Raw genomic sequence first — 288358 nt, forward strand, 5'->3', positions numbered from 1 at the left:
GAAAAGCCAGCCTTAAATCCACGGTAGCAGGGCCTGCTCTGAGGTGGGGAAGACTCATTCTTTTATGTGGCCCAGGAATTTGGGAGTGTTGACAACTGCTGTGCAGCACCAGATGACCCCTGCTGTCACTTTGTGGGTGACAGGCACTCCTGACCCTGCTCAAGGATAATTAATGAGCACTAATCACCTTGCTCTTCACCTTCCTTCGCAGGGGCGCAGTGCCTAGCTGGGGTTGCTCCAGGTGGTGGAGCAGATGGTCTGGTTACCTGGCATCACCGTTCTCACCATTAATTATTCCCGTTATCAAAGAATACATGCATCAGGTGATGTTACTGATCCCAGCTGGAGGAACACAGGCCCGTGCGCCGGGCTGCAGGGAGGGGAGTCCCAGCGGCTCCCGTTAATGAATTAATTCGCTAATAAGGGTGGGTTCGGCGGCCTCGTGCCCCCTCCCGCCCCGGCAGCCGCCTCCTCCCCCGGAGGGGGGCAGTGACAAGCAGCGGCTCCTGCCCCATGTGACTGGGGAGCGGCTGCCCCCGTCCATGGCTTGGCCTCCCCCGGGCAGCAGCAGCTCCGGCTCCCGGGGAGGAGGGGCAGGAGCTGCTGCTCCATGGGGAGGAAGGGCAGCCCCCGATCCCCCCAGGCGGAGGGGGGATCCCGGGCCGCCTCCCCCCCCACCTCCTGCCCCCCCTCCCCGCTCTGGGCCTTACCCGAGGAGCTGCTGCTCCTCATCTGCTCCTACCTGGACGTGCAGGCCTTGGGCCGCCTGGGCCAGGTCTGCCGCCGCCTGCGCTTCCTCAGTAGCCGCGATCTCCTCTGGAGGCGCATAGCCCGTGGTTGCCTCAACTCCGGCTTCACCCAGCTCGGCACCGACCTGTAAGCGCAACCTTCCCGGCGGAAGGGCGGGGGGGGGAGGCGGCCGCGGCGGCTGGGAAAGGCCGGGGATGCTGCGGCCTAGCTGGTTGCTAAGGGGCGTTCTGCGCTCCTGGCGTAGTCGCTAAGGGGGGCTCCCTGGTGCCGTGAGGGGGCGGAGGGAAGGGGGAGCTATTCTCGAAGCGCGGCTGCGCCGTCTTTAGCCTACGCCACGAGGGGCGGCGAGGCCAGGGGAAGGGCCGTAGCGCCGGGCCCGCAGCGGGGCCGCCCCTGGGAGGGCAGAGATCGCGTGTGGCGGTCCCGGGGCGATGGGACCGGACCCCGGCTCTGCCAGGAGGGCTGGGGTTTGTGGGAACGCGCTCCTTGTCCCGCGAGGAGGCGGGTGAGCGTGGCGGGGGCTTCCCGGGCCCCCTCACCGCCAGGCCCGGCGGGAGCGGCTCTCACATGGTGAGGCCCCAAGTACAGATTAGCTGGGACTCCTGAACTCCTAGAAAAACACATAGGGCTGGGGGCTTCGAGCTGGGGGAGCACGAGAAAATGGACAGAGCCGCCATGTGCATGCGGGGTGTCTGCTGTGCGCCTGTGCTCCATGCTCCCTGCCCCATTCTGAGCAGCGGCCCCTTCCATGGTCTCAACATTTCAGAGAAGAAACTGCAAGGAGAGAGTCTGGGCTGGTGTCTTGGGTAAAGCTGGAGTGTGGGCTTGGGTACGTTAGTAGGTGCAAGAGCCTTCATGACAGGGTGCCCCAGAAGCGTGTTTCTTATATTCTCCTACTTATAGAGCGGTTTGCTGGTATGGCTGTCACAGAGAAAGTGACTCTTGGACTCTTTGTGGCTTCTGGGTTTTGAAGTTTTGTGGATAAGAGTGTTGTTTGTTTGTGGTTGGTTTTTTTGTTTGTTTGTTTTGTTTCCCCAGTTCAACAGCACATCATAGGTTAAGAATAGGTGTGAGCCCTCTTGGCTTTACGGTATGTGACACTTGTAGACTAAGTACTTTTGGGGTTTGGGTCTTCACAGTGGTTGGGTAAGGACCCAAAGATGGCCTTTCCTGTCTCCTCAAATTTGCTAGTGTACAAGATGCCACTCTGAGGTAGCTGGTATACAACATGGCCTTTTCATGCTACTTCAAGTATCCCAAGAGGAAGTTTATGATCTTAGGATCTATGATTCCCTTCCTATGTTTCTGTTTAGCTGCTGACCCAGGATCTTTTTTGTCATCCAGTGGTTCAGAATTATTTCCCTAAACATGAATAAAACAAAGAGATGTCAGGTTTTGAGGCCTATTTTGCTGTCTCACTATCTCATCAATAGCACAGACCTTAGGGAAGCAATTTTGGCTCCTGCAGACAAGAGCAGAACTTGTTGGTGCTGAAAATCCTCATGTTGGGTTTTCAGGCCAGCACTTTAACCCATTCAGTCTTCATAGATTGGGGGCTGTAGCCAATAGAGATGACAGCCAGGCCCTGAGCTCTGAAAGTTAAGCACAGTTGCCTTGGAAGTCAGCAGGAGTAAGCACTGCAGAATGACTGTGCGTTGGACTCTGTCTACTGTGATATATGATTTTGTCTCCTGAGGAAATGAAGTTCTGTATTTTTCATTAAGAATAAGGTGATACTATGCTCTTTCAGTTGCAGGAGGGATCAGGTGTACAGCAGAGCGGGTGCAGCGTATGTAAGGACTACCGCTTCCCCCTGCAGAGGAATGCAGGTCTATAAACAGCTACAGAATAGGTTTGCCAGGTCAGAGGGTTTAAGTGAAGGCTGCTTGAGGCTTCCTAGGGATTTTGGTGCTGTTAGATTTGCTATAACAGGGTGTTTTTTTTAGTAATTCTAGGCTGTGTTTTTGTGCTGAGTCCTATTTTCAAGTTTTCTTTAAACAACTTTAGTACTGAGTGCTGCTTTTAGCATTGGTCAGCACTGCTCTGATCCTAGGAAGTTCAATCATGGGTAACACGCCAAGTGACATTACAGACTGGTTATGCAGGAGTATAGACATATCTGGAGGATGAATCCTTTCATTATTTTTAACTTAACGGAAGGCTCAGACAATTTTCAGTTCTTTGAAATAGCTTGCCAGATCTTATGGACAATACCTGAGAGCTACGTGTTTTCGTTGTGTGGAGATCCAGCATCTAGGGCCAGTTGCAGGTGTTTTGCTCCAGTGTATGGTTGACAGTTCTGGCAACTGATGAGAGACAAGGGCATGTTGCAGTACTGGGGGATCTGGGAATCTGTACCTCTCCAGAAGAACCAATGTGAGTACATGTGTTGAGTTGTGGTACAGCTGTAAAATATGTACTTAGATGAAGAAGAGTTCAATACTCTCTGTGGCAGCTTGAGGGTTTTCAATAGCCATGTCTCTTCCATACCACTTGTTCCTCATGTACGTCTCCAAGATCAAGAGCAATCTCCAAGATTGCTGCTCTTGCAGTTGAGGAAGCAGGATTTGCGGAGAGAGGTTATATTTTATTTGACTGATACAAAATGCAGAGGGAGTTGAGGTAAGCTGCTGGGCATACAGCCTTTCTTCCTGATAGTAATTCTAAGTAGAAACCTGGCAGGTTGTTCACTGAAGGTTAAGTTTGAGCTGAGTAAATATTTAAGCTGAAATATCATTGGGTAAATAGAATGGTGCTGAAGATGATGCATACTTGGACCTTCTTGATGACTGTGCTTTCTTAGTGATACAGAGTAAATCAGGAGTTTGTCAAGCTTGGCTTTGACTCTCTCAAGAGTTGAAGCTTCTGCTGCACATTCTGGATAACGCTGCATGAGGTGAACGCTGGTTTTTGCTTTTAAGATTTTTTTGTGCAATACTGTCTGCAATTGAGAAAGCAAAGGCTGGAACCGTTTATGGTTAATGTACTTAATGAAATAACGTGCATGGTTCTAACATTATATCTTAAACTGATGGTCCCTGGGAGGCTGGCATAAGTTAAAAAAATAGTCTAGGGAGTATTTACTCTTTAAAACAAAAAACCATCTTAGAATAGTTTGATCATTTCTGCTGTTAAATGGCTTTTGATAAGCCATCTGTTAATGCTCTGTAAATAGAGATAAATTTGAGCCTAGAGTGTGAGATAGCCGTGAAACTTCTCCTCCTGCCCCCACTTCCTCATTTTTTTTTAAACGGTGATTAACTTGAAAATGACACCATTTCTTTAAAATGTTGTTTCTCTTAGGTATATCTTCAGATAATTGTGACAAGAAGATCAGAGGGGGCAGGCTTTAGCTTGTATGTGAAACAACTGTTTATGCAGTCAGCTTGCTTATAAAATGTCTTCATGCTGAAATAGTGAAGAGAGAAAGTTTATAAGAAACTGGTTGTAAAACCCTAGCTATTAGCAGCATGGAAAAGATAAATTGTAGTATACCTGAAACTATTTGATTTAATTTTTAAAATTATCTACTTCTCATGCTGTCTACCTTTAAAATTTGCTAGCTGTGGTTATCTTACCCACATACTTAGGCTTAAACAATGTTAAATTGATTTGCTAATGTTGTCAAAGGAAGATGTGGACTTAATCCCAGACACGGGCTGTTATGCTGAAAAACATATTCACAACGTTGACAATCTCTCAAATTTGCCCTTTCTGGTAGATTCAGCTGATCAGGAGCTGCTGGGGTAAGTGAAGTATTTAGGGTGTTGGTTCAGTTGTGCACTTGCAGAAGAAGAAAGAAGTTTGCTCTGAGCAAGGTTTCTGTACACTTCATTCCTTAGAGGCGGGGTGGAAAAATCACTAGGTTTGAATCAATGTGAATTACTGTATATTAGGGACAGCAGGTCCTGACTTGGAAGTGTTCTTAAAGCACATTCTCAGTGTTAAAAATGTGCTGTTTCTTCTCTGAATCAGCAGTAGGTAAATGTTTAAAAGAATATTGTGTCACTGTTATGGAAGTATAGAGTGGATTTAGATGGATGTGGTTATTGGCACGTGTCCTACAAGTCTCTTTATGTCAGGCTGCCACTTGTTCTGTATAGTTGTGTTAATTTTATGTATAGACCTGTACTGCAGTGAGACCTTGTCATGGGGATGGTAAAAAGATAGTCCCTGTGCTGAAGATTTTTGCTTCATTCAGTCATAGGAGCTGCTGAAGCAGGAGTCAAGCCCTGTCTTCATGACGTAAAGTGAATGGAGCATTTTTATTCCAAAAACACATGGCAGCATATCACAGAAAAGTTATGGCTTAAGAGCACTTTCTGCTGCTAGACTGTAGCTGAGAAGTAGCACAAAGGCTTTGGGGTTTTTGGTGAGTATAGTGATATTACAGTTGTGTCTGATAGACTGTGTCTGTTTTGCCAGCTGTTGTGCAGGCCCAGCAAGAGCAGTCTCTGCCCTGACGAGCATGCTGCCTAAATAGCCAGGGTAAACAAGGGCTGGGAGGGGAAGCAGAGGCAGAGAGATGTCAACCAAGCTGCCCTCTGAGCAGCAGGTCAGTGTCAGAGCCAGGAATAGCAGAGGGTGCTTTAAGCCCTTGTCCAGCGCCTGCCTGCTGGACCACCTTGGACTGGAGAAATCGGAGGAGCAAAAAGCTCATTGCAAGGTGGTTCTTTATTTAAAGTATGGAAGAAAGGAATAAAGTTGCAGCTGGGCAAAACTTACTGTTACGAAGGAATTTCAGAGGGCAAGTTAAAAGTTACAGCCTCAATAGCTTGACGATTTGCTCTTTGTAATATATTAATAGTTGTTGTCAAAATATAGAAATGTTTCACTGCATGTTTTGTCTCTCCCTGTCTCCTGTTCTGCCTTGCGCATTAGGATCAGGGTATATTCTGAGGTTCAGAGAAACAGATTCATTAAGGGATGAATTTATAGTCTTTGAGTATTTAAGCACTTGTGTAAGCATTTCTGTAAGTTAATAAAAGCTGTGTTTTCTCCAGATCTTGGAAAAATATATACACCTGCAGGAGCAGGAAATGGCCAATCTATGCAAGTCAAATCCAAATGCAAACTGCAGCAATCATAGGAGACCTCTGCGTTTGGTTCTGGAGGGGGAGGGAGTGTGAATGCCTGTAAAACTGCTTCAGTTTCCTTCATCTTTTAAAACTTGTTTTATCAAAATTTCATTACTTTAACTCAGAAACGAAGTAGGCAATGAACTGGTGCAGATTATGCAGAGGCGAATACTCTGGGGAGGATATTGCAATAACGGCAAAAGCCTGGAAGAGGGCACACAGCTATTGCTTTGTGCTGGAAAAGTCAGTGGTTTTTAGAAACTTCTGTAAGGTCTGTTCTTATTCTGTCTTAAACTGTTAGCTCTGGGCAGGACAGATCTGCCAGGACAGCTCCACAATATCAAAAGTCTTTATTGTTCTGGGAATGTGAAGTGTCTTGTACGAGATTTTTCAGGTCTGCCTACCCTCCCCTTAAAATCTTCACAAGTTCAGAGTGGAAGAATAACTTTATATAGTTCAGGGTTTAAAAAAATATGTGCTGTGCTTGTTGCTATTATCCCTGTAACCTTCATAAGTAGATAAGCTATGGGTTTTTTCACTCTGTCAAAATAAGACCCTAACAGTCCACTGTTTCAAATCAGAATATGCATGGCAACTGTTGAGCAGCTGCAGGTTTTCTCGGATCTTCCTAGGGGTCTGAATTTTGAAGCAGCTCAGATTTTTAGCTCCAGAAAGTCTGCTTAAGTCCTTGAGAGAGGCAAAATCCTGCCTGGAGTTTTTAACCATGGTCCCATTGCAATCATTTGTAAGGGAGGGGGCATCCGATGGCAGAGGGGTCTGGCCTCAGTCTTGGCGATGATGTCTCTTTTGGGAAGCCCATGTGAAGGTGTGCGTCTTCGCTGTGTGTACAGAAGCTCGCCTGCAACTCTCCTTTTTATTAGAGTCTCTGGCTTCTTCATGCAGGTGAATTGTTCATGAGAGCTGTGAGGTGGAGCGGTAAACCTGCACAGCCTGGTAATGTCTAACCGAGATAGTGCCAAAGCACCAAGGGAGGCAAGGAACAGTGAGAGAACAGCCTGGAGAGCTATCTTCCATCTCAGAGTTATTTGAACCCATGTCAAATAGGAAGAGGGGAGAGGGTAGAAGACAGACTGAACCTGGCGTTAAGCTAAATAAGGGTCGTGCTAAAAGAATTCAGGTGGAATTTTTGTCCTGGAAGAGACATTTTGAAAGCCGGACGACTTGTTGAGGACAGCAACAGGAGCTCCTGACATAAATAGCTTTTCCTTCTCAGCTCTCTGTTGGTGGCCCTGCACTGAGATGCTGCCTCTCAACAGGTGCGTCCTGATTACACAAATAAGTGCAGTTGGTCCCTGTGTTAGCCATCCCTGCCACGGGGCCAAGGTTGAAAGTGAGGCTTAGCCACTATGACCTATTTGTTCGTCTCTATGACCCTTCCAGTTAGGCCTGAGGCAGGCTGGTGATAGCTTTTATGCAGATAGCAGGTTTTGTCCACAGAAGAGATTCAGTCTCAGTAGGTTTCTGCAGATTTGCATTTCCAGATGAGCTCTTCAGCACTTAACATGTAGCAAAATGTGAAAGGCTTCATTGGGTTAGGATGCCCCATGCAGCTGGGAAAATAGACAGTATAACACGTTGGTGTTATCTTCTGCAGCACGGTATATGTTGTTGCAGGTATCATTGTTTTGGCATGTGCTGAAACTGTAGATGGGCAGTAAGAATCTCCCCAGGATTCAGTAAAGCACAGAAGCTCTTGCTGTTGCAGAAATACCATTTCTGGTGGCAAAGGACTTTGGCTGGGGAGGGGAAAGCAAAAACTGTTGGAGGTGAAGCTTTAGGAGGAGATGTGCTTAGTCTCTGGCTGACTGATTCTTGCTTTCATTGTTTTCTTTTGGGGCCCAGGCCAACAACTGCCATGGTGGCTGAGGTCACCTGGGTCAGTGGTACTGGCGGGGGGATAGTCGCAGTCTCTCACTTCAGCAGCTGGGAAGTGTGCTCCAGAAGGAATATTACATTTCTTTTGGTAACTCTGCCAAGAAAGAGAGGAAATCCATAATTTGAACAAAATACTTCAACTTTTTTTGGAGGGTGGGGTGAGGTAGGAAGGGGGAAATGAAAAATCCTTTATAATGGGTTGCTTGGGATGGTTTTTATCCTGGAACTCTCTCTCAGGCTGTAAGAAGTGTTCAGCTTCTCTTAGTGTAAGGAAAGCCTTTGTAAAGGGAGCTTCCGTCAGGACTGCATACAATTGGAAATGTGCGTTAGCTCAGGTCATTTATTACACTGTGTGCCTTGGGATCCTTTTTGGATTAATTTAGCTAATAACAAAGATAGCCTTGCATGTTCTGGATCGTGTAACTTTGTGAGCTGTTGATAATTGTGATGCCCTAGCATAGGTGGTAGAGTGATGGACTCTGATGCATTTTAAGAACATTTTGCTTGAATTTAATGGCATTTTCATATTTGGTGTTCACTGGTTCCTTCATCTTGTGTTTTCTGTGATCCTTCCAGGATGCTGGGCTGCACTTCAGTTGCTTTCTGATGCAGGGCTGTGAGGGTCATGTTAAAAATATCAGTCCTTCCTCAGTGAGTCAGCCTTCAGCAGTCTTGAAGTTCACTGTTGGGTGGCTTCTCTGAGAATGTGAATACCAAGATTTTGGTTTTACAGAGTACTTAAGCATGTACTGAATTTTAAGCATGTGGCTTAGTATTTTGCTGGATTGCATACTAAGAAAGGTCAAGGTATTAATTGGCTGATGGATAGTGGTCCCTCCACAGCATTTTATATAGCATTTGTCTTCATAAGGTGAGTTAGTCTCCTGAATCTTTGGATATTCAGACCAGTTGTAGAAGGGGAGACACTTGGTTAAGTCAACCACTCAATATAGATGTGTGATGTCTGTTGATTGTCCTAGGTCATCTATAAGATTTGCATGTATAGAAAGTGTGTTGATCATGATTGAAGCAAAATGATCTTTGTAGGGGAGAAAAGGATCTTTTTGTATCAAATTATTAATACAGTGATGCCCTTTTTAACTTTCTAAGATTTGAGAACTGCTCTCATGCACTGCAGTGATGCTCATCACTTTTTTATGTATTGTGCGAGTTGCCCTGGGGGTTGCTGTTGAAGAGGCAAATCAAATTGCATCTTGGCACTTGATTCCATCACTGGGCTTGATTTAACTTCTCTTCTCGTATAGGGGATCAAATGTCTCTGACCAACACTTGAAAATCATTGCAATTTAGTCTCTGCTGCCGTGATACTGGCAAATGGGAGGGATGTATCTGTCCAGTTTCTACCTACCCTTTCTTATGGCCTCCATATGTTCTGTCCACTTTCTTGCATCTCTTTTGAATAAATGTCTGCGAAAGAAAAGGTGGATGTTTCTAAGACATGTTTCAATTAGCTGGATCCAGAATTGCTACATGGAAGAGGTGGGCTGGATGAATAATATACCTAATAACAGTAAAACAAAAAGACAAAAACCAAACTTGCCAAAACCCTGCCGGACCCCAGCCATGTGGTCTTTCCCCCCCTGCCAGCCCTTGCCCCTTCCAGACAGGAACCGTTGATTTGTGTGGAAGAATGAGGTGTCTGTTGCAGGAGTAACTGCGATAGTGAATGGGTACTCTGAGGCAAGCCAATGTGTGGCTCTCTTCTGAAATTCCTCTTTCAGCTGCAGGAGGACCAAGGCCTCTCTCCCAACTGGAAAAGTGACCAGCAGTGTAAGAATGAGGCTGCTTTTTTGACCGTGGATTCACCTTTTTCAGGGCCTTGGAAATTACATCTAGTCTTAGTAGAGTTTGTGCACTGAGCGCAGGATGTCTGGTTGGGCCAGTACGCGCTGGGAGGGGGTTGTGGCGTGAGTGCATTTTCCATCACTGTGCAGGCTGGTGACTTAAAATCTGTACATGGGGAGAACTTAACTGAGGATTGAGTGTGGGGCGAAGAAGTGTTTTGGAGTAATGAATGGAATTGGATGTAGGCGGAGAGCCTGAACTCTGTCTGGGAGAGTAATAAGCAATGAGAAGGCTGCTGGACCTGACTTTTCAGTGCTGTACATTCCTCATCTCAGACACTATCTGGCTGCATGAGCTCCTGCAAGTGCTCTCTTTAAAAATGGAATTCCTCTTCTTGCAGCTTAGGCTAACTCTATAGTTATGTGGTTTTGTTGTGGTGTGTTTGTTATTTTGTTTTGGTTTTTTAAGGGTTAGGAAGAAATAGAGCTTGTAGCTTCCTAAATTCAGTTTTATTTGGTGTAGCTCTGCTGATCAGAAACTTATAGTTGCAAAGCTTTATAGGGGATGAAAAGCTTTTCTGTGTGTGGTTTCTGTTTTTGTTTCAAATGGATCACATATCCAGGAATGCAGTCAAATTATGATGGTGACTAAGTGCCGGAAAGCACAGAAAAGGGGAGGGGACGGTGAGCAGAAGAAAAGGAGCCTGAGGCTGTGGAAGGATGGCTGGGAAAATGAGAATCTGGCCAGGCCCCAGGGCCAGGTAAGAGATTTCTACACCCATGAACAACCACAGGAGATGTTTTAAAAATGATGGAGTACCCAAAAATCCCACTTTCCAAAAGTGGTTTGGGGGCACAGTAGGGATGGGAGGAGGGAACCGGTCCTGAAAGGACACTAGTCCCCATCTCTCAAGGATCTTCCCTTCATTCTATGCATCTGGGAACATTGTTGAGAAATGCATTAAAGGGGGGAAAACTCTTGTAACCTAGTAAGCAGTTCACAATCCCCAGTTACAAAGGATACCTTCGAGAGTTTCTTCTTGTTTCTACTTTTCTGATATTTTCTATCTAAGCGGCTCTACTAAGGATATTGAATAATTAAGTGTATGATATGAGAAAGAAGGGAGCTAAAGCTGCCTTCCCCCAACCCTCTTCAATCAAACCTGGATCATGAAAGCATAACAGATGTTGAACAGCTGCTTGAACTGGATATGATCATGTAGACTCAAAAGAGACCTTGGTTCCAGGTCTCTGTGGTACCTACCTTTTGTCACCTCTTGAGCTGTGTTGATCTTGGCTTGTCTCAGCTCATCCCAATAACTTTGATTTATATCCCAGCAACTGCTTATGGACTACAGTCTCTCTTTTAGTAACATTGTCTGACCTTAAGCAGAGAATTTTCCAGCAATGTGGTGGAATTCTCTATCTTTTGGTGAGCTGCTGCAAAATATAGTCTCTGTTGGAGCATGTGTGCATTGGGTGGTTATACAGATTAAATAATTTTATTTTTAGTTGGAACATATCTTGATTTCTAATTATTGTATCTGGTTATGTGATTGTCAAGCAGGCGGAGGTCTGGAACAGTTTCTTTACTGGTCTTCTGGGTAGACACACTATTCTGGCTTCTAGTTTCAGTATTTTCCTGACTACTGTTTCCTACGACTGTTCTTGTATGGTGGTGTCCTTATCTTAACTGGCCTTCTTTAGTCTCTATTGGAAGAGTGTTGTCCTCTTTCTCTGGTTGTTCTGGTATAATAGTTACTTTCTGTACCATCTTGTTTTGATTACATTTTGTCTGAACCTGTGTTGTGCTCAGTATGCTAAATCAGGTCTTGATCAGATTTAAGGCTTGTAGACCCAGTGATCATCAAGGATGGCTTTCTGTGCTGATAAGCACCCACTCTATTCAGTGTTCCTTTCTTGTCAACTCTTATAAGCGTGCTTGCTCTCATGTGGCATGGGCACCATCAATGTTTGCCACTCCATCATTTGTGGAGCCAGAGTGAGAATGTACCTGTGACCAGCTTGAGTGTATTTGTCGTCTGTATAACATCAGTCCTGGTTGCTAATCTCATCTCTCTTCCTCTGCCTGCAGAGCGGCTGGCATTCCAGTGAAGGAGAGGGTGAAAGTATCTCAGAACTGGAGGCACGGACGCTGCCGGAGGGAGACAGTCCTGAAATGGAAATGCAAGCAAGTGGCTCCTTTCTCTTCTACTTTGTTCTGTGTCAGCTGCTGCGGGGCCTTGGGTTTGCATCTGTACACTGAAATGAGGTGTTTCCTGCTCGTGATCCACAGGGTCTTACAAGTGATGTTGCTGGCTAGCTGGATGTGGGGTAACTGGAGTTGCTGTCTTGCCCTAGGTATCCTCTCTGAGAGTTGAGAGTTCCTTTCTTAGTAAGAGCTTGAATTTGTCATTGATCTGATCTGTGAAGTTCCAGTTGGATTTAGCAGTCTTTACCACAGACTTGAAACTATTAGGTTCCTGTCTGTTGCTGTATACCATTAGCAATTCTCTGTCCTCACAATGAGCATATGTTGGTCCCAGGTGTGGACTTGTTTGCCTCCCATGCTTTATCCTGGCCCCTGATTTGGATGTACAAATCTGAAATGCTAATTACCATTCTTCTACCTTATGCTGCTTCAATCTCCTACCTTATGCATCTCTCCGTCTCAAAAATAAAAAAGTATATTTGACATTAATGAGAGGAAGCTGTTAAACTATTGCTTGCAAAGGTGTACTCAGCTTTCAAAGCAAAGCGTAAGTCTCTTGTCTGAACAGTACATCTACTTTTTCAGCCTTCATATCATCAGACAGAAGGAAAAATTAGAAAGACTATGGTTTGTTAGTTGCTGAAGAACAGGGACATGCTACTGAGCTTTCATGCCTTTCTGTGCTGTGTAGATTGAAGCGATGGATAATGTGCCACTGCTTGTCTAAAGTCCTGGGAGCAGCTGTAATGAGCAGAGTGGTTTTGGTGCAGGTTGTATACCTGCCTTTGAAGTGCTTGCGACCATCTGTGAAGATGGGTTCTGTGGATGTTAGAGATCATTACTAAACCAGCTTCCCAAGTGAAAAGGCAAGGACTGATTTAATGAGGCCACCATCCAAACTGCATCCTCTAATTTTCATTTATCCTGCTTCAAATTTGTCATTTTTCCTTATGAAAAAGCCATAGAAAAAGGTAAAAAGCTCATCTGCAGTAGGAGGAGAGCCACAGAGACTGGCTGTAGTCAGGTAAGCTGGATATTCACTTGCTTTTAGAGGGCTGCGTAGGAGTGGAGGAAGGAAGGGGAAATCAAAGCCCACCTAAAACCAAAGCTGCTGCTACAAATATGCCTCTTATTTTTTCCATGCATATGAGCAAGTCCCAAATGAACATTATAACCTATGCTCAAATGCTTTGTCTCTGTGACAAAAAGCCTGTTACTGGAGGTGAATGCAGGCAAGCAAGAACCTTCTATCTAATAAACAGTTTGGCCTCTTGCTTGTTCCTGGTCCCTTGTTGTGATGTTATGAGGTGTGGCTGTGTCTAATAGCTCTGCTGGCACAGAAAATCATGACCCTTGAGGATGAACAATCTGCAAAAAAGAGGGAGACAGGTTTTTATGAGAAGTCACTCTGCTTTCAAAACAGTTTGTTCCTGAATAGTTTGAAAATGGAAAGGCTGCTCTTTAGAAAGCCTCTGGTTTTGCTTAATGTTTGCATGGGTATTGGTGCACTTGGCAAAGACTGTGGAGTGGAGACAATTTGACACATCCATGCCCCATAGGACATGAGCCCTGTATCTCTTTGTATCTGGCCTTGTCATATCCAGAAGGCCTATTTGCTAATTCTTTGGTGGCTACACAAAGGTAAGATCTTGAGCTAAGACTTCTCTGCTCAAGTATGCATTGTAGCCAGTTCTGTATTTTGGTTTTGTTTCAAGAATAAATAAACTTCTTGTGATGACAGACTTGATTTCGACATTGCTTGAGTGTCTCCTTCTCAGTCTCCCAGGAAGTGAAGTATATTTTCCACTTGTAGTTTCAGTGTTCAGAATACTTTGGAAGAACTCCTTTAGCAGTCCAGTGCTCTTGGGCCTGGCACCTGTCTGTGGGAAACCACCACTGTTGCATAGATAGCAATGGGCAGATCAGGTGTATGGGCTCTTCTGAAAGATGGGCAGCAGAAAACAAGAGATTGCTCTGCAATTGCTTTTGGCTCAGCAGTGGAAGAGTTCTTCATGAAGAAAAATATCTTCTCTACATTATGAGAACAAAGTTCTTGGATAGCATCAGGCTTATCCTGCTGCTTTACACGTTAACACACAGAGAAAGCGGGAGGTGGAGGACTTTGTAAGAAGACCTGTGTTATTTGGTGTGACCTGCTCCCCTGCTCAGATGCATGTGAAACCGTGGCAGCTTTGTGATCTCTGCTGGGGATCAGCAAGTAATGTGCAGGATCAAAACGGACTGTTTGCACCAAGAGCTTCATATTTAAGGCTCTGTTAGAAATGCTTGACATAGCTTGCAAATGCCTGATAGTCTTAGTTTCTTTAAAAGGGCTCATGAAGAGGGGTCAGGGAGCCTTAAGTATTTCCTATCTAAACTCACTAGACTCTTGGCCATATTCTCTTTCAGATATTCCATGCTTCCTTTTCTTCAGCTTTCGATTAGAAAAATGCCAGCAATGTGATCTGCTCTCTCTGTTGCTAGAGAAGCTTCACTTCATGGCTGTGCTACTATATTAAGCCCTGCCTTTGCATGTGACCAGCAGCTTGAATTTCAGAGTTTTCTTGACTGGACATTTGATTTTATTGATATGTCTACATGTGCAATCTTTTTTTTCGTTTTTGTATGTGAGGCTTTTTGTTTTCTTCTCCCCACTCCTGCACCTCCCCAACCCACTGTCTGTTTCCAGTTTGATGCCCTGGATGGAGCTGGATGGCGAGTATCTCTACCTGTCTCAAGCAGAGAACATCCAGGCCTACCGGCTCTGTCCAGATGGTACAGGTTTGCAGCGTCATCCTCAGGCTATCTTCTCTGGCCACCAGGAGGACGTATGTCGCTTTGTTCTTGTCAACTCCCACATCGTCAGTGGAGGGGGGTAAGTTGGATGAATGAAGGAGCCCAAGGAGTGTGGCAGTGAAGTTGAAAAGGTTTTGTGTAACTTCAGCCCAGAGCCACAGCGTTGATCTTGCTACACAGCATCCTCATGCTTAACTGTGTTCAACTGCTGCTGCTTCATCTCTTATGATTTGATTCTGTCCTGAAAAGGCTTCTACTGCAGCAGTGGTGGAGCTGAATCCCATGCTGTGGAACTTATAAAATATCCTTTTCTCTTTAGAACTTGTGCAGCTGTCCACAGGATTGTTGAATCAGGACTGACTGATCACACATCCAGGCTGATGTGCAGTTTTCATTTATTTCCCTGTTACAGTCAGGCTAGACAGACTGTGTGCTGATATTCAGAACTTCTAGTTAACTGGGACCGCAGTGATGAATAAAACTTTATAGAGACAAGTCTGTGTTTATCAGACCTACTGATATAATTGTGGAGAGGCAAAAAGACTGCCAGATATTCCAGCACACACATACTTCTCCAATCAGTTTTGCATTTGACTGGCTTTTTTCAATACAGCAAATAGCAGAACTGTTATTTATAAAGTTTTAGCTATTAATATATACAGCACTTAAGCACAGAACTGGGAGATACAAGCGTGGCTGTCAGCCCTGGATACCTTGAGACTGTCCCTTGTGAAATGTAGCCCAAAATTCAGGTGAAAATGAAGGCATGCATTTAAAATTCCATTAACTGTATTGGTTGAAAAAAAGTCTAAATGTTTTTGTAGTTAATTCAAAGCACAACACCCTGCACAGCTGCTCTGAAATGAATGAAAAGTTGAGGCTTGGACATGGGTGAGAGTGACCTCTCACTTCTTCCTTTCCTCCAGCCATTCAGCATCCAGCCAGGATTCTGGCAAGCACAAAGCAGTAGGAGGAATGGCTGCTCTGCTAGTTTCTGCAGCTTAACTGAAAGTGGAGGGTGGGAAGAGAGCCAGGAAGATTTTTGTGGGCAGCAGTTCACGCTTTGACTGGCCAGGTGTGAGACTGCAAGAGAACAGGTGATGTGTGAGGTGTGGAGGGTTAATAATGCTCCCACAAGAGATCGGTCCCAGTCTTTTTGTGGCACTCCTAAGCACTAATGGGAAGTGGGTATCCAATGGAGATGCAGCTGATACAGACTCCCTGCTGGGGGGTTTGTTTTTCAGAGATGGAAGTATTGTCCTTCACAAGATCCATGGCTCCTACAGTGTCAAGTTCTCTGCACATGAACAGGAGGTGAACTGTGTGGACTTCCAAGGTGGCCTCGTTGTCAGCGGCTCCAGGGACAGAACAGCGAAGGTGAGCAGTGATATTCCAGCAGCTGCAGGTGCTGCTGCAGAGGTAACCTCCGAGGTCTTGTACCACAAATGTTTAAGCGTCAGCAGAACTGTTGTGAGCCCTGTTGTGTGCTGCTGCAGGAGGAGCACTGGGTATCTTCACGTAGGCATGTGTCTCTGAAAGGATGCTTGCTGTGCCAAGCTTATAAGAAAGAAGTTTGGAGTCCTTTGCAACATCAACTGCTGTTTTAAACCAGGAAGTGCAAAAGGCAGCAGCTGTATTTTGCTGCTTTTCCTGTACATCCATCTAATGCTGTAGTAGAGATCCATGGCAATTAGTTTGAAATTTGCCATATGTATCTCAAGCACATCCTTTCTTTGTGATGCAGCACTGCTTCATATGCTCTCTGTTGTGTACTTGATCTCTTTAAGAGATATCTTTTTCTAAATATGTGGGGTTTTGATTTATTTGTGTGGTGTGTGTGTTGTTTTTTTTTTATGGTTCTTGGTTTGTGAAGTTAGACTATGAATACTGTAAGCCCTCATTTTTCTCCTTCAGTTATCGTTACTGGATCGTGTTACATAAATTTTGCCTATTTCTTTTTGAGGCACGACCTTGTTGGTTTTTGTCCTTCTGGATCTGGTTGGTGTTCCTACATGGACCTGGAAAGTTGTTCTCTTGAGCTGTAGCTATCTCTGTTTTAGTAGTTTAGGAAACTCCATGTAGTTGTTTCACCCTTGTCCTGCTATCATGATGCAGTACCTGTTGCATCTTCACAACTACTTGTTTCATTGTTGGAAGTGATTGCTGTATATTGAAAGCTTTGGCTGTTACGCAGGGTAGGCTGATGGATACTCTTGGTTCCTGGTACCTGTTGTAGAGCATTAATGGAGGTAAGAGGAAAACCTGCTGTTCCTGTTTTGCAAAAGTGGAAGTTGAGGCAAAGAAAGATTTAAAGGTCACTTTCAAAGTTTTATAGGAAGTGTGTGGTAGTGGGTAACTAACTGACAGGCTGCAGAGCAGCATAACCCTATCTATTCTCATTGGTCCCTCTGTATGGGTGCACTTCTGGGTAAAATCACTCCCAAGTAGAGCAGTGTTCAGAAGCAAAGGGCACTGTTGGGGTTGCTGCTTGCCTCCTGGGAGCAAGGCCTTGATGCTGCTTTGTCTCACACTTAAGCAGGGCTGCTCCTCTCTATTCTATGGAGGCTCTTTGCTGGGAGAGTGTCTTCTTGCTGCTTCCCTGGCAGCTTGAGGACAGACCTCCCCGACCTTGAGAACAAATTCCTGAAGGCCAGAGGGGAATTTAAGGCTGTTTTTCTTGCCCACCCAGTGCCCCCCACAGCATAGGCTCTAGGGCTGCTCACCTCGCATTTTTTATCATCTCTTTTGTAGGCTGCCTTGTTTGCATGAGTGAGACTCTTGGAGGGTGTAAGGGACTCCCTACCAGCCTTTTAAAGGGGCTCTAAGTGTCTAAGCTATTGAGGGCTCTGCTGAGTGTTGATTAGGACTAAGCTCTGAAGAGCTGCTAATGTACATTCCTGTGTGATAGGCACCAGATAGTGTGCTCTGAGCAATATTTTTAACCTGTAGGAGATAGGGATGCCTTAAAAGAGTTAAGCTTTTCTGCTGCTTTTGCTGACACTAGGTGCTAAATTCCCCGCTGACAAGAATAGCCTGCAATCCTGGGCATTATCAACAAACAAACAAATAGGGCACTCCCAGCTTTGAAGTCCTGAAGTGAAACATTGGGGGTTGGTAACAGCAAACTGGGGGACTCGAGTCCTTGCCAAGAATGAAGGCAAGGTGGAGAAAATGACAGCCAGAAGCAGAGGCCCCAGTGAGAATTTGGGGGTCTTTATTAGGACCCAGAAACAAAGGGGTGTGTGCAGTGAACTGGTGGAAGGGGCTGTGCAGGTATGCGCTGATGGGGTAGGGAAGAGATTCTCTCATATTGTCAGTGAGCAAGGGGGGCCTATTTGAAAATTGCCTGGGGTACACTTAAGAAACTTGGTTGAAAGGGGCTGGGCTTATAAAACAAACAAACAAACCAACAAAACAAAAACAGGATAGCAAATGATTAATTTTATAAATAATATGAATGGAAGTTTTTCAGGGCTGGTATGAAGTCTTCACACACTCTTCAAGAGAACAGCAGAGATTTGAGCAAATCCCACTTCTTGTTTATTTAATTACTGAAGATGGGAAATCTGAGTGCTGCCCTAGAGAGAATGTGGTGATAGGGGTGCTCTCTCTGTTACCAGTGGGATGGAAGGTTATACTCATAAGCTGAATCTTTGTGTAACTTTTAAGTGCTTGTTTCTGCCAGTGACTGAAGGTTCTGCTCCTCAAAAATAATGGGAATTCAGGGACAGGGTCTTGGGGAAGGTAAGCATGGCAGTTTTGGCAGTTCTTCCAGCACAACATTAGCAGCATGTGTCCTACCTTCTGGGTGATGTGGCATAACATGCATCTCTCTCTTTAGGTTTGGTCCCTGTCCACGGGCAGAGTTGGACAGTGTCTACATACAGTGCAGACAGAGGATCGAGTGTGGTCCATTGCTATCAGCCCATTATTAAGGTAACTGAGATCTTTTTATTCCCCATTTCTGACAGAGAGAAGTAAAGGAGTTGGATAGGCTGTGTGCCCACAAATCTCTCTGAGGGACCAGTGTGACACTTCAGGGCCTTGGTCTGGGTGGAGGCTTATCAGGTGCTTGTGCCTGCAGCAGGAGCTTGGGGAAGAGCATGTGGCCTTTGTTCCCCATAACAGCAGAGTGACCTGCTCATAAAGAGGCTTTGAAAATGGCCCTGCCTTCTTCCTGTTACTGTCTCAGGTGGGACCTGTTTGTTCTTACTTACAGAGTGAACTCTCTGATTTGCTAATTAGAAGCAACAAGCCAGATCCTCTTGAGGTTTTCTGTACTGAAAAGATGCCAACTTATGGCAGAAGAGATGCTAAGCAAAAAGCTCCCTGCTTGGGAGCTGTGTGCAGTGGGTAGAGCTCAGTTTTCTCTGAGCATGTTGCACTGGGAAAGTTGGAAGTGAAGTTCAGGGATGAGGTTTTCCAGCATCTGTTGCTTGTAGTTCTGTGCTTGTAATGCAGGAATAATGCTACAACTTCAGCATGGTAGGCAAGGGTGGTACCTACACAAGTGTCTTCCAGGGTGTTTCAGAGAGCTCCTGTTCTTAAGGAAGTAAATATCTGAGAAACTTAGTCTTGCTGTTAAACCAGTATGCTGACCAGCAACGATCTGTCTCTTTTGTTCACTGTTAAGCTGGTCTTCTGCATGCAAGAGAGATTCTTCCTCAGCCTTTCTCAAAGAAGGGGGGAAGAAGAGCTATTGTTGCTGCCCATGTGATGTCTGCAACTAGTTGTATTTCTGTTTTGCACAAGCCTAAAATTCTTCCCACAACTGCTGTCCTCATTAGATTTCCGAGTTTGTTTTGCAGGCATGAGGAAGTTAGTGGTATGGAGCTAATGGCATTATCAGGGAAATGACCCTTGAGGCCTGCTATGATTTTGCCATTCCCTTGTCCCATTGCTCTGAGTGTTTGAGACAGATAGTGTTTTTGAAGAAGTATCATATATGTAAATGCTGCTGCAAGATGTTAGATAGAAGCCCTTTGCCATCTTCTGTGCTGCAGGGGCCCCTTTTCTAGCAGACAGACTGGCCCTAGCACCATGGCTGGTTAGAGCCCAGTGGCATACTGCTTCCTGCTCCTAAGTGATGACCTATTGAGGTGGCCCCTTGTCAGGACGGTGTTCCTCTCCCTGGTGTGCACGCTTGTACACACTCTCTGTCACAATATTTACCCACAGTCTCCCCGCCCCCCCTTTTCCTCCCTGCAGGGTGATAAATGGGAGGTGGTGGTAGAGCAAGTGGGCTTACATTTTGCACTTTTTTTTTTTTTTTTTTTTTGAGGCTGTGGACTGTACCAGCCTCCTCTGCTAGCCTACCTTACCGCCTCCCCTTGCTCCTCCATATTTTGGGGAAGGGGGGGTGGAGAATTAGAGCCAATTAGCCACGTCATTAATTCTTCAATTTGACGGCTGATATAGCAGGGCCTGAAACACGCTGCTGACCTTGTATAATGGGAACCCTGCTCCTTAACATATTGACGATGGGAGAAGTTAATTAAAATTCCACAGAGAGAAGGTGTCAGCTAACCTATAAACCTGTCGCTTCTCAGAACAAATCGCGGCCATCCTAGAAAAGAGAGAGGATCAGAGCAGGAGGGCATGTGGTGGGGGAGGGCCAGGGCAAGGGGCAGGGGAGATGAATTTTTCACTAATAGGTTTTATTGCTTGCTGTCTAATGAGGATGAGTATCAAAAAGATAATATCTGGTTTCTAGCAAGATCTACTTTGGGGAGCCCTGTGGTTTCTGTTTTATTTGCAAGAGCCCATATTTCACCCGTGTGCATTCCCTATGCACTTGTGTGTGAAGCTTTTCCTCCTTTGCAGTCCCCATCCTTCTTACTAGAGCTTGGATGCATTTCTTCCTCAGTGAGGCTGAACATGACCTATAACCTCCACTTCCTCCTAAACATTTGACGTGCCCTCCCGATTCTCCCTTCCCAATTGTGCCGCTGTAAACTGAGAGCTCCTCCATGAGAATGGTTAGGTCTGCAGGTGTAGAATCAGGCTCCAACCACCGAAGTATTTAGGCTCATCATTGCTGAAAACCCATCAGCTCTCTCTACTGTGGCCACGTACCGCTCAGTAACAGCTCAAAGCAGTTGTGTGTGGTGGGGTGGGAGCAGGGACAGTTCCTGCAGCTCTAGCCATTCAAAAGTGCTCTGGAGAGGGTGCAGTTTCCTGACCTGGAAGTTTGCCAAGACTAGGACTCTCTAGAGTAGCCAGGGTTGTGCTCTTGCTGAACCTCAGCTGTTAATGGGCAGGACTGAAACTTTTCTTCTTGCTTTTCAGTGATATCTTGCTCTGTGTGAAGCTCACTTAGAAAGTATCCCATGTGCTTCTGACCCACAGCTGGGTTTTCTGCTGTAGTCCTGCTCTGTCTCTACACCCAAACTAAACTTCAGAGATTTCTGCTCCTAAAGTACAGTTCCTCTGGCGTCAGGCATCCTTCTTGGGTATTCTGCTTTGATTTGTCCACAGTTTCCCTGTGTCACTACAGAGATCCTCCTGCAGATGTGCTCAGCTAGGGAGGAGGCTTCGATGTTATCTCTGTAGTGATGCTGGGCTGGCTGCTTGGAGGGTCTGCAAACAGCATGATTCCTGTAAGGGACAATAAGTGGGGTGAAAGGGTACCAAGAGTACTGGATCTTCTCTTCTTACTGTGTGTGGGAGAACTGTGCTTAGTCCTTTGTATAACCTTTTCAGCCATGGAAGTGCCGTCACATCCCTATGGGTTATTGGAGCTTTACTGCCTTGGGGATCCCTATCAGTGCCTTGAAGGGTAGTGGGGATGGGGAGGGTATTGTGTTCCTTCTGGGTTTTCAGCAAATTTTCTGCATAGCTGTGCTGGTTGGTGTGCTTGGGACAGCAAGTCAAATGTTGTGTGTCACATCAGGACTAGAGGACAGTCTGAGAGTATCCTTAAAATAGGATACTTAAAATAAGGGTGCCTCGGCTTGCTGGGGCAGCAGGTTTAATAGGTCTTCAAAGCTGTGCTTTGCCATGCATTAGTAAAATGCTGTACTTAAAGAGAGGCTGTGTACCCTAAACCATGTTTCTTAGCTGCTTGTAATCCCCTTCCCCCCAACTTCATTTGCCGTTTGAACTCTACGTCATGTTGATGTTAAACTTTCATTTACTGGTGCTTGCTGCAGTGACTTATGTGTGCTCAGGGACCAGGGCAAGCCTGAGTGCAGCGGACCAATTCAAATGTGCAAGGTGAGGCAAACTGAGGGGTTTCTAGTGGAGTAGTGGCACCTTCATGCTTTGTGATTCCCTGAGGTGGCAGTAGCAAGGGAAGAGAAGTGACCACTGTACACTGTTTAATTTGAGGAATAGGCTTATGGAGAAAATGAGGTCAAATTGCCTGGCATTTATGGCTGCAGAAATGTAGGATTATGACATATGTTGTACTAATGAAATGTTCCTTTATTTAGGGGAACATTTACTGCACTTTTTTTCCTACTGATAGAGAAGCTTGTAAACTGTAGCGGAAAGAAAAATGTGGACTTTATTATATTCTTTATTAATCTTGGATTTGGAAATTCTTTGGTGTTGGATTAAAAAAATATTCAAGTCTAACCTGGCTTTTTCTGCTTGGTCTGGCCACTGGCTTTTGCTGTTTGGATTTTAAAATACTTACCATGAGAGCTGTTTTTTCCACGTTGTACTTGAAGCGTGTTGGATTTTAAACCAAGAGAAGAGATGATGAAGGTACAAAAATGGCTTTCAATGGGCAACTGTAATGTGCCCTATTGCAGCAGGGGTGTGCTTTGGGTGTTCAAGCCCAAAAGATGGTCTCTCCTTTTCCAGCTGTGTCATTGATCTACTGCATTACTTGACCTCTCCTTGCAAATGTTGCCTTTGTGTAGCGCAGGTTTACACCAGAGGGAAGGAAAGATTGTGCCAAAACCAGCTATATGCACTGAATCTTTAAATTAAAGAAAAAACAAGTAGTTCTGTGAGCAGTTGAATTTTAAAAGCCAGGCTTGCACCCTCTCTTCTATTTATGGAGTGTTGCAGTTGAGACCTGACTCCTCTATTTTAACATGCTAATTTGAATCTCTGTTAAGCTTATTGCCTCTCCCATGGAATATTATGAGGAGGTAATATCTGGGGAGACCTTTGCCCCTGTGGACAACCTCAGACAAATTGTAAAACATACCCAAAACTTGCTGGGGAAAGGAAGAAAGAGAAGGGTTACTGACAGGCACCTTCACTGAATGGGCCTCTCTTCCATGGGGATCAGTGAAAATGATTAATTTTGAGGGCTTCTTTTTAGTGGTCATCTGGAAGCTTTTTGTGAAAGTTAAACAATCTGATCTTGGATATTGTATTAGAACAAAACAACTCACTTGAGTCAGAACAACTTTGCAGTGGTTTTAGCTGTATAATTGAAGCCCTAATGTGCATCAGTTTAAATGTTTGATAATGTTCCTGCCACCTTCATTTCTTGCTCTGCTTTTATCAGCAGGTATCCCTTATTCTGTATCAAGATGAGCTGTTGGCTCTAGCGGTGCTCTGTTTTGACCTAGCTTTGTGCAGTTAACCTCTCTGAGCCTTCTAGGAGTTGGGACAAGTAACTGGGTTTTATTCTGGTTTGTGCATTGCCAGCAAAATAGCAGGCAGCAATAGCTTTGCTGTCCTTTGGGAGCCTGGTCAGTTTGAATAATTGAGAAGGGACTCTGACCTGCAGCTGTTTCTTCAGCAGGGGCAGGAAGAACTTACTCAGCTGTGAGATCCCAGGGTGGACTTGCAGAGTTAGTGGTGGTGTTAACTACCATCTCTTTCTGGCCTTGGAGACTGATCTGGATGTGGGTTTCTAGATGTGTGCTAGTCATAACTGACTTGGTGCTCTTTCACCTCCAAGCTGAAGAGCAGGAAATGAGTATCGGTTTCTCCCCTCTGGAGCTAAAATGACACCTGTGTCTTATGCATGTGCCCTGACTGTTCCCTTGATGTTGGGAGGAAAACGTCTTTATTTTACCTATTTTATTTGTGTGATAATGACTCTGTTTGGTCTTCTTCACATGGGTGAACACATGAACATATATGTCCCTTTTCCCTCTCCTCTGGAAAAAAACACATATGCAAACACTTCGATAGGCTGAGAAACTGCAACTTATCTTTCTTTACTTCAGTTTCTTTCCTTTGCCCTCTAAAGCTCACATGGCTGATGACTTTGTTCCCTTTTTGTCACTTTTGGCCAATACTCTAATATATATATATATATTTTTTTTTTTTAATTTATTTATTTATTATTTTTTTTTTTTCCCTGTGACTCTGAGTTGGCTCACTAGCAGTTGTGGGAAGGTGAGCAGGTTTTGTGAGGCAGTAGCTGAGTTAGAACCCTAGCAGCTGTTTCTAATCCTGTTGAACAGTGTTGCATATTGAATTCCGCCCACCCCCCCCCCCCCCCCCCCCCGAGTTTTTTCTCATCTTTCCCCTTGCTTGAGGGGAATGTCTGTCTCTGAAATCTTGGTGGAAGCATCTCTCTTGTGTTGCTCGGTTTGCACAGGAGAATCCATATACGTTTAATCTATGCGACAGAAGAAACTTAGTTGAGGGGGCTGGCAGCCTTATGGTTTGAGGTTTCTATTTCCAGTTTTCAGTCATTTTCTCTTTGCTTTTTGAATTGGTGGGGGGAGAAGGTAACTTCACCAGACCTTGGCTGCTGTTTACCTTTGCCCGGTTGTGCAGCGTGCCTTTGTTTTTCCACCTTTGATCAGTGTCCTCCAACAGATAATTTAGCAATTGCATCCTAGGGTGGAAGTGTGGAGTTAATGGTAAAATTAGGGTTTTTTTCCTTTCCTAACTTCTCTGGCTGATGGAGCAGTGAAGGGGAGAGGGGAGGTGAAGGGGGCCATAAATTCTAGACCTGGTGATTCCACTCCTTGTAGAGAAATGAAAGCCTCTGATGTCTCTTCAGCACTTTCATTAACATTTAAATTAAGGGTTTGTTTTCCAGGCGGCTTCAGTCGCAGCCCTTTCATAGCCTGACACATGGAGGCTCTTCTCTCTCTCTTTTTCTCTCTCTTTTTCCAGCTTGCAAATCAGTGTACAATAGTAATCACTGCCGTATTTTTTTTCTGATCTCTCAAGAGGGCGGCAACCTGACAAGCTGTACCAGAGGTTCAAAGAGAATCAGAAATGGAGTGCAAAGGTAGATGAGCAGGAGGATGCCAGGTTTCACTCCTACAATTAGAGTTGTGTCTGTTCCCTCCCCTGCCTTTCAAAGGGCTACTTTTGGGGGTGGGGAGGGACAAGAGAGGGATGGACCTTTCTTGCACAGTGAGAGCCCCAGGTGCAGGTGCCTCTAACCAGGCTCAGCTTCCACTGTTACTCCTCCCAAAAGAGGCCGAAGGTGTCACTCAGAGGATGTGAGCTCGTGCCCTGAGGTAGGAAGTGGAGCTGTAGTGTCCTAAGATAGCAGCCTAGCTCCTCTGAAGGAGTGTTGATTTACTCTAAGGACAGCAAGAGGCTGGTCCTCAGCCTGCCATTGGCATTTGAAAGGAGGGTGATTGTGGAGGATATTGCCTGTCTTCTGTGCTACAGCGCTGGAGTCAGCTCTACTCTGAGCACTGCAGCTTATTGTAACAGTAGAGGAGATAGCTGAGTTGAAGTGTCCATTTGGATCTTGGCTTACAATAGCCTAATCCATGTCTTGTTGGAGCTAAGTATTTCTGGTATCGGAGCTAGCTTGTTTAACCTCAAGAAGAAAAAACTGTCTTCTACCTGCTTCAACAATTGTGTAAGAGCCAAGGAACAAGCAGACAGTTTTAGGAAGGACAATGACTTGCAGTGGACAAGCAGTATAGTAGGATTGATGTAAGCATGAGTCTTTGTCCTAAAGCTCATTTGGAATCTTCCACTTCTCATCTTACACCCAGTTGGTAAGCACTGGTAGGCTGTTACCTCTGTGAGCTCTCTGATGGAAGTTGGGGGACTCTGAGTAGCACTGAACTGGTGTCTTTCATGAGCTAAAAGTGGATAAAGGCAGAGAAAAATGAGCCAACACAAAAGTGTTTAGCATGATGAAACCTTCAGCTTGCTTGCTGTGACTGTCACACTGTTTGTGTCTTTGCTCTACCACTGCCCCAAATTTGCTTGCTTTTCACTAAGAGCTTGATCCAGATTGTCTTTGAAGGATGCCAGCAGGATGAGAACAGCAAGCTGGCAGTGGGATCAGGAAGGGTATTTCCTGTGTGCAGTTGGATATGATACATAAGGAGGCATGCCAGAACTTTCTGTTTCTTCAGGATTGGCCTTGTGTGTGCTGGTGGTGGTGGTGATGATATATACCAAGTGGCTCTTCTGGAGCACCTGATTCAAAACCATGCACTTTCAGAAGCCCTCTATACATGCTGAAAAGTGTTTCTGTTATGGGGTTTGGATTTTTTTGCCCTTTTGTGTGAACTACTATAGACTGTAGTCAGTCACTTCTTGTGTTACTGTTGTCAGCTTGAAGCATAATGTCTAACTGTTGTGCTACTGAGTGTATGGTGGCGGCTCTTAGACAGTGATACAGAGCAACTTTTCCGGGGCAGATGATCTTGTTCGTGTTCCAAGTGCTCCGGAGCTGTGTTGGGATGTGCTTCTCTGATCCCATCTGACCCATGCTCTGTGTTACACCACATGTCTGCTTGCTCTGACACTGCAGGTGGGTCCTAACTCCTCTCTGTGAGAGATTTCTGCATAGTCCTAAGAACTACCACAATCAATGTCATCTTGGTATCTTTATCCTGCATAATGCAAGGAGCATTCAGAATGCCTGCTCTGCACTGCTGGCATCCAGCCACTCCTCCAGGTGCTTCAGCTTTTGGAGGTTCATAGACTCATAGCCACTGAGTTTTTCTTCTTCAGGGCCCAGCGTCAGATGGAACTAACAATTAAAGGGTGTTCTAAATGTTGGTTACAAAGAGGATGGAGACTCCCTTTTTACAGGGAGTCACATGGAAAAGACAAGGGGTGATGGGTACAAGTTATTCCTAGGGAGATTCTCATTAGACACAAGAGGGAAATTTTTTGTGATAAGAATAATCAGCCATTGGAATAATTTCCCCAGGGAAGTGGTTGATTCCCCAACATTGGACACTTTTAAGATTCAGCTTGACAGGGTGCTGGGCCATTTTGTCTAGACTGTGCTTTTCCCAGTAAAGGTTGGACTGGATGATCCTTGTGGTCCCTTCCAACCTGGTATTCTATGGTTGTATGATGCTGAACTTGTTTTGTGAAGGCCACAACCTGCACAAACCAGAGCTATTGGGAATGGCAAAGAGGATGCTAAGTAGTTGTCACATAGGGTCTTCAGTCATGACTTCTGAGCCACCTCCAGTGTTGTTCCGTCTGTAACTTTTCAATGAGGAAGGCACTAAGTGGGGTAACTCCTACTAAATTCTCTTTGGAAGCTCCACTGTATTTATGGGTGGGGGGATGCTTGCCCTCCCACCTTCCCCCATGTTGTCTCAAAAGGCCCTGGTGCATCTTTGATTAGGTGTAGGTCAAAAGAATTTCCACATTGTGACCTTAATAACTGGGGTTGATTGGCAGGCGGTCTGCAGAGAGGGAGCAGCCTGTCCCTTTCATCTCCCTTGGTGCTGTGCAGGGACAATGGGCCAGCATATTTTCCTTGTTGTTCCTCATTTGAAAAGGGTCTGGTATCTCTACTAGGTACCTGTGACATGGGGGTCTTGATTGGGGTCTCATAAAGGGCCCTGTCAGTGTGTCCAAAGGCCAGGAATACAAAGGCGATCAGTGGGTGGGGGTCTCAGCTGACCACTGAAGAAGGGAGGGGAGGGTCCTGGAAGCAGTGGAGGGAGAAGCAACCCCTGATGGGAGACCTTAAAGAGGGGAGGGGGTTGGAGGCGGCCCATTTTTGTCCCGAACTCATCAAGCACATCTGCAGAATTGTCCCAGCCACTGCCTCCCGGTTTCAAAAGAAAATGATCGTTTGATAAACCGTCCTGATTCACGACTTTCTCACAAGGGAGGGAGACCCACCTTTGACCTCTATGATTTCACATTGGGCCCAGCTCCCCCCCATCCAATTGCTGGAGAAACTTTGAAATGCATCCTTTGCGCTCCCTCTCTTTCTCCCTCTTTCCCTTCACTCTCTCTTTTTTCCCCCCTCTTTTTTTTTTTTTTTTGTCTCCCCCTCCTCCTCTTCCCACCACCCCCACCTTCCTCTCTCTCCCGCTTTGTAAAAAAGCAGGCGTACTGCTTTGGAGTTTAGGCAAGTAATTAGTAAAATCTTTTCTGTAGCACAATAAAACCAGAGCGCTTGGCCTGCATATTCCCACAATTTACATACTCGCGGGCATTTGAGAAAACAGGTGGCATTCCTAGTGCATCACTGCCTATGAAGATCATTTGGAAGGCAGGAGGGGAGGGTGCTGGGACCCACTCGCTCCTGCGAGCTATAGGAATGTGCATGAATATATTAAAATGTTTTCACACAATGCGTGTATTTTCCAATGGGAAGAGGCGTCTTCTGGATGAAAGGCGGCTGGCCCAGACACAGGCCTCATCCGAACGCTCTTTCCCACTCGGGGTTTGTTTGCATGGACCATATAGAGAGGGGGCCTGGCGGGGGAGGAAAGGGCAAGGGTGCTATCTATGAAGAGTAAATCTTTGTGTGCCTCTTACCCACTCCCTGTCTGTGGTCCCAGAAAGTCGAGTTATGAGGGAACAGTGTCTGCAGAGGGGGGCTGGAGTGGGGAATCATCAGGACTTTCTGCAAAAGCTTTTGGAGGCATTGCAAACATAGAGAGGAAATAGGTTGTAATGGAGCATATAGTGCTCTGACTGACGGGTTTCAGGGACTGCAGCAGGAAATGACTGAGAGGGAGCTGGCTATCTTGGGCAGTATTAGCAAACTGCCTATTCATAACAGAAAACACTCTTGCAGTACTTTTCCAGCTTCATCTTATTGTCCAAGAACAGGCTGCTCAATGCTCAACCTGGGCAATGTATCCAGCTGTTCCTCTCCTTTTTCCGAAAGGGGAATTGTTCCAGGCTGTGCCGCAGGTGGAACCCAGCAGTTCCCGCTCCATTTCAGTTGGGTACCACTTAGCTGTGTTGCCTCCAAAGATGTTCTTTGGGTACTTTCAACTTGTAGGGTATTGAGTACATGTATGCTGAAACTTGTGTCTAGAGAGTGTACATCAAGGATTTCCTTTCTAATGGACAAGAGTTGAAGGAGAGAATTGAAGTGAAGGGGGGAGACGGTGAACACAAGTAATGAATGTCTTGGCTTAGGAGGAGGGGGTGTGTGTGGGGTTCAGCCCCAGGGATACTGTTTTATTTGAGAATACTGGGGCAGACTGCAAAGGGGCCTTGTTGGTGGAAACGCTAGGTTGGTGGCTGGATTTTTTTTTTTTCAATTTTGGTGAAAATGCTTTTTGAAATTTCTATGGGAAGTGGTGTAGTGTCAGCATGGGGATCTGGATGCCTGTCTCATATGTGCTACAGAGCCTTTGTAGAAAGCTCTTCTGGGCAGTCATCCTGTCCAGATGGGTTCTGCCCTGAGGATTTACAAGCCTGCCTGCAGCCAGCCAGAGCCACGGCAGCACGAATTTATGGATGCCACGAAGAGCTATTCCAAAGCCCACACAACCTAGCTCAAGCCCCTGCTCTCCTGAAGAAACTGATCAAACACAGGTCCCAGAACAAGGCATAACCTATTTACAGAGGAGTAGGAAGAGCGTTACTGAGATATTTTCCTTAGCTAAGCCAACTTTCTTTGTCCTTTCTGTTCTGGACAGAGTATCTCTGTTGGCAGGGGGGAGAGAATGTATTCTCCAACCCTGCAAGGAGCTGAACAATTCAGCATCTCAAAACCTTTTGCAAAAGAGTATTCTTGCATGGCAGCTATTCCTAACATGGATCTGCAGAAGTAGCAAAGCTCTGTAATGCATTTTCTCCCAGCTGGCCTGCACTGGTCATACTGGTGTTGGTCATGGTGCAAAGGTCTCTAACCTTTTGTTGGAAACAACCAACTACCCAGCTGGCAAGAGGGCTTATTTTTTATTTTTAATTATTGTCTTCCCAATTCCCTGCTCTCCCCCTTCATCTTTCTGCATTTCTTAAAGAGGCAGTGGAGGGAAAAAAAGCTTTGGTTTTTGTTTGGGAAGGGGGCTAGAAAGGGGGACATGGCCCCTGCAACCTCTCATAGGGGTGTCTTGTCAGGGCGCGGCATGAAGGGCACAAACAGATCATAACCTTTAAATGAAAATGCGATGGAGGGGAGAGATGAAAGCAGTGAAACAAATTAGATACATCTAGAGGGGGTGCTCAACTGGAGAAAATTAGCATTTCTTCCTAATTGGAGTGCAGGGCATTCCATTACAAGGTTTCATTACAAGGAGGGAAGCACTGGGCCTCTTTGGGGAATTCCCCCCTGCCCTCAGTTCTTCTAAAAGTAAAGAATATATTTGGGAGAGAACTGAGGGAAGGATGGAATTTATCAGATTGAAGGTTGTGGACTGCTGCTGGAATAGGATTGATAGTAATACACCAGTTCTCTGTTTGTTAAGAGAAGAAAGTGATGATTGTGTGCACTTGAAGTCAAGTGCTAGTCGGAGTTTTCCTGAAGGAAACTAAATAGTTTACAGGAGGCTGCAGGTGATGGTAACTTTCTGATGCTGGTACTTGCTGGATCAAATTGGTAGACTGTATCCAAAAGCTTGTTTGAAGCACAGGGATATGTGTTTTATGACTAAGTTCAGTGGAGTCAATTCAAGTTTGCCTTCTACTGCATATCAAGTCCATGCTGTGCAAAGCACTTGTTTGAGGCAAGTCTGTCTGATTCTGCCTCTTAACTAGAGCTGTTGTGTCCAACGGGAATTTGGAGAGATCCTTGGGAAGGCAGTGTCCATCTTCCAGTGCAGAATGTCTTGTGACGGCACTGGGGCTTGTGCATAGCTTTGTGGTCCAAATAGCTTGCACCACCTTGAGAAGCAGACATACATGGATGCTCTTTATATGGGCATATTTATGTATAAATGGGTGTTAAGAGTAACTTTGAGGGAATTCAAGTGACAAGGTTTTGCATTGCACCTCTGGATTAGGAGGGGAGGGGGAGGCAGTTTCTTTTTTCCAAGCAGGTACTGGATTATTTATCAGTCAGTGCTCTTGGGAGAGGGGGAGAAAAAAGAGGAAAAAAAGAAAGGCAGATTTTCTTCAGCCAAGTGGTAGGCAACATATATTGCTCGGCTAATCTGTAGTTACAAAATTTCCTGTTCCAGCTGAGGAGAGGGAGTAAAAAAGCACAGGAATGTAGATTGTAGGAAACTGCTGAAGGAAGAGTCCTGTCTGCACAGAAAGTGATTCCTAGCAGAGTGGGACAGGGTTTATGGCAGCAGTGCTGAGCTGGCTCTGTCATCTGTGTGCCCAGGATGAGGTTACAGATGACATGAATTTGCAGAATTCATAAACATAAATCTCTGACTTAATCCTTGCTGCTGAATTTGGGCATTTTGACACAGCCCACAGGAATATCTTCAGGCCTAGAGAAAATACTGTTAAAATGAAAGCATGGCTCACAGATGGGCTTTCTCCCATGTTGAGTCTGGCACTTATCGGGATGATGATATCTCCTATCCCAGCCTTTTCCAGCCACCTCAGTTCTCGCAAAAGATGCTTTGCAAATTGTATAAAATGAGAAAGTGCATCGGTATGACTCTAGATTAGTAAAGCAAACTACGTTTTAAACACTGGGGGACGTAGAGAGGAGATGGGAACAGCACCAGAGTGGCTGGAATCTGGAGAGGAGCAAATAAATAGGAGGAGATAGTCAGGTTTGAAGGGAAACTGGTTTCTCTGAAGAATGGGAATTTCTTTTCAATGTGTGCAGTTGTGCATCTGGCTTGTGTGCTAATATGCTTGAAATACAGCATGCCAGAGTGCCCTTTGCCTGCAGCTAAACTTCAGCTTCCCTTAGTAGCTGGCATCCTGCATCTCTGTTGTGAGTGGAATCAGACACTGGAAACATGTGGACAGAACTGTGTGGCTATGACTCTCTCCTTGGCTCCATTGCCTCTGGTTTCTTTTTCTTTCAGTGTGAAACTACTCCAGACTGGAAGGCAGATTGGAAGTTCTGTTCCCTCTGCAGTATTGCCTGTAGTGTGTTCTGTGGTTCACGTCTTGTCAGGTCTTCTCTACCTTCCTTCCCACCTGCACAAAGCACAACTGCTGCAACCATTTTCTTGCTCTAAAGAGATGTTGTGTGTTCATGACATTCCATTCACCATCTGTGCATCTGCCTCCATGTGGGATGTACTCCTACTGTTTTGTAGATATCCTGACACTTCACAGGTGCAGGGCTAATTTGGGGCCAGGTATTAAAGCCAGCTTTTAATGTGCATTGCCCTAATTAGTAAATCCTTGTTCTCTTCCCTCTGAGGTTGAGGTACATGTTCCTCTAAGTCTAGCTGTCCATCAAAGAGGACTTGAAATGAGGCCCTGCTATGGTTGGTAGATACGGGAGCTAATGAAGAGAGAGAGCCCATTTCCTTTGAGAAGAGAGACCTGTACCAAGGTGATTGATAGTCCAACAGATTTATTAGTGTGGGGGCTGGATAGAGGCTTGCATGCTGGAACCCAACAGCTTTTTTTTTTTTTCAGGGGAAAAAGAAGTCTGGTGGTCATCTGTGTGTGTACCTCTTGCCCCTCCTCCTGCAAAAAAAACCAAACCACCTAAAGAGAGAAGTGATCAGAGGATGCAATTACAGACTAATGTGTGCCAAGCAGCAACTGTTACTATTGCTGTGCTTGGTCTCTGCCTCCTGGTGCAGCTGTCTTATGGTTTGCACCTGTGCTTTGTTCAGTGACCTGCCTTGCCTGTTCAGGCTGATTTAATGAGGGATGGGGATGGAGCAGAACTGTCTGATGGAACAGGATTTCTCTTGCTTCTTATTTTTTGTCTTGTGCAGAACATTGATTAACACATGTGGCCTAGAGCATGTTTTCCTTTTCCATATGCTCCACCTGGATTTTCTACTCATTGACAGTGGAGGAGCAAGGGACCCTACTCCAGAAATTAGGAAAGCAATAATGTTTCTCTACTAATCTGTCTTCTGATGGTCTCAGAGCAACCTGAGGGCATGAGTTGTGTGCAGACCACTTCAGATAAGTTTGTAGCCTTGTCAGAGCAAGGACTTCACGTTTCTTGTATGTGATGGAAAATGTCAGGTACTTTAGTAGTATTGAATGCAGGTGAACAGTGCTGTTCCCGCTGTGCAATGGTTCTGTCCTCTGCTTCCCAAAGTATGGTTTGTGAGACCCTGATGGTTCTCAGGCCTGTGTTTGCTCTAGCTCTCGCAGTGAAGCCAGTGATATGGGTCCCTGCTGGTCTAGGAGTGACTGAGACTGGTTGAAGCCTCAAAGCTTGGAGCAACCAATTAACTCTAACCTGCGTCAGAAGGGGCAATGAACCAACAGGGTCTGAAGAGGAGATATAGGAGAGTAACATTCCTCTGTACCAAGTAAATGGCTGCATTACTAGTTTGTAACTTGTTTTTGTGGTCTTTCCTCATATTTGGTGCCAAGTCAAACACTTTGCAGAAGTTATTGATATTTGATTGCCTTCATTATCCAGTTTTGGTAAATACAGTCTGAAAAGAAATGGAGAGCAGGATGGTGATGGGTAAAACTTGAGTGTGGAAGTGTTATTCACCAAATCCTACAATAGTAGAACCAGAGACATTTGAAATTACTAGGAGATAGTATTTCTTCACACAGTTTGTCATGAACTTTCTGCTCCAGAAGGTTATGGAGGTGGATGATGCCAGCAGTTTTGAAAGGGATTTGACAGATTCATGGATAGCAGGTCCATAATGAAGGACTAGATGGGGATACATTTTTAAAAATCCTTAATATAGCAATTGTGGATGCTGGGGCAGTACGAAGAGAATGGCCACTAAAAGTTGCCAAGTTTACCAAGTTTACGTGTTCTTTCTAAACAGCATCTTTTAGTACCACTACTGGAGACAAAACAGTGAGCTAGATGGGCCACGGCTTGACCAAGGTGGGCATTTCTCATGGTCTTTGGCAATGATGGGTCAATCCAGCATCTATCTATCCCAGTGTTTGATGTCCAGCAGTGGTCAGTAGTAGATGTCTAGGGAGAAGGGTAAGAAACAAGACAAGTGCATAAAGATTCTTTCCTGCCTGTTCCTTCCCAGCTTCCAGTGAAGGAGAGGTTAAGGTTCTCCTGGCTAGAGCTCTGCTCTGTTGATGGTTTTAGTATTTTTACCAAACCATCCCAATTCTAGTATCAATGGCCTTGTGTGAAGCAGTAGCAAACCACCAGTGTTGGAAATACTTGCTGGCCAGTTGTTATTTACAATGGACTTCACCTGTAGGCATTCCTGAGATGTGGTAAGCTCATCATTTCTTTCCAGTGCAACCTCTGACTGGAGTCCACAGAGATGCAGCCTAACCTGAGTTGTTGGTCGTGTAATTGGATCTTGTGTATCCACATGATAAAGATCAGTGGCAGCTTCAACTGGGACTAACTTGCTGCAGAATCAAATACTGACATTTTAATGTGCTCATTGCACTGGAGGGTGTGTGAGTGAGCTCAGTTCTGGCATTTCTTTATGTGGGTGTTTGACTTGCCAAGTCAAAATGGTTCTTTTAATAACTGTGGTTTTGGATGAGATTTCCTAACCTCTCAGAGTGCATGGGAATAGAGCAGGCCATGGAAGGGAAAGGAGGAAACTGTGGTTTCATGCACCTGCCCACAAAGCTGCCTGTGCATCTAAAGCTTCCAGACTTCTGTTCCTTGAAGTGTTGGAGGACTGACTGCCAGCAGGTTGTCCTGTTTCACCTGGATAGCAACTTACTAAGGGCCAGGAGCCAGTATGGTACTTCATATTTCTTTATCAGATATTTCTTTATCAAAGGATGTGTTTTAGGGAATCCTCTTTTCCATTGCAGACTTTGGAGATGTGTGGCTGAAGGGACTTCTTCTCAATCCTTTCCAGTGAAACCCTTTCCCTCCTACTTTGTTGTCTCTGTTGTCTGTGTGGTGGTGTTTTTTTTTTTTCCCCCAGTATACTGACATTAAATGTCATAATAAATTATTATTCACCTTCTTGCCTTGTCCTTTCCCTGCCTCTACAAAATCTGTTTTGCCTGATCCCTTTCCTGTCTTCATCTGGCTAATCTCAGTTATCAGTGAAATTTAATAGTTCTTGACCTGCCTTGCAACCCAGCCTGATTACAGATACTGAAGATGATAACTTACACTGTGAACTTTTTTTGTTGTATATTGTTGTCAGGATGGTTTGAGCTCTGGCTCCTGCAAAACTTTTTCAGTGGCTTTTTGCCACTGTGTGATCTGTGTGGGAGGTGGCCGCTAAACATCCTTATGCCTTAGACATGTGTTGTCTGGTTGTTTAATGAAATCTCACGTGCCTTTCTCTGCATGCAGGGCTGGGGCTTTCTGGCCTGACTGGTGGGTTTTGTTTCTCACTCTAGTGCTTGCTCACAACCAAGGTTGCCCTGAACCTGCAGACGAGGACAGGGGCTTCATCTGGGATCTTGGTCGCTTAGGGGCAAACAGATGAAATGCTCCAAACAGCATGAAAAGCCTGAAGCGAATCATATTGCATAGAGTGAAGAGCTGGGGAGGGGGAGGCTGCCTGGAGCTTTAAAAGCAAGTGAATTTAGGTCGTTGCAAGCGTGTCTGTGTTGGGGCTGGAATGATCAGGGCAGGAAAGCTCTAGGAGTCATTTCATGGCTGAGTTAAACACAGATGAGGCTTTGCTTGCCTCCTCCACAGAGCACCTGTGTCTCCATGCCTCAGTGTCCTGGAGCTCTCTGTGTGCAGCATGTGCTACGTATACACACTTCTCCCCTTTCACATTTCCAGGTCTTTAGCTTCTTAAACCCCTTTGAGTATTATTTCCTACTCCCTTGCTGAACAACAAATTGAGACTTCATTTGAATTTTTTTTAAGATCACAGAGCTGAGGAGGAAGATAAAGCATTCTGTTTTTAAGTGATTTGGCTTGTTTCCCTGTAAGCATGAACAAGTAACAGTTTCTGCCTCTGTATGATGTGGAGAAAGAACTGCTGCCCTTTGTGGGAAGATGATAGAAGTCTACATTTGAGAAGTCCTCCTCTTCTTTCACACCCTGATAACTTGAAAAAAATTATCCCGAATTGGGAAGTTTGAATTTGGTATACGTGTGTGTGTATGTTTATGGCAAAAGGAATAAGAAAAAAATAATTCAGGACTTGTGGCACCAGGAAAACAGATTTCTTCCCATCTCTACTTTTAAACTGAAACATTATTGGGTTTTAGTTGTTCTGGCAAACCTGAAAGGATTTTCCCCTCCCCCTGACCTCACTGGCATGTGTGGATTGCTGGCTTATTGAAAAGTCATTTTCTGTCATATGTTCTAAAGGAAAAGTTTAGATAAGCTGTCAACATATATATGCATTTTAAAAGAATCCTTGTCAACTGGAAACTCTGCCAGTCACGTCTGAAAGTATATTGGGATTGGCAGTTCTGAAGCTTAAAAAATAGAAAGGAGATATTTTTAAAATAGGAGAGGTTTTGCAGCATGATTCCTTAAACATTTTCTGCTCATGGGCACATGTTTAGTTTTTTGTCCAAAGCAATGACAGCTGGACTATTTACTTAAATCAGTTCTACATGTCCGTTTGTTGTAGAGTGTGGGGTTGTAAGAAGAGAAAGCCCTGGACACTCTAAGGTTTGTGATAAGGTGTGAGCATAGGAAACATTCCATGTCTTCTCCCACTTTGAAACGGGCCTGGTCAGCTTGGGTCTGCTTATATTTATTCTTCGTGTCTGCTGCCTAGATGCTGGCCTTGATTTCATGGCAAGCGTATTTTGTTCAGAAGTGTCAAAAGGTTTTTTTAAAGGAAAAACTCTCGAGCATTGATGAGCCGGAGGCGCACAGGATCTAGCTGAACTCATTTCTGTGGGGAGTACTTAAAACGGTTTGGGTGAGGCTGCAAAAAAATTGGATTGAAGTTGAGAAATGGACCTTTCTGTGGGAGTCTTGAGTAAAATGCGAAAGATGTAAATGATCTGAAGAGAAACCAGGGTATTGTGAGACGGAGTTGGGCAACTTCTCCAGTTTGCCACCTGCTGCAGCATTGAGTCACAGCTGTGTATTTTAGGCAGCTCAGAAATTACAAGTCTGTGCCCTAGGGGTTGTGCTGCCTGTCTCCTTGATACATATTGAGTTTCTGAGGATCTTTTTTACTTGTTGTCAGGATTTTTGTGACTGAATCATCTCCTAGGGCTTGCTCAGCACTCCTGTGTAACTGGTGCTCTGATCAAAGTGGGCATCTTTTCACTTGCCTACTTTTCATTTGGTTGTTGTTGCAGAATAAGGACCAAGCTTTTAGATTGTCACAGTTCTTGCTTTCCAGTAGTATGCTGCAATCATAAGGGACACAAGATGAGTATTTTCAAAATATAATAACATAAAACCAAAAAGGCCTTATCGCACTGGAGCTGTGATCAAGTCAGCTGAGCAGGTTTAATTTGTCTATGGGCCTGGAGCTGACCAGCCAGGACAAGGACTTCTATTCAGATGGCAATGGTGATAATTCAAAGGAAGTGTAGATCCTAATAAGTCCTGAGAATCAACAGAGGTACTGTGCCACGAGATGCCTGTTTCTGACTTGTGGGACAGCTGATGCCAAAGTCTGGTGTGACACAGGAGCAATACACTGGAAATCATGTGGTTTGGTAAACACACATGCAGCAGGTTTCCTGGTAGATTCTGCTACAATCCTTTGGTTCTGCAAAAAGGGAGGTGGAATAAGTGAGGTCCCACTATGAAAAGCAGTTTTGCTTTGCTAAGGGGAAATGGCTCAACAAAAAGAGAACCTGGAGCTTTCATTGCTGTCCTCCTGGTTCTGCTTGTTGCCTGACTTTTGGGGCAGATGCTGAAAGAGGTGAATGATTCTTCTGTGATTTTTCTCAGCAGTAACAGTTGTCACTCTGTCCTTGGCACAGTTGTGGCTATCCCGTCTGGGACCTGTGATGTCCAGTTTCCTCTCTTCAAGTCTGTTGCCTGCCTTAATCTCAGTGCAAACGTAGTAGACTAGAAATCCTGTCCTGGGAGTGTAGCCTACACCAGGCCTTCAAGAATCTGTCATGCATCACACCTCTTCACATGCTCCTATTGTACATCACTGGATCTCTTTTCTGCTTTACCCCTTTATTGGCATCCTGCACTATCCTGTTCCATGGGCTGGGAGAAGATGCCTGACATAAGCTGAGCTCCTCAGTGCATGTCCCGCCACTGACCGTGCCCCTGCTCTGCCAGGCAGGCTGTCCTACTGCAACCCCCTCCTCCTACTCGCCCCAGATCAGAGCCCCCGAGAGGTCTTTGTCCGCCTGTTGAGAGCAGCCCCTGTCCCGCCATTCCCACATGGCGCACCCTCCCCAGCAGTCCCCTCCCCATTCAGCAGTTTGGGCTGAAAGAACCTTGGCTAATTACGCCGGGCTGAAAATTACCACTTTGCTGCGTTCTCCTGCTGCCGGGCCCATTTGTGTGGGGCCTGTAGTTAGAGGGAACAAAGTCCCCCCTGTGGAGCCAGGCAGGCCCCAAGTGTGAAGCTACAGGTACAAGCAAGAGGGGAATGAAGGGAATAATTACCAGCTTCTCCAGGTGAAAGCCATGTTAAAACTTCAATAAGCCAATTAGGGGCCAGGGTGTATGTGGGGGGAGAGTCTCCCCCACCTATAAGTGATTCCCACCAGGCAATTAACAGAAATCATTTTGCAGAGGGGAGGGTAAGAAATGGCCCTTAGAAATTGTCTTGGGATTGGGGGGGGCTGAAGCAGCACAACTGCTGTAGTGGTCCTCGTGGACTCCAACCTCCTGGCTCACTGTGTGGCCTGAAAGTGTTGGTGGGACTAGGGGGAGAGGGAGGAGGGAGGAAAAATGGCAAAGAAAAAGGAATCGCTGGAGCTTTACACCTGGGCAAGCTTTGAGAAAGTGAGGGCTGGAGTTCAGGGCTTCTTGCAAGGCTGTGTGTGGGCCCAGGGCACTGAGCTCGAGGGGGATGCTGAATCTGGGGACGTGGGTGAGGGTCAGGCTCAGGGTGTCTTCCAGCTTGCGGGGGAAAGCTGATGGTGTCAAGTCCAGAAGGGAGGGGAGTAGGTGCTGGGTGTAAAGGCTAGAGGTGGGTGTTCAGGTGGGTGAGAACTGGGTGCTGGGCCTTCAGATATCTGCCTGATATATTTGCTGGTCTGAGGGTGCCCTGCCTTCTCCCAGGGGCAGATGGTATCTCATGTCTCTCATCCATGGACCACATTTTGCCGCTGCTCTGCTAGCAGCTTCACCCATTTCTTCCTTTCAGTTGGTTCAAAAAATCCAGTGGATTTGCTCAAGGTAGAGTTTTTATGAAGTCACCTTGCACTTCCTTTGCACTGTATTGCAGATGGCATGTGCAGCAGTTGGGGGCAGAGTGTGCTGTCTGGTGGATACCTAGCAGGAGTCTTGCCAGTCTATTTGAATGGCTACTCTGGGAAGCAGAGCAAGAGTAGAACATAGGATGAAGTTGCTGCAGATGGCTGAGATCACCCTAGTGATGTTGTAAGAGAGAATGCATAGTGTAATTAAAGAAGTCCAGTACCAGCTTTGGTTATTTCACCTGCACTTGGAAAAGAAGAAGAAACAATTAAAAAAAAAAAATCTCTAAACTCCTCAGAACACAAGTGTAACCTTAGTAGCAACTTTCTTTGCCTTTCTAATGTTACAGCTACTGAAAATGAAAAATGTCCCATGAGGTTTTATTCTGATTACCGATAAGCTGAAATTACCTCACTGTAGTTGTTTTTAACCACCTGGACTGACCTGGAAGTCACTAGACTTCAACCTTTTTTATTTTTTTTTCCTTCCTTTTTCTCCCCAAAAAGTTTTTTTTGTGTTAGGACTGGAGAACTGTATTTCTTGTATAGCCCAGCTTTTAGATTCAGAAGTGGTTTCTCAGCGGTCACATTTCGTTTTGATTTGGCTTCCAAGGTGTAACGCCAGTGCATGCCTGCAAAGAGAGCTCTTTTCATGGAAAGGCCTGGTAAGAATGCAGAGACAAAACAGTTTTGACGTGGGCTTTCTGCCCCCTTTGATGTTTGGTATGTGTTGTTCAGACCAGTGCCCAAGTTACATACTGGATTATGTTTCTTCTATGGTTTAGGAGTCTCTTTTCCTGCAATAACAGTAATAACTTGATCATCAGTTGGGGATTGAGTCTGGATAGAGCTAGGGATGCAGGAGTTCTCATACAGAGACCTCTGTCCTGAACAAGTGCTCCATGCCTGGCAAGCCCAGATGTTGGGGGAGCAAGGAAGCATGATAACGAGTGTTGGACATATCATACATTAAGTATTTTACACTGTTAAACAAAGGTTATCAAGCCTTTCCCTTTAATGAAGGAGGAGGACTGATATCAACCCAGTAGAAATACTTGTGCAGCCACAAAGGCAATTCTGTTTGACGTTCTGAAAAATGACAGCAGCGCTGTGAAAAGCACTGTTTGAATATCCCTCTTGTATGGGAACATCCAGGACCCTCAATCAACTTTATAGAGCTAGTCTGAGTGTGGTCCTGTTCTGGACATTTACTTCTCCATAAAAGTGTGTGTCATGTGGAGTACTGGAGGAAGAAGGGTGACATTTAGATGCCAGCAGCCATAGGAACATCAGGATTGTAGGTGGACTAACTCATTTCTAATAAAGGGTATTTTCCTGTTCAGTGCTGCAGTGTGGAAGAGGCCTGTGTGCATTTGTCTGTCCTACCTGGAATCTCTGCCTTAAGTTGTTGAGCTCAGTTTTTCTCTGGAAATGGGGATTATGTTCTATGTCTGGTTGCATGTTTTCACAAAACTTACCTGCTGCAGGGCTGACAAAGTGACAGAGAACAAGATTATTGGGATGACTTGGGCAGACAATATGGGGTGGAACTGCAAAGCAATGAAGGCAAGATGAAGCTGTTTTGGTTGGGTACCTGCTAATCAGCTCGCTAGAGTAGGGGTGATCCATCTACCATGCTGGGTATTGGGCCTTGGGGGATAAGGAAGGCTTATTCTGTTCTTCAGCCTGTGGGTCTCTCAAGTCTAGAGCAAGACACTGGAGTTAGAGGCCAAGGCAGAGGGTTGGAGAGGTAAATCTCGGCATTCCTTCTACCCCGAGGCATGCAGTAAGTGATGTGGGAGACAATGATGCAAGCATTTCTTCTATCAGAAGCACTGGAGTTCTGCCTCAAATGTGAGACTTCACTGTTTCAACTCAGCATCTCTACAGTGCCCTTCAGTACAAAATGCAAATGCCTTTTTTCTGGGGACCACTTTGTGCTACTTCACCTGGGGCTCGAGGCAGCATGTGCATGAGCTGTTTGTCTGTGCCTGTGTCACTGGTGCTCCGTGCTAGACCATGCTGGTTCCTCTTGGAGCAGCAATGGTTGTAAATGTTGTGGCATTCATGCAGCTGTCTTTATGCATTTTGTTTTCTCTCTGTGTGGAGTCCTTGGTGGCGAGTGGCAGAGCTCTTCTGTACTTTTCTCTGTGGGAAATACACAGTGCATATTGTGAATGTAGTTCAACCCTGAGCTGACTGGTGCTCTGAGGGACGCTGCAGCATATACATGAGGCTTAAGGAACAAGGAGCAAATGTGCCAGCACTTTCCAGTCCATTTTTGGTACAAGCCTGGTCATTTGCCTCCAGCTGCTGGTTCTATTTGGCAATGTTATTCACCACTGAACAAAGATGAGGCTATGCTGCAGCGGGCCTCTGCTTGCTTAGGGGACCTCAGTCCTCTTATTGAGTCCAAATACAAGACTATCTTACGTGCATGCAGGCAGTTGCCCCAAATATAAGCTCAGCTCCAGAGAACTCTAGAAGCAATTCTGGAGTAGTGCAGGGATTTGAGGAGACTGCCAGCAGACTCCTAAAACCAGGCTTAAACCAAGTGCAGTGTGGATACCCTTGAGCCTCAGCAGCCACCAGCACAGATAGAAAATATTTAAGTCAGTTGGATGGATGTTGTTTTGTTTTTCTTGCACTGAGGGTCTGGAGTTGAATCATTGCATGGCAAGGATGCGGAGGGAACATGGTACATGGGACTGGAAGGGTGGGAAGGCTCTTGAGGACTGAGGAATATGGAAAGACCTAGCCTGGAGCCAAAAGCCAGAGGGAAATTGCAGAGCTGTAATAAATTGGATACAATCTGCATTTGTTATTTCAGGCTTCAGACAGTTATATCATGTGTCATTGGCTTCTTTAGTTTTTCCAGTCTTACTGTCTTCTAAATAGCCTTCCACTCCCCACATTCCCTGTTCTGGAAAGTTGTAATTTTGGCCCATTAACAGTGGCCAGATTTTTGGTGCAACTGCCTTACCTGCTGATTTTTGTTCAGTTTGCTGCTACTGAGTTGTTAGTTTATAACCCAGCTGTCCTGACTGATTTCTGAGACAATGAAGGTGGTTCAGTTCTCCGGTCATCCTGCAAGAGGCGCAAAGTAGGGCTAAAGGAATTGGTCTGGGGCAGCAAAGTAGCAATACCAGCCCTGCATGCCCACCTGGTCCTGGTTTTGTCCAGCATTGCCTGAGTCAAAGCTAGGTGGGATGTCTTGCATGTTTGTGGTGCCTGCTTTCTCATGGAGAAGAAAATGCTCAACTGATGCTGTGCTTTTTTTTTTTCTTCCTGCAAATTAAATATCCCTGAGGAAGGAGCACCTGCTTCCCTGAGCTGTCTCCCTCCCTTTGTGTGTGTCTGGCCTGCTGGAGAAGCCTCATACTGAAGGTGCCAAAACTCCATGCGCTGAGTTTTCGACCCCCTCCTCTCCCCTTCACAATGTTGTTACTGTTGCATGTGCTCCCCAGCCTCCTGGGCTCTTCAGCAGGGGCTCCATCAAGTTTGTGTGACCTTAGCACTGTATTCATGCTGGAGGAGTTACCTTCCATAATGATGTCAACTGATGAGGTTAGAAGGATGGTGGCGGTCGCGATAAGACATGACATGTTCTAATGATTCGCCTTAGCGAGCTGCGTGTGTGTGTTGGGGGGGCACAGAGGGGCTTGGAGAGGGGAGGCGGGGGCCCCACAGGTGCCGACAAAGACTTTGACCTTTGCTGCTATAATATCAGTGTTTCACAGGCAGGGCGGTTTGCTAACCCACTTTCAGCCCATCAAAAATTGATTTAATTGCAATTTTTTCCCCCAATTAGGAGCACTGGAGCTTAACTAATTGGAGTAATAGAGAGTAATAAGGCTCTGATAAAAAGCCTTCCTCTGCCTCCTTTGTATCTTGTGTCATCGCCTGTCAGAGGTCAGAGAGCTTGCATATTCTATTAGGCAGAGTTGCCTTCATTTGTACAAATTAGTTTACCCAACAGTAATTAAAATGCCAGTGCGGGTCGGGGAGAGCTGAATACAATTGATGGGCACGTTGGTGAAGGATTTGACAGCTCTGGTGGCCTCCCTTGCCAAAGCGTGTCAGTGCTGAATCAAAGGCTACACAAACCCACAGACCCGTGCGTTTAACCCGCGGCACCATCGGCACCAACTGCTTTCTCTCTTCTCCGCTCTCCGTTTCAGACTTGCTTTCTCTTCTCCTTCATTTCTCATCCCACTTGAGAGTTTTTAAAAAAGATGTTTCCCATCTTTGAGCTGTCCTTTCTGTTGATGGCTTTCATAACACTGCTACCAGCCCCCCTGTCGTCTCCCTTGGTGCTCCCCCTCGTCTCCCCCCGCCTTCCACGTTTGCAGCTGCAGGGCTCTGTCGAGTAATAACTTCTTTGTTTCCCGGTCCGATGAATCTCTGTATATAATAGTCTCCAAAATGGAACAACGATGTCCCATTCCAGGGGGCGGGGGAGCGTGCGAGGAGGAAGGAACAGGCTCTTGCACGTGTCAAGCAGATTCTGGATTTGAAATCCCTTAAGAGCAGAACAGGACTTGAGAAGCAATCTGTTTACAGTACAGGGGAAAGGCGCAAGCCTGGGGCACAGAGGAAGCTGAGAGAAAAGCAGTTGGAAAAGGTCTGTTTCAGCCAGGTTCCTTCAATGACTTTGCATTGTAGGATTCCTGTCTCAGGCAGTGCCTGCTCTGAAGGCTGGGCTGATGGTGAGGAAAGTGTGTTGTACAATGGGGTTTGTGTCTCTGGAGCTAAGACTGTCTCCAAGCCTCATGACAAGCAGCATCTTTCCAAAAGGACTGTTGGGCAGCTACATCTTACCCTCTGATTCATCCACATCTGGCAATGTTCTGTCCACAATGGGGTAAAGAGGGATGCCACAAGTGGGGTGAAACTGTGTAGTTGGCGCCTTGGGAGCAGGCATGGGATCATTGCAGCTGGACTGTAGCCAGAGCACTGCTGCTGTTGCCAGAAATGCCAGGGGATCTTCAACAATCACAAGTCGGTCAGATGGAGAGAAGTTCTTGTGTTTCTTTCAACAGCATTGCCAGGATGTGTGTTCTCTCTCATCTCCTGGCCCAGCTTCTCTTGTGGGAGAATGATCTCTATTGAAATATCTCAATATCTCTTCTGTAGCATAGAGGAGTTCTGCCTTCAGTAGAAGCAGTTTTCTTTTTTTTTCTTTTCTCTTTCTCTCTCACTTTTCTGAGCGGGAAGTCTGAAATGGGAAAGAGAACATCAAAGTATCAGATGAGTTGGAAAATGCGTTGCTTTGGACAACAAAATCATGCCCTGTATGAATTGTGTGTCAAAGCTCTGCAAAACCCTTGCCTTATGGTACAGCAGAGGTGGAAATTCTGTGTCGTCTTGCATGTTTTTACCTCCTGGGTGATCCCTGTGAAGACAACATGCCCTGTTATGGAAGCCCTGCAACAGTGCTCCTTCTTCCATTAAAGGAGCCTTTTGTAGGAAATGTGTGGTGTTGGTACCCAGCAGGTTTCACAGGCCAGAGGAAAGCTTAGTAGTGAAGGGACTTTGCACCTCTGAGGCCATATGAAAACTGGACACAGTACTTTTTATGAAGCTTATATATGCATCTGGTCAGTGTCTGTGTACATCAGTAGTATCATATATACTTCAGAGAGATGGGTTGTCCCTGCCACAATATATATTGAGTATCTTGTGCTCTCCTCTTCCCAATTTAGTCTCTCTTCAATCTCTCTGACTCCTGAAAACATTGTAGGCAAAATAAATGATTCTAATTTAGTAACTCAGCTTGAATTGTTTCTTTTGGGCAGCTGGCAAGAACAGTTGTGAAGATGTTGCATTCTCTTGGTCAGAGGTTTTTGGTGTGTGTGCTCTGTGCTTCCTAAGACAAAAAGCCTTGTTGAAGGTAAACTGAAAGAAGCAAACCTGGCATAAGGCTTCAGTTCTGCTGAACGATGTCTCAAGTTTTGGAGCTGAGCTTTACATGCTTAGCTCCAATTTGCAAGTTGTTTTAGACCAACCAAAGCTGACTTGCATTGCCCTTTTGCTTGGAGTGAAACTGTCACCTCTGCGAGGTTCCCAGTTAAGAGAAGCCTGGGGGTTGAAGGTGTGTACCTGCAGACCAGACTCAAGGTGAGGGGTCCTATATCATGCCCCAAGAATCCAGACTTCCAGGTCACTTCCCTCCCAGGCTTTGGCAATTTCTTATTGGTACCACTTCTTGTGCATGTCTTTTGAATGCTGCTTTCTAATCTTGGCAGTGAAGGTGCCCCACTCTTCTGGGAGAAGTCTTATCTTTGCTTGCTAATGGGCTCCAGCCTGTTAAAGATAAGGCCTGCAAACCTGATCCTGCTTAAGCATGAGACAAAATTCCTGTTGACTGAACGGAGTCAGCTTTACCCAGAAGATACTTGTTTGTGACTCTGAAGCCTGTATGCAATGCTGGAGAGAAATCTCTTTATTTAATGCTTTTTTTTTTTTTTTTTTTTTGGAGGCGTTGCGGGTAAGCACTGAGGAAGGAAAGCTAAAGTCCAGAACTGACAGCATGAGTGGGGATTAGACCTTGCTGTTCCTCCCACCTTTTTCTCCCTGTTGGTGTGCCTCCATGCTAATTTAGACCTGTGGCAACCATCAAAGCCTTGTGCATACCTTCTGCACAAAGGAGGCCTGTCTCCCACGTGAGGGCGTTCTCTGCTGGGACAGAGTCAGTTTGTCCCCCAACAGAAAAATCTTAAGCATCAAATTGCCTGCTTGACTGACTCCCTGACTGCTATTATGTTTCTAACCACGGTAATTGGCTTTAGTAGTTATTAATGGATTATGTTTGAGGAGGGAGGGACAAAACCCAACACCTAGCTTTGTAGCTGAGGGACTCCCTGACCAAAGTGCTGCTTTCCAGACATGGGGTTTGACCGGTGAGCTGTCAGAGTGCATGTCTCTTGCTTGTTTTCCTCTGAGATGGGAGATATTGGCAAAAGGGAAGTATTCCCTCTTGTCCTGCACTATGGTGAAGGGAAGGCAGCTATTGAGCAGAAGCCCTGTTTCCAAATACAAAATGCTGCACACTTTCCAAATTGGTCCTCATGGCTGCTGCACAGCAGCAGGAATTGGTTTTCCTTAGGCTCTCAGACGTTGGGCAGGGACTTCCATGCAGTGGAAATGTGTGCACACTGCAGCACCTGTGTAGAGTGCCTTGTGTTACAGGCACATGAGGCCAACTGCATGTGCACTGCCAATGAACCCGGGATTTTGCATGTAAGACAGCCTAATTGGAGAGACTTTGAAATAGCTCTGGTGCTGTGGGCCTTGTCTGGCCCTAAAGGGCAGCTGGGAGTCACAGGACTTTTGGACATCTCCAGATATGTGAGTTTGGGTAGAAGGGATAAAGCTGGCAAAACAAGAGAGCCTCGATAGCTGTAGCTCTTAAGAGTCCTGAGTTCTGGCCCTACTTCCACATAGCTCTTCTCTGGCTTTGACTGAGTTGAGTGTGTGTTCACCACGTTGCTGCTGGATGCCTTGTTTCTTGCAGAAGTCAAGGACACTACAGGAGTCCCTTCCTGCTACAGTAGAGGCTTGGAGACACCTTCTGACGATCAAAAGAAGAATGTTGTAGAGGATCAAAAAAAATGTTTAAAACCTGCTATTTTTACAGACATGATGTTGTGTCCTTATTTTGCTTTCCTCTTTCAGCTCCTGTCCTCATGTCATGCTGCAAAAGATGTTGAGGCAAAGCGTAGAGCTGGCTTTTATTTAAAGCAAGGTCCATTTCCTGCATTCATGCCTTTCTTGTTGTGATGGCTTTAACATAGCTTTGGCATTTTATTCTTGGTAGCTGCAATAAATGTGGCTTTTTGAGAGGTCACTTATAGCTCACTTAGAAATCTTTGTATGAGCTGCTTTCTCTTATTTGGACTGAGGATAAGAAGTTGTCACAAAACAGGCAGTGTGGTGTGGAGAGGTACAGCACCCATGTTCCCACAGCTTGATTTTAATGATTTGTTCCTGTCTTATCGACTAGTTTGAGGCCAGTGTCTATCAGGTGACCTCTGGAGCCAGCATGTGCAGCTGGGACATAACATTGCCAAAGAGGACTTTGGAATGGACCCTGCTGGAGAGTGTGAACTGAGCCAAATATTGTTGCAGGAGAGCTGTGCTGCCTGTAATAGAGAGTGCTTGAGCACTGGGAAGGGCAACCTGATCCAGCTTTGAAATTGGCCCTGCTTTGAGCAGGCTGGACCAGAGACCTCTGTTCTGTGATTTGTTAGGCCTGTGATGCTGCAGCCAATTCATGAGTGTGCTCCAAAGTTGCCAGCAAACAGAAGTGAGACATGAACTAGGAAGTAACAGGGAATTTTCCATGGGATCTTTCTGCAGCTTGCAGTGCTGACTGTATATGCACTGTGCTGACTACTGTGCCAACTGTTTTGAAAATGTTGCAGTTTACAGCTGCTCCTGTTTTAGATTTTCCCTTTGCATATGCAAACACATCTTTGTCCTGTCAGTTCTCTGCAGTTGTGATCTGCTGCATCTGGGAAGCTGAGCTACTGGGAGCTCTGAAGCATGTCACCCTTTGCTGCTGCCTGCCCCTTGTGAAATGCATTGGAACATGCTGAAATAGTCTTGGACCAGAATTCAAAGTCTGTCTTGTAGCCTGTTTTCTCTGTCTTGCTCATGCACTATTTCTTCAGAACATGAGGATTAATAAGTATTTTTTCTTGTTTGCCTTTTTTTTTTTTTAACAGCTCATTTGTGACGGGGACAGCCTGCTGTGGACACACCTCACCTCTGAGAATCTGGGACATTGAGAGGTGAGTGAGCTTCAAAGTTACAGGGGAAAACTTGATGAGAAAAGTAAATAACAATGAGAAATGCAATATTTGAGATACCATAAAGTCATTGCTTTTGTCCATGTAGGCAAGGGATTTTTAAACCTGAGATGTGAGATGGAGTGGGGACAGAACAAACTCTTGTGGAAAGGTGTATTTGGAGGGTGTTTCTGGTTCAGTAGGGAGAAAAACAACTTTTTTTCCCAGCTTTTCTAGTTGATGGCACAGCCATCTTCTTTCCTTCCCATTACCAACATACAATCCGAATATGCCCATTACACTTTCCTTTTCATCTGTCTCAGTTGATGCTTCAGCCTGAGCCAGAGGGGTGAGGAAGGTGACCTGCATCCTCCCACTCACCCACTTGCCCATAGTGCTCAGAAGCCAAAGGCAAAGGCAGGCTCTACAGCCATCTTGTCCTGGCTGGTGTTTCTGGTAGCTCACGGAGGCAAGGAGTGGTGACAGGTTATCTACTGGAGTGATTTGGGCATGTTGTCTTCTCTCTGTCTTAATAAGCATTGAGGAGGTTAATTGCTGTGGCCTCTGATTTGGGGCCATTGAGTAATTCCTGTTGGGTAAAGGTGCTGACCTTAGCAACTGGGGAAAAGTTGGGCTCAAATCCCGACGTGAGACTCAACTGCTGACAAATTTGAAACTCTCAGCCTGGGGGTCTTTGTGTAGTGATGGACACATAGGAAATATTTGGCAGGATTATTGAATGGCAGCTCAGCTTTCCAGGGCTGGTATGCCCTGGGTAGGAGTGGCCCAGCACAGATTATCAAGGGAGTGCTGTCAGGATTGAGGTGAGCTGGTGGGCTCTGGGAGAGGAGAGAGGGGAGCAATGGAAGAAGCGGCCCGAGGGCTGTCAGCAGAGCTGTATTTGAGGAAAGGAAATAAAAGAGGATTGATGTGGATGCAGGGCAGGTCTGAGGATAATTGCCTTCTAATCTATAGTTGAGGTAGTTTAGATTGTCTGAGTTAACTGCTTCAAAAACAAATATAAACCAGTTTCTTTTTCTCTGAAGTAACAAAAATAAAGACTTTGCAAAGGATGCATCTCACAAAGGACAAACTAGAGCAGGAAAGACAGTGCCAGTACATTCAGCTCTGGTGCATGTTTCTCAGTGACCTAGTCCAATGGTGCCTTTGGAGTACCCCAGAAGGATGCAGGCTGTGCTGTGATACCCCTGCCCATCAAGTCTTCCGGCTGTTCTTGAATAGAGGCATCTGACAGGGGTGAGGAGATAGGCAACCTTCTCCCCCCTACTTCAGTCTCTCTGACAGCCTTTCCCAAGCAAGCCTGAAGAGATAATAAAGCTATGTAGAAAATAGGATTAAGGTAATGAACAGGCACAACGGAGTTTGATCTTTCAATAACGTCAAAGCCTGAGTGACAGGCAAATAAAAAAGCCAAGGCAACCTAGGCCACTGGGCCTCTGTTGCGATGACTGCAGTGTCAAACTTATTCTCCCCTCTTCACCTGTCACAGCAGGAATGCACTGTGCCACTGGGTCTTTTCCTTTCTGGGGACCTGTGTTGAGCTGGAAGTCTTGTCAGCACGTCCAGGGCAGGAGACTGAGTAGGGAGCATGGCCAGGAAACTAGTGTGTGAAGCTTGATATGGTCATTCATAGTGAGTACAGAGCTGTCCTTCCAGGTCTTGACTTCTCCATAAACTGTTCTTCCCAGCAGAGCTTTGAATTAATTTTCAAAGGCTCCAGTGGTTTCCAGAAGCAATCTCCTTGGGAAATGTTATTTCTTCCTTCGAGGCTTGTCCATGTTGTCTCTCTGGTCAGACTCCAGAAGTGAGAGAAAGGCATGGAAACTCAAAATCTTAGAGCTACTCAGGAGTGAAAAGCTCCTTCTGTGCTCAGTGTGTCCTAATAACATCTGGCAGACAGAACCAGGCCCTCCGAGTTTGCTGCTTACCCCTTCCTTGTGGCCACAGAGGGCCAGAATCTGACCCACAGAGGCTGAATGTGGAAAGGACATTATCTCTAAGAGCAGAGTCTAAGCAACTTTTCTGTCAAAAAAATGAGGCAAGATAAAGCAATGCTTAAGATGTGTTGTTTAAAACTACAGGATCCTTAGCACCACTTAAATGTTTAGTGCTGTCCAAGACCAGTTAGTTGAGATAACTGGTTTTTTTTCTGCATGGATGTATGTGTAAATAACATTGCAGCAGTTTCTGTGGCATTTTCTTCCCTTGGGGTAGGTGGTCTTTTTCTCCAACAGCTGAGAGGTAGAACATGCTACAAAAGGATTTAAAGCTTAAATAACCTTTTGTGTACTGATCTTCTTAGTTCCAGGCCAGATAAGTCCTTGGCTGGTGCTTGTAGCTGTTGGTCATGGTATGTTTTCGTATTTATGACCTTCGCTGTTCCCTGACCCTGGGGTGGCCATTCTCATCCCTCCAAGAGGAAGGGGATAATGTCTTCACCTGGAAATATGTTCTGGGCTATGAAAAGGGCTTGGTTTGGTTTGGTGGTGAGGACATTTTTAGTGGAGAAAGGAAACGCCTCTTGCTGCAGCCCACCCCCACAACTGTCTTTCATTTCTGACTCTGTTGAGACGATGGTGTTGGATCAAAGCCACAACAGGCAGCAACAAGCAATTGTCAAGGGGAGTCTAAAGCAGAGGAATGACCACATAATGCCAAGATGCTGTCTCTGATGGCTGAAATTCCAGCTGCTGCTACACCTGGCCTTTTCTCCTGTAATGAAGGAGGATTTTTTTTTTCCTTATGCTTTTGAAGCTCGGTAGCTGCACCTCTGGAGGACATACCCCACAGATGCTAGATTGTGCCATCTGATTGCTTTTAGATGTGGAGAAGTTGCTGTGCACTAATTGTCACTAAGGATCAAACTGTGTGTGGGGAGGGGAGCTATGGATAATGTAGGTGATTAGAGGTCTGCATAGGAAAGGAGAACAATTTGCGGTATGGGCCACTGGATGCTAACCTCCTTGCGTCAATTGTCAGGCCTTGCTGACTCCTTGGCCTCTTGCAAGTCCCCTTGTCCCTCTGTGCCAGTGAGGGATATGACAGCAGCTGCCCCTTTTGCAGGTCAGGTACTTCTGCACCCTTTTGTCTTTCCCTGCTCAGACCTTCCTGTCTCATCTGCCAGTGCTAGTGTGTGGCTCAGCAGAACGGCCTGTTAATGGCAAGCAAGAGAAAAGGAAACTTTCTTCAGATCCTGTTCCTCTTTCTTTCTCTTCCCACCTCCTATTTCCTTTGGGAATTTTATCTCCTTGGGAGATGAGGGTGATGCACCACTGGGAACAGCTCTAAGGCCAGCATTTGTCATTTGCCTGTGGAGAATTGTTGCTCCCCAGCCTGTCCTGGTGGTCTGCATGTCTTTAACTGAGAAATGCCCCTGCTTCAAGGATGCTTCTCCGTAAGGTAGAGTACTCTAGAGGTCACATAACAGCAACTCTTGGAGCTATTCTGCTGAGCCCGATGTTTAAAATGGACCAGTGATCTGTCTGGCATGGTAGTCCTCAAGCTGTAAACACTTAGAATGCACAAGTCCTACATGGTCCTTTCCTGTGACACGACATGACAGATGCAGAGCATGAGAGCTGTTGTGAGAACTGAGCTGAAGTTAGCTATGCCCAGCAAGCCACCCCAGATCCTCTGCCTTTTAAATATCCAGTCTTTGTCCATCTCCTCCCCTCTTTTGATAGCATTTTTGGCAGAGTGTTTTGTTTTTAAGAACCCTCTAATTTCTTGTTCAGTTTTTCTCCCTCTCCAGAGCCCTTTGAAAGTGGCTTTACACCGTCACTGACACCAAACTGACACTTTGCGTTTCCCCACTTCTTGTCCCTTTATGGCAACAGATGTTGAAATTTTGTATCCCTTTTATCTGTCCCTCTTTGCCCTCTTCCTGTAATTAGGTTTCCCTTGTTAGCAGTACAAAGTGGCCTGGTTTGCTGCCTGGCCTTTTGAGCCATTGTGTCTGAGCACATTTTTTTCCTCCTCTTTCGGAAGAGTTCCTTCCCCCTTAAGTAATAGGCAGGGTGTGGGCCAAAGCTGTGTCTTTTTCTTGTTTCTTTGTTCTCCATTTATCTCTGCCACCTTTTTCAAAGACATGGGGAAAAAATAAATAGAGTGTGCATGAAAGGGGAAGATACAGAGTTGCATTTCTTGACCATCAAGCCCCCCTGCTTTTCAGGTGTGCAAGGCAGGTGCGTTTGCAAGTTTTGGGGGGGTGGGAGGTAGAAGATTCATGAGAGTGGCTTGAGAGTGGAGGAGAAGGGAGATTCAGGTGTGTGGCTGGTGCCCTCAGCAGAGGGATGGAAAGGAGTCCTTCAGGGCAGCTACTGAGCAGGTTAGTAATCTGTATTTGCCTCTGGTGCTATTGCATTGTGCTTTTTCTCTTTGAGAGCCAGCATGAGCGTTACCATCATAAGTAACTGGCTGAAGTTTGCTAACCTGCTGCTGCTTGATCTCTGGTATGTCCTTCCATGGCACCCTTGCTAGGTTACATCTGTCTGTGCAGTGGGGTGGGCAAGAATTAGTTGCTGTCTTTCAGATTTCAGTGTATATCGATCTGCATCCACTTTGGCTCATTAGGGCCATTGAGAGAGTGAACACGAGCAACTCTTAACAGTTTTGTTGCTTTAAAACTTGTGCTTGCTGTGCTGTTCTTAAACAGCAAGTGTAATTTGACAGTTGCAGTGTATGGCACTGAACACCCTGGCTAGCTGATCACTACTGATGCTTCCCTGTTTAAATCCAGTGGCTTTGTGTCCCATTGTGCTCAGATTTTTTAAGTAGATAAATGAGAATCTGCAGGTCTAGTTCTTGGTCATAAAGCTTGCTAAATGTTTTCAACAAAAGTTTCTAAGGTAGAAGCTTGGCCCAAGATGCACAAGCAGACTTCTTAGCATTGTGTTCTCAAACAAGTTCTGTAGAAGGTAATTCTTTCCACAGCTTTGATTTCCAAGGTTTAAACAAGTTTGAGACCCTCTAATTTAATAACAAAAGGAGGTTGTTGGGCAAAGGGAACAAATAGATTCAGAACTGCAGTTGCTAGATCGAAAGGAAAGGTAACTGACTCCAAGTGTCGAGAGTCTTTTTCACCCAGGTGTTTAAGCTGGATTTATCCAGTCACAGAGAAGTGGGTGGATATGTCTGGTAACAGGAGAGACAAGTGATAGCAAATATTATCCTGGCACTGATAACATTTTCACAGGATTTGGGGGCAGAAGAACTATACTGTGCTGTAGATGCAGAATCCCCTCTCCTGCCTTGCTTTTCTGTAGATTCATCATGCCAAGGAAGCTCTCTCTAGGCTCTGTGGGAAAGATGTTCCCCACTCCTTTCGGTATTTGGTTTCTCAGCATCTCTGTGTTGGCTGAACACAGTTTTGAATCACAATAGCCAATCCAAAACTTGTCCAACAGTGAGCTGAACAGCTTTCTGGGCTGTGCTTACATCAGGTAAGTGAATGCAAATGTGTGCCTTCTGCTGCCTTCACTCACTGCAGTGGGATGGTCCACAGGTAGTTGCCCTTCCTTAGTTGGCTGCTCATTCTCTTTTCCCGAGGCTCTCATGTTTGATTTTTGCCCCGCTGTTTTCCCATCCTGTTTTCCCAGCTTTGATTACTCTTTTCAAAGTATCAGTTCTGGATATTCCCATTTACACGTTCTTTAGTTAATCAGGAGCAGAAATGCCATGCCTTCTTTCTGAAATTCAAAGGAAATAGGGTTGGGGAAGTGACAAACTGGGATCTGTTGTAGGGGAATTCTTGTCTTCAGGTGAGCCCTTCTGTGGCCTGTTCATATTAAATCAGTTTGGCACAATGACTGTCTTTGGATTTCTAATTTGGTTCTTGGGAACTATTCCCTCTACAGTAAGGTAGGTAAGATGGAGACCTCAGCTGTAGATCCAGGCAAAGGGAAAAAGGTCCTTCTTCATGGACCTGGCAATCCTACTTGTGACTTGGGCAGCAAGTCTAGGTATAAACAGGTCTCCTGCCTTCAGGTGTGAATTAATCACTTGACTAGGCCACAAGGAAAATCCTACCCCAGTTCTGCAACTCTGAACTGTAGGATTTGATTCCCTTGCCTGTGGCCAACTTCTTGAGCCAGTGCTGGAGAAAGCTTGCTGCTGCAGGGAGCCCCTGAGGTCACAGTCTCTTGGAATACTGTTCATTTTAGCAGACTTTGCTGTGTTCAGAGCTGTCTCCTGGCTATAATGCATAGCTTCAGTCTTGTCTGTGCAACATATTTCCTGTGGTATATATGTGTTCTCAAAACTGTTTGGGGCCTTGTGTTTCTTTACTGACTTCTGGGTTTTTTTTTCTTTGACATTGTCTTTCTGAACCCATTCACATAGGCAGGAGAAGATTATTCGATTTTTTTTTTTTTTTTTTTTTAAGAGGGCTCTGGTGCATCTTAACCTAACTGTAAAACTGTTGTAGAGCATACAGGTGTTTAGATTAAATCCTTTCCTCCCCATGGCAGTCTTGGTCCTGTCTCACTACAGATGACCATGAGGCCAACTCCTGCCCTTTGGATGTGTGCATGTCCAGGGCACGCTGTGGCCTTTGCACTCCTGTTCAGGCGTATTTATGACAACTTTACAAGGACTCGAACAATCAGAGAGCGTGGGTGGGGGCTGGACACTCCAAGCACATCAATCAGTTTCATCCCTCTAAGCCAAAGCAGAAGCAATCTTTATTTTTCCCTGGGTTGAGAGAGAATCAACAGAGGCAAGAGAGAAGAATGGGAAGGAGTGAATGAGGAACCCCCTCTGCCACTGACTAGCAGTAGCTCATTTAAACAGATGGCTTTGTTTTGATTTGGACTCTCCATTTTTTTTGTCTCCCCGCTAAAGGAGACCTGCAGAGCTCTGCCCAGAAAGGGAGCAATACAGGCGCCTGTTCCCACACAAGTGGGGCGAAAGGCGAGAGGCTTTGAGAATTTCCTGCTTCTTTTCCTTGCCTCCCTCTTTTTCTCTTCCCCCAAGAAATCACAGTTTGAGAGAATTCCCCCCTACTCATCCTGTTGGAAAGAAAGACAGAGAAGACATTCTTGACATTCTTTGCAGAGAAAAGGGGTTAAATGTCTGAATTTGGGGGTCACCATGTTATACAAATTGCAATCTAATCGTTTTTACAAGAACACACGTGTGCTAAGAAAAGGAGCCATGGACAAGAAAGAAAAGGGGACAGACAACCTTTTTTGTTCTATTTTTTTTTTCTTTCCCCTGAGGTTTTGGACTATTGTAATGTCCTGTCTCTCTCCCCTCCTTACCCCCGAGAGGGAGAACATTGGTTTTATAGTTAAATTGGTTCGTAAAGCAGAAGGGCTTGGTGCCATTTCTGTTTGTTTTCCCAAATAAAAGCCCCAGCAGGGTCTCTTTTGCACCGTTGTGGCTTTATTTGAAGAAACTGGCTTTTTCCCATAGCCCAGTGTGTCAGTTTATCCTCTGAACTTAACCTTACGGGAACCCGAACAACAAAAACTCACAGGGTCCCAGAGCTGGAAAGGTAAAGAAATTGTATCTTTTTATTGGACCATTTAAAGTGTGTGTGGGCCAATTCAGAGAAAGCAGAAGAAAAGAAGGCAAAGCTCCCTCTTCTGTCTCTGCCCCCCCAACATAATCTCAAACCGTGGTTGGTGTCATTCCCCGCTACTGCCTCAAGTCCCTTCAGCTGTGCTGGGGAAGCAGAGAGAGACATTTCTACTGAAAGTCACTTACAACAGCATCTCTGAGCCATTTCACCTTTCCCCAGGCCAGTCCCATATCTCTCTGCAGGAATCAGTAGTCGTGGCTAAACGCAGGGGTGACCTTGGGGTAGGATAACTCTATGAAGAATAACTTTGCCAAAGATCTATGCTTCTCCCTACAAACATTATAGATGTTGGTTGACCAAGCCTTTTACTTCTTCGCTCACATAAGCTGCTGCATCCCCTGGGTGCCTCAGCTGCTGTTGCAAAGCACCTGGAAGAAGTGACAGCTCAGCTCTTCCTTTTGGTTTTGGTGCACTCTCCAAACCAGATGACAAAAGTTGTGCAAATGCTGCACTCTGGGTAATTGTTTTTAAATAAGTTTTGTTTCCTTTCTCTGTTTGATACTCAGCTCAAATATCCAAGTGTTTGAACCAAACAGTGCTCTTTCTGCTTTTTTTTTTTTTTTTTTTTAAAGTATATGCTTCCCACGTGGCTTGCTGCAAGTAGTTATTGGAGCTAAAATATTGGTCTAGATCTCTGCTTGGTTTCTGAATAGTCACCTGCTTATGTGCAATGGCTTCCCCTCTTTGATGGATGATCCCAGTTCACAGATGAGGTTTCCAGAGGGAATGAGTATGTCCTCAATTTTGCACATCTGTTTTCAGCAGATGTTCTGAATTCAGCAGTTTCCTAGAATTTGCCTAGTGAATTGGGGTCACCAGAAATTGAAGGTGGGGAGAAAAGCATCTGTTGTTTCATTCCAGCTTTTGGAGTGTAGTTCATGTGTTCTGGAGACAACTGCCCAAGACCTGCAGCAAATGGGCAGGGTACAGGTGCAGACTTCTTGTGGACTCCAGCTATCAGCAAGGTCTCAAGGAAATCCTGAACCTTTATGGTCCCACAAATAACAGCTGTGGCTTGGGAGGCTGTATATGGTTTTAACTTGGTGACAGCAGCATCCCATGAATTATGCAAAGACTAACCATCTGGGCTCTGCCATGACCTTATTTTGTCTTCAAATTGCTGGGATGAGAAAGAATAGAGCTGTAAGCTGTTTTGAGAAAGGAAAAACAACAGTTTCAATGAACCACCTTGTTTTTGCTGTTCCTTGGTAGTTCACTTTCCTTCCAGGCTAGATGGCTTCTGTCTGCTGGAGGTGTTGTGATAGCAATGCTCACAGGTAGGTTTCCAGCATGGAAAGAAATGAGTGAAATGTGGAAGTCCCAAACAAATAGTTTATTTAAAAAGTAATTTTTAAAAGTCTTTTTTTATAAAGAACGTGGGAATTGATGGAGATGAATCAAAGGATTCTCTGTAGTGCATGAACAAAATGCATTTCATTTTTGGATTCATAAGTTTGATACATTTCCCAGACACAGGGACTCTGTTTAAACATCTTGTTCAGAGCCTGGTGCAAACACAGCTTTCCTGTGCTGGGAATGAAATGAGCTGCTGGATGTGCTCAGTCTCTGTTCCTTGTGGGCTGGCACTGAATTAGTGCCAATATGATTTCAGTCTGTCTAGATGCTTAAGAGAAAATAGAAACTAAGAATATCTGTGAGTTTGGCACTGGAGGCCTACCTGTGTGTCTGTAGGTGCTGCATTGGCCCAGGTGGTTTGTGGTTAAGATGCTGAAGCTGAGACCTCTGGCTCTAGACTGGGCTTTTCAGGAAAACTGGGGTTTCCAGGAAAACTGGTCTGTCACATTTGTGATTCTGCTGCACAGAGCTCCACGGGTTGTTTCTGTCAGTCCCACCAGCACTGGGACAGAACCCTTGTGCTATCTGGTCCAGGCTGTCCTGTACAGAAAACAGAGCTCCCACCATCTGCACAGCTACCTACCTGGCTTGCCCAAAGAAGGCCTGGGCGTGAAACAGCCTCTGCTTGCTCTTGCTGGTGGGCCAGGGAGTGGTGGGGAGGTGGTGTGGACCTTCCATGCATTGTCTCACTTGGGCTTCACCTGGCCTCCAAAGTGCTGAGGATCAGCTACTTGGTTTTTGGAAGGTTTTGGGGTGCAGAGGGGGAACAAAAGCCCACAAAGAAAAGGAGAAAGATGTTCCCTGTTGCATTTGGCTGGTGCTGGTGGTCTCTGCAAGCTAATGAGAAACAAGGTTTAAGATAGATGTCACATCTCTTTCTGTTCCTCGTTGAGTTGATGTCTTTTGCCAATGTAAGTTGTTAGAAAACCGTCAGTGATATGCTGCTGTATCTGCTGTTTTTCTTTTGCCCATTGTTGGGTTATCTTGATCCTTTATGGGTTATTAAGGATTAGCGGTGGGTTTTGCTCCTTGGGAAGTGGAAGCTATTGGGGACTGGCATTTGAGGGCATGGAGTATGTGGGATAATGAAAACTGGACAATTTGTGGGCACTAACTTGTGATTCCAAGGCTGGGAGAGTTCTGGTGGCAGTGTTCCCTTCCCAGCGTGGCTGTGTATGTTGCAGGGATGTGGGGCAGCCTGGCATAGTTGGTAGCTGGTCCAGAGGCACCTTCATCTGCTGAAAAATGGGGGGAATATTAATCACGTTCTGCATCTTTATCAGTTTTAGTGTGCCCATGCCAGAACAGTTTAATTTTTTTGTTTTGTGTGCCCAGTGTGCAGCACAGAATGATTTTTCCTCTGATGTCGGATTGTAAGTGCTTCACTGTAGCAACTAATGTGTTGTTTCTGTAAACTGCTGGAGGACTGCTGCTGCATGCAGGGGCTGGACCTCCCAGTTGAAAGCTGCTTTGGCTGACCTGTTACTTGGGCAGGAGAATGAACTGATTAACAAACCAGGAAAGCAACGTTTGCTTTGCTGCAGTAACTTACAAGTATCCGTGGTCCTTTCCTGCCTACAGAGAAAAGCTATTTTTTTTTCCCTTTCTTTTTTCTTCTCTTTTTTGTTGCCTAGGCTGCAAAGGGAAGTGGAGGGAAGAAAACGGGTGTGTCTCTGGGACGTTTGGTGAGGTGTGGAGGCATGGAGAAACACTGGGAGCAAGGCACCTAGGTGGTGTTTAGTGCTGCAGAGGAAGCTCTGAAAGCAGGCATCCAGACTCTCTGGCTTCTCCTGTCCCTTTAATGAGACATCACCAGGCTGCCACTAAAAATTGCTGCCATTTTGCAGCACTGCAGGCTGAGGTCTGGTCTGGGAGACAGAAGACAAGCTGTAGCGTAACCAGGCCCACTCTGGATGTGAAGGGTGCTTGTATAGAGGTGGGAGGTTGTGAGGTGTCTGCTGCAACCTGTTTCAAGCACCTGAGAGGAAGAAGATGGCTGGTCCCAGTGAGTAAAAGATCTCTGGATGTGCTTCTGCATCCTGCTACCTCTTCTCAGCAGAGTGCTCCTCTCTCCCTGAGCTCACTTAGTTCTTTACATAATAAAGGTGTATTAGCAGGAAAAATGGTAGAGGGTAAGTAACACAAACAGGCTTCAGCTAGCTAGCAGGAGATATTCACCAGATGTGCTGCTGGGCTGTGTGGCCCATTGTGCAGCTGTCTGTCCTGGTTTGCTCTCCCAAAGTGCCACATGCTCAGAGCCCCAGTCCAGGGACTACCCTGTGAAACCAAGAAAAAAAAAAAGGCAGCAGTACGCGCAAGTGGGGAGAGAGGGGTCCAAGCTGCTGGTGCTACCTGGGGCTTGCTGAGTAGCTCATCTCCTGTGAGGAACTCCCTGCTCCCACCTGAGCAACTGGCAGAGGACTCTGCAGGTTGGACAGTCTGGCCCCTTATGCATCACACAGGTAGTCCAAGGGTTCTTGTTTGGGAGAGCAGCTGACTCCTCCTCACACCTCTGTTGTATGTCTTACAATTATGGGCCACACATATAACTTGTAGGATGTGGAAGCCTTGAGAAGGGTTGTGTGCATGTCCATCTGTCCTGCTGGCTTTGCAGAATGGCAGATGGAGGGGATCTGTGTGCTTGAGGGGAGTGCCAGAGCTCAGAGACACCCACCCACGTCTCTTCATGGTGGAGCTGAGGACCCATCTGCCCCAGGCAAACCCCACAGCTCTTGCTCTCAGTGCTCAGACTGCAAATGCTTCAGCCTCCCAACCCGCACACAGGTGCAGAGTTGTTGGTGGGTTGGATTGCAAGTAACCTTCCAAGGGTTAATGTATTGTGAGAAGGTTGCAAAAGGCTGAAGCGTGGAATCCCCTCGATCCCTTGCCTGGAGAAACACAAAGTCCAATAAGCCAGCACCCCTGGATTCATGTTGGGGGGGATTAATTCATGCACTTGATGTTAAAGCTTGTCCGAGTGGTTTGCACAGGGAGGCCATCACTAGGGCTGGTTGGCCTCTCTAAATGGTTGCTAGGGCCTTGGCATCAAGGGCCAATGTAGCTGCCCACAGCCACGGTCACGGAGGGAATTACACAGCCACAAAGAAATTGTTATTCTACATAATCTGCTCTTTGGAGAGTGACTGCAGGGAAACAGGCTGGCCTCAGCATGCCGCCAGCTCTGTGATCATAGAAGCGTGCTGGCTGCAAAGATCGGCCAGGGCTCGCCTTCTGATCTGGGGACACCAGGGCTCGAGGCACTAATCTGCTTTATCAGCGATTTCTCTCTCCTGACACAAAGGTGTTTACTTGTTTTAACATCTCCCAGGACTCTATTTCTCCTTTTGTGTGGTCTTTATCCCCCAACGAGGGCTTTAGCCCAGATTACAGACAGAATTAAGGCATTTGGCGATGTGCCTCAGAACTGTGTGATGCTGGATCAAGGAGCAGAAAGTAACAAAATAATGGGGGGAGATGCTGGGAGTGACCCCACTGCAGGATCCATGCTGTCGGCTTTCAGGACCACTTCATTGTCCTGAGAACCAAGAGCCTGTTGGAGAGGGGTGGCCATGCAGCAGGGTTTGAAAAGCAGGTGCTTCAAGGTTTATTGTGTCCAGCATTTTTGATTTACAGGGTGTGAGGAGGAAGAAAAGGAGGGATTGCAATAGGTGGCCATTTCAAGCAGCTGGGCTGATTGTCCCCTCCATTCCCAAGAGCCTGCCATGGCTGGGTGTTGCTGGCTGCTGGGGTAGGTGGAGTGATACTGGGGATGGACTATGCCATGTGCCTGATGCAGTTTCATGTGGCCGAGGGAACGGGCTGAAGCTCCTTCTTGCGCTCTGGCAAGGTGGGCCCTCACCAGGCACTATCCACCTATGAGCTGCTGGTTCTGCATGTGAACAAGCAGCAGCATGATACAGCCACAGTGCATCTGGCTTAGATCTTGCTTTTGCTCTTTCACAGTAAGCAGGTAATTAAAAAGGAGGAGGGTGTCAAAAAAAAAGTTCTGGCTGTTGGAAGTCATCTCCAGAGCAGCCCTGGGGTAGTTGCTCTTGACCTGTCATGTTCAGGCCCAGACATGGTGTTTGCACTAGACGGTGTAACTGGAGGGGATTGAGGAGAACAGCTATGGCAGACTGGGTCAGGAAAGCCTGATTTGCCTGTGGATCTGAGCTGTGTGTCAAAAATAAGGGCAAATATATCCCAGTGGGCAGTATTTTGAAGGATGGAGTCTGGGATGGTGTGGGATAGGAAGAGATTGACCAGGTAAGTGGCAGGTTATCTGGAGTCTGACTAAGTTGAAAACTCTTTCTCATGGAAACAGGGCCCCTTGTATTGGTCACTTCTCCCAAGGAAAATGACCTTGTTCTGCTGGGGGTCAGCTGTGCCTGTTCTTAGCTCTTCCTCTTAGAGCTGTGACTCCTGCTGGTCACCTTCCATGACAGTAGTAGCCCAACTGGTAGCAGAAGCCGGGGAGGGAGAGGAAAACTGTGCAGGCTTTTGCATTCTGTTAAATCACAGAAATCAGATCTAGGAGACTTCTGTGACACCATCTCTGCTTTGGCCAGCTGAATTGGAAGGGCACTTTGCTCTGAATGACTCTTCCCATATTGTTTCATTGCAGCGGTCAGCTGTTGACCTGTTTAGGGACTGACTTCCACCGTGGAGCCGGAGTCCTTGATGTCTTCTATGAAACGCCCTCTCTTCTCCTTTCATGTGGGTATGACACCTACATCCGCTACTGGGACATACGGACCAGCACCAGGTGAGCCTCCCCTGCTGGCATCTGGGGCCCATGCGAGGCTCCCGGGCTCTCCTTGTGCAGTGACCGGAGACTCGCCTGCAGCTGAATGAGCCGCTTCGGGCAAAGTGGGTCCCAGTGCCAGTGGTGGAGGAGTGGAGGCTCAGCCCTGCTCTGGTTTGTGTTGCCCTTGCAGGAAGTGTGTCCAAGAGTGGGAAGAGCCCCACGACAGCGCCCTGTACTGCATAAGGAGTGATAAGAACCATATGATTGCCAGCGGCTCTTCTTACTATGGTGTGGTGCGCCTCTGGGATAAGCGGCAGACTCGGTGCCTGCAGGTGAGGGCTGGCTGAAGGCCGGGCAGCAGCAGAGCTTCTGAGTTGTTCTCTGGAGTGCAGTGCCCGTGTCTCTTTGGAAGAGGGAGAGAGGGGCTGCTGGGCTGTCTTTGGGGTGAGCCCACCATGGGGAATCTAACCTGTAGTCATCTCAGCCTTTGGGTCTGTAACACTGGTTGGGCTCTTTGGGTGAACCTCTTATTTGAAAGTTTGATTATCCTATTTTCTTGCAGAGCTTTCACCTCTCTTCACCCACCAGCAGCCCGGTGTACTGCCTCCGCTTCAGTACCACCCACCTGTATGCTGCCCTGGCATCAGCCCTGCACGTCCTCGACTTCACAGCCCCGTGAAGGGCATCACAGCTGCTTCTGGTCACCCCAACTCAGCAGAGCTGACACTTGGCTCAGGGAATTGCAGGGCAGGAGAGGTGAGAATGGCCCCCAAGGCTTCTGGGAAGGGGATTTTTTTTTTTTTTTTTTTTTTTTTCCCTGCCAGAAAGCTACACTGAAGAGTGCACAAAGGGCCAGACTTCTCAGCATCACCTGCCTGTTAGTGGAAATAAAGGCCAACTGTCCTTTACCCTTTTTATTTTGTGCAAGTCAGGGTTTGTTTTATTAACTGTGTTATTTTTTTCCTTTTTTCTGTGGATACAGCGTTTGAGGCGCAAGCTGAGCTGGGATGCTGTGTCAGCTGTGTACTAGTTAGGCTGAGATCAGCCAGGCTCTGAACCATGTGAAGCAAGTCTAGGCTGTGTGTGGGGTGGACTGATTTGGTGGAAGGGAGAAGCGCCTGGAGTGGGGCCCACCTTTCACCTGCGCTTGCTCTCCTGACAGATGCTTGTGTTGTCCTTCACAGCCAAGACCAAGAATTGAGCTAAAAGGCAGAGCCAGCCCTGCTATCAGTGTTTGCCTCCCCAAGCTGGCCATCAGGTCAGGCTGTGCACTTGGCAGGGCTGAAACAGTTGTGTTTTGCTAAATAAAACTCTGAAGGGAAACAAAAGAGACTGTGTGTTTTGTTTCAAGTGCCAAAGGGGCTGTGATGTTACCTGTTGATCACAGAGGAGGCTGGGCCTATTTTCACATGCTGTCTTCATGTCTAACAGATCTGCCTCCCTGGCTAGACCCTGTGACACTGCTGTGTTAAAGGCAGTTACTGGGATCTTGGATCTGTGTCACTTTTTCAAACAAGAATTCAAGAAATAAGACCTGCAGCTGGGTTGCTGCCTGCATAATGAAGTGGCAAACTGGACTACTGCAAACACTAAAGCCTTGATGTGATTTACTGGGATCCTGTAGGCACATCTAAAGGACCTTTGCTCCTTTTTTGTGTCAGCCTTCTGAACCTGAGCTGGGTCTCAGAAAACCATAGCTTTCACTGTGCTCTGTCCTGTCTGGATGAGTGTGCTGTGGGTGAATGCAACAGTATCTGGGGTCTGGTTGTCCTTGAGGAAGGAGGTGTGTGAGCCCTACTTGGCCATGAGTTTGGGTGTCCTGGATGGGTAAAGGAGAGGTTTTGTATTAGAAACTGGGAGTGCTTCTAAGGTAAAACACTCAGCATGGTGCTTTGTTAGAACTTAATAGGTAATTTCCACTGCCAAGAAGCTGCTCTTCCCTTGTGATCCACAACAATTGGAAGATGTTTGCTGGAGCCCCTGCCTGAGCAGGGAGGGATTGGAACCCACCGGCTCCTCACCTTCTTGAAGGGAAACCTCCATTCCCAGTGGATGAGAGACAGCAGCTCGGGGTGCAAAGCAGTTCAAAAGCATGGCTTTGCTGCAGGGTCACATTCTCACAAGGATCTTTCCAGCACAGCTCCCTGTCACAGTTTCTGATCTGTGCCTGTCCTCTGCCACTCGTGCCTGCTTGCTGCCAGCTCCCTTGTAGCTACTGTGATGCTACACCTTCTCCTCATGTGGAGTTGATGTCTAAGTGCCCCGAGCAATTATCTACTGCTGTAAAAAGGCGTCATGGTTGGAACAATCTTCTGTCAGCTCAAAACTGTAGATCCCAAAGATTGTTATCCCAGAATAATGATTCTGGGGTGACCTCTGGTTTATTTGTAACACTGAGCTGTTGCTGGAAACACGGTGCTTTGCCTCAGGGCTTGCTAAATCTTGCTGTTGTGTTCAGGTTCTGCATGTGAGGAGGGATTTAGCTAAAGGATTAGGCATTAGATAGAAGACTAGAGAGAAAGAGAACTGGCAGAGCTTGGGAGTGGAGGAGGTCTGTTTTTTCTCAGGTCCTAGTGTGTTACAGGTCCTTTAATGAAATTGGAAGGGATGGAGATATTAAATGTCTTTGGCAGTGTCCCTAGTGAGAGGCTGTGAAGGAACTGGAGTAACTGTGGGGTGGGAGGAGAGGTTCTTTATTGCACTGGGAGTTGGGCAAGGCCCAGTGTAGGAATGAGCATGTCAGCTGAACAGGTGAACAAGTGTTCCTGGTGCAGGTGCCCCGTGACAGGCTGCTGCTGCTGCCAGTCCTGTCTCTTGTCTGCAACCCATGTTTGGTGGGTCCTGCACTCTTGTAGCTGCTTTTTGAGTCTTCCTGGCTGGAGCAGAGCTACCATGGTGCTAGCACAGGTAGGTTAAAGGATGCACCCTCCCGCCTCAGATGCGTATCTCCTGTGACAGGGAGATATGCTGGGAGCCCGCAACCTCCTCACTTAAAAGTAGTATTTGTTTGGGTATGAGCTGTTCAAATACAAACTGGGATGGAAGGAGATGCAGTAATCTAAGCGCAGGGATGGCTGGTGCAAAGTGGAGACGGTAGCTGGTTGCAGTGCGGATTGCTAAAGCCACACTGCTGGGGTTATCCCTGTGCCCAGGGTGCTGTCTGTGCAGGGAAGTTTGTGATGGGCCATGTCTGTGCCCTCATGGAAGGGGTGTGCTACTGCTACTTCTGAGCTGGTCGCTGGTCCCTGTCACCACTTTCCCCTCTGTGCCATGCAAATGAAGGCAGCTGCATTTGGTTCCTGCGCTCTGCAGAGCTGCCTGCGTTGTGCGTGTCACGTTGCGCATGGCTGGCAGTAAGGAAGCAGCTGGGTGTCTTCCTCTTCACCCTGTTTCATAGGCTGTGTCCATCCAGGTCTAAGTATTGATGCTGTTTGCAGAGATACCACAGTTACCAGAGCATCCCTCTAACTGCATGGAGGACCTTGCCCAACAACGCAGGAGGGAGTTGCTTCCAAGCATGTCCCATGCAGGTAAGGGGTGCGAGGAGGGGGGTTCTTGTTTTCCAAATGTTACTGCCTTCAGTGTTGGTGGCAGACAGAGAGAATTCCCAAGGGGAACTACCCAGCTTTCATGTCTCTTCTGTGCATGGAGGATGGGGAGAGGGCTGCTGGCTGTGGATGTGGTGCACCTCCTTTGTGCGCTCTAGCTTCCCACAACTCATAGAAGGATTATTAATGTCTGCGTACATCAGATCAGGCAGTAAAGAGACTGACTGCCCTGCCATCTCCCTGGGCCTAAAAAGATTCCTCCAAACAGCTCTATTAACAACAGGAGTAATTTTTTATTAGAAAAGGCAAAATAAATACCATGAAGCTGTGCGAGGGAGCTGCCCCGCACCTCAGCATCTTAGTAGCCACTGCCTATTGGGTCTTACAGTCGCTGTCCCCACTGTTTGCTGCCTTTATCTTCTTCAGCTCCTTCTGCAGCTGCTCTTCTGCAGCCAAGATCTCCTTTGGCTTCTGGTACTGTAGGACAGAAAGAAATGCCCTTAGCACTCCTATACAGCTAATGCTCCAAGCAGACTGACTGGGGCCAGGAGCTACCATCACAGCTGGGGCCCTCCTGCCCAGGGAGGCCTTTCTGTTACCAGCTGCCTCCAAAGCCTGTTTGGAGAGGTGGTGCCAACAAGTTAGGGATGTTTGCCAAGATCTGGAGAGCCTTTTACAGAGCAAGTAAAACTTTCCGGTTGGATGTGGAGTCCTGGCCCTCAACAACCCCTCTGGAATATCCTGGCAAGCAGTGTTGTGCAGGTCCCTGGTGTGTCCACTGACTGCATGCTCACACGTGCTTTATACTTATATATATCTGTAAAATATGCATTTTAGAAAGGCAGACAGAGAAGTAAGAGCTGCAGTTCCTCTGTCCTCCCCTCAGAGGCCCCTTGCCCAGCTGCAGTTCAGCGGTGGATGCAGGTGCTTTTTGGCCAGGGTTTGGCCGGTAGCAAAACGGAAGCTCAGAAGGACTCAAGATGTTCCTCATGGCCTACTTCCTCTGCACATGTACCCCCAGCTCTGCTGCAAGGTTTCCCTTGGAGGTGATGTTCTCTGGACAGCCAACTTCTACATTTAAGATTATGAGCACCTGCTGCTCAAAAGCATCTGTCTGCCTCTGTTACTTGCAACAAGTGCCCATTTTCCTCATCTTTCACTTCCACCATGTGTATGGAAGTGTCCCCTCTTCATGTGTCCTCTTGATACAAAGCAGCAGGTGATGATATTTTTTTATGACTGCAAGACACCTCTAAGTGCAGCACGTTCTCTGACTCTTAACGCTTATGTTTTGAGGCAAGAGAGAATTGCTGTCACTGAGAGCAGAGGCTTGCTCAGGCCTGATGGAGGGGATATGTGGAAAACAGGGCATAACAGACCTTGCACCTGCAAGTCACCTTGAGTAGCAAGCAGGGCCCCCTTCTGCAGTCTGGGCTGTCCTGGCTAGTGTCAGCATGCCCCGTGTAATCTGAAACTCCCCCTGACTGCGTGACAGAGAAGGGGGCTCATCAGTGACCCTCAGCAGATCTCCCTGCTCTGCCTCATTTCCCCACATGTAAGAATCTTCTTTGTGGAGATAAAGAGAAGGGCAAAGTGTGCTGCTCCATGTGGTAAAACCTCACCGTGATGATCAGGGTGTTGTTGGCATGAGTGAAGCTCAGCGCAGCTGCATCTAAGGGAAGCTGGTATCGGTCCAGGTCAGGAATAGAGAACTTCTTGTAGTACCTTCAAATGAGAGAGGAGACAGAAGTAAGGAGGGTGGGTTCCTAGTCCTCTGCCACTGGTGCTTAGTCATGCTGTGCTGCTCTGCAAGGCATAGATGAAGACAATAGACCTCTCAGGGTTGGCAGGAGGATGCTGTGCCATGCTGTGTGCCTGCTGGCACCCCCAGACTGGCGGGAGCACCAGAAACAGACCTCCAAAATAGAAACTGGTTCTGGCAAAGTTCTGAAGGGCTTTGGCATGTGAGAGCAGGCTTGGTCCCTCCAGCTTGCCCTTGAGCAGTGCCAGACACGGCTAGGGACAGAGCATTCAGCCCTACTGAGAAGGGTCCCTTCATCCCTGCTCATCACCTCTCATTCCCTCTAAGTACCAACTCCTGTTAGCTCTTGTCAAAACAGCTGTCAAAGCCCTTCTGCCATGTGACTGACTTTCCTAAGTGATGCACCGTTTTGTGTTGCAGTTCTTCCTAAATCTACCTTGGCCTTTGCTCAGTATGAAGGAAAGGGGATATGTCTCAGAACTGGAGGGGGGTTATAAGCTGTCTAGGCAGCTATGAGATTTCCTAAGACTTCGGGACCAGAACCTTGTAGACGTGTGTCTGTGTTTGAGACCTTTCTTGCTTGGCATGGCTTGCTCTGCATCTGCTGCTTCTGGGGCGGCACCAAACACAGTAGCTGGTGGTCCTCTGCCCATGTAGAAGCATCGCTGGGTTCTTAAGTCGCTTCCATCACTCTCCTGGGCAATGCTGCCCAAGAACTGACCTGTAGCTGGTGCTGAGGTGTCCAGAGCAGAGCGAGAACAGGCAGCAGCTGCTGTCATGCCATAAGGGGTTCTCCATTCATCTGGCTGTGTGTGAGGTTTGGCCTCTCTAGCTACCTCTGCCCAAATTGCAGTTTATTTTCCAAGTCATGGTGAAAATAGCTACAAAGGGCAAATGGCTCTCCTGGTGCAGTGGGAGGAATGTACGCAGCTTGTTACCGCAGGGCTCAAACCGTTCTGTGTTGTCACTGCTGTCGGTATTTGGAAAAGGTGGCAGACGTGGATAATAAGGGAGATGTCAAAGGTTAAACAGCAGAGATTAGATGAACACAAAGACATGTTAAGGAAGTGTTAACTTCTTACCGATTAGACAAAAAAAAAGCAGTACACAGAAAAAAACACTGTTTCAAAGGGCCTTGGGAGTCATCAATGAAACAGCAGCATTCTGCTGCCCCAGGACTAAGGAAAAGGGGAGAAGAATGGCTTTGGCTGGCCTCAAACTAAAATCTGTGACAAGATCAAAGGAAACCAGATCTGCCTGGCCACCCCCTCCTCCTCCTAACGTTACCACTGCCTCTCTCACTACAATAATTGAATCAGGTTTGGCGTTTGGGGAGGTGGCTTTCTGGGTTTGTTTTTAGAGTTTAGTTTAATGGATTTATTTTACAGCAAGAGGTTTTAAGCAAATCCCACTTGAGCAGCCCTTGCTATGGCCAGAGGGAATGTAAGTGACTGTTGGAAATGAAGAGCTCCTGTCTGGGCTGGGGAGGTAGCTGATGGGTAGTGGGTTATCCCTGCTGAAGCAGGCACATTCTCTGCCCTCGCCTCTCACCCCATGGCCAAGGGCAGTATTGCACCCTGAGCCTGGCTTCTGGCCCAAGATCCACAGTGCATATGTGAAGTCACCTCTATTATTTTCCTACTGGAAACCCACTTTCTGTCAGCCTGTAGGGGAAACTGCTACTGGTATGCTGAGAATTTAGAGCTGAGCTACTCAGTAGTGACTTGGCAGCCCATCCCATTGCTTGTGCCTCTAGCTGGAGGTCAGCACTGCTGTGGTCCTCAGAAGCAGCGTGGCTGACGTCCAAGGGCTGGAGAGGCTCTGCAGCTTCTTTTCTCTCCCGTAGCAATGCACACTCTCTCTGTGGACTCCGTGCCTTTGTTGCTATCTTGGAATGAGTTGCTGAGTGGTGCCTTGCCTGGCTGAGACCCAGAAGAAATGATATAAGGTATTCTGGAGCCTGTACTAAGTGTTTTGGTGCTGGAGTCTGTCCCTGTGCCCTACTGACAGCAAAGCTCATTTTGTCCCAGTGAGGAAACTTTGACCTTTAATTCCAAAAGTCCTTAACTTTCATATGCAGGCCATGAGCTGCTGTCAGGTCCTTCAGCTCTCTGACATTCACCTACAAGTGTGTAGGTGTCGACTGCTTGCAGGGGACTCTACTGTTTTCCTGAGAGTGGTACAAAAAAGCCTTAAGTCAGGTAGGGCATGGGTGAAGTCTCAGTGATACCTTACAGCACCTACACAGGCAAGGAAGTTCCCACATACACACTACTATCAGCATGACTGGGAGCAGATAAGCCTGTCTGTGGCTGACAGCATGTGGCTGGACTTGGGCTCACGTACTCCCTTTCCTAGCTCCATGTGTATCCACGTGTGGCTGATGGGAGCCTCATTCATCTTTGCTACATAGGTCTCCCTACTCAAGTCTCACTCCTCCTGCAAATCCCTCTGCGTGCATTCAGGCCAGCATGTTTCTGCATTAGAGCTGTAATAGCTTGCTGTTTTCATGGGGTAGACTCCCCCTTCCTCCTGTCTAGCCTCCTCCTGCTTTTGAGCATCCAGGTGTGCTCATGTGCAGAGACAAAACATCCCCTTGCCACTGCCTCTGATGTGGCAAATAAACCCTTGCCTGAAGACTTGCTGTTCTGATCTGAAAGGCATTCAGCCGCCAAAGTGGAGCAGTTCTTTGCCAACAGCACCACCTACAGCCAGCTACAAAAAGCATCTTAAGGAGGGTGGGAGGCAGACTGGGAAACGCCACGGCTGATTTTACCTGTGAATCTCATCCATCTCTGTTCTGCAACAATGCTGGGAGGGAAGGCAAGCAGAGAGCAGCCTGCCCAGTTTTCCATACTGGTGTATTAACCGTGTTTGTAAATAGCTTTCACTTATCCTCCAATATTCTGCCTTGTTCTCACAGTACTTGCTCCTTGCCAGCTCTTCCTATACTATTGCTCATCCTGGCTTATTTCACTGAGGTTGTAAATGCTTTGGGGCACAGCGTATGTCTCATTCCATGAGAGATGCCACATACTGACACTGTATAAGATGATGCTTAAAAGCCTTTTCCCAGCCCCACCTCCCCACCCACCCCACGTCAGATTTCTTTTGGCAGAATATTGTGGTGCTTCCTTTCCAGATTCAGTCTGCCTTTTTTTCTTGCTGTCTCCTGATCATGTCACTGGCACTGTGACTACACAACAGGTTTGCCCAGGGAGATCTGTCAGCCTGGGTGCCCATGACTTTGCTGCACCTGTTGGATCCTGCAGCCCTGCATTCTGAGGCTGATCAAAGCATCATGTCAGAAGCAGCAGAGGGATCTTCTAGCTTCAAAAGGTCTGCAAGGCTCTTTATGGCTCTGAGGGAGCAACATTTCACAGGGTAAGAACAGAGAAAACACCATGGTACTGGAACTGTGAGATAAGTTAGCAAAGGCCAGCAGAGAGCTTGATGGGCTCTACCGTAAGCATGTCTGGAACAGCTGGGAGTGAAAATTGGACAGCCCCAGCTCACAGCTCCTCAGCCCTTGCACACTGGGAAGAGAAGTCAAGAGAGGACAACCCCCCCTGTGCCATCACGAGCCTGCCCCCTGTGCCAGCCCACCCCGAGGGACTGTCAGCACTGGCAGTGCTGTCCTTACTGACTTCTTGTTGGTGGTCTGGATGACGCAGCAGCGCTGCTCCTTCTCCACGGAGACGCTGTACACTTCCTTGGGGTAGGGCAGGTTACGGATCCGCCACTGGAAGCTGCTCAGGGTATCCTTCCTCATGAAGACAGGCTACGACAAATAACTACCTTTAGCAAAGCCCCTCCAGCTGTCTCCTATCCTCCCTACCTGCACTACCTTGGGAGGCTCCACGTGGGTGTAGCTCTTCCTTCACCCTGGAGCATTAGGAAGTACCTCAGCATCACTTTCCTAGAGCTTGCACTACTCTATGTTTACCCAGGGCACTGCCTGCCCCGCTTGTAGGAGTCTTGCAGTACAGGGTTACAGGGAAACTGTGCCAAGCAGGCAACCACATAGTGGGCTCTGCCTGCCCTAGGGACCTGCCAGATTCAATCCTGGCTCTGCCCCAGTTTGCTGTGCAGGGCTGTGCTTGTGTTTCAGGCCATGTTAAGGAGCAGCCTGCTATGTACTGCCTGTGTCACCCTTGCGTTGTCATTGCTTCTGCTTTCCATCCACTGAGTTGTCCTGGCACTGCCCTTCCTTTCAACCTATTTTTTTGGAAGCCAGAACAGTAGTTAGCCAACATGCAGTACAGTTTCTCTACTTAAGGAAACTACAAATCTGTTGAAGACCTCAAAAGAACCTCAGCTGTGCCTTCTTTCTATCCAGCCCTGCACCTTTGGGATGATTTGTAGCAGAGTACTGGGCATATTAACTTTGGCTCTTGGGGCTGTGAGTAATCTGCAATCTACTAGCTACTGCTGTAAGCACAAGAGTAGGTAGTTTTAGGTGTAGTGGTGCCAGCAGACCCTTACATACATTGGAGCTGCTTTCTTTTATGAGCTCTGATTCCAGTGCTCCCAGGAGCGGGGAGGTTGGCTCTCCCACTTCAACCTGCCATTTGCCAGTGCCCCCAAGGGTGTTCTTCTCTCGCCATTTCCTACCTGTGGAAGGTAGAAGAAGGATTTTAATTATTCTGCTCCATAAGAAGAATTCCAGCAAATGACTGCCAAAGCTGCCCAGCACACTGAGATGATATGGAAACACATATCTTAATACTAGTTGCTTTCACTTTGGCGTGAGTTGATCTGTTAACTGGCCTATTCCTGAAATCAGAAATATTATAGTAATACTCTTTTTTGTTACTTGGCGCTGAAGCCATGGTAGGATTGCAACACGGGCCGTGCCACAGCTGATGTGGTTTTGTACAAGAGCTATAACTGACACCTTGCTTGTTTGTGGTTGCAGAAGCCACCAAAAGGCATATTTCACCCCAGCACGTGCTACAGACTTGGTGCCTGGTTCCAAGATGGCAGTCCTATTTAGTCTGTCCAGATCAGCTGTCTGGGGGAGATCCTGGGCTAAAGCAAGATCTGCTACAGCAGCCCTGTGCCCCAGCTGAACCATACTTATGCCCTATAAAATTCAGCTACAGGCATATTTGGGGGCAATCCGTTCCTGACCAAATGGTCCCTTCAACACCCCTGTCCTGAAAGGGCAGACCTGCTGCCATGGATGCTGCAGTTCTGCTGGGGGCCAGCTGGGAGGTCCACTTACTCACTAACTGACCGGTCTTCACATCGTACTCTTCAGCCATCTCCTTCCCATCTTCGAACAGGTAGTGGACCTTCCGCTTACCTAGAGGCAAGGCAGGTGCTGAGGATAAATAGGAATACACCTATCCTTGGGCGTACGGCCCTGTCCTGCTGTCTGGGGCCCTGTCCCCTTGTCTGGGGCCCTGTGGTGAGGCCCTGTCCCGGGTGCAGGGCCGTTCCCGGGAGTGCTCCGTCCCCCCGCCCGCTGCAAGGTCACCCCAAAACACGTCGCAGGGAGAAAAGAAAGAGGGGGCTATCCCGTCTGGCCGCCGCGGTTACCGTCCTGCACCAGCGCTGTCTTGCTGGCGGCCCGCAGCCTCTCCAGCCAGCTCGGCACCGCCATGGCCGGGCCCCGTCGCCACGGCAACGCCCACACTTCCGGTCGTCACCCGGAAGCACTTCCTAACGCCCCGGTCCGTAGGTGAGAGCGACCCCCGGGCCCGTGTCCCCCGCCTCGTCCCCGGCCTTGGGGAAACCCCCGCGCCCCGGCCGGTTTGAGGGGGGCGGGTAGCCTTCCCCTCCTCGGGGCAGGGATCGCGGGGGGTTCCGGGTGCTCCCCCGCCGGTGCGGGGGGTCTCGGTCCTCCCGCCGCGGCCTCCTCTGGCTGGGGCGCGGGGTGGTCCCGTCTTGCCCCGCTCCCCCGCGCTCGGGAGGTTTCGGGGAGTTGTTTCTGCCCTGGGTCAGCGGGGCTGGGCTGTGGGAGCCGTCACAGCCTGGGGATGCTGGCGAGGGCAGCTTGGTGCCTGGCGGGCGTATTTGGTCTTAGACATTGGAACTAAAACACTACCTGGAAAAACACTTCTCTGAGTCGTGAAGAGGCCCTGGGCACCTAGTAGCTTAGGTGGTTTTGGTGTTGGATTTTTTATTTGTATTTGGTTTGGGGTTTTGTTTTGCTTTGGTTTTTTTGTTTTTTGGTTGTTTTTTTTTTTGTTGTTGTTGTTTTGATTTTTTCTGTTTTCATTTGTTTGTTTGTTTTTTGTTAAACGGCCTGGAAACAGAAACTTTTCAGTGAAGCTGAGTTTTAGCAATGTAGCAAGGTTTCTTCTTCCCTGAAGCTGAATTCTTCCTTGGAGAATCAAGGATATGAGTCCAGCTGTGGGTTGGTCTTCAAGAGGATTGTGTTTAGTGCTCGGATGAGAAGGTGACAGGTGACACTGTTTTCAGCTCTTCTAGGCTTAGTGTGGTAGGTTTGTGCTGGTTTTTGTGTGAGAAACCTCAAAGCAAAACATGAAGTGCTGCAGAGAGAGGAATTCAAGCTGGTATTAGCTTAATGCTGCAGCCGTGTGGGCTGTTGGGCTGTGCTGCGGTTCGGGGGTTTGTTTGGGCTACAGAAAACCAAACTTCCTGGTTTCCTGGGCTGGTAGTTAAAGCTCCAAAGTTCTCTTTTGCAAGGCTTGTGATGGGAAACGTACAGTTGTAACTGTGTTGAACTCAGCTAGTTAATCTTTACTGATTTGCTGTTTGCAGCTGAAGCTGGGTTGGGGCTTTTTCCTGTATGGCTGTATGAAACACTTAGTGTCAATCAGCTGCTCTGTTTCTTCTCATTGATGACTCGTTGAGCCCTAGCAGGAGAGGTGTTTCCTTCTTGGGAATGTGCTTAAGAAATATCTGGTAAATAAAGTCGCTTCTGTTGGCTGGGTAGGCAGGAGCTCCAAAACGTTAAAGCAGTGGAATACTTTCTGTTATAAGAATACAGCTTGAGTGGTTTCTAAGATATTCAAGCAGGGTCTTCTCAAGTGGCTTTTTGGTGGTTTCTAACTTGGATTTTTCTGACGTTGTGGGCTGTAATTCTTGTTTCCAGGTGCCTTCCTCAGGGCGTTTTTGAAAGGCAACAATAACAACAACAAAGGAAACCCCAAACCAACAAAGACAGCAACTAAAATGAGTGAATTTCAAGTTGTTGTGATTGTTTAACATTGTTCTAAGCAATCTCTCTTTTTCTTATTGGTATTCAGCGACGGCAGCTGAACTTCTCACTAGGCCTATGGAGCCACGAGGGATTGTCAAAGCCTTTCCCAAGAGGAAGAAGGTGAGGGATGACTTGGGGAAAAGCGTCCCTCCAAAGATCTCAAAAGAGGAAGGAAGAGAGATACCTGAGGGTAAGCCCTGCATGCCTGTGACATGCAATACAATAGTGTCACCCCATCTTGTTCACTGGAGGTGTTCTTCTGCCAAAGGCTGTGTTTTCTGTAGAGTCCATGGCCAGCTTGCTTTGCTATGTCCACCTGGTACCCTCCAAGGGCTGCCTGTCACTGTTTGTGCCATCCCATCCTGCATGAGATCTGTAGCCTGGTTGTTTTGGGACACTGTTTCTCTTGTCACTGAGCTTCTGCCCCTGTGTTTTCCTCAGCAGAGTGGCTGAAACCTGTCACCGCTTACATTTTGCAAGCTGGCATCGGCCAAGCCAGGGCAGAGATCTTCCACAAGCAGATTGTCCAGAACGGCGGTGTTGTACACAACCAGCTCTCCTCAGAGGTGACACACATCATTGTGGCTGAAGACATGGACTGTAATCGGGCCCTTCGGCTCCTTAAATTAACCAAGCTGCCTCCAGGGTTGCAGCTAATGAAGGCATCCTGGCTAAGTGCTTGCATCAGAGACCAGAAGCTGTTGAGTACCGCTGGCTATGGTGTCTTTATCCCTTGCAGGTATGCAAATGCCATGCTGTTATTCCTATGTGCAGTGCTTCTATCCTAAACCGAACAGCACTAAACCTCTGCTCAAAATTTTGGACTGCAACTCCATGCAGCTCCTGTGGATGTGGCTTAAAGTCACTTTCCTATATAAAGGCAGTGAAATTTAGTGACTTGTGAGCAGTTGCTATTCTGTGGGGTGGCAAAGCATGGAATACGGCCCTGAAGTGCTAAGAGGAGTCCTGTAACTTGCTACAGGTGCTAATGGCACCTTTTCCTAGTTTGTCAGTGATAACAAGGAGATGTCTTTTAAAAATGCTGAGGATTAAATGCTGTTTCTTACTTATTGCAGATGAAAAGTATAGACAGAATTGACAACTAAGCACAAGAGGAAATAAGGAATGGAGCAGCAGGCAGCCACAGGTTAGGATCAAAATATTTTGGCAAAGTTTTGGAGAAATAATCTAAGAGTGAGGTAAATAGGAGTGGAAGTTGCAGGTTAGCTAGATGGATGGAAATTGGGGAATTGAATCAAAACTAGAGTAATTCAGCTGTGATCTGAGAGAGTACAATTCATATGGGTTGTTTGCTCTGTCCCCAAACGTGCAGAAGGATTTCTCAGTCAATATTCTGGGGGCTCAGAAGTCTTCCTTCTCCTGTACTAAGGCATCTGATCCACAGCAGGTACCTGGAGGATGGAGAACGGCAGAAAGAGCAGCAGCAACAGCAGGTACTGGGCAGTGAAGAGATCCAGCCCCCAGCGGAGGAGAGAGCAGTGAATCCAAATACTGAAGCACAGGTCGGGGATTCCTCGCAGCAAGGCCTGGGCACCCTTGGACAGCAGCAACTGGCTGAGGTGAGGCTTCCTACGCAGGCTCTTCTCCTCATGAACAGATCCCGTGTGCTGCTTTTCCTGGCTCAGAGCATTCCTGCAGGGAGACAATACCAGATTTTCTCAGCAAAGGGAAAGCGTTTGGGTGTTTTGGGTTGGTGCTGGCAGACTCAGGCTGCAGACATGATTACTGCTTCTCTTTGTCCCTTTTAGATGTTAAAAGTGGAAACAATACCCCTTAAATTCCTGTCCCCATCAGAACATTTCCAGCTGAAGCAGTCCTGATGCCGTGATCAGGCCACGTCTCGCTCTGGTGATCAAGTTTCCCCTGTGTCCTTTTGAGGAATATTCCCTAGCTGAGAATATCTCCCTTTCAGGAAGCTGTCTCTGATATTTCATCCGGTGTTCCTCCCTGAGCCACGCTGACCCATTCTCCACTTCTTGGCAAGCACGCTGTTCAGACACATATGTGCAGTGGATCAGGTTGCCACTTGAACGATTGTGGTGGTGTGCTTAAAATATCTGTGTTGGGTTATTAGTAGGCTCTGCTGTGAGTCAGCTTCTCCAGTCTGTTAGCTTTCTTTCCTTTCTCTGTATTTTTGCTCAAATGTGCCGAATTCTTTTTGGGCATTGGCATAATTCAAATCTATCTGTAGCAAAGTCACCTCAGACCTCTTAGAGCAGCAGCTGCCTCTTAATGCTGGCATCTGTTTTCTAACACAGTCCCAAATTTTGTTTCACAAAATCCTGTACTTACTGCCTAACTGACAGCCTGCTGGGGGCTCCTTTATTTTAAGCTTTCTCTTGAAGATGTGTAGGGAGGGATGTTTTCTCCCCAGGCTTACTATCCAGTGTGCTGTAGGCAGAGTTGGCTGCTTCTTAACTGCGTTACCTTTGCAGTTACCCCATCTTTGCTGTTTCTTGTAACTCTAGTTTAGTGGCAATCACTACTAACAAATCTCACACTTTACAGGAGAAATGATCTTTTGTATTGTTACGAATCCTGTGGTATCTGCCCTGCTTTCTGCTTGCATTTACTTTGGGTGGTCAGACAGCTGCTGGAGTCTGAAGCCTTATTGCCTTTTTTTCTTTTAAATCGTCTCTAGTAATGGTGTTTCCCGTTAGTCTGTGTGCAAAAGCAATATTTGTGGACACTTCAGTAAAATCCTTGTCCTAAGCTTTGGCCTGTGTAGGTTTGGGGAGGAGAAAAGAACCCATGGGATACACTTTAATGACAGTATCAACCACTTTTAAGAGCCAATTACAGCAGTAAAGCTGAAACCGAAATCTCAACGTAGAAGTAGCCTCTATTTAAGTATGGAGTCTTTTGAAACTTGGGTGGATGATTTTTGTCTAGGAGATGACGAGTGTGCCAACATCTCACACTGAACAGGGGCTGCTCTGGGTGTTCTGCGTTGGGATGTAAACTCACTCCCGTGAGGAAACCATTACCAGTCAGACTGTAGTAGCTGCTTTGTGGCTGCGGTCTGGCTGGAGTAGTGTCCTGTGAGGCAACCCAAGTGGTGCCTGTTATTCACTGGCTGAACCCTGGGGCTGTTACGCCAGGCTGCCCAACTCCTTCTCAAGTGGCCTCAGCTACTGGGCTGCAGCTGCTCTCCTGGCTCCTGTGCTGTGCCCCAGACAAACCATGCACATCCCATCTCACCCAGCTCTAGCAGAGCTGTAGGATCCTGGGGTGTCTTAGAAGCTAATGGGACTGGCTGTTTTTGCATGTATGATTGTAAAGAGTGCGTTGGCTTTGTTGGCAAAGCACAGAGACTCAGGGGGTTGTGTGCTGTTTTACCTATGTGGCACTGCTGGCTGAGAGGATGGGGACTGCATGCTCCAGCTGCAGGGTTGTGTTGTGGTTGGATAACAGGCTTCTTAAATGCTTTTAAGGGGCTTACTAACTGATCTGAACACTCTGAGGCTTTGCTGCCCTCAGAGGGAACAGTGTCTTAAGGGAGTTGCATTTCAAGGCGAATGAAACTTCATTAGTCTATCGAATCTTCAGTCTGACCCAGATTTCAGAGTTATAAAAGATTATAGGGAAACATCCTGCCTTTTTTGCCTAAAGACTTCAGCTCTGTATCTTGCAGCAATTATCTCCAGACCTCCTTAGCCAGCAGAGGTTGTAAGGATATGGCTCTGACTTATGAGTTTCTGCAGAGCATCAGTCTAACAGGATTTGTGTGCCGCAGGTGATCTCTGGACTGATCCTAAACAGCTCTGTGCCATCCAGGGTGACTTCACTCTTGGATCTTCATGGACTCCTGTGTCTGTACATCAGGAGAGAGGGGGACCACAGTGAGCAAAGCAGTCAGCAAAGCCTCTGTGTGGCTTCCCACTTCTATCCCCTTTTGTTCCTTACCTGAAGCCAAGGCTCATTGTTTCTTAAGTCTACACAGAGGCATCTTAATGCTGAGGGTATCAGCAAATGTATACATTGGTTCTTTCTTCTGTCACTGAGGAATGTGGAGTTCTTTGTGTCATTCCTTCCTCCTCCTTTTCTCTTGTAGATAGCCATGGGGAAAATGGGGGGGGGTGTAATTTACTACCCTGTTAAGATTTTGTGTCTAAAACATGAAAACAGAGTTCAGTGCCTGTCTCCCGTCATCTCCATCATGGGCTGGTACATGCAGGGTCTGAATGCAAGAGATGTGTCTATGCAGCCACCAGACCAGTGAAAGGTTTTGCAGCGGGAGCAGGGAGTCAGGATCCCCCGCAGCCAGGGATTTGAGCATTGTCATACCACGCTGCTGGCAGCAGTTGCTCACTTAACCAGTGTCTTCCCTCAGTCAGGTCTCGGGGGCTTAGCTGCAGGAGGTGTGTGTGTGCTGGGACCACAGGTGAACAGCAATCTGTAATCTCCTGTGCTTTGTGAGAGGTGCATGTAGCTTCAAGGGGTGCATGTGTAGCTTGGGGCATGAAGAGCTTTAGTGTGCTTGTAACCAACAGCTTCCAGAAATGACATTCTGAGCATTTCACATGCTGGAGGCTGGTTAGAGCTCTTACTTCCTGCTCTCTGGAGCAGCCTCTGCTAAGGGGACATATGTGAGGCATGCACTTGTTCTCATGTGGCTGCTTTTCTACCTTTCCCTAAAGAAAGTCTCTGATGAAGAAGACAGTGAAGGAGAAGATGCTAGTGTCACCCAGGGAGATCTGGAAGCACTGATGTCTGGCCGCTACCCTGTGAAATCATCAGAGGAGACCAGTGACAGCTCTTCCACAGTGGCACAGCCTGCCAGCAAGTGGGTGTGTGCCCATTCCTCCAACAGCAAGAAGGAGAATCACAACCAGTGCATCACAGAGAAGCTGGAAGTGCTGGCAAAGGCCTATTCTGTCCAGGGGGACAAATGGAGAACTCTGGGCTACACCAAAGCCATCAATGCACTCAAGAGCTACCACAAACCAGTCACCTCCTTCCAGGTAAAACACCTTGGCAGGGTGGTGAAGCAGGGAGATAGACCCAGCGTGCTGACTCTGTTATGAGCCAGATTCCTTGCTCTTTTTGTACGTGCAACAGGTTGTCTTCAGGCCTTGGCAATTCTCTCCTGTGGGAGGGTTTTGATGGAAGTTGTGTAGCAAGTGTAAGTTGTATTTATTGACCAGCTGTGGTGTTTTCAGATGAGCAGAAAAGGGAAGTCTGAGACTTTTAGGGCCAGATCTGAGTACCCACTAGATAAATGCCTTCTCCAGGCTCAATGCAGAGACATTTTCACCTTCCTCTTAAGCATCAGCAGTTGCTACCATTGGAGATAATATGTAAAACTAACTGGATCTTGGACTGATTGGCTGTGACAGTCCAGCCATTCAGTGTGTTAGTGCTTCAGTCCTGTTCTGCATGCTTGTTCTTTTCCATTTGCCATTGAATTGATGTAGACTGTGTAAGCCTGGCCTGGAGAAGAGAGCAGCAGTCAGAACTAGTCCTGCCACTTATCAATCACTGATCAAATGGCTGACCAGTCTGACTGGGTAGCAGCTCCTCAGTTTGTCTGTAGCCTTCACTTTTCCAGTAGTGGTTCTGGTTTCTTGCTAGGAAGCCTGTAAAATCCCTGGGATTGGGAAGCGAATGGCAGAGAAGATCCTGGAGATCTTGGAGAGTGGGCATCTGCGCAAGCTGGATCACATCAGCGAGAGCGTGCCTGTACTAGAGCTGTTTTCCAACATCTGGGGAGCAGGGGCCAAGACGGCTCAGATGTGGTACCAGCAGGTAAGTTTAGCACCTTACACAAGAAGTTCTCAGATGAGGGTTTGAAGACTGCTTCTGAGTGCAGGAGAGTTACTTTCACAAATAGTTTCCCATTTTCAATATCCATGTTTGGGATTTTATTCTGGTTTTATGGGAGGAGCTGTGAGGCTGGGTCCCATTGTGGGTGTGTTTGGGGAGAAGGAAGCACATCCAGCTGAGACTTGAGTTTGGTTGGAGGATGGGCAACAGACACATGCCATAGAAGGAGGAGGGGGGCACACTGCCTTGTCCGTTAGCATCGCTGCTTGGAGCTCCTCTCACGCTGTTCACTGCAATGACACTGGTAAGAGTCAGGCTTGAGCCAGGACATCTTAGCCGTGAAAGCTCCTGGTCCCATTGCTGGCTTGTTGGCCTGGCTGGCTCCTGTAGCTGTCAGAGGAGCCGTCCACCTTGTCTGGCAGTTGTAAAAATGACGTTAAAGTAATTGTGCTAACATGAGCAACCCAGGCCACTGGGTGGGCTCCTTCTTTAAAAATAGTTTGTTTCCTGAGCACAGAGCTAATGAAGCCTGGTTTCCTGTTGCGTTGGGTTTGTAACTGAATTCTTTGCTGTCTTAAAAATGTGGTTGTGTTCACATGGTAGGCTTTCCCTCATTGGGATATTCTGGGTGTTTTTCCTTTGTCAGCATCACTTGTTTTCATCCAAGCTCTAGGAACGCAGTGCCTTAAGAACTTCTGTCAGGTTTAGTTAAGATTCAAAGTCATTTTCAGGTGGAGATTAGAGGTGTGTGCAGGTAGTGAGGTTGCCCAAATTCCTTCTGTTAGGAACCAGGCCCTAAATGATCTCTACATGTGTTCTCAGAAGTTGTGACTGGCCTGGACTTTAGATGGGTTAAATACAACCTCCCCAAATTTTTGTCAAAAGTATTTGAAGAGTAGAGTCTTGGCAGATGTTTGAATGTCATCACGTGACCTGCACTAGGGTTTCCGGACGCTGGACGATATCCGCACCAAGGCGACTCTCACCAGCCAGCAAGCTGTGGGGCTGAAGCACTACACAGATTTCCTGGAGCGCATGCCTCGGGAGGAAGCTGCAGAGATAGAACAGACCGTGAGTAGCTTGGACCCAGACCCTCAGAGCAGACTGAGTACCTGCTGGGACCTGACAGGAGGGTGTATGCTATGGAAATGTCCCTCGCTCTTATAGCTGAGCTCTTCAACATCTCCTCTGAGCAGGGTCAGTGCTTGGGGGCTGCTTTTTGGGCACAGGCACACAAGGCACCTACTTTGACCTGTAGGAAGGTTCAGTTTGAGTGCCTGGCGAGGAGGAGGGTACTTCAGTTCTACACACCGCTTTGAAAAAGACTGTGTGTGGTGTGGTGGGATGAGCAGGTTTACAGCTCCTCTTCCCTGCCTCTCATCTCCTCTGAGATGTCTGCTTTCAGCCAAGGCCCCTGCGATGTTTCCCAGGTGCTGCTTCTCCAGAGGAAGCTGTGAGCACCCTCTGAGCTTGGTGTCAGTGGGGAGACTGAGCATGGATATCCTTCCTGGAAGCAAAAGGGATTCAGGTTGCAGATGGGTTCTGCTTGCTCTTCTATGCCATAGCATTGCAGAATTATGGGGTGCTAAGCCAATGTACCCTAATGTGAGCAGAGAGCTTGGGGTGGGACACTGTCATTGCTACCCCTGTGCTCTCTGATCTCCATGGAAGCAGCAGCCAGCGTGACCCTGTCACTCGGCCACAGGGCCTGGCCACGAAGAATACGCTCCTGCCAGGCTCCTGCTGGGGTGTCACTCCGTGTGCCGGATTAGCCATTTTGGTGGTGAGTGGTCCCTTTCCCAGGCAGGCTGGGTCGAGGAGCTGGCTCTTGGGGGTGGTTCTATTGTTATCTTGATGAGATTACTGCGCTCCCCTCCATACACACACACACACCTCTGATCCAGGCCCAGGAGAGAGAATGAGGGATTAGTCACTGTCTGTGCTGCCTGTCACAGTGAGATCTGAGGAGCTTTTAGGCTCTCGGGTGGGGCTGCGAGTTTTCTAGAAATCTTCATTTAAAGCCAGAAGAGGACAAGGACACCAGAGGAGGGCTTGCTTCGCATGAGAAAGGCTTGTGTCTTCTTCGAGCACCTCTGGGGCAAAGGTTAATGGGTTTATCTCTTGCTAATGAAGGATGATCCCCAAGAGTGACAAGGGGCTGTGGGCATGGACACTGCCTTCCTGAACCCCAGCCTCTGTGATGGCCTCGTCACTGGGAATTGCTGAGCCCCTAATTATTTACTGCTAGCAGGATGATTGGCACAATCAGACCAAGAATACTTTACTCCTCTCCAAGGACCTAGGAGTGTTTCTTAAGCATTTAATAAATGAAGCCATCAGAACTAGCACTGTCTGCACAAAACAGGAGCTGGGGTCCAGCCTGGAGGTGGCTGCATTAGGGGAAGTTCTGATCATATGTGTCTGACTGCTGGCAGTAGCATGTTGGCATCCCTTCGGCCTATAATGCTGGGACATTTGTGTTTTTTCTGGGTCACGAAGCTCAGCTCTTCTGCAAAGGCAGAGCTCCTGGCACGAGTGGACTCCAAGGGACACTTGCAGATTTTCTGCTGTCTTGGGTCCTATGAGAGAGACTCTCCATGAGCCCATCTCTGCTTCCAAAACAGGATCTGTGACCATCTTGTATTGAACTGGTTCTCTTTGAGGGCAGAGCTGGTGATTTTTGCCCTTCCAGCTCACAGAAAGGCTGAAAAACCTCTTCTGCTGTCCCAGAAGAAATCGAAGGCTCTGAAAGGTTGTCCTGTACTTAGCCTCTTCAGCATTGCTGCATCTTCCTGCTTGTCCCAACCCAGCCCCGGCCCAGCACTCTCAAGAGCTGATGACTGCTAGTAGCACTGTGGTAGATCACTGTATTGTGTGGCAGTGTGCTGGGCATTTGCAGGACTGGGTGGAGGCCACCCTGGCTCCTGCGACCCCCAGCAGCAACCAGCCTCCTTGGTGGGGCAGTGTGGCCTGCCTGCCAAGTGTCTGCTCCACATGGAGACCCTGGAGATGCAGGACAGGCCATGAGGCAGGCACGATATCCTTTGCTGCCTTGGTGGAAAGGGCACAAAGAGACTGGTCTCTGACTCCTCATCCCTCTTTCTTTTCTTGAAGGTCAGACGAGCTGCGCTGGCCCTGCAGCCTGGGCTCGTGTGTGTGGCATGTGGCTCCTACCGGCGGGGCAAGCCCACCTGTGGAGATGTGGATGTGCTGGTCACTCACCCGGATGGGCAGTCTCACCGTGGGGTGTTCAACAAGCTGCTTGACAGCCTCCACAGGAGCGGTAAGGGCTGGGGACTGGCACATGGTGCTCAAAGCTGTTCTTAGTATGGCCAAACTGAGAAGGCAGCGAGGTGAATGGTATTTGTTGGAGGGCAGGTGATCGCTTTTCCCAAGGACAGGACATCTTGTAAGTCCTTAGAGTACTGCCCCCAGTCCTGGCCCTGCTCCAGTGGCAGCTCTGCAGCCAGTGTTGAGAGGAAGTGTTGCTGCAGCTCAGCATGGCTTCTGCTGTCTGCACAAGGCTGTCTGGCCTGAGGCGGGGTTGCCCTTGGGGTCACACAGCACCTTACGAGACACCTCAGCTGCTGGTCTGGAGAGTTTGGAGTGGGGGTGTCAGTGTCTGCCACTCAGCTCCTCTCTGCCTGTTCTGTCTCCCCAGGCTTCCTTACAGATGACCTGGTGAGTCAGGAGGACAATGGTGATCAGAAGAAGTACCTGGGGGTATGCCGGCTCCCTGGGCCAGCCCAGCGTCACCGCCGGCTTGACATCATTGTGGTGCCTTACAGTGAGTTTGCCTGCGCGCTGCTCTACTTCACCGGCTCGGCTCACTTCAACCGCTCCATGCGCGCCCTGGCCAAGACCAAGGGTATGAGCCTCTCAGAGCATGCCCTCAGCTCTGCTGTGATGCGAGGCCCTGGAGGTGTCAAGGTGGCCTCCGGCCATACAGTGCCCACCCCTACAGAGAGAGATGTCTTCATTCAGCTGGGGCTGCCTTATCGGGAGCCCTCAGAACGGGACTGGTGACAGCCAATTGTCACCCAGCATTCTAGGGCCACTGCAGTGCTGCTGTTTTGAAGGGCGCTGGTTTCCCCAGTGCTGCTGTGTGGTGACTGCAAACTGGGGCACTTATCCCAGCAAACTGGGGCACTTATCCCAGCAAACTGGGGCTCCTCACAAGTGCAGGGCCCTGCTGCTAGCAGAGCTGTGTGGCATCACACAGCAGAGGCTGTGGGCTGGAACCTTCCCGGAAGTGCTGCCTGATGCCCCACACAGCTTCTTGTGTCCCTGCTCTTAAGCAGCCCATGGCTACCAAAGGGGTTCACTGCCCATCAGCTGCCCAGGCCCTGCTCTCCCCAGGGAAAGCTTCTGAAAGCTGGGCTGCAGAGCCTTGTGATCCAACCCCTCCCAGTGCGTGGGAAGGGGGAAGTGTGATGTGTCTGTGTCTGAGCAGACATTCCAAAATCTCTGGCCTGAGCTGTGTACGAAGGCAGCCAGGGTCTGGCTTGGCTCTGGAGCGGGCCTTCCCCCTTCTCACTACTGCTGACTGTTGCTACTGTGGGGATCGTGAAGGGTCCCCCTGTGCTGCTGCTGTGTCCTCCGTCCATCTGAGCTGATCTGTGCCCTCTGGTGGGTGTCACTGCACAGGGCTGGGCTGCCACCAGCTTCCCCTGGGGCGAGGCCGGCCTTGAAGGATGCACAGGGACCTGATGTGCTGTGCTGCTTGCTCTCAGCCCATTGTGTGCTGAAGATCCTCGGGTGCAGAGCTGTCACCCCCTCAGTGTGGCCCAAGAGCTCCTTTCCTCTCAGTGCAGGAGAGGAACAGACCTCATGGCTCAGGGGAGCTGTGCTCAGGAAAGGTTTGAATGTAATGGCACTGAGTGTAACCCGGCAGGGCTGTGTGCTTGTGCATAGGAGGCAGAGAGAAGCACAATGAGATAGTTCTAATTTCGGCAAAGCAAAGTTTTCCCTTTGTGTGTGTCTAAGCCATGGAATCATCTGGTCTTCGATCAGAGAGTTTGTGTGTACTTGAGTGTACATGTACCTGTGTGCTGGACCTGCCAGTTCCACGGGAGTGAATTTTATTTCTCAGGAAACCTCAACTATTTTTATTCTGGAGATGAGTGTCCCAAGACTTGCAGCGCTCTGTCTCTGTTATGGGTATTGCAGCAGCTCCTCCTGTGACAGAGGTGCTGCTCTACAGCATCAGCTGCCAGGAATGCCGTGGTGGGCATTTCTGTGACAGGACCTCAGGGTCCCTTCTGGGCCTGGCCTGGCTTCCCACTCCTGTGTCTTGTGGGGGAACCGGTCTCTGTCACGTGGTGTGACAGGCTGTGTGTTTGCTGCCAGGGCAGGCACAAGGGGATTAAACCTGGTGAGTTTGCACAGTTTCCTGGGGCAGCATCAGCTGTGGCTGCTGGGCACTGGTCATGGGGCTGGGGTGTTTGCTTGGTGGGTCGTGACCCCAGCAGTGTCATTTCTCAGCCCAGGCTTTCTGCTGAACACCTGTTGGAAATGAATGACTTGTGGCGTGTCTTGCTGCTTTTAAATTTGAAGTATAATAAATTCCTTGTCTCTTTCCTCCTTCGCATCTCTGTCTTTTTGCACTCTGCCGTGTGACTCTTGGGTCTCTTCCCTCTGGCTGAGCAGGAACCCCTCCTGTGCTGGTCTGGCTCCCCATTTTCAGAACAGGCAGGGAGAAGGCAGTGGAGACCTTCATGCTGTGGGATCACCACTTCTAGCTCTCATGGCTGGGAGTTTCTGGCCACCTTCCTCCCATGGCAGAACGGACCTGGCTCCATCCTGGCATCCAGGTGGCCACACGGCTGAGCTGGGGCTGGCCATGCCCAGAGAAAGGAGCAATAGCTGAGCTCTGAGCCTTGGGCTAAGCTCTTACTCCATCTGTGGGGTCAGGAAGGGATTGCTATCAGCTTTTCTGTATTTTTTCAAAAAGTAAGTGTTGGGACTTGGCTGCTGCGCTGTCTCCTGTGCCTAGAACACAGCTCAGTCTCCTGAGCGTGGAAATGGTTTTCTGAGGGGAATCCAAACAACCTGGAAGCCAAGGGAGCACATGGAGATGAGCAGCAAGAAACACTGGCTCAAAAGGCAGATGCAGAAGCTGGGGAGGACCAGGGGCTGCTGGGGTCAGCGGAGGCTGGGACAGAGCCAGCGCAGCCTGGGCTGGGTTCTCGGGGGGGGGGGGGGGGGGCAAAAAGCAGGTCAGCCCCAGACTGGGACCTGGGCTGGTCCAGGGAGAGCGCTCCCTCCCCAGGAGGGCTGTGCAGCCCTGGGAGCGGCCGCAGGGAGGATTGAATCCCCATCCTTGAGGTCATCTGGGCTTGGCTGGGCAGGGTCACAGCTGGCCTCATCCTGTCCCAAAGGGAGGTTGGATGGGGGCTCACTCTCTCTGCAGTGCTGCTGGGATGATCCTGGAGGATTTTCCTAGGGCCTTATGGATGGCAGCCCGGGGCACAGGGCTGTTTCTGCCTGGGCTGGGGCAGGGAGTATGGGGGTACTTACCTTGGCCCCTTGATGAACACATCCAGAGCTCTAGATGCTGGGATGAGTTGTTCCTGGGGGGCTGGGGCTGGCCCTCTCACCAGAGCCATGTGCTGGGGACATCGCTGGAGGTGAGGGACATGTGGCACTGCTGGCCCCCAGCTCCTTCCCCTTTGTCACCCACATCTCCAGGGACACAATTCACACCGTGGTGCAAAATGGGTGCTGCAGCAGTTAATCAAAGCCCTGGCCCTGCTGTTTGTGCTGCTTTTACTCAGGGGGAGGTCAGACTTAGGGGTGTGGGGCCAACACTGCTCAGGATCTGGATTGTTCACCCAGCCCATCAGGAAATGGCAGTGAGGGTGGCCCTACTGCACACGTGTCAAGTCCTTCCAGCACCCTGCTTTGTAAGAGAAGGGGCCTGATGGCTGTCTGCCCCCTCCCACCCCACAAATCCCTGCCCAGGAGCTTTTGAGGGGGCAGAGGGCCCTCCTGTGGCCAGGTGGGCCAAGGATGGATGGGGGTCATCTCCCCTGGGTACAACTGTGCCAAATGCAAAGAGGCAGGAGGTGAAGGAGCGTGAACAAGCTCTGCTGGAGCAACTGGAGGTGACATTTCTGAATGCCGAAGCCCCCCTCTTCATGCTGGTACAAGGTAAGAAACACGAGGAGCTGGACTGCGCTGCCCCTGTGAGTCAGCCCTGGGCTGGGCAGTCCCTCCTGCCCTGGGTGGAGGGGACAGAGCTGCCCCACATGGTCTCCTCCTTGTGCCCCTAATCCTGCCCTCCATCCTCCCAGTCACTTACAGACCCCAAGCCAGGGGCAAACTCCAGCCTGACCCCCCCTGAGGCCACATGCTCCTCTGAGACCCCTCTCTTGCCTGTGCAGCAGGGAAGGATGTGGCCACCCCCTTGCCCCAGCGCAGCTTCTGCCTCTTCCAAACCCTGGGATGCCACACTTACGAAGAAGGTATGAGGGATGGGGCTCCCGGGGTGCCTGGGCTGAGGTGGGTGCTAAGCCTCCAGAATGGGTGCAGGGAACATGAGCATAGATGGTTTTAGGCAACTCTAATGAGGTGTCTCCTGGTTCCTGCTTCCCAGGAAGGGACTTCAGCTATTCCCCCTCCCAAGCACACCCCCTTCCCACCCTCCCTGGCTGTGAGTCTGATCATCCTGAAAATTAAACCCAAATACAGCAGCATTTAGAGACTGAGTGGAAAGTCGAGGAGCTGGGATGGAGGTTCAGGTCCTGCTGCAGAGCTCCTCACTCCCACTCCCCCCTCCTGGCACCCCAAAGGTGGGTCCAGACTGGAGGCTCAGGCAGTTCCTGTTCCCCCATAAAGGGTCTGTCTGCTCCTTGGGCTAAAAGGAAGAAAAAGCCTGGGCCAGTTTGCTGCAGCTCTGAGCATTAGGCAGCTCCCCACGCTGCTCCCTACTGTGTGGGGAGGACACTCAGCCTTATTCTTCATGCTTGTCCTCATACAGGGGTGGAGGGTTCTGGGGCTGGGGGAAAAGGGATGCAGAGGGGGTGGTTTGGCTTCTTAAGGCTGGTACTTCATATTCATAAGTAAATATTTGCTAATGGCAGCACGGCTGTGCGAATGTAAGGGAGCTGCTCCCCCCGCCGGAGCAGGCAGGGAAATGAATATGAATTTATCATGATTAGGTGAACCCAGCAGGGAGAGCAGGAGAGAGAGGGCTAGGCAGGGAGGGGGTGGGCGAAGATGGATCTCTGCAATAAAATTAAATAAGGACACCAAATAGAGTCACTTCTCACATGCCCGTCCGCCCTCCCGCGTGCGGGGCCTCTCCCGCCTCCCGCGCTCCTCTGGCTTTGCTGATTTCTCTCTTTCCTCAAATTTATGAGGCCAATTATGAAGATGAGGTTGGAAGTTCTCGGAAGTTCACTAAATGCAAAGTGCGGTCCCTGCTGTTCACATCAAATTAATTAACCAAGCGCTATTGATGGCCGGGGCGACGTTGGCGAGGCGTTGAGCTTGAGGTAAGGGCTGCTGGGGTGCAGGCAGGGGAGGTCTGGTAGGGGGGCAGAGCTCCCTGCAGGGTCTCCCCAGGGCCAGGAAATGCCCGGAGAGCCCTGCCTGGGCAGCCAGCGGGCAGCGGGAGCGAGGGAGGCAGCAGGTCCTGCTGTCAGTGCTCTGTATTGCAGTCTCTGCTTCCAGCATTGGTGGTCTCTGGCTGGAGGAAGATCCACCCAGGTGATGGCAGGGCTACTGTGGTGGGAATGTGGCCTGGGTATGTGGCAGGATGCTGTGCTGTGTCCCATGGTGGAAGCCATGGCAAAGGTTGTTGATTGGCATGAGCCTGTGTCTGGAGGAGCACAGCCTCTCTGGCACCCCAGGGTCATTCCCCCAGCCAGGCAGGGGGCTGCTGACCCCAATCCCATGTGAGTGGTCTCCACAGGGGCCTCACTTTTAGTAGATAAGTGACTTTCCCTATGGCTTAGCAGTGATAGTGCAGCCAGGATAGGCCCACTGCCACCTTCCCCTGCTCCCTGAGTCCCAGCCTCCCTCTCTGCCTCAGTTACCCTACCTGTGCTGTAGGAAACAACCTGCCTGTGACTTACAGGTAAGATCTCATGAGCTGAGCACCCTGACCCAACACAGCCCCTTGGCCAGCCATAACCTCTGCGTGAAGCAGCCTGGCTCGTGCAGCGCTTATGGAGAGAGGGTAGGTGGCTTGGTGGTGGGGGCAGCAACCACATGCCTAAAGCAAAACAGTTCCTGTGAGGCATTGTCCTTCCCCTACCCAGGGAATAGCTTTTTGGGGGGGGGTTCTAGTGTGGCCCACATTGTCTGCCCTGCCCCTTGTTGCTGAAATGCTTCCTCTGTGCTCCCTGCACATGGGAGCAGCTGGGCTGCTGCAGAGCTGTTCAAGGGATGAAAGAGGCAGCTGTGTCCTCAGGCCAGGGATGTCACAGCAGGGAAAGGACACAGAGGTCCCGGGGGAGGCCAGGACCCAGCATGCACCCAACTCCTGGTCTCCTGGCACGTCATGGCTGTGTGTCCCATGAGGATGCACCAGCTCCATGTATGGCTCTGGTTGTATTCTTCTGCCTTTTCTGCTCCTGCCTCTCTTTGCTGCTTTACTCCTGCCCCCGTGATCAATGGGCTCTGGTCACGCTGGAAAACAGCACAAACAGAGACATTTACAAACCTGCTGTCTGTCCAACGGGGGCATAACTCAGGGTCTCTGTCACCACAGGGAACGAGAGGCAGGTGCTCCTGCTCCGGTGGTGGCAGCAGCACTGATGTTTCCTCTGTTGTGGTAAACAGGTTACTTGTGGGCATTTTACCTGCTTATGCTGAGTTTTAAAAAGAAATAGACTGGTTGCTCTGCAGTTCCTGACACTTGCAGCATGCATGTTTGGACATATATGTGTATCTGGAGAATAAAACCCACCTAAGCTGAAAGGAGTGGTTTACAAATGCCCGGATTTTGGAGCTGCAGTCCCTGCATGGAGTCTCTGGTGTCTAGTACTGAGGTTGAGCTCTCACCACGATTTGTCCTTACTTGGGGTCTCCAGGGTCTGCAGCCACTCACTGACCCTTGCAGGGCTGCCCAACCACACCGAGGGCTGCTCAGGCCTGAGTGCCACATGTTCTGCACAGCGTGCCAGGGCCCTCCCCTGCCCGCACCCCTTCTCCGGGACAGCAGTCTGGGGGGGATGCTGGTGTGGCTGCCCCATCGCCCGTCTGTGTAGACCTTGCTGGAGACCCTGGGTGGCTGAGAGGCTTTTGCTGGACGGCCCAGCCGCGATGCCCTGGGCTCGGGCAGCTGCCGTCCTCGCAGGCAGCAGAGGGAGCTGGAGGACCAGGTATCGGCAGCACCGGGCAGGCTGCGGGCAGCGCGGGCTCTGTCGGAGCCCTCCGGGCTGGGCGGCTCAGCCAGCCCCGTGTCGTGGGGACAAACCCAACTCCATCCCGACTGACCCCAGCAGGGCAGCAGGAGGTGTCACCAGCCTGCAGACTGTCCCTTCAGTCCCGTGGTGACATCCCTCCGAGCCGGTTCCAGACTTGCCACCCCTATGGGCACCGAGCTCTGCCGCAGACACCCCCTGAGCTGGTTCTAAATCCCCCCTCTAGGCTTTCGGGGGCTCAGCCCTCCTGCTTCATTTTGGGGGGGCATGCAAATTCCCTCTGGCTGAACCAAGCTGTGTCCCTTGTCCCCACCTTGTCTGGCTGAGGTGTGTGGCACAGTGCTTCCCATCACTCTGATGACCGTGGGGGGCCAGCATGGTCCGCGGGGAGCCTGGTGGGACCTGATGCAGGGGTAAGGTCTCCAACCCCGGGCAGCATCCCAGGGCCAAGGGAGTTCCTGCAGCATGTGACGGGTGTCTGTCACTGCCGTTCCCCGTATGCAGCTGATTTATGTCTGGGCCAGCCTGTGCTGACCTCCTACTTTGGCTCAGGCATTATAACTAATGGCAGGTCAGCAGAGCTACAGCAAAAGTGAAGTGGCTGGTAGGGGGTTGAGGAGGGGGGACGTGGGGCAGGGGGGCTGCTGAGACTCCTGGTTGCAATGGCAGAGCTACTCAGAGCAGGGACAGCAGGGCTGGAGCAGATGTAGTTCCCAGCATGTCCCCCTCCACCCTGTCTCTGTCCCCTTTCCCAAGGGCTCTTCCTGACTGTGCTCTCCTCCTGTTTTACCTACAGAGGGGTCCTGTGTCAGTAGCATCAAGCCTGGAGGGGTGGCTCCTTGTTGGAGAGAAACTGAGGCACTCACGAACTGATGGCTTCATGAACATTAACACCAGAGCCAGAGAGGACACAAGGTATCTGAGTCCAGCAGCTGCCCAGGACCTGCTGGGAAGAGTGGCCAGGAGGACCTGACACAGGTACAGCAGAGTGCGATGCCACGGTCAGTGGTGTGAAGCATTGCCCTTGGTCTGTTGCCCTCAGCTCCATGATCCATAAGCTTTGGGGTGCAGAAATCTCCTTTGGGTGTTACACTCCTTCTGCCTCACCCTTGGGACATGTGTCCCTCCAGGTTCCAGACCCCACCACCCCAGCACACATGGGCCCTGTGTCACTCAGCCTCACCATGGCATGCTCTCTGAGTGCTTTGGAAATGAGCTGTTTGCTTTTCTGGCTGGACAGGATAATCAGTTCAGCAACATGGCCCAGATTGTGGGAGCTGAGCTTTGGGGACACCTATTTCAGCTGCAACCCCAGTCTCTGCTTCCAGCAGCTGCTGAGGTGAGACCTCAACCTTGATATTTGCATACCCACCAAGCAGCTTCTCCCAGTCCTGTCATGATGCCAGCCTGACCTGCAAGTCTAGGTGGTCTGAGAGGGTTGAGGAGAGCCCTTGGGAACACTATAAAAACATCTGCCTTGCTCCTGGCTGCACACTGAAAGCTCTCCACTGTCCAGTGATAAGGGAGAACATTTTAAAAAATTACAAGAACACAAGAAGAACAAGGTTTCTGACTCTGTGGGAGTGTTTACACAGTGATTCTCTCCCTGTCCTGTGCTTGGGAAGGACCTGAGTGTCTCCCAGGGGTGGCCCTGCCATGGCTATTGTCATCGTTGTTTCCTGGGCTGGGGTTTCCCTGCCATGGCAGGAGCCAGCTTTTCCCAGACAGTGGAGGGAAAACTGGGAACAAACCTGATGATGATCCCATTGCCTGGAGGGGTCCCACCCTTTGGCAGGAGCTCCCTGCTTGCCCAGTTCCTGGTTCTCCTGATTTGGCTTTATTTTGCTGGGAAGAGCTCTCTCTGTAGTGTATTTTCCACACAGCATGTGCTGGTTTGGTTGGGGACACATGTGATCCCAGGGGCAGTGCAGAGTCCTGAGGCTAAGAGACAGTCCCTGAGGTGAAACCTGCATCTCCACGAGACGTGTGCACAAACTTCTCGCTTAACATTACCTCTGAGACAAAGCTGGGGCAAGGTTTTTGTCAAATGTTTGTACTACTGTTGAATGGAGTTAAACTCCACTGGTCTTGCCTGAATTTCAGGCTGATGTTGCGTATGTGACACAGCCTCGCTGACACCCTGCCTTTGCTTTCTCATGGGGAAGGATGAGAAGGTGGCAAACCATATCCATGTAAGCTGTCAGGATTTCCCCCTAGAGAGCAATATCTGCCTGCCGGTGGTGAGAAGGGCTCGTTTTTGATGAGCTATATTGCCAAGGGCTGGGGTGCTCTGGCTGTCACCCCCTCGGCCAAACAGGCAGGGCTCTGTGAGCTTCTCCTGGCACTGCCTGGCCATCCCACAGATGCAATGAGTCTGTCATGGTCCCACCAGGCTTCCTGCTGCTGTTTTTAAGCTGAGGGGTCTGCTGGTGTCTGGACTGACACTTGTGCTTTTTGACCCAAAACACACATTTCTGCTCCCTGTTTCTCAACCAAGGAGCATTAACTTCACACGACTGCAGTCAAACCTTGCACCTTTGCAAGCAGTCCCTCACCAAGATATTTATCATGTCCTTCACATGACCCCATTGCAGGTCATTTTGCAACATTATGTGGTTTTTGATTGCTTGCTTGATTGATTGATTGGTTGATTGATTGATTTTAGGGTCCTTCTTAGGGCTAAGCCAGATTCAGGCAACAGCAGCTTGTGGCTTCCACCACCCTTGTCACTGACAGGTCTGGGTGTAACATCCGAAGCTCAGTCCAGCTGGGGAAGCATGTCCTCTGTTCTGAACCCACTGCAGAAGCAGGAGCTCAGCGTATCCCCTGCTGGCTCTCAGCAAAGGTGATTTGCTTGAAATAATTCCCATGGCTTCTGTGCTTATTTTGGCTGCTGGCTTCAGGAGAGCAGGTTAAGCCTGTGCTGTTAGGCAGCACTGGAGGCTGAGAACTTCATTCTGAGAAGCTATTGGGGGACAGTGCTCGGTTCTTACTGTGAACAGGCCTAAAATTAGATCTAAGATGTAAAGTTTGATGACTACAGATATGTGAGTCCAACTCCAGATTAGCAGCTTTTACTACAGAGCTGGGATATTCCCAGTGAAAACCGTTGCCCTTTGGGATCAGTTTTGCTCCAGCAGTAGTTCAAATTTGTCAAACCCCCTTTGAAGGCCTGGGTAGCAAGGAAGGAACGTGGGGAGCCATAAATAAGTGGAAGCTTTAAAAAACTCCATGAAGTGACCAATAAATCCCCCAGGACATGACAAGGATCACTCATGGATCCATCCTGAGGAAACCCAGCTCTGAACTGAAAAGTAAAGTACTTGCAAAAGCACAGTCAGAGCATCATAACATGGTGCCTGTGCAGGGAGCAGCTTTCAATCCAAGCCTTCTTCTCCATCACCCAAGGACAGTGATGTCCCATGACAGGTCCCTGTGCCACCCACTCCCTGTGCCTCACTCTGTCCTTCCTGGAGTTACAGGGATACATGCAGCAAAGCAAAAGAAATGGAGAGTCTGAGCCTACAGACTGCCTGGCACAAGGTGAGTAACAGACACTGGATCCAGCTTTAACCCCTGGCAGGAGACAGCAGCTCTGTGTGGGCTAAAGAGCGAGTGTGGGGGCTGCATCCTCTTGGCATCCCCCACACTGGGTCTGGCAAGGGCTGGGAGCTGCACAGACCTTCCCTGCATATGGAGAAGACAGAAAAACCTCCCTGTGTCTGCAATGTGCCAGTGGGGCTGGATCCAGCCACGCAGAGGGACTCCCATGGCAGTGCAACTGCTCCTCACCTGGGGCCTGCGCTGAAGGTGCTGGTGGGGTATCTACAGCCCATGGAGACACCCGTAAGTCTGGCCACATCTGTGGATGCTCTTCGGGTCTCTGGAGAGACAATGGGGAATGAGTTGCTGCTTGCACATCTCCTCCTGCACCCCAGTGACAACACCCAAGGGGTCCAAGGATATGAGGTGGGGAGGGAGACCAGACCTGCCTCCTTGGCAGGGCACTGGGAGGGGACGAGGGGTGTGTGGGCAGCTGGGTGGGTGTGGGGACAACCATCTGCAGCGGGTGGGTGGCAGCGAGGAGGTGTGGGGTCTGTTGGGAGAAGCACCTGCATGTGCAGCCTGGGCACCCTGTCCCGGGGCTGTGGGGTGCTCATCCTCATTGTGCATTCCACAGTGGGGGGGGCCCTCTGCCCCTCTTCCCCAGCAGGTGCTGGATGCAGCCCTCTCCCACCCTTGCTGGCAGATGTGTCTGTCTCCTTGCCACCAAGGGCACAGCCATTGGGTTCTCTCAGTGAATATCCATGTCTGTGAGCCTTGAGCCCCCCAAGATGCCTTTCCCCAACCCCATCCCAAAGCAAATCACTGCTTCCCATGAGCATCCCAGGGGCCCCTCATGCCCTGTTAATCCCCCGATGACCATCCCCTCTCTGTCCCCACAGGATCTGGTGGCTGGTGTCAGTGTCTGTACTGTTCAGTGGCTGAGCCTCCTCCTGGGGTGACACTGTCCCGGTCTCTCTCTACCATGCAGAGCTCTCCCCTGCCTTGCACACTGCAGCAGATGGTGGAGGTGACATTTGTCTGCGAGTGACGTGCTTGACGGTGGCTGCATTCCCCCCCCTCCCCAATTTGTCCTGGATGGAGGAACCTTGAGCCTACCCAGAGGAGGTAGGATGGGCAGACACGAGCTGGGGACTCCCTCTGGCCCCCTCCTGTACCACAACCCCCCTCAGACTCTCATCTGTTTGCATCCTTCCCAGATCCCTCTCCCAAAGGGCTGGGGCACCAAGGTGGCCAGGGGACACCATCCCTGAGGGCAAGCACCCATCACTGAGGGTTGTTTGACTGGGGGGCCGGGTGGGAGCCGGGCACTGGGGACTCCTGTTCGTTCTCCGTTTTCTGCCTTAATTAGAACCCGGAGAGACCAGGCAAAATCGCATTAGCGCGGGGCCCCGGTGTGCTGAGCCATCCATCTTTTTTTATTACAGCGTAATGGGGCTGCTCGCGAGGCGCCGTGCGATTTGTCACAGGCCTCGTTCCCTGATAACGGGCATTTGTCATCACTTTCTTCCCGTGTTAATGTCATCATCGGCGAGCTGACAGGCAGACCCGTTGAGGGAGCACTGGCGACAGACCACATCCGTCAACCTAATATTTCCATGGCTGTGGGGATCAGCCGGGCTGCGAACACACATTAAAGTGCTTATGAGGGGAGAAAAAAAAAAAAAGAAAAAAAAGGCTGTTGTCATTAATTAAAATGTTAGTGTGAGTGTGTGAGCGGGTGTGCGGGTGGAGCTGCGTGGGGACAGGGGAGCTGTGGTGCGGGGAGATGTGGGGCAATACGGGTGTGATGCGGTGGCCTTTTAACAGAGCGTGCATCAGCTCCTGAAACCCATTTAAAAGATATTTGGGGCTGGGGAATCGGCGACGAGCGCGTTGGAAAGGTCATTGTTAATAAGGGAGAACACGCGGGAGTGTGCGGGAAGAGTGTGGGCATGGCCAGTGGAGGATGGCGGAGATGGTCACCCCCACCTTGTGCCCAGGGGGATTTGTCTTGTTGGGTGTATTTGAGCCACTCATGTAATGAAGTGAGTGGCCTCAGCCCTGGGTGGCATCGGGACAGGGGCTGAGGGAAGGTGACCCTCGCAGTGGGTTTGCCCTGTGGTGGGGGCCAGGGCAAGAGGAGGCTGAGCACCCCACAAACAGGTTTTTGGGGCAGGGCCCGACAGCGGGAAGCTGAGTGCATGGGCATGGCGGGAGGGTGCAAAGCCCCTGTGAGAGGTGGGAGAAGGCTGGAGAGCCAAATGCGTGAACACCATAAGCAGCCAGAGCGGAGGCCTTGCCGGGGACTGCGGCCAGTGTGGATGGGAAGGGACTCAGCTTCTCACCCCATAATATTTGACTGTTGCCATGGAAACGGGTGGCGGTGATGGGGAGGTGTGTGGGCATCAGGGGGTGCATAGCACCCTGTTTTCTGGGGGGGAGGAGAGTCTGTTTGCTGTGCTTTTCTGGAATTCCTGTGATCATACAGAGTAGGAAGATTTCAGTGGTGCTTTTTTTTTTTCCTTTTTCTATATTTTTTCTTTTTTTTTTCTTTTTTTTTCTTTTTCCTTTTTCTTTTTGTTTTCTTTTTTCTCTCTTTTTTATTTTTTCTTTTCATTTATCTTTTAAAATTTTCTCTTTTTTCTTGCTTTTTTTTTACTTTCTCCTTTTTCTTTTCTCTTTGCTTTTTTCCCTTTTATTCATTCTATTTTCATTCTGTATCCTTTTTTTATTTTTTCTTTTTTTATCCTTTTTCTTTTCATTTTTTTCTCTTTTGTCTTTTTTCCTTTTTCTTTTTTTTTTCAATTTTTTCCTCTTCTTCCTTTTCTCTGTTCTCTTTTCTCTTTTTATGTTTTTTCTTTTCTCTTTTTTTTTGTTTTTCTTTTTTCCCCGTTCTCTTTTTTGTTTTTTATTTTCATTTTCTTTTTCCTTTTTCTTTTTTCTCTTTGCTCTTTCATTTTCTCTTTTTCTTTTTATGTTTTTCTTTTTTTTCTTTCTTTTTTCCTTATTCTTTTTTCTTTATTTTTTCCTTTTTCTTTTTTCTCTTTTTTCTTTTCATTTTTGCCTTTATTTTCTTTTTTCTCTTTTTTCCTTTTTCATTCTTTTTTTTTCCTTTCTTCTTTGCTCTTTTCTCTCTTTTCCTTTTTCCCTTTTATGTTTTTCTTGTTTCTTTATTTTTCTTTTTATTTTTTCTTTTTTTCTTTTTTTCTTTCTCTTTTTCCTCCCCACCCCATGCCTCCTCCCAGGAGCCGGCTTATTTAGATACCTGGGCCTTTTATGTGTGTGCATATAGGGGCACACACACACACACACAGAGACTCATTTCTGCTGGTGTCTCCCAAAAGTCCGACTCCCTGGCCCGTGCTTTGATCTGTCACCCATGCTGGGAGTCTCTGGGATGGGGAGAGCTGGGAAGGGAGTTCTTATCCCCAGGTACTGATGGGGAAACTGAGGCACAGAGCAGAGGCTTGCGGTCCTCATCCACAGTGTGGCTGTGGGTCATCCCATCACCAACAGCATTCGACAAGTCTGCAGATGTCAGGGAAAAAGGGTCAGGGAAGTTTTCCCAGGGCTACCTGGTGGTGGTTGGGCTCCTAGCCCTGTGACATCCCCAGACAGGTCCCCAGCCCCCTGGCTGCAAACCTGGCCACCAAACCTTCTTCCGCCCGGCTCCCCACCATAAATCACTGCCCTCCATTGGCTGAGGACCTTTTAAAAAGGATTTATTAAGGGGGGATGTAAGCACAGGCAGCGATACAGTTTCATAAATCGAAAGGCAATAGCGCTCATCATTACTGGTTTGTTTGGGGGGTGGTGCAGGAGCATCCCCGCTCCCCCCCATTCCAACTCTGTGTTAAAAGCCCCCTCCCCAGCACCGCTGCCTCCATCGCTCCCCTTCACCTCCCAGTCTGTGGAGACTGCGAGCGTGGAAAATCCCCAGACAGGGAGTGTAAATGCTTGTTCTTTGTAAATGAAGAACATAATTAACATTAAATTAAGGTAATACAAATGAAGACAACACAGAGCCTGACAGGATGAGTGTTTGGGGAGGCAGTAGAGAGAAGTGATTCATATTTTTAATTTACTGTACAAATAGACTAGCAGGGCTGGGGGGAAAAGGGCCATCCAAGTGGAGTGGGGATTTTTTTTTTTTTTTTTTTTCCCACTGTTGTTTTGCTGTGCTTTAAGCACACAATGACTATTAAAGTCAACTGCCCATATAATAGGACATCTCCTACATGACTGCTCTCCGAGAGGCAGCTTGCTGTAGCAATAAATTCTGGGATCGCCATCTGCTGGTGCGCACCCTCCGCCGGGCACCCTCGCCTTGGCCATCCCGACGCCAGGCACCGGCACCCCGACCAGCCCCAGCACCCCTCGGTGGCTGCAGAGACCTGCTCCTGTAGAGCACCAGACATGAACATCCTGGCATCAATATAGAATTATTATTTTTTTCCATAGGGTAACAAACACATTCCATATTCCATATGCCCTTAAATTGTTCATAGCCTTTTTTTTTTTGGAGGGGTTGGGGGAGTCTGGTTGATGCCTGGGAAATGCTTTAGGCTTTTAAAAGAAACAAATCACTGTGCTCCATCCCTCCAAAGTGCTGGATTTCAGATCAGTGCCCATTAGCCAGAATAAAATAAAAAAAAATAACCTGTTTTAGGTTTTTCCCTGCAAAAACATGCTTCACCAGAGCTCGTGTAAACCAAAGGCTTGGCTTGAGCCAGCTCTGCACTTTAAGGAGATGAGAGCTGTGGATGTCATGGAGAAGAACTGGGCCCTTTCTGTTGACCAACGCTGGCTGCAGGAGTTGCAGTTGTCGGTGCATCTCATCAGTTTGCTGAAATTACTTCTCAGATGGAATGGTTTCGTAGGAATTCAGAAAGCTGGAGCGGATCAGACCATCACACAGTGACCATGACCTTTTTTTGGTGCAAGTTTGGCTTTGGCAAGTGCTTTGGAGGTTCTTCTCAGTCCAACCACTGATCTGGTCGTATAAAATCCACTTTTCATCACACAGCACAATCCAGTCTAGTAATAGGTTGTTGTGGTTGTGTAGAATAAGAGAAGATGACACTTCAAAAAAATTGGTTTTTTTATTTTTCAGTCAGCTCATGAGGCACTGACTTATCAAGCTTTTCCACCTTGCCAATTTGCTTCAAATGCCGAACAACCTGAGCTCTTTGGCAACCTCTTGTGTAGTAGTAAGAGGATCAGCTGTGATGATTGCTCTCAATCGGTCGTTGTCAACTTCTGATGGTCACCACTACACTCCTCAATTTCAAGGTTCTTGTCTCTGTTGTGAAACTTGTTGAACCACCACTGCACTGTACCTGTTTGTTGGCAGTTCCTGGGCCAAATGCGTTATCGATGTTGCAAGTTTTCTCTGCTGCTTTATGACCCATTTTGAACTTGAATAAGAAAATTGCTCAAATTTGCTTTTTGTCTAACATAATTTCCATAGGCTAAAATAAAAAATAAAGACCAAGTAAATGGTCAGTAATGAAAAAAAGATAAATCGAGAAAAGCACATTTGAATGATGTATAACATAAACACATGTATTCCAACATCAAACAGCAAATTTCAGCAATGAAAAAACGCAATTTCTTTTGCAACAATCTGTCTGGTTGGGCCAACGGTGGAGAGGGGCTGGTCCCAGCTCCTTGTTCCATCATTTGCCATGTCCTACTCCCTTGCTGTCTTTTCCTCTCCCCTTCTATGCTCGGCTCCCAAACCCCCTCCAGAGTGCCTGGGGCAGCTCCAGCCCATCACCTGAAGCTTTGCAACCCCAAATTGCAGCCAGGGCCTCTGTAACCACTGCCCAGGGGCACTGGGAGGAGCAGAGAGACTGGTGCAGGACAAACCCTGTATCCAAAGGGAAGAGGTTCATCCAGTCCTCCACAGGCATAAGTCAATACTTAAACTCACCCACCCTTTAGCATTGGGTACATTATAGCAAGGAACTTACGCATTTGAAGAAAGTCACTTTCATCTTCATTTCTGCGAAGTTTAAGAGGATCAGGAGCATTTCCAGGCATCAAAGCAGTTTCTTGGGCTCTTCTTCGCACCTTCTCTAATCTTTCAAAGTCTGTTTGACCCTGCTAGAGGATACGGCCTTACCCTCACCAAGCAGAATCAGTGCTTTTTGGAAGCTTGAATCCAGAGAGCTGCTTTGGACTTAGGGAAGGAGATTTGGACATGGAAAAGCAGCCCAGAGCCCACTCATCTGTACCCTTCTCAGGACAGTTGGACTGACAACCCCAAAAAGAGAACCTGCCCCAACATCCTGAAGAAAAATACTGATGAGAAGCTAGTGTCCTGTGAGCATGGGGTTTCCTCGCTCTCATCCATCCAGGTCCTGAAGGAGGATGAACATGGCCCTTGGGAAGGCTTCTCAAGAGCAAACGCACCCAAAACACATCATCAGATTTTGCCAGTGACCTCCAGTCCTAGAAAAAGAGGACTTATGGCTCTGGTGGTGTCTGAAGTCCTGGCAGAAACAAGTCCTGATCCCATGTTCCCCATGTCTGCCTCATCTCAGCAGCCAGCACAGAGCAGTCCTTGGCCATAAGGCAACACCCTGGCTCCTTGACCATGCCAGGACCCTGGGACAGGGGGCTGCTGCCAGCGGGGCTATTGCCTCCTATGCAGAGGGAGGGAGGCATCTTCCAAGCCCCCCACACGCTGTATGGGAAGGATAAATAAATACCAGAATAAATAAATACAAGTGGCAAAGAGGCCTGAAATGATGCTGTCGTTTGCTGGGAATGAGAGACACAAGTGTAATTTAGGTTTTGATATTATGAAAGTCTCGCTGCTCTAAAACAGCAGGGCACTCAGTGCCTCATTAATAAAGGATAAACTTGGAGTCTATTTACAATGCACTTTTTGGGGTTATTTACACTCCATTATACATATGTAATGCTGCACATATTTACCGCTCTGTTCTGCTGCCGAGAGCAGCCGAGTCGGGAGGGAAACGGAGTGGGAAGCGGCTGATGCTGTGGAGCCATGACCCCTGCTTTGACTGATGTCCTTTAAATGGCTCAAGATGCAGGAGAGCCCCAAACCAACTGCTGAGGATGGAGGGGCTGGAACCAGGTCCTCGGGGACCCAGTGTGGCTCAGTCCCTGTCCCCATGGGCCCAGCACCCACTCAACCCCCAGAGGCACCCTGAAGTAATGGAGAAAGGGTGAGCTCCTCAGTGTGGGCTGGGGCCCAGCACACTGCTAAGTGACCACAAGCACCAAACATGCAAACCATGAGACCATGAAGGAGCGGGGAGCTGAAAAAAAGAGGGCTACATCATTTGCAACAAAATAAATCATGTCTGCATTGGCATTAGAGGGCTTTAGCCATGCAGCCCTCCCCACCACACAGCTTTTACCTCTTCCTGAAGTAAAACATTGCAGTTTCCCCACAAACGGCAGCCCCCAGACCTGTGGTGTTTGTGGGGGCTGCTGTGATGATCCGGGGCCCTGGCAGCCCCAGGGAACAGGGCAGCCTCCACCACAGGATCCAGGGCAGTATCATGGGACAGGTCATGCTCAGAGAGCACCCTGGTGTCACAGCAATTTGTGGGGTGCAGCAAGGGGATGTGTGTGCACCCAGGATCCCTTTGTCCTCAGCAGTTTGGGAGGGTGCAGGGGTCCTGTCTGAGCACTGTCTGCAGCATGCAGGGCTGGGCAGAGAGGGGCTGCGGCAGGCAGTGGGGTAAGGGGGGGTATGGTGGCTGGATTGTCACCTCCAGCTCCGAGCTGCTCCATGTCATCTCTGCAACCCAACCTATATTTGCATGACCAACATGTAATGAAATACAAGAGCCTGGGAGTCACCCTGACCACCTGTCCTAAAAAAATGGGAGGTGACTCTGACCTTCCTGGCCAGGCACAGCAGGGAGGGACACAAGCCCCTCATCCCATCTTGCTGCTCACCAGCACTGGGGAAGCACCCACCTGTGCCAGCACACTGTCATCCCAGGTTGCACTCACCAGACACCAGCTCTGGAGGCAACACTCTTTATTACACACCTTGTGTGGGCAGCTTTCGGCAAGTCCATGTGCCCAGGAGTGATGTGAACCCCCTGCCCCAGGAGGTCACACTCTCTCTGGGAGGGCATCTCTTCCAGCACGGGGGTGATCCGCAGCGGTCGGTGCAGCCCTGGCACACCATCAGAGAACATCCTGGCCACAGGCTGTGGTGTGGTGAGGGCTCCTGGAAGACGGAGCTGGCCGAGTTCAAGCAAACCGGCCCTCAACTTTTTTCCCCAGCCCTGAGCGTCCTCTGCCACCCTTGTCCCACACAACCCACACAGGTCCCGCAGTGGGAGGTGGGGGGGCAGGTCAGGGCAGGCTGGAGCCTGAGCCTGAACCCTGCATGCTCTCCAAGGCCCCGTAGCCACTGAACTTCATCATCCCGATGAGGCGGGATGGGATGGAGAAGAAGGAGCGACGGGTGGTGAAGATGTGGCTGATCTCCATGAAGGTTTTGTTCTTGGTCTCAGGGACAATGAGGTAGACATACAAGGCCACCAGGAAGCAGATGCCACAGAAAATCAGGTTGCAAAAGGCACCAGTTGACATCTGGGGATAATGAGAGAATATGGACGAGGCAGAGAGTCAGAGACCCCTGAGCTGGGCATGACATGAGGCAGAGTCCCCTCCCATCACCCCTCCCTGGGCTGTCCCTAGCCAGCACTGAGCTGAGCCAAGGAGTATGGGCATCCCTTTGGTTAAGCCTGGCTTGGCACTCTGTCCTGGGGGAGCAGCAGGGCCATGTCCATCCCCTCCTCCCCGCACAGTACCTGCAAGAAGGGGAATATGAAGCCGATGGTGAAGTTGCAGAGCCAGTTGAGGGACCCCCCCACGATGTAGGCGGCTGGGCGGTGTGACTGCATGAAGAGCTCGGCTGTCATCAGGAAGGGGATGCCAGCTGCAAAGGGAAGGGACAGAGGAAATGTATGGCGGACAGGCTGCTTCAGACACCCCTGGGGTCAACAGGTCCTGCCCATCTAGTCCTGCGGCCAAACAGCTGAAGCCCAGCAAGACCCACAGGTCAAAGTGGTGATGCTGGGAGGGCTGGAAGAGACAGAGAGTGCAGGAAGGGGTGGATCAGTGTCCTGTCCTTAGCCTCCCATTGGGATCTGTCTCAGTGGGTGGGTGATGTCCCCCCTAACATACCACAGTTTCACTTTGCTGAGTGCTGAGGCCAATTTCACAAGTTACTTGACAGGGAACTTTCAGATTGAGTCAATATCAAAGTTGAACAATTTATCTGAATTCTCATTTTGCAATAATTTACTTAAATGCTGATATATTAAATCTCATGTAGACCACAGGCATAGAGAAACATGCTCCTGGCGTCCTCCATAATGCCCTTCCCAGCCTCCCCTGATCAAAATAGTTTAGAAAATTTCCTTCTATTGATTAGCTAAAGGCTCAGATGCTGGGATTGATTTAGGTAGGAAAGAAGCACACACATTTCTGAGCATCAGAATTTCTCACAGGACACAGAAATATTATTTTTCAAATGTTTTTTTCCCATATGTGCTGAAAAAACCCAACAGAACAACAGAAGATGATTGCGCAAGCCAACCTGTATGCTAAAAACTGGATGCAGGTTGTGGCTACTTCTCCTGGAAGGAATCAGCCTCACCTGACATGTGTCATTGAGTTGGCAGCCCTGGATCCCAGGACTGTCCCTTTGCTGGAGGGCAGGATCCGAAGCCCAGCGCACGCCCCGGGGCACACAGGGATCTGGCAGGGGACTGTATTTGATGTGGTGACATAGCTGAGGTCCCACTGCCTGGGACAGGGCTGACTGGAACTTCTTTATAAAAGATTCTCCAATGGAAAAGGCAAACAAAAAAAAAGTGCCAATAACTGAGGGAGGAGTGGAGCCCCTGACAGACTCTTACTCACAGCTCACCCAGAATAGAGATATGTATTTTTTTGTTTTAAAACTCCTATTCATCATTGTTTGTGAACAATGAGCCATTAAAATCCTAATTAAAGATCTAATTACAGTGAAAAAAAATCTGGGCTGAGAATGAATTATAGACCTGTTAACAGCTCTGCTAATACATCAGCTGGGTAAATCAGTCCAGGTTTCACTCCTCACTGTTCAAGCCCACTCTTGCACCCATGCTCCATTAGGGACAAGATGATGCTCACCAGTCATAGTGTGATGGAAGCGGGTGACACCTCCAGAGAGGTCTGGAGAAGGTTGCCAGGGCTTTCTCCCTTCTTGGCCCAGGAGCAGGGATGAGGAGGAGGAGGTGCAGCGTGCCCTGGGGATCCATGGGGCTGGAGGGGCTTGTGGTGGGGTCTCGCTCACAGGGTGCAGCATGATAAACCAGGACCTGCAATCTCCACTGCTCCCTGATGCCCTGGGGTCCCCACTCTCATCCCTCTGCCCCGCTTCTCCCACCAGCCCCAGACCCACCTGGTCCCATGCAGAAACCAGCGATGATGCCAACCACACAGGTGACGCTGACATAGCACATCCAGGGCAGGGCAGTCTGTGAGGGGACACAGGGCTGAGGGCACCACCAGGACAGTGGACCCGAGCTTCCCGCTGTGTCCCCAGGATGGGGCTTCATGACCCCTCCTTGGCTCAGCAGCAGCCCTTGGGGACAGTGGCCTTGCAGGATGTGTGGGGCAAAGCTGCTGAGGTTCAGCCTTGGCAAAGCTTAGCGACTTGTGGTGCTAAGACATCCCCAGAGCTGTGGGAGCATCCTCTGGGAGCTGGCAGCAGAGGAAGGATCCTGCAGACCTCTCCACCTCCCCTCTCATTTCACAGCCCCCTGTAGAAAAGCTGCCAAAAGTGGCAGGACTTTTCTCATATGGTTCACTTTTGTTGTTTTTCTTTGCTCTGAATTTTCCTTCCCTTCAACTTTGAAGGGAAAATTTTGCTTGGAAAGAGCCATCACGTCTCATATTTCCATGCACACCCCTCCCCTGGGGTAATACCCATCCCTTTATCACCCAGCCCTCATTAAAGCACCCAGTGCTCCAGCCCCAGCCATGTCAGTGCTGGGGTGGTGGCCAGAGCCTACCTGCAGCAGCAGGGAGATGGTGATGCCAGCCAAGCAGATGCCCATGGTGCAGAACCCAGTGATGATGAGTGGCCTCCGGCCCAGCTTCTCAATGGTGAAGCACTGCCAAGGGACAGTAAAGACTGATGGGTTGGTGGGGAGCTCCCCACCAGGATAGGGGCACCCCTTGAGCCCCAGATCCAGCTGCAGGTGGATGCTCCTGCTGGTATCTGGGGAATGAGGGCAGCCCCAGCTCAGAGCTCTAGGTTTGGGGATGGGACATGGGAAGACCAGAATCTCCAGCTCCTGGGGTGAGCACACAGCAAGCAGCAGTGTGGTCCCACAGAACCCCAGGAGGGTGCAGGGTTGGAGCTGGGGTGGTCCCACAGCCACATTTGCAGTGGCACCAAGCAGAAGTGCTGGGCTGGGCATGGGGCGTTTGTGGGGCAGTGGGTAGAGGAGGCAGAGCGGGGACAGGCAGTGCGGTTGGCGGCTGGAGCAGGCAGGGTATTGACAGCAGAACAAATGCTTGTAATTTTATAACCAATTTCAGTACGTCCGTCGGGGGCCGTTTACAGGGCTGCTCCTGAGCAATTCACCTGCACGTCGGGTGGCTGCCAGGGCTGGGGCAGCCCATGGCCAGGGCAGGGGAGAAGGGTAGAAGGGGCATCCTTTGGAGGGGCAGTGGGGTGACTGGGGAGTCCCACTCTGCTGTGGGCTGACCTGTGGGGAGAGGAGAGCAGCCCCCTGCTCAGCCCCGATTTTCTGAGTGTAGCGATCCCCACATCCATCTCTTTAACTGTCAGGGAACAGATTTAGTGCCGGGTGGCTCAGGCTGGCCCCAGGTGACACTCACAGATGGGACAAGGGACATAAATCTGCCTGGCCCAGTGCTAACTCTCCAGTTAAATGAGGTCTGGCTGGGGGGACGGGGGCTACTAGCTCAAGCCCAGGCCAGTGCTTGGCTGGAGGGGCAGATGGGGACATGTGGTTCTGCTGACGGAGTGACAATGAAATCGGGAGTTAGAAGGAACCACTTAGCCCCTCCATCACCCCCAACCTGCGCTCCTTGCCTGGCATCTCCCCACCAGCCTCCCACTTACCCCCAAATTGTCTCACCCCTCCTAGATGGGACCGCACAAATCGAGCCCCTCTCATCCCATCTCCCCACTCCATTTCCCTGCCAAACCCTCTGCCACCCAGCAAAGGGGCTGTGCTGTGGCACAGATGGCATTTAGGTTCCATCCAGCCTCCCCCCACTTGATGGTGCTGGGAGCTGGAGACAAGGCTCTGGCACTGAGGGGCTGTGTCCATTCATCTGTTCATCACTCACCCCGATCAGCCCAGCAACAACTTCAGTGGCGCCAGTGCCCATGATGGTGTAGGGGATCTGGGATGCTGGGATCCCGGCATTCTCAAAGATGGTGTTGGTGTAAAACCAGATCTGCCGAGGAGGGGACTTTGCGTCAGCCAGGAGGCACTTGCTGAAATGAGTTTCCAGGTCTCAGCACAGCCTCTGCAGAGCCAGGTCCTGGGATGAGGACCCTGCAGGACTTACGGCATCGATCCCTGAGAGCTGCATGCCGGCGTTCACCACCACCACCGAGAGGGTTTGCCAGCGGACGGAGCGGTCCCGCAGCAGCTGCCAGACAGAGACCATCTCCATGGAGGAGAGTGACTGCTGCTCCTCCTTCATTTCCTCAATCACATCCTGCACATTGGGTGTCCCCAGGAACCGGTGCAGTGCTGCAGGGAGAGCGGGGGTCACAAGCATGTGTCTCCCCACCACAGGGCAGATGTTCACAGGTATGGTGCAGGGCAGGGACAGGGCCTTTGCTCTGCCCTGACTCAGCCTCCCCAGGGGACCTCCCTGACCCATGGGGCTGAGTTCATAGGAACTGAGGAGATGCCTGACACCATGGTGATCGGCACCCTGGAAATGCTGTAGTGCAACTGGATGGGACAGAAGGGCTGAACCATAAGGACTATGGTTGCCTGTCAGGTATGGGTGTGAAAGGATGCTGCTAGGATGCGGCTTGGTCTTGGGAGACCTTGGACCAGCAACCAGCACCTCCCAGAGCCAGTCTCCACCCCAGGACACCCCCTCACCCGCAGTGGCCCCGAAGATGTCATTCCTCTCTATCAGCAGGTACCGCGGGCTCTCGGGGAAGCAGTGCAGCAGCAGGAGCTGGAGGGAGGCAGGAAGGACCCCCATTGACAGGAAAAGGGGCCAGAACCTGTCCTAAGAGGAGGCAAAACAGGACAAGTCACAAGGAGGGCAGAACAGGGTCCAGCATGCGTGGGCTGGGGTATTGTGCTCACGTTGCCCAGCAGCTCCGGGAGGCTCAGGACCTGCGCGAAGAAAATCCCAAGGCAGATGAAAATGCTGGGCACGAGGCCCAGAAAACCCCGCAGGTTCTTGGGGGCAATTTCTCCCAGGTAGAGGGGGACCACGCTGAGACAGATACCTGGGGGGACAGGAGAGACTGGGATGGGAGAGGCAGCAGGGAGAAGGGTGCCCAGCCAGACCTTCAGTGCATCTGCTCTCATGCCCAGCACCATCCACAGTGGGGACCCTATGGCCAGGGACATGGTCCTCTCTCCGCCCCACTGAGCCCCCCACCACAGAGCCTGGGGCCGTGGGGAATATGAAGCCTTCTCTAGCCCCCTGGGAATGGGTTGTAGGGGACCAGACCCTCAGAAGGGGCCATGCACAGCTTCACAGTCCAGGCAGCACCTACCTGAGTGAAGCCCCATGATGGAGCGGCCGACAATCACCATCTCAGGAGACCCCAGCTCCCGGCTGAAGCCCATGAAGCTGCTGGCCAGGAGGACGAGGAGAGTGCTGCGGCTCAGCACAACATTCCTAGCAGTGCACAAGCAGCAGTGTAGCCCCTCCAGCCCCATCCCATCCCTTGACCACCCTGTCCCATGCCACCCTCTTACCTGCCGTATCGCTCTGTCAGCACACCCACCAGCAAGGAGCCCACCAGTCCACCCAGGGCGAAGATGGAGACCGTCAGAGAGTAGAGGAGGGTCAGGGGGCCAGAGGCCAGCCCGTGCCCATACCGGTGGGACCATGTGGCATTGTAGAAAGCTTTTATGTGCTGCATGGCAGAGAGAGACGCACATTCACTAAATGCGTTGGGAGAAAGGGGAAGACAAGGGAAGACAGGCCCCACAGGGAAAGTGTAACAGGTTTAACAGCAATGCAGGAGATGCAGGGCAGGATGTGCCTGGGGATGACTGGGATGTGCTGGTCTGGTTGCTCAGCCAGCCTCAGCACCAGAGGGTTTTTAAGGACAACTTAGAGAGATGCCACCGGCAGAGCTGGAGCTGGACCAAGGAGGTTGTAGGGAGCTTTCCCCAGCTCCTGCCTTCCAGGGGTGACCAGCGTGGGAGGGTACAAGCATACAGGCTCCAATGTCCCTCCCATGTCATCCTTCTCCTCAGACTGCTCTCTGTGAGCAACTGCCCAAGGGAAATGCCAGCATTTTGATGCAGGGTTGCCAGGCAGTGACCCCTCCACCCTCCCTGGGAGGGACGCAGAGCCCTTCCCCTGCTCCCAGGCAGGCTGGCCCTTCCTTACCGCCGCTGGTGAGTTCACCACGGCCAGGTTGTAGCCATAGAGCATGGAGGAGCCAAAGGACACCAGGAGAGTGACTGACACCAGGGGGAAGGTGACGTTCTGTGAGAGAGAAGGAAGATGGATCAGCACAGCCCTGGCCAGAAAGGCCAAGGACATACGTGGCATGAGCTGTGTTGGGTCACTGCCCCTTTGCTAGCAGGGATGTCCTTGGCCCAGAGCAAAGCCCCCAGCGTGATGGAGCCCTGTGCTGAGCACCTCTTCATGCCACTGCCCAGCACCCAGCCCAGCCAATCTGGTTTCCCTGTGGCTGGTCTTGTGGCTGTGGCACAAGACTTGACCCTGGTGGTGGCCCAGCTGAGGCTACTTGTCCCAGCTGCCTGTCCTAGGCACCCCTGCCCTTGGGCTGGGAGAGGGCAATGGGCAGAAAGGGGCAGGAGGAGGAGAGAGATACCCCTGCTCCCTTCCACAGATGGGGACAGCCAAATCGCACTGCTGCCAGCTGCCCCCACCACACCTCCCTGCCTGGAAGTCCCAGCGCCACTGAAAGCTGCAGTTCACTTCGGCAAGTCCCAGCCCTCCTAAAATGCCACATGCACCCACTTCCTAAAACCCTCACCAGCACTGTCACCTGCTCCAGCTGCAGGCAGGACCTCGCTGCAGGGAGCTGACGGTTGTGGAAGGTCACCCGGCAGCCCCGACCCAGCCCGGGGGGTTTAAATCAGCTCACCCCAGGATCGGGGTGCCCAGAAGGACCCAAGAAGTATCCAGGGCACCCCTCCAGCCACAGGGACACCCCTGGGTGCTGCACCCAGCCATCTCCCCTGGAGCTACAAGCATCCCACGATCCCACAGCGACAGGATTGTAGCGGGGTGGGTTATGAGTCTGTGTCGCCCGGGAACATCCCCACGTCCTGGCACTCAGACCTCAGCCCCACAGCACCCCAGCCACCCCCGCAACTCCCCCCCGCACGGCAGCCCGATCCGCAACGACCAGCAGCTCCCGGATCATACACAGCAAATCCCAGCTAAGCCCATCAGGAATCCCGAGCCGGGAAAAGGAGGGGAGGGTGGAAGGGGTGTCAGGCCAGCGGCTGGGGGAAAGTGGGGAGGGGGCTCCCCCGAGCCCACAGGGAGCTCACCCCAGTGATGTCCCGGCCGGACTGCGGGGTCCCTTTTCCGACCGTCGGGGCGAGTCTGCAGCCGGAGCCGGGGAAGGGAGGAGGAGTTGCGAGGGAGGAAGGCAGCCCCGGTCCGGCGACCTGGCTCTTCTGTCCCATTTTTAGATGGAAGAATGAGAGGGACAGGAAGGGAAGGCAGAGCAGGGGAGGGCAGGCAGCCTGGGTGCCCCCGGGGCTCATTGGAGGCGCCTGAGCGGCCGGAGGAGGAGTCCGGGGGCCACCCCGCCTCGCCGGGAGGTGGGAGCAGAGGCAGGCGGGCACCTCCGGGCTGTCCAGCCTGCCGAGAGGCCATAGCCAGGCCTGAGGACAGCGGGACCACCGATGTGATGCTCTGTCACCGTGGAGAGCTCTCGCATGTTCCCTCCAAAGAGGGGTGGCCTCAGGGACTGTAAGCAGGGCAGCATCCCTGCATCACCCCCGAGTCTGGGAGCAAACGGGCAGCCCCACATCACCCAACACTCCTCAGCCCCCTTCCCACCCTGTCAGACTCATGGGGCAGATGTGCCCCATCTGCTGTGTCTTGGGTCATAAGGCTGGTATACACACAGACACCGCCCAGGGCAGCTGCCTTCCTTGGGCACGGAGGGACGCAGCCCCCAGCCCCAGAGACGAGAGACTTGGCCCATGGCAGCTCAGAGGAATCTAATTTTGCTGCGGCCAGGAGTTGCCTCCCCTGCTGCTAATGAAGTGCTTTTAATTAGCAGCCTAATAGCAAGCTCTTAATTTGCTGAACAGCCAGTTGAAAGGATGGGGACCCCACTAAGCCATGGCTTGCAGCAGCTTCAAGGGCTTAAAAGGAACAGGCCCTGGCTGGCTGGTCCCAGCTCAGGAAGGGTCCCATGGGGACAGGGGCAGAGGAGCAGGGCTAGGAGAGCCCTGTGGGCATGGGCATCTCTGGGCCTGCTGTGCCCAACCCCAACCAGGCTGTCTTGGATGATGGAGAGCCTGGGTGCTTTATCCTCCCACAAAGGATGCACCAGTTCCTGTCTCCTCCCTCCACATGAGCCTCTGTCTCTCCTGGAAAGCACTGTGGCCTCTCCCCCAGCCAGGAGCCCTTTGCAGCCTGACAACATTCAGCCTTTCTCAGGGCAGGCATCCACTCCAGAGCTCCTATGTCTTGCTCAGACTCGGTTTCTCCATGTCTCAAATTGGACATCAACTTTACCTTTGTGCAGGTGGGCTGTGCAGGTGCAGAGGCCTTGGTGTCAAGGCCATGGTGCGGACAGCCCTGTGGGGAGCTACAGTCCTTCAGGGTATGGTCCCATTCTCTTCCCAGAGCAGATCCATGGAGGAAGATCCATTTATCAGACATATCAGTGGGTGAGAAGGCCTGGCATGAGGAGGACATGCAGCCTGTGGGTACCAACCACGCCAAAAGTTCTTTCAGTGCTGCAGGCAGCCCAAAACACCCCCTGGACTCACCCCAAGCCCTGTACTAAGACATGGCAAAGCAGCATACCCCAGACAGGACAACAAGCTGGGCCACGCTGTGTCACACAGCCATGTTCCCACACTGGTCATCCAGGTACATGGCTTGTCTCTGGGACCAGCATTTGGGAAATTAATTGTGCCCAGTCCAGTAGTCTCTGCCAAAGGGAGAGGAAGAGAGGAAGAAAAAGCAGGAGCCACAGCCCACCCATCCTGAGTCATCCCAGCATACACACCTAAAACTCCTCTTTGGAGCTTTCCAGCCCCTCTGCCCTGACAGGTCCCCAAGCCCAGTGCTTGGTCACACAGCCACAGTCCCCCTCCAGCTACACAGCCTAATGCTGGGGACTGGACAGGGACATCTTCAGGATGCCATCCTCAAGAAACTGCTCCAAGCTAGGGGGGTGGCCACTGCCTTGATTTAGGGGGTAAATGTGGGTTACTGCCACTGGTTCCCAGCAGCGTTCGGGATGCCGAATGCAGAAGTTTAGCAGTAGATGTAAAGGTGAGAAATACGTGCTGAGGGAGGAAGGAAGAAAGCCTGGGGTATCAATTAAGGGCCACCAGGGAACTGGGATAATTGGAGACACTTCTGTGACCTGACCCAGTGACTGTGGCACTGGTACGACAGAGACGCGTGCTGGTGACTAACACCCACTGCTCTGTGCTGTGAGGGAGCTCGTCTCCACAATTTACGGGCGTCCCCATTCCTCCTCTGTTTCCATGGCTAGAACATCCTCCTTGGCTGGGAAAGCAGCTGTGAGCCCACAAACCACGCTCTTCCCCTCCCACTGTCACTCCTGGGAGCTCCTGTCCCACTCTTGCCTCACTGCTACCCCTGTTCCCAGGTGCAGCACTGGGCCTGTCCCCATCTCAGTGCTCCACACCGTGGGATGCTCGCACTCCTCCTTCTCCTCAAGGCATCGCGCACACAGTGCCTAGGACATGCAAAGAAAGCCAGGACTGGGAGAGGCAGAGCAGCAAGAGCAGCTCACATCCTACATAGAGCGATGGCATTTGCAAAGGCCAGGAGGACAGAGATGGTGTTGGGAGCCCCATGATCCCCTGATGGCTTTCCCTGAGCTGATGGTGCTGTGCGGGTCCCAGCAGAGCCCAGCTGCCCATGGTTTGGGCAGAGCCAGGATCCAGCCCACCCCAAGGAGGTGTGTGGAGGGGAAGGACAGAGCCAGCCCTGCTGCAATGGCAAAGTCCCTTGTGCCCCCTGCCTCCCTGCCCAGCTCACCCAGGACCAGGCACTGGCCAGCCACACAGGACCTCACACCGAAGACACAGAACACTCACAAAAAAAATGGTATGAGGATTTCTGCAGGACTGGGGAATACGACAGTGGGGAAGATGCACTGTGAGAGTCTGTCACCTTTTCCAAGACGAGATGGAAATCCCTCAGAGAGGACATGGTCTTCAGTGATGCCTCTTGGTGTTTGCCCAGCACTAGTCCTAACTAGAACAAAGTCCACAAGGAAGCAATAAGCAGCTCAAATAAATGTAGGTGTAAAGATGCATTGCTTAGCAGGCACCTTTCCCTGCACTGGAGGAGAGGAAACAGCACGGACACAGGAGGCAGAGCTGCTCGGGCATCTCTGCAGCTTGAAAGGTCAGAGCAGTTTGCTGGTGCTGCCCTTTTGGAGTTGACACACCAGAAACAGAGATGGTCAAGCAGCTTTCCTGTCTGTCTCCTCAGAGAAGAAGCCTTCCTTGATCTGCCTTTGTAAATGCCAGTAAGGGTGCTTTGGGCACGGAACAGGGAGCTTCGGACACATCAGGGCTCAAGTTTCTGCAAACCACAGCAGCTCCCAGAAGAAACTCAGGTGTGTCCCTAGTGAGAGCACTGCTCAAGCTGCTGTCTCTGCCTTGTGGCACCGGAAGGCCCATCCAACTCTGCTCTCCAGCTGTGGGAAGGCTATTTACCTGTACAGGAGAGGCCTTTTCCAGTTCAGGTTCTCATGGTCATATACCTTATCCAACTGTAGTGGTCCCCAGCAGATCAACCCCACAGCTCAGCAACCTCTCTCTGGTTTGGAGATTTCTAGCTGTTCCTACCAGTCAGCTGCATGTCAGCAAAGCCCTTAGGAGACAAGCTCAGGATGGGAAGATAACACTGGTAAGAAACAAAGAGTATCCCTTGGGGATACAACAGATGTGTGTTCAAACTCTCTTAGGGCAAAGCCAAGTGGCGGGTACTCACACACACACTACCTGGAGCTTGCTAGAAGGGCATCACGTCCCCGTCCATCAGATGTCATCAGCTGTTCTCACCAAGGAAGGACCAACCAGCCCGCCAGAGGGACAGGATGAGACCTCAGATGGCTGCAGCCCCTTAGGGGGTTTAGATTTGCATGGGATAGTTAGCACAAGCAGGATCTTATTTTCTGCTGCTAGTCTTCTCCTCCAGCAGCTCAGGTGCTTTCCTCCTGGGACAGTGTCCTGGGCAGGGTGTGTGCTGGCTGCAAAGCAACTTGAGCACTTGGAAACTAGAAATCTTCTGCAGGCACTGCTATACAGACAGAGCACCTGGCTCTCAAGCTCAGGAGTGGCATCTTATTCCCACCAAATGCTGAATCACTTCCGCACCCTCCTGGGCACTGACAGGTCCCACCTAGCGTTGGGGGAGCTCTACTGCACACAGCCTTGGAAAAAACAGGGCCGGGACATTGCCAGAGCTGGGGACAGCCCATACCCAGGGCTGCCAGGACAGTTCGCCCACAGAAATCGATGGCAACACTAGAGCATGTCTCTCCACTCAGGGCTTTTGTTTTCTCAGCTGCGCTCTGCTGAGAGGTCGCCATCCTAACCCGCTTCAAACTGACAGAGCACCACTCAGCCCTGAGTTCACCCTGCGCATTTTTTTGGTAAGAATACATTAATTCTAGCCTAGCAGGACTAAACTGGCCTATTCCCTTTCCAAAACCTGGCTTACTGCACTCTTGAAAGTGTGTATATATATATATATATATTAAAAAAACCAAACAAAACCCAACAGAAGATTTTATTTTAAAGCTCTAGGTTGATCAAATGCTGTTAATCTGAAGCTACGGCAAACATTACTTTCCTCCTTCATTTGAAGTGGAAATAAGGCACACATTTTTAAACAGAAAGGGTAATTAACCACTGAATCTATTTAGATAAGCTGTCTGGTGTTCATTCTTCTCCAGTGTAAGTTTATAACTGAAATTGCTTTTCTTTCTCAAGGACTCTCTTTAGCACTCAAGTTTTTGGATGTGATGCCAGAATTCTGGGAGACGTCTTCCAGCCCATGACCTTCAGCACAGCACTGTCCTAGTCCTAGAAATCTGCAATAAATACTCTGATCTTCACCTTTAAACATCAAGAATGACTAGATAAGGATGGCTAGAAATAACCCACAAGGAGATCCTGTTTCTCATAGGACTGGGTACTGTTGGGTACACGCAGAGACCCGGGACTGTGAGTACGAAAGGTAATGAGTCTCATTTGGGTGTGCTGGCAGACACAGGTTAAGTGGAGCTGCACCCTGCATTACAGACTGATCCGAAATGATCGATGAAGCCTGTCACTGCAACCCCTTCTCCAAATCTATTATCAGATGGGAGAAAAGAGCAGGGAAGGAACAGGAAAAGTTAAAGCGGTGTAAAAAAAACCCAAAGAAATAAATAAACAAATAATATATATACACACACATAAAAACCCCAACCCTTGCCAAACAAAGCATGGGGCTGCTGGGAACCCTGTCAGAAGGAGAGATGGGGATTGGAAGTGATGGGAATCCTGCTCCCAGCGCTTCAGAAAAGCAGGAGCCGTCGCAATCTCCAGTCCCCCACTGGCTCCCAAGAATGGAGCCAGCAGGGAGAGAGGCGGCGGGAGTGCAGGGTTTGTTTGTTTTCTGACCACCCCAGGAGTCAGTATCTTAAAACTGCGGTGGCCTTTGTTTTAAAAGAGGCTGTTAAGTAAAACGGAAAGATCCAAGGCTGATAAACCAGGAGCGCTTTTAAGAGAAAGGTATTCTGAGGGCAAGGGTGCTTGCGTTAAAATTCGGGCGAGGCATAAGCGTGACAGCATCCCCAGCCACGGAGCAGCAGCGTGGCAGTGCTGTGATATGTCAATTACTCACTCATTATTGAACAGTAGGATTCTGATTAGCTTATAAAACAAATTTGTGCTTCTCCTACCAGGATCTTGCAACAGTACCCAGAAAAACAGTTTTTATATCTTCTCCCTCCTCACTTTTTTAATGGGCAGGATGGCTCCAGTTCTTCTCCATCAGTCACATCCATTCTCTGGCTTACAGCGCAGACTCATTTGCCCCAGCCAGAGGCCATCAGCTATGACGGAAGAATTTGTTAATTAAAAAGTATGCTGTGGTTTTAGGAATAAGTGTTTTTTTTCCACTGCCAGAGCGGTCCTTTTATGCTGCACTCATCAACGAGCAGCAGCTCTAAGGTGGGTCTGACCACCGCAGACTCCGTGTGACGTGAAGCGGCATCCACCCCAGCCTTGGGGCCACAGCGCTTCCAGGTGCTCGTGCTGCAAATGTCCTGTACAGTGCACGTGTAGCAGAAGTGTGACTCATGTGCATGGTGCTCGAGGAAGATATAAGATTGATATTTTGACAGTGTCCTTCACCCCAAAAGGAAAACAGGAGAGATTCACAGCTTAATCTTTGTATTTGTATTTAAGTTATTTTCTGAACAGATAAAAAACCAAAACAAAACACACTGTTACCATGATCCTAGCTCAAGTGAACATTAGTACATTAACTACACACCACCGTAACATGATCACAAAATTCAAAGCACTCATTACTTAAGAATCCAGATAACAAATATAGCAGAGTAACAAACAGAAAACTCTGGAGAAACCATGTTCCTTCTCAACTTTCCCACTTCCACACCCACCTCAGCCTGAGCAGGCAGTAACGATGCAGCACAGGCTGGCCTGGCTGGCGTGCACCTCTCCTAAATGGAGTGATGTAAAATGACTGGGAGAAACTGGATCTGCTACTCTTTGCTGAGGTCCACATTGTTTTTCTGCCATGCTAAAACTGTGGCAAGGCTGAGCCCTGCGATGCCTTGCATGATAAAGTAGCTGACAGCTAAGTTTTACGCTCAAAAGTAGCTCCAGATTTTCACGCTGAATTGCCAAGAGTCCTCACAGCTAGTTCCTTGTAAAAGCCACTCAAACGGCTTGGACAGGCTGGCCTGCCTTCCTCCTGCACGTGGAGCTTTGCTCAGACATAAACCAGCACTCGAGTGCTGGCAGATTAAAACACTTTCCCTGTAAATGCAACAAATCATTATTCATCATACAGGTACGAACAGAGCCGCTCTGTGATGAAGACTGGTATTTCATGATGATTTTCTGGCCACAGATGCACTTGGTTCCTGCTTGAGCAGAAACCAGGATATTTTTAAGGGTGAAAGGCTATTAAAAAAAGGACCTATTTAGGAGCTGTCTACAATATGTAAAGGGCTTGTTGTACATCCACGTACATCAGCGCTCCTCTGATTTTGAGAGTATCAGCTTAACATCACCAACGATCAACCAGTGCTGCCAACTCCCATGAGACAACAAACTGGACAACAACTGGACAACAAACATGGGAGCCCAGTGGTCTTTGGGAACAAGCACAGAGCCATGGAAAGACTTTTCTGACATGACAAAGGACAATTTATGCTGGCAGTGTGCCAAGGCTCACCCTGGGAGAGACGCTTTGGGAATTTACCAGTAGATGGCTACACCTCATTTAAAAAAAAAAAAAAAACCAAAACAAAAGCAAAACACCAATGGAGTGAGGGGAAAAGGAGGGGAAGCCAAATGCTCAGCCTCAGCAGGCAGCTGCTCCTCTCAACCCACTGCTGGGGTTCTAGAGAAGGAACGCACCTGAGGGACCTGTTGTTTCTGTACATCACTGAATTAAAAGGGAGGACAGAAAGACTGTGGACTCCTTATGCTAATCAATCCGTGAGGGATTTTCCAGCAGGAGGATGGAGGGATTTCATATGGAGACCTCCTTTGGGGACAGCTGGGTCACTTGCTGTTCCCCTCTCCTTCTGGGAAGCTGCTGCTTATTGCTTTGGGGGGAACAGTAGGCAAGGCTCAGCATGTCAGATGCGTCATGCATGCCACTTTGAGACCCCGACAAAGTTCATTCTCTTGGCAAGTGTAGTTTAGACCATCCCTTTCTCCTCATGCCCTCAGTGCAACCTAAAATCGGCATCAGCTGACAAGTTCAACACTAGGAGGTCTTAATTACCTCCTGACGACTTGTGATGTTCTCATAGAAAACCTCTATTTTTCTGAGTCAACTACACCAGCCAAGAGATCTATTTTCAGCATTGTCGCCACTTCTGTAGAGATCCATTTCCACCCCTGTACCTCCTCCTAGTTTTCAACTGCTTGGGTTGTCTCCTCCTGTTCCTCACACAGTTAAGAGCAAGCCTGCAGTAGGAAGGCTGGCTGCTCCTTCTTGTCTGCTTCTCTAGCTCTAGGAAGAGCTGCTAGTGTTTGTGATGTATCAATCACAAATGTTCACCCCCTGCCAAGCACCCACAAAAAAGGCAGATCTAAAATGGTGTTAAAGGAAGGTAACAATATTAGGCAAAGAGCCCAACTTGGAGATGTGCTTCCCATCAGAGTCGGGATGCCAGAAAACTTAGAACCAAGCCTGGAGCTCTGCTCAGACTGAGAAAGGAACATGTGGCAGAAAACACATACCTGGGAGTGAGGAAATGCACATGATATTCTCCAGCTTTTTCAATGTTCAAAAAAAAAAAAAGAAAAAGGATCCTTTGGAGCAGGTGGCGGGTAGGTAGAGTATGGTGGTCCAAGTCAGCTTCCAGTTTAGAAACAAGTGTAAAGCATTTCAATGTTTCCGATGATCACAGACTTCCACTTGTCACCTGAATCCTTCCATTCCAACAGCAGATGTGTCTGTCCCTGAACATAACGAAGAGCAGAGGGAGCTGCTCCAGAGGACACAGCTGCAGAAGTTTTCTCGCTGCAAACTCCTTCATGCCATTTTCTAGTACATATATTTAAAGCAAGCCGTATTCCTCTGAGGATGAGAAATAATTGCAGCGAAACTGTGCCCTATTGCAAAGGAGTCACAAGCAGGAGATGGTGTGGCCATAATGGATTGTCCTGCCCTGAATGTCCCACACCTCCAGTACCTTCCATCCAGTAGTCCAACGAGGAAGAGGAAGGCTAGTGTGAGCTTCCTACTCGTGGGAGGAGTGCTGATCCCTACGCAGCAGAGGTATTTAATTTCATTTCAAAGCGATGTGCAACACTTAAAACCCACAGACACTTCCAGCCCCTTTTTATCTCCTTTCAGCAGGCACATTCTAATTCTTTGCATTATAAACTCTGCAGTTATTCCAACCTGGCTGAGGGATTATCCATCCAGTTCATGCTGAAAACTCTCTCTCACATGCACTCTTGCACACTCACACACACACACACATCCTAAGGGGGTGGGGAAGTTGAAATTGCCACTTTTTCTGACACTGGGAGACCTACTTACCAGATTGCTCCTCCCTGGGTGCGCAATAAACACCACCAAATGTCAGGCTGTGACAGTTTCAAGTTCAAATTAGATCAGTTAACTTCAGTTTCCGTCTTAGTTATCAGGAAATTTGTACAACTCAGGGAGTGGGATAGGAATCCTCACCCTTCTACGGTTCTGTATGAAGTATCCAGCCACAGCCCCTGCTTGAGGGTAAGAAGCTGTTTTTACTGTGTGCTGAAAATGGATTTCAGCTGTTGCTCACAAACTGTACCTCAAACAGCTCTATACAGCAGAGTTCAAACTATGGTACCACTTGAAGACCCAACAGTGCTTAGAAGTTACAGATCAGCAGCACAGAGCAGCAGGGCTATGACAACCAAGGACAATCTGCAATGGTCTTGTCTCTGTGTTTGACCAGCCAGTTTTCTGGTTCTCTCAGATTCTCCCAACTAGCAAAATAAAAGGCGTCTTTGTAGATGTTGGCCACAAAGATGCTATTAAAATATTAAGAAGTTCTGCAGCCTTCAGTGGCTGGAGTAACAGATCATAGTTTTGGACAATAACCTAAATGTAAAAGACAGAGGATGACCAAACTGCGGAAAATAACTTAAATCTGCAGCCAAGGTTATACAAAGGCCTGCTGATGTGCACCCACGCTGCAGACCTTGTGATAACTGAACTTAGAGGAACAGTGTTCAAATAACATCAAGAATAAGACTTAGAACTTCAACTCATCAAAGTCTGGGATGTAAACTTTGATTCTCTCTGCTCCCTTGCCACTTTGGCTTAGGGACTGCAGTATGCCTGGTACATAGAGCTGCCTGAAATTCAGAACAGCCTTCTTAGACCTAGAATTGGTGCCAAAATTAGTTGTGGATGAACTTATCATTGTAACTCAGAACTTTTATGACTCTGCAGAGGTAAGCCACACTGTCAGGTGCTACCTGAACAGAGTCAAGCTGTTAACTTGTTTAACTCTTTCACAGTAGTAGTTCAAACAGAAAACAGGAGTGTCACCACAAGCTCTCAGATGCTCTTCAGAAATCATGTAGTCTCTAGGCTCAATGGAAATACAGGGAGCTGAGTGCCCAACACTGCTGCCCTCATGCTTCAGGAACTGCACCAGGTACTCCCCAAGCACCAGCTTTCCCTTCCTCCATAACTCCATTGCCTTCTTGTATGTCTTAGGTGTCATCAAAATGATTTAAGCCCTCTGGACTGCTCTTTGAAGACATTTGACCCAGCTCCTTGCAAAATTTCACTGGTGGTAAAAGAGTATCCCAAGCAATTAGAATCAATTCAACTACTTCCTCAGCAAAGTGAAGTTGATGAGAACAGCTTAAAAAAATTTCCCATCTGCCAGGTTCCAGTTTAGAGGGTGTAACAAAGCCCGTTTAAAACCCCTCCAGCCCAGAGACGAAGGGCCTTGATTTCCTACTGTGGGACTGGTGAACTCCCCACTAAGGCAATGGGGATTATTCAAGAGCTACAGTGGAAGATTTGGGCCCAAAGCCAGAATGGCCAAGGACTGATTTGCATAATCTTTCCCGATCTAAATGCAGGTCTGCTGCAATTCCTTCCAGCTCTGTAAAAAGAGCTGTTTTCTCCTAGGCCTGTCTAGTTCAGAGACAAGGGAAATTGCTTCTCATGTCTCTTCTGCTTAGGGCTATTTTTATCTACTCAACAATGTTAATTTGCAAAAGCCTCAGCTAGAAAGCAAAGAACCAGCTCAGCTATCAGCGAAGGGACTAATCAGCCTGTGTCCCTGAACTGCAATGCAGCATGCACATAGGTTAGAGCAGCACACCAACGGTTTTCCCTCCAAAGGCTTTCTCGCAAGGCCAGCCCCAGAAATGCTGCAGAACCAGCCTGGGGCCACTGCTGACCGTGCTGCCTGTACTCATGGCCATACTCATTTTACTCATCTGCCATCACCAGGGGACTGTGCCCTGCTACTGTTCATGTGAGCAAAATCTTACCATAATGGCCTGAGTGTTTGTGTAGTGTCAACACCCAAGGGTGACTTGATCTTGAGAGCTCCACAAGGTTTTTGGCAGCTCCCTCTTCCGGCACCCAGCTACAGCCTCTTTGAGGGAGAAGGAATGGAAAGAAAAGAGCAATGTCCAGCTTTCTTCCTTACTCCAGCCCCAAAATTCCTTCAATTCACAGAATGATTCATAAGCCATCAGCAACACACTGTCTTCAGGGAGAACAGCAGGAGGACGATGGTACAGACAAACCCTTTGCTAGTGAAATATTGCCCTGGGCCAACGTTTCACCTGGGATGGGTGTGGACAGGATCTCAGCCCCAGTCCATCATGCTCGGGACTTTGGCAGAAGAGAGTTCAACTTTTCATGGACTAGCATTCCCCAGCCAAGCAGATGTTAAGGGATACTACAATATACATCCAGCTTCTAAAGGGTTAGCAGAGCAGGCAAGAGAGGAAAGAGATGGATTTGGCTCATAACAGTCAAATTTCAAGGGTCCTCTCTCCACAAAAAATAAGTCTGCTGTCAGAACAGCCAAAAGCCGCAGGGAAGTTGGCAGGGGGGCTGGTCTGGCTGTTATAAGTGTTTCTGTTGCTCTTCAGAGCTGAATGCTTTTTCAAAGGCCTAGCAATGGATATTGATTTCAGTCTGAGAGTAGCAGCCTCCTTCCCACCCACCCTCCCACCCACCCTGGAGTGATTTCTCTCAGCAGGATGCACTGTGGCTATAAGTCTTCTGCTTAACAGCAAAGCAACACATTCTGGCAACATCTTAAATATATTCATAGAACATCTGTGACTGGGTTTGGAAGGGAAACAAAGAGGGTAAAGGGAAGAGAAGTGAACAGGAAGAGGGGGATGAGGGAGGAAAGGGACGGGAAGGTTTAAAAATGTCAACTGTTCTTGAAAGATAAAAGTCATCTTCTGATATAGCAGCACTTTAGCAGTCAGCCGCGCCGAGTAGACCCTGTCCGAGATCAACCGCATGCCAACTTTGTTCCAGAAAAATGTCTGAGAGCCTCTCTCTTCAGCAAGTATTGGTTATGTGGATAGTTCTTTTGTCCTGGCATTGGCAGATAATTTAAATACTGCAGCTTAAACGAGTCCTGGGAACAAAAAACAGAACAAACCAAACAAACCCCATTCATACCAAACCTTTTAATGATTTAAAAGAACATCTGATTGACCAGAATGTTTGAGAAAATCAAGATGGCTGATCTAACAGCTCCAGAGCATCACTGTATATTTACCAGTCAAACAGGACACAAGATGTGCACCATGACAGAGCATTTTCATGGGCAAAATGTCACTGTGGACGCTAACCCCTGCAGAAGTGTGCCAGCTCTTCTGCCATTTTTCTCAAGCTACTAACAGTAATGGTGCATGTACCCACCAAAGTGGGCAATCATGATACCCCACTTTACAACTAACCCAAATACACAAAACATTATGTCTTCCCCACATTGTGCTGGCCAAAACAAAAGGGCAAGGTGATGACCAAACCAGTCAGGCTTTGACATGAAAAATTTAACACCCATGCTGTGCTATAGAGAACAAGGGCCCTATCAGCAAGTGATTTTGCACACTGATGCATCTCAATTTAATTTGCCTGGGCTTGTGCCCCAGTGTCTCCTCCCCTAGCCAAACTGTTCTCTTGAATCAGCTTGCTGCAGAGTGAGAAGAACGGTCGCCACTTCAGAGGGAGGGAATAAAGCTGACGCTTCTTGGCAAAGCCCTCCTGCCTGGTGACAACTGCCCAGGGTCAGGCCATCTGCATCCCCTTGTTAGGCAGCAGCTGCTCTGCTCACCCTGCAGAAACCCTTCTTCCTTCTGGGCTGCACTGATAGCTGATTTAATTATTGATGGTGATGGACAGAGGAGGAGGAGTTCTTCAGGGGAACTTACAGACGTGATGCGCCACAAAGCCTAAAATAAAGTCCCTATTCTCAGTTATCGAACCCATTCCTGTCCTCTTACAGGACACTGTAATTACTGTCCAACCAAGATGAGAAATACTGATAGACCCAGCTCGTTATTCAAGCAGCATGCTTGCCTCTGAGCCTTCTTTTTTTACCTGTGCGAGTGTGAGGTACAGTGTAGTGTTATTTATCTTGAGATGTAGGTGTATGTTCTGGATGGGGAACGAGTGGATTCTGCTTGGGCAGCTGGGTCATTCAGAAAATCCCAGATGAGGATGGTGTCATCATGTGAGCTGCTGACAATCTGGAACTCGTCAAACTGAAGTCGAAAGACTCTTCCAGAATGCTCCTAAATGCAAGTGGGAGACACAGCACATTACTTCAGAAACCTGCTAGCACCTAGGATGGAGCAGGGATTATGAACTTGGGCTTGGATTCTAGCTTTATGTTCATTTCTCAGTAAAACCCACATGACACATCATATAACGTAAACTAAGCACTCTTTCAGTGAAAGGAGTTTGCCGTATATGAGTTCTTGGTTAATAGGAAGTTTCTATTACAGCCATCCCCTTACTCTTCCATTCCCCATACACCAACTATGCAGAACAACCCAAGCTCCCTCCACAACACACTTCAGCCTGACAGGAGCACAGAGAAACTCCCAAAATCACAGCATTCCCAGATGCAGTAGGTTACAGGGGGAGAGATGAGAACTTTGCATTCAAGACCTGGCATCATTGCCACTGCTAAAGAGGAAAGAGCTTAATACTGGAGAACACCAAGAAGCCTGCCGTAAAGTCCAGTGACACAGTAATAATTCCTCTCAAGAAGCTCTGAAAATATGAAGTAGAAAGCGCATTCTCTATAGTCACTTTGCATCCTGCTCTGAGGTTGAGAGAAAATGGCATGACCATTTGGCAAGAGTTCAGACTGTAATTAACAGGAGGTAATCGCAAGATCCTGGATAGCACAAAGCAAATCCACTATGCTTTCCTTTTGTGTTCCCTATTTTTTCTTGATGCTTGCACTGCTGCAAGAGTGAGCAGCGGCGTCCTCCTTGGTCAGAAGGGAATAGAAACCATCCAAGTAGAGCAGCCCCTATCTGTTCTATTAACACATGTTCCTCTTTAGTGCTCATTTGTTTTAAGAGGCTTAGGGTCAGGGAAAAAAGAGCACGCTTTAAAATATTGTAGTACTGAAAATACAGGTTTCTCAAATATTTAGACAAAAGAAAATTGTTAGCTACTAAATAGGAAGCCTCTGTCTTCAGGCACAGGCCTACAAAAATATAGCTTGGTTAGAAAGGCACAACAGCTGCTTTAAAGTGAAACTCTGCATTTTAAGATTACAATTAACTGAAAATACACACACACACAAACAAGATTCTATTTATAAGATAAATTTTTAAAAAGTTTCAGTCTTTGGAACCTTTCTGACCATCCAACCACAAGTCAAATTTTCTTGAAAATACCTTATGGGTTTCTATCTTCCCACCTATTCCAAAGAAAAATGTTCTTCCAGAGTCTGTGTTGCAGTAGTGAAGAAGTTCTTGCTAAAAATATCACTACAGCAGTCAGATCCACTGAGGAACTGCTCATAGAGACACCAAGAGAGAAAGAGGTACTTCCAAAAACTGTTTCCAAAACCCCCTTTTTTCTCCCAGTCACTACAGGCTAAGTAAGGCTACCCTAGAAGTTCCACACAGCACCTGCCCTTTGCTGTTGCAGCAGCAATAAGCAGAATGTGGACCCTCAGCTGAGGCCACAAGGACCTGGACTCTTAAGCTCATAAGGAAAACTGAACTGTGTGCTTATTCTGTGCCTGGAAAGCTTCTGTCAAATTCATGTGACTGTCGTTCCAGCTAACGGAAGACAAAACTGGAAGGGACCTGGCATGCAGCGAACATTTGTTATCTGTGCACTTTCCTCCTACTGTTTGAAAATTGAACACGAGCAGCAGGAGACTCACACTGTTCATTGTGCAGCCAGGTTTAATTTTGGAGTCCGAGGGAAGAGGAAAAAAAAACCCAACAAACCATGGGTAAGCACGTATAAGGACACCCTGTTGTCATAAACATGAAAAGTCCTAAAAGCATCTCAACAGCTTCCTCTGCCCTGCCCCCTCCAATTTTTGCCCCCTCCGTCACTATCAAACAGGGATTTATGAGTATCCATGTGTTGAGATTCCTACAGTGTTTCCTTCCCATCGCTTCTGATTTATAATATAATTAGCTGGGGCACTTGGCTGTCCACTGCTGGAAAATGCAGAGGAAATCACACCAGTTAAATTAAGTCTACAGGTTACTAGGCACAAATTTGTCTCAGGCTGGAGCAGGAACACTGCTAATACCAAGCTGAAGTCTTAGACTCTCAGGATATGTGCTCATGAGCATGGAGTTGTTCCATAGTTTGCAACTGGGTGGCCAATGACAAAGGGTTTTTTCTGGATTTCGGCCATGAAGCTATTTGCAGTTCTATTTGGCTAACAAAAAGGTTTTTCAACATAGCACCTGCAGGCATCCAAGGCTCTCACAGACTCTTACTCCGCAGCTTATGGTCCAAATACATGATTGGAAAAGAGCATGGCTTAATGATCTACTGCCTGTCGGCTGAGTCACCGTGACCCTCACAGCCTGTGCTAAATGTGAAGTAAAATACTTTAGTGGAATCTACGGCAACAATAGCAATTCAGGTGGTGGATGCATGTGCAGAAGGTCAGCTGGTGAAGGTAACCACACTTTTAGAGAATCAGACAGCCTCAGTGGGATCTCAGTGTAGAGCACAGACTGTAGTCACATGCCACAGCAGGAAAAGGTCTAACATACACCAACCCAAACACTTCTTAGATAAAAAAGAAATATATTTTTAGTACTTCTTTTTCAATGAGAATTTGGTACTGGATTGAAATTGCCCTCTTTCCCCAGCAACAGTGGAAGTTTTTTAGGGTGAATGTGATGGAAGAATGCTTCTAGAAACCCCATGGCCTTGGCTGTACTGGCATTTTTCTCACAACCTTCCCACATTATTGTAAGTCCAGTGCAGAGCCACTGCTAAGCACAACTATGAGTGTTATTAACACTCCCACAATAGCATTTTAACCACACCATCATCGGACCTGCACTAAATACCAAGGGATGGAATGAAAGTAGCAGTTGCTGTTTAAGGATGAGGTAATTTCACTGTCTGTTCCAGTCCCTATCTGCTTTTTCCTTAAACACCCAAAAGCCAGGTAAAGGCAATCCAAGGGGTGCTTTTGTTCTTGTTCCTCAAATTTGGAATGTACTACTTTGCTTTAAGAAATTTCATGTCAAAAATTAAGAAAACTTACTACTACAACATTAGGTACACACAGGCTAAAGTAAACCCATTTGGACATGGATTCCAAGTCTCAAAAATGGATTTAGTTATTAACTTCAAATCACAGAACAAAACTGTTAAAAAGTAAGTGAAAACTCACAGAATCACAGAACAGTTGGGGTTGGAAGTGACCTCTAGAAATCATCTAGTCCAACCCACCTGCTAAAGCAGGTTCGCCTGAAATTCACAGGAATGTGTTCAGGTGCGTTTGAATGTCTCCAGAGAAGGAGACTCCACAGCCTCCCTGTGCAGCCTGTTCCAGTGCTCTGTCATCCTCAAAGTAAAGAAGTTTCTGCTAATATTCAGATGGAACCTCCTATGTTTCAGTCTGTGCCCGTTGCTCCTCATCCTATTGCTCGGCACCACTGAAAAGAGTCTGGTCCCATCGTCTTGACACCCACCCTTGAACTCCACAGGTTATAACTTTCAATGCCTTACAGTTTGCAACATTAAGATAAAAGTTGAGCACCTAAAAAAGCCAGACCTCTAGAAATGATTTCTAGATCCCACAGGCTGGGGCTAACATGACTGGAGTTTTCATGGCTGAAGATAGCCCCGATCAAGCACACTTTTCTGTCCCCTCCACCACCCCTATCAAAAGCTCTTACCACAAGGGTTCGCAAGCAGAGGGTCCCTGCTGGAGCACGGGGGTCCAAAGCAGCCACAAGATCCCATACTTTAATTTTCCTAGTAGTGAAAAAACAGACAAACATCACAGCTTTGTCAAAGAGAAAAGACTGACAGCTCACAGAAAAAAAAAAATTAACTGTTAGTACAGCTTAGCTAATACACCAGTTCAAGTAAAATTACAGCAATCTTTCTGGAGACCTGTTCTTGCATTTCCCCTTTGTAAAGCTTATAGAGCTTAATGGGAGGAAAAAAATATACTGCTAACAAAGTAAAACACATAAAAAGCAGGTGGTAATAACTAACAGAAACATGTGGGAGTGCAGACGCCTAAGTCTGTAATGGCAAATGGTCCAGAAGACATGGGAAAGATTGTTCTTACCAGTGTTTCACCTATACGAGGTTTCAGGTTGAATCAGTCGGATATTCTTACAAGCTAAAGAACTGGACCACACACATCAAATCACACTGACTTAGTTCAAGAAAAGAAAAAAAGTTATACTTTATGGCATCGTCTTGATTTTCTGGCCATGATAAGGTCCACTTGGTATGACAGAAAAATAATTTACTATTTATAAGCAACATACAGCAAAGTGGGATGTGAAAAACTGAGAAAGACAGGAAGATGCAAGGAATTGACTGCACTGACAGCCTCACCCATCGTATGCCCCGCTGACTATCCTCTTGTTATCAAAGCGTATGCATCTCACCAACTCTTCGTGGCCTTCCAGTACTCGTAAACATGCCCCACACTCGATGTCCCACAGTCTAGAAGAGAGTACAAAGAAGCACTAAGAATTTTTGAGTATTTGGTCATTGCAACAAAACATGTGGTCTTTGCTTGCACTTAATGGAAACTTGGAAATAAAGATTATGACGAAATAACAAAGAAGAAACAAACTACCTTAATAATTCCTTTTCCTGCTGTCAAGCAGATGCATGCTTTTCAACACGACCCTGTTACAGTATCACACAGGAAATGAGCCAGAGATCCAAAATGTTTAGTACCAGTTGTCTCTAGTATCTACTGCTCTAGTAACACGATATCTCCCAGTTATCTTCAGAGTGAGCCTCGTAACTTCATTTTACTGAAGTTGATTTTTCATAAAAGCATCCTGCCTTGATTTTAAGACATTAAGAGAGGGAGACTTACCAATCCCCTTGGCAGCTTGTTCCCATGGTAAGATCACCTTCACACGGCACATGCCCCTTTCTGTTACCCCTACGTGCCTACTTCTGATTTGGAGACTACCATCAGACAAATTTAGACATTGATACAGTGGTGAAAGGTATAAGAATTAACAAGTCCTTTTTACTTGTCATGAAAGTATGCTTACTCTATAATCTAGGCACCTTATGCATAAGCAAAAATTGGCACTCTATATTTATTATTTGTAATGCATTTTCTTCTTGCTCTCAAATAATTCCTGTGGCTCTCTTTTGTGTCTAATAATCCAACGTTTTTAAAAAGTTCTGGCACCAAAACCAGTACACAGGATCCCAGTAAGGGATTCAGCAACACGTTCTTCTCTCAGTTATAAGTATCTCAGAGTTTTGGGCTTTGTGAAAGCTTTTTAGCAAGGAGAATAAATTAAAATAAATTAATTTTACACTTACACACTATCTTGAAAAATATTCAACAAATGCTTGAAACAGTTACGAAGTAAATCTATTTGCTTTCCGTACTTTTGTTAGCTCTTTGACATGACTCCCTATTACGATAGATAAAGAAAGACTGTTTGCCTACAACAACTGAAATTCTTTGACATACATTGTCTAGAGGAGTTCCACCTCCAGCTAAGACATGCTCTGCTCATACAGGAGTCTTTTAATACCAGTATCTTCTGCGGCTCCCTGACACACAGCTGAAAGACAGCAGTCACAAGTGTTTTTAAATGCTCAGTCATTTAGCATTCAGACTGACATGAACTTCACAGCATTGAGAAATATGGGTGGTTTGTGGAATTTCTCTGGTGACATATCTCGAAGCAGCACAGCTGCTGAGGGGTCAGTTCACTTCTTCTTGAGAGACAGACACAGAAGGAGATAAATTGTCCCTACATATTTTACTCCAGAGGTCCCCCAGGGAATAATCCAGACCCAGTGGATGTGTGCCCAAGGTTGGTGGATAATGACTGCAGCTGTCCTGCCATGGACAAGCTGCTCTCAACTTCGGACAACAGAGGAGTGAACAGAACTCCTTCATCACTGCAGAACTGTGTAAGGATTTGTCTATGCACATGTTTGAGGCCAAGGAGGAGCACAAGGTGATTCTTCGATGCATGAAGTTAATCTGTGAAGATCTGAATAGTTTTCACATGAGTACCAGCACACCAGGCAAGGTCAGAGCAAGCAACTCCATGGCAAAGGTCAGCCAAAGGCACTCTGGCTGGTCAGAGAGCATCAAGTCTCCCAAAGACTGTAAACAGGATGGACAATGCCAGAAATGAACTGGTGCAGAAAGGTCTGAAGAGGAATCTTGTGCCAGGAACTTTCACGCCATGTGTTTCCATTCCTTGCCATCAATCCTGAGATTGTCAGTACCTCTAAGAGGCTGCATCACACCAATTCAGGCGTGTATTTTCAGGTCCCACCTTGAGGTTTTACCTGAATCTGATTAGGAGAGATTATAGTGTCCCCAGCCATGTGGGGAATAGGCCTTCATGTACAAAAGGCATAACTGCTATATAAGAGCAGAATCTCCTAGCAGAATCAGTGCCAAGGATACCTCCTAGATTTGATAACCTTCTCAAATTTCTACTTCTTTAAATAGCCAAAGGGCCAAAAAAAACCCCAAAAAAACAACCAAACAAAAAAATTCACTCCAAGGTGCACACAGTCAAAAACAGTACCACTCTTCCTTGCTATAGCTTTGGGAGAACTTCTGCAAGTAGAGGGAAGTCTAAAATTATCTCAGCCTTTAACTCACCAGAAGTCCTGGCAGAGCTGGAAGATGCACAGAAAGCAGGCGAGCCTGAATCCCCATCTCCTAGAGAGAACGCTGCTGTCTAAGCAGCCCAGTACCAGATCCCCATATATGCACACACTGGAGGCGGGATACACACATGCATATCAACCACTCATTTAACAATGAACCCCAGGTGATGTAGTCTGATTCTGTTTTCTTGCTCTAAATTACCTTTTTTTTTTTCCTTTCTTTCTATACCATGCTTGTCTGTGGCAATTATGAACTTTGGGCCTAGAGGCTAAGATACTGAAGTGATTGGATTTAACTCGATGGACCAGTTTCTACCAGATGGAAATCAGCACAATGATAGTGATGCCTATGTAGCTGTGTCCTTTTAAACAGGTGAAATTACTGGCCTAAAACAAAAACCAAATCACTTTTATACGGGAGACTCTCTACAGAAGAAGGCTATTGATTTCTCAGCTTCAAAGGTCCTTATGTTTGCAGTTGCAAAACTAGAAAACATAGAGTCATCTTTTGGAAAAACATTTCCCTGCAGCTAAGGAACAATGAACTTCAAATTCTGTGTCAGGAGGCGGTCTCTACTGAAAGGCCAACATGCAACATTTGGCATTTTACAATGAATTAAAATCAAACATATGAAGCAACAAGCCACCACCAAAGATGATTTAGAAACCTGCCCATTCTTTGCCACCCTTCCACTGACTTATGCCCTCTGCTAATGGCTGGGAGAAAATGATGTGTCCAGGTAAGCCTTGTGCCTTGGCCACACAGCTGCCAAAGTTGACTTCCATTAAGATTCACTGCCAGCATTCCTGAAATTCTAGCACAATTTATCTGTCAACAAGGGATTTTGTCTAATGTAAGCATTAAAGTAACTGTATTCCTCTTCACCGTTATCACTATCTTGACATTTATTTTTATTAGCATTGCAAGTCATATTTTAGATCCTTCCCTAACTGCTGTAATATTTAACTATTTCTTGCTCTAATTCTGAGCCCACATTTCACAGCACAATGGCAGAGGTTGCTGTTTTTTTCTGTTTGAAGTGCCAGAGTTCTCACCACGTGGTTCTACTCATACAAAGCTTGTAATACTTTTCCCCTGATGAAGAGACAAAAGTTCCAGCTCTCTTGGTCATGCTCTCAGACAGTCCAATAAAAAGGTCTGGCACAATGATCTGGTGATGTCAACCAAGGGACCACCGTTTTCCTACAGAATGCAAAGCAGGCAGAGGCTGTGTGTTGCAAGCAAAGTCCACAGGGAAACAGTGGCATGAATCATTCCCGCTGAGGAGAAATTATTACTGACAGGCAAAATGAAGGGTTTCTGCTTACCCTGTCCAGCTTTCAAGTTTTATCAGAAAGCAGACAATTAATTTAAAGCAATGACAAAAGGAAGGTTGGTCTTACTCTTGTTTGCATGACAGGGCCATTTCCCTATATCATGTACATTACTATTCCAGCTTGCTCTGTAGTGGGACATCCCTCTGCCAGCAGCCGCAGGAGGTTGGGAGAAATCCTGGCTCATGAGACCAGAAGGAGTTAAATCTCAGATTGCAACCAGGGCAGCTGGAGAAGTGCAAAAGGCAGCAAACTGGTTGCAATCTGAGCAGCTGGAGAAGTGCAAAAGGCAGCAAACTGAACTTCATGCTCTAAGCCAGCTGTTCCAAACTTAACCAGGTGCCAAGTACCACAAGAAGAGTTTGGCGAGAGCCCAGGAGGATTTCTGCAGAGGATTAAATGCCTCTTACTGCAAATCTGACCCCTTTAACTAGACACATAGGCCAATTAAAATATCACAAGAGGACATCACATAAAGTGGTGCCTGCCAGCTCCTTCATACACCAGAATTGTCAGAGCAATGCAACTTGTTGATTAGTATGGGACTCTTGGGATATAGAGGATGAAAGACAACACAGTAAACCAGGCTTCTAATATCTCTTTCCAGTAGTTCCCAATGTTCTCTAGAAGAAAACATATTTCAAAGATGACAAGAGTACAGAGCACTTCAGTTGCCTAACCTCTGCACATCCTAGGGAATCAGAGACAATATACTTGCACAGAACTCTGCAATGGGAGTGTGTCTCTCACCTGATAGTATTATCTGAAGAGCCGCTCACTACTAGCCTGTCTCTGTACTGCAGACATGCAATGCCTCGTTTGTGGCCATTTAAGGTGCGCACAAATTCGCAGGTACTAGTGTTCCAAACCTGTGACAGGAAGGGGAGAGGGAATCACACAGAGACAAAATTATTAAGAAAAGACTAACAAAAGCTGGTATTTGTATGATAAGTGCATCCAGAATGCTCTTAATTGAAGATGCTATCATTAAGACTGGGAAAATTACCCCTCTGATGACTTATGACTATAGTCTGCAACTGTTAGCAGCTTGAGTCACTGGAGATTGAGTACACAGAAGATTTTTGCCACACCATATGAGAATTAGCTTCCAAAATCAGGCTTTAGCACTCCTGGGCTATGATTTAGTCTACACAGGGTCTTGATTTTCCTAATTTTTAATGCTGCAGATTGAGATCATAGCAGTAACACTTAAGTGACTCCCATCCACTCACCTTCACTTTTGCCCCCATGCTGCCCTCTGACAACTGTTTGAATGACTGACGCTGAAACAGATTATGGAAGTGGTCAAGTTGAAAAGGAACACAGAAAAAAAAGTCCTTTTTCAACTGCATCTGTACCTGAACCTGATTTGCCGTACAGCTCTATAAACAAGTTGTGCAAGCTCAACAGAGGAGGGATGAGTAGAAATGAGCATCAAGAGAACACTGCTTCTAAAGGAAGATCTGTGTAATAACTGCCAGGGACCATCTATCCTGCCTGGTCACTGTTCTTGGTTATTAAATACCCCAGTGCTGCAACTAAAAAGCTCCTGAAACACCTCACCTTTATAGTTCTGTCACCGGATGCTGATACAATGTACTTGTCATCAAAGTCCACCACGTTGACGGCTGCTCGGTGCCCTACGAGCACCCTCCTCAGGGTGATGTCTGTTGGTGAAGCCATGTCCCACACAGCAATGGAGCGGTCTTTGGAACACGTCACCATCATGCCGTTATTGAAGCGTAGGTGCAGTACTGCTTCGCAGTGGTGAATCAGGGTATTCAGCATCTCACCTGCGTTTACGTCCCACACCCTGCAGTTTCAAATTTCAAACCAGAGAGAAGAGAGTTAAAAAAAAAACATACAGTGAATTTTCTGTAGAGTGAGAGAGGGATAGGGAGACTCTCTAGCAATATTAGAGAAGCAAACACCACAAGTTATATCTACATCCATTAAAGAGTTCATTAAAAGACGTATTATATAAACCTGTTGATTATGCATACATTGAAACAGTCCAGCAGCCAAAAACCCTGCAAAGCAGTTAACGCCACAAAATAACCCAGTCACAAAAACCGTTCTTTAATTAAGGGAATTTAGGGTTGAAGAAACACAGGAGATCATGGCCTTAACGACTGATGTTTCCTGCTTGTGTCAGTCTACCACACACTCCACTTCCAGTGCATGAGTACTTAATCATGACCTGTGGAGAAGGAAGTTCAATGACAGGTTTAATTTTTGACCTCTCTCTCGGGATTATAAACTCAAAGCATAATTTAAACAGAAGCAGAAGGCAAGATAATGCTTTCCAAACAAATATAAGTAATTGCCACAAGTTGCACCATGAATTGCATTTACCTTGCAGTGCATCTGGTACACAGCTACATTCCAGGAATGTGCTGAATACCCAAATTAAGACAGAGCATTTATGTCAATTTAATGTTACTGGAACCAACTGTTTCAGCTGAAAGATAATTTAAGATGAAAGTTAGATAAAGGCTTCATGTAGAACTTCTAGGACTTGAAATGAAGATTTTAAGCCTTAAAAATGTTTCTTTTGGGCTATTCCGTTGGTAAACTTCTTTTACCCTATGTAAAGAGATTTCTTTTGGTACTATGACACCTGTATCCCAAATACACTAATGTGAGAGCAGAAAATGGCTGTATCATCAGGGACATCAGACATAGCAGAAGTTAAAACTTTCATCTGCCAATAAAGCGAGCAGTAACAAAAGGCAAGATGTGAGAAAGACTTCTAATGTCTTATTTTCTAACTTATGGAGACTGAAGTGCATCAAAATCTGGACTATAAATGAGAAAGAAATGTACATTCCAATTACAAAATGCAAAGAAAAAAACCCCACAAACTAAAGACCTAACCCATGAGCTTACAAGCAGTTTGCAGATAGGGTTGGCAAACTGAAAAGGAGCTGGAGAACCACTGACTTCTTTGGACAAGAGTATCCCTGAGATCTCAGAAGCATTAAGAACCCATCTGTACTGCCTATTGGATGAAGCCCCTCTTCCTGAGGAGACCCAAGGATAAAAGCGATGCATCCTATATGCCCCTGGGGTCTGCACGAACATTTATAGATACAGTGGGAAACAAAGTATTTCTGGGCAAGCAGCCAGTCTGCAACTTGGCCTGCCTGGGCTGGTATGGAAGGTGATAGTGCTTGTTGCAGAAATCAGCCTCTCCTTCTGCGATCTGTTTAGCACAGTGCAACTCCCACCACCATCTCCAGGCAGGCAATTTTGTCAAAATTCTGGATTACTACTAATGATAGGACCCCAAAATCTAGCAGCACTGGAAGACTGCATGCACCACATGTAAGGAACTAAATTTAATGGTAATGAGCTTAACAGTGGTAGCTTACGTGCAAGCACGGTGATAACCATGAGCAGCTTGCAGCAACAGGAACACATGCTAATAGCTTCAGAAAAGGCCACTGACACAGCTTTTTGTTGTCTGCAACTTCACTGCATGGGCATTGTTTGTATGTTAACAAGAAGAAAATATATAACAACATCGACTTGCTCCTTCACATCCAAGTTCATATTGCAATTCACTAACTCATATGTGCCTGTCTTTACACTGTAGGTCTTAGATTCTCTGGGATCCTGCAATACGTCTTGTGGACTTCGCATCTACACAACATGAACCAAATGTGCTGACTTGAGGTATCCAGCCTTCTACTGGAGACCGGAAGGGAAGCAAGGTTAGAAAGATTGAATGAAAAGAAACATCATGCTGAAATTTAATTGAAACTCACAGGAGATCTAGTCATACATCTTTTGTTAAAATTAAGTGACAATGGATGACTAAATCTTCAGACTTGCTTTGAAAACTTCAACCAACTTAAAAAGTTATTCTGAGGGAGAATGTAAAACATTTCCAAAGAATGTCAAAACATGCAAAACCTTGGTGAAGTGCCAGATGGCCTTCCTAAGTCATCTTGACCTTGACTGGCCTTTGCTTAGGTTCTCATTTCTCCTTGACAGCCATTTGCATGGACATCTGACAAACAAGGACAATACACTCCTGAACAAATATGCTGAACAACTTCATGGAACTGACTGAATAGCACACATTTTAAAAAAGATCATTTCAGTGGCTTGCAAGGCTAAGATCTCAGAGGCAAACAGAAAGCTCCAAATCACAAGCACACACCTGACTGTTGAGTCTGAAGATCCAGTAATGATCACCCGTTCATCGTACTGGAGGCACAGGACAGAACCCGTGTGTCCAGTGAGAATTCGCTTGCATTCCAATGTATTCTTGTCCCAGATCTAAGACAGCAAACATTTAAAACCAGACAGCTCAGTAAGGTTTTCATATTTAAGCACTTACTGGTTTGACTGGTCTGTTTTTTACTATAACACATCATCCACAGTGCCGTTAAAACATCTTTAGTGGCATTTGTAGAATCTTCTACAGGCTCTTTGATGCAATACACTAACATCTTTGATATTACTGCTTTACTATGAACATGGGTTTTACCCTTCTCATCAGGGTACAGGGCACAGTAATTACATAGCCTGTAATTACTGATGGACAAAGACTCTGCTAGTGAAGTCTTGTTTGTAAGAAAACAGAGTCTCTCTTTGCCAGATGAAAGGGGCATACATGCTGTGCAGGTGTGAGGTGGGGGAAGAAGGCTATGTTACTCACAAGAGACTGAATAGCTGTCACTGAAATGAGGACACTATTATTTATGGCATAGACACGGTGTGCCATTAGTATAACATTTTTGAGCATTCTCACCTTAATAGTATTGTCTCGTAGGCCACTTACTATCTTCTGATCATCATACTGTAAACAATAAACCCCTTTGCTTGTCTCGCTTCGGCAGTGGATCCTCTGTAAACTGTGTCTTCCACACCGCCAGTTTGACTCTATTGTCTTGAGAGACAGGAGACAAATGAGAAGTAAAAATAAAGCATGGAATTCTCCCCTTTTTTTGTTTGTTTGAGAGGACAGCAGCTACTTTTCTTCATGCTTTTTCCTGCAGTCAGGCCCACACAATGACATAATTGCTTTCTAGAAGAAGCACCACATGTTATAGAACCAATTAAATGGACAAAAGCCTGGAAAACATATCATGGCTAAACCTGTCAGTGTTACCTAGAATGGTGAAGGAGAAGCGGCCTAAAAGCTTTTTTCTATCTCCAACCTTTAACCCCTGTGATTCAATGACTAAGCAACTGAAGAGAAAAATCTCAGCTAAGCTCTAGCCAAGGGCTTGGAGAAGCTTGTCACAACAGTGCCTGAGCACCACTTTTGCCATTAGGAAACTACCAGAACACAGCATTTTGCTTACACCAGATACAAAGCAACCATGCTCAGTTGCCTCCTGTTTCCCTGGGTCTTAGAACTGCAGTCTTTAGCGTTCTTTCTCCCTGGCTCAGTTCCCGATATCTCCTCCCTGTAGCATCTTAGTAGGTCTCATCTGCAGTGGGTGGAGCAAGCTATTGTGGAACAGAGAAAGTCAAGATGGCACAGTGCTGCTGTGACATCTGACGTGCAAGGTGTAGAGATTCCATCTGCAAACAGCTCACTGAAAAATCCAACTCATCCTCTAAGGAAGCAGTGAAGCCTGGGACCTCGTATAACTGTCCCAGATCTACAAACTCCAGGCAAACACAGACACATTTAATGAAACATTTCATGAGAACGAAATATTCTCAGAATTACAGCATCCTGCTTAAATCAGGAAAATGTATGAAGAAACAAACAAACAAAAAACCCACCACATTTGGAAGCTGCTTCTTACCTCTATGTCCTGTATAATTTTGGGGTAAAGTGCTCTGTAGAAGGAGTTGGGTGGCGCAGTCCCATCAGGAGGTTTATTTTTAAATAGGTATTGTCCCCTGGAAGACAAAGAACACTCCCATTGAACACAAATAATGTTTCAGCATTTTGGAGAAAGGTTTTCCTGGCATTTCACAAATGGGTAAGCACTGTTGAAAAGCAAAGATAGATTCATATTCAAACTTAAATTACAGTAAGATGGGGTGGATCCTTGTTTGTTTGCCCTGCAATATGTCTGTGTTGCATTTAGACACGGAAATACTTAAGAAAAATCTGTGCCCAGTCACCCAGGGAAGGGAAATACATTATCTGTTATGGACATGAGCCACAACTCAATAGGAGGTAAGAATGGCTCACCCCCACAATACACATACCCATATTGGAGGTGACCTTTAAAATAAAGTGTACAAAGAAAATGAAAGAAGCCAAGGAACCCTCAAACTCACTATGCATTCGAGAGTAGCTTTTATCTGCATTACCAGGAGCAACATCAGTTTTGGTACATGGACATTTTACTGCTATTACTACATTTTGGTAAGCAACACTTCATCTGCAGTGCCTCCCTCATTTCAACACTGATTTGGAATACTAATATCCCAAGCTAGATTTTTGCTACAAAAAAAATTTCCGCAAATGGCAATCACTACCTGCTGTGTAAAAAACTTTAATTCCTCATCCTGAAGTTAAGAAGCCACCAAACACGGTGTGGAAGCTTGTAAACCCCACCATGGGCGTACTAACTGCTGTTCTGCCTGGCAACATGCCTCACAAAACAGAGAGAGGCACAAATGCCTCTGAGTGTAATCCTGGCATCAGAGCACAGAGTTTACACTAGGCCAGCTCTCCACTTCTCCCTCTCTTGCTCCATTATGGCATAATTAATTGTTCAATACTTCATATGCATTTCTTTCTTATCATTTCCATACAATATACCTTGAAACTCATTTGAGAGACTTGTACATTAGCTGTCCTAACGTACTTGAACTCGGGAAATCACAACAGTGAACCAAAAATTTTAGATTATAAGGCAGTGGCAAACTATAGGACTGAAAAAACAAAGTAACAAATGCTCAAGAAAATAATTTTCGATAATTCTTTAAATACAGTACTTCAAGTACAACTTGAGAGAAAGGTGGTTTCCATTTTGAACAGAGCAATCATCTGAGTCTTCAAACACAGTGACCAGCAGGCACTCACACAGGACAAATACATGTGAGGCAGGGACACATGGATGCAGGCAAACTGTAACTAGAGGGTTGCCTATTTACTGTGATCCAGTCTGGAAGAGCACACAAGAAAATTAAAATTATTGGCCCAGGCAGACGAAAAATGCTTTGGGGATACACAGAATACTTAGGACACATCCTGGAAGACTTGGGGTAGGTCTACAAAATCTGTATACAAGTCTATGTGCCTGAAAAGCTGACTATTGTTTGCAACCTTACTAGCTGACCTAATATAAAGTCTTGTTACCTATAAGCCTTGCCTTGCTGCATGTAGAGTTAGTTGTTTACAGTTCAGCTAAAGAATTGCTTGGAATTTCCATGGCATCCCAGTGACTGCCGTGCTGCGGGTCTTATGTGATAAAAGGAAATATTGTTTGCAGGTTTTGATGACCGGCCAATACAATCAAGTATTCAGATGGATGCAGTCATGCCCAGATTTTAGGCTTCTGTTTTACATTTCTCTAAATCTGTGTAACCCTTACTGCTCCCTGACAAGCTGTCAGTGAAGGCTACTATGCTGTGGAACTGGGTGTTCCTGTTGTAAACCAGGAGCTGCACATGCTGGAATCAGGCAGCCCATGTGCAAAGTGAGGAGCTTTAAGCAAATAACACCAGCCATCTATTGTTCCAAACTCCAGCCAGTCACCTCCTTCTGCCATGCACAGCATTAGCCTTGATTACAACCTATAGAGGCAGAGATGCAATTACACAGTATATTTCTTGCCTGCCTCTCCCAATCAGCCCAACAGGCCTGCAGTTGTATCTTCTAGAGCTAATCAGAGGGCAATTTGAAAGGACATACCTTGCTCCTGTTGTGTGAAAGCAACCTCAAGGACGCTGTGTAAACCTGAAGAGGTGCTGTAACAGTGTGACTGTGCTTTCAGATGAGAAGCAGGATTTTGCAGCTGTTTTTTAGAAATGTCATGTGTTTGCATGACTAGTAATCAGTACTAATGTTACTTCTAAAACTGGAGGGAGCAACTTGAGAACTGTCAGCTATGATCTCTGCCAAGATGCAGAGAACAGGTAAAGTTCCACAGAACAGAACAGGAACAGGAAACAGGAAAAAGACAAATGTAGCTCTTGCATTTTAAAAAAAGGGGAGAAGGTATATCCAAATAAACGTTGGACCGATCAACTCAACTTTGACAGCTTGGTGGTTCTAGAGCACAGAGTCAGATGAGCGTGTAGAAGACGACAAGGTGACAAACAATAGGCACCGCTGATGAATCCAGAAGATACCGTGTCAAACCAACCTAATTTATTTTCACAAGCTATTCTCATGACTTAGCTACAAAAGTATTATCTTTGAAGAGCTGAAGGATGGACACACAAATGGCTGGAAAGCATAGTTTAGTGATGGTGCACTGTCAAACACGATAGCAACTGGGATCTTGCATGGAGTCTGTCCTAGCTGTGTCATTACTGAGCATTTTCCTTAATAACAAAGAATGGAACAGGCAATGCATTTATTACCTGGCCAATGATACCAAAGCTGGGAAAAGCTACAAGCACTTTGGAGGACAGGATTAATCTCATAATGCTTGTAACAAAATGGAGAAATACCAAACAAGAAATAGAATCTAATTCAATAAGGACAAGTGCCAAGTTCATGACGTGGTAATATCCTAGGTATGCAATATGAGAAATAACAGCTAAGTAGAACTTTCATAGAAAGGGCAATTAAAAGTTTTAGAACAGTATTACACCACTGCTAAAAAAAAAGCACATGTTCACTGGAAAGCATAAAATGGAGTGTCCTCCATAATGCATGCAGGGCAATGCTTCCCACCAAACTCTGGTGATGCCTCAGCAGAAGTCAGAGACCCAACTGATCACACCACCCTCCGAGAATGAAGTAGAGTAATCAGGGAGGGTCTGAACACGGAAAACTGAGAATGTCAAGAGGAAAACACAGGATTACGGTTGGTCAGTGCAGGCAATATGTAGGAAACATCATCACCTTCCAACATGCACAGATTACTGCAAAAAAGAGAAGGAGAAACTGTCCTGTGCATCTGTGTAGGCTAAATCAAATCTGCTGAACTGGAGCTAGGGAGACATCCTAGATTTTAGGAGTCTCTTTCTAACACTCTGGGGAATCTCCATCAGTGAAGGTTTTTAAGAACAAGTTAGACAAACATCTAAGATGAATTAAGAGAAAACTGTTTCTGCCTTTGGGAAACAGGAGGGACAAAACTCTCAGTGTCCTCTTCAGACTTATTATGACATCAAGAATACAGAGGAAACCAGAAGTCCTGGAGAGAACAAGGCACTAAAAAGGACGTAGAAGTTACCATTGTCATGCTTGTGTTTATTTTACATTTTTTACAAACATCGCACTATTGGAAGCAGCTCAACATAGTATTTATTTTTAAAGGACATTTCATAATCCTGATTTATTAGCCTTTACTTCCTGAGACAGACAGTATAACAAAATTAACTGTAAAACAGGAGTCTTTGTTTGCAACTCTGTATCTTTTTCTTTTTAATAGCAACCAAAATGCCTGAGCTGTCACTTTTATCTTGTTTATGAAATATTCATACCCAGCTTCCTTTCTGCCAACATCCTAGGGACACCCTTGGAAAAGAAAATTATGTATTAAAGGACGTACCCCTGAGAGGTAAAGTTCTAATGAAATGTTAACAGAGCAGCTTCAAACTTGAGTGAGACCCACATTGTAGTAAGGCTATTCCAGCTGATTATTAACTAATCTATCTGCATTTCTAAAGTCCCCTATTCTCCGTGGTACCTACCCTCAGCTTCCAGCTTGAAAATTAAACAGATATCTAATAGTGAAAATCTGCTGAGGAAAACAAACAGACCTATCAGGAAACAACTAATTCATAGCACATGCTGCCCCACTGCCACCCCTAAAAAAGCTCTTCTCTTCTGAACTGCTGACTAGTTTAGTGTTCCCCTGGGGCGTACACAGCTTCTTAATTTGAACCGAATGACAGCTTGGCGTAAAAATCTCAGTCTGTATATCTCACTTGTCACAGTGGAATAAGAATGTGATCAGATGAGGAAGGTGAGGAAAAAGGCGCCACGTTGCTTGGATAGCCAAATGATGCCCTAACTGCCCAACCCTGAATTTTGATTTAAGTAACTGCTGGTTTTGGAACCAAAGTGATGTTTCATGGTGCCAAATAACCCTCTTCAAACATGGTTTGAAACACATGGCACCTGCTGTCCTAAATGGAAGGAAAAGAGGTGAAGATGCAGTTTCCTCACCATCCTCTCCTCTCTGACAACCCCCTCCACAGGGAGTCTGTCCTGACCATTCTCTCGATGAGCTTCTTCCACAGCATGCCGTCCGATGTCACCCGGTACCACTCCTTGCACACCAGCTCAGCAGCACACAATGATTTGGCATCCAGGTATGACAGAATGTTCTCAGCAATGTGATCCAATCCCCGAGCTGGGGGAGGAAAAAAAAAAAAAAAAAGGGTTATTTGCTGGGGAGACGCTGGAGTTTAAAACAACTCCCCTTGCTAGTACAAAGATACCCTCTCTTTCCATCTCTTCTTCTGCATGCAGAGCTGGACCAAATGCACACAAGAGCATTTGTAGCTAAGTTCAGGAGTGAACAGTGTTCTCCAACTTCCTTTGGATATAACACAACAAGTCATTAAAAATAATAAAGAATCCAAGAAGTCATTCCAATCTATTTTGATGGGTTTTAGCACTAGGGGGATATTCTATGGATGGCATTTCCAACTCAGCGACGCAGCCCCCAAAATCTCTCTATATTAGGACCATTTCTCATCTCACTGCTACAGCTGTTCTCATGTTCCAACGGCTCAAAAGCTGTTTTTGCTAAAGCAGTAGCTTTATACGTAATGAAGAAAAAAATATATATTCCCAATGTGTGCCCTGAAGGGTAGTGGTACCTTTAGATATGGGGGAGGGAAAGATATGCAGATGCAGAGAGAAGTGGAGAGGGAAGGAAAGGCTGTGTAAGGAGAAAGTGAAGCAGGTTTGCTAGTTTCATTTGTTTTAGTGCGTGGAGGAAAAATATGCACCAAAATGATATGATTTGCAAATATTTTCCAGTGTGAATAAGAGGTCTGGCTTTGTTTCAACATGGCTGGAGTGTAATGTGAAGCAACTGCCTGGTTAGCACCAAGCAGCCTGATGTGATGTCTGCATAGCTGGGAGCCAGGGAAGGTTATGCTACGTTTCTTAACTGGATGGATGTATCCAGTAAAAATGTGCCCTCACCCACTCTAATTTAATCATCAGCAAGACTTCAGCAAAATAAGATGCCTTTTAAATGAGATGTCACATAAATACAGCTTCTCTTGCATGGCTTTTAATGCGCATGTGAGACATAGCATCAAGAGATCATCTCACTTCACTGGTCAAATTTCAGAGGCTTTGTGAAAGTTGTAGTTGAGACCCCATCAACCCTCAGGTATAATGTTCAGACCAACCAAAATGGAAGCGTAGTAGATTGTTATTACACGCATCTTCCCTCTGGTTCACATTTGGGACAGAGCTAAATACATCTTTTCTTGCTTTGAAAACAAGAGCCTCAAAGTCCAGGCCCGGCTTGTGACAGGGAAAGCAAAAGCAGCAAGTGCATTTTTACAGTCACATGTGCATGCTTCTGCAAACTTGAACTGGGTGCAATCAGCTGATTCTGATTAGAGTTCATGAGACACATAAAGCTCAACCTTTGTTTTCATTAACCAAAAGATCTCAAAATTATCTCCCAATGAACAAGAATGAGAAAACTCAGCGCGCCTCCACTCGCTCCTTTCAAACATCCTACATTTATCATACACTTTGGGTGAAACATTCTGTCCAGCATTTTTATGCCTCCATTCATACAGTAGAAAAAGCACCTGAATGATACCATGCACAACCAGAGAGTGCAAAAAGAGGCCTGACATTTCTTATCTTTATAGATGCAAAATCAGATGTCAACCTGCAAAATAAAAGCATCAGCAGCCTTTATTATGTATTTAATCTGAAAAGATATATACAGCCACTATATAAAATTCTTTAAAAAAAAAACGAAAAAAGAGTGCTTGTAGATTTAGACTGACACTACAGCAATTCGTGAAAAGAAAGCTACGATGCTGTAGTGAGGGGAACTGGAATTTGCAGGAATTCCACAATTTGGCAGGGCAGACAGGGACATCATGTCCCCCTGCTTTCCCACCCTGACACCTGCAGCCCTGAGCTCTCTCCCCTGGCTGGAAATGGTATATTTGCTTTCCCAGTCTGTGCTGCTTCTGACATGACCAAAGACATTTACAGACCCACCAGGACATTTATGAATATCTGCCTGTGTAATATCCATACCAGTGAATTTATGTCAGCAGTGTCACAGCAAGAAATTATTTTATAGTGGGAACACTCGGTGGCTTTAGGAAGCAGGGCTACATTGCCTAAACCGGACACAGCAATCTTCACCCACAAGCCTGCCCCTGACCCCTTTCGGCATCATCAGCTGTTGCACTTTAGATCTCGCTGCAATGAGGTGGTGTAACTGCTTCCGTGACTGTAAGTCACCCTTTGCCATTGATCCAAGACCCTTCACAGAGAAGGAATACAAATGTTTTGGCCTCTCCTCCTCAATTTTATAAGTGGAAGGGCAGAGCTATTTGGCCCGGCTGCAAACTCAATTTTATTACGTTTCTTAGGAACAGCACAACTCGCTGAGACCTACAGCTAGCAAAGCCTCGCTTCCTTAAGAAAGAGGAATCTCTGCTCACAAAAGTTTTTGCTAAACTGATGTGAAACACAATTAGCCCTTCATTTCTCCATATCAACAAGAATGCTTCAGCTATTTCACACATGAAACCCATGTAGAAATGACTTTCCTCATAAAAAATGTTAAACAGCTTGGAAATGCTAAGCAGAGACTTTATTTTTCAGAAACAGAACAAAGTTTGTTAAGTACACAGTTAAGCTGTATTTTTCAAACAACCTTTATTCTGTCCAAAGTACTGGGAAAATAATCTGAGCCAATTTTACTCTACATATCAGTAAAGTGCACTCATGACCTAAAACTGCCTTTCATTCTGGTCATTCTTTGGGACAGTGCTAGGAGGACAGAGGTAAGATGCCTCATGATTCTGAAGTAGCTTTATTGTTTTATTTACTCGAGTGGGAGAACAAAAGAGAGAATGAAGGAGTAAAAATGAAACTAGAATACTGAATACTTGAGAATTTCAAAAAGCTAAAAAATACTTAAGGAGTTTAGGGGGGTTCGACTATGTGACTTAATTTGAAGTTTTAGGTTCATCACTCTTTCCTAGGCAGTCTCTTACCTTCTCCTTTCCCATTCCAATCATTAGAAACCTGCCTATACTCAGGACATCCTGCATAGACTGCAGAGCCTGTGCCTGTCTAATTCCCTGCCATAAATTTTCTCACATAGAGCTACATTCACTAGGACATTAGCACTTTGCAAATATGCAAATTGATGCACATACATTATTTAAGCACATAGATCTCACAACTATTCAAAGACTCACATTTTAGTTGCCTGATTCTTATCTGTTCTGCATTCTGAGATAGTAAAATTAGCTGCTTCCTGGATAACAGTGAAAAGTTATGGTACTGCTAGGAAATTTTGAATGCCTCTGAAACTATTTGTAACATTTGCCCAAAATTTTCAGGAAAAGGCCTGTAGGATGAAACCGAGCAAGTGCAAATGAGATGTGTTGGCTTGCTTTGATGGAGTTTTGTGGAGAAAAGACCTGAAAAAATTCTGTATGTAACTATATGTGTACTTCCACTTTGGAAGTGGGGGAAAACAATGCACTTTCAAAATACTTTCTGTTTTTCTGAAACAGAACAGCTCCACAATTTATAATGCTGCTCTAAGTACACAAGATTATTGCCACTGGACTACTAAAACCAGCATAAAGCAGGTACTTAGCATAACTAAGATTTTTTTTTTTTTTTTTAATGCTACAAAACCCATTTGATTACTAGACACAATGAGCTTAAAAACTCAGTGAATCTACATATTTAGCTTCATAGCAGAACTCCTGTGGTATCTTTATGTTTTGTACAATTCACAGTTAAACATGCTTTTCTTCCATTTTTTAAACCTAGAATTGAAATTTCATGTTGAGAAACCCCTTCTGAAGAATGATCAAATGACTGGAGTGAAGAAAATGTCAAAATTCTTCAGTTCTCCAAAAGTATTCACAGAACAAGCTTTTGGCAAGAACCTCTTCCCTTCAACTACCTACTTAGAGACAACACCTGTAACACTTCTTGCTCAGGCTCACCTCAAACTAAGGACCTATACCATGGGAATACTAATCTATGTATGTATGTATGTATGTATCTATCTATCTATCTATCTATCTATCTATCTATCTATCTATCTATCGAGGTGCGATCTAATGGTCTGAAATAAAAGAACAAAGAACCAGGAATTTGTCTGGTTCTGAAACTTTATTGCTCTACATATTTTACCTCACACGGCCCCAGTTTTCCCATCTATAATACAGGGACAATACAAAAATGCATGTACACTACTTTACGTGTGCTTTCTGTGAGATACACCTCATGTCACATCTGAGAACAGCTGGGATAATATTCTCAATGGAAAGCATTACAGATTATTTAGAACATTTGCACCCTTTGATTGTATCTCCTCCATTCTCTATTAGCAATAAACACATAAAGTGATGACTTCAGGAAGGTATTTTACTAGGAAAGAGAGACAAAAAAATCAAAGAAAAAGAAAAAAAGAAAACATCAGCTGAGCAACCAAAAAGAGCAGTAGTTAATTTTAAAAAGTTTTGTTATTCATGCATTGTTGTAGGCATTATGAGTACAACTGCCTGCCTTGTGGCTTTTGATAACTGTCCTTAGAACACATATATGAACTATCATTTACTTCTAGCCAAACCATGGTGGTATTAGATCATGCTTTGAGAGATGTTAGCAATACAAAATAAAATATTGCTACACTTCATATGAGTATAGAGCTTTTTATTCAAAGCTACCATTTATTTTGCAAACTGACCCTGAAATAGTTTTCTGAAAGATAAGACGGAGGAACAAGTTCCCTCTGCCTGCAGAATTACCTGGCAGTGCAGTGATGAAGTCCCGCTGTAACATGGGTTTGAGGTATGAGTTTATATGTCCATGCTGGTAGTGACACATCTGGGAGATGAGGTGCTCCACAAACTCCACCTGATCAGACTCAGACCACTGTTCAAAATACTTGATGCAGAGCTCCTTCTCCTTCTCATAGCTTGCAGACAGTTTTCTTTGCTTGGGCACAATCATACTGGAAGTGCCATTGGCAAGTTTTGTCTGTGAAAGGGAAGGAGAGAAACAGCCCAAATCACGCACATGAAAGGAAGCTCAGGTGGTTTCATGAGTTTTTCAGAGGAGGAAGAAAACAGCAGGAAGAAAGCACTCTGGTACATAGTCAGCCAAGGCCGTGTATCCCGTTCGGTGCTGTCAGCCGGAGCGTAGCCCCCGCGAGCTGTGACCCCAGCAGGACAAGGCGCCAGCTCCAGCCAGAGCTGCACATGGGGGCTCTGGTTCAAGGAAAACTTGAGGGGCAATTTAACATAAACACAATTTTATTTACATCTTGCACACAAGAAAATGCAGTTGGATTCCTAATCTACAGTTACCGGTTACTTCAATGCACCAACAGAAAACTGGATTTGTATTCTGGTTTTTGTTTGGTTGGTTTGGTTTGTGTGTGTGGTTATTTTTTCCCCTCTCTAAAGAACGGACTGCTGCTAAAATTCAGAGGAAATGCATAAAATGGATGAGAAAAAAACCCTGACAGTACTACTTTTGAGTATTAAATTATAACTTAAAAGCAAAGACAGCTAAAATACACCCTGATATTTGGTACATTTTTCAGTGAATAAAAGATTTTCAACTTTCTGAGCACTGTTAATATCTTGTCACAAGGACTCAGCTCAAAGAAGAGTTTCAGGGACAAAATAAAACAGACATTTCAATTTACTACTTGATAGCAAGATATATTTTCTGCTTTCTAAACAACTTAACTGGAAGAAAAGTGCACATTTTGCATTGCAAGGATATCCTTTGTCCAAGTAAGATTAACTGTTTGCTGGGAAATTATTTTTTCCCTTACTGGTCAAATAGTTTGTATTAAATGCTGAAAACATGTGGCTTTCTTTCATTGCAATGGTTTAACACTGGACAGCATTACAGTAACAGTCAAATCATTACATCATTTTTATTTACAAAATACATTTACAGGTTCTCTACTGATTATCAAATAATTAAAAACAAATTACAGATATCAAAATATATAAAATACTGAAGTAGGGAGGCCACATTTATGTTCTAAGATCATAATTCCAGGCAACAACCTCATCAGGAAACTTGTATTGACTTTAAAGGAAAAAAACCTAGTACCTAAACCTCTCTGCAAAGGTATTTAATGATATAAAAGAAATGCACAGATCAACTGATTTTACAGGAAAAGAAAAACCAACAAAAGAACCTTTTTCAGCAAGTGCCAAAACAGCGGGTTATTTAGAGACCACAAAATCTAGTTACCAGAGCTGGGTTTGGAATGCAGGAATTCTTCATTTCTCAGGAGTAAATAATTCCTGTCTTTCAATACCACCCCCAGCCCCGAGAGCAATCCTGACTCTGAAGCACCAAAAACCTCATAATTTGCAAATCTACTCAAGTAATCACATTTCATTTTCTGAGAAAATCCATCTAAATACTCTTGTCAGCATTTCCAGAAGAGCTGGACAGACTTTCCTCTGGTAGCACAAGAGAGTAATTAGCTGTCATCTGAATTAGGGTTTGACTTAAGTTTCTTTGAGGACACAGACCATGGAGGTCACATCAGTGCTTGATACTGGGGCTCAGTGTTTTCAATCTTACTTTTATCCCCACTCCTCCCCGTGAATTTCTGTGTTTGTTCAGTAAGATCATACCAGACAAGGGCTATGATTGAGCTCCACTATTTCATCTGGTCATCACATGGATAGCACTGGGTGCAGGCGAGTCATAGACCCAGTTACTGGGTAGAAGGAAAGAAATATTCTCTCGAGCCAACTTTTTATATGGAGGAATCTCTAAGGGGATGGTGGGCATGAAATCATAGGTGTGAAAGGCTGGAGTCCTAGCAAAGTCCACAGTAGACAACAGCCTGGCAAAAAATAGTTACCAATGGACTGCACTGAACATTGGTACTAAGGGATTCTGGTCATTTTTGCTGCAGTTAAGCTGCCAGCAAAATAGACAACAGGATGACCATGAACCAGCACTGTGCCCTTGTGGCCAGGAAGGCCAATGGCATCCTGGGGTGTATTAGAAGGGGGGTGGTTAGTAGATCGAGAGAGGTCCTCCTTCCCCTCTACTCCGCCCTGGTGAGACCACATCTGGAATATTGTGTCCAGTTCTGGCCCCTCAGTTCAAGAAGGACAGGGAACTGCTGGAGAGGGTCCAGCGTAGGGCAACAAAGATGATTAAGGTTGTGGAGCATCTCCCATATGAGGAAAGGCTGAGGGAGCTGGGTCTCTTTAGTTTGGAGAAGAGGAGACTGAGGGGTGACCTTATTAATGTTTATAAATACATAAAGGGTGAGTGCCACGAGGATGAAGCCAGGCTCTTCTCGGTGGCAAACAATGATAGGACAAGGGGTAATGGGATCAAGCTGGAACACAAGAGGTTCCACTTAAATTTGAGAAAAAACTTCTTCTCAGAGAGGGTGACAGACACTGGAACAGGCTGAGACATTCACAACCCACCTGGACATGTTCCTGTGCGACCTCACCTAGGCGTTCCTGCTCCAGCAGGGGGATTGGACTAGATGATCTTTTGAGGTCCCTTCCAATCCCAAACATACTGTGACACTGTGTGATACTGTGATCCCTGTAAAAATGCTGGATTAAGATAGCAGGGAAATGTTGTATTCTACAAGTCTGATATAATTTCATTTTTTATTTTGTTTCCTGTGCAGCCAATCTCACAACAGGCTGTCTCTACAAAGCATTTTTAAAACTTCTGCCTTTTAATCTGAGAGACTGTGAAGTCTGACTAACGTGCTGAGCTGAAGCTGATGTGCGAAGACTACAAAATGGGCAACTCCTTTCACAGTTGCCACTATGTTCTGGCCCTTCCTTGCGTCCTGAGCACCCTTCTCCCAGCAGCCTTCAGCTCCCCAGTTACCTCTAAAACATCGGTTTTGGGTATCAAACAGAAGCTGCAGTATCTGCCAAAACAAGTAATGGCTTATGTGTGTACAAACAGATGGTTTAGAGGGACAAAACAACCCATTTTGCCTGGATCCCAAGTGAATACAGGCCTCTTGGGCAGGAATAATGACTAAATTAAAGAGTCCATTGACCAACACTTGCTCTGGAAGTCAAACTCTCAATTTGCAGAGTGAATCTGCTGAGAAAAGCACCATACGTGTTGTAGTGTTTATGTCCAAATCAGTGGACAGGGGAACACTATATTTTTTAGGTTCAGATGCGTACTTTGGCCACATTCTGACAATGTCAGCTTGAGACCTGGTTTGTGTCCTTGTCTGCTCTGGTTTCCCATCAAAAGGAGCGAGGACAAGCCCTGGGGTGGCCAATGTGTGCCCAGCAGGCCCTGTGGTTTATACAAGCAGGGGACCAGGAGGACAGGGCAGACCATGAACACACCAGTTCTGCAGAGTAGAGATAGATGAATTCACAGTACTCACAAATCACTCAATCGCAATACATGCTCACATGCCTCCCTCAGAGCATCTGTAGCTACAGTTTAGAACAAAATTCCAGAATTTCAATTGAAGATTCCCGAAAACCTACTGGGAATTCAGTGGAAAAAAGTCTGTTATTAAAAAAAGCCAACAACAACAACATCAGGCATTTGTATTATGAAAGCCTTGGGAGGGAGGGCATTTAGCACCAGTAGGAGAATCGATTTGCTTCCTGAGAAACCCTGATGACTCAACCATTCTGATCAACTGTCTCAAGTTCATGACAAACCACCTCAGAACAATATCAGCAACTATTTCCAGGCTCACACAGTCATCTACAACCTCTTCCCTTCCCTGGTGCAATAACCAGGCCTCACATGAAAAAGAATGAACTGTCTCATCCACACTTCTAGGGTAAATAACCATCTAAATGCACTGTATGCGGTCAAGCTTTTTATACGCTTCACTTTCAAAAGTGGCAAAGAAGAACAAGCACTAGTAGTCCATCACCTGGGAAGAAATTTAGGTATAAGGGAGCAAACTACTAACTTGGAACAGATGAAGATTTTCTGACTCCCCTTTCACAAGCCCATGTAAGTGAGGGCTGGGAGGTGTCCCAGCTGGCCACAGACACAACAACTCAACTGCAGAACAGCAGAGGTGTCCTCCTACAACAGTGTGTCTGTGCTTGTCAGCTGTGCCAAGAAACCCAGGGGACTGAGCACCTCAGGTTGGTACTAGCTCAGGGATCTACGTACGATGCTTCATTGCAGCCCATAATTACAAGACCATTTCTCCAAATGGCTACATTTAACACAAAGCACATTTGGATGCCCAGTGAAGTAGAAGAGGACTAATATATGAAAGGACTTTAATCTAAATAATGGCTTGCAACTGCAGGAAGGTGCGATATTTCAACACAGATAAATAAGGCCTGGATAAATCTACTGCTCTGCATATAAAAGAAAACAGCCATGGTATATCACAGCTGTAACCTACACATGACAAACAAGGTTACTTCTCTTTTGTTAAGTGCAGGGGACCAAAGATCCTCCTAAAGCACTGAAAAAAACCAAACACAAGCATGGTTCTCTGATTCTGATAAAGGTATAGTGTTTCCCCATCCATATGAGTGGTCACAACTTTTATACATGTTTTTAAAAAAACACCATTGCAGAAGACTTTGTTAAGGCAATTTCCACAGGGTGGATGAATTCAGATTATTTGTTTCTTAATATAAAAGACACCTCTCGAAGTCAAAGAAAAAGAAGCTGTCTCCTAGAATATTGAGAATGGCTTAAATAATGCCAGCAAGGTTTGCGACCTTCTGAACCTTCAAGAAGTCCTCGTTCTGGAGCTCTGGAAAGACTGAGAACTTAGAACACCACCGCAAATGTATCAGTTTCTTTCTAGACAAAAGGAAAGGACTTCTCTTCAACATTCCAGTACCAACAGGTCATGCTGGGCTTCTCCCCTCCTTCCTGGGCTCCCTGGGACTACAAGCTCTGACACAGACAGATGTCCTCTCCTGCTTAACTGCAACCGCAGCATTTCGCCTCCAACTGCTTGCACCGCCTGTTGTGTTTAAGTCACTGATCTAGACAGAGCCACCTTAACAGGAATTTTGGATAGGTCTTACTGAAGGGGAGGAAAAAAGAGGACATAATGTTTAATTATAAGAAATGATTGAAATAGGCACAGACATACCCCGGGTGCCTCTGCACTGCAGCAAGCTCTAAACTTGTTATCGTTAATGGTTTAAATTTCACTGTGCTAATCATTTCAGGACACAAGCCTTTCTTGATAATCTAATGAATTATTCCAACATCCTTCAGCAAAAAAAATCCTCCATGACAGCACTAATTACAAGACGTTTTCCCAGTGCTTATGTAAAATATGACAGAGCAGCAGCTTAGGGAATTGCAGAAAACTGCTTCTAATTTCCACGGAGGAACTGACAAACACCTCTCTTTCATCTCTCCCAGCTCTCAAGTAAGATTTAACTTTCTCATTTAGTTAATTACCGAGTGAGGATCATCATTTTCCCGGATCGGAGCGGCACAGAGCCTTTATCGTGTTAACTTGTGAACTTGATCGATGGCTGCTGCTAAAACTTAATAACTTCACCCCCTGGCAAATTGTAAGATAAATATAATAGGAGAAACTCTGACAGTAAAAACCTGCCAGAAATGAGCGCTGTGTTTATGTTTCTTTGCAGGCAGCAAAAAAACAACCGACAGCTTATTACTGGGTGCGTGTTACTTATATTTAAAAGACTCCAGGCAGTTAACTTTCTGCGTACTGTTCAAACTTTACTCACAAGATAAAAGGCACTGGGGAAAAAAAACAAGCAACGGGATGACAAAGAAAGGAACCATGGAGCTGTGTGTCCAGAGGAGGGGCGGGGGGACAGACGGGAATTTCACAGTGATCGCAAAGCCACACTTGTCTCTATATCCTGAATATTCTTCAAGATTAACCACATTAAAAATACCCACAACAGTGAATCCAGAGATGAAACTGGTTACAGCAGCAGCACGAAGATCAGGAATTTTGAAGCACGTTAGAAGCTGCGTGGGAAAAGCAGCAGGATTAAGAAGTACCAATGTGGCAGCGAGATGATTTGGCTTGATGCCTGCAAACCTGCTCTTAAGCCAGAGAACCACAGCACAGGTGGCTTTTCCAAAGCTACTTGTGTGGCCATGAAACTGCTTGCTACTGCCCCTGATGAAGTACCACTCAATACCACTCCAACGTAGCAATGTAACAAAAATGGTGAAGCGCAGCTGAGAATGTATACCAGGCCTCCATGCTAAAGGCAAAGCTCATATTTGAGAATCCTGTTGAAAGAGGGCTGTTTGCATGGCCTAAAGGCAACAACAGCATAATTAAGAGGGTACAGCTTCAATCTCTATAGTTGGCTTCTTCCTTTTCAGGCTTGTAGTTACCAAATGCTGCAGAACTGATTCCCAGACTGCCAAGGCTAAGCGAGGAGGGAAGAAGTCCTCTGCAGCTTCTTATCAGCAACTTCCTATTAAAGAGCTCCTTTGATTTGAGAATTGGGGGATAGTGAGGGGGTGTCTCACCATAAAGAGCAGGATCTCGTGAGCCATAGCACCTGAAAGACACGAGAAGGGTAGCCAGCTCCTAATTTTTCTCCTTTGCAGGATTAACCTGCTTTTCCAGTGTGTGACTTGACAGCAAAGCTACAATGCTAGGTCATTAAACAACTCACTCCATTTACTTTTATTTTAAAAGCTCAGTTTAGAATCTAGCCAGTTCTGTCCGCCTCCATCTCACATAACAGTCTCTGTGAGGTTAACCATGGGTTTAGCACATATATGGACTTACTCGCTCAGTACTGAATTAGTTTCCACGCTGCAAAGCTCACTGAAACATTCCAAAAAACGAACATAACCCAGAACTAGATGATCATCGATCACATCTGAGAGTCAAAAAGAAAGCATCATGAAAGAAACCACAGCATCTTTATTATTGATTTTCAAGAGAAAATTCAAAATACACCCTCACAGTGAAATTAATAGTCCTCTGGATACCCAAGGAATTAGCAACTTGCCTGTCTAGGGCTCTTAGCTGCTTGTTTGCATCTGGTTTCTAATCACGTTGCAGAAAAACATTGATAAAAAAGGATACATCCAGACGAAAGATCACTAGAATTATGCTGGGCACAGCAGCCCAACCTGCTGCACCTTCTGAAATCCTGGGGTGGCAATAGTTTTCAGAGGTACCATCTAAGTAGCTATGATGTGGTGTCAGCCTGGAGGTCACCTGGCTAAGGGTATTACTACAGACACGAAAGAGAGAAGCCTGTTCTGGTTTAGGGCCAGAGAAAGCTGCAGACACCAGAGAAGTAACACGCTGAGTCTCCCAAGGGACTGGGGAGGCAGGACTGAGCCATGGGCACCTGCACACCAGCTTTACAAAGAGCAGCAGTAATACCATGCTGGAGAAACTGCTCCCCTCCCACACTACTACACAGTAAACAGCAACAGGGAGAGGAGATTAAAAAACTATTCTTTTAAGCTAATACTTAATGTTTCAGACAGACTAATAAAGTTTAATTGTCTGGAATCTTGTAGCTCTTCCTGTAAACTTTCCTTTCCCCAATCTAGATTTTAAGTCTTGGCAAAAACCTCCAAAATAAAATTTCTCTGATGCCAACAGCAGTTGTGAACTGGGAGTCCCTCTTCTCCTCATCCCTTATCTCCTAGTTGTCTTTGCAAATAAGCACTGATGAGGAATCTGCTTGCATCAGCACAGCACTGGCATATGTTACTTTCCCAAACTATGATCCCTGACCAAATGCATATCTAGACATATGGGGGGGAGGGCAGACACCATCACTCTTAAAGAGCTAGATTTCAAAGTGCACTTTTTATTAGTTGTAAAGTCATCATATGCACATTTCAAAGCAGATCCTCCAACAACAACAAATCACGTACAATGGAAGTCACCAGAGGAAATGCTTTCTTCCCCGGCATGGCTACCACAACCAGAGTTGAACTGCTGGGACCATTACATGTTATTACTGTTAATGGAGGGAAGAATATGCACATTATCAACTTGGAGAACCAGTCTACTAAAGTCATCAGGTAATGGCCAGTAGCAGCAAAAGGCTCATTTATGGCAGGGAAAGGCATCAGCTATGCTCTAAGCAGCAGTTTCATAGTTTTCTGGAACAGCTGTTTCTGTTTTTAAAACACCCAAGCATGATCTACTGCCTGAGTTAAGTTACTTTTTACGGGTGTTATTGTTGATTTTGTTTTTGCTCCAAGTACTCCCTTAACTCGCAGAGAGAAGGAGCCATGAACAGGTAGGTGGACTCCAGTGATTCACAACATGGCTGAACAGTGAAGAACATATCACCAGGAGCAACACACAAGTAGAGGGGGAGAATGACCCAGAAGACCTGTTATCTATGCTCAGTAACACTACTGATTTTCAAAACACTGTGGTTCTGTCTACAAACAGCTTTTATCATCAAGAAACATATGCCCTCCAAGATAGTTTACCCTGTATTATTTTCCACGAGTTTCCTCCTTGAAGATGCATTTTGCTACCAACAACAAGGAGGGCACAAGCGCACCAAACTACCTGGCCAAGGCAAAGCAAGTGATTCAGAACTGGAAGTATGAACATACATGCTGGATATCACGTACCATTTCCCAGCTACAGGAATACTACATATTTCCAGGTGTACTGGAGAGATGCGACAAACAAAAACACAGGAACATTCTGAAGAACCACAAGATTCACGTGTGTGCTTCGCTCCCACTGCAAACAGACTCCTTAGATCTGCTGAAGAGTTGGCTACACAAGCACTCTCTAACCTATTTCAGTCAAAATAAGCTTGTTAGCAAAGACCTGCTACTTAAACTGTCTAAACTGAAACACCTCATCATAACTGAAAGCAGGTTTGCAGTTTTGCTGACAGATCCTGGAGGGCAGCAACCTGCAGCAGCCAGACGAAGGCTGAGTGGTATTCTTTCCCACCAACACGGCTACATCTAGAAGAGGACATCTCATCAGTTCACACTGACTGATAGCAATACTACTGCTGTTAGCAGTCACCACAGAGGCAGCTGTAAAAGGAAAAGTCCATGAAGTACTCTTGCACAGTGTCAGGTCAAAGCTGGTCAGTGGGGCTGTAGCCAATATCTTGACAGATTTGCCCTGTAGCCTCCCATAACCACTACAGAGAACCCCATAATTCTCACCCACTAATGCCCACTGTCTCCTTGAGATGAGCCATTCTCCTGACCTTGCAGTCAAATGTTATCTTGCTGGCAAACTCAGGTGATTCCCATAAAAGACGATCAAGATTGCTAGGGGAGCTGGATGTGTTTGGCCTGGAGAAGCCTGGGGGCTATCTACTAGTCTTCCACTACCTCAAGGGAGGTTACAGAGGAAAGTGAAACAGAGTCTTTTCAGAAGTGCCTAACAACAGGAAGAAAGGCAACAGGCACAAGCTGTAGCAAGTAAAACTCTGGACATCGAGAGATTTTCAAAATATGAGTGGACAAGGTCCCAAGCAAAATGAGCTTACTCTGAAGGTAAGCGTTCTCTGAACAGGCAGCTGGACTAGAGGCTTCCAGAGGTTCATCTCAACTTAAAGTTTTCTATGAATTTATATCTTAAGATTGTGTTGGTCCATTGTTTCATTGGTACCTGGCAAGAGATTCAAGACTTGAGGAACAGACTCCAAAAATACAAGCTAAGGACATTCTCTAATGAATTCTGCATCTTCAGAAATTGCATTCAGTTTGGTTAGGTCAAATACCGTTGATGAGCGAAAATACATAACAAAAGAAAGGCAAGAAATAGTACCCTCTGCAACAACAAGCAACCAGCTCTGACCACACCAGCGCGTCAGGAAGGTGAACTCCGTGTCACAGCTCACCAGACTTTCCCCCCACCACCTGATACTCAAACTGCACAACCCAGAAGCCCAAGTCACAGACTGTCACAGCAGAGATTCCTCATTGGCTATGCTCAGCTGCCAATCATCTTGCCAAAAACCTCCTCACACTAAAGGAGGGAGGGAGCCTTCCAGTATTCCACTCCCTATAGAAGACTCAGTGAAAGTGAAATTGTTTGAATATAACATCTAAGCAATATAAAACGCCCAGCAAACTGAGGCAGAACAGGGTTGCTAGCCTCACTTGGTTCTTCAACATACTGTATTTTCCACATAATGTTCGTTCCTCAAAGGCATGATTCCACTGCTCCTTTTAATGACATTAATAAACTGTGAAAATAGTATAAATCCACCCGCCTTTCCCCTTCTACAAATAGAGACTAAGTCGTCTTCTTTTCATCCCACTTCTGAGAGTTACTTTCCTGTCATATCAAGAATGTAATCAGTGTGGAGCACAACATGTAAGAATTTCTTCCATTCTAATGCACTGATGCATCTCATTGTATATTTATCTAAAAACCACCAACCCTTTCTTAAACTTCTCCTATAATAATTGGCTAAACATCTAAGAACCAATTACATGCTGACTAAAGTACCTTCTCCTTCCAACAGTTTTAGATATATTCTCTCTTAAATATCATTAGGTCTTCTACTGTGAGAATTATCCTCCTTTGTGAAAGGAAGGGAATATTAGACTTTACCATTGCATGCTATGTGTTAAATACCTCTGTGATACCTCTCACTTGTTTCCTGTATTTTCAGTCAGCTCCCAATAGCCTGTATTAAGTCTGGTATTAGTGTATTCTAAAACACACATTTGCATCTTCTCATCTAGGAATAGCAATGTGGGATCATGCCGTGAAAATGTATATGCAACCTTGTGATACAAAATAAAATTAAACACTGAGAGAATTCAATGTTTCCTACCACAGACCAAACTACAGATGCACCATTCATAGCCTGTTCCTTTGATCGAGGGGTTAGAGCTCCCTCTAGCACTCTTGAAACAGAAGAGCTGTAGTTGCTAAGCTGTGACTATCTGGCCTCATCCAAAGTGGTCTTGGGTAGGGTTGTCCATAATTTTTATTTGATTTACTTTTTGCTGTCACATGAGTAATTAAGAATACATCCACTAGTTTATCTGAAATTCAGGAGAAACAAGTGTCAGGAGAAATTCCCTCTACAAACAATTAAAAACGCAGATTGCTATAATTAACTGATCTCTTTTAAAATGTAATTTAGGACCAGCCGAAGGATTATCCCGTCAGCTGTGTGTACAATGTCAAATGTAGCAAGAAATTAAGTGAAAAAGTTGTTGAAATTTTTCAGTTTTCACGGCATTAAAAAGGTCTTGCTACCTCACCCTTCCTTGCAGCTGACAAACATCCCAATGCAGCTGACAGGCGGCCTGCAGTTGCGAATTATGTGTCTATTCCAGCATTAAATATTGAGTAATGCTGCTTAAGTAAAACTCAAAAGGTGTAACCCTGCTGAGTTCTGCGCAATGCTGAAGACAGAGAAGTATCTCACGACAGAAGGAGTGTCAGCCCTTTTTAATCATAGGTTATTACTTATTAATTCTTGATAAACTGAAAGCTGGCAGTACAATGTAAAAAAGAGAAAGGAAAATGGGAGCCAAGTCTTTTCAGTTTTACTCCTAACTCTCCCCCTGCCTTCTTCCGCTGCCACAGGCAAGTCACTCCTCTTCATTTCACAAGTCTATCTGTTAAACAGATGTATCCTAACACCCTTCACACAGAGACAAAGCACAGCTTAATGCTGGGAATGTTTTCAGAGACCTCTGCACGAAAGGTACTTGGTGAAGGCAATGTCACCAGGTGACACCCCACCACACTCTACACAAGCACGAACTTCCCCTCAAATGCCAGCAAAACCATTTGTCACTTAAAATCTAAACAAAACACACATTAGAAAGGGTATGGCTTCGACTTCACCAATTAGAAAAAACGCAGCTGTACTAATCGTCAGCAGCTTTCCAAAGCAGGATCAGAAGTTGAGTGCTTTACAAAAAAAATTTACCTTGAGTTTTCTCAAACTGAGCCACCGCATCCAGGCACCACTCCTAAAAATCAATACAATCGTGGAAACAAGTACACACCTCTGAAGTTAAGCACCCTAGGGAGGGTGCACTTCAGTGAAGTCCCTTCAGTCATCACAGCAATTTCAATATGTAACCACCAGAGGACTTCTGAACATTTCTTGGGTTGAGGAAGTTTGCAATTTCAATATTAGAATGTGACAGAGATGAAGAAATACAATAGGATGTGTTAGGCTACGTTTCCACTTCCCTGACAAGTCCAGTAAGAAAGACTAGAAGTAACTAGACCCAAGTAGATGACAGAAGCACCTGACAAAAACTTCCCAGCATCGCCCGCTGGTGTCCTACAGTCCCAGTCGACAGCTGTCCTTGCCATTCTGGGCCCAAACTCTGTACACAGTCCTGCTGCTGCACCCAAACCCTGACACACAGAGCTTCCCTCCCGCAGTACAGATGGCATCCAAGGCTGTTCCTTTCATCCCCTTAAGAGGACTTGGAGAAAAGTGCTGGCAATGACTTCTCTCTCCCCACACCTCTTGCATGTGGCAGGAGAGGATTACAGTCAGACATCTGACCTGTCCAGCGGGAGTGAAAGGACATCTGAAGCGAAAGCAAGACCTCTGCAGCTGCAGCGCTGTTAGAGATGCCAGCAGCCCCTCAGCTGTGTGTCTCCTTGGGCTGACACTGCAGTCCACCTGTTCTCCCCTGTATCTCCACATAGTTGTGGCTTGGAACCAAATCAGAGACAGGTAAGAGAGGCTGTGCTGACATGCAGTAAGACATGGCATCAGCAGCACGTCCCCACACATGCATGCCCAAGTACTGAAACTTTCCAGATCTCTGATCACTTCAGTGTATTAGAAGCAATATATCTCCCATCTTCATTTAGGAAGCAGTTTGCAGGTAACTTTTGTGCCTTTTTTACTTCCAGACTGTGTAATTTAAGGAGGTCGTTGATGCTATCTTGGGAGATAAAGGGCGGCAGCAGCTAGTGCCAAATGTAGCCCTTTTCATGCAAACATGCTGCCTACTCCAAGTGTTGGCTTTGTTTCTGGGTGCAGTCGGAGACTTTGAATTGTAAGTAGACATTCTGCATATGTAAAACTTGGGAGAAGCAGGTACCTATAGCAGGGGAGGTTAACTGGGACTAATGAATTCAATATTGCCCCTGCTCTGAGCAGAAGGCTGGACCTCCTGAGGTCTGTTCCAGACTAAGAAACTCTGTGTTTCTAACCTCATAGTCAAAGCTCATCCACACTTCCCAGGCTCAAGGAGAGAAAAGCAATTTAGATTTTGACTGAAGTCAAATTATAGTTGTCTGATGTTGATGTATGTCATTTGTCGTAAGCAAAATCTGAAATTCTTTTTAAAAGACGCTGTATAGAGAATTATTTTTAAAGGCTTTTTTGGATGCTAGATGAAGATCTGGATGTTAGTAATGCAAGTGACCTCAGAGTTCCTGACATGGAGGCACTTTTGCTGAAGGAGTTATCTTCAAGTCACCACTGACTGGGAAGATCAGGCTGTGACCTGCTGGGCAGTCAGCTGTTTTAATGAGGAACTCTGCTGTCTCCAGGGACAATCATCTTATTGTGTCCATAATTAGAATAAAAGATACATGGCTGATGTTGACATTGTCACTGTCTTCTGCTAGCTTCTGCTTCTAACTGATCAGTTATCTGGGTATAGGTTGCAAAGGGTACCTGCCATTCTTGGGACCATAAAGAACAAAAGCTCAGACAGGGGCCATCTGGAGCCCAGTATGACACCAAATCAATTCTTATGACCAGTAGGATCAAAACTTGTCCTGCCAGTCAATGGTGATCTATCTCAAGAGACAGAATGATGGAGGCAAGTGTCTGACCTCCAGAAAGACCATTTAAGTTGAGCCACTCGAGGCCCTACATAAGACGAAGGGTTCTTTAGCTCAATATCAGCAAACTGAACGTAAATGTGTCTCCACCTAAGGACAGGATTTAAAGCCTGTTGATTGGGTCTTTCACATTAGAAGGAGTTCTAAGTGTCAGCATTTGATCCAAAGAAGTTACTATGGTGACATATGGTCAAAAATTAAGGTAAAGACAGTTACATATTTGGAAGTAAATTGAGGGCAAGACATCAAGTTCTCCAATGATAACTGTTTTATTCTATTAAACACTATTCACAGACTCACAGAATCACAAAACGTCAGGGATTGGAAGGGACCTCAAAAGATCATTCAGTCCAATCCCTCTGCCGGAGCAGGAACACCCAGATGAGGTTACACAGGAAGGCGTCCAGGTGGGTTTTGAATGTCTCCAGAGCAGGAGACTCCACAACCCCCCTGGGCAGCCTGTTCCAGTGTCTGTCACCCTTACTGAGAAGAAGTTTTTTCTCAAATTTAAGTGGAACCTCCTGTGTTCCAGTTTCTACCCATTGCCCCTTTTCTGATCATTGGTTGTCACCAAGAAGAGCCTGGCTCCATCCTTGTGACAGTCATCCTTTACATATTTATAAACATTAACGAGGTCACCCCTCAGTCTCCTCCAAGCTAAAGAGACCCAGCTCCCTCAGCCTTTCCTCATAAGGGAGATGTTCCACTCCATCATCTTTGTTGCCCTGCGCTGGTCTCTCTCCAGCAGTTCCCTGTCCTTCTGGAACTGGACACAATATTCCAGATGTGGTCTCACTGCAGACCCAACAGCGCAGCTCCCATTTCTCAGCTGATAACTTATCTATGCAATCCATAAATTCACATTTCTCTGACCCCACCTTCATGGAAACTACAAGATACATTTTAGGGACTAGAACTTTTATATATGCATTGATTTCATTAGTACAGCTAAGGATTTATAATCTCTCTAAAGACAAGTTCTATACTGTAATAGTTTATAAACGATTGTTTAGCTATTAAAAACTCAATAGGTAAACTTACAAAATTATGTCTTTAAATAAATGTTCTCCTTGCGTTTTTATATTATTCACAAAAATTTTAACGTACTTACATTTCATAGATCCAATACCATGTTGCATTACTTGAGAAACAAAGTTACCATGTATCACAAGTTGACTCATACTATGTATATGAAAAGAGGACAGTTAAGATCAAATAAAAATTTTGAATCTTCCCAACTTCAAAGTGTTTCACCTATAAAGAGATACTACTGTAATTTTTAAGCGAGGAAGGATTTCTGGGGAATAGTAATATTGATTATACAGCTGGAAAAACCATACAAAACCTTTAGATATATGAGACTTGCTATTACTTTTTCAAACACACACAAAAACCTTCTAAGTTAAACTGAGTCTGAAAATCATGACCCAGTGTAACGTGGTTTTGTGTTTATTTGGGCTTTTTTGTCCCTACTGTTGGTTTTGTTTGGTTGGGCTTTTTTGTTTGTTTTGGTTTTGTTGGTTGTTTTTGTTTAGTTGGTTTGTTTTGTTGTGTTGTTGATCGGTTGTTTGTTTTTTTAAGAAGAGAGAGAAATTTTAAAGAAAATGTTGCTCGTGTTCTATCAACAGCTCGTAGACAGTTTGTTAGCCCTCATAGGGCAAAGAAAGAAATGGATAATTGGAGTGAGTAAAATATAGTTTACCTAGAGGTAGGAAAATTCTAACATATAATACAATATAATACAAATAACATATAATACATATAATACAAATAGGCTTTCCATGTGCTGGACAAAGCATATATATTCTAGGAAGTGCACAGCTATAGGGTCCACAGAGTCCAGCATTGAGCTTGAGGCCATTTCAGGGGAAATGCTCTGGGAACTTTTGCCACTTAAACACAGTCTGGTGTGTGCTTGGTTGCCTAAGCATTAGTTTCTATCAATGTGTTTATTTCAGTTGCAGGAGCTCTTTGAAAGCTACAGGGCAGGGTGAAAGAGAAGGAAGGGTTCTGGGGAAATTTCTTTCTGTACAGGCTCTAATGACTTAATGATTTTCTTTATTGGATCCAAACTAGGCTGGCTTATCCATACGACTTGCCTTGCAGCAGTTTGTATATGGATTCAGGGTATCTTACTCAAAGATGAAAGCTGCCTCTCTACAGAGGACTCCTGGCTGGGTGAGGATGTCTTTAGGTCGCAGAAGCCACTACAAGCCGTATCCTCCTCAGAGCACACGCATTGTCTGAGAACCTGGCTGTACATCAAAGCCTTTGTGGTGGCCTCAGGCCACTGCGAGCTTTACAGAAGTCGCTATCTAGCTCTGTGGGGTTCCCTTTTACGTCAGTCTTAATGTTCAGAAAGTTATATTCATACAAGGAGTATTTTAGAGAGAGTTTGATAAAGAGGTGATGGTTATAGAACTCATGATGAAAATTGGTGGGAGTCCAGAAAGTGAGCACACACATCTGTGAAAAGAAAGATGAACTTGCAGTTAAAGCAGAAGACTAGACTGTCAGTAGAGCTAGAGGACAACTTTTACTCCTGGTTCTCCTCAGGTTTTGGTCTGAGCCTGGCTAAGATGCCCCTTTTCTCCTTTGTTACTTTGCAGGGTGTTGGCAGATTTATGTTATTGCTCCCTAAGCCGACAGAGCCTCAGGGAGAAAACACTAAGTAGTAACACAGCTCTGATCCTGAAAGATGGTAGAGAAAAACTTCAGAGTGATCAGGTAAAAAAGGTGAAGCAAAACATCCCAGAGAATGAATTCTCCCCCAGCGTGCTGGGGAGTGAATGTCCCCCAGTCTCAAAGCAGCTCTCAAGAGGCCAGAACAGAGAGACCTGCATGTGGGAGTGGGAAGAGAGAGGCAGGAAAACTGCAGACAGGAAATGCAGAATATGGACAACTGCATATGAAAAATATGTGAAATGCTTTAAATTAAATTAACAGAAAATAGGATCCAAAAACCAACCAAGAATTTCTAACACCAATAATACCATCCACTTGCGAAACCCAACCAGAAGCTAGAACAAAATAATCTCATTAGGTTAAAAATCTTAAGATTAGTTGTATGTTCATTTAAACATGTATGTAAACATTAACAATCCTTAGGCTGCCTATTAATACACATGTGGCATATTTACACTATTTATGATATTATGCCCCATGCTGGGACCATCCCATTACAGAGTCACGGTAGTGGCTCCATACTTAAGGTGAATTCTGCAGCACATCACCTCTTCCCCATTGTTCTCTTGCAGTAAGATTACTTTTGGGCAAGAATTTACCATTTGGTTTCAGCCCACAAGGGAATCTCCTTGGGAACTGGCAAACTGATTTAAACAGCTGTGGAATAATTTACTGGGCTTTGTGTTTTATTAAAGAAGAACAAAAGGCTTTGAGAGCTTTTGGTGGTTTATGCAACAACAAGAAGAATGTTTGGCTTGTAAGTGTCCACTATTTCTTAGACTTTCCCCTTGCCTCCCATAGGGATCATATTTGGCTGCAAATCTGACTACAACCATTGGCAAGTGCAGCTTTCCCAAGCCGCATGTCTAACACAGCCTTTTAGAAAAGCAGACGGACCTGGAGAGAGAGAAGGTGCCAGAGGAATGGAGCCCAAATCAACATCAGGTATATATAAACAAAAATGATGCTGAAGTACAAAACATGCTTCAACAGACACCATGTTTCCAGATCCCCAAATGTCTAATAAGGAAATGTTAAACAGCATTATCCCCTTTTACAGATGGAAGAACTGACATGGAAAAGCAGAATATGACAAAGACAAAAGATGTCAAAAAATCTGGAGCCATAATTCCTAATCTAATATTCCTCCTGTGAAGCCTCATTGCTTACTATAAATACATTATTTCTTCCCTGTATGTCAGTTGTAAAAGTAACTTTTGAACTTCTTGACAGAAAAAAAAAGAAGCTGTGACTCCAGCACTGACCCCAAGAAACACGGGGAGGATTAAATTAGGTTTGTGAAACACTCAAACTACAGGGGAAACCCCCAGAAGGAAGTTTGTATTTCCATATTCTGACCAGAGCTTGAAAGGCACACAATAAATACAGCCCTGGGCACCAAGCAAACAACACAAATAGAATAAAATAAAATATTGAACAGCTGTTTGTAAAATGAATACTGTTCATCCCACACACTAAACTTTATTTCTGCCTCAGGCTGCTGGGAATGGGGAGAATCATACTGAGGCCAAAATAAAATTTTACTTCAAAGGGTTAAATAGTAGGAATGTTACAAAAAATTGAAACCATTTCTTATAAAGTAAAATATTAGGCAACCTTAACAGGCAGAACTGCAAGCCCCACTAATGATTATATGAGAAATACAACTGGTTTAGAGAGTACAAAAGGTCTGTGACTTACCAGGTTAACTTTTTTGCTTACAAGCCGTAAACTATGTGGATATCACAACTATTCATTTTTTCAAAATACCACAGTAAGTAAAGAAGGTGAGATCTGCCTAGAACTAAAACCAAACCAAACCTCACCCACACAACCCTTGCTTTCCAGCTCATCTCTTCACCGCTCCCCACCTAAAGGTAAGCGATGCAAAGCTGAGCGGGGGGTGAACTCAGAGCGGGGCCCCACGAGCAGCCTGGACATCTGTGGGTGCAGTGCACTGGTTTTTGGCTGCTCTTACAAACTAGTAAGATTTTACTTGCTTTTGAGTAACAGAAAGCCTGTGTCTTGATTAGAAACATGAAAGTAGCACAGACACCGTTTGCAGAATGACAGAGCCTTCCTCTTCAACCACTACAACTTCTGTGGGACTTACGGGGAAGGAGAAAAGTAATGCCTGAAAAACACTGTGCCGAGAGCAAGGAAGGGAGAACACGAACTGTGTTAATCAGAAGTAGCTGGACTGCCCTGCACTGCAAACACTAATATTTTGTAATATTTCTTATTTTCCTTCCCAGAAATCACCCCCTTGTATCACTCTTTTTGCACATTATTCTTTTCCTTTACAAAAATACCAGTTTTCCTAAGAATGGCACTGAGATCTAACAGTCATTAATTCCCCTGTCTATTTTTAGAATATACTTGAGAAAACTGCAATTTTATCAAACCTCTAGGAAAAAAAAAAAGACCACATCAATATTCTTAGCAATTACAGTTGCCAAATCTTTCTAATTTGTTGTTGATGTGTGAATAAACTGACAAATATTGGGGAAAAAAAACTATTGACAAAAAAGACAAAAAACACCCCCAAAACAACAAAACACAACAAAAAGGAGCATTAGGAAATCGACACAGTATTTGATCTCTCTTTTTTTGCTGCTGAAGCCACATGGCATGCATAGTATTTTTAACTGAGGAGTCTCATTTCAAATATATGCCGAGGAATCTTATTTCAAACATATACTAAATAAGGAGGGGAGTAATAAAACAGGCAGTCCCTTACTCTAATTTTATCCGTCTCCCTCCTCTTCTTTCCTTGATGCAGTGAAACTTTAAATCCAACACCAAACCCTGTCTCTCTTTTTATTTTTTTTAAACAGTGATCAACATTTTCCTAAATGACCCCCGAAAGGACCTACTTCGAAACTACTCATTAGTAACAGCCACGTTTGCAATATTAACCTGGATGTCGCTGTTTATTAAGATCTTTTAAGGGGTTTAGAATGAAGACACACTGCCGGTGTACAGGGAGCACAGAAGGGGTAATTTAAAACCCATGTTTTTCCTCCCCCTCACCGAAAACATGCCCAGCATTGTGCAGCTGTGCTGCCAGCTTCATCACTCCCTCCATCTCCACTCTTGCTAATTAAAAGGTTGATCACAGAACAATGCTCTTCTCATTAATTTCAGCTTTCTGATTGGGCAGGATTCCCGCTTGCTCCGCCTGATCTTTTCCACACTGCTGAAGTTAATGTGACAGGAGCCCGAAGATGGATTACCCGCTGCCATATTGCCCATCACCTCCAATCAGCAGCTATCTGGGTAAACTGATTGTTCTAATTTGCTCTCATTATTTTTACAATATCAGGAGAAAATAACGCACACAGCTCACTGTCAAAGCCGTGAAAATCAGCCATTAGTTAAACTCAGACACTGAGTGGCTTTATTAGAAGCACTGCAGTTTATTGATGCACCTTCGGTAAACTAAGATAATATCTGCCCTCTCGAAACACACTTTTTTGGGTGTATTTATGTTGAAAGGAAATATTTATTAGGATATTTTTGGAAATGCTCGCTGTCTCAGCCTGTTATTTTGATGCACTGGCAGACAACGAAGATTAAGAACAATGGAAGCTTGACTTCCACACGAGGAAGGGCAAAATATGCAGCATTATCCGCACGGCAGCCTGCCTGCACATCTCAGCTACTCTTTTACAGTTTAAGTAAAAATTGTCTCAGTACGAATATGACACATGAATATGTAAATACACCCCAAAACAGCATGAAATACAATACTACCATAAAGACAAACATAGTATGGGCATAATTGTGTGAGCTGTATATACAAGGTCAGCAATTTAGTTTTGGGTTTGGGTGTTCTGGTTTGGTTTTTTTTGCTAATCAAAGGAGCCTGCATAGCCCAGCATCAAAACACAGGAACTGAGAACAGGAGCTCCAAATGATCAGGGAAACTGTTTTGTACATCTGGGAACATTTTTTTTCCCCCTATGAAAAAGCATTGTGTTGCCACAACTTGGGAATGAGTCAGAGCAGAAATGTCACTCCGCACCGAAGCCTCACAGGATCCCACATTTAAGAAATGAATAAAGTATTGTTAGTGGTACTAAATCAGGCATTTTTACACCGCAGTGGCGGTAAGAACTACATTGAAAATCCTGGACCTCTGACAGTCTCTAAGCTGTATGTAAAGGGACCTACCTTATTTTGCCTGCTGCCTATCTATGTCTTAGCAAAGGGAAATGCTAAATAGAGGGATTAACAGAAATACAATATCTTAAATCTTGCTAAACATAAACTTTAAACTGGTGTCTACGATGCTGTAACTCACCATGTGCCCTAAGAGTGACAGGCAGAGCGCAGCAAACTGATTTTACTTTTAAATAATATCTAAATTGGATTAGCTCTTTGTGTAGATCTGCATGAACCAGAGGGGACATTCATCATTGTGCCAAAAAAGTTAAATTCACTGGGGAACACTCAAAGTGAACGGTTCTAGACCTACGTTTTATCTCTCAGACACATCATCAAGATGCCGTGCCAACATGCATGAAGCCAGCTAGGACCTGCACGAAAGACAATGGGAGAGTAACAGGATACCAGAAAAGGTTTAATTTTTCCCTCTGTAGATTATGAACTGCTTGGGACAGGATCTGTGGCTTCTCTGTTTCGGAAGCACAGAGCATCCCTTTCAGTACTTGAGCTTCTTTTTTAATATTTAAACAGCTTAAATATAAGGAAGGGTACCCTCCTCCCTCCCCCTCCAAAACAGATGTCATTCTAGTTCCTCCTCCTCCTCCGCCGTAATTTAAACCGCTACAATTTTCATTACTGCTTTTGAAAATTTTTAAATCCTCACCCTCTAGAGCCTTGCACTTGGCAGTTGATTTTTTCTCCCTCCTAGAAAAGCCACCTCCCAGCTTTGTTTGGTATCTCTTTTGACCCTTGCTAATGGTTTTCTCTTGGAGGGGCGTGCCATGCTTTTCTCCTTAAAATTCCTGCACTGAAAGACTGCACCACACCACACTCCACAAAACGTGCTGATGGCACAAATTACAAGCCCCCAGCCGAACACTCCAGCCCCCACCATTCGGGCAGATTTATGTGGGCTCTTGCCGACGTTATTACAAGTCAGAGTTTATTGGGAAATTGTTACATTATGCGGAGTGTCTAACAAATTGCTTATGCTGCTATAATTGGATTACAACAGCCGCTTGCTCCCACCGGTAAGATTAGGCAAGTAGGACTCCTGCCGATCTCTGAGCGTTAGCAGTAATTTTATTTGCCTTGCCTCTCTCTTTCCTAACAACATGCCTCTTTCCCTGCCAGCTGTCTGCTGAAAAGGCACAGGCTTGTTCCTTGGCCCTAACAATGCAATTACAGCCCTGCAGATCGCACTGTTTGTGCATTAAGTACAGAGCCAAAACGAGGCGAATTGATCGTTTGACTTTTGGAGGAGCCATGTGATCTCTGCGTGCGGGTGCTCCGGCACGCATGGCTGGGCAGTGCTGCAGCACACGCCGCAGGACGAACCCGCTCCGCGCGATTTCCCCTCCCCTGGCCGCTCCAAAGAGCAAAGGCGGTGGGGTCCACCCTGCACTAACCCCCATCAGTCTACAAAAACAGGCTCATTTTTAGCAGCTCTCTTGCTAGGCTAAACTCAGAACTCGCTCTGCCTTCTCAAATGTGACACTTGCCCAGGCCCACGGCTTCCCTGCAGTGGGCTAACCTATGAAACTACTAATCCAGCTTTTCACCACACAAGCTTTAGGGCAAGAACTGGACATATTTTTCGAGCAACTTTTTCAGTTCTTGCATTTGAAAAATACCAAAGACGTATCTAGTTAATGTCACAATGATGGTATTTGTATTCTCTACCATCAGAGGGTGCTGCCAGTGCAGATGACTACTTAAGAGGCAATGCTTCTCTTGGTGCTTGCAACTGTTTGCCACTGAAGCCATCGATGATTTGGATTCCAAGCTGTTTCACATTTCCAGCACAAAAGATCCCAAAGTACTTTTTAAAGCGCAAGTTCAGTTTGTTTGATAACTCTTACCCTGGTGAACACTCCTTACAGGCTTAATGTGACAGGACCTGAATGAAGACCTCAAGACTGTAATTCTTTATGCAGAGTATCAATCACCAAACCAGCAAACACCCAGAGTGGAACGACAGCGTGTGACACTACACACAATACAGTGCAGGGGAATTTTAATTAAGGATGCCAGATCAAGTTCTAAATTTTAAAAGATTTCTCTTTCAACTTCACTGCCTGTATATTGAGAGAATCCCAGGAGGATTCAGTTTAAAAGGGACCTCAGGAGTTCTTCAGCCCAATCACAAGGCAGGGTGAGGTCAGACCAGGAAGCTCTGGGCTACATCTTGGCTGGCCTTGAAAAGCTCTCAGGACAGAGGCTGCAGAGCCCCCATAAGCAACTTGTTCCAGTTGACTATTGTCACCATGACAAAGTGTTTCCTTATAACCAGTCAAACCTGAGAAGGAATTTCTAAGATTCGTGTGGGAGCCTTTCCAATATTTATTTCACAGGTAATGCAATTTGCTTTGAGATTTCCAATCCAGGGTTCCAAAAATTAAAAACTTCTCCATTGAGTTGACTGAACTTTTGGCAATGATTCTTCATACCAAGATTCTGCATATCACCTGCCTGACCACCCTTACTGCAGAGCTTGGAGAACTGATCTCCAGAATACACTCAGAGACCCTCAGCTATAAATCAATTCATGAATTAACTATTAATATTTCTTCAAAGTCTCTTTTGTATAAAAAAGAGAGTGTAATTATTTCTTAATTCCTGGCTTCGTTGACACACAAAGTCATTTTGGGTGGTTAGAGAGGCAGAAATGACAAGCACTCCAATGTGTTTGCATAACTGAAGCCTAAAGAAGCCTGTTTACATGTAGTTTAACACTCAAAAGAAACTCTGAACAGCTGAAATGCCTTATAAATAGCTCAGACCCAGAGGAAGTGCAAACGTCTGCATTGTGAATTGTAGATCTTAATTACAGACAATGGCTGGTACAGCAAGTAGCACGGAAAAAAAAGTGAAACAGTTGCACTGTTCATGGTTGGCAATAATTCTTCAGGAAAATATTTACTATCAATCAGTTATGAGAAAAGGGACTCTGCGCTCATAAAACAGCACGTTGCTTCTCATACCAGGACCATTTTGCTTCAGCATAATCTGAATTTAAACAGCTTGTTTCCTGCGGATATAATTTTGGAAATAAATAAAACAAGTCTATCAAAATCTGGAGAATGTGCATGGTGTGGTGGGGGGAGCAGGAATATCACATTTCTTTCTCAGTCATTTGCCAATAGGTTATCAGACCGAGGGGAAGCTAAGGCATAAAGATTGTCTTGACCTAAAAAAATAGATATAAGAAATGAGAAACTCACAATTAAGATCAAAGTAGAGATATTACTAAGGAATGAAGATCGTCATTAGGTCAAACCTTTTAGAGAAATGCCTGATGCTATGTTTTTGCTTATGCTGTCTAAATACAGAAAAATCAGAGTTTCAAAGCATCTTTTGAACATTAAGTAATTCCAGCAATGTCCCTGCAATACCTGCCATTTCACAAAACCTTCCTTTTACAGAAATAAGACCTACAACAGAAGGATAAAATTACATGCTCAAATCTCTATTAACCAGTGGCTGAGGCAGCGTTCATCCAGTTTGCAACAGCCCCCAAAACTGTTGTCCCAGAGACAGGTACATCCAAACCACAGAAGGGAACACTGCCAGCAAGGGGTTTGGAGCTGGAAGCATGTCCCTTGACAGCCCCTCTGCACCGTTACATAGAAGCTTAATACTAAAAATTAAGGTATGAAGGAATATACTTTCTCATTAAAATAGTGGAAGGAGTATCAGGAAACTGAATGTAACTAGTCAAATAATATTTGTTTATTATTAAATTGCTCTACTTTCAATCTCAAGGACTGGAAGGGCTTCAAAGGCACAGGAAAACTACACATTATCTGAAGATATACTGACGTAGTGGTATCTCACAGCAGAACTCTGAGTTGATTATGTTGTTCAGGCAAAGTAAATGCAGGGACACTCTCAGAAAGAGGAGACATCAATCTGTGACATAAAGGGACTTGAGAGTACAAGAGGGACACTCTTCAGATCCATTTGTCCTACTGCCAACTGAAACATTCAGCCTGGAATCCTAAGTGTTTGCTTATTAAAGAGTACTTGTGGTTTCTCCTTTGAATTCATATAAAAATCCTGAACTCAATGTTATTATTGTGCAGACTATTTTTATTCTAAAAATTCAGAAGTAGCAATACAGAACGAAGTGACAAAGGCAGATTTCAATTACCAACTACTTCCACCACTCCTTGCTATAGCTGAATCATCCTTGAACGTAAAATGTGCAGCTATAGCTAAATAACACTATAAGTCTTTGAAAGAAAATTTCACATAGCATACTTGTGCCAAGCCCTGTTCTGTGTTTCCAAAATTGTGCAGAACATAGCTCTGTCCCACATACATTACAAACAGCTGGCCAAGCAGGCAAAACATCACTACATGCTTAAGCAGGACTTTTCATCCACGTGTCTAAAAACCGTAACAGCTAAATTTCACAACATTTCTGCAAGGAGAGTACTATTCATTTCCCTTTTTGAAGAGGAGCAAGAAAAGCTATCCTGGCCACAGAGAATAAAATCACAGCGCTAAAAACAAAGTCCCTTGGTTTGCCAGGACCTGAAAAAGCAGGACCAGTTATCACAAGTGGGTAGCAAGGAGTGGCCTGACACAGAACTACAGAACTCTAATTTTCCATGGGTGGTGTGCTTGCCTGTATTTTTCTTCCTCCTGTTTCACTTAGATAGAGGCAGAGAACCTCTATCAGCTGCTGCTGAGTTCAGAATTAAGCAGAGCCTGGGGACGCTGTACGGCATTTCGAAGGTGTCTTTGTGCTGTCTGTGGCAGGTGTGCAATAGGGTGCCCACCTCTGGCACATGTGTGAAAGAATTCAATGTGCAAAATGAAACTGAGAACACTTCTTTATATAGCAGATACAGACAAACTGGAACTGACTGCAGGAGTTAATAAACAGTAAAAACCTATCTGATTAATATAGGGACTGGGTATTGACTGTGGAACTCTGTGAGATCAGCTGGACACCAGTCTCTTGCTGAGACTGGAAAGAGCACTTTGAATCAGACGGATACGTACATGATCCAGAGAAGTGCAAAATCTAATGGACTCCAAGTGAACAGCAAGACTCAGACCTAACACAGGCCACAGTATGAAAGGCTGAAAATGTAAGACCTCTGTTTGAAAACAGAAATATATATAATCCATCCAAGCAAAGACTCAGCCAAGGAGGCTGGAGACAGAGCATCCCCCACTGCACAGCAAATAGAAAGTGTGAAGGTCGCCACAGAAAGTACGTGGTCCCGGACGCAGAATAGAAAGAGAAACTTGTTTGCACACCCAGGAGCATCACAAGAATCCTAGTGACATACCAGCTGCCAGGGGATTTTTAACAGTGCCCCTCTCTAATTGAGGATGAAGCACACATCACCACCATTATCTGGCCTGAAGATACTGGCTTACAAAATATGGAACAAACAATAGGAACAGATGCTCATTTGGCCAGATTTCAATAAGCCTCATTAAAACCAAACACCCTGTCCTTGGAGCTCAGGTTCATGCTACATTTCTACCTTATTTAAGCATCTAACACAAATTCCTGAGAAAGAAGTCCACTTGTGGTTGCACACCAGTAGTATCATAAAAAGAAATCCTCTCAGACATTTTTTGGTATCTACTGAGACAAAGAGGAGTATTATATATGTGTGTGTACACAAATATAAAAACACAACTGGAGATTGCATTTCCTTTTTAAAGACATTAAGTTAAATATACATCAGACCTGTTGATCACTAAAATGCAACAGGCAAAAAGGTGCCAAAAGATTAACAGAGAAACTCGTGAAGATGGAAGAGAATGAATGCTACAGATCACAAAGGTGACATCTCTGCATCACAATATACAATTTTTAATTCAAGATCCAACCTCTTTAGTCAAAACATAAGCACACTTGAAACAATTTCCACCGATCCTTATTTGCTTTTACCCAAATAAACCCAAGTCCCATCCATGGAGTTTCAGAGGATAAATACCAGAAAAGCACAGCTAAGAACAAAATACAAAATTTCATCAGAATGCGATATTCTAGTTTTATTTTTAAATGCCTGAATACAACTAGATAATCCACAGGTTTGCAAAAGCCACTGAGCACCTGGCTTCACAGTCAGCATAACACTGTATAGAAGACTGGGCAGGAAAGGTTTCCTAACAAACACAGACTTCCTGGAGTGGTCAAAAAGACAGTAGCCCTATGCTACTCTCCATACTCAAAAATGCACACGTTTGTTATAAACTCCTTTTCCCTCCATTTTAGAAAGAACACCAGTTTTTAGGTTGGTGAGTTACCCCTGAGTGTCCTGTACAGAAGCATTCCTTCACAAGAGACCTTGATAGATGGACAGTGCTTCGATTTGAAAAAAATATCCCAACACTGATGCGTGTGGCATTAAGGGAACTCCACATCATTCTTTGAACAAACTTTAGAAACGTCAAGTACATGATCAGCACATGGCATTAATATAGCCTTAACAGAGCACAATCTTCTTTCTTGCAAGTAGGTGCAGAATCAGAAATCCTGGTTTTGGAAAAGACATCGTCCCTTGCAGACAGACTGAAACTTTTGACAAGCATGTCACAATGCTGACTGTGGCTCCCCGTCAGGGCTGATACTGCACTGCAGAATCAGAAAAGGTACATAATGATTTCCAAAGTAATCCTTTTGACTTTCAATGCCGCTTTAAAACAAACAAACCAACCAGCCAACCCTCTTTTTCCAAGAGTGCTACAGATAAAAAAACCCACAATTATACTTTACAGTGTTCACCCTTTTCATGAAACATTTTGAAGTCCCAGGCTGTAAGACACATCGATCACGGAGGATAAAACTCACCATGTGCATAAGGCCAGGAGAAGGGCTCTGAACTCCCTAAATCCCATTTAAGTTCTTCAGCTAGGGAATGTTTAACAGTTGTGCCATTTGCCTATGCCATCACCGAGCCATCTGCATTTAGCTAACTGGATTTATAAATGCTTCAACACTTTTGGAATTTGAAAGACAAGCCTTCTTAGAACCTATTTTATTTTGGTTTGTAGTTGGGAAGGCAAAGAAAAGGAGTACAATAACCAGGCAATCTAGTATTAGGGGAAATATATCCCCAGAAAAGTTCTTAGGTTTTTTTAATCTATATATAAAATATATGTATGTGTATGCGTGTATATACAGATGCATGTAGAGAGGTGTATATATATCTGTCTTTTCATCTCTATATACGTGATTGGCTTATAGCATATATACACATACATTGTCCTACAGCATATAAAGACACAATACTTTAAAACATGCTTTTTCATCTCCAGAGCGATGGTTCAAATTCATCCTCAATAACATGAAACAAGTCTGGCTGTTCCTGCCTTGCGCCCTCCCCATACCTCTTACCATGATCCCACTGAAACGTAGTTTTGGGAGAGTTTATGACTTGGGGCATTAGCATGTTAAAGATATGTTATTTCAGTTAAAAGAGGCATCATGTAAATTAGCTGTAGTTCTTGCAGCTCCTTGCTCCTCAGTAAGACGATCAGGCCAAACGAGATGCTACACAGCAGATGGGGTCGAATGGGTTTACTCTAGCTAGCTCGCTGTGAGCTGCTTCGTGGCATCGGAATGATGCTTCCACCAATATAATTCAGGCAGAGCTGCTCTGGTTGCTCAAAGAGTTTCACCTACTTTGTATCATAAAGCACCTTAGGAAGCAGTGTGCAACACCAGCCATCTCAAGCTAAGAATGGAGATGTCAGTATTAAAAATTACCACTTTGTTCCAAGACTGGTATGTTCTCTCAGAAGCACTTCAGGTAACGTGACATATCAAGCAGAGTTTAAGTGCACTAAGCCACCTGCAAGCACCATGACAAACTTTTATGATGTCCAGTTCCCTGACAGGAAACAAAAGTAATGGGACATCTGAATTTCACCAGCAAAATCCCAGCAAATATTTAGCTGGGAAATTATGCTAAAGGTCAATAAAAAAGTGGGCCCTGAAGGGAAAAGGTACCTTTAACCACCATTCAAAGTATGAAAAAAGGGACTTCAAGAAGATCAAGGTGCAAATAACTGAAAGAGAAAACAGGCTTTTGAGTGGTCAGGTTTGTGGTGCCAGAGGAGCAACAAAATGCCAGCTGGTTTCAGGAACAGATGGCTGCGTGCACTGATCTGTCCTGCATGCCCATTCCAAACTTCCTTTCACTGGAAATACGAAGCTTACGCAAGGATAAATGCATCCTTCACGCAGCCTTTCTATACATCTTGCATCACAGTTCAAATGTTTTCCATTCACAAAGAGCCCTACATGTATGTTATTATACACCAGTTACGCTGAATTTTAGGAAAAGAGAACAACTAATGGCACCTCATCTTTTCCAATCACATCTACTACAGTTCTCAATGAATAACTTTTCTCTGATGGGCTAATATATCCATTTTCTTACCATTCTTACTGCCATACCTCACCTACTCCCTTTCCCTTAAATACAGCATTCACTGTATCTTAATTGAAAAGACTTTCTTTTTTGCACCTCCCCTCCAGTAGCTAAGAAAAGGACCATGCTACAAAGAGCTCTCACGCAGTATTTTCGGCATATGTCTGGACATTTATCACTTGAAGTTGCCAGAGCTAATTACATGGCAGGCATAGGTTATCCCAATGGAAAAGCCTCTTACTCGTATAGCAAAATGAACCCTTCAATCCTAGATAGCTCAGGACTCAAGAAATCATTTCCAACAAAGAAAAACAGCAGAAAAGTCTACACTGAAGGACAGAAAAGCCTACCCCAAATACTTGCTTTCTGTATAGTTTTTTTTTTTTTCTAACTGTAATTTTTAACAAGAACTTTTCCTTGATTAACAATGAACAATCTCCTAAAAAAAAAGCCTCAAAACCAAAGTTGTTCTCTTACTTACTTTGGCCACACAGTTTTCAGTCTTCATAGCAGTGCTTCCTAGACATACTGTTTCCTGGTTTAAGCACAGTCTGGCACAGCTGTTGTAGGTCTGCAGAAATATTAAAATGGTTATGAATAGAAGAGCGTGATTTTCTTTCAGGCACTGCATTTTTGGCACAGGAACCCACAACAACTCTACTACATTTCCTTTTTCCTAAGGTGTAAATGTTTAGAACCAAATTAAACTAGTTTACAGCACGAGCCTATGTTGAGGGTACACGTTCTCTGAGAAGCTACGTATAACTTTACAGCTTTGAGATACAAAGAAAAAACAATATTTTATCTTCTTTTACTTTGGAAAAGTAAAAAAATTATCTGGTCTCAGTTGTTTGGTCTTTCACAAAACACTACATAACTGAGCAACTAAAGCAAGGTGATTTCTACACGCCAGGTCACAGTGTATGCCAAACGTTAACAAACATCCCCTGTCTTTGTCAGGTAAAAATACATGGGGACAGTACAAAGGTCATAATCAGAAAGGAGTAAGTGCAGACCACATCTTGCTTGTATTTAATCCTACCAATTTTGGAAAGCTTTTTCTTTCAAAGTAGAATGTCTTTCTTCTTTAACTCATACACTGTCCTGCCCAGAGGACCCTCAGCTGAGGCTGAAGATTTTGGAGTCTTTACAGAACACATTACTCATAGTCTTTCCCTTTTTTAAGGGCAGCATATGAATGATACTTATGAAGTGTGCTTCAAATTATACTTTGGTTGGTCTAGCTATATAAGCTGAGATGCCTGAAGAACTCAGAAGAGGCTCTGCCCCTTCACTTTCAATACCTTTTTAATTACTACTTGATTAAGCTCACATTTTCGAGGAATATTAGGAGTAGTAACTAAGAGCTCCAGTATTGGATTAAAACCCCAGCGCCTGTCACCAGCTACAGAAAACTGCTCCCAAGCAAAAGTGGCAGCCCAAAAGCAAACATAAAGTGCTTTGTTTCAAAAGAAGTAAGTGGACCACAGAGAAGATGTTGCTACCTCAAATAGTTGTGTGGGGAAAACCCAAGAAGCATGTTGGAAGTTAACAAAATTAAACTTGCTACAAAGACATTTCCAAGAGCACTAAGTAAAACACAGTAACATTCATGATGTTTTTAAGATTGCCATAAGGGGAAGACACACAAAGATTTGTAGTGAACTGCCTGTCAGTTCTCTCCCTGTAATATTTGCTTGCAATCTCTGAAGATCCTCCTTTCAGGGCTTGCTACACATTCTATTTGTTCTATTTGAAACTAATTCAACCCAAACCTGCCACAGGTTACAAAACCTGCAGGCGACACTGGCATGCTCAGGGCTCCTAAACCTCTCCCTCTGCTCCAAAGCTACATCATCAGAGCCAGATTCCTCCAGTGCTAAGCACCAAACAAGTGATCTCCCCTTTCTGCCCCTCTGCCACAGGGCTGCCTCTACACAAGATGCAGTCAGCAGCAAGCCACAGGCAGAGAACGCAGCGCAAAGGACGGCAGACACAAGAATGCAAAGAGATTAGAAGGGGGTTATGCTGAGCGATAGGAGATAGATCCACAAAGCCAGTGTTCCTAACGGTTTCCAGCTCTGGAGGTCAGTAAGCACCAACTGATGGGAACTGAGTGTTTGCAATCAGTTTATAACATTATTCACCTAAGTTCTTACGACCCTCATTAAACACTCCCTACTGGCCATCATGGGAAATCAGTATACTGGCTCAGCTGATCTGTATCGGTCCAGCACAGGACAGATACTCTTGTGGAAAATCAGGAAATTGCAGTCCTTTCCGCCTTACTTCTTCATAGACCCTTTTTAAACTTCATCCTGAATCAGAAACAAAAAGCAGCACAGAAGCCCCATCTTCCCTATTGCTTTAGCAGTTTGTGTTTTATTTGTCAGTGAGCTCTGTAACCAGAAAACAACCAGTGACGGTCAGGAATACAGAATACCCTGGCTCGAGCAGTTCTCCTTACAAGTTAGAACATCGATATCTGCTGCGACTAGCAGCCAGCTAGCAATTTCTGACTCTGGATCCAGAAGGAGAAACCGAAAAATTCAAACACACGAATCCTTTCGAAGTGCCATGCAGACGAACAGCGTGCATCTTTCAGCAGGGGAGGTTCAGACTCAAACTGGGATTAGGTCGCAAGCAAACAGAAGCCTGATGGGCTTAACTTAGCCTCTTGCAAATATTTGCCAACATCATAAACCCATCACTCTGGTATGTGCAGCACTTTCTCCTCAGAAGAAAGAGCAGAATGGCATAAACTACTATAGATCGTGGCTTAGATGCAGGAGCCCAACTGGTGGACAGAAAGTTGACACCATCTGCTTTGCACTGACGTTCAGACGATACCATGCAAACTCCATTTAAAGCATCATGTTAGTTAAATTCAGCCAGATTCTGAAGGTGAAAAGCCATGAAGAGTTGATAGGATTCTTTGTTCATTATTTACATTTGTGTAATTTAACCCATTTAGCATAAATCTGTGCTTTCTTTCATTTGCAGTTTAATTCCTGAAATTCCAGTAGCAGTATTTCTACACACCTTATCCTCTACATACAGTAAATCTTTTGAGAAGCCCTGACTCAAAGAAAGCTACTGCTAATTCCACTTCGCAGATGAAAAGCTCAGCCACAAAAACATGTACTGAAAGCAACAGGAAGCCTGTAGCTCCATGAACTGAACAAACTGAATTCAGATCTTGTCAGTCTTTTTCCTCCCAAGACAGGGATGAACAAACCTTGGTAGCAAGCCAGCTTTTTAAAAGCCAGGCTTACAACAGCCTTTCTCTCACATTTACAAATCGGAAAGTGACAATCCAAAACCACAATCTGAAATATTAAATGATAACTCTAAAAACCCTAGAACTTTCTAAGAAGCAAGCGAGCTCACCACGCCACTGTTCAAAAGTTGTGTACATGACAGAATGCAGATACAAATAATTACTCCAATATGTCGCTTTAATTTTTATTATTTTCATCCACACATTACATCTCAGTGTGAACAGCACCAACTGAACTTCTAGCATACTTGTTCATCAAATCCCACAATACCAGGACTAGCAACACTTGATGGAACTAGCGCAGTACAAATTTAAAGCAGATAAAATGAAACACTTCTTCACACAGCAGGCAGTGAACTCCTGGAGCTTGCTGCCCCAGGACACCGTGGAGAGAACATCAGCAAGTGGGAAAAGGGATTAAACAAACTCATGGACAGCACATCCATAGAGTACTTGGCAGAGACACCCCCTAGACACCCCTAGTGCACCGGCAGTAGATGCTGCAGCAGCAGAAGGGGGATGGAGCACAGAGCAGCCAGACCTGCTTGTTCTCATTCACCAGCATCTTCCACTGACAGTGCTGGTGTCGGCACTGGAGGAGCAGACTCTGGGTCCGACTGACCTGGGCATTCCTGCACTCTCAGTACCTCTCTGCCCTCAGACAACATGCCAAGGATACTTAAATCCCTCCTTCCCAACCTTTGCAGTGACAGAAAGGAGACCAGAACATGCTTTTATTGTTAGAATCAATTTTTGTACAGTAATTTTATTATGTAAAGATCTCTATACGTGCCAAATCACCAAACGACCATTTAGTCCTCCAGCAGCTCTTTCTTTCTCAGTAAAAGTAGTGGGAGAAAGAAGAAAATTAAAAGAGTATGTATAATGGATTCAAACCAACAGGATACAGATTTGAGAAAAAAACATAGTGATCTTCAGTTCAGTGTCCATTACTATGTTTGCAAAGTTACAAAGTTCTTCTGTTCTTATTTTCACATTTTCAGAGAAGAATGACTAATTAGCCTTGTGGGAGGGAGGAATAAATAGGATAAAGAAGATTCATGTGCACATTCTACAATATGCTTTAAAAAGTTTAAAGCAAAAACACAGAAAAAAGCCTAGTTCTCCCTTAAAGTCCGGGGTGGGGGGGGGAAGAGGTAATGTCACTCTACTTAACAGCTCTCAATGGAAACGTATTGATAACGTTGCAGAGAAGCTGCATCTGGCTCATGAAGTAAAGTCATGAGAAGCTGAGAGAACGTATTATGAAGGCAGTACTATACGGCTGCCCTCTTCTAATGTTTCTCTGCGGGCAGCAGTTACTGGTTATTGTGAGACACAAGATTACTGCTGGACATGGAGATTTGATTTCATCTGGTATTGTTATATTTGTGTTCGTAGGCTAAGAGTTACTAGTGAACAGACCTAACTGAAAGCAGAATGAATGTCATATCATCAAATAATGCAGACCCATACATTTCCGATGAAACATTTGATGGTGTCTTGCACTACACTGCAACATCAGAGAACCTCCTTTCATTCATTCCAATGCCTATGGAAACACAGACCAACCTGGGAGAAAACCAAAACCAAACCCCAGAGAAGCAAAGCTCAACCTTTTTACGGATCTTACCTAATATGCACCAAAACTGTTTAAGTTTCTCTTCACCTTTCATCAAGATAAGAGGTTTCTTTGCCTTCTTCTTAAGTGGTAGCCTGGTTTAATGCCACAGGCAGATAGCTTTGTGTTGGAGTGCTTTAATATGTTTTTATATCGCATATAAAGCACGCAAACATAAACCAGTTTGTTGAAAACTACCCTCTTTGTGGAAGCTGGCTGTAATTCTAAGCAAGTTTTCAATTTTCACACTGCTGCTAGGGTAAAACATTTTAAAGAGTTTAATTTTTACAGTGGCTTCAATGACATGAGATTATCTAACAAAGTAATGGCTAATCAATAGAGGGTTTAGTTGTCAGGTGAAACATATAACACACTAAAAGGGATTGATTGCAAGGCTCCTCCTTATTTACTGGGAGGTATATATTTAAAATGACACAAACTTGTTACCAAGCTGCATTCTTTTAACCTTGCAAAAGCTGTTTGAGAACAGTGTTAAGCAGCCCTATAGCAAAACAAGCTCTAATGAAAAAAAAACCCTACAAATATATGGCAGCACCGAATCATGTCAGAAGCAGGGGAACCACAAAGCTGTATTCACTCTCAGCCAAAGGCTTAAAATGCCTCAGAGACACTAGACTATGGTTCACTAAAGATAGAGCTGTATCTGATATCATTCTGTGTCTTTGGTTACATTTTTCTTTTTAAAGAAAGTATGATCCTGCGCTTTGACATAAACATTTCTACTCTTGTCGGCGTAACTCTGGACAAACACCAAATGCCAACCTGAAGCCTCGAACCCCAGGCAGAACCATGTGTGAGTATGCACGGCTTTTCCACCCACTGAAATCCAACTGAAATCTTTGGTCATTTATTCTGAGAATCCCCAGTCCCTGAGCAAAACTCCACATTTTAATAGAAGCTGCAACCCAGGAGTTCAATAAGATTTCCCCCCCAATAGTTAATAATTACATGATTTATCAGAGAAAGATAACACTAATAAAAACACAGCAAAAAGACAAAACCCATACACTCCCTTCAAGTCATTTTCAGGGAAAAGATTATTAAACTGTTCTTTTTGAACAAGGGCTTTTGTAGCTAAGCACAAATTGCCAAGCGGTTAGAAAAAAGTTATTAGACTCCGAAGAATTCAGCAGAAGTAGGAAGTTATATAAACAAATCACTCTGGTAGATTTGGAAAGATCGCTTTCATCTCACTTACAGTCTTAGGAGACTTGCATTAATTACCCTTTCAAGGTCTTTCACATGGACTATTTAAAATAAATGCAATTTATTTATTTATTTCAAATGAGGTGCTTCTTCTGAAAGAATTAAGTAATCTCAACGAATTTAAAAACGCTTTTATAAACAGGTAATTAAAAAGACTAGAATTAAGTCAAGCTGTAAGACATTCCCCAGGATTCACTGTGATTATATTCTTAAGACAAAATTTTTGTTATTCCTAGACCAGCCTTGGGAAGGGTAGTCTCCACGGAAAGTTATAAGACAAAGTAAAGACTAGCCAAACAAAAACTGTATCATTTACAGGATTTTCCCTAAAGCACAGTTTGTCATATTGCAATTACACCTTGCTGACTGTGAAATCCAGAGTCCTTAATATTGCCACTAGAGGGAAGACGTGTCTCAACACATGGCAATGGTAGTTGGGGAGTGGGTTTTCTTGAGCAATTACCATAACAAAGCTCCCTTGGCTGTGTGTACCTTCTAATTACTCAGTACAATTAAAATGACTTACCTAAAAAAAACGGGGGGAAAAAAAGGTTCCTAAAACAAAAAAACCTCAAGACAATGCAAACAAAAAGCCTGACTCCAATTTGCCTGTTATCTCAAATGACATTAAAGCTGAAGATCTTTTTTCCTCATCCATCAATGCACCGGGGAAGGAACAAAAAAAAGAGTATGCCACAATGCCCAAACACCGCAGGGTTGTTCAGAAAAGTAAAAGCATTAAAACAAACAAAAACAAAGAGCAAGGAGAACTACATCTCTTGTTAAGGAAAAGAAGCTAAAAAAAAAAAAAGAAAAAGGAAATGTCGTGGTATTTAGCCATCTGGTAGCTGCTTGAAAACAAATTGTCCTCAAAAGAGCAGAAATACAGTATGTCTTCTCTCAGTTCACTGGCTTATGAATCAGACTTTTTTCTTCTTTTTTTTTTTAAATACAGGCACAGTAACGTCTGACTTCTGTGCTGCTGCTGCTTTCACTTCCTTCTTGTCCCACTGTGCAAAGATAACCATGGTCATTCCAATCAGATCCGGTTATTCCAACTTTGATGCATTATCTGCAAGTCTCTCAGGACACATCTCGTTGGGTCCATTGTTCAAAATCTCTCAGCATCTTTTTTTTTTTTTCCTGACAGAGCTACTTGCTGATTTTTAAACCCTTAAATCTTTCATTTTATAAGGCCCGTCATTAAGGGAAGATGGCAGCCAAGTGATTTTTCTTTCCATTGACAATTTGTGACATTTTTCCAGCAGCGTGCAAGGTGTTGAAAACCTGGCAGCTGTTACCTCCCGGGATGAAGCTCCTTTTTTATCCTCCCTTGACAGTTTAACTCAGTGGGTCAGCACCTTTAAAGACTGCAAAGTACCACTGAAGTGGATGGAGGCTTGAATTACTGCTCCCTCCCTAATCAATGTAAACCCTCACTGCAGGTGAAACTCTTCATCTATAGAGGTGCATGGGGGAGGAAAATGTAATGCCCTGAGCCAGATGGTTTTCATCTTGTTTTTTTAAAGAAGAAAGGAACAAGCTAACAAGGGGACAGCTACTTTGTTAGCTTCTTGGCCTCTCTCATGGCTTTGGATCCCCAGGGTTCCAGCCACACAAGAGAAAGAATACAGAAAAACATAAACACTTAAAGAAATATAACTAGGGGGCTGGCAACATGCTGCTTTCAAAGAGTTGAGTGCTCCGTTCAGCACTTTATTTATCACTGCCCACGTTCTTCGGATGGTAAGTGGACATGGACACAAAGGGCAGGGGGGAGCAGACAACACTTGCAATTTACTCAATTACAGAGGAATGCAGAAATGCGGTGGGGTGACAGATTCCTATTAGTACTAACGCTGAAAGAGCCCAGTGGCCTTTCTGCCACAAGGCAGCATTCCCATTGTAACTTAGACTCTGGCACAACCCACCTTGACTAGCTTTTTAACACGCATTAAGTGTCATAGAGGCATAGAAATTATTTTTGTTTCATTGTTTGAGAATAAAAAATAATCAGAAAGAATAATCTCAAAAGTATGATTAAGGATGTACTTCTAGTGATTTCAGGAGACTTTTCAAGAGCGTAAAAGATGAGGTAACCAGGATAACTTTACAGACCAGGTATGTCCTGCCTTGGCCAGCCCTCCGACAGAAAGTGAATTTGAACTGTGGTGTCTTCCCCAGGCAGAGGGAGAGAGGGGGGGAGCTGAGGGACCCTCACTGCCTCTCCACCAGTCAAAAAGACAGTTTCAACTCTGCACCACAGAAACACTTTGGAGAGAAGAAATACGCCTGGAGAGGAGCCCTAAACAGCGGGATGAGGCTACCAGCTGCAATTAAAACAGTTGACGCTTGCTGCTTTTTGTCTTCCCTTTGCCCTACCTTCTCTAACCGCTTTCTGTTTCTTACAGTTTGCTTGTGTATTTGTTGTAAACTCTTAAGATCAGACTGTGCCTATTTTAGCTTTGCAGTAGCGCCGCAAGCATGTTTTAGGTGCTACATGTAATTTTACAAAATGATCTCAAATCTGTAAGAGTGAATTGAGCTAATATTCAGTGCCAAAATGGTCAGAGGGAAAATTCTTGAAAATGCTAAGGGGCCTGTTTGAATGGGGTAACAGACATGGCTTTTTTTCCCCCAGACTTCCATCTGGAAGCTTACAGAAAGGCAGCAGAGTCCAATGTGAGGTTTGCAGGAGGCACGGTGGGGCAGCCTCGCCGCCGCCAGCATTTCCCCACAAGGCACCTTCGCCCACAGACAAACCACAGCGGCAAAAGGCACTTCATTATTGTTCCACCAAAGAGAAGGGAGGGAAGGGTTTTAAACAACCTGCATTGTGGCCATCTTCTTTAAAAACCAGCAGGGTAATCAAGTTCAGGGCAGCTCCGGACAGCTGCCCTGTGACCTATTCATGTTGACCCCCGCTATTCATCACTTTCCCTAGGACTATGAGGGCAAGCTCCTGGGGAGTGACCACCACAATAGACAGATACGAGCCAACAATAATACGGTTCCTGCAAAAAAAACAGATGGCACTGCAATAAATTTACAAATCTGCATTCATGACTCTGTTAAAAACACCCAGAAGCTAAAAGGCTGGAGGGGCCCCCAGAGAGCTTCCCCTTCCCAGTTTCTAAAGGCCGGCTCTCTCCCCAAGACTATTGAGCTCGTGTTCTTCATAAATGAAGAATGAAGACATAGCCCTTAAAATAACAAATGCCTGACCTAATCAATCTAGTGTTTGGGTCTAACGCTAAATGATAGACACTGAAAACTAATTATGTTTTTTGGCAAGGAAGTTGAATTAAAATGGAAACACACAGGTTAAAAAGGCACTGAAGCATTTGTGAGTCCCTTTGAAAGGGCGGCACACACACACACACGCTCACACACGGGGCTTGAAACAGCAACCTGATTCAATAACTCATGTATTTATTTTTAAAATGAATCAGATTAGTCCCATGTGTGACCTGCCGGTCCATCTGTATGAGCTGGACTTAATGGGCACTCTTCTCGCGCTTACTTCAGTTTGAAGTATGAGAGAGATAAATTTAGTTTAATTTTCAACAGATCAAGCTATCCATTTTCCAAATGGACCATCTGGATCAGCCTATTAAAATTAATTTATAACTTTGCAGTGTGAAAATTCGTTTGTTAGCTTAAATAAAGTTGCCAAAAACTTTTGCCACTTGTCATTGTTTTTTCTGAAGTCTGTTTTCATACTACGATTTTTCAGTTTACCCCTTCAAAATTTAATTTTGTCAGATCAAGCACTTCTCAAGAACCAAACATTTGCATCCTTACTTCAAAGTCTGTCACAGCTTACATCTTTTCACTGTTCCAGCTAACACTGTCAAGTTCATTGCCTCTTCTGTTTTCCTTCCCAGTGCTGATCTCCACGTCTCTCCTGCCTTGCTGCCCCTCAGGCACCGAAGAGTGGCTGTGCCTTCACTTCCAGCACACCAAGGACACAGCTTCACTTGCTGAGACTCCTGAAGACATGCTTTTCCAAGAACCATTTTAATCAACAGAAGAATTCTATTTCTCCTAGTAAGAGGTCCACAGCACTGAACAATGGGGGTCCTTCAGCCCCTGCTTACAACTTTGGATGCTTAAGTATCCATTACACTTTCTTATTATCTCCACCTTCTGATATGTCTGTTCCAAAATCCCACCTGAGAAAAACACAGATGGCCGAGGCTGCATACCAGCACAGCAAACAAGGCAAGAAAAGGTAATGCACCTTTACTTAAACTTGTCAGCAGCTGAACATGCCAAGACACCATCCTTCCCCTGAAGTGGTCTGATGCAACTCATTAATTTTCTAAAACTAACCAAGAAGTACTAAATATGTGGACACTTTCACTAGAAAGACCATTTAGGCAAACAGACTTCCCCTTCTCCCCACATACACATATTAAATTATTCTGTGCATGTAGGTCCATGTTCCCCAATAACGAAATTTTAACATCAGTGTCTTACAGGAGGGAAAGAAAATATGAAATTATACACTCAATATTTACCAAGTTAGCAAAGTTAGCATCTTTCTATTAAGGTACTACTACTGAACTCAGCACTTTCTGTGTATTACTGCTTTGCCAGCATTTGCAGCTCAGATCTTTTAGGTTTCACAAAGTACGGATAGATGTAAGACAGGGTAGCCACCCTGCTTATTTCCCTTTGGAGATGCAGATCTTTCCAGTAAGTATCACTCTGCTCATTGATTTTGAGTATATGGGCACATGGCTGCATATGCATCTGATTTCTGCACCTGGAGCTGGAAATCTCCCGAATGCTTCTCATCTATCACTAATAGAGAAGAGGAGCAATCTGAGCTTCTGAAATGCTCTGACAACTTCTGTTTATGCCTACGTAAAGAACCAAAATTCCTTCCATGACAGGCACAAAATCGTGGTCCGCCACCTTCTATGATCTAGACAAGAAGGCACTTGCTTTAAGACTACAGCTTGAACTTGGCTACAAACACTGTTTTCAACACAAAAGGCTCCAGATAGCAATCAGATGAGCCAAGGATTTTGTCCTGCATCTGTCACTGTAAAGACTGAACACAAAGATAGAGACTGATACAATATCTGAACAATATAAAGAAACAGAGATCACCATTTTGTCATAAACAATGTCCATGTGAATTACTTCCAATATGAAATATCTGGACAGTACAAGTGTTTTTTCAGGTGTATTCTTGATATCTAGGCACCTTGGTTACAATGAATTGTGGGCCTGTGGGAAAGACAGCTTTCCCTGGACACTAAGAATACCTCTGCAGATTGAAAGATAACAGAAGGGAAACTCAAAAAACTTTACCTTCTTGAACAGTATAATATTGTTTCTCAATATTTGTGTTCTTAATCAATAATCATGAAGAAGGACTCAGTGTACTGAGAAGGCATACAAGACAGGCAACCTGTGCTCCTTTACAATGAACTTTTTCTTGGAGAAGAGGCATAAGCCTTTTCTTGTTGAACCTGAAGGCTTACCATCAATAAGGTAACTCTGAGATGAAAAAAACAAAAACCAGTTTTCTGGTGTGCTGGGCACCTTGCTGGCTATCTTGGGGATACACAGTAGGAACGGGGTAGCTTTGCCCTCTTGTTCTAGCTCTTGTTGCTTATTGCTGAATGCCAGAAACATTTAAACTTTGGTGTAACATATCTAACGAATTCTACAAGCAATATCTGGGACCCCATTCATGATCCTACCATATCGCCTCCTATCTAAAAGTTATACGGACTACATCTGTTAGATGGACCTTAGCCACAAGCAGTCCTTCATATGACATCTACTCCCACAAAATCAAGCACTCTTAATACATTATTAAAAAACCCCAAACAAACAAACAAACAAAAAACCCCACCCCACCACTCCTCAAAAAACCAACTTTGAGCAAAAACATGCAGTATGAAAAAGATATTCCATTCTTTACCATGGTTTTGACCCACAATCCTCTTGGAAATAACAGCTGTGGGGCAGTGTATTACCATCCTATTCCTCTGCCTGAGACTGCTGCTCCTGTAGCTGAGATGCAGCAGGAAATGTGCTGACTCCTCAGCAGCTGCAACGCGTGGCCTGGGGTGTTCAGTTAAGTCACCTTCATCAGTGCTTTTACTCTGATGCACCAGGCAGCAAACTTGGGCGGCTGAGGCACAGACACATTTTTGTTTCTGCTGCTTGAAGGTTGCAATGGGAAGAAAGAGCAAGGTGCTATGTAAAGCAGGATCTGGAATTACTATTTCCAACTTAAGTCCCCCAGAAATCACAATCTAAGCCCCCTTTGTTGACCATGGGGATTAAAAAAGCGATTCTTTTGAAGTTTGCTTTACTATATGTAAGAGGCAAAGAGATTATATTTTATTAGCCCATCCCTTCTCCTTTCTCCCCTTTGGTAATTTATACAAGTGGAGAAGAAACAAAAGCAGGTAATTATTCAGGTTATTAACCTCAACACCACCTTCAGAGGTGATGAAAAGCTTAGTTGTTCTAGAACACTTTGAGGTTCTTGAACACATGATCTGACACAAGGCAAAATATACCACAAACAAGACAGGAAAGATTACAGAAGAAAAGGTTGAAGAGGTCTTGATGAAACCCACATGGAGAAAGGTAAAACTAGAGAGTCACAGCTGACTTCACTATGCAGAAGTCTAGATTTCTTTAGAAAGAGTTATCAGACTCTCCTGAAAGCTAAATCTATGTGACTGATTTTCCTGGGTACAATGTGACTTGTTCAGACTTCAAAGGAGAAAAGAAAATGCCAGGAGCACAAGTAAGGCTTCAGCTTCCAGAAGCATTTAAGGATTCAAATAGCTAGAAAGTTTTATTGCATTTTTAAAGAGACTGATCACATACCTGTCTAAGTGAATTCTTCTCGGGAATGATCTTCCTAGGGGGCTCATCATTATTACAGTCTTCTCTCTCAGAGGAGTTCTGTGAAAGAAAGTAAGCTTTAATTCAGTTCTTATCCCTAATATCACTCTGCGAGGAGAAAAGACACAGAATATTTGTACTACACAGCCTGTAGTATTTTACACATGCATATACCGGAAGCTAACTTGTACTTTCAAGCCAAACAGCTTGTTATGGCAGAGAAAGAATTTCTCCTCCTCAACACAGCAATGCAGTACTGTGCGGGTATCTATTGAAGAAGCCTGTACTTTGGGGATTTATTCTGAAACTAGCAATAACGGCCACTTTGAAAAGCTGAAATGGTGTCTGGATCAGCTTGGCAACACCAGTGCTCCTGAACGCCCCAGAATAACTATTTAAAACAGTGGAACCTGTTGAAAACAAAAGGTTGTTAAGGGGTGCAAATGTTATTTTCTGTGCCCCCTATGCTTTTAATCTGCCTAACAATTACTAATTGCACTGAGCCTGCTTGGCTGTCAAAAATCATAGACAAGTGATGACAGAGCTGAATTCTGGCAAAATAGGTTGTCAGGTAATCCTTAAAATTTTTTTTTAATTGTGTAGGTACCATATGATATGATGGGTATGTTTTTCACTCCTGCACCCTGACTCTACATACATGTACAATTTCTAGAAAGACTGATGCTCCAAAACTTAAGCTGCCACTTCCAAAAGAAAGAGCATCAGTAAGACAAAAGAAGTCGAACAAGAAGAAATAAGAGGGCTTCTCCAGCATAAGTAAGAAGTCTCCACCAGGAGATTTTCATCCTGTTAACCTCATGATTAAAACCAATTATTACTTGCTTTACAGAACCACAGAATGGTTCAGGTTTGAAGGGACCTCTGGAGATCATCTAGTCCAACCCACCTGCTAAAACAGGTTCACCTAGAGTACATTGCATGGGAATGTCTCCAAGCAGGTCTCGAGTGTCTCCGGAGAAGCAGACTTTAGGGTAAAGATGAGCTATAGTTTATCTCACGACATGCACAGTCTGTAGCAAACATGTGGTTAAAAACTGCTGGGTACGTGGGGGGAATCCTGTCCTCACTGCCAAAGTCAGCGACTCTGGGAGCCAGTGTTCCTTTGCACAGGTTCAGCCACTGTGCTGACAGAGTAATGACAACAAGCTCTGGGGGAATCCCACACACACATCTAAAATCAGTTTGATCACCACAGTATTCATAGCCTTAGGCCACATTCCCAGGCATTCAGTAGTGAGCAACTAAACAGGTTTTAAAGAGATACAGAAAAACTGCTTAGGGAGAGCTCTGCCAGGAAAAGGGTGGTTTTCCAGCTACTTGCAGACAAGCTCAGGAGTGTGTATTTTAAGGCAGAAGTTTGCATTCTGGACCTCTCCCTCTTATCCTCCAGATAACCTGTCCTTCACTGAGCACAGCTCTGCTGGGTTTCTTGCAGAGCCAGCTTCCAGCACAACACCTCAGGAGGCAGAACTGGCATCTGTTGGCGAAAGGGGAGCTGGGCTCTGGGAAGAGCCAGCGCGGCAGAGCCGGTGTCAGAGGAGCCGTGCGCCCGTGTGCCGGCCACAGTGCTGCCTGAGCCGGCACCATCCTGGCAGCTCGGTGACGGGGAAGAAAAGGTACAGGCAGGAGGCAGGGCAAGGGGAGAAGCTGTTAGCTGAGAAATGGCAGATAAGGGGGAAAAAACAAACAAAAAAAACCAATACACCACACACACAAAAACCCACCACCCCCCCCCCAACAACAACAAACGAACAAAAAACAAAAAAACCACAAAACCAAACAGAAAAACAAAACAAAACCCAAAAACAACAAAACCCAACAAACAACGTCAACAACAACAACAACAACAACAAAAAAAAAAAAAAACAAACAAAAAACCCCAAACAACAACAACAAAATACCCCACCTGAGATGTAAAAAATTTGTAGGAAAGACTCTGTATAAATCAAGACTTGCAGATCAACTACCGATTTTTGAGGTTTGGTTTTGTTTTTATTTTTTTAAACAAGATATAGAACCTGCAAGGCACCATGACATCTGGGATGCTGTAACCAGGGTTTTATAATGGAAATCAATCCTAAGCAGGCCTGATGAATTGCTGTAACAGGTCAGTTTTTAAAAGTTTTCATACGAAGTCCCAGCCAGGATCAAGTTATTTCATTAAATCCAGCTTAGAAAGAACTGTGATTGTAAAAACATACAAGCAGATCTCCAACAAGGAAGGCCAAGCATTAAAGCTGTTCTTTTCTGTTCATGAAATACAGTTCAGTAAGTGGTTAATTCAAGTAAGGATTTTAACTTTTGTGCAAGAAGCATAAGAACCCAAGGTCAGTCACTACACGTTTCCAGGAAATGCATTTTGCTGCGGGGGGTGGGGGGGAGGGTGTTGTTGACTATTTCCGGATGCTTTTTCAACATCCACCCCCTTCCCTACAAAAACTGCCAAAATTATTTCCCCTTCCAAATAATCTTTCTACAACAGCGAAATCTTGCATTCTTCTCGCCTTTCAAAGTCATTAAGGATCCTCCCTCAAAAAACCATCAAAAAGCAGGAAAATCAGTGGTGCTGGCGAACTGTCAGCCCTTATTTTGAAATTCCTAGTTATCGCAAAGCATCAAGTTATCTACTTTTTCTTTAAGCTGAGTATCTAATTTTAAGAGCAAGCAGAGGACCATTTTGCATTCATTATCTTTATAGGTGGCAAGGCTAAGAGGTTGGCTGAACAAAGACCAGACAAAGACTGCCAAGTGCATATGGTGGTTCACAGCTTGGCGTCTCACCATTCTCCAGCACCAACACAGCAGCTCCGATAGCAGACTATTAAAGAGGAGCGCTGCTCATGCACTTTTGTCGGCAAGTAAGTTACGCTTGGTGAAGACAGAATGACTGGAAAGCATTACACTTAAGAAAAAGCACAGATGTTTATAACTCCTGCTCATTTCTCAGGAATAGGAAACCCATCAATCCAGGTGCAGGTACAAGACCCTGCATATTTCAGGACTAACTGTAGCTGCGTGGAAGTGAATTTCACTTGATAGGGCAACACTTAGCCATGGCCATGGGAAGAGCATAGTGTAATCAACTGAAACGGTACATCTATATATTTCTCCTTGCTGAACAAGGTGGGAGGAGGGATAAACATGTGCAAGGTCAGAATAAGGTTTGCTTCGGCAGGACTTCAGCAATATCTGCCTCTCTTGCGGCAGAAAGCAAAGGGAGGAACCGCTCTGAGCACCCTCTCGTGGTTACTGAAACGCACGTCTCGGGCACAGACCTGGAAAGAAGCATTTGGTATCCGGACGGTAAGTTGGGTGTACTCACTGGGAATATTAAAGATCTGCAGTGACTGTGCCTGATACATATTAGAAGAGAGATGGAATTTGTTAGGGTGAAAGAAGTGAAGAAAACCAGCGCATACAGAAAGCTGAACAGCCATACAAACTCCCTTACATCAGGGAAAATGTTTAAATCCCGCAGGCAAGCTTTTCTTCATAGACTAAAGCCAGACTGGCCAAAAGTGCCTGTGCTTGCATGCAGGGGTCTCTCCTTTTGAACAACTAAAAGCAAGATAAGATGAGAGGTGCTGAAGTCTCCAAATCACAAATTGATCAGTCTTGGTGAGATAAATACTACCCCCCCTTTCCACAGACAGGTAAAATGTTTTGTTGTTGTGGGGTTGTCTGTCTGTTTTACGTGCACAAGGTCACACAATGACAGTGGGAACCTTGGGAAGAAAAGCCAGGAAACCCAAGCTCACAATTCTTGTCACCTTCACAATTTCTGTCTAGCAGGAGGTTCCTGTGAAGCAGCTCTGCCCTCCATAGCTCATTTTTCCTAAAATGGCTACTGGCTTTTAAACCTGATTTGCATGTAAAACTTCAGCCTGTAATTAACAGAATATAACTCCATGGCAGGTTGTCTTAAAGACTACTACAAAATTATTACTATTTAACTCTCCCCATGAAGCCTCTTCCGCCACTAAACACAACATGCTACAATGCATACGAAATCCCTAGACTGAGGTGTCTGACAGGAGATGACATGCGGCATTTCGTGTACACAGCCCAGCAAAACACTGCTGGGAACGAGATATAATACAGGGAGAAATGCACTCCCAGGGACTACCAATTGGGCAGAGCTACCTTTAGTACCGCCTCGCTCGTCGTGCTGGAAATCAAGCCCCTGCCAACTGGGGGAGGATTTCTTCGGTGCGGTTCTGCCCTGCGCTAATTATACAAGAGTACAGACGCAGCCTTTTTCCAAGCATGGGGAGGTGGGGGTGCGGGAGAAGCGTGTGTCTATGCGGAGAGCACAACTATTTTTTATGCTTTCAAATTCTTAATCCTGTTTGGAGCTGTCAGTGGGGGTTAATGGAAGCCTTGGATAGGAGAATTCCAATCTGGTTGGCAGATGGATAGGTTGGTTATAGCTGCATAACTATGTCTTGCCTGCAGGCACAATTCAGAACACTGTTAAAGCAATATAAAGTCTCTGTCAAGCTGAACCATTTGGATCAGTAGCAAGGAGAAATAATAATAAAAAAAAGGAGTTCATTTCTGGGCCTTGCGCGTTTATGCTAGTATGCAGAAACTGATTAATTGTCATCGTGTGCTGGTCTGCTATACGTCAGATTTCTACTTCTGGAGTAGATTTTGCATGCTAATATAATCATTCTCCCTCTTGAGACATTAGCAAATAATCAAATGAAAAACAGGATCATAATTTACTGAGATTCGGGCAATTCTCTATGCAAATTTGACTTGTTATTGCTGCTGCCTCGTTAATCTGAATGCCTTTGACAAACTCCTTTGATTTATGAACTCATGACAACTCCAATGTGTATATATTTTGCTAGATTGACATTATCATTAAGAGTGGGTGGACTGAGCTCACATGAATGGCTGATTTTATTCGCTGGTGTCTGCTGCTCAACAGCTGAGCATCTCCTTCTCACAAAGCCCCTGAGCACCAGGCTCTTCCCATCTACCCATCCATTCATCATCTCGATGTTAATTGGCCCAGGCTTTAAGCAAATTTTCAACACAATTTAAAGGCACGATGACACTGATTACTGACCCTCTGCCATACGGTGCCTATTGATTAACCTGACAGAGATGATGAGCTTGAGGGAAACTAGGTGTGTGCGGACCTCAGGGAGGGGAAAAATATATATATATATATATGTTGTTTATGCAGTCAAAACACTTGTCATTATCCCAAAGGCCAGAATTTGTGCTGCACTGGCCCTTAAAACACACTATTGCTTTAAACACCTGCATCCAATACAGAAAATGCTTGCTTGCTGTGGAAAAATGATTACAAATTGATGTCATGTGCAGTCTGTATTTTAATCGAGTTCCCTGATAAATAGACCCCCTCAAGCCAATCAAGTTCTGCTCTAGCCATTGCGTGCATATACACCAGGTTGAACAGAAGCCGGGGCAGGGTGTGTTTTTAGTGGTATCAGCAGATCCAACCACATGTAGGAAATCTACTTGGGTATTTCAGGTCTCTAAGCAAATAATACAGTGGGAACACAGTGTCCAAACACTTACAGTAAATGTTTCAAGGGCAAACTGGATGCCACATGTAGCTCAGTATTTCTGTTGCCACACTAAAACAGATGCTTTAGCGCACACCGGTGGAAATTACGCATTTCCCCTTTTCCAGTGCAAACTGTTGATATGACCTGACCCTCAAGCTCCTAAGTGCACTGAGTGAATGCAGCATTTTATCAGAGCTTGAAAATAACCTACATCCTCTTTCATGTTTCTTTAAGCGTCTCTGTGCTGTACTTGGTCCTCCTCACCAAGGACAGAGGGGCACTGTCTCAGCCAAGGGAGAGCCACTGAATAAAGTAGGTACATCAGCATTCTGCTGGCAGACTGGCGCTGTATGAAAGGAAGAGGAAGCAGAAGGCCTGTCTAACCCTCACCCAGCCCCAGGTTAAGTCTGTCAGTCAACGCACACTGTTCTTCCCTCCCAGTTCAAACCAGCAGTCAGGATGCTTCTCTTGTTTAGGAGGGCTTGGGGAAGTCAGGGGGATGGGGGTTGCCCCAAGATGCTACGAAGTTAGCTGTCTTCTAATCTGCATCAACTGCTTGCAGGAAACAGGATGAAGAATCGTTGGGTAAAAGAATAGAGAAATTAGCTCTGATTGCCGTGTCAGCCAGAGTGGACTGAAAAAGGGAGAGGGATGGAGGGAGGAGAGAAAATGAGAGAGATGTGTGGAAATAAGTGCCAGTCTAAGACTAGAGGCACATATAAGCCTTATGTTCCCTTTCCAATAACCTTTGTAAGTGATAGATGAGTTGAAGTCCATTGTTATCGTTAAGGGACTGTCAGCATCCTGATTTTATAAATGCTGTCTGTCAGTTTATAAATATCTCAGCCATTTCAAACAGTGCTAGGATGAATCTTGGCATAGCCAATGTCAGCCTGAAAACAGTATTACCGTTAAAAAAAAAATACGTCCAACATCCACTAAAAACATTTAAGGATAGCTTCTCCTTTTTCTCCTATCATGAGAACCGAAACATTCAAATTCATGCTTATTTGGCTAGTCACTACAACACATAAAAGCGACCCTTAACATTGGTAATGTTCTTTGAGAAAAACAGCTATGAAAGCTGCAAGTTTGAAGGCAATTCTCTGCCTGTTTGGTAGATAAAACAAAAATGACAGCTGTAACACACAGGGAGATCCACAGCAATGAAAATGCAGAGATAAGTATCAGACCCCATTCCTCCTTGGCATTTGCTGCTCTGAACATTCACTGAGATTAGTTCCTTTCAGAGAACACCATAAATTGCAATGTGTAGGCACAAGGGGGTGACTTCAGCCCAGAATGAAGGCACAGACAAGTTTCCAAGCTCTTACAAGTTAAATGGTACTTTCGCAAGGGGTTTATGGCTTAGCACTAGAATGATGGAAGAAGAGGGCAGAGAAACTCCAGCCTGCCTTGCAGTGACCAGTGTCACAAAAGGAAAGAGAATAAGCTAAACTGGCCTTCTAGTTCAGTGCCTGCTCTGCAGGCTGGTATGGACATGTGTTACCATGATTATATATCTATTATCCTGGTTGCTGCACAAAATCCTGGCTTTTTTTTTTCTCCAATACATCTATAAACTCCCCATGACAAGGACTTCTCCACTCCCACCTCAAACATTCATGTAACACCTAAAGAAATGAAGTTCAAACTTATGCCCAAGCAGCTCCTATAAACTAAATAGCTACTATAAACAAAAATTCTTAAAATTGAAGCTCTGACAGCAGCAAAAATGGAAAAGTACAACACTGCCCCTCCAACAGGACACATACATGTGTGTTCACACATGTCTCAGTTTGGTCTGCACCTGTGTTAATGCCACTCATGATAACAAAAGTGTCAAGAATCCTTTCTGCAGTGGAAAACCAGGAGAAGATTCTAGTTTTCACATGTGTTGAATGGACCCTTGGTATTTTCCTTATTTTTCATTCAAATCAATCATTAGAAAAATGCACATTTTCAAAGTAATGAGACTTGACAATGGAGCTTCATGACATCAAGAAGAGTTTCAAGTTATTTAACTTATCAATTATTGGTTGGTTATAAGGGTAAGTTAAGGGTGTTTGGGAGTCTTAGCATTACCAAGACAGTAAATTTAGTTTAGTGTTAACATACCAAAAGCCAGCATAAATACAAAAGACCTGATGAGCAGATACATTTTGAAGAGCACGAATCCAGTTGCAGTTAAAAAATAAACAGAAATGCAGGTGCTGGGAACAAGCCATTTAGGGCAGTTTTAGAAAGCTAGCTTCACTTCATACACATTTCTCAAGTGGGAGTGAGAGCAACAGAGAAAGATAGAAAGAGAAAATATGGCTAATGAGAACAGCCTTTCCACGTTCCCTAGGAAGCAGCCCTGCTTAACATCTCTGTTCTGTGAATTTAAGAGAGTCAGCAGTGGTAAATTTGTTTTTAATATTCAAGCTTTCAAGCCTTGCAAGCTAGTTGGCCAATGGCCCTTTCTATTCCAATGTTTTTTGGCGCCTTATTTACACAAGCATTACATCCGGAGAGCCTTTGAATATAATTTCACATGGATTAAGGGAAGAACATTTGCTTCTGCTAATCAGGACATCTGGTTATTTTTGTAACTCACAGACATCTGCATTAGGCAGTTTGACTGCCCCATTCCTCACAACAAGGTTAGAGCTTAAGAAGCCTCAAGGACCCCTAGTTGAATTTTATTATCTGCATTTTTTTCACAGGCAGGTCTGTTTCAGAATTTCTTTTCCTAAATAGCACAAATCGATCAGCACCCTCACAGGTATACATATGCTTTTACAAATAGTGCTTTCTATGCCTGATTTTATAGCGTACATCTTGTACTCCGAGATTTTATAGTAGTTCAAAGCTATCTACATCTTTTTAAGGAACAGAAAGCACATATTCCCAAAAAGCGTGGATGAAAGCATCCAATTAACCTTATGATACACATAATATAGATACACTTCTAAACATTCAACTAGGCCACTTATATAAGACTGGTGTGAGGACTTGTTCTGAATCTTATTATCACTGCACTTTGGTTTGGCTGTTACTAGTGACTTATCCTGCATATCTGCTCCCCACACTGAACAAAGCAGTCTTCTTCCCTTTCTGTACTTCAGGACAACCTTAAAGATTTCTCCGATCTTTTAAATTCTCACTCAAATTCTTCTTTAGACAGTTTCAGCTGAGGTTAATTTCTCTGCTAGACTGCAGAATTGTGCCACACATACCTCAGGAAGAGGGATTTCACATGCAACAGCAGCTTTATAAAGACAAACAGAATCAATCAGGGCTCGGCTTTCCTTTCTTTGTTGCTTTCATTTTGCTACATTCCTTTCACAAAAATTCATTTTCAACACTCATCCCAGGGTGTTAAAAGTACTAAAGTTAGAAATTATACACTCTCATTCTCAGTTTACAAGATTCTTCCCTACACCAAATCATAGCTTTTATCAGTGCTTTTGTATGCTGGAATATTATGGGTTTTCTTACTTTTTTCCCCCTACATGTGAGAAAAAAGCAAAAAGTCGGCTTTTACAGACTCTGAACATAAGCCAACATCCAAAAAATATGTCAAAAACATATTTCTAGTACTAACAAGAGTTAGCAAGAGCCAACAGATCTAGGGAGAGGTTTTTTTAAACTTTTTATTTATTAAAATTCTCTAGATACAGATTAACTTTCTTTGTACAATATTTATTATGGCTTCATCTGCATAGGAGCTGCAAGTGCTCTCAGAACTGGGTTGTAAAATTGGCTACTTTGGCCGTAGATTTCACATCCTTCTTGAAGCATTATTTTCTAACTTTTTATAACTAATTCCATCCAATGACCCATGCCGCCTCCCTGCTCTCACCAACCCCTTCCCCTCCTGTCCCTGCTCATCACCTACACTTATTCTGGTGTTTTTTTCAAAACCTCTCATTCTGAGCTTTCCTGTCAAAGTAGACAAAAAGATCTCTACTTCTCATCACACCCCTTCCATGGCTTTTTCGCTCCCAAATATCTGATTCAACCACACCACCATGATCCTGTTTTACTGTTTTATGCTTTTTTATGCTTTTCTTGTTGTTTTTTCCTTCCTATTTTTCATTGCAGGAAAGGGGAAAAGGAGATACAAAACAAAGGTATGAAGCAGAAGTTAAGCTGTCTGCCCAAAGTCAAAATGACAGCATGGGGGAACAAACCCTAAATTCTGTGTCCCACACTGTGTTAACTTTTCAGCCCCAGTTCCTCCCCAAAATAGTGAATGAAAGCAGCTCACTTGTTTAAAAAAATGGCTACTCAGTGATCTCACTGCAGCGCTAGACTGACGTGAATTCACAGCATATTGTCCACAGCACAGTATGCAGAGGCAGTCGTATCTTTGTATTAGACAATGTGGGCCAAGTGTCCCCACAGCCAAAGCGACTTGGTTTTCAATCCAGAACAGGCTCAAAGTACCTACAGAGTCACAATGGACCAGTTCAGGCGACATAACTCCACCTCGCCAACATGTCTCACAGTAGTCACTTGCCCATGTGGTCAGACCTTGGTGCTTTTTCCAGCTTCCAAAGCTACATTAATCATGGGAAATATCATCCACCACTGGACTATAGGGCAAATTTATTAACTTCCAATACACGGTGTGTTTACTTCCATAGAGTGCTGCTGAAAAACCTGATCACTGATATAAAAAGAAAGGGTGTGAGTCTAAACATGTCCCAACCTTCCATCATATCAAGCAAAAAAAAATTATAATCTTCTAATAAAATAATAGAAAAATACAGATTAGGCACCATACATTATAACATTGAACTAGGAACCATTGTGGCCTTGTAACAGCAGCTGCCACCCAAGAAACAAACCCCTGTGTTGTCCTGATTTGGCTACACCAAATTTGAACATGGTAACACATTACATTTAAAAGTTCACTAATAAATTCTGCTATTACAAAATAATCCCAAATCCGAAACGCCATTTTCTTAAACTAGAGCAAGGAGTTACAAAATGTTCTTGCAAATCTCACTCTGCTGGGTAAGGAGGAAGAGTTGGACCTGCTATGGAGATCACCAAATGAGGTGGGTAATCAAGCAATCAAAGAAGGAAAGAAAGGTGTATATAGTATCTCGCCTTCAGATACCTTGGGGCTAGCAAACCTTTTTTCCCATAGGAAATTATACAGCTCTAGATCACTGTCTATTGAGATCCGCTATTCACAGCTTTTTACTACAACATGAATGGCTTATTAAACCTACAACATATTTGTTTTAGTTAACTTCGTGGTGGAGAGGGGCCAGGAAAACAAAATGTACTTAAATGCTGATTTTTTTTTTTTTTCCAGGCTGAATGCCTTTCATCCAATAAGACATTCAAAGCAGTGACCCAGCAAATGGATTGAAAAAGCAATCTTCCGTCTCAGTGCCACATTATCATTCCTATTCAGTATTCTCGGTGAGATATCTCAATCAGCTGGATGTGTGTGTAAGTGACAGCGCAGCCCATTGCTGGGTTAATTAAACATTTGACTTTAACACCCTCCCCGTCATTAAGCAAATAAAAACAGATAATTCAAACTGCACTTCATCCACGGGGTACACAACATACATGTCAAAATTAAGAGAGTCCAAGGCCCTCGGGGAGTTCTGCTCGGGGAGGTAATCAGTTTAAATCTTATCTGGTTTATCAATTATTCTATTGATTAAAGCAGGGTGATTATACAAAACTCCCTCTTGCCACATGGGATACATGTCAGCAGAGCAGGACAACACAGGGAGGCTCAAAAACGATTTAAAGAAAATACAGACAGATGAATAACAGTCTGTTAGTACATGCCAGTGATCCATAAATGGAAAGCCTGATTCTTCTTTTTAAGCAAGTGAAATAAAGTCCTTCCAAATTAGAGTGCCAATGTTGTTACCTCATCTACTTTAAAATCAGATCTATATGTTGAAAGGGCAACATTTCTTCATTTTAAGCAGATTATTTCTTGCCCAGGATTTGAAACATGTTTTATTGATACTGGTCTTGGAGCACAACAGAGACACCAAACACAAGAAATTTCAGACTTTTACAAGGCATTATACTTATCTATCAATGACTTGCAAAGAGTGGATGGAAAGGGCTTTCTCAGTGCTTGAACTCTCCCACATACATACATGACACAGCCGTCAGTACAATGTTGGATTTTAACGATTAAACTGTGACAGTTCATCTCAGACATTACAAGATTGTGCTTTGGAGTTTTGGAGATTTTTTTTTGTTCCGTTTTGCAGCCCTCCAAAATGAGACACTAGCAGCTGTGGAAGCTGCCACTGCCACATTCTCCTGATTTTCAACAAGCCCTCACACACAATCCCCCCCGAGTAGTCCTTAATGCAGCTTCTCTTGCATACAGCCACAGTACACAAAGCAATTCCAGTTACTTCTCATTTTTTATTTCCAAGCAAAGAAAGGTTCAAACGACCTCTGTCTCTTCCAAGGTCTGTTTGTGTCCCGAGTTAGAGAGCACAGTCCCACCTCCACTATCTTCCCAGTAACATTTTGTTTCAAGTTCTATTGTCATATCCTTAACTGGCCTGTACAAGACCTTGCCTTATACATACAAATGGGGACCCTTTAAAAATGAAACACTGCAACCTAAGAAAAAAAAAAAAAAATTCTTAAAGTTCCCTCAAAGCAAACAATTAGCAGCAGAAGAAAGATCCACTTTAAACCAGGGACTTTTTTTTCCATAACATCTCCTACAATGCATTTCATAATGGTCAGACTGGTAATGCAAACTATTCATTACTCATCACATCTCAATTTTTAACTAGGACAGAGGGTTTGAACCCCAGCGGTCAAAATGCCGACAAGCCAGAGCGCTCCAGTGCCCCACTGGCCAGTGCTGTTGGAGCTGCAGTCACAGAAATTTTAAGGAGGACAGCTGAAAAGCAGGGCCGAGGTGTGTTCTTGCCCTTCACCTTCAGAAGGGGATTATATGCCACTCCATATTGGCACTGCGTGTGCATCCAACCATACTTCAGCCTCTTCTTCACAGATCTCTTTTCTTCTTTGGAAGCAAGCTAGAAGCCTGTATTAGCATGCTGTATTTTACTCTCACCACTAGAAATACTGAGGGTGCTATTTGTAATTGTATTCTTTTAAGAGGTTTGTTCTCTGCAGCTGTTTTCTGCTTGCAGTGTATTTTGTGTAATCAGCACATCATCATAAATACATTGGCTGTTCCCCTGAGGGAAGCTGTCACTGTTTAATTTACAGAACAACCTGGCCAATGTGAATTCTAACACTACAGCACTATGGCAAGAAGTTACCACACTCGGAAAAACAGGTTTCTATGAATTTTTATTTCAAGAGCTGGTCCCAGGACAATTTAGGTTCTAGAAATAGATTGTTTTTAAAAGCACTGTATACACTGGATGGAATAGATTCTTTCCCACTCACAGCTTCTTAAGGCAGCACCAAACTCACTCCCACACTATTTTAAAGGTGACAACCCCAATCTTCCCAACATGATCACCTTCACTTCAGACTGTACCAAAAGGAAGCACTGTACATACATGTCTTATGCTACACATAATTATTAAAAAAAAAAAATAAAAAAAGAACAACCCAAAACATTGTGTTAGTTGTCTTCATTTCAACAAGGGAACGTACTCTGTTGCAAGGTCAAATGTTATTACCTACATCAAAGGGTTGCTGCACAGTTTATTACTCTGAAGATGTGACAGAAGAGCAAGGCATATTCCTGAAAGAGTAAAAACATATGCAGCTTTATTGGCTGAATGAAGAGTTACTTCCTTTGTTTGCTGGATATATGGTTCTATTTTGAGAGAATAAATCACAAGGATTTTTGTAGAAGGTAGGCAAGAGGTGGATGGTCGTTCTTACTATATATAGACACAATTTAGAAAATTTTGTAATGGTACCAAATCATACTGGCAATCATTTAAGAACTAAACATAAACCCCAAATTAACATTTGGGCACGACCAATGACTTACTTGGATATTTCATTAGCAATGGCTACTAGAAGCAGTCCACCTGACTACATGGGAAGGGAGCTGATAAGGTCAGCAACCTGATTTCATTTTTTTAATATTTATATATGTATGTGTATATACTTTTTTATATATATATATATAATAAAAATGCTGAAGAGAAACAACTACAAATGTAAATAAAATCAAAACAATTTAATGGATACATTTGTTTTGGAATTCTCCTCCAGAGCAACACAAAACTATTTCATACATATTTTTTTAAATCTGCTTTTCATTTGGGGGGACAGTAGGTTGTTAGACAAATTTCAATGAAACTGAAAAATCCCAAGTTCTGTGTATAGCAGCACTTTGCTAATTCTCAGTGGTAATTAGAAGCCCTGTTTAACATCACCAGACACGGGGCAAGTCTACAAACATAACAAAAAAAGAATCATGCACATCACAGAGTATTGGTTATGTATTTTGACAAGCATAGTTTAATTTTATGTAGTTTGCAGAGCATTCCAGTAAATTATTTTAATCTACTTGAAAATTAACCAAATTTAAGCAACAACAATTAAAGCAAAATAAATACCATCTTATCTCTGATATGGTTTATGAGAATGATCTACCAAACATACAGAAAGCTAAGTGGAAATGGATGAAACATTACAGAAAACTGAGTCAGCTGAGTCTATAGAATAAAGAATACAGGAAAGAGAACATCTGACTATATGCACCATGGAAGTAGCCAACAGAAAGCAGAAGAAATAAAAAGAAACCCACTCGACACAGTGTAGCAATGTAAGTATCTCTTCAAGCCATGAATTTTAAGATGTAGCAAGTGTATTTCTATTCTGAGCCTTTGGGTTTGTCCTCCTGAAATTCGCGTGTGGTCACATAAATACCTGATCCCAAAGAAGAAATAATTCATTTTGTTCTCCCTATACATGCATGCATTTAAATAGAAATACCTCTGCACGTTACATTTCCCAAGAGTCCTTGAGTTCTGACTAACATTGGCTTAAGTGCTGATAAAGTACTTCATGACTTCTCCAAATTTGTGGCAAAATTCTCTATTTTACTTTTTGAATTAATTTTTTTATTTAATGTGGTATTAGCTCCTTGCCAGTTCTCCAGAAACAGGTACATTTGACCTTGTGCAATTGGCTCCCTCTGCAGCACTGTCCCTGGAGCCATCAGATTCAAACCCATAACCAAACCAGGTGATTTACAGCAGCCTGTGCTGGTGCTGAACACACACAAACACCGACAATCGCTGGGAGGGGACTGCAGAGGCGTGTGCTCAATGCCTTCTTCAAGTAAAGAAACAAAGATTAAGATTAGACAATGGTTCGACTACTTGGAAAAGCGTGGAAAAGTCACTAAAATGTTATTTAAAAAAAAAAAACAAACAACATATTAAGGCACCCGAAGCAGCAGTTTCGTTGCAGATCCGGACCCCCCGCCCTGCAGTACCGGCCGGGGCCGTGAGAGCGCAGCACAGCACGCGGGATGCCGCGCGCCCGGACACGTGCGCGGCGCCGCGCGCGCGCACCCGCCCCGCCTGATTCTAATTCAATTAGTGCAGCCTGCAACTCCAGAAAAGAGTAATTCAATTAGTGCATTGTGGAGCTCGACAATACCTCCAAGCAGATGTTCACAGTCCTGAGGAACCGGAGCTCGCTTTAAAAATACCTGTACGCCTTCAGCGCGCGCTGCACACGCCATTTGTCACTACGGCTTTACACACCTTCCTGACTTCTAACAAGGGAAGACAGAAAACTTGGATGAGTTTTGTTTCATTTTTTAAACTAATCAGCCAAACTAATGCACGTGTGCTAAAGACCTTGCCCTCTCCATACCAGGAAAGAGTGCATCACATAGTGACAGGATCATTAATGCAGAGGCTGAAGGAGAGGAAGCTTTTTAGCTACGATGCACTTTAAATTAACCATCATGCTGGGCAAACTGGGGTGGTATTTCTCAATGATGATACTGTCACACTGCTTGATACTCAGACTGAAGAATAAAAGCATGCGCAACTTTTGACAATCAATACACGTGGAGAATAAATGCCTATTTCTAACTACTAAATTGTAACATACTACCAAAAAAAAATGTCTCCACTGATCCACGCAAGAGGACTTCTTTGCCACATGAAAGGAAGGAAGCATCTCTTGTTGCTGCTACTACCTGAGAGTTGAGATCCTGCAGCACAGCCCAGGGGCTGTCAGCGTTTGGTGGGCTTCCCAGCATCACCATGTATCAGCACGGCTTATGCCACCCACCAGACAAGGCTGCTAGATGTAAGCAGGGATAAACCCCAAATATGTTTGTTTACCAAAACTGTTCTATAGCCATTGGGCATTTATTAAAAAAAAAAAAAAAATCCCTGGCTGGGATGACCCTCTTGGTCCTCCCACAGTGAAGCTCCCAAAAGTCTGAGCCACTGGGGGCTGGATTCGAGTGCAAAAATTACACCATTAATTTGGCTTAATTTCTGCTACTTCTCGTATCCCCCTCATGCTTGTGTAATTGCTCCTGCCAGGTGGTAAGACAAAACAGGAGAAACTGATGCTGAACACCTCCAACAAGAAACTTTGCTTAAAAAAAACATTGTGGCAGTTCAATATTTCATAGCCAATACAAGGAATGTGCAACAGCACTGCAACTTTAAATCTTTGCCTGCCGTGTCAGTCTCTCTTCTCTCATTGTAATGCCAAAGGGAACAGCAATCAGAGTGGAGATGTTCAACGTGATAGAGGTCAGGACACCGGTGGATCAACGTACCAGAAACACGACCTTGTTTATTTTTTTCCCCAGTGTTATTGTTTACAGGGTGCTTTGCTCATGTACCTTGTGGTTCTTAGCTAAAAGATGAAATTACAGCCCAGGATGAAGCGCCCAGGCACACATCCAATTTGTGTTTCCATCTCAGAAAACAAAAACCTTCTGAGGCCCTCAGGCTGCCATTCAAACTTGGAGAGGCTGACATTTTTAACAGCATGAACCAGAGACTGGCAGAGGGAATGATCTAATGCATTTCTGACTTGTCAATCAAAGATCTCACCTCTGCTGTCTTGTAAACAGTTGGGGGCCACCTAACTACATTCATAACCAGGGGAGAGCCTGCCGCCAGCCAGGGGGTGCTGGGACCACAAGCTCCGGCTATATTAGTCACCAAAATTGTGATTCCGTTTTAGAGGACCACGATAAATCCTCCATGGGCAGACGCCACATGGCCACTGGGAGAGTGCAAGGGGGATACAGAGCAGGCTGGGCTGGGGGCGGCCACGTCTCCACACCGAGGGGGTCAGACTGGACAACCCATCTCTCTCCCAGTTAGAGACAGAACTATGCACATCACTAAACGTTGGCTCCAAAGCCAATTTCCTTCAAATGGATTTTTCACTAACGCATTTCTGAACACGCACAGTTTGCCCACCACTCAGTTTTAGCACCTGTAAGGCCATAAACAATGCAACACTGCTTCTCACATTTACATTGTATTTCCCAGCAATAAAACAACAGCTCTTAAGGTAAAACACGTGAACATGCTGAAGGAAATTTAAGAAAATGAGTGTTTCTATTTCCCAACAATGCTTCTTTAACAAATATTCCACTTCCTAACATGAAAATGTAAACATTAGAAAAAAATAGATGTAAAAATCCCTTGAGAAATTAGTTCATCTCTTCCTCATGGGTGCAACAGGCTTCCATTACTACAGACCATTTACGTCTTTCACACTCTCGCCTTTCTCCAGAAGCTATCTCAGTCCAAAGAAAGGAGCGGTGTACATCACACCCCTGCTGCACAGCCTCAGGTGTGCAACTTCAATTTGCCCACCACAGTCCATCCATGCTTTCCTCAACCAGGACACAGCTTTCTGCCCAGACCAAGGAAGACACACTTCGCTTCTGCAAAACCAAGCAGAAAGTATTTTCCTTCAACTGACAAACCCTCATGTGCAGTTCTTTATGATCAAGACCCTCACTTCAGGTAAGCAAAATGTGAATTTCTGGCATTTCAGAGAGCCATTTCTGTATTGAACAAGATGCTGCTACCTCCGCCACAGAAGTTAATCCTCCTCTTTGACTACCAGAGCCTGTTACGGAAATAAGAGTTTTGGATCTGGCAAAATAAAGCTGACCAGACTACTCTTTGTTTTTCCATTGGTGCCTAGGCACCGCACAAAGAAGTATCACTCTTGTCCCAAAACATTTACAATTTAAACTGGAGCTGATATTTGTGATGGGCGTCAATTAGATAAAAAGGAAGAACTGGACTGTTCTCTGTGGTTACCCTGATTCATAACCTTGGCAAGACTTTTAAATTGCTCCTTATGTCTTCTCATTTATAAAACAGCTTACAGAAATAATTCAAGGAAATATTATGGTCTTCTGCAAACCTGGAAGGATTAATCGAATAATTTCCTTGGCATATTTGATAGATATAACTATTAAGTCACAATCTTCAAAGAACTGCAACTATTGAAAGCAACACAAACTGAGCCTTGTGAGCATGCACAGAAAATATTTAAAAGGGGAAAGTAATTATCTTCAAACGAAAAATGTCATGAAAAGAGACACCTGTTGGCACATCTGGAAACTTCCAAAGCATGGATTTCTATGAAAAATATACTCTGTATAAGTTTATTTTTTTATTAAAAGAATCTACACTCAGCTTCGTTTTCAGTTGCTTTACAGCAGAACAATACAGAACCGTACTTGGAATGGCTGGTCTTTTCCTCTTGTTAAAATATCCTTTGAGCTCTTCCCACAGCCCCTTATAAGGAGTTCATGTCCCAATTTGCTGCCATCTTCCACCATGATATGAAATCCAGTTACATAATAGACTACCCGTTGCAAAGCCCTTTGAGATAAGAGATGTTTAAAAACTGTTTCTAGCTCCTTATTCCACCATTCCTAGGATTAGCCTTAAAACCTTTCCCACTGTGGGAAGATTGCCAAACGGAGCTGAGGAACCAGAAGATCCTGTTTTTACACAAGTGTCTCCAATAATAAAAACACATAAGGAAGAAAAATGAAGATATCTGACACATTAACAGAATAATCTCTAAACCGACTATCTGCCAATGTTTCCTGTGAGGAGTAAGCCGGGCTTTAACTGAGCTATTCTAAAAGACCCTCTTTCCACGTTTCTGTCTGAGCATCTGAAGGTAAGCATGTAAACAACTAGACAAATTCAGCAGTGACTAAGTAGCCTTCCAGATGGCATCTTCTCTTTTGCCACAAGCAAAGCACATTGATATGCTTCTCCAGTTACTTCAAGCTTGCTACAGAAAAAAGAAAATAATATGAAAAAATTCGCTGGGCTACACAAAAGTCTTTAATGCTTTCCTGAAGATTCGATACCAAAAAAAGCATTAAAGAATGATGGAAGTATTGCAACGTCACAGCTTCAAGCAGGCTCCAAATGACTCCCATGTAGACTTGTGCACTGGAAAATACAGAATCCATGCCTCATAAAGGGCAGCTTTCTTCAAACCATGCAAGTTACTGGGGATCAAAGCCCATTGAAAAAAAATTGACTGACTCATTGCTGCAGAAGCTGCGGCTGGCAATTTAGTTTCTCTCTTAACTGACACTAAATACGTTCTTCAACCTAAGAGTCAAAGTGCTGTGAAGAGTACCAGTACACCATTTTAGATGGCAAGTGGCAGACTTCCTGAGTTCCCATAGTCACTAAATACACATGGAAATGTCTTTCAAACTCTGCAGGAATGCAAATGTCAAAGTCACAGCACTCTCCCAAGAAACTGTACATGGTGAACGGTTGCGCAGCTGACTCATTTGACCCCAAATATGTATGTGCTGTATTAATAGAAAAGTTATTGTTCATATCCATCATTAGCAAGAACATCTTGAGCTAAGAGAGGCTAATCTCCCTTCCCCTTTGTAATATATGCTTATTCTGAGTAATCAAAAATAATTCAAATAGAAAGAAAGAAGTCCCAATTTGAGTTTATAAATTGCTTTCTAGATACTGTTGAGTTTCTCTAAAACCTGATCTCAAAGAGAGCTGAGATTTATTCAACAGCAGAAAACCCAAAAATGAGGCCTATCTGATTTAGTCAAATTGTGTAAATCAGGATTAAAAGTAGGAGGCTAAATTCTGCCTGTTGTCTCCGGAGTCCTCTTAGACTAATAAAAAGTCATCTTCCCCCTCCCCCACAGAAAGCTCTGCTAAAAGCTTGCTTCAGCAAAGGAGGCCTGGCAGGACACCTTCTCGAGTCCATCAGTGCTACTGCTGGGTCAGCAAAAAGAGTTGAAGCAAAATGATGCAAGACACTTAAGCCTCTCCTGAGACTGAGAGGATTATTTCCACAGTACTCTGGGAGCATGAAGACAAATACCAAATAACCATGCTGTCCTTTAAGGGCAGGTAATGAACCTTCACCAAATGACTGAAAATTTCAGAAGGATTCTAGCTTATTCATTATGTCTGGTTTTGCAAGATTCTGGTGAATAAAACTACCTGCCACAGGTTAGCTCAGCAACAGCATAATCCAGCAGCATGCACCTTGAAGAAAACATTCATGATGCCATGAGCTCCAACGAACGTGCAGCCTACAGAGAAACTCCTAAGGTCCCTCAGTCACTGCAGTTCACAGAACATCTCAGAGACAGAGTATCCAACACAAACATAACATCTCTGCACTCCAGTCTCTGCCGCTCTCCTGGTTATAACCACGTCATTGTAAAATACTGGCAATGATCTTGAGCTTTGTCTAAGTCTCTAGATGCCCACCCAACAGCTGCCTCACTCTCCAACCACCGGAGAGTAGCTGCATTTTATAATATTCACTGGTCGCCCAAAGCGTCTGAACAAACCTGTTTGGCAGAAAGCTGTGTCACGACAGGAGAAAAAAAAAAAAAAAAAAAAGCTTGAATCTAATAAATTCAGAGACCAAAGAAAGAACAGATTTCCTTTATTTGCGTTTCGATTGACAGCTTACTAGTACAATAATTTTCTGTAGTCAAAATGTCCAGACTACTGCTAACAAACCTGAAGCAAACAACTGTTGGCATCAATTATCACTGTGGCAATGAACCCACCCCCTCAGTCCTTTAAGTGGCAAACAGAAAATTTAGATAGGAGGGGAAACACTGCATGAGTAGCCAGATTGGAGACTGTGTGATGGATACTGTTTGCCAAATATAATTAAGGGGTATATTCTTGACACAGTTGAAAGCCAACGGAAAAGATGATGGTACCAATCCAATTTAGACAAAATAGTTACATTATATCACGGTAATGGAAATGTCCCAGCACTGAGCTGCCCTGAATCTACACAAGATGGGTTTAAATACCAGAGATCTGAATGACATAGGAGAGGCATAAAGTATGAAGCAGAATAAGGGGAGGTAAAGCAAGCAAGTAAAGGATGCACACGTACACAGGTGAAGAGAAAAGAAAGAGTGGGGAGAGACAGAAAGTACCTGGAAAGCTGGGAGTGCGCCAGTCCCTGGGTTATACAGGCATCGCAGCGAGGGCATGCTGTCCGCCAGGCTGGAGCAGCCCAGCCACAGAGATCTGGGCATAGAGCACTGCAGAGAAAGGACAACTATGAGATGGGACTGTGTGAGACAGGATGGCACAGATTACAGGAATTTTCAAGGCTTAGCCAAATGGCATCAACACCTGGCCTTAAAGACTGAGAAATCTTTAAGAGAACACAAACTGCTGATGAGTCTTTTCCCTGGGAGAAGCTTTACCGATGTCACAGTAGCAAGAAAAAGGCACTACGGATCAAGAAAGCAAAACTTTGATCACTTTTCTATGCCAACATTGTGAGTTTTTCCAATAATAAAAAGTTTCTTTCCAATTAATCAGACCTCTTCTCCATGAACAACCACACTCCAGGCACAATACAAAGCAAGCAATTTTGCAAGGGAAGCAGAAATGGAAATGACAACTTTAAGTGTAACACTCGCAGGGAAAAAAAAGGGTTTGTATGTTTGGGTTTTGTCTGTAAAGGGATCAAAAGGAAAAACCTGCAATCCAAGGTGAATAGGAACTTGGTGATACTTTATAGGAGCTTCATGTTTCTGCTTGCCTTGTTATTTGTTAAAATAAAATACAATTATTATAATAAATTGATTCTGTTCTTCGAAACACAAATACAAACCAGGAGCCAAAGCAGCCAATCAAGGAAAATGCTAGTCATTTTGATAGTTAAAGTCATTACCCCCTGAAATATAGAGAGCTGCTTGTTCATTTTACACCACTACTATTAAATTTAGGGATGCATTATGATAGCAATTGCTTTTACCAGCCACAGAGTTTTTGATGCCATAAGCACTGCTGCATTTGTCTAATTACTGGCAAGGCAGGAAAAAAGTATATTTTAAATTGGCATATAGCTATGAAAACTGTAGGATGTGATAGATCAGATGCTAGAGGTTTCAAACCCTCATACTCTTCTTTTTTGCAATCCTCCCCCCCCCTTTTTTTTTTTAAGGGGGGGATGGGCGGAAATCTGAGTGGAAAGGGCAGCTGGAATGGGTATGAAATGACAGCTGCCTTTTGAGCCACCATTTCTTGCTGCTCTTAAGAGGACTAAAAACCCTTGCACAATCTTGCACTAAATTAGTATGTAGGAGCAACATAACCCATCCTTGAATAAGCAGGAAGGTGATCACCAACATCCATAATCTGGTACTGTGCAGACAGCCACAGAGAGATTAACCCTGTCTATCACCACAGTCTTTGCTGTACTTTGTTGCAATTTACACTGCTGTTCCAGAAATAGTATTGAAAGGCTGCTGGGGAACATAACCTATACAAATGGACTTATTAGAAGTTTATGATACCTTAAAATAAATTCCTCCCCTCGATCTCAAAAAGTCTTCACTTTACAAAGATACTGAAACTCAAGAACTTGTCTGCTTCATAATATTACACATTACATGAATTTGTAGATAATGCTCAACCTGAAGACAACGAAATTACAGCCATAGTGTTATAACAAGCAACAAAAACCCAAGCCATACTTCCTTGCCTGCGATCCTAACCTCCCAGAAAGCAAACACTCCCACAAACCAAAACCTTTCAAATGCCAGTAATCTTTTCTTTGTAATATAATATGTATCGCTTCAGCTACTAAAAGCTGTTGTGACAGACAGCCTTAAAAATATATATCTGTGTATATATATATATATATATATATATATGAAGTGAACAGCAATGGTCAAGCATTTAACTGACTTAATAATACATTTACTTAAATCAAAGTTGTTTATTACTCTCATCACAGTAACAAGGGTGATTAACTACAATATGGTACCTCTGATGATAAAGATCAAATTCACTAGTAAGCATCAGCTGCTTACCATTACCCATCCTAGCATTCATAAAGTAATACGAACTAAATATAGAGTGATTTGATGTTTTGTTTGGTTTTTTTGCATACAGACTTATCAGTAACGCCCCAGCTACTTATTCCCTCTTCTCAGGTTTACCCATCCCTTGTGGTGGCTCAGGTTTTCATGCTGTCATAATGAACTCAAAGAACTGTTTGCCACTAAAATTAGACTGACAAGATAAAAGAGGTTACTTTAAATATTTGTGCTGACTGCATCACAGAAAGATAGAGAGGCAGGAAAAATGAGAACCACTCTGTCAGTGGAAAGGCAAGCTTATATTACCTAAAGTTTATGTGAGATTATGGCTCAAGTCAGAGCCACTACAAGCTGCACATATGGGAATTCATCATGCCAGGGCACTTAAAAGGTAATGAAATGCCTTCCTCCCAAATTGCCACGATAACAAAGGAAAACATTGGAGATCCATTCTGGAGAACTCCCTGCACCTACAGAGGATATCATTACTCACCCATGCACTCTTGCTGTTGAGTATTATTCCAGAATTAGGAAGTATGCAGTAAAAAATTAACATCACCTTCAATGACTTCTGAATCTGCTCCAGTACCTAACAAAATTGGTATCACTGATACAGTTGTGTTACCTATCTTAAAAAAAAAAAGTGTGTGAAGTTGCACTCAGTGTGGGAGAAAATGTCATTCCTGTACCTGCCTTTTACCTATTGAAGGAAGCAGAGACGCTAAATTACTGTTGGTGACTGAAAGAGGCTTATTCACAAGCATGAACAAAAGGCCCCAGGTGCTTCAATAGAAACAGCTTGTGTGTAAATCAGATGAGTGACCCAACAGAACAACTTCATTTACAGCCTGATCTCTGAAAAATCTCAACAGCCTCTGTCCCCATGCACTGAGCAAGCTGCGTGTCAAACACTCACTTTTGTACTGTCAGCTCCACAAACAAGGGACTGGCCTCAACATTCACTACTTGAAAGCTGACTGACCAAATCCTCTCCCGAACTCAAGTCAACCGACACTGATTCTTCAAAACAAAGATACAGAGGCACAGTGGCTGGACTGCAGCCAAATGGGAATGCTGATATTGCTTGCTAAGTACTGGGCCAGGCTGCAGCAGCCTCTATACCTTCCTGACTCCTAACTGCACTAATACTTCGGATGTCTACACAACTTTCGGACTCAGGGACACAAAACTTGAAATTTATAAAAGCTAAGCATCTTTAATATATATTGAATGGCCTAAAATAGGGAATTATTTGACAAAAACCCAAAATATCTTTTTCCAACTTATTTTCAAGTCTTGTTCCCTGAACCATGAAATACATTTTCTCACTAAAGAAATACAGGGAATAGTTTCAAACAAGACCAGCATCCTCCTTCTGACAGAAGCTGGTACCAGCTGCTGCACTGGTGATTAAAATGGGCTTGTCTTACCTTGAATTAAAATAGGCTGGATGCATTCACAGTCACTGGCTGAGCACAGTGGGCAGTAACTGTGAACTGAAGTCATAGTTTAACTTGTTCAACTGTTCTTGTAACCATACTGCAAGAACATTTTTTACTGCATCAGATGTTCCGCCACTAATAGCCAACTCTCTCTTCCAATTATTTGATGTCCTAAAGACAAATCTCAGTACACACTCAATGGCTAATTTTTTTGCCAGTGCTAAAAATTGGTTATTTACTTTATTTGCTATTGCATTACAAGATTATACATTACCATTTCAGACTGGTTTCTTTATCAAATTTGTTCTCTTCTAGTCCTTCAGCAAATACAATATACCAGGGGTAACTAACAAAGTTTTAGTAAATTGTGTTACGGGTCAGAAATATATCACCTTGTCCTGTAAAACTAAGTGGCTATACATGGGGAAAAAAACAAAAGTTCTTGGACTACTACCATTTACAACTATAGTGCACAGGTGTGAAAATACAAACTTGCTGTAAAACAACAACAACAACAAAAATCATACAATACTTTAAGGATTTTTTTTCAAACTTTGGAGAAATTAATTAGACAGTAGTAGAGAATGACTGTCTCTAATTGTGGGGCATTTTAGCATAATGAAAGTGTAATAACCTATTATCCCTGCCTGAACCCTGCACTCAATCATATGATAATCTGCATGCCTAAAATGCCTTTGATTTACAGGTAATCTAACATATTTTGTACTTGTTCACAAGTTAGTGACAAAGCCTAAAAGGAAACCCATTTTTTTTTCCAAGGGCTGCTTTCCGGTCAACTGTACATAACACTAATTTCAGCTGCTAACCACATTGATTTTAATCATTGCCTCGTACAGAATTATTTCCCTTTAACTCCAAAGATAAACCAATAATGATTTCCGCTCCTCTCGGAAGATGCGAATTAAGATCCTGTTCACTCAGTATTTTCATTAAGGAGCATAAACAGAATAGGACATATGTTGACAAACATAAGGGATACTCTGAGGAGTAGCAAAACTACATACACCACACCTGATCTTGATATGAGGAGACAAATCTTTCCCCACTCCTTGTTTTCATCAGTTTAGAAAGTAAATACAGGATGGTTGGCAAGTACAATTGTCCCTGAAAGTCTCTTCTGCAGTAGTTTTCTGCACGCTCTCTAAAATCTAATTCTCAAGAAATGTGCCTAAGGAATTTTGATCCTTTACGATACTCTATCAAACACACATTCAGATATTATTAGGGCTCCTAATATTCACAATTATTTTTATAATATAGCACAACAAATGGGAGAACAAATTCCACTACTTTTCAGTCCCACTCAGTTCCTGTTATACTTTTTTGGCCACATATTTAACTAAGCCAATGACAGAAATATAACACACTTCGCTTTCACATTGTGTCCAACGTGCACTACTCCTGTCACCACAGAATGAAATACATTGTATGAAATCTATCAGACAAGACAGCTGCTATTTACATTATAAATGTTGGTCTCACGAAACTTAATAACAATTCCAGAAATTTACTTCTGGCTAAAAAGGGATTTTGGTTCCTTTCTTTGGTCAACATTTCATCTTTTCAACCTCTCACATATACATAAAAATGAAAAGGTATCTCATTTTTCCCCTCTACTGTTCAGAGAGGTGTTCTCTTTGATTAAATACATATGATACAGGTATAAAAAGAGTATCAATTCCCAGTGCATCTTGTGTATTTTCACAATTAAAAAACCTGCCATACACATTTAATTTTTTAGCTTAGGTAGCACTTGATCATACAAGTTTCTCATCTGAGAAAAAAGTATACAATACAACTTAAAAAAAACCCTTGCAAAATTAGGAGAAAATTCTTTTTTTCATTATTATTTTAGTAGTTTTTTGTGGGGCTTTGTTTTTTCTTTTCCCCCTATCCCAACAGTGGATATAAGACATACTAAATACGTAATTACATGAGAGAGCCACCCAGCTTTCAAAGGAGCCATTCCAGTGAATTGTGTAAATAATATGCCTTTAAAAACCCTAACATATGAATACAGATTTACCAGTTATGGAGCAGTTATATACCTGAGAGACAAGAATAACCACTTAAAAAAAAATCCTGCCTAATTATGAACTTACCAAAGAGACTAGCACGGCTCAGAGCAAATTAATACTTTCATAACTTTCTCTGAAAGTTTTTTGTCTTTTTTCCTCTGAAAATAAGAAAAATGTTAAAAGCTGCAAGTCTTAGTTAAGCCAAAAACAATGGCCAAAACCCGTACAGTTAGAATTCACACCTCCTTACACCCAGACCACTGTTTCCTGCACTTAAGATAATTCTGACTTTCTTTGTCAATGGCAGTTTTTCTTGAAAGTCTTTCCACGGTAAGAAGATGAATTTATAAAATGAAGAGGCAACTACAGTACTCCTTGGAGTCTGACCATGAGAAGGATCTCCCAGGGTTCATCTAGCCCACAAAGTGTCAGTTCTTCTGGCTAGCATGTATTGCACCAGAATCATGAAGGGCAACAGGCAGTTGCTGGTAAAAGCAGAGCATTTCACAACTTCTCAGCTTCCACTGTGTTCAGACATTTTGTTCACATTTCCAGGAGCATGTATGGGGACAATTATAAGTGGTTTATGCTCCTATTTTGCTATAGTGAATGTAATTGAGCTATCTTATTAAAGACCCTTGAAGCATTTTCACAAGCTGCAAATAAAGCAACTCAATATCTCACTTAGGTGATACTGTGAATATGTTCCTAGGACAACCATAGGATCTGTCTTCAAAACAACCAGGTCTCACAAATAGGAGGCTGAAACATGCTACCAGGGTTCAATTATAACACTTTTCCTAGATTCCAAACATAGGAAATACTGGACTTTTTACAGATCATGGACTTTAGTGCAGTGGTTCTCCCGCTCATGCTGTGGCTCAGGGGTTCGTACATTCTGCAAGCTTTCCTGTGCACACACAGCTCACACCACTGCAAATGATTCCTTTTCCTTCAGTCTCCCACTTTTCATGTAATTGCTCGGTAAATTTTCCTTAACGTACATGTTACACAAACTCTTCTCTAAACTTTTGCTACTTCTCTAGCTTACAGTAACTCTTTACAAGATATTCCAGTTCACTAATTACCCTTAAATAGCAAAGATAAGGGACATACAAAAGGGTCTACATACTCAGATTATCCAAATAATTTCTTACCTGGGTGGGATCCAGGAGAATTAAATCACAGCTTTTAGGTAAATGTTTGTGAAGAAAAGTTTTCCCCAAAGAGTGGTTACTGAAGTTCAATCTGCAGGATTCCAGATCAACAGAAATTACACGCCCCAGAAAGGGGCCAACTTCTAGTCTTTAAGGTGTACGAGATCATAAATTGCCAAGTGCTTGGGGGAACTTGTGTAGATCATATCTGAACTAGACAATACGAATGTTTTCATAATTACAGCTCTTTAATCCATGAAGCTGATAAATCTAAACCAGTGCACCTGCAGAGCTGTAAGGTTCAGATGCCAGACCGTTCTTTAAGGAGTAGAACATGCAGAGACTTGTGCTTCTTTGAGCAACACCACAGACAGTGTTGTTAACAATAAGCCCTACCCAAACTTAATAAAAGCAATCGCAACAAGGTATAAAGCATGAAACTACCTGAAGGATTAAAATTGAGATCTTACAAGACCAAGAGCATTAGGCTCTTTCGTAAGCAAGAACACATAGTTGCTATTAAGATTCATCATGTCCAAAGTCGGATTTTGCAGCAATTCCAAACAATTAAAAAAATCTTATTATGCCATAAGAGATAAATCTAATTCTTTGACACAGACATTCTCCATGAGTTTGGGCAGAGTAACACCGCATCTCCGTTCTGCATCCACACAGCACGGACAACAGAACTACCCTGCCTGAGAGAGGTGCCAGAGACTGAGTGTATCCTCCGTTATGAAGCTCTGACAGATAACACCAAAAACTGAAACCAGAAAGCCAAGAAGAAGAGAACAGTGAATGATCATCCTTACAATAAAAAGCAGAAAGAGCAATATACCAACTGCCTAACCATCAGTGGACCTGAACAACTATGAGGCTTTAAAAAAATACCAAAACCTACTCTAAGAAATGGGCTGAAACCTCTTCAGCTTAAGACACTTCTACAACTTTGGTCTAAATTTCCAGCACACAAACTGCAGAGAACAAACCTACATTGGCAGAGAGATGAAATGGAGGCTTCATTTGATTTTCCCTCATCTCTAGCTGTATTTAATTCCATAAAATTTCTCCGGATTATTGTTATGTTACACACCAACCACACAAAGGTGTTTCAAGAATAACCGATATGTCTGCATAGCACTTTGCATTCTCGAAGTACTATATGAGTGTCAAATATTAATAATGAATTGCAGAAAGAAATCTTATTTCTACTTTCCACCCAAGCAATTAGTATGTGAATTTTAAAACACACGTGGACCCACTGAAAATAGAATATACATTTTAGAAGGAGGAGATCCTAATGACAAAATCCAAATGTTTCCATAATCATTGCATTCTTCTCCTAGGAAAGTACAATTCTAGTGGAAGAATCCTGTTTTCACCACATTCCTGGTTTTTACGCTCTCTTTGCCAGCTGACTCGACTGAAGTGCAGACCATTAATATCTAAAGTACCTTGTTTTGATTATACTGGCCTTTGCTGGTACCAATCTAGTTAAGGTATCACCAAGAATTTCCAGTATAAAACACATTTACAGGTTTATAACTTGGCCCTAAAAATTCTACTCCAAAAAGACAGTGGGAGGCAGAAAGGCTCAGATGAGCGCATTATATTACATATTCTATGTGATGCATACTTGCTCATAATGGTATATGAAGGGGAGGGATTAGTTTTAACCCTGAATTACCATGTTTCACATGCTAACTAAAATGATTGCTTTTAACTTCCCTGTATACCTAATCAAAATAATGTTTTGTAAGTGTTTCAGCTAATTAAAAGCTTAATTTGCCCAATTTCACAGTTTGGCTTAAATCATAGAAAGTGTCGATATAATACAGGAATTGGAATGTCATTTCTATTGATCATATTTAAACACACTCTCCGTTCCTCCCCTCGGAAGTCAATTGCAGCTTGTCCTCAAAGGGTGAGCATCCAGGTGATTGGCCATTGCGGCCTGCACACAGCACAAGGCTGCTCTTCAAATAAAGGCTTAAATGAAGATCAAGGCTGAATAAATTAACTGTAGATGTTTGCCTTGTTGTAAAAGATAAGCTCACAGGAAACAGCTACAGTAAAGAGAGCTCTGCAGGTTACTTAAAACGCTGTTCTTAAAGCAACGTGTATTTCTGGCCATTGGTATTGTATTTCTTCTAGCCTACCTAGAAACACAATAGAGCTCTCCACTGCCGCACAGCAACATTAAATATAAAAACCTGCCGTTAAAGGGCAGAGGGTAATGGCATCAGTGTGGGCAACCCGTGCTCAGGTAGTGTTCAACTATTATCTCCAGTTTAAGTAGGCTGAAAATACACAAATCCAGCCAGCACCGTTTTTAGATAAAATTGTCAGTTTTATGGATATTTATAGTATGTGCCCAGCCTTGCAGAACTCCATCTTCTCCACCTCATCCGTAATATAAACTGCTTTTAGTCCGCATTAATACAATGTGTTACTGAGATACTTCTCACATTCTGTATAAGCCAGGCAGATCAATACTCAACTATACCAAGGGAAAAAAAAAATCATTATATTAGAATCCTATTAAAAAACACAGAAACTAGGAGGATAAACCTGATGCACAGACACCATTCTGTCTGTATGCATATGTAGATTACTGCTTTTAAATACATTGAAAGTGGGTTTCTTTCCAATATACAGTTTTAAAGTATCCTACAGGTAGGGCTTTGGTATATATTCTATACCAAATCAGTCTTGCCTCAAAAAAATTTAACCTCTCTGCTTCTCATAAGAGCTCTTTCTTTTGATCAAAAGTTTCCACCCTTTGTATCAACTCCCTTACTCATCTACTTCCTGTGGTGCATTCACAACACTGAAATCAGAACAGCAAAGCTATTTCTGTGACAACATTTGCTGATGACACAAGCTCAGGTTTATAACTTCTGCTTAGATCAAGGAGGAGTAAGATTTAAGATAAAGACTTTTGAACTAATAACAGTAAACTAAAAGTCAAAAGGAAAGTAGTCGCATGGAAAATTATTTTTTAAAAAGTCTAAGTTCTATTATTTGAGGTTGTGTAACATGAAAGTCTCCTTGGAAAATTCACTAACTGAGCATTTTTGGATTTTTTCCCTTCAGTATTTTTCAGAGTCCAAAAGCATATATCCTACCTGCATCAGGTCATTGGTAATATAACACAGCAAGAACAGATGCAGGTCTGTTTGCCTCAGAAGTAAAAGAAAAAGAGAACAGCCACACAATCCTATTGTTCTCCCAAGCTACCACATAAGAAACAGAATCTGATGCCATGCCCTGCAGGTCAACAAACGAGCTCCATGAGACGATAATTGTAGAGTTGAGATTCCTCTGAGACATCTTGCCACCAGCTCAGCAAAGTTTAAATCAAGAAATCATCAGCTTCAATGTCGCCACTGACCTTCACTAGCTTGGACTTGGGGAAAGAGAGAGATGGTCTCCTGGAGAGAGGCTCCAAAGCACACTTCACCTTTGCAACACATCATCACAAAGAAACGGTTTGCAAATATAATAGAGGACTCAATACCCATCCTCTTCTAGGTGTTTAAGCTTTTCTCAGTTTCATGAAAGACAATCTAAGCTGACAGCAGTAAGCAACTGGCACAAACAAGTCACTACTGACTACTTGTAAGATACTGAGACAAGACTGGAGAGCCCTTGCAATGAAACTTGTGTTTTTAAGGGGTTTTGCTGCTGTAGTTTTGAACTCTCTCCCACTCCACTCAAGTGACTTGGCTCTTTGTTTCTGTTGGGCTCATGGTACTATAGATCCCTTCACCACCATGTTTCATCATTTCACAACTCCAGTTGCCACGACAACAGGATGCAGCTTATCTGCTGTTTTCATATTTCCAGTTTTTGTTGCCATAACAACACAATCATTCTTGCTTTCTACAAAACCAGCAACTTTAAGCCACGTATTCTCAAAGACACAGGATTCATCATACATGTATCTTCATGAAAGAAGAGATTTGTACAGGCAATTTGTAAATTAAGCTATTTTTTCTGAAGGGGGATTTTTCACTCACAAGTGAAAAGCTGACAGCAATTGCTAGAGGCAGACTGCTGAGACATCTAAAGCCTGGCCTTTAATAATAGCCAGAGTAATATAGCACTAGGCCACTTCCAAGTGGGGAGTCCCTACAGTGTCAGATCGTGTCAAACCGCACAATTGTTATGTGATGTGAGTAAGTGTCCATACTTGTTTCACCCAGGCAGATCTGAATTAGACGCTAGATGCAATTCTCTTGAGTTTTAACCCAGTGGCCTCCCCATTATTACCAGCACCACCACCATGCAGCTTTGTGTTTGAAGGCCCATTTTAATTCTGTAATTCAAGCTGTTGTTGCAGATTAGTTTTCAGACTCTGACCCTTTTCACTTTCAGGTGACTGCATTTTGAACTTTCATTTACAGGAAGTGCACATTCATAAGACTGGTGAGAAAATGTTATACAAACACAGCATGCAAAAACACAAAATAGTGATGGCTATGAGGGGTATCAGCTAACATGGCACCATAACTTCATTACACCCTCATTTATGTACTTCACTAATGAGACAAGCACAGGTGTCCAACACGGTCCCTCACATGAGATGAATAACAATAATACAGTCCAACCTGCTTTAGCCATGCTTGGTATCCAGAAGATATAAGTTGGAATCCATCTTTTGGCATGTATATTCGGGGCTAGGAGAGAATAGACATAAAGAGAGACCTCCTTTTACACTGGGACCTAGCTAACCTAAGTCTAAATTCTGGAATATTTTAAACAATGCAGATTTTTTTAAGCCACATATGAAGGTTTAGTCCCCAGATTAATTCTTGTTTACTCCTCTGATATCAGGTGCTTTGAGAACACTTTTCTAATACAGCCAAAACAATTTTTACAATTTCCACCATTTTACATGTCAACTCAGTACATATAGGTATTTCTTTAAAATTTCCACACAAATGCACTTGGATAAGCACAGCCTCTGTGGTGGGTGCAGTAGCACAGATTAATGGTCATGAATGCTTTTGCTACTACATAAAGCTAAAGGGTGTCAAAACAGCAGCAGTCAAGCTATGAGAGTGTTTTTACAGTCACCATCCTCAACACAGTCAGACCAGACAACAAAAAAAGATTAAAGAAAATCTCTGAAGAGATGCAACCTTAGTATCAGGGTAACAGGAAACTATATTCATACACAGCCATAAATTATGCTTCAAACTGCCAGAGAAATGCTACCTGGCATGACATTCATCTGCAGTTTGAAGATATTCTCACAATCAAGTGGATTCAACACACTTCCACCCTCCCACCCCCCAAAAAAGGGGATGCTTAGAAATTACAATCACATCTAAGCAACAAAACCAGACAAGACATCTGATGACATCAAGTCCAGAGACCTCCTGGAAACTACTTCATAACTCCTTCTTTTGTTCACCATAGATCCCCTCCAAACCAGTAGATGTGTGCCCCCACCAATCCTTCTGGAAAGCTGGAAACATCTTTCTCATTTTCAGAACATGCTGTTCAAGGTGGCTTATCCCCATTTGTGCCTGTGTCAGCACAATATTTAGTTTGTAGGAACTGTGTCCACCTTGGTACTTGTAACACCAAAAAATACAATTGGTTGGAGAGGAAAAACATGTCACCACTGAACGACCAACCTTCACAGCTATGGGGGGGAGACAGTCCAGCCCTGGAATTTGAAATTAAAACAAGAACTACAACAGGCTAAAATCTTGCCTCCAAAGAGAAGTATACACACAGGATTTTAAAATATGCTTTGAATATCAGTTATTTTTACTCCTCTCCTGTTTGAATTGAAATCCTCCTAAATCTTCCAAAGCAGTAGAAAGATTATGCCCTGGTGTCCTACTCAGTAATCTCAGTCAAACATGAATTTTAATAACCACCATTGTGCTGTTAAATTAAAGTCAAGTGTATCTGGTTACTGCATTCACCTGCTGAGCTTGGACTTGCAATGCTTAACACATTAACAAACTATGTTTTAGGGGACTTCTCACACAGCCAGAAGCATCACGCTCGAAGACCTAATCCTTACTTCAGCACTAACTTCATGGGTGGTTACTCTCTCTACTACTGTAAAATGAGGACAACACTCATTTAACCCACCTCACAGGTTTGCTGAAAGGAACTGCTGACATTTCTACGTGCTTTGAAAATGGAAGAAACCATGTGAGGTGCTACATATCTAGCAAGAATACTACAGAAATCCACATTTTACTTCTGACTCAAGTGTTTCAGTTGCTTTTTCAAAGTAGCACAGCTCAGTATACCTATCAAAGAAAAAAAAAAAAAAAGCCTTCATAAACAAGCAGAAATAACGACCTTTTTGAAATCACAGCATCAGGAGTGAAGAGACCTGAATATCAGTCTTGGATCTGCCCGTGTTCACTCAACAAATCTCTGAAAAATTACTTAATTTCTTTCTGTTTCTGACACCTAACCTACACATTAAAGGATATCAGTGAAGCTCTTAGAACCAGCAGGCTGCTTAACATTTATAAAGCCCACCAGTCCAGAGTAGTTTGAGTAATTGATTTAAAAAACTGCTTTAACCATTAAATTTGAAGACCTTGGTCCTGCAAATATGCAAGTGTATTAATAGATCTGTTTGCCATCAACAGGATTACTGTCATGCAGAAGTGCCTCCAATATCAAAGATAACAATGTATTTCTACTTAGACAACTCTTACCAATGCAAGCTCTTTGACTTCAAAATAAAGTTCCTTGAGTATTAGCAATAAAAGTAAACAGGACCTTCAGCAGATTAGCAGGTACTGTAAAAATTTATTTTCAATGCTGACAAGTTACATATACAAATAGGAGAAACTAAGACCCATCACCCATCCCTCAGCACCATACTTGCAAAATCCCCTCACTGAAATATGTCTTCTCTGTATTTGATATGCCCACCCTCATCTAAGAGGAAAATAAACTATGCAGAAGAGAAACTAACTTCACGAGTACAGGGTATGTCATTACCTTCATACTGCTACTTATGTCATTAAAGTAGAATATTTGCACAATATTTGCACATATTGATTTCAAATACAAGCACTGACAGAAAAGCATAATTTACTTAAAATCTCTGGAGCTCTCACTCACAAGCATTTAATGCACACAGACTCATCAGTGGCTAAACATCTACAACCAATCTCCTAAATTTTAAATTTTGGTGGTTCTCCTAGACACATTGTGAATGACCCTAGGAATGTCTCCTTCAGCAACAACATGTAATTAAGTACATCTGGTTAAAACTTGGCAAATTTCAGTGTCCGAATCACAGCAGACATGCAACTACAAAATTACACAAGAGGAACTCATACATGCTTGATAAATTAGAAAAGATAAAATTAAATTGCCTCTCTTCCCTCAGCCTTTAGAAGATCTGGGACACAGGCAAATGCCTTGTTTGAAAGCTGTACTATGTTATCAATCATCACTAAAATCTTCCATGATTATGATCCACTCAAGGCAATTCTATCAGCAATACAATTAATTGCCCAGCAAGATCTACTCAGTTTTGTATTTTCAAGAGTACATACCATTTATGCTCACGGCTCAATATCATTCACAAGCATCGTATTTTCTCTTAGCATCTGTTCCAGCACTTTCCATGGCTAGGAGTCAGAGTGCTAGGGTCATTTTCCTCTTTCAATAGCCACCTCAAAAAGTAACTCTGGAAGCACTCTAACCACTAATTCATATAATGCTATTATGTGAATATTTCGCATTTTTATCTAGGTGAGTAACTAATCTGCAGTACAACCCCAACAACTTCCTCTTCTAAGACATTCACATTTCTTATTGAGGACTTGCTTTAAAAATGAGCCTTCCATCACCACAAATGGCCTATTCCATAACCATCAGTGACTTATTCACAGTTCTGAAATGCAATTTTACCCTGTATGAAATGCCTACCTTCTCTTAAGTTCTGTGGCCACTGAAAAGACTAATCATCTATATATTACCCATGTATTAAATTATATTATTATAAATATTGCAATTGTCTACAAACCCATGAGCCAGAATAGCTTATTTTGCTCATCTTTTTTTCTGCAGCCTGACTTTCTTCCTTCAGTAATCTACTCTTCCATTTTTAATCCATTTGATTTCTGCAGTTCCTAGCAAGGCCAAAAACAACAGAATGATTTTTTGAGAACAAGTCAGTAATATAAAATTCAGTGGTATCCTCTTCACTTCCCTACAAAGGCTGATTTTCAGAGGACATTTAATTACAGGCCTGAGTTCCTATTTTCTAAGCCTAAACACAACCCCTGAAGGCTTACAATATTTGAGTCACAGCTGGAGCTGTGGTTACTATACAGTTTAAATATCAGCCTCTTTACTGTGCAATTTGTTTTGAAAATCAAATCAGATGCCGTGTCATAAACAAGTGCTAATTAAGTACTGAGCGGAAATTGAGCTTTTTTTTTGTGCAAGAAGGGTTCTTAAATATCTGCATCTTCACTTCCATAAGAAAGAATAAATATGTCAAGAGTGATAATTCTAAAAGCAAACCTACTATGGTACTTGCAAGGCAGTACTGCTGCTTCTCTGTTTCATCTGCTTCCATGTAAGATGAAATGGGGGGGAAAATATAGTTGAGATCTGTATTAAATATATATGTACTAAGGACCTTATGAATCTGATCATATAACCCACGCTTCTTTTTTCCTCAGAGAGGAAATTTCACTCTGTGTTTCCATCACATATGATTTAACCAGGCAAGCTAAACTCATCTCTCTCTGTAACTGCAAAGGAACACTGAAGCTACTTACATTTTCATTCCTTTTAAGTTGTGATTTACACACAGTATTTGACAATAACATTGCATCATTAGATATAACACCTCATTTGATAAATATCAAGAACAACGCATTTTGATACTCTGAAGGTTGCCTCTGAGTAACAATATTCATGACTCCATTAACTAACAGGCTCTTGACTGCTAGAATGAGATCTGTCAGTCACTGACATGGGAGGACATGGCCAGCTGCACTGAAGGCTGCCCAGTTTAAAATGACTTCCACAGCAAAGGAAAATATCCCTTGTGGCCTAGAACTTGTTAATGAGTTTGTATGCATTACAGCAATTAACTGAATTCCTGCTACATGGCGCAAGCAGATAACTTACTCCACTGCATAAAGCAGTACTCAAAATAAAGCAGTTAGATCTGTGGAGTCTAATTCAACAAAACCAAAGACAGGATTTCTGAATTTTTAATTATTATTAGGAGAGAAAACCATAAGCTGACAATATTTAAGCATGTTCTTTGTGAGATTTTGTAGAAGAAATGAGTAAACACTGAGCTGGTTGACTGTCAGATCTCACAGTTTGATACCAGCTCCTTCAGAAGGATGGGGCGCTCCCAAACAGCAGGCTCTGACTCTGCAAACAGAACAAATTCACCACAAGTGGTGAACACAACTGCTCTAGTTCTTTAGCGAATTTGTTTAGAGTACGCTGGCCAGGATCTGCTCAAAAACAACCCCCACTGGAGAACGTCTATTTATATTCCTTGACAGATAAAAAGACAAGTTTTTACATCCTGTAAGAGCAGCAGCTACCTAGAGAACTGCTTGGGTAACACGAAACACTCGGACACCTTCTTAAGGGCTCACAAGAATACTAAGCTGCAGTCCTCAAAACCAAATGGTGATCTGTGATAGCACTCCATTCATCTTTGGACAAAGTAACAGCAAGCTCTGCAAAGGTGCTTGCTATAGCAAATAGATTCTCTTCGTGCCCATAAGCAAAAACATGGTTGATTTCACAACCACTTGACATTTTAAGTCTGAAATTCAAGTCCTATATCCAACCTCCTTCATGACTGCAAGAACTGTGGTGAAGAAAAGAGAAGCTACATTTCTCATGCTACTGTCTGAACTAGTGCCAGGTAAATATCCAACAAGAACGGCTGCATTCACAGTGAAAGCATTATATATAAAACAGAAGCTTGTCTAGAGATCAATAAAACAAAGCTTATGCCTTTTAAGTATCTTGTATCTTTTTCTTCAGTCCTTAGAAAAGTCAGAAAGCTCAGCTGGATTCTAATTTTTCACTGAGACTCAGAGCATCAAGAATAAAATATTCTGTACTTGAGAAAAAAATATTGGCAAGGTGAACAAAATTAAGAAATCTGGAAAACTACAACCTCCATAATGAGAAAAAGAACCTACAGTGGTAACTTTCACCTCCCTGATCTGCCAAATTTTAGGTAGCAGATAAAAAAGCATGCAGAAGAGATGGATTAGAGGTCTGTGCCAACTATCCCAGAAGGAAATCTGCAGTTCACAAATTAAGCAGACAAATTTGTAAGAGGAATACTATTTTTTTCTAAAGAAATGCAAATGCATTCAAGAGCAGACTCCAGCACTCAAGCTGAACATTTTCCTGTTCAATAAAATAACCAAATAAAAAAATAAAATAACCAAAAAACTTATTTTTTGCAGGAATAGGCCATTCTACCCCTATACACTTAGTTTATAAAGCACTGTGCTACAATTATAATGTGGAACCTATTCACCCATCATAAGTAACTTGGAATCCATAACTAATTGCCCTGAGTACTTACCAAGACATATTAAATTTCCTTTCCTGATCTAAGTGCCCTGTACCGAGTTCAGCCCTATGACAGATCTCAGCATCTTGAGACTGGCACAGACGTAAATGCTCCTTTGCTTGGTTTGACTAGAGGAAATTCCTCCTCAGAACAAGAAGTACCAAAGAAGTCTGCTGTCTCAGAGGACTACGATGCAAGAATCAAGCAGAGGCAACAGAAGCAGCTGAAGATACCTAACAGGCAGCCTCTGGCAGCACTCCCATGCAGAACAAGTAGCTGTAAGACAACTAACCAGAACAAGTCTAAAGCGTTGCAGAATTGACTGGCCAACCTTTAAAAAATAAATAAATAAATAAATAATCAAAACAACAAAAAACTACAAAACAACAAACCACAACCACAGCGCACAGACAGTATGTCCTGTCTCCCAAGAAAGGAAATCTACTGAGGCCTGAGTACTGATAACTATCGCCAAAATGAAGCAGTCACCATGGGAGGCCTAAGTAAATCTACTCCCAATTTAGAACAAATTAGAATTAGTGCTAGACTAACCCAATCTTCTTCTTTAAGAAGATCACTGAAGTCCAGACAAATTAGGAGTAGTTAAGCATTTGATAGACGACACATAGGAAGCTACTAGTTAAAATGGAGAGGATTAGGACTAATACCAGAGTTGTAAGGAGGATAAGAAACTAAAAAGGGTAGACAACCAAGAGTTAGTTTGAAAAGGGAGCCCTCAAGCTGTACAGAGATTGATCTTTGTTGAAATCCATTATTAATATTGAAATGAATGTTAAAATAGTCTCACTAATGGCTAAAGAACCACAAGAATTATCAATATACTAACGAAATTGGCTAAAGACAAAGTTAAGAGACATCATAAATACATAGGATACAGCATCTTGAAGACCTCGGTAACAGAATGTACATAAATTAAAAAGTAACAATATTTCTATATAAACTAGGGACCCAGGAACTCAGCAGCGGGGAAGACATCCTGGGATACATTACTCATTAGATAATGATGGTTCACCAATAAGCTGCAGCCATGAAGATGGCAAATGCTACTATAGGATATTGTATAAATTGAAAAATTCCCAGAAGAGAGAAATTAGGATTATTGCTTTTGCACAAGGAACAGATAAAACTTCCTGGGATATTCTGTATAGCTCTGGTCACTCATGTTCCAGTGAGGTTAATCAAACTCCACAGCTGTATAAAAAGGTCTGCTATGATGATAATGAGTTATAGGACACATCATATGATGGAAAGAAAAAGAAGAGGGGGAGTAAAAAAAGCTTGTTTTAGTCTGACCAGATTGAGATCAGAGGAAAATACAATTGCTCTCCACGAATACATGGAGATGAACACAGGGGAGTAAGAAGAGCTGTTTAAGCTCAAGGACAACATTGGCACAAGAACAAATGAGAATGAATTAGCCATGAATTAAGTCAAGCTGGAAAATAAGAATGAGCATTCTAGCTTTCAATGTAGTTAAATTTGGAATAGCTCTACAATGGTGTACTAAAGAAAATTCCACTCACTTAAGAACTGCTTTGAGTAGCTCGCAAAAGGGACTAGAGCGCACACTGTCTGCCAATATCAGACTTGAGCCCACACTCCACAGGATCTGTTCCAATCCCATGTGGAGATGTTTCCTCTCACTGATGGGTTCTGCACTATTCTGACTCTACATAAAGTACTATTTTAAGATCAGTGAGATATGGATTTATAGGAATATCTTGTCGGTAAAACAACTTTGAGGACACTTAGCTTGTTTATAAACAACAGCTGTGACAAAGTACAAGAGCAACACACTTCACTGGAGTCATGCCAGTCAAAAGCAGGAAAAAAAAAAAAGGGAAAAAGTTACAAAACGAAAGTGAAGAGAGAATGAACATTTTCAAACGTATTAGCAATAGCAAACACCTTCTGTCATATCTGAAGATAGTGTTAACATTGTCTGGATTTCTTCAGAAAACTTGAGATGCTTCCAAGACCCATCTCCTAAAACGAGATTGATCCATCATTTCTTGAGACTACACCTACTTCTCATTGCTCTAATTTGCAGGAGATGAATGATAACTGGCTGTATTTCTAAATCCTGTTGAGAGCTTTGGCATTTAAGCAGGAAAGGCACTGAGCAGACCCAATGAAGCACCCCCCTGGAGAATCACAGCATCTTCCTAACAGACAGAATTCAAGGCCAAGTATCCCTAAACTAAAAGCAGCTCCCACATAAACTTCCCCATTCTCCATCTCTCTGACAATAAATTACAAAAGATGTGCATTGAGAAGGAGAGCAACTATATTATATGTCAGACTTCCATGCTAGACCATTTTTCTCTGAAACAATTATACTGTTTTGGTTACTGTATGAGCAAGCCTGGAAAGATTTTCTTTTCCAGCCAGAATGCAGTCTAGCCCTGCTTTGTATCCAAGCAAAGACAACCATCACCTCTCTTCGAGTATTTAATCCATACTCCTCTATTTGAAAAAAAAAAAAATAAATAAATAATAACCTGTAAGAATAATTATGTCCTTAGCTGGAAACATCAAGACAGAGGACTCCTACAAACTGAGAGAATCCACATGTAGGCACAAAGCCAGCTGATGGAAAAACCACACTGGAGTTCTGCCTGGGCTGGTATCTTCCCAACTCCCTTTCTTTAGATCTGTTTTGCTCCAGGTGCTTCCGAAGAAGATGGGCTATCTAGACTCCAGGTAGAAGTACACTTACTACTGTTCTGATGACATACAACTGCATTTAAGAACAACTTCTTAATTCCTTCATAGTTACACCCCTGCACCTTTTCCCTTCTTAATGTGGCATGAAGGAAGTTAAGCCAGCAGTCAGGCTCTTCGCCTCTGCTAATCCAAACTGGATACTCCAGTGGAGCCTGCCAAGAGGTTCCATGGTCCTCCTCACAGACTGTAAACACTTCTGTCCTTCCTTCAAGAAAAATGGAAAGACTCCTTGCTGAGCTTTCCCATTGTTCCTCATTCTCTCCTTCCTGCTGCTCTCATCAAGATGAATGCACGTACCCTGTTCCAGCAGTGGGGGGAAGGAAAATTAAATCAGATGTTTCTCAGTTCTTTGTACAGAAGGGGACTAGAAGCAGCTAGAGAAAGCAGAATTATGATCAATCTTTTGTTTTCAAGCAAAACCACTGTGGAAAAGTGAAATAATTTTAAACTGGAAGTCTTCATTGCCACTTGCCAAACGTCATGCCACCACTGCTAACAAATTTGGCTGTGCACATCCAGCTGCAAGCAGGCTGAGCACCCATTGGTTAATGGAAGCACAGAACTTGCAGATGAAAGAGAAAAAATGAATTTTAATGCAGTTTTTAGAAATACTTGTCATTGTTTCAGCATTGCCATTTAGTAAATGGGACCGATTTCTCTCTCAGCAGGGGATGATATTTTAATGATGTCCCATGTACTTCCCAGAAGAAAGACAAGCCTCATGAGGCAGATTAAAACTAAGACTATTCAGATCCCATTAAAAACAGACAGTTTCAAGCCATTTTTTTAAATTAATTTTGTTTAATGATAAAATGTACTATCTTAACAGGTGGCTAGCCAATTGTAAAATTAACCAAAACATAGTCAGAAGCACAAGGTTAGCTGTTAGAGGAACTGGTTTCTTTTTGTTCTGTTTTCTATTATCAGTGTACCATATGACCCTTCACAAACTCCTCTGGCCCACGGCCTCAGGCGAATTTCTGAGCTTCGCCTTTCTATTTCTGCAAAGCAGGGGTAGTATTTGGCCACCCCCAGTTCCTCAAGTCCTCAGATAAAGAGACATTAGGAAGTATTGTTGTTTAATAAGCAGGGACATATTTCATGCAACTCCCAGGATGTTTATTTTCAACAGTTTCTGTGGATCAAGAAGTTTTCCTCAGCACTAATCAGCATCCTGTCAAGAAAATTGCTTAATGTTTGATTGCTTATTAACTTGAGCACTTAACGGTAAGATGCAGCCACTGGACTCTGCTCTGCTACAACTCATTTTCAGCTTCCACAGCTAAACACAGATTGCATTCAGCCCTTTGTGCAACATCACTTTAAATATATTAATAATACATCTTGTTGAGCATCTCCTGAATTGTAGGAAGGAGGAAATGAGGAAGACTGAAAAAATATTGAAAATTATAAACACTAGTCAAGTTTGCCACTGAGAATGGTTAAATATTACACAAATCTCATCAGCACACATGAAGGTTAGAGATGACACAATGTAAGCAGACAAGGAAGCAAGAAAACAGTTTATTCCAACCGCATTGATGAATTTAGCATGAAAACTTTTATACAGCAAAATCAAGTTCCTCAGTTTGTTGGTTTTGCTTCTCTTAATGTGATCTGGTCATTTATAACCCTAAATACTGTTGCAGCAGTCACTGAGAAAATGACACAAAAGGTATCTCTACAGATTAAGAGAGTCAGCAGAATCCCTTCACTCAATTCTTAATGAAAGTTCATAATTTCCAGGTATAAATTACTCTCCTTGTAATAGAAAATAAGTACTTTTCATTACCAAGTTTTATGATACGAACAACCAGCACAGTAAAATTCAAAGAAAACAAAAGAGTGGATGAACACATTTACTTGACAAGCGTATCTAGTCAACATTCGTACATCAGGAAATACTTTAAATGTTTTTAGAGCGTGAAGGGAGTTTTAAATGAGACCAGACCATGAAGTTTCCTCTGTTATTTGACTTCTAGTCTCAAGCCATTCTTTCTCCTACCTCAGTAGCTCCTAACACTGAAAATAAACAACAAAACAACATAGTTACATCTTCACCTCATTTATGGCCCGAAGAACAGAGCTTGGTTGGCCACTGGAAATGCTCCAAAGATCCCCATCTCATTTTTTCTTCACTAGGCACCTCTTAAGAGGTGATCTCTGAACACAGTACATTCCTACCTTATGTCTAGAGATAATACACAGAATAATAAAGAGATAATACACAGAATAATAAAGAGATAATACACAGAATAATTTTACCTTATTCCTCTGAAACCTTCGTTGTCTATTTCTAGATCACAAACCACCACAGAATGTTGAGGCCACTGCACATCTTGCATCTTTCACTGATTATTTAGGAAACCCTTTGCCTAACCAAACTTTGTGGTTAGAGCAGTCTGCTTTATCTTACTAATGAGAATGATAATTTAGTACCAAATACTCGTGAGGAATTATAGCTCTGCTGACTGGCAAATAATTTGCCAAGGCAGATTAGTTTAGCTGCATAAAATAAACATCCACCTGCACATACTAGCACTAATCAGGGCGTGAAATTAAACTTTTTATTCAGTGGGAAATAACTGCTGCAAGGCGGTGATTTAGTCTTGGAAGCAAATATTAAGGTCAGCCTATTCTCTCTGATGTTTATAGTATATATTACAGTGCGGAGAGCAAGATGTAACAAATTCTGCTTTTTAAGTCTATGGAAACAAATATTTCAGTGATACGACAGCAAATTTTCCATTTGCTTTTCTAATTGCATAAGTTTAATGGAGCAAAGTGGCTGAAATGAAATATGACCAGAGAAGCGAGGGTGAAGTTTCTGAAGTACCAAAGGCCTGCACCAAGTGCAGAAAAACCTATGGCACAAAGTTTAGAGTAGAAGAAAATAAATCAGCATTTTATTTACAATACAGTAGTCCCAACAAAAAGATCCTCAAACTAAGAGGATCTTATTTCAGTTCTACTGAAAAAATTACTAAGCATATGTTTAATATTCAAGCAGGATTTGCAACTCTGCATTCAGGAGGCAACTCTGCTATCCCAGCTGTTTTACGAATATATTTTCATTGCTTTCATGTCATCCTTGCTTTGGATACCCAGGATTCTCTGCTACCACCACACAAATGTGTTACTAGGAAGACTATAAAGTTCTCAATGCAGAGTTTTATAACAATAGCTAACAAGTCCTAGGTCTTAAAAATCCCAGTCCTACTGACACTAAACCACACAAGTTTAGCGCAAAACGAACCTCTTTTAAAGTACCAGCTTTTGTCCATCTGTTCCATATACACGAACACACGAAGAAATGAAAAAAAAAAAAAAGTGTGTATGTGTATATATATATATATATATATATTTTCCAAGTCTATTACTCTTCAGCCTCTGTTTATACTGACTATATTATCTTCCAGTTATGTTAAATGTCCTATAAACAGGAGAACAGAAAAATTAAGGAACTACAAGGTTTGCTCCCATTAGGAAAACAACAAACAAACAAACACCACCACACACGGATGCATCTTAAAATACAACCAAAAGGTTTTTGTTCTCCTGTGAAACTGGAAGGCTATCAGGATCTCCTAGAATCATGTCACCCAAAAAGAAACAGAAAACAGTAATTTGCCAGTGAAATGGAAAAAAGACATTCACGAAGAATGCTAGTATCGACATCTTCCTATTCACAAGCCAGGAAATTAAATGAAGTACTGCAAATTGATTCATTCAGAAAAACTGAGAAAATGAAACTTCATTAAATTTCAAGCTATTGCCTCCCAAACCATCCTAGACAGGATCCCAAACTGGTCAGGTACAGCTCCAAGCACTGCTAATTAAACACAACTGAAGTTGTCACTAGTCCATTCAAGAAAACAGATGTTGCTTCATAGAGCTTTGATATTTTTCTTAAATACCTTTCAAAATGAGGAACAAAAAATATGAACTCTTATAAAAAGGGCTTTATTGTATTTTTATAGCATATTACATACCTTGTAACAATCATTCTGTTAAGTGTGAATGTCAGTTTTATTTTCTGTCCCTTTTTTCTTGGCTATTTACAAGCTTTGTAAGAATCGTTCCTTAATTAAGTCTAAACATAGTCTTATATAAATGGATTCCTGGAATTAAAAACGTTCAGACTTAAGAAATGATTGTTACAGAGACTGTAACAGGCCGTAAAAAAGAATGCCACTTTAAACAAAGATTTCTCATTTTAATTAAAAAGATAATCATCAGAACATTCGTACACTTAACAGAACCATTTGAAGCTACTTTGAAAAAATATCTACTATTCTATGCAGGCATATGTAGTTTACTTTATATGACATTTAATCAAAGTCTCAGATGAGCCTATTGCACTCATACTTTAAATACTGTATCTACAGTTTTAAACACTTTATTCAAATATGAAAGTTACTTATTGAGCACCTCATTTCTAGTACTTTTCAAAATGGTTATAACAACAGATATCACATATTCTTGAAGGCGCAAAAACAGCTGTGTAAGGCAAGGGCTTTTGGAAAGGGTTTTTGTGTTTGTTTGGTTTTTTTTTTTAACTAATGGGCACATTCGCCTCTCATTTTAGCTTGTGCATCAGTCTCTTATACATTTACTTTCTGAAGAGTGTTGTTTTATCTGTGGTATTGTAGAAACATGGAAAAGGGCTGAGGTGAACTGAGACAAGTTCCACTCTAGTAAATCCTTGGTGTAGCTGCAGAACACTGGACTATATAATTTACAAGATCGTACTTTAAATCTGTGAACTGGCTTTCATAAAAAAAAAAAAAAAAAAAAAAAGGCAGCTTTGAAAGATGACCTGTAGAATACACGATAGAAAATACTCATTCACCAGCAAAACCAGTCTTCCCTGGTCAGCAGCTGCTTTGTATTGCATAATGCTAATACACAGCAATTTAATACCAGAAATTAGGCCTTCTTAAAATGTAGAGGTAAATTGAGCAGGCAAATCAAGTTAAATGAATTACTTAAACCTTAAAGTATTAGATTATACACATTGTAACTGACCATGGACAACTAGGAAACCTGCAGCAGATATTAGCTAAATGTAATATTGTCTCATTGGCAAGTAGTCAAGCCAACACCAGCCAGTAAGAAGGCAGCCACCTTCTACTCCCATCAAGAAGTTGCATAGATATGAGCATGCAGGGAAAAAAAAAAAAAATAGTCTAGTTTGTCTTTCAAAGCATCAAATATAGGTACTTTAAAGCAAGACAATTTCATTCATAATATTAGCATTGGATGAAGTCTCCATAAGACATTTTATTAGAGTTAGGCATCAAAATAAAAAACAAATCGCCAGGTCTGTCTTGCCTGGTAGCTTGTGACTCAAGAGAGCTGCTCAAAGTCAATGCCAAAAATTAGATACCAACATTTTAAAGTGGAAAAAGTATTATTTTCTAGAGAAGCACAAAAATTCTAACACCTACAGGGCTGCTCTTCAACATTAAATGAAACCTACCACAAATCCCTACCAAAAACCAAACTACCAAAAGACAAAGAGGTAACAGATCTCATGGATTTCAGTATTTATCTACAATGGCTCTTGGGAAACTCTTAGGGAAAATCAATAATTACTAGCAAAGCCCACCTCAACCCAAACTGTGAGCCATCTAGTAAGGAAGATGTACATGAAACGTATCACACACTTGGATGAACAAGACAATACGTTGTGAATGATTCAGCATTAGTTGAGAGGATGCATGAGCTGATCTGCTACCTCTGTGTAGATAATTGTACCAATGTCATTCCTGCAGTACCCAGGCACTTTCTGACTTCTAAAAGGCAGAAACAAGATGCTTCCCAGGAGGGCCAAGCTGCCTTTTGCAACTGCTACCTCACGTATCAAAGCAACCGACCCATGCTACACCTCCACGAACACCAAAAGACCCCACCACACCCAATGAAAACCTTACTTCATCAGTATAATTAAAGCAAGAGTTGTGTTCTAGACAGATGTGCACTAAGGCAAAAGCCTGAGATGTGTTAAACAAAAGCTTTTCTCACTCTCCACTCAACCTGTAAGCAAACATAGCCTGAAAAGCTCACAGGGGACAAAGGGAAGCCACATCTTTCATTGTACTTTTTACAAGCATTTTGCATGCAAGAGGCATTTTAATAAAACATTGAGGAACCTGGTTTAGCCTTTAGTTCTCAGCGCAGCCTGATCTTAGTAACTCCCCCCTTTATCTGATGCATCTCAGATGCATCTCCTGTAAAAGCAGTGCTCTCTCATGCTCAGGTCTCTCCCTACTGCCAGAGAACTTTATTGTTCCAGTGGAACACCGCCAGCGCTGAGAGGGACAGGGATTCCCTCCAGTCACAGGCCCAATCCTATTCAAGACCTCAAATGCCTGGACTAAGCCCTCGGATGGGAATCTTAGTAAAACGGATGGAAAAAAGCAGCAAATGAGAAACCAGTGTAGCATGTTCACAGTGTTGTTTGGCAGAAGACAAAGACATTTCAGTAGCAACTTTTCAGGACATTAAACCCACTATCTAGAAACAGGTTGTAATTACCTAGTTTGGGTAAACACAAGTGCAACAGGATCCAGGACACTCCTTTGGCCAATCACACAGCAAAAAGGGTAGTTTATTATGACTAATTGCTACCTTGGCTATTTAGGTATCTACAGCATTCTCCCACTCCACTGAGCTGAGACTCTATAAATCTGACAAACTTGGAGACTACTAGTAAAAGGGTCAAAAAGTCTCAAGAGAAACAAGTTCTACAAGACTGAAAAACAGAAGCCAAATAGGTGTTTTGAAGCTCAGTTAAAAATTAAAATTTGCAACCAGCATTTCCTCAGTTTCATTTTGGGCCTATGTTCTGAAGGTTTAATAGAATTGCTTCTTGATGAGCTTAGACTTAATTCTGTACCACTGGAAGTACTAATCCAAAACAAACTTTTAGCGAGTGTTGCCAGTCATTTCAATTATATCCTTAGGGAAAGAACAGCTTTGGACACCCAAAATTTACATTCAATGCAGTTGGCACCAGTTTGCTTTCATTTCTAAATCTTACGTTTCTGGCCAAAACACTTGGAAAAATCAACAAATGAAGCAAGAGTAAACTACAGTTTAAGTGTATCGTGCCTCAAATCTAAGTAAACTAGCCACATTTGAAGAGTATCTTGGATGCAAGTACCCCCACAAGGCTGCTTTCCATGCCAAAGGCCAGCTCACAAACCTAAACAATGTAAGTGCTCTGCACACTCACTATCATTGAGAAGCTGCTGCAGCAGCAGCTGAAAGATTTAAGTGTCAGTATTTACAGGTCTCACGGCCGAATGAAAGGAAAAAAAAATGTGGAGAGAAGCTGTACAGTTACAGAAGGGTAGTCTAAGGTGTACAAATAAAGATAAATACACAAAAATTACATGTGCAAGCCCTCCCGGTGCCTGTGGGCCCCTCTGCCAGTTCCTGCCTCACTCGAGTTTAACTTCTCCGGCTCCCAGGTGGCATCTGCAGCCCCCTACACCTCCTCCACTTTTCCATAGATCTGGGGGCCCCACTCCCGCCCAGCAGCCCCCGCCCCGCACCCTACGGTGCCTCTGGGGCCCCGCTCACCGCCCTCCCCCCCGCAGGACGAACTGCCCCCACCAGCCCAGCACGCCCGAGCGGCCTGGCCTCCCGCCCGGGGTCCCCCCCCCACTGCCCCCAGCTCCCGCGCAGCCCCTCCTCGTCCCTCGCCCCTCCCCCCGGCTGCCCTCCACACACACGGGTACCCACCCCCGCCACCGCCAACCGCTGCGGCCCCTCACCATGAACTTGAGGGCCTTCTCCTGCAGCACGGCCTCGGCCGGGTCCATAGTGCTGCGCCGGCGCCGAGGCCGCTCCCCCTCTCAGCGCCAGGCCGCAGCCAGCGCAGACAGGAACCTGCGCTGCCCCGCGTCCCCCCTCCACCTCGCCCCGCTGCCCGCACGGCGCATGCGCCGCCCGCAGGCCCACGGGAAATGGAGTCCCCGGCCGCGCCACCGGCAAGGGCTTGTCCCGCGGATCGGAACTACAAAGCCCAAAAGGCCTCGGGGCCCGGGGCACGCTGGGAGCCGGCGGGCGCATGCGCTTTCCGTGGACGAGGGAGCCGGCGGGAGTTGTAGTAGCGCGGAGCTGTGACGGTGTAAGCTGAGGGCAGGGGGGCTATTCCTGCTCGGGCCGGCAGGGAGGGAAGCCCCACTCCGCAGGGGCCATGTGGGCCGTTTCCAGCCCCAGGCCTTCCCTGGCGAAGCACACAGCTGCCTCCCAAGTCACAGCCCAGCGCTTTTGCCATTAGCACCTCGCATGTGGCTAATGGCAGGGTTCCCAGGGCAGCAGGCTCCTTTCACTGGGCTCTTCTCCCAGGGCACCTGCAAGAGCTCAGCTGCTCCCTTGTTTTGCACCGGTTGCACTTCCACACTTGTGCACTGTCAATTTTCATTACAATTGTTGCTGGTTTAAATGTAGCCCTAAACACTGTCTAAAAAAAATCCCACGCGCTGGCATACCCCTGCATGTGCAGAAAAAGTACACTTGGTGACTTTCTTCCAGAATAAAATCAGTCTGAAGGGGCCATTGCTGCTCCTTGGCAGGAGATACGAAATGGGAAAACTTGTATCACTGTAATGGGTCAAGTATACTTACACAGTTCCTGAGGAATGTTTGTTCAAATCAGTCCCTTAAAGAAAACTCCCTGCATAAGCAGCTTCCTGTGGTGCTTTGGTACCCTTATGCTTAACATTTTATTCTAACAATGATGCTAAATGAATTTACCCTGAAAATTGGCCCAAATTCTCTTTGCTGTACCAAGCAGCAAACAAAAAAATAATTGATCAACATCCCTTTAATAGCACCTACACATAGACTGGAGGGTATTTACCATATTCCACTCTTTAATCTTCTCTGTTGCACACCAAACAAGACAAGTTCATTTTTTTGCAGCCACCACTTCTAATCCTCTCTGTTTTGTTAATTTTGTCTAATCTCTTTCCAATTTTCCTACATTTTTTACAGTATACCCAACAGCTGAAACTACCTTGCACAGAGCAGCAGCAAGGAATTAGCTCCTGTGTCTTTAGTAGTAATTGTGACAGTCTGATAAGGTTTTCCTTCCTCCATAGCAAACATGACACTTATTCCTACACAGTTTGTCATCCAGTAAAACATTCAGATTCTTCTCATAGCTGCCTTTATATACTTGACTCTGCATCTTAAGTGAGTTACCCTGAATTTCTTCTTATTTAGATGCAAAGGAGCCAGCCATAAACATCAGCATTTGCTTGCTGACATGCAGCTTAAACCCATTCTTTTTGTTCATGTTTGACCTATAAAGCAAAGCTTCAAGTTGCAGGTACAAAACTAGTGTTTCCTGTGCACCAGCGCCTCCCACATTTTCTCTAAACAGCCCATCTCCTCTGGATTTTTAAACAAGATAATCAGAGATAAAACTATGCAGAGAATATGTGCATTAGTGGATTCCCTGCAGGGACATATTACCCGGGTGGTGCCTCATCACCCAATGCCAGGATCGTCTCCTCCAGCCAATGACCCAGCAGAGGTGAGAGAGAATGTCAGCCCATGATGGGTTGAGCTGTTCTCCCAGAGCAGTGGCTTGAGAGGAGGAGGCAGGAATAACCTTATGTCCTCCCTCTACAATCCTATGGCATAGAAATCTTCCAAAGAAAGCTTTCAGGTCACCAGGACATGGGATGCTATTCTTGGACTGGCCCTGCCACGCTCATGGTCATCATACCTTAAGCCCAGACTCTTAGCTGTGAAACACCTGCAATGCTTGGCTGTGATGGGGCTGGGCATTTTCCAGACTGCTGACAGCACTGAAAACACTTGCCACAATTATATAAATAACAGTAATTATAATGAGAGAGTCCTATAATTACAAAGGGATGGCTCCTGTAACAGTACTTCAGGCAACAAGGGGCCGCCAACGTCTGGGGCACAGGTCTCCTGTGTATCCTCCCTCCAGGCATCCTGCAGTTGGCCAGGATGTAAATGGATCCTCTTTGTAACAGCGTGACGGGCTCAAAGCTTTGACTGCACGCTTTATTTGTCAATAATATCTGATGCTGGCCTAATTGAAGGAAAATTGAAAAGTGTAATGCTTCAGCACTAGACACCACTGTCCCAAAGCCCTCTAGGCTCATTGATCTGTCTGGACTGTAACTTATAGGGGATTAACATCTCTGTGTCATAAAAAGCATGAACAAAGTGGAGCCAAAACTAATGTGTGCTTAGGTGCTGCACTTAACCTTGGTGGAAGAAGAAAGTGGCTCAGTTATTCTGCTATACTGTGATCAGGAGCCCACAATGCAGGATGACTGAAGAAGGACAGAGCAAGAGTCTCCACCACAGCACAGAGAGACTGAGGAAGGACTCAGAGAGCTGGTACTTGACCCCGCAGCACTGACCATGGAGGTAACACAAACCTCACCTCGATTCCTGCATCTGCAGCCCAGTCTTGTGGCCTCTTCCCACCGCAGGATGCTCACTGCAGCTGGATGGCCAGCTCTGCACCCACCAGCTTGCTGTGTCTGATGCAGCCCAGAGCAGGACAATGGCCACCACACTGAGCTGTGACACCCACCAGATCCCCCCTACAGCCCTGTGCCACTGGGGTGTCACCTCATACAGCAGGAGGAGCTGGAGAGGTCTGTGGTGTATAAGGCAGAGTGAAGGCACACTTCGAGTTCAGCAGATTTACAACCAATTAAATAATCATTTGTTTAGATTACAGGAACTAAGAGCTGGACATGTGTGGTCAGTCCTGCCTCTGCCACAGTGGATCTGCCCTGACCAGCTCCTCTTACTTTCCCCTTGAAACAGGAATTGTACACCCTCCCTCCCTGCCCTCTACACCCTCACTGCAAAGCATGTTGCATGAAACAAACCATATAGCGCTCAGGGAGCTCACCATCCTTCCAGATGAAGGATGCTACCTAACAGTAAAGATATTACTGTGATTATTTTTGCAATAGCATATTGCTCTGTGCATTCTGGACTCTGTGGACCACATCCACGCCTGGTGTAACGCCATGTTAATTTGCTGTGGCAATCATTAATTGGGTAAAGAACAGCTGGTGCTTTGCTTTAAGTGAAGCTGATTGGGTCAGTAAGTAACTGTTTGGTTAAACGAGCTACAGCAGGTACAGCCCTACCTCTTTCTGCACTCCAGAGGGGTTTCGCTTCTTGTCCCAGTGACCCTTGGAGGAAGCAGCAAGATTTGGCGATGAAACATTAGGGAGCTTTAATCAGTGTCGTTCCTTTGGGCATTATTGCCTGAATTTTAATATTTTGAATAATAAAGGATGATTTTAAATTAAATTTGTGGGCTTACCATCTGTGTGTGTTTGGCCTTGTTTTCCTCTGCTTTGGCAGTCCCTTGACTTCATTCTTTCTAAGTTGCAGCAAAAAGGAATGGGAAAGAAAAGAAGGGAGAGCATCAGTGGAGGAACCTTTTGTTATTCCCCTTGTCCTGCAAGATCTTGGCAGCAGCAGCCTTTATTGTGGGTGTGTTTCCCAGTGCTGAGCATACAGACACCGTTTGATAGGATAAGAGCTCCTGAGAGAGAGACAGGTACCCCTGCACCCAGAAATGTCCCTGTGGTTCAGCTCAGCCTCTGCATCCCAGCTCATCTGTGATGACTGTGTTTTTCACACAGGACACTGGCACCTCAAATAAAGGGGCTTGGTGTGCAGTGGCCTGGGTTATCTGGGGGCAGGATGGCTCCCTGCAGCCTGTGGGCAAAGGGGTTTTTTAGGTCAATGGGACATTGCCATGCAAGAGCAAAAGAAGAAAGGTCAAGACCACGTTGTATGCATTATGTCCACTGTACTGCTGGAGCAGGATGTTACACAGTACCTGATGCTAAGGATATATGTGAGGGGATGATCAGAGAGAGAGGCTTGTCTGCAGAGAAACCAGAACAGTCAGGCTATGGCTTGGTATTACAGGTTGAGCTGAATTTATCCCTTGTACTGCTGGAAAGGGGAACTGCATCCCCTCTCCTGCCTTTGCCAGCCACATGCTACCTCCTCTCACCATGTGCCAGCTCTGACTCTTGTTTGCTAGCACAGTGAACTGTTTTAATCCACTGTAGTGGCAGAAAAATTATAATCAGGAAATACAAATTAAACACTTCTTTGTTGGCGAGTCAAACTGGCTTTTCTTGTGATCAGGCAAATGGCAGAGCTACTGCGAGGGCGGGTGAGAATTACACTCCAGGGCAGGGGAGGGTAGGATGAGACAGGTCTGTCAGTGATGGGGAGCTGCTAATTCAGCAGATACCAGGTGAAAAACCTTTTGTCTTCACACTGTTGGGGGCTCTTGACCCTCCTGGGTGCACAGAATCATTGCTGCCATTGAAGGCTCTGGATGGCCCAGAGAGCTGGGGGGAATGTCTCAGGAAGGCCAGATCCTAGGAGTGTGGAATCCTCACAGGGATCTTGAATAGGGAATCCTGAGTTCATTTCTCATCCTACCGCTGTGGCTACATGGACTGGAGCTGGCGGCCCCTGCATTTGCTTGGCCATCAGGAAGCAGGAGATGCTGAAGCCCTGGGTCCCAGTCCTCACCATAGACTGTGTGGGTACTTTGTTTAAAATACAAATTTTTAAAAAATCAGGGTGACAGCAATGTTCTTGAACAGGGCTATAGCCATTGTCAGCAGCCTTCCCAGTTTGCCCCACAACCTTGCCAGTGGCCCCAGTCTTGAGCACAGACAGACACCCCCCCCCCCATGCCAGCCAGGTCCTGCCTGCACCAATCTGAAAGCGCTTCCTCACCCCCAAAAGCAGCTCCTTCACTCACAGAGGCCTACCTCCCCACACCCACTCCTACTTCCGGGATGTGTCCTCTGGTATTTGCAGCACCTGCCATCAGCCCGTCCTTGAGACAGCAGCAATGACAAATTCATTGGTCTTTCAGCAAACGGAAGAGCCCCAGAGGAGCATCACTGGGGGCTCAGCATCGCTGCCTGGAGGGTGGTAAAGGGGGAAGAAAGATCTCCTCTTATGAGGATGAAAAACAAACCCAAACCAGCAAACCTGACCCGATAGAACAAAAACAACCCCAACAAGTACCTCGTAGTCAGAAAAGCCTTTTAAAGCCTCATGAATATTTAGCTTGTCCTCATGTAAAATATATGACTTTGTGTAAGGATCAGGCAAAGGAGGTGCATGATTTTTTTCTGATTTATGGGCCCAGCAACGGATTATTCATAGCAGAGCAGCTGTGTGGAAAGATTCATCCACTGCAAAATGTGATTGTACATCAGGCAGTGTGAGGGAACAGAGCTATGACTAATGGCTACTTTACATATAAATGAGAAGGTTTGCGCTAGGAACTGTAAAAAAATACAATCGTTCAGCTGACGCGCCCGGCCTCTCTATCGCAAGCACTGCACAGGGGCCAGAGAAAGACAGGAACAAGCCTGCCTGAAGGCGCTGCCTTCCCTCACATCCTCCAACATGCAATAAATAAGGCAATAGCAGTCAAGGCTTCCAAGGTCCAAATTTGTTGCTGGTGTCAGTCTGCAGGCTGCAATGGGGGAAAGCAGATGTGGCTCCTCCTGACTCTGATGCCCCTGGAAGTCCTTCCTGACCAGGCTGTGCTTAGAGCATCATACTTGGAGGCAGAGGGGCTCAGGGTGAGGAGCAGCGTGAGCCAGGGTGCTCAGCACATCCCCAGCATAAGCCCTTCACTTCCCCTCCCCACTGCGATCACAGCCTCCCCCGCACTCATTCTCCTAGCCGAGACGGGTTGTCTAGACGTTGCAGATGTGGACAGATGTTGGGGCTGTAATTTATAACAATGGCCTCCAGAAGGCAATTCCAATTTGTTTCGCTGAAGCTTTAAGTTACAGGCAGCAAGTTCTCCTGTAAATACTCTTGACTTACATAGTAAGTACGTAAGAGAGTTTGCCTGGCAAAAGCCCACTTACTGCAGCAACTATAGCTTTCCTCATGCCTCAGCAGGACATCACAATTCATAGGTGCAAAGGAATTGCCCTCTGCCATGGACCCAACAAGTCCAGGAGTGACCCAAGTTTCAAGTGCTGACAGGGTTCAATTCTCCAGCATCATTCACCTGCTCAGGTAGGAAGTTGGGATCCTGCCTGCAAAGCAAATGCGTGTACCCTGTGTGCTGCCTTCCTCCTGGAGGAGGAATGCCCCCACCATTCAGTGCCTGAAGGACAATTAAGAAAAGGAAATTTCTTCAGCCCTTTAAAAGGTTCCCTAGAGGGAAACCTCTCCTGAAAGCAAAAAGATGCTTCCACTTCTGAAGGACACAGGGCACTAAGGTGATCTGCAGTGACTATATTGGTGTGTAGGTGCATGTTTACCTAAGGAAGCATATGTTGAACTGGAAGACAATCCAGCAGTCCCTGATAAATTACAAAATCTGATACTAACACACAGCAGCCAGATAGGCCTCGAGATCCCACCCTGTAGCAGATTCAATCATGCTAGGTGTAGTACAAAGAAGATCAGAGAACTAGCCCAGAGAACTAGCAAACTCATTCATTTCTGTCAACCTATTTCCATTTGTGCAAGGCTGGCTATACCACTGAACCCTGTGGCTTAGCCATCATGCTAATGAGAACCTGTAGAAAAGCTCTACATGGATAAGACCACAAGAAAACAGAGACATGAGGTTACATCTCATACTCATCTGATTTGAAGGTCACATCATTCTATGGCTGAAATCCCACCTTCCAGAGTCCTAGCACATAGCTTCAATCAAAAAGTTTAAAAATATACATGAGCCCCAAAGAGCACATGGTGTGTTATACACAAAGTACAACAAGGCTGGGAAGAGTTGTGCTGTGGAAACTCCCAGTTTTCACCTCAGAGGTGAAAGCTGGAGCACAGCCAGCTACTACGGCAATTTTGCCCATGAAGTGAGGTTGTAGAGAAACAAGACTTTACAATGCCTAAGAGCCACAAAATGCATCAATTAAAGTATGTTCCTGTGAGGTTTGGTTTGGATTAGACACATGCTGCCTTTGGATTTGTAGCTGAAAGTCTGCAGCCATGTGCCACCCTGAGAGATTCTGAAAGAGAAACCCACTCATTTCTCAGAAGCATGGGAGTGGAGACCAAACGGGCACAACTGCACTTTGTAAAACTTCTGTCACTTTTGTTCCAGAGTTTGTAATTACAGCAATGGGAAAAGGCTGTTTTCAAGTTTTCAGCCAAATTAAAGTGTCTTCCTTTGCCTAGCCCCCAAAAGTTTAATCTCAGATTTAATGAAACACTTAATTTGAAGCAATATATCTTAATTTGGAGGGAAGCCCTTTTTTGAATTAAAGTAAATAATTAATTATTTATTGTTCTTTAATTTTGAATTTTTCAGCAAAGCAATCAGCTGAATTCTAGGTGAAACAAATGTCTGAGACCCAATTTACCTTCATCGGCAAATATTTGATATCTTTTTCAGCTCAGTGTGGGACACAAGAGGGTCTTGCAGGAGAGACTTTTTTTAGGAAGACATCAGGCTTTTGGCACTCTGCTCATTCTGCAGCCACAAATTCACATTTCCATATTGCTTTGCATTCCTGCAAGTATCGGTGCTGTGGAGGCACAAAGGTGCTGCAGCTCATTCTACAGGCAGCGTCCAGCCCGGGGTGAGTGGATGGTTTCATCCACGGGACTCTGACAGAGAATTTTTGTGCCCTGAAGGACAACGTGGGGATTGAGATCCAAAAGTGGATTCACTCCATGTTTACTTTAAAATGGGAAAGCAGAGCAGGCCTCTCAAGTTTAGGTTACTCTCCCAAAACATATCCCAGTTGCAAATTGCATACCTGATACCTGTACCCAATCCAGCTGCTGTTGAGCCCCAGACCAGAGTTGTGCTTTCCCTGCCCAAGGAGAAAAAACTGAAGGTTTTCATGAGAGGGGACTGGGTCAGCACAGGAGGGAGAGGACCTATGGCTCACTTCCACACTGTGCTCTGATTCAGCTTCCAAAGTAAAATGCAGACCCAAATACTGCCTTTGCCCAGCCACTTTGGAGCTGAATCCCTCCTGGCCCAGCATTTCCAAAGCTCACATGGGGTGCTACCTACTCATGGAACAGGAAGGCAAGGTTGGGGTGCAGGGAGGACCCCAAGGACGCAAACCAACCAGAGCCTGCAGCATCCCTAGCAGAGAAGGGGATGGGGTGGTCTTGGGACCAGCCAGCCCCATGGCCACGGAGCCTGGGGACAGTGCTGCTGCTTCCAGAGGGCTGGACCGGACGGCTCCCTCCCCTGCTTGCTCAAGCACTTCCAATTAAACCCAGTGGAATTAAATCTCTTACTCTTAATAAACTTCTCTGTTTCCTTGCCAACTCCCCTCCGGACACCAAGACGCTATTACTCCAAACACAACAGGAAAGGGCTATTTTTTTCTGCAAACTTTCTGACTGAAGAGGCAAGCACAATCCCCCCTAGCAGGATCTGAGCCATTAGAATCCATGAAAATTAACTGCAAATAAACATTTGGGGAGGGGAGGGGGTGGAAATGGGGCTGCCGAGCTACAGCAGAAGGCATGTGCACACATGCACACACTTCCCAAGACAGGCAAACACCCATGGTTGCTGACTGGTATGTGCCTGTACATGGGACCCAACATGATAATTGGGAACTTGTGTTCTGCTGCAAGCACATGGATCTCCAGGGATGCTGCCCCTTATCTCCACATCACCACAGGTTCCTTCTCATGCATCCCAGGCACTCAGTTCTAGAGGTGGGGAAGAGCTAACGGCCCCTTCCCTGTCACTGGCAGCACTCAGTACAGCATGCACACCACGCAAGGGAGCTGTACAGCTCCCCTCCTCCAGCCTGGAGTCCTCATCCCCACACACTGCATCTCCATCACACAGACCCAGAAGATTAATGCAGCCATCTCTCCTTTCCCAAAGCCCTGGTCGCAGCTTTGCAAGGCAGGAGCCTCCTTCTCTGCTCTCCTCTCCCTGACAGATGCCTCAGAGCCTGGGGCCGCAGTTAAGGTGACAAGATTCAGCAATTCTTTATGAACATTTCATTCCCGCTCACTACACGACGTAAATTAGATGGTGTGTTACATTCGGGCAAGAAGCACGATATGTCACTGAGGCGCCGGCCCATTGGATGGAGAGGCTAATCCTGCCGTGAATTTCATTACTGCTTTTATGCCATCGGAATTAGCTCAGTGACAGCGAGCCTGATTGCCTTTCACTAGGGGTTTGCTGGTGTGCGGAAGGCTCCATCCCTGATGGGAGCACCATGGAGTGACCCCGCTCTGCGGCCGCACATCACGCCTTTGCTGAGGCAGGGAGGGAGCAGTGTCTAGCTCATGGGGAGCTCTGATATTACTTCTCCCTGGTGCTGGAGCAAATAAGATTGAAGGAATCCCTTGCATGCGGGGATGGCCAGAATGGTGGTAACTCCCCTTCCCATAACAGGGGGGTGTTGTGTCACCCCTCTCACCTTTACATGCACATAGGCAGCTACTCTGGTGATGCTCTTCTTGCTACAGTGGATTCTTCCTTTCTCCCAGCACACACCACACCAGGCACCACCATTCAAAAACCTGGAGCACAGGAGCCAGGCAGGCAAGCTGTGATCCATGCTGCAGCCGGGCCAAATTCACCCCTCATGTCAGTCTCTGCACTTGGTGATTTCATGCCCTTGGCCAATGTAAGAGGACATGAAGGAGATGCACTGAACCATGTTTCCATCACTGTCCAAACGCTCCTTATGGACTGATGCTTAGGCTCAGTATAGCTGAGCTGTCTCTTGAAGCTTCCTCATAAGTGACTCAGAGCAGGTGTTGACTTCAGTGAGCGAAGCTGGATGAGTTGAATCTATCCTGTACCTATCCCTACACCTCTTCTGCTGTAGAGCTACTGCTAATAAGGAAGCAAAGCCAGGAACACACCCAAACTTACCAAACAGCCAGCACTTACCTAAGGTGGGATTGCTGAGAGGCCAAACACCAAAAGGGTGGCTCTAAGCAAGAAGTGGCAGAGGGAAATCTGGGAACATCTAGAGAGTTCAGGTAAAACACAAATGTGAGACTGGCTGCATGCACATGCTGAGTCCACTTAGCAAGTTGCTCCATCCCTTGTAAAAACAGAAGTCTGAGAAACATGCCATAAGCTGTCCCCTGATGCCACCTCCAGATCCAGCCATTAGGAGCCCCCTGAACCTGGCCACCATGTTTGATAGACTCCATGACTTCACTTCTCCAAACCTAGCTTCTGCAAAGCCTTTCTCTCTTAGGTTGTGTGCTGCAGCCATGAAAGCTCCAGTTCACTCCTCTCCATTTTTATTTTCTCTCCTATCTCTCCTGATCAACCCCGGTTTGTACCAACACTGAGCTCCCTTTGCTACCTCACTCGTAAGTTTAGGTATCCCCATCCACTTAACCAGCAAACACACACGTGCAAACCCATGCCTGCTCATGTCTCACTGAAGCACTTGACTTTTCTCCTGGTGCCTCCCAGCACTGCTGCCATTTACAGCGTTTAAAATGTCAGTGTGATGCCATCCAGGGGTCCAGAGGCTTGAACTGCAAAACACTTGAAGGTTGCAGATGACGTTGGTGGTGGCTGCCAGGTTGATCCAATTGGCTCTGCACCCTAGCACAGGTTCAGAAACAAAACTGAAGGTGCAGGGATAGAGAGACAAATTGATCATCACTGCCTATCATCCCAGCATGTCCCCAAAGTTCAGGTTGTGTGGTTCTGCATGGCTTCAGCTTCCAAACCCCCAGTGCCGGGTGCAGCCTCTGGAAAATGCACAGGAGGCCTTAAAACCAAAGCACCAACAGGAAAAAAAAACTCTCATGACATTCCTGGGAGGAAGACTTAGGTATATTACAGCTCCTGAAGTGCTCTGTACCACCAGACAGACCCCTCTGGCCTCCTTCTTGCTGTCCCAGTGTCTTGGCCCAGGGTAGCTTTGAGGTATTCAATGCTCAAAGCAGCAATGCAGGGTCTTAATTTCAGAACATCCCTCAGGGGACTGAAGGAGCCCCCTGCACTATGTGCTATACAAACACAAAATGGGAAAAAAACCTCTCCTTCCCCCAAGCAGGAAAGGTCCTATCTATAGCTGGCCAAGGATCACATTGCATCTACTGGGAGACAAATCCACCAAAGGGCAAATTAGATTTTAAACCCACCCCTCAGGGTGCATCTGAGAGCAGTAATGGTCCAACTAACAGCATAGTCTGGAAACCCAGAGAGAGATGGTGATACCAATATCCAGAGCTCTGCTCTGGGCTCTTAGCCCCCTCCTCCCCCTCTCAGGACCATGAGGATGCACAGCCTTAATGTGCCTCTATTAGTCAAAGTGTTCTCCCCTTAGGTAAGCGTTTTGGGAAGCTTGCCTAGTCCCTCAAAGTAATACTCCATTAGTCCTTCACTCTAAATCTAATTAAGGGGAGGAGGAGTGGGAGGGAATGAGGAAGAGGGAGAGGAAGTTAGCAAACCAATTTGGGATGATGAACTACATGAGAGGTGTGTCAAAGACAAGAAAAAGAATAAAAGCAGTCAAATCTCAAATGTTTGCAGGATAAGTGCCTGAAAGGTACACAGGAACAAGGTGTAGGAGAAAAGGGCTCCTGATCTCTCTCCCCCAAGGAGGGGGCAGGATGCAGCCTTTCCCCTGGCCTTTGGGGCAGGGAGGCAGGCAGCACCTGAGGCTTGGATGGGGGTGGGCACCCATTACCAGCAGTTCAGGGGGTCTGCATTGTTGGTTTAAACTGTGATGAAAAGAAAGCAAAACAAGTTGAAATGAGGCTAGATACTGATATTGTATCCATAGCCTTCTTGCCAGACATCTCCTCTGCTACAGAGTCAAATATAAACATGCCTAGAAAGAGCAGGGGAGCCTGGTGCCCAGAGGAAACCGGAATGGCTTCATGGCATGTCATGAGAGGTGATACTTGAAACCCAGAGGGCAGAAGTGGGCCTTTTTTGGGGATCACTGGGGTCCAGGCATCACTGTCCAACTGATGTCAGTCACTGTTTTTCCCAACTTGCGAGTCCTCCCCAAACTTGGAAGGGACTCACCTGTGATAGACGACAGACTCTAGGCAGGTCCAGCAGGAATGAGCCACTCGAGAAAGCAACTGTTTGGACACCCACAGCTCATGAACCTCCCTCAGTAGCGAGGGCAGGAGAGCTGCATCACACCCAGCCCAAGACCTGGGCCAGTCCCAGGAGCATTCCGAGCATTGCTCCCCTCCAAACCTTACCTTTTCCACTGTGCTGGTTCCTTTGACCAGCCCAGTCCCTCCCTGGTAGAGCCTGATTCTCAGAGGCAGGTCTCCCGGCAGCTGAGAGCGGTCTCAGCTGGATTTGCCCCCAGATGCGAGGAAGCCTTGGACAGACCATTCATCGTGCAGCCCAGTGCAGCTGAGACAAGGCCAGGAGCTGTGCAGAGCAAAAATAAAAAAGTCACCAGGACTCCCCATATCATATATATATCAGCCAGAAACGGCTCCATCGGGAACAAAGGTATTCAAGCATTGGAAAGAGAGTGCTTAGCAGTAAAATAGGTCCTGGAAGCCCTCGGGCACTATTTACTGGGGAATGAATCTACCTTGGTGACTGATTGCAGCCTTTTAACCTGGATAAATCAGATGACAGATAAGAGCGTCTCCCAGGTAGCCCCACAGCAGGTGCCTCCACTACAGCCCCATCCATTTCAGCCAGCTGTGTCACCCACCAGGGGACATGTCCCCTGCTGTGTGGAGTGAACTGGGTGGGAGAATCAGGGGCAGAGGTGCCTGACAGTTTTTTGAGCACCTCTGCTCTTTAAAGCAGGGAAGGCAGCTCAAGAGGAGGTGGAGGCAGCTGTGATGCTGACGACTCAGCCCTGCCTGGCTCTGAAACCCCAAAGCATCCCACATCCCAGGACTGGAGCACTGCTAGGGGGTGGGGAAAGGACAAGTGATGGACCCCAGCATGTGTTTCTGGGGTATATCAGGCCAGCACACTGTTCTCATCTGCAGAAGAGCATTTTCCAGCCTGCTTGCAGCAGTGCTCATTGCAGTCTTTGGATCAGCCCATCTCATACCTGAGAGACAGCAGAGACAGAGCCACCCCCAAAGCCACCCAGACTACAGAGACAGCCACCATCTGGGGAAGAAGCTTGATTTATATGAGGACACTTACAAGTCGCAAGCACCCACAGGCAGCAGTGAGCAGGCAGCCTGTTCCAGTCTCTCATTTTGAGCGATGCCCTGTCTGCCACCACACGGTACACACTAAACAGGAGGGTCCAGTGCCAGCTTCTGCTGCATCTTCATGAAATGCAGCTTCCCTACTCATCCTGTCCCAGAGACAGGCTGCAGGGACAGAGCTTCCCATCTCCCTGTGTGGCTTTACTTCTGAGCAATGCTGCACGGCAGGTTTTTGAACATGGCAACCACTGGCTATATGCTTGCAGGCTGAGGGTGCTCAGGTCAGAGCTGGCTTTGCATGCATCCATCCTGCCAGGTGAGCTGTTGCCCAGCCCACAGCAGTAAAACTTTAACACAGGTTAACAGCAGCAGAGCCTGCCCCATGCAGTCTGTCACCCCTCATGCACAGCAAGAGACCTGTAGCACAAATTAGGGTGTCACTGCGCCTTTCTGTTTTCCTGAGTGCTTTTCCACTTTACGCACTCAAAACTTACAAGTGAGCAACTAAACTCACTTGATTTCCACAATTTTAGCCACAACATCCACCCCCTGCAAAGTCTAAGCACCATCCTGCCTCATTTCTGATCTAGTTCCTTTTATTGCTGCTTCAGATACCCTTTGAAGGACCCAAGTAACTCAACACTCACCCCACAGTTCTCCTAACAAGTAAGGAACATTAATCAGGAACACGGTCAGGAACATGATTATTTCAACAGCCACTTGAGCAATTAGTGCTTGATACATCCCTTAACCTTGCAAAAAGAAGAACTGTCCCCTCCATGCCACAACTTACCCACAAGCACCTTTCTGGAGCAGAGCAGGCAGTGACACTGTCTCGTTCCCTCTCTCACTTTATAGATTTTAGGGAGAAAATAAGTGGCACAAACAGGTGTTCTTGCATTTTATAATCCAATCCTGTGCTCTGCCACTCTCCCTAGCACAACTCTCACCCAGGTCCAGCTGCTGATGTTCAAGAGCATTAATTACCTACCTTGAGATAATAACCCTAACCAAAGCACTGGGTAGGGAGTAATTAAAGGAGCAGTGCTTGGTTCTGGTGTGGAGCCTGGGATTAGAGAGCCTCACAGTGCTCCAAGCCACCACTGTTCCCAAACAAGAGACTTCTGCTGAAAACTTTGGTGGCAGAGAACAAATCAGGGGAGGATGCAAGTGAGTTGAGCTTTGGCTTTGTACATTGGATCAGCATGGCCTGGAAAGGGGCAAAACTGCTCCTGGTTTTCTCTGCCTTGGCATGGCGGTTTCTGGAGGGAAAATGGGCAACAAAATCAAACCGACACATCTTGTTTGAGCTCATGCATATGGGAGTGCTCCCCTCCATGCCATCCCCATGCCAGTTGGGTGCCAGCTGCAGCCAGTGATGTGCGAAGCAGGCATGGGACATTTGCTGGGGCTGGATGCACAGTAAGGCATGTAGTGCTGGAGACAGTGGTGCTCCAGTTACACCAGAGCATACACAGTGACGGAAATCACCAAAATCACTCAAGAGCCCTTTCTGGCTAATCAGACTGCAGGTCTGGAGGTGCTGAAATGAGCAGGAAGCCCCAGTCAGGGTTATGCCCTAGAAGGCTGAAAAAGGGGATTTCTCCTCTGGAGTAGCTCTTAATGACACTGGCAGTACCGGCATCCAGAAGAGGATGGGTCTGATACAGCACGTTGCTTTGCAGAGGGAAAATCCAGGCAATTGCCTGGGACAGCCCTGCTAGTGGGTTTGATCAGGGACCTGATCGCCCTGGGAATTAATCTTTTTTTCTTTTATTTTCCTTTTTTTTTTTTTTTTTTTTAATGATAGGGTTGTTTTTAGCTGGATTGCTTCCCTGGTCTGGCCTCCATGCATCCTCAGGGACAGCAGACCTGAACGGGGTTAGACAAACAGCTTGGCTGAGCAGCAGGGCTGAGCTGCCGAGGGTGCCCCGGGGCAGGATTAATCCCAGCTTGACACATTTCCCACACACCAGAACCTCACAGCAGAGATGGAGATGCTCCAGGGACCTGAGAAGGGGCTGGTGGGCTTTGGGGACCAGGACACCCTCTTCACCCAGCCACACAAGCCACAGCGGGTCCCTGCCTCACTCCAGGTGCATGACACAGATGGGGCAAGAACTCAGCAATTGCCTGTCTGTCCAGCCAGGTTCCACATATGCAGGAGAGTAAAAGAGAGATGAAGGCATGTGTGCAAGGACCGGAGAGCACTGGGGATCCACTTAGAGCCTGATCCCCCCCTCCATCAGAGATCGCACCCTGGAAGCCATATTCAGCCATCATTAGTATGCAAAGACTGTGATCTGAGGCGGGGCGGGGGGGGAGAGAAAGAAAGAGGGAGGGAAGGAGGGGGTAGAAAGGGAGAGAGAGAGAAAAAGCCAGTTGTTTTATTCATGGCTGGTGATATTATAGACTGAGTGAAAATCACATTATCGTAATGGGAAAGTTAGAGTTGCCGTGATGATGCCCTGAAGCTTGTGTGCTGATTGGGGTGTGATTGCTATCTGTATTTATATGTAGAAAGCAAAGTTCACTGCCAGTTCAAGATGGTGGAGCCTGCTTTTTCCCTGCTTCTTCATGCTACATAATTCTTCAGTAGGGAGAAACTAAGAGCACCCGTGGTGGCTGAGCAGGTGTGGGGGGCTCCTGGAGCGTGGGCCCACGGGCGGGGATGGTGCGTGCTGCAGGCACAGGGCTGCCTGCGTGCTGTGAGTGCAGTGGGGGGCAGTGGGTGCGAGTGGGGTGGGGAACAGTGAGTATGAGCACTCAGGTGTGTTTGCGTGTGATTCAGTCTCACAGCCCTGGTTGTTGGTGAAACCAGGGGAAACTGAGGCACAGTTCCAGTTTTGGGGGTACAACATGATGCTGGGTGTGGAGCAGTGAGAGGAAGGGAGCGAAGAGAGTGTCACAGTGCTGTTTGCAGGTTGCAGTGGGCTGCACAGGGCTTTGAAGATTTGAGTTGATGATGTCTGCTGGTATCTTCTGTGAGACGGAGAGTCAGTGTGACAACCTGCCAACCCTGCATGTTCTGTCCATCAACCAACTTTCCCTCTAGGCCTCCAAAGATTTCTTGAGAGGAGGGACAGCCTTCTACCTTCCTGCTCCAAACTCCAGCCTCTGCCACTGAACCTGGCATGGCGCTGGGTTTCTGTGAAGCAGCAGGTAGAGGGGATGCAGGATGTTTATTTCTTATGTCATAAATCCACCCACAGAAAAGGATGATGCTCAAGGAGCTCTTAAACCTCCAAGCTCACTCCTCCTCTGCCAGCTCCGGCACTCATGACTGGCTCCTGCAGGCCTTGTTCTCAACCCTGCCGCAGGTGCCCTGGAGAGAGAAGAGATCTAGGGATGTAAAGCCGCTGCTCTGCTTGGGACTCAAGCAAGTGCCTTGATGCTGCAGCACAAGAGGACTTTCATTCACCAGTTTGGGTTTTCAGATCCCAAAGTGATCCCACGTTTAAAACCCAGACCATTAACTGTGGATCTGTCAGCAGTAATGCTGAGGTTGTACCAGCATCCCTGCCACCTCCTCCCAAAGCCACACCTTCCAGCAGGCTCCTGCATCTGCAGAGATGTGTTGGTGTCTAAGGGGAGCGTTTACCTCCTGTTTCTGGTGTCTATTTGAGAGAACAACGAAATCCAAGTTCAAGGGAAGCAGAGGTCCATTGATTAAATCACAAAAGAGGGAAATAAAAATAGCCAATATTGCAGAAGGAAAGTGAGACAGGTCATTGGAGAAGTGGGAAAGAACAGAGGAATAGGCTAAATCCTGTCCTTTCTTCGCTGAGTTTCAAGAGGGTTTATACCACTAAACATGCTCCACTCCCACTGGAGAGCCTTCTCTGTAGTCAGCTCAACTACATGCCTTCTTTCTTGCTGTTGTATTTCCCTTTCAACACCCCATCAGGCTCTGCAGTGCCGTGGTGGGAATTTCTTGTGCATCCCCAGGCTCTTTGCCCTTTAGTGTGATGTACAGTCATTTGCAAACACACCTGGGCTGCATGAAGTGCTCCTCCGAGCTGCTGCACCCGTGTTTTACACTGATGGAAGTAATGGCATAAGGTGCAGGGCCCACAGCAGTGTCCCCCAGATCTACTCTCACAGTCAGAGGCAAGACACAGCCTGGGAAGAGACAGGTAGAAGCCGGACCGTGCCCAGCCTGTGAGGAGAGCTGCAGGAGAGCAGAGGGACTGAGGGATGCAGTGTGCTCCACAGGGACTCTGCTCAGCCCCAAGGTCAGAGGGAAGGACAAGTTTCTCTTTCCAGGCAGAGCTCAGCCTTGGCCCTTCCAAGATGACATGGTGGCAGAGCCAGCTCCTGGGTGCCAAACCCCCTGTGTCCTCAGCACACCAGATGGATGCTCATGTTCCCGAAAGAGCAACTGTTACCTTGCCTGCCTCCCTCCCACTGAGAGAGTCAAATGTGGCTGCAAACTGTGCCATGCTGCAGAGCAGAGACTGCCTCCAATCCCACCTGTCCCCTCCACCAGCCGGCACAGCGCGGTGCCAGCCAGGACGCCCCGTGTATCGGACATGGGATATGCTGGGATGGAAGGACAAGGATGGGATGGGCAGGAGGCAGCAAGGGACTGCCTGAATACACTCACAAATAGGAGAGAGTGAAAGCTGCTGGCTGGGCTTGAAGGGAGGAGAAGAGATGACAGTGGGGGATCGTGGAGCTGGGGACAGGCACAGCAGAGGCAGAGTGAAGGTCAGGCTGTGGGCACAACCAGCTGGGGAGCATCCCCAGGGGGAAACACAGCCCGGGGACCCTATGCCCATGCTGACAGCTAGTGGAACTGCTAAATGGCTGCTCATGAGCTGCAGCATCAGGGCCCCCTGCCCTGGCTTTTCAGCCCTGGGCATGACAGTGCTGCCGGCCATGAGAGCCCACTCTCCCCTCCCCAGACACAGGGGAGGCTGGGCCACGGGCACAATGGAAGAGGGGCTGCTCTGAGCCACCTTTGTGCCATGCAGGCTCTGCCATGGTAAACAGCCAGAGAGCACAGCCCATCGCCTCCTTCCCCAGGAAACTGCATGCAGGCATTTGGCTAAGTGCACGTATGGATGTGGGATACGCACACTCCCTGAACACAAGCGCCTGTCAGTGGGGTGAACAAGCATCCACACACATATGGAAGAGGAAGGATCCCAAGATCCAAAAACCTCATTCCCCAGCCCTGACTTCCACCAGCGCTTAAGACGAGGCATCTCTGCTCATCTCTATTACTGGTGCATGCAAACAAATAAAGAAAACAACATCCTGCAGACACAGACCTCAGTGAACACCTACATGAAACTCAAGGTTTCCTCCTGCCAAACATCTGCATAGGGCTCTGCCACATACAGGAACACACCGTTGTCCCGACACACCCATGCAAGATCATTGCACCCTGCACCAATTACCACACAAACATCTCAGCTCAAACCTACATGGGGTTTGCTCTGTGTACAGAGACATCACCGATGCACCCAGGTCCTGCCAACTCACGTGTGAAACGGGTAGTGGGAGCACGGCAGACCCAGGCTTCGCATGCTACAGTGACTGAAGAAATGTAAAGGTCTGGGCATTCCCATATGCACGTGGGTCTATGCACACACATACACAGACATTTTGTTGCCACTGATGCTGAGGCCAGGATACCCATGGCTCGCCTCTTCCTATGACACTACCTCTCTCCTCTCCCTACCTTATCCGTTTTTCACACTTTAACCAGAATCAGCAACTTCTGTCACCTGCTGCTACCTGGCATGTCCCTTCCCTCACTGGCTAAATCTGTTTGAACCCACAGATGTGTGATTAAACATGGTGAGCGTTAGTGGCGAAGCACTGCTGTGTGCTCCCCGTCTGGCTGATGAGCGTGCAGCTGGAGCAGAGCTCCCTGGGGTACCCTGCTGCTCACTCAACACGCGCCAGGTCGGGGGGAGGAAGGTGTCGATATGGTGGGGAGGGTATTTAAGCATTAAACCATTTCTTTTCCCTACAAGGATCCTGAAACTACAGCTTTTCCTGCCGGGGTGTATCTGGCTGAGCCTCTGACAGGGAGACTGGAAAAAATTTCCTTGTAGGAGAACAGGAGCGGACAGGGAAGTGGCAAATGTGAAGGAAGAGCAGAAAACTGAGAACAAAATAGCAGAGGGAGCTGTCGTGTCTTCTCCCAGCCTTGCAACACAGGATTCAAGGGGCTTCCAGGGGAACAAAACAGCAGAACACATGGGGGTGACACCAGGATCTTGACTCTGCACCTCATTGCCATGTGGTGATGCCGATACCAGATAAGAACATACCAGCCTGTGCACTTCCAAAGGGGATAAAAACCTCACAGTCTCCAGCATGTAGACCACCCTCTAGCTCCTCTCAGCATGTGTTACCTGGATCCTGGGGGCTTTGGGATCCAGAGGACTCCCCTGGCTTACGTAGGCTGTTTATTGCCCAGGAGCAGCCAGGCTGGATATAATGTAACTTCTGCTGCAGGGGAAAGAGGGAAAGGTGCCTTGATCCAAAACATTTTTAAAAAATCTGTTAGTGACTTACCTAAATGGAGCAAATCATGAGCTCAGAGCAGGGCATCTGAGTCCCTTTCCAAAGCCTATCAGTGTGAAATATTTTGGGTCAGATTTAAGAGGCATCAAGAGGCATCTGAGGGTAGATCCCAGCGAAGGGGCAGAGATGTTTCACGTTTTCCTAAAACTCTCAGTTTTCTTGCAAGGCTGGTCCACAGAGCAGAATCACAGGGACACACTTGGGTAGTGCTATTAAAACTTCCTCTTGCAGCACAGAACTTATCTGCTGTCTCCTTGCCAGGCCCTGCCACCGGACCCCACCCAGCTTCTCCACTGCCCTACCAAACCAGACGTGGCATCAGAGCAGCCTCCCAGTGCTGCAGGAACAGGACAGCCACCTGGACCAGGATGCTGTCTACCTCATTCCTGATAAGAGTGATGCGTGGCTTGCCTTCAGCATGCCAGCAGCGGTTCCAGGGGCATGATGGGTGATTACTGCAAACACACCACTTCAGAGCATGTTCTCTTGCAATTTTCCTGCTGAAACCCCAGGGTTTGCCATGGAGAGGGGAGACAGCTGGAAAAATGCTGACAGGGCTGAGGAGCAGCGTGGGACAGAGCAGCCTCCCAGGCTGGGGAGCCAGCAGCACCGCTTACCTCAAAGGGACATGGAGTCCAGGTCCTGCTGCCTCTCCTGTTACCTTTCCCAGCTCCCCCTTGAAGGGGAACCCCTTCAAGACACCCATGCACAGCATGAGCGCATCTGCTCCCTGCACTGCAGCTACCAACTCTTTGCTCCTCTCCTTTTTACTCATTTCCCTGCAAACACCCCCTATTTCTCCTGTCCTCACCTCTCCCCACCAGGTATCTCCTATCAGCCTGCATCCAATGCCTGCCTCTCTGCTTCCCTCTCTGCTCTGTTTGCTCCAGGTCTTGCTGACCTCACCACCACCATCCTTGATTCCCTGTGTCCTGATTTAATGGGGGCAGATTGGGTGCAATGCTCCCCTCTGAGCAGGCCCCACGCCGTGGAAATGCTGAGGTAGCTGTTCTGCTACATGAAAATGGTTAATGCGTAAAGGGTAACTAGAAAGCCTGTAAGACCACGAAGCATCATTCCCCGGGAATTAGTACCGATACAAATTGACATTGTGCTCTGCAGCTGGTTTCCTCTGTGCAATGCCTTGTGCCAACAATTACTGCAGGCAGGAAGAGGAAGATAAACGGATGAATGTGTGGTTCATGGAAGATCCATGGATGGAAGGATGGATGAAGGGCAGCCCAGATGGATGGTGGGTCCAGTCAAGGTTCCGGTGTAAGTTCCCAAATTCGTCATATTAATTTACTTTCCCATCTGCTGGAGTGAAACCAAACACCCCAAACTTTTCCTTATTCCACAGTTTTCCCACTTTCTGACAACAGTTTGATGCCATTCTCTTGGTGCCTTGCTTGCCGATCCCTTTCTGCGTGGCATGAAGTGCTGTAGCAAAGCAGCCAGGATTAACATCCTTCCCACAAGTGCATTGTCCCATCAGGGCCAGATACAGGATACTCCTGAGTCTGTATTTGACCCTGTCCCATCGGTGACACTGTGTCGGCTGATCAGTCACTAAGACCTTTGCACTGATCTTCTGCACCCTGAAAGAGACATGAATATAGAAGGACTTGAGGAAACAGAGCAGGTCAGTAGTCCTTGTCTCCCTCAAACACTGCGTGATTTGTGCACTGTCAAAAAAAGTCTGTAGAGCTCTGGGGCGTGAAGCTGATTTTCCTTCGCTGGTCTGCAGCATGGCTGGAGTTACCCAGGGACACAGATCATGGGCACAAGGCAGCAGCAATCCCATACTTTACTAGATTTCAACCCCTTGGCTTTCCACATCTTGCATCTGCTGTCTGCAGTGGGAGCCAAGCTGGTCAGAGGACATGCAGAGATCCCGGAAGGGCAGTGCTTTGCATGCCACAAGTGGTTTTGCAGCAAGCACCAAGGTGTTATTTGGATGGAGTCAGTGGAGTCATAGCCTTATTGTCCTCAGGAGATGAGAGACAACAGAGCTGGCGATGCTGATGACTTAGCAGGGAAGGGCAAAGGATAACCCTGCACCTCTGCAGCAAATGCTGATGGAACTGGGTGACATTTTGGACAAAACATTTCTTAGAGGAAACCAGGCCCTTTGAGGAAACTTTTCACTTCAATAGAAACCCCATTGTTATTCATTTATAATTCTGCAAAGCCCTCATGTACAATTTGGGTCTCAGAAAATCAAAATAAACAAAAAATGACAACTAGGGGTTTGTTCTGATTTTTTGAAAGCCCAGTACATTTAACAAAATCTGTCTTTGAAAGCTGATTTTGTGAGAGAGGGAAGACTGGTTGCTTCCAGCCGCTCATCCATATGAAAAAAAGGAGAAATAGTGAAACCATTGGCAGTTGCACACAAACTCAGAGAAGCAGAAGGAAAATGTCAATGCCATGTCACAGCTCTAGCTGGTACAAGACAGCTCTTAGACAGAGATGTGAAAGGGCTGTTTGGGATCATGTACCCTCTGTTCCATAAATTACGAGTGAGTTGAAGGGGGAGTAGAGCAAAGTTGGGCTGGTCGGCAGTTTTGGAAGAAGGTCCCAGCCGGTTCCTATTTCATCCAAAGTAGACCACCTGTCCCAGCTCCTGTTCCCTCTCACTTTCAACTTTGGCCCCCTCTAGCAAAAGTCTTTGGGCGGTGGTGGGCACCTTGCCACGGTGCTTTGGTTCTGCTCAAAGCCAGTTTTGATCCCGACCTCTTGCCTTCCTGAGCCCTTCCTTCCCAGGAGCCATTTGCGGGGTGGGCAGAGCCAGGGGGATGGAGCCAGCCACCCCCCTCACCCCGCACCACTCAGGGTCCCACGGTGCTGAAGCCTCATGAGCCAAACAAGCGCTGGCATGGTGTGGCTGGGCAGCCCATCCTGCGGGCTGTAAATCATGCCTGCACATTCCTCCAGTGGCATCTCACTTGGGACACAAAAAGTATAGCAAGCCTGCACCCCCTCACCACCTCCCCATTCCTGCCCAGCCAAGCTCCAGCAGTCCCCACCCCGGGGACCAACACTCAGCCCCTTCTTATAATTTTTGAGCATGAAGAAGCATTAAATTGTAATCCACCTCCTTGGCACTCTTTCTCCTTCCCTCCTTCTCCTTTCCATCCTCAGTTTCCTCATCCTTCTGGGCCCATAAATCTTAATTGTGTCTGTGACTTGGGTTTTCTTTTCCTCTCTCTCTGGCTTTCTTTTTGTCTTTCTTTCTTTCTTTCTTTTTTTTTTTTTTTTTTTTTTTTCTCCCAATGTTAATTAATCATGTTTAGGGCTGGTTCCAGCTGTTACTACAAGGAGAACCCCTTGCCAGCCCTCTCTCCCCACCCCCGGCCCAGATGCAGGTCACTTTTGGATAAATCCAACGAGTTGGAGGAATTCTTTGACTGTCCAGCAGTAGAGACACTGGGCGATTCATCATGCTTCCCCTGCCACTTCTGTGACGCTCTTTGCAGCCCTGCTTCCTTGGGCTGTGCCCAGACATCCCCACCTTGGAGGTGTTACTGAGACGGCAAGGCTGAAAGGGTCTCTTCCAACAGAGAGATGCTTGGGAGCCTTTTGCGAGGAGGACCTGCCCACCCAGCTGTATGTGGATGGGAACAAGATGTGTTGAGGGGCTTCTGCCTCCAGGGCCTCATCCATGCCCAGGAGGGATGCAGAGGGGAGAGCCAGCCTCTCTCCTTGGGAAATCATATGGTGGGCAACCTTGGCAAAGCTTCTAGAGGGTCCAAATGTAAGGTCAAGCCTTGCAATCAGCCTTCCTCTCCTCTCCCATCCCCTCCCTTCTCTGCAGTCAGCTGCATCCTTGTCTGGCTCAGCTCCCTGGAAGCAGGAGTGGTGTTTGCATCAGCTGATAGGGCTGGCACATCTCTGTACCACGTGCCACCTCTCCGGAGGTGACCTTGTATCTGGCACTGCTAGGATGTAGGGGGACACGTGGGGAGGTGGCCAGAGTGTGCTCACTCTTCTCAGGGCCTGCTGCCAGTGGATATTTAGTATCACAAAAAATGGAAAGATGCCTATGGGTGCTACTTAGGATGGTTGGGTATCTTTGTCTTGGAAAGACAGAAGCCTGGAATAGCAGAGGTGGGAAAGGTCAGCCCCACCATGGTATGGAGGATGTGCAGAGCTCCCCTAGCAGGGGCAGGGACAATGATGGAGTGCAGGGAGATCCCAGGGGTACAGCGAGATCAAAAGCTGCTTGAGCCTGATGCCTGAGCAGGGATGGCGGAGCTGTCACTGGACAGCTCTGGGTGAGACGCAGAAGATATGGAGGGCACCAGCAAAGGGCATAGGGTTGGATATCAAAGACCTGGACTGTGCACCCGAACTGGCATACAAATGCAGCTAATGCACAGATTTATCTGGCTTCCAGCCATGCCCGGCTGGTGCAGGCCCCCAGAACTTGTTGCTCCCCAGCAGTGTGCCAGCCTGTTACACCAGGAATCACATGGGCCAGCAATGTGGAAAGCCCGTGAGCTCACTCCAGTCTTGCCCCTCAGGTCAGGTGTGCTCCCCAGCACCCATCTCAGCTCCTTATTTGCGGGTCCTGGGCTACATTCCACCATTGCCTGGATGAGTGCATCCCGTTTCCTAATGCTCGTGGTTCTCTGGAAGCTTTCTTGAAGCTCCTTCCCTATTTTGCCACCCTTCCCTGCTGCCTATCCCTTGAAATTATATGCTTTCAACCCCCCAGGACTGGCTCATGGTGCTAATACCCCTCAGATATTTGCAAGGTATCATCATGTCCTCAGTGAGTCATCATTAGGCTAAGCTCTTGCAGTTAGCTCCTTTAATCTTTCCTTGTAAATCTTTCCCTTTACACCTCTTCTTGTTTTCATTGCTTTTCCTGAATGTCTTCCAATCATGCCAGTGGCTTGTGGGTCACAGTCCTGGAAATGACCCTTGTAAATCTACTTGGACCATAGGCAGAACTGCTCAGGGTGTTTCCAGGCCCCTCCTTCCCTCTGCGCGTCTGTCTTCGGTCCCAAATTATATCAACATCTTTCCCATGGCAGTCTCCTCTCTACTGGCTACTCATGGCTGTGCGCGAGGGTGACATTCCCCCACTGCAACACCAGTTGAACCAATGTGAACTGAAAAAAACATGATACAATTTCAATCTATTTACTGCTTTTGAAAAAATCCAGACTGTTTTCCTTTAAGCTCACAAGGGATGTGGTGACTCACATGAAAAGTGAAGCAGGTGAAAATGGATCAGGATTCTTTCCCCCATGACAATCCAAGCTGCCACTGGGTTGGGAGCTGGAATGAAGCTGATGGGGCCCATCTGTTACTTTCCCCTTTGCAGATCAGCTGTGTTTTCCCAAGCTGACCTTCATCTGCTATTTCAAACCCCAGGTCAGCGTTCCCATGGGCTCTGTCCAGCTCCCACTGGGAATGAAACCGGGTGCTAAATATTTTGGTGTCATTTCACTATCTGTTCCTGCCTTTACTACCACCTACAGGCTTCAGGAATGAAGCAGCCTCTTCCCAGATCATTAACAGGGAGCTTAATTAAGAGCTGTTGTAACACTAGGCATGATTGCTGGAAAATGGTAGACCACATTGCAGCTGGGTGAGAGGGTCAGGCTGTTATTATTTCCCTGTCAAGAACGTGCTTTCTTTAATGCTGACTCTAGGACTCACAGTGGCTCCAACTTCTTGTTTTTAACAGCTTGCCCCTCCTGCAACCTTTTTTGGCCCTTCTTAAAATTCTGGCCATTTTTTTTAAATGGAAAATGCCACTTTGAAATGAAGAATGCCATGACTGGCAAAACAAATTGTTTCAGGTTGTTTCTGTCCCATCCTCATCTCCTCTGGAGAATTTACCATGGTGAGACATTTTAGAGCTTTAAAGAAATAAGCCAATTAGAGGGTTTGGGGAAGAGGTTTCCCAATATCCACAAAAAAACTTCCTTAGAATTAGATGGCAGGCAGCCAGCAATGGCAGGCACAGCCAGGCCAGAAAGCTCCATATGTTTTGTAAAGAAAAGACTCAAAGCATGCTTTCTTCTTGCATCCTGGGCTATTTGGGTACCAAAAGCCCCATCTCACACCAACCCTACATCCAGAAAACTCCCCACACAAAAGGCAGATGAGCATAACAAATGGTTACTCTTGGTTTTGCTTCATTTTCACTCATCAGGAACAAAAGTTGTTGGTAGGGTGCTGCGCAAGACGTTTTGGGTTTTACCTGGTTGCTGTACTTTCCCTGCACTGTGCTAGCCCTGCTTCTTCAGGTTTTCACACCCCATTTCTCTGTGATTTTGCTGTCTGTGAGCATCGCCATGGGCCTGCCCCACACCGGCACGAGGAGATGAGCCTCTGTCCAACTGTACTCTAGTCCTACTGAATCCCCTGCACCCTGTCAGTGGGTAAAAGCCTTCACAGAGATTGGGTTCTGTCTTGCCCCGTGCTGTTTTGAAAGCTAAGCTCCACTGGGACCCCAATTCATGAACATGTTGAAGCACACACTCAAACCGTGAGCACATGAGCCTTACCACTGCTCCCAGAGGACTTCAAAGAGTCAGGCCCACGTGCTTAAAACTGAACAGGTGTTAAATAAGCTGCCGGATCAGGGCATCAGTCATCTGCAAGGCAGGGAGCACTGGATATATCTTGTGATAATAGACCACTTTGCTACATTTGCACAGGCCTTTGCAACAGCCAATAAATCAGGCAAAACAGCTGCTGCTAAACTATGCAGAGACTTTGCCCTTCGACGCAAATTTTCTGAAAAGATCAGCCGTGATCTGCGCTGGAGGAATTTGAAGCTGGGCTCCTGCACACCCCAATGCCAGATGAGGAATAGTCAAGGCAGCCCACCCCCAAATGCAGAAGCACAGACTGAGGAGCAGCTGGTGAACAGGACCCCTGCACCCGGCCTGCGACTGAGCACCATGTCACTGGTGGCATGAGGAGCCCAATCCAGCCATTGCTCTAAGAGAACCAAGCCATGCAACAGCTAAAGCATGTGTGTAGCTGTGGAGATTATACCCCCAGTCACTGCTATCAGGTCTCCTGTGATCTGTCTGGTTCTGTTAAACCAAGCAACATCACCAGACTTGGCTCTTAAACATTTCGGGATCTGAGCAAGGAGAGACAGCAGGAACCTGGGGTGTGGGGTCCTCCACCAGGCTCTATCAACTTCTTCTCAACAGCCCCGTGGTTTGAGCCAGTCACTTCCCTGCTTTAACCCTCTTCAATTCAACCAGCAATTTAGTGGGCACAGTTCCCCAGGCTATGTTCTCCTTGGGATTTATCACCTGTTGCTATGACAAAAGGTGAAAGAATCCCCCAGTAACCAGTAAGACCCTGGAGACGGGCTGTTGGAGAGACAGTGAGAAACAGCTGCTGAGGCAGGTAGCAAGGGATGAAGAAGGAAGAGCAAGGAAAGCCTGAGTACAGCTCAAACACGAGGAGGAAAATAGCAGAAAGATCCCATTTGAGAGAAAGCCTCAAATGAGGCAAGCCTACAAGCTCCTTGGAGGCCACCATGGGAAGAAGGTCTAATGTTGCTCTCTATCAGCATTTTGCTCCTAATCCCAGAGGCTCATTACTGCTAATGGAGAGTGATTCACATTGGCTGGGATCCCCAAGGTGACACCAGCTCCCTCTTGCTTCTACACACACCAGACATTTCAAGCCATTGTAAGCCTGGAATCCATACGTTGGGGCTCAGCTGTCACCAAAGGCACTGGGGGGTGCTGACAGAGCACAGCTGCTGAACCAAGCACGTCCCATAGAGGTTGGTGCTGGCATGCTAGGTTTCACAGAAAATCTCTGCTAGGTTTTTCAAAGCCAGCTACTGCTGCGGCACTGCCAAAATACTTGTTTGCAGCAGTAACAGGGAAAGGGAGTTTGACTCCAGGATGAGAAGTATCACTTCCCTGCGTAGCCCCTCAAGGAGATTCAATCCAGGGCCCTCAGATTTGAAGGACAATCTCTAAAAGATCCAGCAGCCAATGTGTGAGATAAAGCCACCAGCAGTGAGAGAACATGCTGCATTATATCAACCTGTCAGGCAACAGGTTTACACTGTACTGGACTCTCTGCTTTCAACCTGGGCAAATCTATCATAGCAGGAGAGGGCAGCTGTGAGAAGCTCACTTCTGCCTCTTGCGATCTCAAGCCGGAGGTGCAGAAAGCTCTTTCTGACCTTTGTCTTCTTTCCTGCAGCTTTTTGTACCTCCATCCTCCCAAAACTAACCAACCAACCAACCACCACACACACAAACAACCCCACAATCTCTGAACAACTCCTGCTCCTCCAGCAGCTGCAGGGGGATTTTGCTCCACCACTCAGCCATTTTTTCAAAACCATGAGTTAGTGCAAGACTTTGATCACAGAGATGAAAGTCTTGAGGCTGTGGCAGGGTCTGGTTGGGACTAGGGTGCTGTAGGTTTGGTGCTGTTTGTTAAAGGGCACAGCTGGGCAAGCTACAAATTATCATCTCACTCTGCATGACTCTACAAGACACAGACAAGCATCAGGGCTTGTTGATAATCCAGTCAAAGTGGCAGGAACACGTCTGATACCGGAGGCTAGTGTTTTCTATTTTTCTGCACTGAGTTTAAAATTTATGCAGCCCAAAGCCAAACCTGGAGATGCAACTGGGCCAAGGAGACCAGGTGATGGACTGCCAAGAGGGGGGAAGGTGGCTGACTGGCCACACTGTATGTTAAAGTGCTTGTTTGTATGACATTTACAGCTCATCACGCCCAACATATTCATTTCAGTGTGAGATTCTAGAAAACTTTTGGGTAGACTCTGATTTTTCCATGTTTCAGGTAGCCTGACACATCTGTCTTTTTTCAGATGTGTTCCTGTCCAGCTCCATTTCTCTCCCTTTCCAGTCATCCATCCATGAGCAGCCAAGTGTTACCCCTTTACCTGTCCATCCCCACACAGTATCTCTCTTTCCATAGCCACATGTCCATCCTTATCTACCTGTCTGTCTATCTGCTGAGGGGATGAAGTACAGTGTGCTTTGTTAGGACGGCGTCAGGTGGCAAAACCCAAGGGCACCCTGTGCTGCCCATACTCACAGAAGGAAAAGCAATGACATAGGACTAAAAGGAGGTAGGAAGCCCCGTGAGGCAGTTTGGAAAGGAAACCAAGCAGGACCAAAATTTGGGGAAGATAAAAGGTGATAAATGCCTGTCTCTTCACCAAACTTTTCCTTTTAGCCTCTTGCTGAACCCAATTACCCTAACTAAAATGAATGTGCTGTAATATGACAGACTTTTCTCTTTGATTAAGGACTTCCAGGCCTCTTGCAGGTGATGCACTCTATAACTCATTGTAAAGATGGCTGCATTTTATAACCAATGAGTTGTGTGGAATTTAGGGCTTTTTTCTTTCCCTTTGTCCCCCCTCTTTGCTCTTCCTTGCTCTCCAGTTCAAACCGAACTGGGTTTAACTAGGCCTGAATAATTTAATAGAGTCATTATGCTCCTGTGTTTTTCCCTTACTGTCAACTGTAAAATCCATACAGTAGCTTCGGGAAATGGGGCTAATTTGAATTGATAATAGGAGACTCTGGAAAAAGTCATCTATTGCCGTGCAATGGTGGAGCAGATGCATGCTAAATCTTGTATAATGAAAGAATATGCTGGTGTCAATTATGTAAGAAAACGACTTTACAGTGGTTTGAGGCAATGGGTTAGCATTCTGCTTGATATTATCACATAAAGAAACACCCATCAAAACTTCTCATAAATATGGAACGGCAAGTAAGATTACATTATAAATTTGAATGTTATGAATGTGTATGAGAGAGATCGAAGCAGGATACCCACCTCTCATAACTGGAAGTAAAAAAGGGCCATATTTCAACATTTACACAACACCATCGTTGGGAGAGCAGACCAGGAGAGGGGCCAGGGCTGTGTCACTCCCCTGCCTGCCCCAGAGCCACCGTGACGGCGTTTGCTGGGAAAGCACCACTGCCAGGCACCAGTCTCTTCGTCACGAGCCTGCACAAAACAGCAATTTGTCATCAGATAAGGTGGCTGGGAAGATGATGATGCTGCTGCATGTGTAGGGGTGGCTTTCACTTCAAGAGATGTTTGCAGAAGGATCTAAACTTCATGGCAGGCATCGAGCTCAGGGGAAGCGCTGCTGTCAGCTTTCAAGGTTTGCTGCTGCCTGGGAACCTGTTTTTTAGAGAGGACTGTTACAGCTGCCAGTTCCAGTTCCAGTTGCCATCAGCCAGAACCAGTATCAGTGGCCAGTTAGGAGGTGATGTCACATTGCTGAGTGCATGTTTGACTGCAGAAGGCCACAGCAGCTCCTGTTAAGCAGGTTGCTGGGGAAGGTTCTGTTCCCCTGAGGGGAGAGTGGTATCAGTGACACAGTGGGAAGGAGTGAGACAGAAAGGATTAGGTGATATCAGAGGGGATTTGCTTCAGAGCAGATTCCCAGCACGTGTTGAAGGGAGGAGGTGCTTGGGGCAAGGGAATTCCAGGGCACAGAGTCAATGAACCACGTAACTAAATTCAATTCCTCATAAAACACGAGCTGCACTGGGTGTAGAGGAGAAAAGGGATGGCTGGCCCAAGCCAATAGCAGGAACTGGTGGAGCTACGTGGCCAGTCACACAGCTCACATCTAGCCTGGGGCAAAGCAGGTCACCCAGCACAAACCTGCTGAGTTTACACTGCCCACTCCAAATCCCCAGGAGATCCAAACACTGCCCAAGCCACTCACATCGCAGGGCTTCCGGCAGAGCTCTTGGTTAGCCCAGCTCCAGGGCCGAACAGAAACTGGACCAGATCCAGGCTCCTTGTGCCCAGCTGATGGCTGAAACCTGTCAGTGTGCTCTCCCTGGGCTCCAGCTGGCTGGCTGCAGCCTGAACCCGTCAGGCTCTGTCAGCATGGTGCACCAGAGCTCCCGACGCGAATGGGAGGCATGTGTGATACATCAATTCACAGCCATTCCTTCATGCTCTCCCAGATGCTGCTGCCCTCCCCAGCCAGAACAGCTGAACACATCTCACATCCAGCCCAGAGACACCTCGATCCACCACAAGCTTTTTTAGCCACCTCTGCATCAGCACAGAGGGAAATCAGCAGGCAATGTTGATGCAGGGGACAGTCAGACAGCTGGGGGTACAGCACATCTACCATCTGACCTTGTCCTACAGCGTTTGGGTTGTCTCCTGCTCTCTCTTGCTGGCTGTCCTGCCCTTTTGCTGGACATGGCTACTTTTGGAGCAGAAAGAGCAGAAGGGAATGTGGCCTGCACTGCTGCCACCCAATTGGAAGTCTGCAAATTCATCTTCAGCAGCGGGTTATGCTGCTAGTGACTTCTGCTGACTGCTCCAGAGCTGGTTCCTCCAGGAGAGGCTGGGTGCGTGGTGGGAAAAACGTTGCTGCAGCTAGATTCACCCAAGCTTAACTGTATCAAATGATACCTCAGCATGCTACTGCTAGCACGGAGTACGGGCATAGCTTAAAGTCATGTCTTGGATGGGTTGGAGTTGGTGTGGAAGGCTGAATGTCCAGCTACTTCTTGGGGCCTGGGAGCTGGAGCACATCCCATCAGAGAAGCTGGTCTATATGATTGAGAAAGTGGGGCTCCTCGTGCCAGCACCTCCACTGAGGGAGAGACACTAACCAAGGAAAGATACTTCTCACCGTCAATGCCTGGCTTGCATGGAAAACATAGCGGGGGTGGGGGATTGCTGCTCTGAGTGCATCCAGCACAGCAGTCTCTTCATGGACTGAACTGGCTGTCTTCTACGAGCATTGACTTTGGCCCACTCTGGCCCTGTGGGATGCCTTTTCCAGCCTCTCTTTGCTCTGATGGTTACAAATATGCTGCTAATTTCCAGCCTACATTTCTTTCCTTCTGCTTTAGCCCTGTTTGCTCCAGTGCCAGTGTCCTCTTTTAGCTTCAGCAGCTCTTCCCTGCTGTTAGCCCTGTTGACGTATTTATGGACAGCAACCAGATCCCCTCTCAGCGGGTGTCGTGCTGGGTTAAACAAGCTGAGCTCGTTCAGCCTCCTCTCTCCAGAAGTAATAAGGACATCCCGCACTGAGGCAGTGCAGCTGCTTTGCTTCTGCAGCCAGGTGGGAGCACATCTGGGTTGGATTCATACCACCCTGGCCCCCACGACTTGCTGCCATGGCCTTGCTAGCATGCCATGCTTTAGATGTGCCCTCCAGGACAGAGATGTATGTACAGGAGTCACCCTAACCAAGAGGGGTACTTCTAGGGTCTTCTCCAGGGACAACCTAAAGCCTTGCTTGCTCCTGGAGAAGCTTATTAGGGAAACAGGGAATATCTGGACAAGCTAGTGTCTGTCCACTCAACAAGTGTCACTTGAAAGCTGTTGTGAGGAGGGTCCCTTCTCTGGTTTTATGGAGGGGCTTCTTCTGAAGGGCTCTGTGCTTCCTTTTCATACCTTCCCTGCTCCTTACCTTGGCTTTTCAAAGAGATACAGGCATCCAGAATGTATTCTCAAATGTATCTCTGGGAAGACTGGAGTGGCTGGTCCACAACACCTGATGGAGCACAGCAACATCAGCAGGGGGGGAGGAAAGTCCCCTCTCTGGTTGCTTCACCCACTGTTCCCCTCTGATCTAACAAAGATGGTGGCTTTTAAATGTAGCTAACTTAAGAGAATGGCAGCTTATCTGTCAAGCTAACATACTCCCCTCGGTTCTTACGTAGCTCTTGCCAGCAGCACAATACCAGATAATTTAATATTCTAATAGGATTTGAGTGGCCCTTTAAACTAACAGGGTAACAACTCTATTAACTGGTACACAGGAAGGGAAAATGAGGTGCTGGAAAAACAGAGGATGCATCAAACTTAGACTTTGATGGAGTGGTTCACTTTGTTCCCTAGCTCCTGCAATTTATTATGTGGAGAAATTATGTTTGTAGGATTACCATGGGCTGCACGTGAAGGTGGCGGTCAGGAAGATGGTACAGTGATCCAACCATCAAAGTCCAATCCCTAGCGTGGATCGATCCTTTGTGGTCTGCAGAGGTGCCCCAACTCTGGCTGGTTGAATCCACAGCTAATGTAAGCTACGCAAAAGCCTGCTGGCTGCACTACTGGCCTGGGCTGTTGTCTTCAGGGGAGTAACCTTGAGTTCAGATGCTGTGGGGTCAGGGGCTGGCCCACTGAAGCCAAACTTGGTGTGCATAGTAAAGATAGTGCGAATGGGGGTTAGGTCCAGCTCTGCAGGGTCAGATGGTAAATCACATCTGGATCCCAAAACAGCTGCTTAATCTGGCTCCAAAGAAATCCACTGGCTGATGGTGGTTCTCCTCTATCATGCATGCTTTGGATTCATAAATCTGCACCCACGATATGGAAAGACCTCAGCCCCTTGCCACACTTACCAGACCCCCCAGTCACAGCACTATAGCCGCTGGGTGCTTTTGGGCCTGGGTATTGGCTCTCTTGGGCAGGGATGTTGTGTTGGTCGCAGTTCTCTCTCCTGTTCATTATGTCCACTTCTGGCCTCCTGTCTTCAGACAGTGGTAGTCTGTCAGATTTAGAAATCAAGCAGCCCTCTGCATCAACATCCCATAGGGACATTTGTCACCTTTTCTTTTTCACATGGACACTTCCATATTGTCGTATACGCTGACCAATATTGCTTTCCTCCAGCTGGCTTTCATGCAGTGTTTGCTTCTCATTTCCCATTTGGATTTCTCATTTCCTCTCATCCCTGCCCATCTCCTCTTTTTCTACCCAATAGAGAGCACAGTGTTTATTACCTATTTTGAACTCTATAAAAAAACATTTCCACTCTGTCCTACTTGCAGGACCTCATTTTAACCCATATTCACCTGGCTTGTGGTGGCCATCACCTCTGGGAGCAATGCAGCTTCTCTTGACTTCAGTGGCAATGCAACAACTTGATGGTTTTGCTTATGAGAGATCTGTGTGCCAGGGTATCTACACTGAGATCTATTCATGCAAAACACACCACCAGCTTCCATCTTCCCCTGTGACCATAGTTCTGAAGGGTCAAAAAAATCAGCCTTAGAGCAAGATAGCTAAAGGCATTTCACTGGACAACAGCTCATTCCAAATGGACCATTGTTCCAACATTGAAAAGATTTGCCTGATTTTACCAGGATTTCAGTTTCAAAGAAAATCCAGAGGAAAAGTTTGGTCAACGTTTAAAGTCTTCACTTCTGTGTTTTTAAAAAATTGTTATGTTTGGCATTTAGACACAACATGTTGTTTAAACATTTAAAAAGCAGGATGTTTTTAAACCTTGAAATTAAATGAAATTAATTAATCTGATCTGAAATGAGTGTTCCTTGAGGACTTTCCTCTGCAGATAGTTTCGAAATCAGTGAAAGGAGAGAGGGAACAAGATGGACATTCTAATTAAGTGTTGCACATCTGGAACTCTCAGCCTTCCTACTCCCTTCTGGATTTTGCAAACTTCTGCACTTTGCAGAGCTCTGGCCAGCTCTTTATTGTGCTTGGTTCTATATAAGCATTGAAAAATTGTAGTCCCAATGCCAGTCCAAATCCCAGAGCTTCAGTTCTTACGTAGCCAAATATTTTTCATTTGTAAACATTGATTTTCTCCTAGAAAGCTGTTTCTTGCTACATTTTTATGCAGTATCCATTGTGCTTTAGCCCGCCACCCCCTAGTTTCCTCTAAACATCCCCTTGCTCTTCCACAGACCACTTACATAATCGACCAATTCCTTGACTGTAAAATAGAGACCCCTTGCCTAAGCATAATAGTGTTTTATTAGTTTTATCTCTTGATTTCCTGAAGTTAAACTATTCAATGGGATGGTTTAGACATATTTCCTATTTTATAAAAAAGTATAAACATTTTGAAACAGTTTGCATGCTCTACAATGAAAAAGGAGTTGTTTTCTCCTTAAAATTAGCTTTTTCTTACAAATTGTAAAATAGTTTGATGAAAGGTTGAAAACTGAAACCCAGTGCTTCAAAGTCCCACATACAAAAAGATTAATCCAGGTTTCTAACCACACAGTTCTGGTGATGGGAAGGGGGCTGCTGTGACTTTTGGTGGTTTTTATCCTGACTTGGGATGAGACACTTCTGCAATTCCCAAAAAACAAACAAACAAAACACACACACACAAAACAAAAACCAACAAACAAACAAACAAAAGAAACAAAACCCAAAACAAACAAACAAGCAAAGAACCCCCCCAAAACAGAAGAAAACAACAACTTGCTAGTCTTAATTCCAACCACGTTTCAAAGCTTCAGACTGTAAAACTTGAGATACAGATCTTTATACAAACTTTGTTCCTGCCCCAGCTGGACAGGCCAAACCTAAAACCCCATAGTGAGAACCCATGGCCAGCTGGTTTGCAGTATTTTGCCTCTTTTGCTTTGTTTTTTAAGATAAGAATGGGGAAACAACCTCCCCAGCCGGCTGGAGAGCTCTCCAGGCTGTTTGAAGGCAGAGCCTGGTGTGTGTGCAGGGTGGATGCTGCTGCCTGCAGTCCCCGGGAGCTTTGCCCACTCGCTGTTCTCATGTACAGGGGTATTTATAGCTGCTGATGCCAGGAATTCGGCAGGGACGCTGCTGGGGAGGATAACAAGTTTCTCTTTAGGAGGAATGTTCCACCCTGACTGGAGGAGCAAAGAACAATAAAAGATGATTGATTTCCTCGCAGCTGCCCTGGAGCAGGGTGCTGTACCCCTGCCAAGTATCCTGGTGCACAGGGCTCCCTTTCCCTCCCACAGCCCAACACAGGATAACACCAACGGGCAGTCGGGGGCTGCTGCAGGGTGTCTGCCTTTGCTCCCCAGGCCAGGCATCTCGCATTGCCCAAGATGAGTGAGAAGAGGCGGAAAGTGGGGGAGCGCTTATAAGGCTGTTTCCCTTGGCCTTCAGGCACTTTCTATTTACATGCTTTGGAGTAAATTACTGAGCCTTAGAAATATACAGGGAAATCGCTTTGATTCTTAAACTGTATGAATGAAGCTGCAGATGGAGAGAGTAATGACTTAAATTTATTAGTGTGCATAAAATTGTTGATGCTAATTTTCAGCTGTACACTAAGCAATCAGTCGATGGGATTAAACTGGATCCCTTATTTAAACAATTCCAGAAAATGTAATTTACATCTAGTTATTGTTTCTGACTATTCCCAGACCCCTTCCCAAAGCTCCCTCTAATGTTGCCAGGTCTGAATTGCACCCACTCCCTCCTGCTCCTCCATCACCTCTGGCAGAACAGCGATGCGACGACCGCAGGACCTTCATGGAGATATATGTATATATATTTAGACAGAGGAGCACTCTCTGCGCTTTGTCCACCAGATGAACTGGTCTCGATTTTTTCCACTAGAGATGCCAGATTTTCTATTAGAAATGCCACTGAAAGATGCTTTTTTTTCCACTATCAATGCCAGTCATCAGCCTTTTCAACCCTTTCGGTTTAAGCCTTCACCAGGGGCTCTCACAATGAGGGGAAACCTCTGTCCCAGGACAGCACCAACCTGTCACACCCAGCAGAGGATACTGAACAATCAGAAGGACTGCACACTGTGTTTCTTCCACGTGTAAAACTTGGCATGTCTAGAGAAGATTCACTCATTAGATGCGGAGTACCTAACCTCGGTGTGGTCCATAGGTGCTGCAGGGATGTGAACTAACTAAATGGAAAAAATCTGGCCATCTTCAGCCCTGACCAGTCACATGAACTAATCCCATGACTTTATTCCGTGGCCTCTGGTATCTCCCTATGAGAGGAGTCTGTGTTATGGAAAGTCTGGGTGTCACTGGAGGGTGAGAAGGCTGCAGAGGAATAACAGGACTGGCAGAGTATGTGGAAATACAGGAGCTGCTAATCCTGCTCCCTATGGCTGTTAAGGCACCGCCAGCAAGACCCCTGTGCTGCCATCATGTCTGCTAGCAGCAGTGATGGGTACAAGTGTTGGACCAGTTCAGAGCACAGGAGCCATCCAGAAATGCCTGACGAGGGACTGAGCAGGAGCGGGAAGAAGGACAGAGCAGCACAGCCAGTAAAAGGATTGTGTGGAGGTGCTGGAACCACCTGTACTTGCAGCAAAAGCTCTCCATGTGGCACAGCTCTTTGCTGTCCCCAGATGGTCATATGGTCCCACCATGTTTCTGTGTGCCACCTGGGGGAAAAGTAACCATGGTAGAACTGTCCCAAGGTAAGAAAATGGACAAGAAATGGACCCATCTGTGCTTGAATGGCATCTGCTTGCCACCGTACATCCTCTGCACCTTCAGCTCCTAGAGGTATCCCACTGGGAGCATCACTGCTTGGGACACAGAGAAGAGGCTGGAGGAATAAATTCTGTCCTCCATGAGGAAAAAAGACACAGAAGTAAGGCCTGAAAGGGGGGTGTCTTGTATAGAAGCTGCTGTTCCTCCAGCTTCAGTGAGGAGAGGCTTCTAGCTTGAGTAGCAACTGGACAGGAGACCAAGGGCAGAGATGGAAAGCCACTTCAGCATCTGCCTCCCACCATGCCACTGAGAGCCGATCAACCTCGTGTCACCTTACAAGCCACTTAATCCCTTCCGTCATGCTTTTTAAGGAAGGGGGTGTGCGGCCAAACTTTAGCTGCCACCAGCTGCCCCAAAGTCATATGCCAAGCGTCTGTAGGAGCATGTGCAGGGTGACGTGAGTGACACCTCACCAGACCCCTGCACCTGGGGATTGCCCAGCCCTGCAACCCCAGACCCAGCTGGCCCTTTGATCTCTGCAGGGGCTGAAGCTGGTTCCCCTCTGCTTCAGCTTTGGAGAGGATCATTCTGATTTTGTCTGGACATCTCACATCCTGGCAGGTGTCAGTCTTGGCTTCCAAGATGTCTTGTAGGGGGAGGCAGGAAAAGGAAGGATTGTAAAAATAAATGAAGTGTTGAAAACCCACGTCTGTGCCCACCCTTCCTCTCAGTCTAGATGTTGGGGCTTTGTTCAATCTCAGGAATGGCACCTTTGCTCCACCAATCCCACCAGCCTCCTCTGTAAGAGCAGCTGCACACTTTCTCCCACAGGAAACACCACCCTCAGTGTTTTTGGAGCGCCTCAGAAGTGGTGATTTCAGTAGCTGGATGACCTGAAGACAGCCTGTGCCCCAGCTCAGCACTGAAGAAAGTCGTCCATGATTTCTACTGGGGAAAGAACCAGAGATACCATGAGATGTGTGGTGCTGGAGAGCAGAGCAAATAACTCATATTCTTCTCAGCTGCCCTGCTCTGCTCACACCAGCTGAGCTGTGTGATGAGCCACTTTGCACTGTTCCCTGAAAGGAGCTGCTGCAGAAGTAAACTGTTTACAAACCAAGGCACTTTAAAGCTTTGAGTGTTCTCCACCTGCAGCAGGCATCTTCCAGTACATGCCAGGATGACTGTAATACCAGGAGCGTTCTCCTTCTCTTGAGTAGTCCAGCCCCAGACTCAGTAGCAGTGAGAAAGGATGAGAGTTCCCTTGCAAAGTCAGGCTCTTTCTGTCTATTCACACTTAAATTTCAGACACAAAAGCCATGGTTGCTGACAGTTTCAGCCCTATTCAGATGGGTCAAGACACTGCTTTGCTTTGGACCTCACCCTTCCAGGATGCTTGACCTTTGCCCCAGACAGTAAGTTGATCTCATGCCTGGCTGAAATGGGATGTGTGAAATCTTACTGTAAATTACCTTAAGTCCAGGGGCAGGGACATGAACAAACTGTGGCCACACAAGACTGCAAGGCAGGCCACCTTCCCTGAGCCCCAGTGTCCCACACGAGCCCAGCAAGCGCTTTTAGCTGAGCAATGTTTTTAAGATCACAGTTCATTGTACTAGAGAACAAACTGCTAAATGGGACCAAGTTTGGTCTGTCCTCAGGTGAGTTTCTACAAGATGCACCAATACCTTCGTTCTTTGTCTTTCTTCATGTTCCTCAAGTCTCCCCTCTATTAGCTATTGAGAGGGCTTAGATGACTGAGTAAGCCTAAGTCCTTTCTGAAAGCTAACGCTGAACCCATTGTTTAGCAGGCCTGCTGTTCACTAAAACAAACAGAATTCTGGGATGCTCAACAGAGGCACAGTGTGAGCTAGAATAGGACAAGGCCTAATTGGGTCAGATCTAAGATCCACACAGCCATGCACCATGTCTGAGAGGATGCTTAATATGTAAGAAGAGGGTTGATGTGCTATGATGTTTCTCCAGAACAGTTTCCAATCTTCAGCAGTCTTTGATGGGTGACTTCCTCAGCCAAACGTCGTGGCTCTGTATTTAACAGCAGTTCTGGTGGATTTTTTTCTCGTGCATCTTTTTGAGTTCCTTTTTGAACCCCTTTAAACAACCAGCATCCACATATCCTGAGGCAAGGAGTCTCTCAGGTTAGCTGTACACAGCACAAAGAATTTATCTTTCCATTTGTTCTGCTGCTTTCACTTGGCAGCCCTGGTTCTTGTATTGAAAGGAACAGTGAACCGTCATTCTTTATTTAGCTGTTCAATAACATTCACCTCCATCACCTAGCCTGTCTCCTGTATTTCACCAGCTGAAAGGCCTCAGCTCCTGCTTTGGTGGTGTCAATCCTCTGACCATCCTTGTAGCACTTCTCTGTTTCTCATTAAGTCCTGCTAGATGCCCTCTGAGGAGAGAGACCAGAAGCACACTCTGGAGCTGACTATTCATTTGCAGCAGAGATGATTTAGGTCAGATGTTAGGAAACTCCTTCAACTCTGAGCACACACAAGCTCTGGAACAAGCTGTTGGGAAGGGATGAAGCCTCTTTAACTGGCAGTATTTACAAGCAGGTTGGACACCCATCTGTTGAGAGGGTTTGGAGCGAGCTGTCTTGCAAGACTATCTATCAGGGTCCCTCCAGCCTCAGATTTCTCCCTCCATGTTCCCTCTGTCAAACCATTCGGCTAGGACAGACTGTGCCATCCGGGGGCTGGAGACACTCAGCCAAAGGCCCTGAGGGGAGAGCAGCACTAAGAGGAAATCTGTGCAAACCTATTATCTGCAGCCTCTGCTGAAGGCAGGGAGGCTGTCAGTATCAGGCACATCCCTAGTGGGAACTGCCTTCTCACCTCTCTCTGCTCCCCCAAAATGTCACTGCTCTAGTTACAAAAGAAATCATGAAGGAAAACTTGCCAGGGGAAATGTGGATTTTAGTCATTTGTGGCCCCACTGGCTTTTCTTTCTCACTTTTCAGGGACTTTTTGGGCACACATGGACCACAGGCTCAAAGCCGTGTGTCTTACATGTCATGGGCTTGTGTCCCTTCCAGGGTCACAGCATCTGGGACCAGTCTGAGGGAACCCATCCTTCTCAGCTTCATCAAGGCAGATGTGCCCGCTCCCAGCTCTGAGCCAGGCCACATGTAGGTGCTTTGCCACTTTCTGGAGCAGTGCTGCTGTTCAAGCAGCCATTCCTGAGCTGCTCAGGGAAGATGAGGTGGACAAGCAATGAACATCCAGCTGCCTAGCGGATCTCATTGGGGACATTGTTTGAAAACTGAGGCACATATTAAGAGTTTACACCAGAGGAGTCTGCTGGTTGTTGCTTCTTTCTCTGTGAGAGCAAGGTGAGTTCCCTACCCTTGTGTGCTATAGTGCAGAGGTGGTAAAGAGGTGGTGCCAAATATCTAAGCAGTCACTTCCACTCTCTGTCTCTGAGGACAGTCATTCTGGCTGAAGACACTGCTGAGCTGCTCTGTCAAGACTGCATTCATCATGGGAACCTTCATAAGTGACTGGGTTTAATTAGTGTGTCTTCCATGGGCTGGCAGGACACATGTTAACAGAGGATCATTCAGGTTGCATCACCAGTCCAGAGATGATATTTGGCTCCACTGGCATCTGCTGTTGCCCAGATCCCTCCCCAGACTTGTCTGCGTGGCCAATGCTGCACAGTCGCTGTCATGTGCTCTCCCTTCCCTCTCTCCTAGCTCATGCAAGGCATGGCCACAAAGCAACCCATCTTTTTGCACTTGTAAATGCATTTTACAGAGTTGTAAATGTTCTTATTGATTCCTCGGCCTTATTATCCTCACTGCTCAGCCAAGAATTAACTTCCATTAGAGGATAAATTATTAATCAGCCTTCTTCTGGTCTATTTCATAATCATTTCCACCATCCTGGCTGTCACATAAGAAGGATCTGCATATTTATTCTGCCACTTTTCCCCAGAACAGTACATGGGAGCCCATATTTGCTTGCAGCCTCTTAAATCACTCTCCCTACCTTATAAAAGCATTGCTTTTAGACAGGGCAGGCCCAGCACACCACAGTCTATGTCCTTCTGAGTCATTTGCTTTGTAGCATATTTTCACAGACAAATACTTTTTCTTTTCACTTCTCTGCTTTTTCATTGCTTATTTATGATACCCTGTAGAGTGAAACTGTGTGGTTTGTTCAACAGCTCATAACAAAAATACACAAGCTTCCAGCCTGGTACGGACTGTCTTTGGTCCCTGGCTCAGCTTGCACAGGAGAGTATGTTGAGCTGGAATTTTGGCTTTCACCAGTGATTTTTTTCCCCAGACAGTCAGAGATGAGCAGCCCCCATGCCATACTCAAGGCATGGCTGTCTTTCTGTGGTAGGGGAGTGCTGCTCGATGTCACGTATTTTGACAACAGTGGAGAGGAAAGAGGATGAGAGCATGGTAAAGCTAATGGCACCTCTCTAGGAAGGGACAATGTTTACAGTCACAGTAAATCAAATGGAGAGAACTGAGCAAGATGAAGGGCTGGTGTTTTAAGTAACAGCAGGCAAACTGAGGCACAGGCAAAATCAATGACTTATGCAAGACCGTGGAGGAGCTGGTGTCAGAGCCAAGGGAGCCCTCAGGAATCACAGCCTTTAGTAGCATGCAGGAGGCTACATGCTAAGAGAGAGACCTGGGCATCCCGGTCACCCTCGGCACAGGGCGGGAAGGCAATGAGCAGTCAGGTTCATCCCAGCACTGCCCGCATCCTTGTGCCGTCCCCATAGTGGCTCCCAACAGGGTTTTTGTGTGGCAGGCAAGTGCGCAGGCTGATTCCTTCCAGCAGAGGGTAGCAGGCGTATACAAGGGGATGGGTATCCACAGCAGGACCCCTGGCTGGACAACGCAGTGCTCCTCCACTGCCTCACAGCAAGGCCAATGTCCAGGGGGAATGGCTGCTGAACAAGCACTGCCTGGAGCCAAGGTGCCCTGGGGTGCTACAGCCCTTCTCTGACCCCAGGCTATGGACAGCACGAGTTTAATGAAGGACTCGCTACTCCCACAGCGAATTCAGATACGAAATGACAGAGGAGTGTGCTCGCTCGTAGGCCCAGCAGCCAGTTAGGGTGGGTCAGTCAAGATGGCTGCCATGGAGCAAGGCCATTGCCATGGCATGGGTCAGGAATGTAGCCACGGCGCAGGCCAAGACAGCTGCCACAGCACTGGACAGGAACAGATTTATTGCACCATTGTCCACAGGTTGCATTTGGAATTTGATTCTCCTACCTCCACCTTCCAAATTCTTAGCACCAGGACATGGCAGGGAAATTTCCATGTTGTTTTTTTTTTTTGGCAGAGAAAGCTTGAAAGCCTTATAAGAGTGCAACAGGAAGAGACGAGACTAATCAATGAAAATCGAAAGGAGCCATTAAACAAGCAGCTGAACAGCAGGGGCTGGACAGTTGATGTGTCCATGGATCATGGATCTGTTTCTCAAGTGGGAACAGAAAAGATCCTTTAAGCAACCTGAGATGAGAGCAACGTGGGGAGATCCACTAGGGGGGTGGACAGGAGGATGGGCAGGCAGCTACCAATACTAATGACATGGTTGACAGTCGAGCAAAGAGTGGAGACTGGCTGGGTGTGTTAATGAGCAGGGTTGGATTTGGTGTGATTACCCAGCAAGCCTCTTAACACCCAGCCTAGCATGCCATCATGGCCACAACCCCACCACATCATGGTGGGCAAGCAGGAACGAGGTGCAGCAAGCATGGTAAATCAACAGCAAAAGCATCAGCTGCATCTGCTTTTCTAAGTAAATGTTTTGTTTTGCTGCATGGTAGGAGGGCTATGTTACCATTTTGACAAGCACATAGAGAGGGCTGCTTCAAGAAGCCTTCCTGGTAATAGCCAGGTATATGGTCTTTTATATACAGTACATACTGAGAGGTATAGCCATCTGCCAGAAGGTTTTGTAGCAGGTCTATCCCACTGGCTAGCAATACATCTTATTCCTCCAGGCTCAGCCCCTTTATCCCCTGCCATGGTGTCTGTGATTTATGGTTGCTGCCCAAGGGGCTGCAGTTTTGGAGTTTAGTTTGGGGTTTACTATAGAAGCAAGATTTAGGCTCCCTGTTTGCATCTACACCTGTCTGTCTCCTTCTCAAAAGATTTTGAAACTGTTGGACAGTTTCAAGTAATTTTGACAAAAGGCCTCGAAGATGTGAAGTTATGGCAGGCTTTAGGAAGATAAGTGCTTGCATAGATAAGAGACCCTAATTAACACCTTTACCGAAAGAAAGAGCTTAAGCCATGAAAAAAGACCAATATCCCCTTGCCTTCTTTCTTTGCGCTGCTCAGTGTAGCTGGTTGTCTCTGGAGCAGAGGGTTTGGCTGCTTGCTGCAAAGTTAAGCCCCAATTAATGTGGGAGAGGATGCAATGCAATGAAGATGTGGCTGTAGCACATCTAATGGGGAAGCTGAGAGACATTTGCTCCAACAGCTAGTATGTCCAGGCTCCTGGAGATCTTGTGTGCTGTTTTGCAAAACCATGGTTGCAGCAGCTTCCTGCCTTCAGGAGGTCCAGCTCCTATTACCCTTCTTGCTTTCCTGAGGCCCCAGCATGGGACTAGATGATGGGGTGCTCCTCTAATGAAGGTGTGGGTTCACACATGTCAGGTGCTGGAGGATGGGGAGATCAGGGCATAGTGCAGCAAAGGGGGGAGCCCAGTCCTGCTGTGGAGGGAGTTGTGGGGTGAGTGTTGCTGTGTGTGACATTTGACAGGTCTGCAACATGTGGTGCAGCCCACTGCAGGCCCAGGCTGCCCTCCGAATCAGTTTCCAGCCTATCTTGGCATGGGGTTAAATCCTTGCTCAGGATCAGGAAAGCAGAGAAGCAGCAGATGGAACCAATCAATTTGCCATCCAAAAACCGATCAATTTGTGGGGACCCCTCCACATCCAAAGGCAGGGTGGGAACAGGATCTGTTCACTGCATGCATGCAGGCAAGATCAGTGGACAGCCCATAATAAACCTTATATGTATTTCGAGCCATAAAATGCTTGACATGCCTTCAGAGAGGCTGTTGAAATCCCTGATTTGCAGCTGGCACTCATTTTCCATCGCAGGTAGTAAAAAGACTCAGCCAGAGTGCTCAGATATTTAATCGTCAGGGTCTGTGGCCATCGCCAAGCCCCACAGCCAGATCGCCAGGATTCGCACACCTCCTCCTCTTCCTTCTCAGGGCTCTCCTTTCCTTTCAAAGGGGTATCCGGGCTGGTGCAGGTGATGGAAAGGCGAGATAACGAGCAGAAGTAATGATTTCAGGAAGTGGTTGGGACTTGTAAATCCTTGCGGGGGCTTCCTCCATCAGAGGAGCCATCCGGGGAGCGGAGCATGTGCGGGCTGAAGTCATGCCTGTTAGGGAGGTATTTGTTCTTCTATCCCCCGTGTCTGAGGCGGGTTGTCGTAACATCCCTCGAGCCAGGATCTGGTTGCAGCAATAAAGTTGGGTGGGTTGGGTTCCTGGCTGGGCAGGAAAGAGTTATTGATCAATGCCACGAATCCTTCCCACCTTCCTTCCACCCCCAGGGTGGATGTAATGGATACCAGGAGAGGTGGGAAGAAAAGTGAAGCTCAAAAGATGCTCTGGTCAGTAGTGGAGGGTGGCATGGCCAGGGAAAGAACATGAGGAGAGATTAAACATGAATTGGGCAGAGCACAGGACCTTTTAAATGTCTCCAAATCAGGACTGCAGGTGGAGGTGGTTCAGTCTGAGGCTGAGCAAATGCATTGCAAATATAGGAAGGAGGTGGGGAGGTTATAATTTCTCCATCCATTTGCTCAGAGGACATCCCAAGGCCCTGACCTCTCCATCACTTCCCCTTGGGTGCCTGGGCTGCAGCAGCTCCACGGCTCACACAGGCCCCAGTGATCAGTGCTGGGGATGGTTGCTGATGGGAGTGGTCAGCCATTCCTTGTCTGCTGGACACATGTACCCAAGGTCACCAGTGCTGTATCTGTGAGCATGGTTATCTGGGAGCAATTTGGAAGCAGTTCTTTATGTTCTGGGGCTGGAGAGACAAGAGGGACCCTGATCCGGGCTGGAGGTCTCACCGCAGTAGGATAATGCTGGGGAAAACTAAAGGAACAACATACTTATGTCTTGCATTGTAAAGGATCTCCAGAGCTCACCTCCTCTCTTACTGTGGGGCTGGGATCATTAATGGACTATTGCTACCTGTCCACTGGAGAAACCTTTGGCATGTGGCCTGAGACCCAGCACTTCAGCCAGTTGGTCAAGCTTCATCACTTTTGATCCTGACTAGATATTACTACTATAATAAGATTGATATTAGTAATACCACTAACAATAGCCGTAATGATAATAAAATAATATTGTACTCCTCCATCCAAGGAGCTCAAAGCTTTTAAAGGAGATTAAGTCTCCTGGCATCCATCCCACTTCAGGAAAGCTTATTTGGACAGCGGCAAAGCCTCTTTGCCACATTTGTAGAGTGCAGTCTCCTCCAAGGTGGAATACAGCAGCTATTTATGAGTATGCAATAACAGTCCACAGCAATCTAGGCCAAGCAATGAAAGCAAATACTGTATTCAGGGCAATTACAGGGGTTATAGAGAAGACAATGTACCAGGACACTCAGCTCAACTACTAGGCTTTTAGATGTATTAGGGGACTTTTTGTGGTGTTCAGAATCTACTGTGGTCCATCACAAAGGTCTTTGGCAATGGCAGCAGCATGGTCTCTCACCCCACGCTGGGCACCCATCCACTCCTGATTTGGAAAGCAGGGAAGGCAGGAGCCTTGCTGTCTCCTCTGTTCCTCAGCACATCCTAACTCCTACCCTGGCATTGTGTGTGAGGCATTTCTTCATATGCTGGCTTGGGGTTGTTCACTGAGATCAGCAGCTCGCAAATGGCAAACTCCCTGGCTTTTAAAAACTGTGTTCCCCTCCAGAGCTGGGTTGGTACAAGCCTGCCAGGAGCAAGCAGTCCCCAGGAGTAAATCACATCCACAAAAGCCTTTTCAAGCCACTGTCTTTTCTTCTGTGGCTTTGTGGAAATCACAGGCACCAGTAGCCCAGCTTGGATATCTCCAGGGGAAGCTGCTCTTGGACTTTGACCCATGAGGCACTGAGAAAAAGCCAAAGCATTTCTGGTCATCAGCACATGGTGTGCTGCCCTCCGCTCCTGCAGGCTTTGATGAACGCAGAACTAGTTAGCAGCGCTGGTGTGAGTGTGTCCGAGAGGTCATGCTGAAAAATGGCACTTTGTCAAAAATGTCATTTCAGCAGCATTTCATTGCCTTTTTCTTTAAATGAAAAATTTCAGAAGGAAATTAAGCCAATGTGTTATTTCATTGAGATTTCAAATTTTTTGCTGCTGTTTTTTCAGAACAGTTCTTCCCCATGCCTAGACTCCTCGCCCTCTTTCAGTCTATCATTTGCAGGTCAAAAAGCAGATTTTTGTCATTTTTCAGGGAATACAGTTTTTGGTCACATCACAGAAACTCTATATTTCCTTTACTTGAAAAAGATGTGCAAAAGCAAGATGAAAATTTTAACTCCACAAGCTTGATCCTGTGCATGTTTGGTTTTTTTTTAATTGATACATTTTTCAGTGGGCTTGGTCACCTCTTTCTGCTGAACCTGGATGACTGTGCTTTGGGGTCCTGGTGCAGGAGGCCAGGCCTTTTCTCATGGCCACCAGTGGAAGCCCAGTGCTGATGCAGAAGGAGGCCAAGCACAGAGCCTTACTTGTCCTGGCTCAGTCTCCCCTGCCCAGTCTGCCAGACTAATTCTGCGAGATTTCAGCTAAAGCTCAGCCACATCACCCATGTTTGGCTTCCCATAAAACATCCTTTCTAGATTCAGGGCCCCCAGGAATGTAACAGCCACCCCTGCCTTATGATTGATCTCTAGCAGCTCATTTCCTCTTTTGCTTGAAAACGTGGGCTTTGTTGTTCATTCAAAGCTTCGTCTCCAGCCCCGCATTCACCACCAGAATAGGCAATAGGCTGTGGGGACCATCTGGCTTTCAGTATCACGGGGAGAAGAGGTGTGAGGGGTGGGGGAGCCTGTTCTAGCCCTCCTCACCATCCTACCCCACCTCTGCCTTCTCACTGCCTGGGGAGAGAGCAGGACCTCACCTAGGACTCTGGAGACAGACTTTCAGCACAGAAGAAGCTGCTGCTGTGCATGTCAGGAATGATTTAATCAGCAAGAGACATGAGCACCTCTAGCACTGACATCAGGGGGCAGGCAGAGGAGAGCGTGAAAAAGCTAGTGATGGACAGCAGGACTGCAGTACATGGTAGGGTGTGGAGACCCAGGGCCAGGGAGGAGCACCCACAGACTGGGCATGGGTCTCTGCTGGGGACAGGGGAGGGGCTGATGAGACTGACTGATGCTGTGCTGAATATCTTCTCCTGCAAAACCAGCCCCACTGCTTCCATCTGGAATAACAGTTTAAGAGCTTTTAGTGCAAAGCTTCATCCTTATGCATCCTGCACTGGCTGGGAGTAAAACCAATTGGATGGCCCAAGGGCACTTTGCTCTTACCCATATGCATAAGTATTTAGCCATATGTGCAAACACCCCACACATTATATATTACCTAGGAAAAGATGAGAGAAATCCCCAAGTGGGGAATCAGCTTTGTCCAAACCCTTCCTGGCAGACCCTATTTAGCCCACCTTTGTTTGAAAAGTGGTCCACGAACAGGTATGTCGGCTGAGCCTTTCTGCAGGCCCACCCACAGCCTCCCTCTGTGCTCACTGAGGAGCAATGGGAATGGGCTGCATGACCCAGACTCCTACAGACAAAACTGTCTCAGCCACCAGGCTTGCCAAGCCACTGACAGAAACCCTTTCCAATTTTTTCTTTTAAACATTTTGTTTAAAAGTGAATTTTGCATTGGTGAAAGGTGCTGTATCAACAGCTTAAACAGTGACATATCTTATTTGTTCATGAAACAGAGTTTTAAGAGTCCCACAACAACAACAATAATGTCCTGTTGTTTGCAAGACCAGATTTCCAGCAAGTGAATTCCCATTCAGATTTCCAAGCAGAGGCCGGGTGTGATATGCTCCGCGCATACCTGCATCTACACATGTGCTCCAAACCACTGATGATGTCTCCTGTCAAACCAAACTCTCAAGGTTCACCAAGACCCTCAAGGTCCTTCTCTGTCCTCCTCAGCTCAGCAGTTTCTGAGGGCAAAGATACCAGCTGCAAATTGCTTTCAAGGGCTGGATTCCCACCAAGCACAGCCCAAAGCCTGGCATTACAGTGTGTCCTGGAGGACCGTGGGTATATTTTTGCCTCTCATGTAGCCAGGCACTTCAAAGCTTAATCATCTTCAAGGATGCTCATGGGGAATAATCCTTTGGGTAATATCCCCTCCCCAGGAGCAACTCTCCTCCTTTAAGAGCTAGACAGGTTCTGGAGCTCTTTTAATTTGTCTCGCTCTCCTCTGCCCTCTCATCTTCAGAGCATTTTGCCATCTGTTTGTCTTTATTTCCTTTGGGAAAAACTCCCTTTTATTTTTAGATTCAAGGGGCAAAACGTAGCCAGGTGGATGTGACTGGGGGTAACCTCTACTGGCCTCCACCTTAAAAAAACCTCAAAACATGCAAAAACAACAGCAACCTCGAAACAAATTGAGATCAGAAATTCTGCAGAGGGACATGGCATGATATTATCATCATGTCTACAGCCAAGCCACCCTGTCAAAACCCCACTCTACCCCTCTGCGTGTGATTCTCAGCCATACAGTCTGCTGGTGTCTCCTTGCCTCTATTTATACTAAAGCCCTTGCAGAATAAAACATCCATGTAAAATCCAATTTCCTCTGAATCTCTCTCAGAGACGAGGCCTCAAGATTGAGTAGATAACCTCTGCAGTAATTGCCTGAACCACTCCTGTTTGCTGGAAAGGTGAGATCCATTTTTCAATTATCTATCTGCAGTGACAGCAGCGAGCAACAGAGCTAAGAGGAAGGAGAGAGAGAGAGGGGGAGAGAGAGGAAATCCAGCCAACAAGAGCCGTCTGTGTCAATCCTGGCAAACGGGAGGTACGATAGATGTGGTCACAGTTCCTGCCATCAATATCCTCTAATATAAATGTCAGCGATGCCATTTTACCCACAGTCATTTCCCACAATGCTGATTACATTATCGTATAATAGAGGGGCGCCAGCCGCACCGCTTTCTCTCCTAACCCTCCTTGCGGTAATGTGTCAATAGCCTGCCTCCATGAAACAAGTCAATTTTCTGCAGGCTTGGCAGCGGAATAAATCTGCCGACTATCTAGAGAGCTGGAGATATTTATACACACCGCGTCCTCTCTCTCTCTCTCCTTCTCTCTCTTTCTTTCGCCCTCCCCCCTCCTGCCTTCCCTCCCTGTGTGTGCAAGCATAGATGTGTGTCCTCAGCAGAATTGAGTGATTTTCAGCCCAGACTCAATAAGAAGAGAATTTAGGGCAGTCCTACAGCTTGGCTTCCAGTAACAGCCCTACACGTTTATTTTCTTTAGCTTAACAGGAAAGAGAGAATTATGTTTAGATTTATATGACAAGGGCAGTCCTACCAAAACGTTTGCGATAAGCACTGTGGAAGGGGGAGGAAGGTGTGTGCATGTATGGTGAAAACCAGGCAGGCCAGTGGCAGAGAGGGATTGCAACACCTTGCAGGTCACATCACGGGGATCCTCTGGGAGCTGGAAAGGCAGTTCTTATTTTAACCGACAGCTCCTTTTTTTAGTATATGTCTGAATCGAATGCCAATGAAAGGAGGAGGAGGGAGGCCATGGGCTCCTCCATCCCTGCTGGTGGACAAGGATGTAGGTGTTTGGCTCCACTCTCTTTACTTCTGCAGGCAAAGAGCTTGCTGAGGACAAGATGCTCTGGCCACCTCAGGGATGCCCTTCTCCCTGGGGATGTCCCTAGGACACTCTGTGATCCACTGCCCCACACACCCCTGCTGTGATTTCTGCCTTCCCTCAGCTCAGAGGGGACTCAGCCTCCCTCAAAGCCCCAGTGGCTCCCCCTGCCAGCCAGCATGGGCTTCTCAGGCCATTCTGAGTTCCCAGAGCACAGCCTAAAATGGCAGATGCTGCTCATGCTCTCAAAGGCAGGGCTTTGCCATCTCACTGAGACACAGTGGCAACTCAGAGTGCTCTGGAGAGGCTCTGATCCCTCTGGGTGCCAGCCAGAGAGAGACAGACCCTCAGCAAGTGACCTCCAACCCCTTTTGGCCTGAGCCAAGGGATTGGGAAGGGTTTCTCCTTGCTCTCAGGTCTGCTCAACACAGGAGACTTTATATTTAACCCTCAGTGAGCAAATGTTTTGGTGATGGAAAATGTCATCAACAATTTTTTGCCAAGAGGGGGGAAAAAGCCTGAAAAGACTAATAGCGAATATGAAACTGCCTTTGAATTTATTTGAGTTTTGGGTTTGTTTTTTTTTGTTGGTTGGTTGTTGCTTGGTTTGGGGTTTGTTTTTTCTGTGAATGTTCCATCTGTTTTCAGGTTTTCACTAGAATTTTGTGCGAGAGGCAAATAATGCTTGGATCATTGCTTTGGGCTTGATTGCTCCATCCTCCTGCTCCAGAACATAGCAGTTTCTGGGCAGGGAGCTGGTGCGTCCTCCACTAGCCCTGGGAGGAGCAAGTTTACTGCCTCCCACAAAGTGATGGGGAAGGCTCCACCTATGAGACACCAAAGATGCACAGTTTGCAGTAAAATGTTATCCTGCTGGATCCATACAGTCAGTCCTGGCAGCTTTCAGAAAGAAGAGCTGGGAGAGGATGGTGACCTGCTATCATATTAAGAGGACCCCAGAGACCTCCTTCAGTCCCTGCCCATGAGCTCTGCCCACATATCCACAGCCTTGGTGAACATTATGCACTTTCTTGCCCAGCTCCAAGAGGTCATCTGTGATCCACGCCAACACTGCAAAATTCATTTCAAACACAAATCCCTTCTGGGCAAGAGCAGGTCCAGAGGATGTAGAGCATCCTCAGCACAGTGAGGTGATTTGACAGAGGGAAAGCCACACAGCTGCAGTATTATCCTGGGCTTGGGCTCTGTGGTTCCTCTCTACAGAGAGAAGACATCCAACTCCCCACCCACTGCTCTGCTTCTGTACACGCCTTTACGAGGCTGACAGGTTTTTTTTCGCCCTGGCAGCTGTATCAGAGATTGACAAGAACTTTACAAAATTGGGAGAGAAGTGAGGCTCAGTGTCTTGATGAAAGCTTTATTTAGAAATCAATGAAACCCACAGCTCCATCACACAAACTCCAGCCCTCCTGCCCTTCTCAGGTCTGTCTGCCTGGGCTGCAAGTCATCAGCACCTGTCAGAAAGAGAAGCCCACATCAGAGGTACCTAAGAAAAAAACAGGCACCATGCAGTCTTGCACCTGGAGGAACCTTAAAATCCTTTCGTGCTATCTAGAAAAAACATTTCATCTTGGAGAAGGTTTGTATTGGGTCTTTGCTGGGAAAGGCTCTCCTCACATCTGGAAGGGACAGATCTGACTGCAATGGAAAAGAACTGAAACCAGACACAGTTGGGGCAACCCTGTCCAAGACCCATCAGAGCTAGAGGGATTCTTCCTGTTGACAACCATCAGCCTTCCTATGAGTTTGGAAATGTGCCCTGGATCACAGCCTTCCTAGAGTCAAGGGGATTGGGTCTGTTCC

At 45.7% G+C, this 288358-nt stretch overlaps 5 protein-coding genes across 22 annotated transcripts; 2 read left to right on the forward strand and 3 right to left on the reverse strand.

Annotated features, from left to right (window-relative positions):
* Positions 1-514: 514 nt before the first annotated feature.
* FBXW4 (F-box and WD repeat domain containing 4) lies at positions 515-62765 on the forward strand. The gene is given in 10 exon segments (XM_082052726.1): positions 515-683; positions 686-876; positions 11625-11720; positions 14431-14616; positions 15782-15914; positions 18379-18473; positions 47669-47734; positions 61315-61455; positions 61628-61769; positions 62000-62765. Coding segments are annotated over 10 exon segments (1308 nt in total). The 5' UTR covers positions 515-542; the 3' UTR covers positions 62117-62765.
* A 2489-nt stretch (positions 62766-65254) lies between these two features.
* Positions 65255-72425, reverse strand: DPCD (deleted in primary ciliary dyskinesia homolog (mouse)). Its single transcript, XM_082052729.1, has 6 exons — positions 72292-72425; positions 71975-72055; positions 71237-71361; positions 70395-70528; positions 66608-66710; positions 65255-65462 (listed from the first exon to the last, which is right to left on the reverse strand). Exons 1-6 carry the CDS (start codon positions 72353-72355, stop codon positions 65358-65360), a joined length of 612 nt encoding a protein of 203 aa, XP_081908855.1. The 5' UTR covers positions 72356-72425; the 3' UTR covers positions 65255-65357.
* On the forward strand, positions 72421-85299 carry POLL (DNA polymerase lambda). 7 transcript variants are annotated; one of them, XM_082052720.1, is made up of 9 exons: positions 72421-72433; positions 73968-74111; positions 74363-74660; positions 75327-75501; positions 78583-78906; positions 79517-79690; positions 80651-80779; positions 82823-82991; positions 83370-85299. In XM_082052720.1, the coding sequence occupies exons 2-9, from the start codon at positions 73997-73999 to the stop codon at positions 83732-83734; spliced, it is 1749 nt and encodes a 582-aa protein (XP_081908846.1). In that variant the 5' UTR covers positions 72421-72433; positions 73968-73996; the 3' UTR covers positions 83735-85299. The 7 variants fall into 7 exon arrangements, with proteins under 7 accessions (XP_081908846.1, XP_081908849.1, XP_081908848.1 ...); XM_082052723.1 differs by having other exon boundaries at positions 75330-75501; XM_082052719.1 differs by lacking the exon at positions 72421-72433 and adding an exon at positions 72570-73195.
* Positions 85300-101640: 16341 nt separating this feature from the next.
* LOC309439710 (solute carrier family 2, facilitated glucose transporter member 5-like) lies at positions 101641-111085 on the reverse strand. The gene is made up of 14 exons (XM_082052677.1): positions 110896-111085; positions 110602-110789; positions 109398-109526; positions 108259-108357; positions 107616-107776; positions 107411-107535; positions 106992-107137; positions 106779-106911; positions 106228-106415; positions 106003-106113; positions 104691-104792; positions 104078-104153; positions 102438-102565; positions 101641-102216 (listed from the first exon to the last, which is right to left on the reverse strand). Exons 2-14 carry the CDS (start codon positions 110782-110784, stop codon positions 101977-101979), a joined length of 1821 nt encoding a protein of 606 aa, XP_081908803.1. The 5' UTR covers positions 110785-110789; positions 110896-111085; the 3' UTR covers positions 101641-101976.
* Positions 111086-121055: 9970 nt separating this feature from the next.
* Positions 121056-236672, reverse strand: BTRC (beta-transducin repeat containing E3 ubiquitin protein ligase). 12 transcript variants are annotated; one of them, XM_082052419.1, is made up of 16 exons: positions 236527-236672; positions 220035-220103; positions 208882-208989; positions 187876-187953; positions 175362-175451; positions 145630-145861; positions 140801-140987; positions 136302-136398; positions 135293-135430; positions 134699-134817; positions 132094-132343; positions 131281-131399; positions 126916-127026; positions 126240-126318; positions 122431-122624; positions 121056-121462 (listed from the first exon to the last, which is right to left on the reverse strand). In XM_082052419.1, exons 1-15 carry the CDS (start codon positions 236572-236574, stop codon positions 122463-122465), a joined length of 1887 nt encoding a protein of 628 aa, XP_081908545.1. In that variant the 5' UTR covers positions 236575-236672; the 3' UTR covers positions 121056-121462; positions 122431-122462. The 12 variants fall into 12 exon arrangements, with proteins under 12 accessions (XP_081908545.1, XP_081908546.1, XP_081908541.1 ...); XM_082052420.1 differs by lacking the exon at positions 121056-121462 and adding an exon at positions 121500-122282; XM_082052415.1 differs by lacking the exon at positions 121056-121462 and having other exon boundaries at positions 121500-122624.
* Positions 236673-288358: the final 51686 nt, after the last annotated feature.

This window comes from Streptopelia decaocto, assembly GCF_964273445.1.
Source record: "Streptopelia decaocto genome assembly, chromosome: 5".
NCBI classification, from domain to species: Eukaryota; Metazoa; Chordata; class Aves; order Columbiformes; family Columbidae; genus Streptopelia; species Streptopelia decaocto.

Coding starts and splice junctions, on each gene's coding strand:
- DPCD (XM_082052729.1), bottom strand. CDS start 72,355: ATGGCGGTGCCGAGCTGGCTGGAGAGGCTGCGGGCCGCCAGCAAGACA. Junction 70,529..71,236: donor TAAAAGAAAGCAGCTCCAAT/GTATGTAAGGGT, acceptor TATTTGTCGTAG/CCTGTCTTCATGAGGAAGGA. Junction 65,463..66,607: donor ACAACACCCTGATCATCACG/GTGAGGTTTTAC, acceptor TCTGTCCTACAG/TACCAGAAGCCAAAGGAGAT.
- POLL (XM_082052720.1), top strand. CDS start 73,997: ATGGAGCCACGAGGGATTGTCAAAGCCTTTCCCAAGAGGAAGAAGGTG. Junction 75,502..78,582: donor GACAGCAGCAACTGGCTGAG/GTGAGGCTTCCT, acceptor CTTTCCCTAAAG/AAAGTCTCTGATGAAGAAGA. Junction 80,780..82,822: donor CTGCAGAGATAGAACAGACC/GTGAGTAGCTTG, acceptor CTTTTCTTGAAG/GTCAGACGAGCTGCGCTGGC.
- LOC309439710 (XM_082052677.1), bottom strand. CDS start 110,784: ATGTCCTCCTCATGCCAGGCCTTCTCACCCACTGATATGTCTGATAAA. Junction 109,527..110,601: donor CACAGCCCACCTGCACAAAG/GTAAAGTTGATG, acceptor AAAATGGGACAG/AAGAGCCAGGTCGCCGGACC. Junction 102,566..104,077: donor TGGTTTCTGCATGGGACCAG/GTGGGTCTGGGG, acceptor TTCCCTTTGCAG/CTGGCATCCCCTTCCTGATG.
- BTRC (XM_082052419.1), bottom strand. CDS start 236,574: ATGGACCCGGCCGAGGCCGTGCTGCAGGAGAAGGCCCTCAAGTTCATG. Junction 145,862..175,361: donor CTGAAAACTGTGTGGCCAAA/GTAAGTAAGAGA, acceptor TCCCTTTCACAG/ACAAAACTTGCCAATGGCAC. Junction 136,399..140,800: donor TTGTCAGAGAGGAGAGGATG/GTGAGGAAACTG, acceptor TTTGTCTTCCAG/GGGACAATACCTATTTAAAA.